The 211547-nt window shown below is 36.9% G+C and overlaps 10 protein-coding genes and 3 long non-coding RNA genes across 33 annotated transcripts; 9 read left to right on the top strand and 4 right to left on the bottom strand.

Moving 5' to 3' along the window:
* The first annotated feature begins 1263 nt into the window (after positions 1–1263).
* Positions 1264–4561, top strand: gins3 (GINS complex subunit 3). Its single transcript, XM_055192397.2, has 3 exons — positions 1264–1543; positions 2966–3199; positions 4154–4561. The coding sequence occupies exons 1-3, from the start codon at positions 1373–1375 to the stop codon at positions 4382–4384; spliced, it is 636 nt and encodes a 211-aa protein (XP_055048372.1). The 5' UTR covers positions 1264–1372; the 3' UTR covers positions 4385–4561.
* Positions 4562–18640: 14079 nt separating this feature from the next.
* ndrg4 (NDRG family member 4) lies at positions 18641–65165 on the top strand. 7 transcript variants are annotated; one of them, XM_073868576.1, is made up of 18 exons: positions 18641–18901; positions 20222–20295; positions 36172–36262; positions 37402–37536; positions 40866–40907; positions 48091–48201; positions 51727–51842; positions 51998–52060; positions 52197–52257; positions 52337–52480; positions 53463–53566; positions 53886–53942; positions 54021–54072; positions 57682–57729; positions 57819–57854; positions 57981–58032; positions 58542–58580; positions 60513–65165. In XM_073868576.1, exons 1-18 carry the CDS (start codon positions 18656–18658, stop codon positions 60665–60667), a joined length of 1626 nt encoding a protein of 541 aa, XP_073724677.1. In that variant the 5' UTR covers positions 18641–18655; the 3' UTR covers positions 60668–65165. The 7 variants fall into 7 exon arrangements, with proteins under 7 accessions (XP_073724677.1, XP_073724679.1, XP_073724678.1 ...); XM_073868578.1 differs by lacking the exon at positions 37402–37536; XM_073868577.1 differs by lacking the exon at positions 58542–58580.
* A 2492-nt stretch (positions 65166–67657) lies between these two features.
* Positions 67658–72285, bottom strand: LOC129414581 (uncharacterized). Of its 4 annotated transcripts, none has more exons than XR_012370033.1 (6): positions 72144–72285; positions 70141–70341; positions 69156–69394; positions 68751–68919; positions 68539–68640; positions 67658–67881 (listed from the first exon to the last, which is right to left on the bottom strand). It is a non-coding gene; the product is annotated as an uncharacterized lncRNA (long non-coding RNA). The 4 variants fall into 4 exon arrangements; XR_012370035.1 differs by having other exon boundaries at positions 68543–68640; XR_012370034.1 differs by having other exon boundaries at positions 67658–68919; positions 70141–70185; positions 70282–70341.
* LOC129414582 (uncharacterized) lies at positions 68016–72293 on the top strand. The gene is made up of 7 exons (XR_012370036.1): positions 68016–68154; positions 68790–68892; positions 69147–69229; positions 69334–69412; positions 70294–70359; positions 71233–71321; positions 72157–72293. It is a non-coding gene; the product is annotated as an uncharacterized lncRNA (long non-coding RNA).
* A 945-nt stretch (positions 72294–73238) lies between these two features.
* Positions 73239–82363, top strand: LOC129419430 (uncharacterized). The gene is made up of 3 exons (XR_012370031.1): positions 73239–73406; positions 79616–79733; positions 81356–82363. It is a non-coding gene; the product is annotated as an uncharacterized lncRNA (long non-coding RNA).
* Positions 82364–83948: 1585 nt separating this feature from the next.
* Positions 83949–92311, bottom strand: LOC129434239 (olfactomedin-4). The gene is made up of 5 exons (XM_055193163.2): positions 90287–92311; positions 89022–89144; positions 88661–88879; positions 85241–85397; positions 83949–85149 (listed from the first exon to the last, which is right to left on the bottom strand). The coding sequence occupies exons 1-5, from the start codon at positions 90341–90343 to the stop codon at positions 84320–84322; spliced, it is 1386 nt and encodes a 461-aa protein (XP_055049138.2). The 5' UTR covers positions 90344–92311; the 3' UTR covers positions 83949–84319.
* Positions 92312–92562: 251 nt separating this feature from the next.
* On the top strand, positions 92563–98486 carry LOC129434240 (olfactomedin). The gene is made up of 5 exons (XM_055193165.2): positions 92563–92726; positions 92929–93087; positions 94915–95127; positions 95613–95745; positions 97341–98486. The coding sequence occupies exons 1-5, from the start codon at positions 92694–92696 to the stop codon at positions 98147–98149; spliced, it is 1347 nt and encodes a 448-aa protein (XP_055049140.2). The 5' UTR covers positions 92563–92693; the 3' UTR covers positions 98150–98486.
* Positions 98487–103618: 5132 nt separating this feature from the next.
* Positions 103619–106517, bottom strand: LOC129434306 (olfactomedin-4). The gene is made up of 5 exons (XM_055193242.2): positions 106320–106517; positions 106029–106151; positions 105474–105692; positions 104824–104977; positions 103619–104744 (listed from the first exon to the last, which is right to left on the bottom strand). The coding sequence occupies exons 1-5, from the start codon at positions 106461–106463 to the stop codon at positions 103915–103917; spliced, it is 1470 nt and encodes a 489-aa protein (XP_055049217.2). The 5' UTR covers positions 106464–106517; the 3' UTR covers positions 103619–103914.
* A 4955-nt stretch (positions 106518–111472) lies between these two features.
* LOC129433246 (olfactomedin) lies at positions 111473–113536 on the top strand. Its single transcript, XM_055191799.2, has 5 exons — positions 111473–111628; positions 111722–111880; positions 112093–112302; positions 112405–112537; positions 112678–113536. The coding sequence occupies exons 1-5, from the start codon at positions 111599–111601 to the stop codon at positions 113487–113489; spliced, it is 1344 nt and encodes a 447-aa protein (XP_055047774.1). The 5' UTR covers positions 111473–111598; the 3' UTR covers positions 113490–113536.
* A 1494-nt stretch (positions 113537–115030) lies between these two features.
* On the bottom strand, positions 115031–186489 carry LOC129433245 (uncharacterized). Of its 9 annotated transcripts, none has more exons than XM_055191790.2 (14): positions 186375–186393; positions 126284–126412; positions 124661–124796; positions 124335–124536; positions 122996–123055; positions 121840–121998; positions 118322–118409; positions 117736–117860; positions 117415–117476; positions 117273–117339; positions 116099–116183; positions 115893–115968; positions 115734–115802; positions 115031–115216 (listed from the first exon to the last, which is right to left on the bottom strand). In XM_055191790.2, exons 2-14 carry the CDS (start codon positions 126404–126406, stop codon positions 115077–115079), a joined length of 1392 nt encoding a protein of 463 aa, XP_055047765.2. In that variant the 5' UTR covers positions 126407–126412; positions 186375–186393; the 3' UTR covers positions 115031–115076. The 9 variants fall into 9 exon arrangements, with proteins under 9 accessions (XP_055047765.2, XP_055047764.2, XP_055047767.2 ...); XM_055191789.2 differs by lacking the exon at positions 186375–186393 and adding an exon at positions 126649–126755; XM_055191792.2 differs by lacking the exon at positions 186375–186393 and adding an exon at positions 126649–126755 and having other exon boundaries at positions 115031–115189.
* smpd3 (sphingomyelin phosphodiesterase 3) lies at positions 126422–189298 on the top strand. Of its 4 annotated transcripts, none has more exons than XM_055191788.2 (8): positions 126422–126554; positions 153540–155244; positions 167361–167436; positions 175016–175177; positions 176083–176172; positions 184127–184190; positions 184285–184447; positions 185926–189298. In XM_055191788.2, exons 2-8 carry the CDS (start codon positions 153841–153843, stop codon positions 186025–186027), a joined length of 2061 nt encoding a protein of 686 aa, XP_055047763.2. In that variant the 5' UTR covers positions 126422–126554; positions 153540–153840; the 3' UTR covers positions 186028–189298. The 4 variants fall into 4 exon arrangements, with proteins under 4 accessions (XP_055047763.2, XP_055047758.2, XP_055047761.2 ...); XM_055191783.2 differs by lacking the exon at positions 126422–126554 and adding an exon at positions 127547–127706; XM_055191786.2 differs by lacking the exon at positions 126422–126554 and adding an exon at positions 128038–128181.
* Positions 189299–197859: 8561 nt separating this feature from the next.
* Positions 197860–199140, top strand: ccl35.1 (chemokine (C-C motif) ligand 35, duplicate 1). The gene is made up of 3 exons (XM_055191800.2): positions 197860–198172; positions 198367–198481; positions 198666–199140. The coding sequence occupies exons 1-3, from the start codon at positions 198103–198105 to the stop codon at positions 198775–198777; spliced, it is 297 nt and encodes a 98-aa protein (XP_055047775.1). The 5' UTR covers positions 197860–198102; the 3' UTR covers positions 198778–199140.
* An 8189-nt stretch (positions 199141–207329) lies between these two features.
* Positions 207330–208591, top strand: LOC129434202 (C-C motif chemokine 3-like). The gene is made up of 3 exons (XM_073868297.1): positions 207330–207658; positions 207823–207940; positions 208302–208591. The coding sequence occupies exons 1-3, from the start codon at positions 207586–207588 to the stop codon at positions 208441–208443; spliced, it is 333 nt and encodes a 110-aa protein (XP_073724398.1). The 5' UTR covers positions 207330–207585; the 3' UTR covers positions 208444–208591.
* Positions 208592–211547: the final 2956 nt, after the last annotated feature.

Raw genomic sequence — 211547 nt, 5'->3', positions numbered from 1 at the left:
TTCAGAGGGATTTGACTGTCACAAGACACATTCACACCTTTAGTTTGAATCTGCCTTTTTTACAACATAAGTTAGTAGTTTATTATTTTTTTGGCTGACCCAATACCCAATTTGTGCAACACCCTTGCTTGTAACCATGCACCAGTGCCTCTATTTTTTTCATTTGGATTATTATAGTGCAACTATAGTGCACATGCATGCATGCTCAGTACAACAAATGTTTAGTCATGGTAGCCTAATGTATGCATTATGTATTGTCATACGCTGCAGGACTATTTTGAGAACAGAAAGCAACTTGTGGTTAATCTGAGGCTCTGTGCTGTGTAAATTCATCCATATTTGAATGTAAGGAAGCAGTATTTTGTCGTGCATGTGACTGCAGCCATCAAAACTGTTGCAATAGTGGCATGCATATGAAGATATACATCACCCAAAGATGTGTAGCAGAGCAGTCCAGAAAGACATAACAAATGTACTGAGAATTATTAAACATACCTTCTTTGTTGTGCAGTTCCACTTTTGTCTAAGATCAGCTCATAAATTGTGGGCCATTTTATGATTCCACTGTGAGTAAAAGTCCAAGAAAACATCAAAGGTTTCACACATAATAATAAATAATTATAATAAAAACATCTACTAACATCTTCAGCTTTACAGTCCATCTCTATCTGTAAGCTCTTTTAAATGATTTATTTATGTACCAGTATTAGAAAACAACACACTAATCACCACATATTAAATATAAATATTACACTGTTCAGTGACAAGTAAAGCATTGTTCTTATGTTTACAGGAGACAATTAATATTGGTAATAAAAACCTAATCTAACAGACACAGTACATGTATAGACAAACTCGGGAAAATAAAGATGTAGCGACATCTGTTGGCCTACATAATAAATGCATGTGGCGATTTTACTAAAAAACAATTCACAAATACATCAGAAACAAACATTAATAGAACATAAAGGAGCTAAAAAGGGATCAAACTAAAGTTTTAAATAATTATTACCTTACTTCTTTGATTTTCTGTTTCCTTCGAGACCATCTTAGTTTATCAAAATAAGCTTAGTAAATGTTAAAAGTAAATAAACACGCGCATCAAAAACTGTCTGTTTAGTTTCAAAGAAGACAGACATTTTGCATTTTTCCTTTTATACGTTTTTTTCTTTTGCAGTAAATCCGACAGGATTTCATTATCGATGTTATCGATTGCTCACGCCTGCTAGCAGCCTAGTGCTGCTCGATTATCGATTACTTTTCTCTTTTGAAGTTACGCGCCAAAGCCCGCTGTTTTGACAGTCAGCTTGTTTTGAGAAGTTGATTTCTCCTCTTTATCTTACTTTGCCTATTCATCGTTAATACATCGTTTATGGATTCACAGTCGTATATGCCCGTACCTCCGGGTATCGGGATGGAGGAGAACTATTTCTCCCTGGATGATATTTTGTTGTCTCAGGAGAGGCTGCCGAGCAGGACAGAGTGCGCGTTCCCACGGCTCGGGTTCCTTGAGAAGTCCAGCGAGAATCGAGATATACCTGAGGTATTTTTCAATACATTGACAGCATTAAATGCCTATTTGTGTGGGGATAGTTTATCACCTCCTTCTATTTAAGTTTTTTCATTAAATTATAATGCAAAATAAAATACGTTTTAGAACGTAAACATTAGATTGAAACTACTGACGTCATTACACGTCTGGGCTAGATTTACAAATTATGTTAGGCTATATATTTTTTATTTTACATATTTCACAAGCTAAATGACACCTACATTAATTTAAGACCACACTTTGTATTATGACTTTTTTGGAAGCGACCTTAGAGAGTATACTGTAGTAAAATATCTACTAGGTAGTAGTCTTTGTGAAAAGTAAATATTAAAGTATACTACAGTGTTTACTATAGTTTATTAATTCACTATAGTTAATACTACATAATATTATAGTATACATTAACACAGAGTAATTATTACTGTAATATACTACACTGACTATACTACTATGTATTACAATTTTCTATTGTAAATCCCAAAGTAAATTACAGTATTTATTCATATGGCTGCCAATTTTGCAGTTTTTCATTTTTTAAAATTAGCTTCTTATTGCAGACAGATGAAGTTTACACTTTACTATATTACAATTAAAAATACAATTTTATATCTAATACTTTATATCAATAAAATAAGTGTAAGCAGACATGCAAAGGCACTGCAACAATCCTTATGAAAATAAACCATGTTTGTAGTGTACTACAGTAACCATAGTTCAGCTATGGTTTTGCAGTAAAACCATGGTATCCACAAATTTTCACATTAACCATAGTTAACCATGATATTTGTAGTAAAACTATGGTAATGCAAATGGTAATTAATCTGCCCCATAACATGGTTACTGCACTTTTACTATAAAAAATGCATGGTCAATACTTTACTAGCATGAAGTTCGAACACCTTCCAGTTTAAATTAGGGCTGTCAAAAGACTAATCGCGATTAATCGCATTCAAAATAAAGGTTTGTTTTTGCATAGTATATGTGTGTTCACTGTGTGTAATTATTTTGTATATATAAACACACACACACACACACACACACACACACACACACACACACACACACACACGCACGCACGCATGCACGCACGCATGTATGTATTTAAGAAACATTTACATGTATATTTATTTCGATTTTGTTTTTTAATATTATATATAAATAAATACAATTATAAAAAATAAATGTTTTCTTAAATGTATACATGTATGTGTGTATTTATATATACATAATTATTACACACACACAAATATATTATGCAAACACAAACTTTTATTTTGTATGCGATTAATCGCGATTAATCTTTAGACGATCGCGATTAATCTTTAGACAGCCCTAATTTAAATATACCTTTTTAGTTCCAAATGAAGCTGTCTACTTTGATTCATCAATGCTTGTTGTTTGTTTGCATTTCAGGGTAATAAGATGGAGATGCCACTGTGGCTGGCCAAGGGTCTGTATGAGAAGAAGAGGCGAGTGCTGTCCGTGGAGCTGCCCAAGGTCTATCGTGAGGGTTGGAGGACTGTGTTTGGAGCAGATCCCACTGTCGTGGACCTTCACAAAATGGGGCCCTATTACTATGGCTTAGGTTCCCAGATGCTGCATTTCGACAGTCCTGAAAACCCAGAGATTGCTCAGACTGTACTCCAGGTGAGTGCATACAAATAAATTCCCAATACACAAATTAAAATACTGAAGAGGGTATAAATCTGTTGTTGTTACTAACAAGGTGAATACTAAATGATCAATAAATATCTGTACATTTATTATTAACTATATGAGATATGGTGAAGAGTTTTATTTCATGTGCCTTAACTGGCTCGTTCGACTTGTAAGGCCATGGGAAATTAAGTCATGTAAGTTTAATAAAAAGCAAATGCAATCAGGAGTCATAGTGCTGCTGTTTCTTACTTCCACCAGTAGAGGGAGCAGCATGTTTACGGTCATTATTACAGTACAGCAATGATGAGTTACTGGGCAGACTGGAATCTCATGATAAGTTGCAATTAAGCATCTGTAGTTTTGTAAAATTAATGTATTGTATTGCTATTGTCTACATTTTGCTATTCCATAATACAGAGCCTTAAAGGGCCACTGCATAATTAAGAGAAACCGGATAGTTGTAGAACAACACCAGCTTTAAACAATACACAATCAGCTTTAAACAATAAAAATTACCAACAATTATTATTATTCTATCTCTAATTCATTACAAAAACAAAACGGTCATACTTCCTGCGTCCCTGTAACGGCGTCTTTGGCAATATTTCAGATAGCGATATACTTCCTGGCTCCCGCGTCACCCTGTCTTTGTCGTTAAGCCTCACCATTGGTTGAATTTAATATACACATTCAGAAGCACTTACCCCTGGAGGCATCCCCAAAGTGTCACTGCAGTGACACAGCGTGAGTTCCTTCAAAAGGGAACTGTAACAATGTATCTTAAAAGGTAACACAATGTGTCCACACATTTAGTCCTTAAATTTGAGGTTATTGGACCTGAAACGTCCTTGAGAGGTCCTTAAATTTGAAGTTAACTAAGGTGTGGGAACCCGGTTTATATTTGTATCGGTGTTCAACTAACTCCATAATCTTTCTCATCAGACCTTTATCGGCCGTTTCCGCCGGACCATGGACTCGTCCCAGAACGCCTACAATGAGGACACATCAGCGCTGGTGGAGCGTTTGGACTATTTAGAGAGAAGCTTGTTTAAGGCTGGACAAAGTGGACTTAATAGTTTCCAGCAGTGGGAAAAAGGTCGGTCCTCTCACCTCACTGCTTCTAGTCTAGTTGTCAACTACAGAAAGAGAAAAATCACCGACCTCCAGACCTAAGAGGCGGTCTTAGACAACAGCCTGATAAGACGGACTGGAGTAAGAGCGGTGTAGAGGTTATTTAGAGTTTCTTGTGAGTATATGAGACCTTTTGTGCGTTATTTCTAAATGTATAAACTTTTTTATATTTTACTGTAATGTATGTCGCTTTGTGTTTAAAGTCAATAAATCCAGTTATCCAATTATTTTCTTTCTTGTTTTTCGTTTTAGTCTCATTCACCAAGCATGCGTACGCACAAATTTGTTCAACAAAAACTTTTATACTGAAATTTCTTCTAAATGTTTGCAAAATCGTACTAAACTTCCACGACCACACGTTGTGTGCAATAATCAAGGAAATGAACAAGGAAAAAGAACCCTATAATATATATCTGTGTTATATATTTTATATATTTTTTCCCTTGTTCATGACTATTGCGTACGTGCGGTCTAAGTTGTTCTTGCGTTTTTGCAATACATTTAAAATAAATTTTAGTATGAAAGTTTTTGTTGAATCATGATTTTTTAAGTTAAAACATTTTACGAACAAATTTGTGTGTACACATGCTTGGAGAGTGAGACCCAATTGTTTTGATGTTATTGTTTCATTAAAAAGTGACACACTTTAGAGGCACAATATGCCTAGGACACACCAAACAGATGCCAATCAGTAGCATAAGACTGTGATATCATCTGGGTCCAAAGTTGCCCCCCTGACACACCAAATGGACGGCAGGCAAATATGTGTTCTGCGCCTGTGTGAGATGAGATAACTTTCTGTACAAGCAGGTGGCAGTAAGAGCCACCGGGTGAGATTCCTGTTAATAGGGTTGCTTTTCAATGTTTTACTGCCACAGAAACCATAGGTGTGTTTGATTTCACATGAAACTGCGCAGACAGATTGGCCTACGGCGGCAAAAAATCGTGAGAGTGATTCGAAAGCATTACTTTCATATTATACACTGATGAATCTGTGTCGTGCAGCAAGTATTAAAGGGGACATTTCACAAGACTTTTTAAAATAAATCTTTGGTGTCCCCAGAGAATATATGTTAAGTTTTAGCTCAAAATAGCAAATAGATAATTTATTATAGCATGTTAAAATTGCCACTTTGTAGGTGTGAGCAAAAATGTGCGATTTTTGGGTGTGTCCTTTATAATGCAAATGAGCTGATCTCTGCATTAAATGGCAGTGCCGTGGTTGGATAGTGTAGATTAGAGGGTCACAGTGGTATTATCCCCTTCTGACATCACAAGGGGAACCAAATTTTTCACGTGCTTGCAGAGAATGGTTTTCCAAAACTAAGATACTGGGTTGATCTTTTTCACGTTTTCTAGGTTGATAGAAACACTGGGGACCCAATTATTGCACTTAAACATGGAAAAAGTCAGATTTTCATGATATATCCCCTTTAAATTGAATTTGGAAGTAGAAGTTCGTATTACGGAAGTAGAAGTTCGCACGTGGGCGTGGGCGTGCGAAGTTTGCACGCGGCATAGTAACAGGATTTGTCAGATCGATTGTTATCGACATTGAAGCTGATGCCGTTGTTGTTGACCTCTAGCACTAAAAAATACATGTTGTGCATTTATGCAACATGTTCACAAACCCAAAACAGTAGCACAAGATTCATTAAAGCAAAAACGTGTCAGCTGATCAAACTGATGTTAACTTAAAGGTGCATTGTGTAACTTTTAGAAGGATTTCTTGACAGAAATGCAAAATAATCTACATAACTATATTATCAGTGGTGTATAAAGACCTTATATAATGGACCGTATTGTTTTTATTACCTTAGAATGAGACATTTTTATCTAGTACATACACCGTGGGTCCCCTTAAATGGAAGTCGCCATCATGTTTCTACAGTAGCCCTAAACGGACAAACTGTTCAATAGAGGGTGTTTCGTCCCTATTTGTTTGGGCTTGCAGAATTAAATAACCCTGCATATTTTTAATACCAAAGAAAACATTTCAACGATTATTATTTTCAGTGTTTCGACCGAAACATGCTTAATTGACAATAATGTGTTTAACTGCTGACAGTTGATTTCTGATAATCTGAGCCTTTATACACTTTAGAGGTGACATTCAATGTGTGTGAGCTTTATTTACATCAGTCAACACAAGGACAAATCGTGTCTCCACACCTCACTGCCTCTCTGCTTACCTCCCACCTCATAAAACAAAAGCTGTAAGTCGTTCTGTCCTTCAAACTCTGCATATATCCAACTACCAAAGTGAATCTCTTTGTGTCAAAGTTTCAGATTTCGGATGCCTTTGCCTTCGGTTTAACGAGGCTGTTTATGATTGCAGAGTCCCAGTTGCTTGTTCACGTGTAAAATGTGGGTCAGCTGATGTGAACGACATCATCCGTGATTTCAAAATGGAAGTTATTGATACATCCCTCTGGGGGTGGTCATATTGACCCTCTTATCTCTGTGCAACCTCGGTTGACTTGCTTTGGGTGAGAGATATCGATTTCTTTTATAAAACTCTGATTAAACTAAAATCACTTACTGGCCTACAGTTCTCCTAATGTTTTATTATTATGCGGCTTTAATATACAAAAATGGCCAGGACTTTACGAAAAAAAAAACACGCATGCTAAGACAGTGGTTCTTATTTCTTATCTTGTTTCAAATTCTTCTTTTAGTGTTTAATGCCACAATAAATTACATAAAAAATTGTCCTGTAAGTAGTTTTGAATAAAATCAATTACCATTGCATGCACCACATAGATATTAATCTCTGACAAATAATTGCAATCTTGTGGCTTTTTCGTAGAGATGTTATTACATTTCTGATCAGATTCATCTAAGGATCGAACGTGGTGACTTCAAAACAAGCAAGCCCTTAGAAGACCCCCAATGCAAAGCACTTACAACCACAACCTTGCCATTGGATTGTAAGTTTTGCACATGCAAGCACCACTTACTTGCAAAATGTAGCAATCACCTTTCTCTCATTTTCAGGTGATTGGACATGATGGAAAGTTAGGGCAAGTGTCCAGAAGGTTGCTGGTTCAATGCCTGCAAGGTCATGAGTCATGTGCTGTCCCATCTGAGGCCCTACAGCAAGATCTTTGGATATAAGCATCTGGTCAGTGTCTACTGTATGTTTGCAATATTTACTTTTTTTACTTGCAAGTTATTTTCGTAAACTGAAATAAAATAATATAAAAATAAAACCTGAAAAACTAAACTAAAAGCCGTGATTGAAAAACTAATTGAAATAATCAACAAGCTTTAATAAACACCCATAGACAGCGCTTCATGCAAGTAAGATTGGCTGAATTAGGTCACGTCATGTCTTCAATGTAGGAAAAGCCTATAGATTTTACATAAACATACATAAAACTGTTAAAGGTAGGTTTCAAAGAGTTTTGTGTAAAATATAGTATTTACACAGACATGAACATATGATTTTTTTAGTCAGGTTAGCTACATTAGCTTAGCCACTTTTGTTACTATCTACACAGAAAAAAATGATTCATTCAATTTACTAAATTTTTTTAAGGTAAGTGGTTGCGATCAATTTATTTAAGCTACATTTAAACAAAAAAGTTTTTTTGTTTTGTTTTGCCATTCTAATTTTTTTTTGTTTAAATGTAGCTTAAATAAATTGATTGCAACCACTTACCTTAAAATGAATGTCTCATTTTCAATAAAAATATTTAAAAATTCTTAAACTAAGATGCTTTTGACCCAAATGACCCAAGAAAATAAGAAAAAGCATCTTAATTTAAGAATTTTTAGATATTTTACTAAAAAAACAAGACAAAAATGTTTTCTTGTAAATCTTTCTTACTTGTCTTGTCTTGTTTTCAGTACAAATATCTAAAATTTCTAAAATAAGTTTAATTTTTAGACAAAAAAAATAAGTCAAAAAATATCACATTTAAGTGAATTAGTGCTTAAAACAAGGGAAAAAATCTGCCAATGGGGTAAGAAAAAAAATATTAAAATAAGTTTACTTTTTCTTAAACACTTAATTCAATAAATATATTCTTACCCCATTGGCAGATTTGTTTTGTTTGTTTAAGCACAAATTCCCTTAAATTTTATATTTTTGTCAAAAAATTTGATTTATTTTCTTAGGTCATTTTGCTCATCAAGAAAATACATCTTGATTTTAGTATTTTAAGATATTTGTACTGAAAACAAGACAAAGACAAAAATACTAAGAACGTTTTTTTTGCAGTGTAGACTGTATTGCCCAACGAGCATTATACTGCTAAATAAAAATGACTAAAACTAAAAGTAAAACTAAACTATATTAAAAATGTTTTTACAAAATAAAAACTAAACTAAAACGAACAAAATCTAAATGACACAAACTAAAACTTATTTGAATGGCACATTTGAAAATAATAGTAATAAATCAAATATATAAATAAAATAATAATAATATGAAATAATAAAATAAAACAAAATCTAAAAAGCAAAACTAAATTAATCTTTCAGAGATGGATTATACTGCATGGGATTGTTTCCCAGACAATTAAGGATTAGACTAGTCTTATGCTGCGTTTACACCAGACGCGGTAGAGGCTGCATTTGCGCGTCAAGAGCGAAGTAGACGCGCGGAAAAAGCAAGCATTTGACACACGTCAGAGGTAAAATATGCTTCTTGTGGGAGGGGCAAGTGCTAAGCGGTTGTCTGTTTGCAGGATGGCTGATGTTGATTGTGCATTTATCGAGAGAGTTACCCGTTTGTATTTATTCACCTTACTATAGGGGGAAAATAAACGACACGGGTCGATAAACGTCACGTGACTCAAAAGTGAAGTGTGTATTACAACTTACCAGGTTGCCCAAAGTCCTTACTGACACTCTTCCAAGCGAGGTCCTTTTTATTCCTGTCTCCTAATAGAAATAACAACTTGTGTCATATAGCTCCGAGTGACTGCTTGAGTGAGTGACTCCGGGCGGGGCTGCCACCACAGCAGCAGGCAGGCTCCTGATTGGTTAACGCGGCGCGAAATTCCGCCAAAGTTAAAATTTTTCAACTCGGGCGTCAGCCGCAAATTCGCGTGAAACGCAAAATGCACAATAGCACCATTCGCGCGTACCGCGCACAACGCTCAATTCGCGCCTTTCGCGCGAGCTTCACGCGTGAATGAGGCGGAAACGCGTCTTCCGCTCCGTGCCGAACGCCTCTTCCGCGCCACGGGACCTCCTGACGCGCGTCAACGCGTCTGCACATTGACTTAATATTGAAATCACTCGCGCTTCACGCCTCTACCGCGGTTGGTGTAAACGCACCATTAGACTAAAATAAATGTAAGAGCTTTCCAAACTGAAAACAACTTGCACTGACATATCTTAAAATACATCAGTGCTCTTTGTTTAACCTCAAAATGCACACACATAATGCTTTTAGTAAGGCATGTTTGTTAAAACTAGTTATATTTCCTAATTAAACTGGCTTAAGCTAATCCATGTCAGGGAAACCACCCCTATACTGTTTGTTTCACAGTTTCATAACCTCCTTGCAAATGTAGTCAAGTTTATCTCTATGCCCCTCTCCCGCTGGCTGTAATAGTCTTCTAGATCATTTTTGTTGTTGTTGCTCAATGAAGTGCTTCTGACCTTCACGGTGTGACTTACAGCCTTTTCTGGCATGGGCTAATGATATACAGTACTGCTGTACGTGAGAGTCGTAAATACGACTCGACTTCTGCCACGTAAACCTGTTAGTAGTCTCTGTTTAATGTTATCCTGAATAATCTGTGACAGTGGGGTTAATGGCACACACGAAAGATTTAAATATAGTGCAGACATTTAAATATTTACAATGAAGAGGTAGCGCCCTGTCCTGGAAAATCACATTGCAATTAAACTACTTATCAAAAGGGCATATTAAAGGAAAACACCACTGTTTTTCAATATTTTTCTATGTTCTTACCTCAACTTAGATGAATTAATACATACCTATCTTTTTTCAATGCGTGCACTTTTAATCTTTGTACAGCACCTGAATGTGTTAGCATTAAGCATAGCCCCATTCATTCCTATGGCTCCAAACAAAAGTTTTATTTTGTGTCACCATACTTACTCGTGTAACTACTCATGTAACGGTCTTTAAATAGGGAAAACATGGAAGTGTTTGGTGGCTTCTAAATTCATCCCTGTTTGGATCCCAAGGAATGAATGGGGCCAGGCCAAATGCTAACACATTCATGAGACGCTGTACAAAGATTAAGTGCACACATTATGTATTAATTTGTCTAAGTTGAGGTAAGAACATTGTAAAATAGGCTTTTTACAGAATCCCATCTGATTCCATCTTCATCAAGGTTGAAAGAAAGTATCAATTGAAGGTTCCCATGTTTGCCTCCGCATTTATATCTAGTCTAAGACTTTCCAGTAAGCAGACCTTCTCTAAAGAACAGACATGTCTTGAAGGCACAGAGGAAAGATAGTGAGAGATGGAGAGTGAGACAGAGGTGTCAGGATTAGCCATATCTGAGCAAACGCCTCCGCGCTGCTCTTCAAATGTGGCTTAATCTCTCCCTGACTGTGCTCGGTTTCATCCTGGAGCACCAGATATAACAAGAGCAGGTGGGAGGTTGAGAACAGTGTTGCATTTCAGTTTTGTTTGACAGGGTACAAACTCGACTGATGTTGGATGTGTGAGTGTTTTGGAAACCTGACCCCATCTGAACCGCGTGTAACACATCATCTTTCTGTTGTGTTAGCTGTGTTGTTTTAGAGATCCTCCCTTTTGTTTCACTGCAGATTGACCTGCCTTTCATAAATAAGCAGTGAGATCGTTCGGTGCACGATATGATGTGATTCTGTATCTCTCGCCTTGTTTTTCTTTTCTCTATCAATGTCACTCGAAGCCATTTTGATGGACGTGTGCACCCAAAAATATCGGACTTCAGCGAGGTGCTCTGCTTCGTTCCTGTTATGATGGAGTGATGATGAGTCACCACTTGGCTGTCTAGCTCTCGCTGTATTTATCTCTTTTCTATCATTCGTGTAGCACATCAGCGTTTTTGTGTTACAGGCATTTGATTTGGTTATACGTAAGAGACCAGTTCACCCAAAAATAAAGATACTCTTGTTTTTATGTTTTTTAATGCCCAGTGGACTCTTTTTATTCTTTTATTAAAAACACGAATATTTTGTAGTAAAATATCTATACTGCCTGCCATGCAGTGTAAATAAATGATAAGGGTGGCTGTGTACCAAGAACCTTTAGGCAACATTTTTAGTAAATAATAACTCTAATTTGACTCATACAAAGATATTCTATTAAAATGTATTTTTTGTAGACGGTTTCGTGGTCATCACGTAACTTCCGGTAAACTCTACGAAGAATAAATAACGACAAAGTCCTTTTAAAGTAGTTTATTTATATAACAAGCAAATAAACAACACGTAGATTACATAGGAACCCAAAACATTTGTTAATTTCGATGAGGTATTTGTTTAAGAGTTCAGTTTCAGCAAGTCCAATAAACAAACAGAAACCGCACGTGCGCCCGATGAAACGGTCTATAGCACTTTTCACATATTTGCATTGTAATAAAGCGGCTTTATGTAAAAAGTGTCAGGGCTCAATGCTAGGGATGTTTTTTACTCCCCATTGGTTCAGATTTTTACTTGCCCTGCCAAAATTTTCACCAGCCCCTCTAGAAAAAAGTGCTAAAATAGCATTTAAGTTACTGATTACTGTTTTTGACCCATGTGACCTTAACAAATAATGTTATGACACCAAAACCTACAGTATTAGCCTAACTCGTATAAATATGAATTACTGTTAAAAACAAGTAAACAGTCAGTAAAAAAATAAAAACAAAGAAACTATGCGAAAAAGCACAAATAAATAGAAAACAGACCAAGCATACAAATGAAATAAACTGTGCGAATTCAAGGATTTAAGTAGATTACATACAAAGTCAATGCAAACACACGAACAGACGCGAACTTGCGCGGGGCGATGCGAATGACGCAAATCGGGTGGCATGATTGCCACGAAAACACACGCTATTTGCCTCAAACGCGTCTTTCCACAAGTTGAAAAGAATCAACTCAAGGAAAAAACTTCACATGACACGAAGTTAAATCAAAGTGACACTGCAAAAATTACTTTCTTAGTGTTTTTGTCTTGTTTTCAATAAAAAATATCGAAATATTCGTAAATTAAGATGTATTTTCTTGATGAGCAAAATGACCTATGAAAATAAGCCTAGTTTTTAGACCAAAAATATGAAATTTAATCGAATTTGTGCTTAAAACAAGCAAAAAATTCTTGAATTAACAAGTAAACTTATTTCAAGAAAAATTTTCTATTCCATTAGCAGATTTTTTTGCTTGTTTTAAGCACTAATTTACTTAAATTGTATATTTTATGTCTAAAAATAAGACTTATTTTCCTAGGTCATTTTGCTCATCAAGAAAATACATCTCAATTTAAGAATTTTTTGATATTTTTACCGAAAACAAGACAAAAATACTAAGTAAGAAAGTCATTTTTAGCAGTGTAAGGTTGTGTCCAGACCATTACATAAAGAGATATTTGCAAATAGTACATGGTACTGTATGGCTTTAGAAGTCATATAAAAATTGGCTTAATAACACTTTAATGGTGCTCTTTAGTTTAAAATTTCATGAGGATAAATAAATAATGACCAAAATGTTTATATTGTTATCTATATAGAATACAGCCACGTATTCATATTGATACTCTCTGATTGGCAAATGTCCAATCCGGGAGCCTCTGGGAAAGCTCATGTCTTTGCTATTTCATTCTAACCAAAGAGCGTTATGATATTGTCACATTGGCACAGGTGCAGACAAGCACACCTCGGAAAAACGAAAGACCTCTAAACGTGCCTAGCCTATCAACCCCCGGCCCACTACGTTGCCAGGTTTCTCCCAATTCCCCACTTCAAGTCTGGCTGAAGTCCATCTACTGTTCTAGACCTTTCCAAAAAAGGCCAATGACCTATTTATCCTTATCGCAGAGCTAAACTGGAGACAAATAAGTGTCAATTGCCCTTCGAGACCTCGTGCCAAGAATTTGCGCCTGTCTTTATTTTTTAGACAAACGGTGAAGGAATTTGTAAACTGTGGTGCAGTGTTGGTTTGTCTGTTGATAATGGGCCTGTGATTGTCAATGGTGAAACTAGACAGGATTTTGCCGGCTGAAGAAAGAAGCCTTTGGCAAAGAAAAATCCAGCATGAAATGGTCCAGCTAGCACCAACAATATCACCTACCATGCATTAAAACCGGACTGGTTGGTGTTGCGACTGCAAAGTCGATTTGCAACATGATGCTAGCAACGCTAGATCATAAGCTTGATTTCCATGCAAACGCTGTCACTTTAAATAAAGCATCTGTCAAATGCATAAATGTCTAGATCTTAAACCTGTCTGAACATATTATTGAATAAATGGTTGGTGGTCAGTTTGTATCAGTATAAATAAGATCAGCTAAGCAGCCGTTTGGCATGTGCATTTATTTTCCTTTTCAGGTTTGCCAACAAGATAATAAGAGCCATGAAAAACCATTTATTTATTTACATTCCTAATGCTGGCTGGCTGCAGTTATGTGAGCTGTCCACAATGCAAAGGATCCTCAAAATAAGTGAAGCATTTCCAGGAAAAAGGTTTATAGGTTTGAAAAATGCTGACAATTTCCACCCAGAAGCTGTTTGTATGAGCGCCAGGCAGTGGAGTTTTTTTTTGGTAAAGCATGAAGCAGTAATAAATACCGAGAATGTGATGGGGAGGCGAGACGTTTTTTTTTGTCTGTGGATGTACAAGGAAATTGATTTGGTGTGATTCATTAGTCTCTGCGTCTTGTAAATGTCAGGTTGTCACCTTTTAATATCATCTGCATTGTCATGCCGCAAACATTTTCCTCAGATGGACCACTAGCTTGTCTTTCTATCCCGTACTTAAAGGGACAGTAAGTAGGATTTTAAGTGTTTTATTAATCAAAATCAATGTCTTTATTCATAAATATGTCATTGTTGGTGTCAGATGACCTCTGCCAGTGATCTGACTTTTCTTTGTAATCTTAGAATTTCTTCACTTTACTTACATTGAATAAGTCCAAGGAGGCTTTCATGTCGTTTCGCCATATTGATAAACTATAATAGCAGAGAGGGACAAAAAGCACTTGCCTACCAATGCGTTTCCACAACGCGTTTTCATTCAGAATACGTGAAGTAGCTGAAACAAGGAGACAAGGAGATCAGTGATTTCATAACGGGTACCGAAGTTGCAACACTCATTTGAAAAAGCGAGGCGCTAGAGAGCACTATTCGTTTGAATGCAAAATACAATTTCACCACTAGATGGGGGTAAATCCTACTTATTGTCCCTTTAATATACGGTTTGCAATAATGTCAAATCATCAAAACCTAAAGTGCATTGGAGATGTAAGGATTATGGTTGCAGACCAATTCAGGGTTCATGCTAGCCTGGGTGCCAGCCGATCTTAGCCCCGCCCACCACATTTTGAGGACGGGAAGAGCGGTCTGGGGTTTCTCCGTTGAGTAGCTACTATTCTCTAACTCAGACTTAGTCACAATGTTAGTGTCATTGTTGCGAAATAACTAGCAGTTCGGTCAGGCTGCAAAAGACGTAATTTTAACATACGTCACACACTCCGTTGCTCTGATTGGTCGTAGGTCTATCCAATTGAGTGCAGAGGCATTTTTCGGTTGAGACAAGCCTCATAATCATAGCCCAATGGAGCGGTATCAGACTCAAATTCAGACTAGAATTGAGTATGACAACGTCAGGCTAGGTTCATGCAGGAAACTTTCTAAAAATTGACTACTTGTAAAAACGTGTCCGCTCTGTAACCATCTGCTCTCTAAATCTTGTTCATTTTTACTTGAATTTACACAGGTGCGGTTCTTCACAAGAAACGTGGACAGGCTGCACTAGGTTTGGCAACCGTCTAATGCAATGAATTTCATGCATTTTTCGTAAGGTGCTCTCGTTGCAGCCATTTTGCTAACTTTCACTCGACTCTCTGAATTGGAGCATCCCATTCCCATTAACCACATGGTCTCTCATCTCTCTCTTTCTCTCCAAAGTCATCAACCAACTTGTGCGCTCAAGTTTATTTTAATAAAAAAATTTAAGGCAGCAGCGCATCCTGCGTTTTCCATGTATTTTAGATGTTAATGGGCGCTAATGCAATAATTATTCCAATAAGTGGGCATAAAGCTGTGGGGACATCTCCTGCTGTGACTGCAGACAGTCTCGGGACAGCAACGTTCAACACGGTGGCATGACAACTCCGGCCCTCGCGGACAAAAAACAGACAGGCCCACACGGGAATACTCCCGGTGCTCCTGATTAGCCAATCCGGGCCTACTTTTATACTTTTGGTCTGTATGTGCAGTGTCTGATAAAAACTGACCATGTAGTACAAACCTCATGCTTTTTTATATTTTCTCCTTCAAGTGTTTGTACAGAGCTCACATTCTTTCACGGTGTAATTGGACTGCCTTTTATCCCAAGCCTCCAGGCTTTGCTCAGTCTCTTGCTGTTTTATTCTCCTCTCCTTCTCTTGAAGCACAACTCGGCATCGCATTTCTAGTGGCCCTCCTTATGTTGTCGTCACCACTGTGATTCGGTTGTACCCAGTACAGCATGACGCACGTAGTCTCACCAAGCAGAAAATGAGAGGCTGAGAAATTGCAAATTATTGTGTTGCAGATACGGGATTTAAATGTAAACATGTTTATTTATTTTCGAGTGATTTTGTTCGAATGTACTTTGAGTGTAACTTGTTTCTAATTGCAATGCAACCTCACAACTTAATGCATTAAAGGTCCTGTTCTTTTTGTGTTTTTGAAGCTTTGATTGTGTTTACAGTGCGCAATATAACATGTGTTCATGTTTCACGGTAAAAAAAACGCGGTATATATTTTTACACAATTTAGATTTACTTATCTGTATACTGCTTTTTTCACTGTCCTCAAAACGGGCTGATGTCTTCCTAGTTCTATGAAGTCCCTCCTTCAGAAATACATATCGAGTTCTGATTGTGTAGTTCGTTTAGTGTGTTGTGATTCGATAGCAGCTTAGCTTGCCGTTAGCTTAGCTGGCGAATGATGTATTCCTGTAGGCGGAGTTTAGTCAGTTTAGTTTAGACTGAGCTTTGGTTTGGCTTGCACTTTAGATTTCTTCCAGCTATTTGGGGTTAATATAATAATAAATAAATAAATATAATAACCAAATATTTTTCTTTGAACATTTTGTAATTGTCCATGTTTGTGTACAACAGGTTCCAGTTACACAGAATTAAGTATTATGGTGCAAACAGCAAAAAAATGTGATGTCCACGTATGCAAATGTTGTCAACTAATATTTTTAAGTTGAATTAATTAAAAATTTGGAGGCAATCAGGAAACTAACTTTTTTTGAAGTTGAACCAACTTTTTTTTACAATGAACTGATTTATCCAAATAAGATTTATGTAAAAAAAAATATTCACCCAAAAATCAAAATTCTCTCATGATTTACTCGCCCTCTTGTCTTCCAAGATATATGTGACTTATTTAAACTTGTGTCAACATGACAGAGCTCCAAAGAGCACAAACGTCCATCATTAAAGTAATACAAAATGTTAATTTATGTCTTCTGAAGTGAAACAATACGTTTGTGAGAGAAAACAATGAATATTGGTATGTCACATATTTGTAAAACATACAGATCAGCATTGTAAGTTCAAATATGGCGATAACCATAAATCCTATTGCTTCTTGCATGTTTCATGACAAGACACGCATATAACTGTGAGGACAAGAACCTCAACATTATCAACGTGCCGCCATAGTACTTGCCATGCTGATCTGTTAAAAATTATAAAAAAATGTATTTGTGTTCAATTGAAGAAAAAAGTAATATAAATCTGGGATGAAATTAGTTTTTGGGAGAACAACTTTTTGAATAGAGCGTTGTATCCACCTGTTTCTTGACGTAAATGTGGGCGCCGCCATCTTTGAGCTTTCCGGTTTATGACTTCCGGTGAGCCACTTAAGCTAATAGTCTATTGCAAAGGACACAAGTGTGCCGTTTTGACTGGCTGTTTAATGTTTATTACAAAATCCAGGAAGACCGACATAATTTGTGCAGTTAGGGGTTGCCATAATAGCTAATACAAACGCAGTAAATCCCAACAAAACATTTGTTTTTACCCCATGCACAAGAGCTGAACGTGTATGTGGCGCACATGCACTCATGATCTGTATTTACAAATCCATCCATTAAAACCTTTCATAGAAACTACCAGTAAACAAACACTCGACTGACTTTCCCATTGTAAAGATACTTGTATGTCTCTGTGGTTTTATATTTGCGCATTGAAGACCCGTCACCTCCGATCAACAACACGTAATGATTGAATATATCTTCATATATCAAGCCACTTCTTAATTTCATCCTCACCCTGGTTCATACATGGCAGGTGTAGTAAATATTAACTGTTTAAATCATGTTTTATGCGTGCTCCTACTACACTGTTTCTACCGGCTGTCTATTGAACCAGAAGTCTCGGAACGGAAACAAAAAACGTTACATCACTTCCGCGTTCGAGAAACAGGTAGATAAGCTAATAAATAAATAAGATAATACTACTGTTTGGTTTTTAAAGTCACAATAAAATGAAAGTAGCAACTGTCTTATTTTCCTTGTCATGACTTATATCCGATTGAAATGGCTTCTGAAATAAGAAAAAAATGGTAGGGCGGGACTTGAATTTGTCCATCGAGAATTGGAGGTTGGTCATGTTGCTGTTTGCTAATCGCTGCGATCTTTTCCCGGGCACTGCCCACCTGCCATACCCCGTGACGGGAAGTAAATAGAGATTGTTTCGAGGAGGCGTTTATGAGGGCACATTAAATGCGGGGTGCATGATGTTTGAAAAACACTTTGGAGAAGGGAGTCGGGCCGACTACCAAAACACACTTGTAGCCAATCAGCAGTAAGGGGCTTGTCTACTAACTGACATCATTGCCTGGGTTGCGTATGTGTGTGGGGTGGGTCTATCAAAAGAAGGTCCAGATTCTATTAGGGTAGGGGCGTGTTCATTTAGGTGATTTCAAATTTCAACATTGGCTTTCAGAGATCATGCACCCCACCTTTTTTATTGTCTGTTTTTCTCATTTCTTATAAGTGCTGCCCTTGGGGGTTTAAGCACTTTGTGGCCCCTGAGCTTTTCAAAGTCTACCGTGTAGATTTCATCTCTCCCTCTCTCTCTGTACCTCTCTCTCTCTATCTCTCTTACTGCTCTCGCTCTCATCTGTCGGTATGGCTCAGGCTGCATCATCGAAAGGACACGTGTTCTCTGTTTATGACCGAACAGGGGAGGGGGCGAGAGAGAGAGAGAGAGAGAGAGAAAGAGAGAAAGAGAGAGGGCGGATCGGACGTGGAGAGAGAATCACACAGCAAAGCCTTCACAGGCTAGACAGCATCTTTCCGAATCACAGTCACGAGCAAACAGGAAGAGGTCAAAGCGCACCAAAATCCTTGAGCAGACATAATCCTTTAGCAGAGGTAAGAAAGATCTTATTAGTAAATTGCATTTGCTTATGTAGATATGTGCAAAAGATGGAGACGAATCAGGAGAATTCCAAGACATGTATCTGTTAGGTCGAAGGGGCAACTAAGGGTTTTTTTTTTGGCGCAAGGTGGATGAAGGTTTATTGTGGATATTGGCAAGGACAACTGAAGGTGCGGGCCTTGAGGTGCAACATCTGAGTCACTACCCTGCATAATGCCCGTTATGTTCGCTATACTTGATATCAAGCTGGGCTTTTCCACTTCAAGCCTCTGCATTGTCGTGAGTAGGAGGTCGACTTGAATTTATTAACCCCGCAAAATAACTGCGGCAGACAGGCAGGGTTTGCCAAAAACAGCAAGCCAGTTCCAGTCCGACAAGACTACCCTTTAATCTGAGGGTAAGTCAACTAACAGGTGTCTTTCCTTTCGTTGGGTTAATGCCATCTGCCGTATTGTTGAGATGCATTCAGGCCTGGGTGATAATAGATAGGCACGGCGTTTGTTTCTCTCCCTCTTCCTAATCTCAATAACACCTCATAAAATATCTGACGCCAGTGTAACTGGTCGCGTGCCAGCTTGCGTTGGAACGCTGGAACTTTCCAGGGTGGTTCAATCGGAGCTTGACACTTTCAATTTGTTGATCGATGGAGATTTTTTGTAAAGTTGTTATGTCACAGACTTATGCTTTAATCCTGTCCATGGCATTCGGTTTAAATACATCGCCTATGTTGTGTCTACGTGACTCACGGGTGGGTGGGGACTTAAGCATGCGGTTTAATTACTAATGCAAGGGATGACTGAATATAAATATGTGCTGTGGTTGAAAAACGAAAAAAATATTTTAATCTCTAGTGTACTTTAAAATTAAGGATGCATGAAGGAAGACACTGATGTAACTTGATGCAAGGCTGTGATTTTTTTTGTGCTACGTCTCTTCCTGCAAGTCAACAATGAGATGGCCCCATTTCTGGATTACATAACCATGCAACAGACGCCTTGGAAACTTTTGTGTCTTGCAAAACTCCTGGAAGCTTTCCCTGTTAAAACTGTTGTGCTGCTCGACCACTGAGCGTGGAGACACATTCTTCTATAAATTCATTTTCTGTGCTTGTTAGCTTTACTTCAGTGCTTTATAAAGAATGTCATTTATAGAGGATTTAAAAAAAATACTTGAGATTTTTTCATAACACATCCCTTTGTGAGAAGCCTTCCCTGAATGTCTTGCCCAGGACAACATACATCCTTTGAGATTTTTCTGTGTAGCGAATATTGTGTGTCGCTGAATTACAAATGGATCTTGTTTTGTACTGCTAGATGGGGCCCGGATTGTTCTGGAACTTCCCATCCAAGACTAGCTGCACGGTTCCACAGAGCCTGCTGCAGACAATGTACGTAGTTCCGCCTGTGACCGAGGCTGTAGCTTTATTTTCCGTTTTTTGGCATTCATCTCATTTTTTTGTCCGTCTTTTTGCTTGTTAAATCCATGGCCAGTTGCTGTGTCTGACCACACCTTGATTTGTCGACCAATCACTGAGCAGTGTGTCAAACGAGGTTGCGTGTCAGTAACCAATCATAACTCATGAATCATTGGCCAATAGCTGTAGATTGTTCCAGCCTTGAGCCATCGACCAATTCATGCATAAATATTCATGTGAATGAAATTATTTCACATAAAAAAACCTTGTATCATTTAACGCTCAGGTCCACCATATTGGATTTTAAAATTAAAATAGTGAGAATTGAACACTTTTGTCGCTGTGTGTCACCCAAAGTCCTTTATAAGGAAGTTGCGTCACTCTGCCACCATATTTGCAATGACTCCAGGTCTCGTTATGAACAAGACAAACAAGACCTGTTGATTCGTGGCATCCCAGAGGATTCCGATTGACAATTGGCTCTTTTTACTGGGAGGCGGGACTAAAGAGACCATTCTGACCCCCATTCATATCAATAACTGTAACGCCAGCATTTTTTATGTTTTTCACAGAAGTTTAATGCCTTCCAGAAAATGTTTTTCTTTAAATATATATAAATATACAATATATCAAATGAAAAAAACAGACCCTCTGCTCTCAAAAAAAAACCTTTCATCCTACTGTACCTTTATTTGTTTTTTTAATCACCTCTCAAATATGGGTAGGTTACTTTAAAAATACCCAATTTTGAGCAAAAAAATTGAGGCAGTTGCGTTTTTGCGAAGAGCTTTTGATAGAGATACACGAAAATTAATTCGTCAATAAACCGTTAACTCGTCAATGGTGGGGAAAGAGTTAATATTAAATATCTTTGATGTCACCCATCTCTTTCAATGAGGTTGTTAGGAGGCGTTCCTAATTCTGATTGTCCTAGTAATAAATGAATCACATACATACAATAAAGTGTTTGCATAATATATTTGTGTGTGTATTGTGTGTAATTATTATATATATAAAAACACACGTACGAAAAATTTTATTTATGTACATTTTTATTTATTTTTAGAATATATATACATATATACATATAAAAGTTTCGTAAATGCATACAAACAAATTACACACAGTGCATACACATATATTATCCCAAAACAAACTTTTATTTTGTATGCGATTAATCGTTATTAATCTTTTGACAGCCCTATAATAAATATAAACAATTGAGTAACCATCCTTTCAGTAAGTGACAAATGATGCAAAATCAACTGCTTCACTCCTGTTGGTAGTCGCTCCCGAAAATTGCTCATCACCATTTGCATGAAGTTCAACTTTTTTCAACTTTGTCGCGTACATGTATCTGGACGCACCCACTTCTTGACGGCAATCACCATAAGTCACCAAGCTTCAATAAAATTTGCTTGTCGCTGGTGGTGGGCACGCAGCTTTACAAACAGTTAAAGAGAAATTGTCATTTTTTTATCCGCATAACAAGTATTACACCACTACAGCCATTTAGTAACTTTTACGGTTGTCAAAAATACATTTCAAGACAATTACCTCAGATTTGACAATAATGTTCCCATTATCATAGCATAACTGTAAGCATAATTCAACCATGATACTTATGTGCAATTAAGTAAGGAATAATTGACGACGGGCCATTGAATTATAAGAAAATAATGCACACCAAGGTGGTAATGCGGCACGACGCGAAGCGGAGTGCCGTTACACCGCAGGTGTGCATTATTTTCAAATAATTCAAAGGACCGGAGTCAATTATTCCGCTTATACCACGGTTACCACAAACTTTGCTCTGGTGCCTATTTTTAAGACATTTAAAAAATTAGGTGTGCGGTTTACAGAAAAATAATCAACACCCATAGAACATTTCTCAGCCAATCAGAATGCAGCATTCAACAGACCCGTGGTATAAAGTTTTTTAATATATTAGAGTATTTCCGTGCTATTTTTAAATGAGGAGTTCAGATGCAGAGCCACTAAACGCCACCTCCGTGAAAAATTAGATAATGAAATAAACCGAATGATCTTGGCACATATCATGTTTATCAAATAGTTTTGCTTTAAATTCGCTATATCACAGTGTAAAGCCATTCAGAAATATTGAGTTTTGGCAGAATCCGTTAAATGGCATGATTATTTAGTAGCAAAGTCCTCTAAGTGCACGAAAGATAAATTGGCAGCGTGCGCACGTCAAGGTGCAAGAGCTTTTTACCTGCTAAAGGGAGGTTTCCGAATATATTAGGATTTGGACCGATTTTTTGAGCCTTTTACCTTTTTCAGAAAGGACAGTAAAGTAAGAGTGAAGATATGTTTAGTAGTGCATATTTTTGCAAATACTTAAAGCATTTTGCAGCTAAAGACAGTCAGTGCCTGTAGTGATGATATTTGTGAAAATAAGGCATTTTAATCACTGACTATTAACCTTTTCATTGCCTTCAAGTGAAATTACTGTACCTAAACATAAGAGGCTCGTAAAAATGCTAATTTAAAAGAAAACATGTCAGACACACTTACAAGGTTTTGCATCTAAACTTCTCAAATGTTGATTTATGTACACATGCAGTACAAACGGACAGAAGTATTTATTTAATTGTTGGATGATGTCCTGTTTTGTTTTATGTATAGGATTGTCGAGTTAAATGATAATGAAAATGGCCCATATGAAAGGGTATGGTGGACCTCTAATTTTTCAGGCCTTTTAAAGACCCACTTGTTGAAATTATGAAATACATTTATGTAGATTTGCACAGCAAAATGCTTTGAATGTTTTCCTATTCAGAAGACCAAAACCTCAATTTGCATTCTTGCCAGCCTTGACCTCCAAATCTCCCAATGCAGCTTATAATCAACTGAGCCCCATGACACCCATTTCATTTTAATGAACTAAAATAAATTAAAAATCTCCATGGATAATTGAAGTGCCCATGACTGCTGAAAGCCGATGTGGGAGTCTGTTCTATTCCGAGCTGAATAGATGGACAGCTGTGATAAAATCCCATGCCGGGGTGAAGGATAGCTTTTAGATGCAGGTTATTTATCAAAATGGATGACCGGCCATTATGGAGTCATTCTACTTAATTTGTTTCTTTTGAAGCCGAGGAAATCACTGCTAATGTCCCTGGATTGATTTCCAGCTTATCTGTTTTAACCTGTCGTGATAAAATCTTCAGCCAGCGCACTATACTTTTGGCTAATGTAAAATAGTCCTATTGAGGACCACATACCATTTCACCTTCTGTCGGCCTGGTTGACAACACAAGACAGATCCTGATGAGAGGCAGTGTGAGGGACTTGAAATCAGGGTGGATTCCTGCTGTTGGTACAATGCTATCAGGGCGTCTCTGACACCAGATAACCATGATTGGCACCTCTGATGTTAACCAGAATTTCACTGGAGGTGTGAAGTGAGCTTTCCGAGAGCTTCAGAGTATCCGTTCATGAATGTTTACACGACAAAAGGGTACTGAAAATGTTTTTCTTGCATACAGGCCAGTAGTTGGCAGTGTTACTTTGTAAAGAAACACTATACGCATGCGCACAAATTCTTGTAATACAAATAAACAATTGATGCAAAAGCATGAGAAGTTTTGTTTAAATGGACAATGAGGTTGGTTTATTGTGATCCTGAATTATAAAGCGGCAAACATTTTGTTGCGGAAGCGAAAATACTCAATATATTGAGCAGCACAAACATAAGACTGTAAGCCACCATTGTGTGTTATGATTGTTAAATATGTATGCACATGACGTTGCTGTTTTCACCATTTGCGTTTTTGTAGTTAACATGGAAACGGTAATGGTGTTGTTTCCAAACTCTTGCACTTTAAAACCAGTTTTCAAAAGTTTGCGTTTTTAGGGCCCCAAAACGCCAATGTTGTGTAAACAGACAGCCAAAGTTAAAAAGCAGTGGTGACCCGTGACTTCCTTTCCGAGGATGCGAAACTCGTCAAAACATCGTCATGTGTGTGGATCGTCATGTCAAAATATGTGTTCCGTGCATAGACTGTAAAAAAAGAAAAGGTGAAAAGTAAAGCCGCCAATGTGCTGATACGGCGCGGACTTCTTGGGTCTTGAGTCTGCGCAGTAGCAATTTCGAGACCAATCCTGCACAGTAGTGAGTAGGAAGTAAAGCCGTGAAATCAAGGCCCCGCCCTCACTCTCGGAGAATGCATGTATCACAGCTGTCAATCATGATGTCACACCACTGTTTTATACACACCAAACGCGGGGCATCGCGTTACTCGCTCTAGATTACTCACTGGATTTAACTTCGTGTCATGGGAATTTTTCGCTTGAGTTAAAGGAATAGTCTACTCATTTTTAATATTAAAATATGTTATTACCTTAACTAAGAATTGTTGATACATCCCTCTATCATCTGTGTGCGTGCACAGAAAAAGCAACTGGAGCGCGCTGCGACGCTTCGATAGCATTTAGCTTAGCCCCATTCATTCAATGCTACCATTTAGAGATAAAGTTAGAAGTGACCAAACACATCAACGTTTTTCCTATTTAAGAAGAGTAGTTATACAAGCAAGTTTGGTGGTACAAAACAAAACGCAGCGCTTTTCCAAGCGGATTTAAAAGAGGAACTATATTTTATGGCGTAATAGCACTTTTGGGAGTACTTTGACTCGCCTGAAAAGTCCGCTCCCCTTCTCCCTCTCATAATGGGAGAGGGAGGGTGTTACTGCGCCGAGTCGAAGTACTCCCAAAAGTGCTATTACGCCATAAAATATAGTTCCTCTTTTAAATCCGCTTAGAAAAGCGCTACGTTTTATTTTGTACCACCAAACTTGCTCGTAAAACCACTCGTCTTAAATAGAAAAAACGTTGATGTGTTTGGTCACTTCTAACTTTATCTCTAAATGGTAGCATTGAATGAATGGGGCTAAGCTAAATGCTATCGAAGCGTCGCAGCGTGCACCAGCGCTTACGTGCACGCACACAGATGATAGAGGGATGTATCAACAATTCTTAATTAAGGTAATAACGTATTTTAATATTAAAAATGAGTAGACTATTCCTTTAATTATTTTCAACTTGGGCCAAGATGCGTTTGAGGCGAATAGCGCATGTTTTCACGTTTAAGGCGACACCCATATCGCGTCATTCACATCGCTCCATGCGAGGACGCATATAATTGTATCTTTGTGTTGACATTGTATTTAATCTACTCGCGCAAATCGTTGAACTCGCGTCTGGTGTAAACCCAGAGTTATAGCATTAAATAACTAACTAAAAACAAACAATTGATGCAAAAGCATTACGAATTTTGTTTGAATGGACAATAAGGTTGGTTTATTGTGATCCTGGATTATAAAGTGGCAAAACATTGTACATTTTGTTGCAGAAGCGAAAATACTCAATATATTGAGCAGCACAAACATAAGACTGTAAGCCACCATTGTGTGTTATGATTGTTAAATACGTATGCGCATGATTTTCACCGTTTGCCTTTTTGTAATTTACGGTAATGGAAACGGTTATGGTGTCATTTCCAAACTCTTGCACTTTGAAACCAGTTTTCAAAAGTTTGCGTTTTTAGGACCCCAAAATGCCAATGTTGTGTAAACAGACAGCCAAAGTTAAAAAGCAGTGGTAACTCGTGACTTCTTTTCCTAGGAGGCATGAATGCAAAACTCGTCAAAACATCGTCATGTGTGTTCCGTGCATAGACTGTAATAAAAGATGGACGATGCCGGTTCGCTCTCTTCTATTGGTGAAAAGTTAAGCCCCCAGTGTCCCGATACGGCGCTGACATCTTGAGTCTGCGCGGTAGCGATTTCTGGACCAGTCCTGCGCAGCAGTGAGTAGGAAGTAAAGCCGCGAAATCAAGGCCCCGCCCTTGCTTTCACACCATCGTTTTTATGCTACATACACACCAAACGCGGGGCATCGCGTTACTCGCTCTAGATTACTCGCGATATTTAACTTTGTGTCATGCGAATTTTTCGAGATGGTCCTCACTGCGGAACACAACATCCAGGGGGCGGGGTTGGATCTAGATCCAACTCCTCCCACTTTATATACTTTGTCCTGCCAAATGAACCAGTATATTTGCGTTGTTGCAGCCCGCAATTAGTTGCAACCTGTGGTCGCCAACGTTTGCTCTTATCAATTTAAGTGTATGTTTGATTAATAATATAGTTGAGAAAGATTCATAATTTAGAAAGTATCACAGTTAGGTGTAAGGAGAGATACGGACAAGTTCCCGACAGTTTGATATCACTGAAGAGATTTATTTGTACATTATCCCACTTATAACAGCTATTCCTATACGAGTAAATATAAAAACAAATTTATTTGATATCTTTTATTAGCAAATAAAAAAAGTAAACCATCTACGAGGGAAACCTGTTTCCTAATGGCTGTAAGCAAAGACGCGTTAAAACAAGTTCAAATTCATACAAGATAAACATTCAACTTATTAATTTCTAAATAACATGCCATAGCCTATATATTTTAATAATTATGCATATTTATACTGTATCCATTAATAGGTCTTAAACTGCATGTGGTAAGATTACTCATAGTAGGCTTACCCGAAATGTTTTACTCCAAAACATTATAGCAAAAAACTTACATTTCACCCTAAAGGCACTACTTTTATTGTAGTCATAAGTAAAGTTAGTTTTTATGTCAAAATAATAACTTAATTTAGTTACGACTTAATGCGGAAATCGTAACGCAGCAAAACGTGTATGACGTGTCATGTGGTAAACTGCCGACCAATGGGATCTCTGGATCGGGATCCAGCTCCGCCCCTGGATCTAAATCCAACCCCGCCCCCTGGATGTTGGGTTCTGCAGTGAGGCGCTACTGAATTTTTCGCTCAAGTTAATTATTTTCAACTTGGGCAAAGACGCGTTTGACGTGAATAGCGCGTGTTTTCGCGGCAAACGCGACGCCTATATCAAGTCATTCGCATCGCTCCATGATTGCGTTTTTGCATGGACTTTGTATGTAATCTACTCGCGCAAAAACACATTCGGCCAATGCTGCATAAAAGGTTACCACTTTTTGGTTGTAAACTTTGTTGTGTAAATGTGGCCTGAAAGGTGCTTAAGTTTATTTATTGATGTGCTATAGACAAACATTGTGCTTTAAAGCAACACTACGTAGTTTTTTACCTTTAAATAATGTCTCTAAAATTATTTCATTGATAGAACAACTTTTAACTGGACAAATTGTACTGTTGCTGCAACCTGAGCAGCCTCCTAGCTGCTACAAGAAAGTGGCGGTGGAGGGTAGAGCACACAGCCCCGCCCCTCCCCCTCCCTGCAGAAGAGTGTCTGATACCAGGCACTGTTGCGCTTTTCAACCACATGGGGGAGCTGTAAGTCATTTTTACATGGAAACTACATAGTGTTGCTTTAAATGTACCAATGCACAGTATTCTCAACAGTCAGATGATCTGAGTTTCTGAGATTCTTCAATTTCCTGAAACAGTCTACAGCATGCACTGTAGTATTGAGCTGATTCATTATGGAGTCAAATCTTTTGAATCGAAATCAAAACTAGATTGAACTGGGAACCTTTTTTCGGATCTATATATATCTACACCTATCTATATGTCGTATATAGCTTTATTGGGACATTTTAAAGCATTATGCGCAGAACCATGTGGAATTTTTTTTTATGTATGACAGACTGTAACTTGTTTTAATTATTGAACCAGATTATCTGACTAAGGTAAATAAGTCATAAACTTGTGTGTGCATTGTATGAGTCGTTTTGTCGGTTCATACCTGTTTTTTGCCTGTTAATGGTCTGTTGATGTGCTTATAAGTTATGGGTGATGCTTTAGTAGTCTGTTTCGTTTGCTTGTTTCTTCATCTTGGCCCTCTGCGACTAAAAGTAATACATGCACAGGAAAACAAGAACATCATTCATTCTATAAAAGTCAGCAACCACAAAGAAGCTAACAAACGTCCAAGCCAGCTTCCAGTGGGTGTAAGGGAGATATTTGTTATGACTTTTTCCCAGGAGCAACAAGTGTTCTTAAAAGACTACTGTTGCTCAGTTCCTGCGCTGACAGGCTTTTTATCAAAAAACCTTTAATAACTTTTTTTCTTGGAATGTAGTGTATGCCAGTGGTTCTCAAACTTTTTCAGTGTGTGTACGGTGCTTCCTTTCGTGCCCCCCCAAAGAAAATGTATGACATAAAACATTGTAGAAGTTAACATTTGAATTCAACAAAACTATATATTAAACTATATATTTAGTTAACTACATATTAAGTTATACAATGTAGTGATGTTGGTTTTATTACACAGAATTCATGATAAATTAATGTATTTTTTATATGCCCCCCTGGCACCATCTCGTGTCCCCCCCAGTTTGAGAACCAATGGTTTTTGCCATGCATGTGGGAGTACCTACACTATAAAAAAAATTCTGTAGAAATTACAGTATTACTGGCAACTAGTAACTGGCAAGCCAGTAAGTTACTGTAGATTTTACATTTATGTTATTTACTGGCAACAGTTTGTTCAAAGTTAAGTGAACATGAAACATTTTCAGTCTTTATCTTTTACAGTGAGTTACTGGCAACCAGCTGCATAATTACAGCACATTTTTTACAGTGTAGCAGAGTCTACACCTCTATTTTATTAGATATTCCTCTTTTAAAACTAATTTATGTTACATTCATGCATGCACTTTGTCTCAATTTTACTTTTTCTATTTCCTACGCAGTTGTTAGGATACAGTAAGATTAAGGTTATGTTCTGTACATTATGTAGAATTAATTTATAAAGAAACATTTAATCACGAAAAAAATACTATAGGGTCACATATATGCTTTCTAGCTGGTCCAAGCTGGTCATTGGCTAGTCAACATGTCCTAAAACAAATCTGGTATAGCTGATTTGTTGATGGTCCATACTGAACCAACTATGTACCAGCTATCATGTATTAAATCATAGCTTACCTTGAATTTTCCACAGGTTGTTTACCTCTGTAATGCATCTAAATGGCTAAATACATCTGATCCACCTCTTGTACTGTACCACGTAATAATGACGCCACGTTAATGTGTAACGGTGTTGTTTAATCCAAGATACATGTTTAATAAATGCTTTTAGAAATCCACCTGACATGGTGATAGCTACTGTATTTGGGTTTTATGTGCACACCCAACTGTCCTAACCCAGTTTCCAGGTATTGATTGTAAATCCGTATTTCAGGTCAGATGTTACCCGGTCTATTGATTCGGTGTCTGATGAAATACTCTTTATACTCTCTTAAGGGTCACGCAGACACATAAACTGTCCCTTATAGACACTTTTTGTCTTCGTGCTATGTGATTTGCAAGCTCTGGCTGACACTGTATGTCTTCACAGCCTTGATGTTCACTCGATGCTTAAGCAACGTATATAGATGAATGGCTTTTTAACAATCAATCTCCAATAGTAATCTATTTAGGAACGATTTGTCTTTCTTGTTACACCATGCTGATGTACTGTACTGACACTGATGTTGTCGAATAAAGGACGTAGTAAGATGAAGGTTATCAGCTCCCTGAAGATTGCAGGGGCGCCTGTAGGCATTCCTAGCGGTTACCATAGCAACAGTGACGGGGTGCAGAACCCACAAAATATATTTCCTTGCAAACATGGAGTGTCAGAGCTTCATTGTCTGTTTGATATTATCATCGCTCTTGAGCATGTTCAGAAGAGAATAATAGAAAGGTTTCATCGTGCAAGAGCTTTAGCGCGTCAGTATTAATTAAATAGAGTGATATATTTAACCTAGAGGCTGGGTGACTTTGGGATTTATTGGATCCAGATGGGAAAAGGGCAAGTTTTGCATACCAAAACAAATGGAATTCGTCTGCTATTTAAACCTTCATGAACCAATGAGTTTTAATAAGTTAGTGGTGGTTGTTAAAGCAAGCGTACCTAATGCTACACTGTAAAAAGAGATTTGTTGGTTCATCTTAAAAATGTAAGTTACCTGGTTGCTTTATAATTTTTAATTAATTCAACTTAAAAAATATTTGTTAAAGTTGTGTAAAAATGTTGTGTCAGCTAATATTTTTTAAGTTGAATTAACTCAAAATATATTTTTACAGTGTAGACTAAAAACTTTAAAAATGCTGACTTATTTTTAATCCAGCATTGGGTCACAAAGGGACAAACCCAGTCGGTGGGTTAAAGTAACCAAGAAAATTTATATTTGAAAATTATTAATATTTTCTTATGGAATAAGAAACATTTTCTTGAATTAATTGTTAAGGAAAAATAATTCATAAGAATTCTTTTTCTTATTCCATTGGTAGATTTTTGCTTGTTTTAAGCACTAATTTACTTAGTTTATATTTTTTGTCTAAAAACTAGACTTATTTTCCTAGGTCTTTTTGCTCATCAAGAAAATACATCTTAATTTAAGATTTTTTTTAGATATTTTTACTGAAAACGAGACAAAAATACTAAGCAAGAAAGTAATTTAAATCAATTAAATCAAGATGCAATTTCTTAACCAAAGAAAATAAGTGCAGTTTTATACAAAAATATACAATTTAAGGGATTTTTTTCTTAAAACAAGCCAACAATCTGCCAATGGGGTATGAAAATTTAACATAATTTTTTCTTGAATTAAGTGTTTAAAAAAAAGTAAACTTATTTTTTAAGATTTTTTCCTAGACTGCAAAAATGATTTTCAAGAAAAAAATTCTTAGTATTTTTGTCTTGTTTTCAGTAAAATATTTAAAAATTCTTAAAGAAAAATTCTTAAGAAAATAAGTCTAATTTTTTGACCAAAAATATCAAATGTAAGTGATTTTGTGCATAAAACAAGCAAACAAATCTGCCAATGGGGTAAGCAAAAAATCTTGAACATTTTCCTTAAACATTAAATTCAAGAAAAATTTGCTTACCCCATTGGCAGATTTTTTTTTTGCTTGGTTTATGCACAAAATCACTTAAATTTGATATTTTTGGTCTAAAAACAAGACTTATTTTCTTGGGTCATTTTGCTCATCATAATTTAAGAATTTTTGATATTTTTTACTGAGAACAAGACAAAATAATATTTTTTTTTTTGCAGGGTAACCTATTGTTTTTTTGTTTTTTTGCTTATTTTAGGCACAAATTCACTTAAATTTTATTTTTTTTTTGTCTAGAAACTAGACTTATTTTCTTAGGTAATTTGCTCATTAAGAAAATACATCTCGGTTTAAGAATTTGTAGATATTGAAAACAAGACAAAAATACTAATGTTCCCATCCATTCCCTTGCATAGAAGTGAAAACGGGGGTGGGGGCGTTTGGGAAATTTTCCTTATTTTGAAATCCAAATGTTGACAGGTATGCATGAAGTCCATGACACATGCATTAGAAGTCCAGGTGGGCGCTAGAAAGAATCCATTACTCTCTTGCGCAAAATGAAGCACACAAAACCTTGCATGCAAGAAAAAAACACATGGTGCGCATGTTAATGTGAAACTATGATGATAATAATAATAACTATCGCCAAGTATCATCATAAAAGCCCACCATCAGCCATATGTCTGACTATCGTCAATACACGAAAGTATCATCTATTGGCACATTTATTGGCACATCCATTTTTTGACCCAATGATGGGTTGAAAATAACTAAGCATTTTTTACAGTGAAATCATTGTTGGGTATTATATGCACAAACTTAAAAAATGTCCATATTTTACTCAATCACGGGTTGTACCAAGAAGTGTCGGCCAACCATCTTAGCAACCTGAACATCACAGGTTTGAATTTTGCAAGCACCTCTTTCAATCTTCAGAAAATATACAAATCAAGTTTTATTTACAGTGTAGGGCAAACAAGTAAATGCATGTTGTCGAAACGCTACGTCCGGTTCCCTTCGTCAAACTGGTTTCATAATGATGTGAGAAAGATCAGTACATCTGAGACAGGAGGATGGGGTGAGTGAGATAGATAAACAGAGAGATCGTGACAGATAGAGAAAGAGAGGGCAATCGAAAGCATTTTGGTGGAGTCTAGACCTTCTTCATAATCACCTCATGGCTGGTGTTACGTAACCAAAATAATCATTCCCCGCAGGGCACTGAATCTTTCTGTCCTCTCGCATCCGAGGGTTTGATTTACACTGCCCATGATTCCAGACTCACGCAGCTCTTGTGAGAAAATAAGAGTTGAATGACTTTCTGTTGACTTGTTCTGGTATTTACAGTAAATTGTGAGACTCATTCTGTGTGAATTATGTATTAAGTGTTACATGTATGTTTAGGGAAAAGGTGGACACCACCTACACATTTATTCATTTCATATTCATTTGTTCATGTTTTTTAAGTATGCCAAAAATGTAGAGCATTCATCTTTAGTTGCAGTGTTTGTTGTTTAAGGTGAAGTGTGTATTTTTTTTAACAGCGCTTTATACAATCCATATTGTTTTAAAGAAGCTGTACTATAGCCAAAAATAGCAATGTTGGCATGAGTTTGAGGCGGGGCTATTATTTTTTGTCCAGTCGATGTAAGCGAGTGGTGTACATACTACACACTTCACCTTTAATGTAACAAACGTAACTTTGCTTTTGCTTTAACTTGCTTAGCTTTTCTTCATGAACCATAAGTGTCTTCACAATTTAATAATAACATTGCAGTTTAGCAATACTACAGAGGCAAAAGGTTATGCTGTGCACTGTTGCTTTTGTTAACTTAGTGTTATGTTTTCGAAATATCATGTGACGCTGTTGGAGCTCTGATGAGCCAACAGAGTTCAGCGTTTTGTTTCATCCTTATCTTCACCATTTCTGAACAACATTTAAGACACTGCCACCTTTTAAAGTCCACAAAAACTCATAATCGAATGTAGGCGTATAGTGGGTTAATGAAAAATGAAGTGATTACCAGCTTCAGATGGTACCTGGTACGTTTGGTGTGTCTCAATCTGCTCTTTAATTCAGTAGTAAGGACTGTCTGTAAATGCTGTCGTATGATCAAAATCATTACAACATTTGTTCCCTAGAAATCCAATGAGCATTGAATTCTTGATGTACAGAAGTGGCCAAAAGTGATGTCCAGCTTTGAACGATTGATATCTTTGCTTTTTATGTAAAAATTTTATTAAAGGTGCATTCAAATTTTGTATGCATGTTGCATTGGTTTGTTTGGAGTAAACTGAAGCTCAGCTTTGTATTTGCAAAAAATTACAAAGTTTACAACCAAATATCACAGAAGACAATCAAGAAATATTAATAACAAATAAAGTTGTAGTCATATGCTGTATGCTTTATTATACATTTTTTGTGTATTCAAATAAATCCCAGATTCCCTAATGTGCTATGGCTTGCCTTTGTGCCAAAATATTTTGTCTAATAAATATCTTCAAAGTTTAGCTTTTTGTCCATTTTGTACCATACACCTCCTATTTTGATGGTTTAATCTAGCCTGAGGAGGTATTAAAAGTAAATATAGTACACTGTAAAAAATACTTTGCTGCCTTAAATTTTTTTGTTAAATTAACTCAGATTTACAAGTCATGTCAACAGAAATGAGTTGTCACAACTTATAAAATATAGTTGAGAAAAGTCAACTTAATTTTATAAGTTACAACAACTCACCTGTAGTTATAACAACTCATCTCTAGTCAAGATAAATAATAGTAAGTTAAAATGACTTGTAAATCCGAGTTGATTTAACAAAAAATTTTAAGGCAGCAAAGTATTTTTTACAGTGTAGAAATCTCCCTCACAAACATTACCTTTGGCTCCTACTGTATTTTTTTGCCGAAAATTCTGCACCAAACAAAACATGTGGTCTAAGGTGGTTGATTTATAGATAGATTTATATATAGGCGATTAAGTGGTCTATTATAAAGCCTGCTCAGATTTTCCGCCACGGGATGAGAGCTTATTAATTACGAAATCGAATACTTATTTTTGATCATTATTATTTTATTTCAGTTAGTTTTTCAATAACTGTTGCTCGTTTCGTTTAGTTTTAGTTTTTCATTTATTATGAATTTTTTATTTTATTTCAGTTAACGAAAATGTTTTTAGCTGATAGTTTTAGTCTTAGTTTCAGTTTTCGTTTACGAAAATAACCTTGTTTGCAAACCCTCCGGACAGTTATTTCCATAGACATTATATGACGTATCAGCACGGCCGCCATCTTGGATGGGTTTCCAATGTGCCCCCCCTGCATTTATTTCTACTGAGGAAGGTGTATCCCCAACTACAATAATCATAATTCCCTGATTTTTACAGGATTTTCACATGATTTGGTTACATATACAGTACTGTGCAAAAGTCTTAGGCCATCATGCCAGAATTAGATTTGTTGTTTTTGCGATGTTATAGTGATCATATATAATTGTTTCTCAGTCTCTTTAATAGAATACATCCAGGAATGAAATGTGTATATAGTATTTAAAACTGTATAAAAATGTACTGAAAAATGTACTATAAAAACTGATGTGTCAAGTTTTTAGGGTAAACTCCGCTTCCACTTGAGCAGTAACAGGAAACTGCAGGATCTCCTAAACCTAAATAAAATTAAATCCTAATTTTAAGGAAATGAGTCTTTTTACTTCATTCTGCTCAAAAACGCTCAAGATGTATTTAGTGCCAAGAGAGGTCACACTAAACACTGACGATGCCTAAAGAAGACATTTTGTCCTAAAAAAAATTAATTATTTATTTTTTGTACATATTTCCTGTATTTTCTGTTTGTATCTTAATAAAATAGATTGAAAAATAAATATGGATAGACATTAAAACAACAAGTCTAATGCTGCGCTTACATCAGCCCCGGTAGAGGCGTCATGCGCGAGTGATTTCAATGTTAATTCAATGTGAAGACACGTTGGCGCGTGTCTGGAGGTCACTACTAGAGCAAGCTCCTGATTGGTTAACGCAGCGTGACTGAGATGTTTAGCGTGGTGCGGTCGACGCGATTCCGCTTCATTCGCGCATCTAGTTTGCGCGAATTGAGCGTTGCCGCAGCAAATGCGCGAGTTGAAAAATTTGAACAATTTTGCACAGTACTGTAAGTAACGTTAGTTACGATGACATAATACTATAAATAGTAAAAAAACAAAATTATGATTTTTTTAAAAATTACTTTTAAAAGGGAATCCCATGTGATCTGGTATCAATACTCCCCGGTTACTGCAAATGTAAGCTGCATAAAATACGGGCATAGTTGCTCGCTCTCCGTTGAATCCGACTCTGGGGATAGCATAGGGTTAGGGGACCCAACCAGTATGGCGGCGACGCTGAATTATGTTCCAGCACGTCACGAGGCGTCTACGTATGTAATGTCTATGGTTATTTCAGTCATGCAAGACAAAAGTCCTATATACTTGAATGGGAAAAGACAGATATCTTAAAATTCACAGCTTATTCTAAGGTTATAAAAACAATACAGTTCATTATGTAAGGTCTTTATACACCACTGATATATGGTTATGTATATTATATTGCATTTCTATCAAGATATCCTTTAAAAAGTTACACATTGCACCTTTTAGCTCAAATTGCGCTAAAAACTTTATTTCGGGGTTGTATCAGCTACTGCGCACGCACACACTTTTTAACAGGTAGGCGGGACTTCCGCTGCCAAAGCCGCTATATTGAGAGTGGCATCATATACAGGTTGGCACTTGTTTAAATTGTGGTCCCAAACGCACCTGAAGTGGTGAACCACCTCAAGCTGGTATAAAGTAATTCTTCCAGCATCGCCTTAATAAAATGTTTCAACAATAGCGGTACATAATAGCATTAATATTATTAGAGCAGCAAGATGGATGTTATTGGACACTGGTTTACTGTCGCATGACCATGTTAATCTCAGGTGTGTGTGTTGCCATGGTGATTGCAGGTTGCTCTCCAGGATGGCTGGCATAAAGGATCAGCAGTTTACTGAAGAGAAACCTCTTCTGCCAGAAATCAGGGGACAGGAACCAGAGACGGTGAGTGTGGATGTGTGTGTCCTTGACTAAATATAGTATACCGGTTAAAACTGTGACTTTTTTGCAAGAGGACAAAATATTAATGTGTGTGTGTGTGTGTGTGCATGAGTATTTTTCTATCTTCACCAAATACTGCATTTTATTTAAATCAAAATGTAAAATGAAAAGCATGACAAATCTGAAATAAAGATGAATAAATACTGTAAAAAGATTAATAAATGCTGTAAAAATATATTGCACATTGTTAGTTCCTGTTAGCTAAAGCATTAAAGGGACACTCCACTTTAAAAAAAATTAATTTCTCATTTTCCAGCTCCCCTAGAGTTAAACATTTGCTTTTTACCGTTTTGGAATTCATTCAGCTGATCTTCAGGTCTGGCGCTAGCACTTTTAGCATAGCTTAGCATAATCCATTGAATCTGATTAGACCATTAGCATCTCTCTAAAAAATAACCAAAAAGTTTCGATATTTTTCCTATTTAAAACTTGACTCTTCTGTAGTTACATTGTGTACTAAGACAGACGGAAAGATAAAAGTTGCGATTTTCTAGGCAGATATGTCTAGGAACTATACTCTCATTTTGGCGTAATAATCAATGACTGTTCTGCTGTAACATGGCTGCAGCAGGCGCAATAATATTACGCAGTGCCTGAAAATAGTCCCCTGCTATTAAAAGTAACCAAGGGGACTATTTTCGGGCAGTGCGTAATATCAAAAAAAGTGGAGTGTCCCTTTAACTAATGTTAATGAATGAGACCTTAAAGTGTTTTAAGCATAGTATATATTAATAATCAGCATGCATTTTTCTGCATATATATTATTCATATATTTCATGTGCCAGAAATCACTGTCATCTCTATAAAATGCTTTATGAAAACCTGATCACAAGCGACTGAAAAAGTCGTTCATCAAAAAGTGTTGAAACCGAACCCTGCTCTGTCTGCTATTTATTTACCCACATATCACAATACTGTTTATATGCCACATATGATGTATTGAGAAAATACATATCAAACTTTCTCCGAATACAGCTTCTCACCCACCACTCCTACCAAAGCATTGTCCTCCAGTCCTGTAGAGGGTGCTGTCTGATGTAGTGTGCTGTAACTAGTGTTTGTGTCTGTGTGTAACGGTGCAGGCTAAAGAACAGTGTGTGCAAGCACCGCCTAGTGATACGCCCTCCCCTCACACGGCTCGCCCCCCTAAACGCTGGCATTCGATGGCCCGGCACTGGCTTGGCATCACACGCCGTCGGACCAGCGGGTACATCCCGGTAGGCTGAGTACCGCACCGAGCACGTCCACCCTTCTTACTAAAAGATACTAATTACTTTTCATGAAATACATCTTTTAGGCAAGTCAAGATCAAGGTTTTCAAGTCTCTAGTCCAACATACATTCACTTTTACTTGTTGACTGATTTGGGGGAAGACACAGATGTGTACAGTAGAAAAGAAATTGCCTGTGTCTGAAATTGCATGCTTACTATACTGTATAGTATGCAAGAAACTTGATGTGAAGTGAGAATATTTGAAACCTCAGTATGCAAAAAAACAGTACACTTATGCAAGTATGTACTTCTTCCACTATGAATTCTTAGTGTGAATCAGATGGACACTTTTCTATCCCATGAGGCCACTGGAGCCAAATTAAAATTTTAAAGCTAAAAGTACATGAAAACAAATATGGGCACCTCTTTATCAAGTGTTAGTGATGTACCAAGAAGTGTATTCAGTGTAGTTATGTCAAACAAATTATGTTTGAAAACATGGTGGATGTAGTATGCATACTATTTACAATTATACTGTATTACTATATGCACAGAATACTATATACTGATTTTACAGTTGATAATTACCCTGCAAAAAATGATTTTCAAGAAAAAAAATTATTAGTGGTTTTGTCTTGTTTTCAGTAAAAATATCTAAAAATTCTTAAATTAAGATGCTTTTTCTTGATGAGCAAAATGACCCAGGAAGGTGGGCCTGGTTTTTGGACCGAGGATATTACATTTGGGTGGTTTTGTGCATAAAATAAGCAAAAAAAATCTGCCAATGGGGTAAGCAATTTTTTCTTTAATTTTGTGTTTAATAAAAATGTTGAAAACAAGAAAAAAAAAAAAAAATTTTTTTTTTTTTTGAAAATCATTTTTTGCAGTGTAGGTACACTGTCAGAAAAAAATTGTGAGAAAGCCCCTATACTGCAAAAAAAACTTTCTTACGTAGTATTTTTGTCTTGTTTTTAGTACAATTATCTAAAAATTCTTAAATCAATATGTATTTTCTTGATGAGCTAAATGACCCAAGAAAATAAGTCTAGTTTTTAGAAAAAATATTAAATTTAGGTGAATTTGTGCATAAAACAAGCAAAAATATCTGCCAATGGGGTAAAAATAAGTTTACGTTTTTCTTAAAAGCTTAATTCAAGAAAAAAATTCTCACCCCATTGGCAGATATTTTTGCTTGTTTTGGGCACAAATTCACTTAAATTTGATATGTTTTGTCTAAAAACTAAACTTATTTTCTTAGGTCATTTTGCTCATCAAGAAAATACATCTCAGTTTAAGAATTTGTAGATATTGAAAACAAGACAAAAAATACTAAGTTGGATGCATTTCAAAAACTAATTTTTAAGAAAAAAAAATTCGTAGTATTTTTGTCTTGTTTTCAGTAAAATTACTAAAAATTCTTAAATTAAGATGCTTTTTCTTGATGAGCAAAACAACCCAAGAAAATAAATCTAGTTTTTAGACAAAAAAAAATGTAAGTGATTTTGTGCATAAAACAAGCAAAAAATAATAATCTGACAATGGGGTAAACAAAAAACACTAAATTCAAGAAAAAATCAAGAAAAATTAGCTTTTTTTGCTTGTTTTATGAACAAAATCACTTAAATTTGATATTTTTGGTCTATAAACTAGACTTATTTTCTTGGGTCGTTTTGCTCATCAAGAAAAAGCATCTTAATCTACATTTTTTTTTTAATATTTTTACTCAAAACAGGACAAAAATACTAAGAATTTTTTTCTTGAAAATATTTTTTTTGCGGTGTGTACAGTAACTGTAACTGGGGCCGTACCCTTTTAAAAAGTTAGTACATAAAGGAATTCTTAGTATTTTTGTCTTGTTTTCAGTAAAAATATCTAATCTTCTTGATGAGCAAAACAACCCAAGAAAATAAGTCTAGTTTTTAGACCAAAAATATCAAATTTAAGTGATTTTGTGCATAAAACAAGCAGAAAAAATCTGACAATGGGGTAAGCAAATATTTCTTGAATTTAGTATTTAAGAAAAATTTTCAAGATTTTTTTTACTTACCCCATTGGCAGATATTTTTGCTTGTTATATACACAAAATCACTTAAATTTGATATTTTTGGTCTAAAAGCTGGACTTGTTTTCTTGGGTTGTTTTGCTCATAAAGAAGATTAGATATTTTTACTGAAAACAGGACAAAAATACTAAGAATTTTTTCTTGAAAATCTTTTTTTGCAGTGTATTAGGACATTTTAAAGGGTACTGTCCCAGTGAAAGATTGGGGACGTTCATCTATTTCAATATGTACTGTCATAGTATGCAATTTTGGACACAGGGAATGTCTATATATTTATAAACACATTTTCAAAGTTAGGCAAGTACCTTTCATGTGTTTTACACTAACTAAATGCATTAACATGTCATGTTGCAACATCCCATTTTACGGTTTCACCAATTCACATTTTTTAGAAAAGCATATTAACACAGATTTCCAAATATAACATACTCAAGAAAGCAATACTGTTGCACATTGGTGTTTACATAAAAGTATGCCCCCTTATGGAATTCTGGGGTACTGCATTGGAGTTTTGAATCTTAAAAAGGAGTGACACCTGCTGGTCCGACATTAAAACTGCTTTTGTCATTCGTCAGCCATCTCTCAACAGCTTAATCTGCATGCACTAACCTCTTTCTTTAGGTTGTACCTTTGTTCCAGCTTTTAAGGTATCATTCATAGACTTGCTTTGCTTTTCTGCCAATGTGGGTGCCTTGTTTTGGTCTTTGTGTTTGTGTGAATTGTGTCGATTTTTCATTAACAAAAAATGCCACATTAGTTGCTGTATCTATCTATCTGTCTGTCTTTCTTTCTGTGGATTGTGTTAACTCATTCAACATGATTACGTTTTACTCCCGCTGTGATTTTGGAGGTGCAAGGAGATTCTGGCGAGGGGAACAAAATAAACTCTTTGCACCCACTAAACCTTTTCTCCCAGCACTAAACTATAAAAGTAACCCTAACCTATTGCTAATTCTGAAGTGGGACGAACTAAAAACGCTGCGCATTATACAGTACTTCAGTGTATAATGGTGTTAAATCTGCAGCAAAACTAATCTCAGCTGCCGATCTGAAGCCAGCTGAGTCACCCACATACTAACCTTGTCTAATAGAACAAAAACCTCACATACAGGTCTGAAATCAGCAGAACTGTTTCCATCACAGAAACTCTTCAGCTTTCCTCTGTCGGCCGAACCTTGCAGCGTGTTGCTCCAATCACTTCAGTTGTTGTGATTTAAGTTAATGAAATTGTGCTAAAGGCTTTGATGAATCTGACCGTTTGTGTTCCTGCAGGAAAACTCTGAGACGTTGGATGTGTATTCCGGAGATTGGAAGGTACAGTAATTCTTCCCTCTGACTATTTATGCATTGCCTCATTTATGCATATGAACTTTTTGGCTTAATATGAATAGATTTTTAGTTAAGTGCTTTTGATGTGATTATTCAGATGATGTATTGTTTATCTTGGTCACATATATGCATAGACAATTATAGTTGTAGGTATAGTATAGCAGTGAAAAAGAGACTTTAGCTTATACCCGTATCCACCAGAGTTAGATAAGTCCATACATACCCTTTTCAACCCGGTGCGTCCCGTAACTCTGTCTGATGCACCCACACATGGGCGGAGTGATTTGCTCGCAGCACCTGAGAAGCCCCGTGGTGAGCATAGATATATAGACTAGATGTCGCCTTGACTACGACAATTCATTGGAACAAATGCGTCAAATGAGCCTCCATCTTGAAACAGGGGAGCCCAGCATCAGGGTAATTGTAGGCAAAGGTGTAACGGAAATAAAATCACCAGAAATTGTCATGAATGTGATTTTCTAGTTTTTTATGTATTATGAGAGAAAATGTAAAGTTTTGATATTAAGAAAATCGACTTTTTCTAACTATAATGCTTAATGCTATTAGGCCTATATCCATATCCAGCACAAAAGCCCGGCATCATCCATGAATTCGAAGTACAGGTGGAGATAGTAGCATTACCTAGCTACTTCCTATGACAAGACCCTGTTCCAAGATTTACTATTTTATTTATAAACATACATAAAAGAAGCCAAGCTAATTTAAAAAATATGTAATAAATTAATATAAAAGAATGTGCTAAGGCGGGCATCTAACAGACTCCGTGTGGGCAACCTGGTGCCCGCAGGCATCATGTTGGTGGTATAGACGATTTTTCCAAATTCTTAATTGTAGCAGGTCACCCCCTAATACAGTGGCTCTCAAACTTTTCAGCATGTACCCCCCTTGCGCCACCCCCCCAAAGAAAATTCATGACTAAAAATCTTAAACGTATCATTTGAATTAGACAAAACATGATTTAGTGCGGTTTAGTAGCCTTATTTATTAAAGTTTATTTGCACAAAAATATGATGAATTATTTTATTTTTTAAAAATTGTCATAAAACTGCTCCCCCTTCCTAACGCCCACCATAGAGGGCCTGCACGCCTTACTTACAGAACCACTGCCTTAACCCCTTCAGACCTTATTTTTCAGGTGTTTAATCAGTGTGCCTTATTTTGAGTTGATCAGCATTTTTATTGGTTTGAAGCACAAAACATGTGATGTACATTCCAGTGGACGAAGGGTCTGAAGGGGCTAATGCACGCTGCCATGTTGACATCACATGACCAGCCTGCTAAATAAAATGAATTCACTTTATAAAGTAAACATTTTGTTTTTGCCTTCAGCTAGTGCTAAATGCACTTTAAAAGCATTAACATACAAGTACATCTAATCAAAATAAGAAACCACAACAATATAACAAAAAACACAATGTACTTTCGATCACAGCGTAACAACAACAACAGAGTTCAATTCACGCATATGCGATCCATCAGTCCAAATGGTATTAGTGAAGAAATAAAATGTCCAGACACACTGTTCCTGCAGGATGAAACTCCAGCTCCCACACACAGATAGAAATAAACAGCGAACATATACCCACAAGGCACAGCTACAGGCAGATAGTCACAAACCAACAACACACAAAAAAACTGCCAAGATTGAATTTGCCAAGAAGAAAGTATATTATGATTGTGTATCATGTTTATAACATGGATGAAACAAAACATAACATAACATAAACAGATTTTAGATTTTTTAGTTATTATTGTTTTCGTTTCATGTTAAACGCAGTGGTTCTTAAACTTTTCGGCGTGCATCCCTTCGCACCCCTCCAAAGAAAATAAATGACAACAATCTTTTAGAGTTATAGATTGTTTAGATTAGATAACAAAACATTAGATGATACAATGTAGTGCTGTGGGTTAGTAACCTTATTTTTCTAAAGTTTAATTGCACAGAATTTAGGATGAATTGATGTGTTTTATAAAATGTCATAAAACTGTGGACCCCATGTGACCATCTCACACGCCCCAGTTTGAAAACCACTGACTTTAAGTTTGTATTTATACGTGCTTGTATTTATCCCGAATCCTTATCTTGCATCATTTGCAACTGTAGCTTTTGAACTAATAAGACAAAAGTTTAAGCCTCCGAACTTTTTCACCTCGTTTTTGTCTCTGTCTCACGGTTTGCATCATCTTTTCACACCTCAAACAGAATAAGGACGAAATTGCAGCGAGAAGCATTTGATTTAAACAGTGAGAAAACAAAACGGGGAGGGGGCTGAAGATGAAGGGAACTGTAAGGTTCACGCTCAGCAAGCGAGAGGTTTTAATTGTGACAGAGAACAGATTTATTTAAAAGGTGTTGGCTCACAATACAGCTACCTTAATGCAAAAAACAAATTATGTAAGCATACAGTATCGATACAAAAGTTATTGTTGTTTTGGATGCTACATTAAGCATTATAGTATCAGCTATTAAACTGTCAGGAAAAATGGTCAAAAAATGGTCCATAGCTGTCACAGGGTCATATTAGTACATCATAAGTACAAAATGGTACTAAAGAGTGCACAATTATACTTCAAAGGTACATATTGGTACCAAATGTATAGACTCGACTAAAGGATTATTAGGAACACCATACTAATACTGTGTTTGACCCCCTTTCGACTTCAGAACTGCCTTAATTCTACATGGCATTGATTCAACAAGGTGCTGAAAGCATTCTTTAGAAATGTTGGCCCATATTGATAGGATAGCATCTTGCAGTTGATGAAAATTTGTCGGATGCACATCCAGGGAAGCTCTCGTTCCACCACATCCCAAAGGTGCTCTATTGGGTTGAGATCTGGTGACTGTGGGGGCCATTTTAGTACAGGGAACTCATTGTCATGTTCAAGAAACCAATTTGAAATGATTCGAGCTTTGTGACATGGTGCATTATCCTGCTGGAAGTAGCGATCAGAGGATGTATACATGGTGGTCATAAAGGGATGGACATGGTCAGAAACAATGCTCAGGTAGGCCGTGGCATTTAAACGATGCCCAACTGGCACTAAGCGGCCTAAAGTGTGCCAAGAAAACATCCCCCACACCATTACACCACCACCACCAGCCTGCACAGTGGTAACAAGGCATGATGGATTCATGTTCTCATTCTGTTTACGCCAAATTCTGACTCTACCATCTGAATGTCTCAACAGAAATCAAAACTCATCAGACCAGGCAGCATTTTTTCCAGTCTTCAACTGTCTAATTTTGGTGAGCTTGTGCAAATTGTAGCCTCTTTTTCCTATTTGTATTGGAGATGAGTGGTACCCGGTGGGGTCCTCTGCTGTTGTAGCCCATCCGCCTCAACATTGTGCGTGTTGTGGCTTCACAAATGCTTTGCTGCATACCTCGGTTGTAACTAGTGGTTATTTCAGTCAAAGTTTCTCTTCTATCAGCTTGAATCAGTCTGTCCATTATCCTCTAAACTCTATCATCAAAAATGCATTTTCACCCACAGGACTGCCGCATACTGGATGTTTTCACACCATTCTTTGTAAACCCTAGAAATGGTTATGCGTGAAAATCCAAGTAACTGAGCACATTGTGAAATACTCAGACCGGCCCGTCTGGCACCAAAAACCATGCCACGCTCAAAATTGCTTAAATCAGCTTTCTTTAACAATCTGACATTCAGTTTGGAGTTCAGGAGATTGTCTTGACCAGGACAACACCCCTAAATGCATTGAAGCAACTGCCATGTGATTGGTTGATTAGATAATTGCATTAATGAGAAATTGAACAGATGTTCCTAATAATCCTTTAGGTGAGTGTACATATGTGTAACTTAATGGTACATATTAGGACCGTTTTACTGACTCAGTGAAACGTACAGTATACGTGCATATAACAGATAATAGTTGTTTATTTGTGAGAGACAGCGATTGTCAAGTTAGCTGCAAACAGATTAAACTTAGAAAGACGAGTCAACATGTTACACCTGTCAGATGCAAAAAAACAAGGATTGAACACAAAAGACGAGCCATGTAGATGAAAGTGGATGGCACGTATGTGCATCCGCCTCCTTAAGGCTCGAGAAAAGTGGGCCGTGTGCCTCGTGTGTTCATGTCTCAGCCCTCCCTTACGTGTTAATGTGAGAGCACGTACTGTACACATACCCAAAGCACACGCTGTACACAAGCATCTGACCTGGCACATTTCTGTGTTTGATGGTTAATTAAAATGTGGAAACAATTAATTAAAAAAAAAGAAACATTACAATGCTGCGCTAAATCGTATAAAAATTTACCACATCACCTACATCCATTTTAAACAGCTTGAAAGAAAGAAATTGCAAATGTGGGACAAATACAGACAACAACACATATAGATTGACGCTAAGAGCAGCCAATCACAGTCACACGTCTGCTCTGCCAACCAATAAGAAGCTCGGGTGGGGTTTAAAATAGGCTGGGGGAGGGGAGAGCAGCACTGCATAATTCAGGCACTGATCGAGACGAGGAGAAGAGACAAAGAGACGCCGTAGCAACCACAGCATCCTTCTGGTCGCCTGCATCCGACAGATCAAGACTCTGTGTTGTCGTTTTACTGCTATCAAGCGTACACTATCTCTAAGAAGCCATGCCGGAATGCTGGGATGGGGTGAGTGGGATATCGTAATGTAAATAGGGAGAGCTCTAGTTTTTCTAAAAATATTAATTATTTTAAGGTGTGCATTTCATTGTAATTTGTATGCTGTATTATGATTAACCTGATAAAAAAAATAGCTGGTTACAATAATTTGCAGTATGGTCAGAATAAATCAGTTTTAACTACAGTATAAGAAATTCATTGCAAATGTATGTATTCCTTGCAAACATGTTTGTCCTTAATAAATAATGATTTGCATTAAAATTTTATGCATCCAGCCAAGCAAAACTAATATAGTTACTGTTAACAAGAATTGACAGGATACAATTTTTTCAGCATCGTCTAAATGTGCACAGTTTAGTTATTTGTTGTTGTGCTGAAATGTACAGTCATGTGTGAGGTGGCCATTTGCACTGACACACTAACACACTGACACGTGTGAAACGTGTGCACACTCATGCACCTATGCAATAACCTGAAGCGTGTCTGATGCATGCTTGTGTCTGTCTGTTTTTCTATCCGACGGTTGTGTCTGTATGTTTTTATTGCTTTATATTGTTTTTATTGTATCTGACCTTGTAAACATCATCTGGCGAGGACAAATCTACGACCTTGAGACACAAAATGTACAGAGGATATGATACACGTTGTGTTTTAGAGCTAGTTTGTGCCATATTTACGCAGTATTGCTGTATCTAGGTCAAATTTCATACTTAATCCCTTCAGTGATTCGTTGCATATTATCTCCCTAGAAAACATGTGCAGGATTTTGCGACAAAAGTGACAGATGTCACAAGATTTCACTTTTATCCGAAACCCTCACACAATGCTCATCCAGTCTGAACAGACGTGCATTTTACAACATCAAAAACAACAAATGATGGCTTAAATCCCACGGGAGATTTTTTCGTCTGTACTTCGATTAGTTTGATGTTGGATGCCCGGATTGTTGCATAAAGCCTGTAAGGACGAAGATGCTGAAATAATCCTAAGAAAATAATAAAATAGGCACACATCCCCACGTTGAGAATTAAGTGTAAATATGGGTCAGCGCAGATTAAAATGCCTAAAAGTGTGCTGCAACTAAATCTGGGTTCCAAAAATATTAGATATAAGTTTAGTTTATGTCCGACCTTAATGGTGTATGTGATTTCACCAAGTAGGATGACAATGGTGTTGATTCAGGATCAACATTTTTATTAACCAATCAGTTTGCAGGATTAGGGTGTATGTTAGATTTAGGTTTGGGTTAGGTGCGTTTCAAAAAAAATGTTCTAACTATTATTTCACACAAATTTTAGGGGTAAAAATGGTTAGGGGTTGAGTTAAAGGAAAACACTAAAGTTTTTCAATATTTTACTATGTTCTTACATCAACTTGGATGAATTAATACATATCTATCTTTTTCAATGCGTGCACTTAATCTTTGTACAGCGCGTTGTGAATGTGTTAGCATTTAGCCTAGCCCCATTCATTCCTTGGGATCCAAACAGGGATGAATTTAGAAGCTACCAAACACTTCCATGTTTTCCCTATTTAAAGACTGTTACATGAGTAAGTATGGTGGCACAAAAATAATTTTTTTAATATTATTAAAAGTGAGAGCTATGTTGTGTGGTGGAGGGGCGCTTGGTTTGCAGCACTTCGACCATGCGCGCAGTAAAATCATCACTCCTGACTTCTCCCCCTCTCGCTCAAACTTTCATAAATATTGCTGCCGCCGGGGTCGAGGTGCTGCAAACTAGGTGCTGCTCCGCCATGCAGTGTAGTTCTCATTTTTTATTCGCTTAAAAAATCACCACGTGATTGGATCCTGGGGAATGAGTGGGCCTAGGCTAAATGCTAACACATTCACGATGCGCTGTACAAAGATTAAGTGCATGCATTAAAAAAAGACTGGCATGTATTAATTTGTCTACGTTGAGGTAAGAACATAGTAAAATATTGAAAAACGGTGTTGTTTTCCTTTAAGGGTAAATTTCGGTCTCTTTTATTTAAAAAATTTGATCCAGGACCAAAAAAATGTTGATTCAGGATCACATCTTACTTTGTGAAATCACGGCAACCATCTTTCAAGTTTATTTTATTTATTTAGCACTTTTATGCTTTTTTATTTCATTGTTGCATTAATTAAAACAGCTTTACAAGAAAAGAAAGCACAGAAAATTATAGAAGTATTAATGTATAGTACGTAGAATATAATTGAGTAAATATGTATGGAATTTTAGCACATTTTATTGTCTTTATATATTAACTATAATTTAATAAAATGGTATATTATCATGTTTAGTTATATTATTCCTTATAGCAGTGAATTATTCCAAGTTAAATGGAGTGGTGTTGGTGCGCATTTACAGTACTGCGCAAAAGTCTTTGTTTAATCCATGCTTATTTTTCAGTCTCTTTATTAGGATACAAACTGAAAATATAGGAAATATGTACACAAAAGTGCGACATGTCTTGGCATTAAGCCCATTGAACTCTTTTTTTCTAAAATAGTTGTTTTTGTATCACATGCAGGAACACGATATTGAAACGCCTTATGGGATGTTGCATGTGGTCATCCGGGGAGCTCCCAAAGGCAATAAGCCAGCTATCCTGACCTACCATGATGTTGGGCTCAACCATAAGTAAACAACTTGTTTGTGTATGTGTGTTATCAAAGTCATAGTTAGCCATAAGTCTCCAGAAGCATCACGTATTGCACAAATGCATCGTCTGTCTCCAAACACTGAACTTTAATTTCTTTATCTCCATTACTAAAAGCAGACTGCTGTTTGTGTTTGTACCTCTTCAAGATCTCTAAAAGTGATGAAGTGATGTGGGTGTCATCAGAGGTGTAATTTGGATGCCAGCAGATGGCAGTTTTTCGGGTATTTTAACACATCTCATACAGTGTGAGACGTGACTGATCGCAGGTGGCAGGTGATCTCAGCATCGCATTTGCTGCAGGCACAGCTTTGTAAAAAAAGAAAAATGTCTTATCTTCAAGATTAGAAGTACAAACTAGCTTGCCTTGAACTATTAAACCGTTTTTCATTTCATTAAAAACCTCAAACAGCATAGTTACTCTAATATGCATCATGGGAATTTTATTTTGGGGCTGATTTATGGGTCAACAAAACAAGTCGTCCGGCACACTATTGACCTTGATGTTGAATTTCACATTCCGTCAGTCTAACACCATTAATTCCTCCTGCATCCTTGGCTTTGATCATTTATTACGCTACGCATGACTTTCCTGTCCTCTTCTTCCCATATTTACTTCCTTTTTTCTCTTAATCCCTTTGTCTCTTCCCCCCCACCTCTATTTATTTCTTATGCATCTCTCAAGTGTGTTGTTAGGACCGGATGCGGCTGTCTGTTTTTATGTTCATGCTGTGAGAGAGACAGACAGGGAGGGAGAGATATGTAGGTCACAAAAACATACCCATCATGCAGTGTTGGGGGGTCGGCACTGCGGCACGGTGCGATTTGTTTCTTTCCTCTCTGCTGCGGATACATGGATTAGTATGCGTGGCCGTTCTTCATCCCAAAGCATGACTCAGTGACAGAAACAGTAAGAGAGAGAGAGACAGACCACCGAAAGCAGAAAGTGGCCTAAATACAAAGTGAGCAGTACAGCTAAAAACTGGGTCAACATCTGGGAATATGATTCATAGCATGATGCGGCACTATGGTGAAGTGCACAGGCTCACTCAGCTCTGATTGGCTGAGAGCTCTTTGTTTTTAAACCATCATCGAGGTCAATTTCAGAAAATTGATACCAGAGTCTATAGGAATCTGGCTTATGTGATCTCTTCTCTGAGAGTCCAAACCATGTCCTTGTATTGCTCTACCAGTTGCCACAACACTAACAGGAACGAGGTCTGCTCATTAAATCTAGTTAAAAGCAACCAAATCGTTTACGCCATTAGCTGTGATGGGATGAAATGGCTCAGTATCAAGTGTTCATTAGTGCAGCTTGAGCAGTTAGAATGCATGACTTGCTTGTTGTTTCACTTTATAGTAACTGATTTTCAGAACTGGCACAAATATAAAGTATACATAATTAATACTTGATGACTAAATTTGCATCATGCGGACTGTACGCGGACCCTTACGTATGCGTAAAACAGGACTGTACTTCTAGCATAACAGATCTAGACAAGTGGAGCTGGGGATGGAGGCGGGTTACTGTTAGAGCTCAGATAGTATGCTGCTCCATACGGCTAAAAGCACACCAACACTTTAAATGCATTTTCATTGGCTATGAATTACAGGAAAAGCCAAGCGTTTTTTTTATAAAGATCATATAGCAAGAATAGTACCATCTGATTGCCATTACTTTACCATTGTACTGACTCAGTCCTTCCAGAAAAACGCAGTTTTTTTTGTGATTGTTGCGGGCAAAAATCCTTGATCTTGCGGCACGTTTTCTAAAAAAATGTAATGGAATATGCGGGATATATATGCAATTTTACTCGATGAAATTGCGGCAACTTGCAAAAATTGTGGCAACTTGCAAAAACTGCGGGAACTTGCAAAAACTGCGGCAACTTGCAAAAACTGCGGCAACTTGCAAAAATTGCGGGAACTTGCAAAAATTGCGACAACTTGCAAAAATCTGATGTGGAGGCTGAACGATTGAACAAGGTCATATAGCAAAGAATAGTACCATCTGATTGCCATGACTTTATCGTTGTACAGGCAGTCCTTCCAGAAAAACACAAGAGTTTTTTTGTGATTGTTGCGAGCAAAAATCCTTGATTTTGCCGCACATTTTCTAAAAAAATGCAATGGAATATGCGGGATATGTATGCAATTTTACTCAATGAAATTGCGGCAACTTGCAAAAATTGTGGCAACTTGCAGAAACTGCGGGAACTTGCAAAAACTGCGGCAACTTGCAAAAATTGCGGCAACTTGCAAAAATTGCGGCAACTTGCAAAAATTGCGGCAACTTGCAAAAATCTGATGTGGAGGCTGAACGATTGAACAAGGTCATATAGCAAAGAATAGTACCATCTGATTACCATGACTTTATCGTTGTACAGGCAGTCCTTCCAGAAAAACACAGAGTTTTTTTGTGATTGTTGCGAGCAAAAATCCTTGATTTTGCCGCACATTTTCTAAAAAAAATGCAATGGAATATGCGGGATATGTATGCAATTTTACTTGATGAAATTGCGGCAACTTGCAAAAATTGTGGCAACTTGCAGAAACTGCGGCAACTTGCAGAAATTTGCGGCAACTTGCAAAAATTGCAGGAACTTGCAAAAATTTGCGGCAACTTGCAGAAACTGCGGCAACTTGCAAAAATTTGTGGCAACTTGCAAAAATTGCAGGAACTTGCAAAAATTTGCGGCAACTTGCAAAAATTGCGGCAACTTGCAAAAATTGTGGCAACTTGCAAAATTGCGGGAACTTGCAAAAATTGCAGGAACTTGCAAAAATTTGCGGCAACTTGCAAAAATTGCGGGAACTTGCAAAAATTGTAGCAACTTTCAAAAATTGCGGGAACTTGCAAAAATTGCAGGAACTTGCAAAAATTTGCGGCAACTTGCAAAAATTGCAGGAACTTGCAAAAATTTGCGGCAACTTGCAAAAATTGCGGCAACTTGCAAAAATTGCAGGAACTTGCAAAAATTTGCGGCAACTTGCAAAAATTGCGGGAACTTGCAAAAATTGTAGCAACTTTCAAAAATTGCGGGAACTTGCAAAAATTGTAGTAACTTTCAAAAATTGCAGGAACTTGCAAAAATTTGCGGCAACTTGCAAAAATTGTGGCAACTTGCAAAAACTGTTTTCAGCTTTTCATTGATGTTCACGTCATATAGTCACGTCACTTCATAACGTTCCCATTGGCAACATGGGACATGGCCGTGCTTGTGTGAAGTAAATGCAACACTTTTCAACTTTCTGCTAAGATATATGTGTCTTTTGCTATGAAAATGCAGGAATTATGAAATCATGCAAGCCCGCATATTTTGCACACGGAAATCCGCAATTTATGCTGCGAAAGTGCGGCATATTTGAAAAAATGTGGCCACCGCATAAATATGCGGACTTTGGTTGATTATGCGTTGAATCATGCGATCGCATAATCACGTTTTTGTGGAGAGACTGTATAGGACTGCACTGTTAACTCTCTTTATCTTTCTCCGAGCAGATAAGCTGTGCTTCAACTCATTCTTCCACAATGAAGACATGCAAGAGATCACCAAGCATTTCGTTGTGTGCCACGTGGATGCACCTGGCCAGCATATTGGAGCTCCTCAGCTGCCACAGGGGTAAGGCCGACATGTACACACATTTACATTTATGCATTTGCCAGACGCTTTTGCAGTGACCTTGACTTTTGTGTTGCTAATGCAATGCTTAACCAATTGAGCATAAACACATCATTATTAGCAACTTTATCTCTTTCGTAACAAATATTTTTCAGGTACCAGTACCCCACCATGGATCAGCTAGCTGGAATGCTTCCTAGTGTCGTGCAACACTTTGGGTGAGTGTGATCAGTATGATTGATGTACTGTGAACGGTTTGGTTTGTCCAAAATGATTCCTCTTTTCAAAGATTTGATTTTATCCACACTGCAGTTTAAGTGATGTTTTGTTCAAATAAAATGTCTTTTCTTCCAGCTTTAAGAGCATTGTTGGTATCGGAGTCGGGGCTGGTGCCTACATCCTTGCCAAATTCGCGGTTAGTAAATCACCATTGGTTCACTTTGTTTGTTTGTGCGCATTCGATCTAACAATTCAAGCCTGCTTTCTTCCTGTAGCTCATCTTCCCTGATCTCGTGGAGGGTTTGGTTCTACTAAACATCGACCCCAATGGGAAAGGCTGGATCGACTGGGCCGCCACAAAACTGTCTGGACTCACCAGTTCTCTCCCGGACACGGTTCTAGCGCACCTCTTTAGCCAGGTACAACATTAACAGATATGAAAAAATAGCTTATGGTATGACAACTAGGGGATCAAGTTCTTAAGTTCTTCTTCTTAAGTTCTTCATATACTACCATTGGGTCACCTTTGTTTTAAAACAGCAAATTATGTATTTAATGTACATTTACATTTCTTATTTTGTATGATTTAAAGGTGCAATAGAATGTAAAACTGTATTTATCTAGGCATAGATGAATAATAAGAGTTCTGTACATAGTGACATATCGTGAGACTTAAACGCGATTTTTTTCTCCTTCATATGTAAACCTCATGCAAGCAAAAGACAGGCCAATCTCAATGTAACACCCACTGTGACATTACAGTCGAGATGTACGCCCCCAACATTAAATTACACATTAAATTAAGTACAATGTTGTTATAAAACAAAGTTGTGACTGCTGAGTTAGCGGTATATGCTAGTTAATGCTATATGCTAGCGTTTAGGCTGAAGTTCTACTATTGACGTTACAGTTACGTTTTGCAGGTCCATACTGAAAAAACACACAAACTTACCACTCAGAAACTTCCATTAACAATCTCCAAACTATTATTTATTCCTCAAAATCTGTATCTTCGTCCAATACATGCTCAAACATAAGATGCATTTACACACACAGAGCTACTGAAGGAGCTGCTCTGTAAAACAGCCAATCAGAGCAAAGCTCAACATTATTATTCATGACCCTTTCAAATAAGGTAATAATAGACAATTTTATTCGAAGGGCAAATCCTAGGGTTGTAAATGGATATATAAAATTGTCTCTAAATAATTTTGGCACTTCATAAAGTCACATACCTTCTATGTAGATATCAGAAAACAATTTAACAGATTATTTCAATGCATTCTGTGGCACCTTTAATAATATACGGTAAAAATAACTAACTTTGTAAACATTAGAGATAAAGTGAAACAGATTATATAGTTATTAATATATTAATATATAGTTGTATTTGATCTATAGGAGGAGCTCATGAGCAACACAGAGGTGGTGCAGACGTACCGCCAACAGATTAATAACACTATCAACCAGTTCAACCTACAGCTCTTCTGGAATATGTACAACAGGTAACGCCCACTGCTTCATTAATATGTAATAAGATATGAATAATGCACGAGTAAAATGCTTATTTGTACCCTGTCCACATATCAATCCACAATAATATCATTTTATTATCAGATGAGGAGCATCAAAGTTTTATTTTTTAGTCAATGATTTTAATTTTTGACCTGAATTTACTCAATAGTCAATATTAAAGATATTAAGGTTATATTTTCACATGATGTTCTTTACATGACTAAATGACTTTAGTTGGGTTTTCACAGGCACGGGCACATTTGTTAAAGGAACTGGCTTGAAATACATAAAAATCTCTCTCTTTCTCAGCCGCAGGGATCTGGAAATGAACCGCAGTGGCTCTGTGTTGAATGCCAAGACCCTGAGGTGAAGACAATCTTTATTAGATGTGCTTTAATGTGCTTCTATGATCAGTATGTTTAACAGCTCTTGTTTTTTTAACAGGTGCCCGGTCATGCTTGTCGTTGGAGACAATGCCCCGGCTGAGGAGGGCGTGGTGAGTCTCACCTACATAATAATAATAATAATAATAATATATCCATACCACCTACTGTCTTCGGATGTCATGATACTGCAGCAAATTTTATTTTAGGGATTTAAGCACACACATAGTAGTCACATATTATTTAATTAACTACTTTTATGGTGCTAGTGTTTCTGTAGCTCAAATGGTAAAAAAAAAGCATTAGCAGCCCAAAATGTTGTGGGTTTGATTCCCAGAGAGCACATATACTGATAAAACATATAAACCTTGAATGCACTGTTAGTTGCTTTGAATGAAATTGTCATAAAAATGTAATGTAGAATATAATATAGTTGCCAAAACAATGTAATAAATAAATAAATAAATATATATATATATATATATATATATATATATACTTTTTTATATATATAAACAGATATGCCATGGAAATAGCAAGATTTAAAATATTCTCCTAAATTTTACTGATAAAGGTAAAAATTAGTTTTTTTAAGACATCTTTCCCTGTTCTGCTTCATTACATGTATGTATTCATGCGTCTATGTGGCATATTTAGCAAGCTGGAAACAGGAAGTGTTTTGTCATCTAGTGACAGGTCAATTCATTCCCCATCTGTCTCCCTTCCTCTGTTTACCTCCTCCTGACGACCTCCCTGCCTCCATTTTCCTCGTGGGAACAGATGGCATTGGCCCAGGGCTTGATCTTCTAGGCTTTGCCAGCTTGTGTGCTCCACACCGTGGCCTTTTAATCTAACATATAAGAGCCGGGTCAGTGCCCCATCATATCAAATCAGACACGCAGGAGGAGAGTGTGACGAGGGAGGGATGAGGCGAAGAAAGAAAGGGATTTGAGTCATTAAGGCCAAGAGGAGGAAGATGAAAAAAGTGGGCGCTTTAAAAATAGACCAGGATGAGTAAGAGATTAAGAAGAAAACAAATAAAATACAGCTAAAGTGAGACATGGGGAAAACAAATACACTGTTTAAACATAAATTGACCTATAAAAGTCAAGTGTGTCCAATCTTTTGGAAAGGATGTGTACAGAAAGAGATAATAGGCACCTGACAAATTTTCCTGCATGTAGCATCACACCGACAAGTGCAAACACAACATGATGGAACCAACATGGAGTTTGCATTAAAGAGGTTATCTGTCTTTTCCAAAAGCACCTAGTACACTCAAAAAAAAAAAAAAAAAAATGGTGCTAAATAGCACTAAAAGTGGTTTTACATAGCTCCTATATAGCACTTATAGTGGTTCCCTTATGATTATAAGGGAAGCCATTATGAGCCATTGAAACACTTTTAGTGCTATTTAGCACTATTTTCTGCCATCTAGTGTAGTATGAAATGCGCCTGCAGGTATCTGCGTCTGTGCAGCTGTCTTCCCGTAGTGCTGGGATATGACTCATCTTTGCAGTACCACAGTAACTGGGTCAGGCCCTCTGAACACAAACATACATACAGTATTTATATCTGCATTTGGACTACTGTTCAAAGGTTTTTAATACACTTAGACTTACATCCTCCCACGGCGTTCGCACATTTGGCAGTAGGTGCTAGAGCTGGGCCAAAAATCGCCTGTGATTCTCATGCATGTCTTATCAGTAAAGCCTTCTTGATGATTGGTAGTAAATCGCCATAACCTGCTTTCATATGGAGCGGCATTTACTACACAGAGCCGCATTTCACAGAGAAGCTATAGGCAAAATCGCATACATTAATTTACACGATTATGAACGTGATTTTGCCTAGCTTCACGGAGAAATATAGCTCTGTGTTGTAGGTAGCGCGGTGCTGTTGTAGAAATATCCATATTTAAAACTTTATAAACCAAAATAACTAGCTTCCGGTAGCGCCGCCATCCCAGACTCCTCCGCATTCAGGAGAGAGTACCAGCGTAGCGTACGCACTTTTCTTAGTGACACATGACAATTCGTACGCTGCGTAAAAGCTCTGATCCTGAATGCGGACGCGACCAAGATGGCGGCACCACCGGACGCAAGTTATTTTGGTTTATAAAGTTTTAGATATGGATATTTCTACAACGAGATTACCCTCAGAAGGACTTTGTTTATCATCGTGGAGCCTTTTGAATTTATTTTGTGAAGGATGGATGCACACTTTTTGGACTTGAAGGTCGTGGACCCCGTAACTTCACATTTGATTAACTGAAACATTTAAAACATTTTCTAAAATAACTGAATATGTGTTTGTCTGAAAAACGATGGAAATATGCATCTTGGACAGCTCGGGGTGAGTAAATCATGGGTTTAATATCATTTTTGGCCGAACTATCCCTTTAATACTAATCACCGAGCCGACTTTACTGCTGAGATGCGCATGAGAATTTGCACAGAGATGCGATTTTTTTTTGCCCAGCTCTAGTAGGTGCTCTTCGTCATACACAATCAATTGCTGTGAACAGGTTGATGAGGTCCATGTGATCTTTGGTCATCCTGGTTTTCGCTTCCTTTTATGTGGAATCCAATCTATGGCTGACTTTAGGATTTGGGTTAGTGGTTGGTGTAAGATATGACCTGCGAATCGGAAACTAATCGGACTTATTTTTATTCACTTTTCCCATATTTTAGAATAATAATGAACTTTAACTCTTTCTCCACCATTGACAAGTTATCTCGTCAATTTAAGAGAAAACATTGCATAAAAACAAGTTTTTATGGTTATCTGTAATACCACTTACCCATATTTATAAACAAAACTGAAGCAAAAAATTATTTATAAATTTTACACTCCGTGTATGTTTTGATAATCATTCTAAAAACAAAATTCCTTAACAAAAATGCAATTATTTCAGCTTTTTGCTAACATTTTTTTTTTAAAGAAAAATACCCATATTTAAGACTTTATGAAACATTTTTTACCTGTTTTGTTTGTTTGTTTATTGTTTGTTTGAAAGCAGAGGGTTTGATATTTTATTTGATATATTTTTATGTTTATATATTTTTAAAAGAAAATGTTCCTGTAAGGCATTTTGTGAAACTTTTGTGAAAATCACAAAAAATGCTGGCGGGCAACTTAAAAAAAATGGCTGGGGGGAATGAGTTTAAATAAATAAAGTAATAAAAAAAAATAATAGTAAAATCAAACAGTAAACTATAGAACAACACAACTGTAAAATTACACTGTGAAAATGTATTGTTGCACATAAATGTTTAGGTTTAAACAACTTGAATTAATAAGTCATTTTAACAGTTCAACATGACTAGTAAGAAGTTCCTATAATAAATTATAAAAAATAAAGTTGTAATAACTTAAGCTCATTTAACTAGATTATTATTTTCTGGATCTTAAAATGCAAATGTATTATTATTATTCATTATTTTTTTGTATTATTTATTTATTTTTCTGTGTAATATATGTATATTAATTAATTAAGGTAATTTAGTAAGGTCTGTTATATGTCTCTAAAAAAGTGCAACAAGGAATTTTTTTAAAGTGAATTATTTAGAGATTTTAAAGTTCATAAGAGAAGTGTTTTCAAACATTTGAATAGTATATCAAATGCACACATGACTTTTTATAGCACTATGACGCACAAAAGGAGATCTGGCAGAAGATTTTTTTCATACATGATGTATGGTGTCTGTTCTCTGTTTTAGGTCGAGTGCAACTCCAAACTGGATCCAACTAACACCACATTCCTGAAGGTACGAAAACAGAAATACTGCAAACATTCAGACCGTTTCAAACTATAAAATTGTGACATTTCTGTAAAAACATATTTGTTTTGTTGCAGATGGCTGACTCTGGTGGATTGCCTCAGATTACACAGGTCAGACTATTTTAAAATGTCTGATCTCAGATCAGTCTTTGATATTATGTGCTGACTGTAAGACTAATGTGCTTCATATAAAAAATATATTTTTAATTTAAACTATCAATGTTTTGATTCCCACAGCCTGGAAAGCTCACAGAGGCTTTCAAGTATTTCCTACAAGGGATGGGATACAGTAAGTCTGAATTATTTTGAATATCAGTGTATTAATTTAACAAATTATTCATGTTCGTAAACCAGTCTACCAAAGTAAATCCGATCCAGTACTTTTAGAGTGTCTTATTTCCTTGTGTGTCTACATCCTTGGAGTGTATGTGTGCGGATAAGGGTCCAAAATTACCAATTGCTAATTTGTAGGAATAAAATATGAATAATACTTGCAACAACAACATACATTTTTATTGTAAATTATATAATAATAATAATAATAATAAATATTATTATTATTAATAATGATAATAATAAATATTATTATTAATAATTATTAATAATAATAATCGAAGGAGGTGGCGTTTAGCGGCATTTGAGCTCTTCAATTATTATTATTATTATTATTAAACAAGGCAAACTATAGTTTATAGTGAATAAAGTGATATTAGTTAATTTTGGACCATGTGTGTATGCTGTATTTGTTATAATCTGTACCCTATGTATATTTTCCTGCCCTTTCCTGCCCCTTTCTAGTTGCGTCTATAAAGGATCGGAGAATGAGTGGAGGGCCAGGTACTTTCTGTTTTGTGTTTACGCCTGCCCTCTTCCTCATCCCCAGCCCTCATTCAGATGACACATGTACTGTACCTTCAGTCTCCCGATTGTGTTGATCTACCCGATTGATTTCTGAATGATCTGCCCCAGACCGATATTTCCATTCATTCATTATTTTCTTTATGGATCAGTGATTTTTCCACTTGAGGAAAAATGTGTCTTGCGCTTCTGCACACTGCGGGCATTGAATGGCCTCTCGTGCTCTTTGCATGGCGATTATTTCCAAATGTCAGGTTTCGAAAGCGTGTCAATATTTTGGACTTGTAAAATATTTTTTGTGTTTATTATAGTTTTATATTTTAAAGTCCCTCTGTGGTGAAAATCAAGTTTTAATGTTGTTTATGTCTGTGTGGTGTTTTCGAATATATTTTAAGATAAACCATGTGCAAACTCATCAGTTGACACCATTGCTGAGTATTTTCATCTTTAAACAGCAGTTTACAAAAAAAAAACATGTTTTTTTTGTCACAAACATGTTGTATTGTGTTGACCGAGTGGCTCAGGTAGTCATTAAAAGGACACTCCACTTTTTTTGAAAATATGCTCCCCATGGAGTTGGGCATTTGATTCTTACCGTTTTGGAGTCCATTCGGCTGATCTCCGGGTCTGGCGCTGGCAGTTTTGGCATGGCTTGGCATGATCCATTGAGTCTGATTGGACTATTGGCATTGCGCTAAAAAATAACCAAAGAGTTTTGGTATTTTTCCGGTTTGGAACTTGACTCTTCTGTAATTGCATCGTGTACTAAGACCGACGGAGGGTTGAAAGTTGTGATTTTCTGGGCAGATATGGCTGGGAAACTAGCATAATAATCAAGGACTTTGCGGCTGTAGCGTGGCTGCGGCAGGCGTAGTGATATTATGCACTGCCCGAAAATAGTCCCCTTGGTTACTTTTAATAGCAGGGGACTTTTTTCAGGCGCTGTGTAATATCATTGCACCTCCTGCGGCCGTGTTGCAGCGGCAAGGTCCTTGATTGTTGAGTATAGTCCTGGCCATATCAGCCTGGAGAGTCACGGCTTGAAATTTTCCGTCGGTTTTGGTGCAGGATGTAACTGCAGAGGAGTCAAGTTTTAGATGGGAAAAATATCTACACTTTGGTTGTTTTTTGGTGCGATGCTGATGGTCTAATCAAATTCAATGGATTATGCTAAGCTATGCTAAAAGTGCTAGCGCCAGACCCGGAGATCAGCTGAATGGACTCCAAAGCTGTAAGAATCAAATGTTTAACTCTAAGGGAGCTGGAAAATGAATACATTTTTTTCAAAAAAGTGGAGTGTCCCTTTAAGTGGTGGTGGGGGCTAATTAGCATATTAATGAATCTACTTATACTAAAAGAAGCAAGGTTATAGAGTTAAATTCAAGCTATTTCAAAGCATAAAGTCAAAAATATTGATAATAATAATCAAAAATATGTAAAAAATAAAATAAAAATATTGACTACAGCGGGACTTTAAGAAATAAATAGTATATTTATTGAACGGGTTTGGCGCAATGTAAATGCATATGAGATAGGCCTACAACTATGTTTATCTTAGTGGCCACTCTATTATCAGATATTAATTTATATGATAGCAAAATAAAAAAATAAAGAATGACAAATACATTTGCATATACTATAGCATAATAGATAACAATTTAAAAAAAAAAATTTATCGAAACAAAAAACTGCAAATAGGTCGAGCTGATCTAAATTATTTTTTTGGTTATGTGATTTTATTATTTTGGGAATGTGATCAGCTTGAGGCTAAAAAGATTTTGACCAGAAGCTCAAGCATGTCATACTGCCTTCACAACACATCATGCACCCTGGATGTAATTATATCTGAATATACAAATATTCATCTCTTACTCTCTCTCTTTCTCTCTTTTGTCTCTCTCCCTCTCCCAGTGCCCTCGGCCAGTATGACCCGTCTCGCTCGTTCGCGAACAGCCTCTCTGACCAGCGCCGGCTCGGTGGACGGGACTCGCAACCGCGCATGCACGCATTCAGACAGCACCGAGGGTGTCGGGCAGGTCAGCCAAACCATGGAGGTTTCCTGCTGAGCCCTCGTTCATATTCGCACATGCATACATTTAGAGAGACATGTTGCATGGAAGAAGGGCCTGAGAAGAATGGAGAACTCGTATTACTTTCATTCTTTAGTTCTCAGCCATTCACTTTCCATGTACTTTTCTCTTGATTATTTTTTCAGTGTTAGCCCTCTTAAAGGAACAGTTCACCCAAAAATGAAAAAATCGGTCGTCGTTTGCTTCTCTTAATGTACTTGATGTTTCAAGTGAGATAAGGCTGTGTTTAAGTCTAGATGCAGTGAATAATGACTGACCAAAAAATAATAAATTTAGAGGAACTCTGCTTAACTAAGTGTTAAAATGACATTGGGGGAGTAATTGATGACCAAATTTTCATTATTGGGCGAACTTAAATAACCTGTAAAATAAAGACATGATGTCTTCCCCTTAACAGTGTTTGATTCTCCCCGACTGTATAACACGACTTATTTATCGCTAAGTGTCAGTATTTCTGCACCCTTCGCTTGCTGCCTCTGGCCTTCACCTTCTCCTAATAAAAAACGACAAGTCCCATCAGCTCTCACTCGTTCCTGTCCTACGACAGTCTTTGTGGAGTAACTGATTGGTGGGTCACAATAGAGGGGGCGGGTCCTGAGGAAGAAATACGAAATAAAGCTAAAGAAGATTGATCCAGAGAGAGATATAAAAGTGACATTATGGTTATGCTCTCCCTCTTTGCTACGAGTAAATGCGAAGCAGTTGCGTTGTTAAAGTGTGCAAATGAACCAATGAATAGCAGCTTTTGACTAATCATCTCAGGTCACTGAGATTCGTAACTATTTTACGAAGTGGCAAATTCGTATGAAATGTGCGATGTGAATTGTACAAAACGTACGATTATCATAAAAACCATTAATGAAGCCCCACCCCCAAATTCATTGGGGTGAAAGTAGATCATATAAAAATGTATGAATGAGATCGTACGAGTTTCACGTTTGTGCTTGGGGGCACCTACTGGCAAACAAGGGTACTGCAATGCTCTTAAAGGTGACAGGGAATGAAAAAAACCTTGTCTTAGTTTAATAACGGTAGTCTACCCGCATTTACAGACATACGAAAAATGCTAGACATTCTGAACATCTCCGTTTCATAGAAATCTTTTAGAAATGTCCGCCAGAAAATGGCCCAATCTGAATAATGGATACATGTTACTTAAAATGCATCTCACTTCCCCCCGCACTCTCATTCAATTCCCTCCCCTTTAAAATAATTTGCATACATCCGGCCTCTCGCTTCGAACGGGAAGTAAATTGCAGCAGTATTTGCGAAGTTCAAGGCAAAATGGCGAGTCACATTTCGAGGTGTGCTCTTCTATCTGTAACATTTTGGTCTGTCCGCGTTCTGAAGACGGCGAGTTTACATTCTTTTGAGTAGCAGCAAAGGCGGCCAATCAGTGTCAAGAGCTTGCATTTCATAATGAGGTTGCCAGTTAGGCCCGACGGGGGCGCCATATAGGTGCAAAACCACGCATTTAAAAGCCCCCACCCTAATATAGCTTTCTGAGAGAGGTTTTTAGGAAGCTTTTAAGGAATCACAGACCCAACCAAAATTTTGTTGTCTACATGTCACATCACAGAACAAGGATAAATACCCCGTTCAGTCATTCTAGGTCACCTTTATGGTTTAAATGAATTAAAACAGTTTTAAGTTACTCAAACTTGAATTTTACAAATAAAATGTGAATTCGTATATTTCTATAAGTGGCTCTGGTCTTGGGGGGGGCAATGCCCCCTCTGTCTCCCAAACTCAGCCTATGATTAGCCACTTTGTAAAATCGTTACGAATCGACAGGAGACTGTGTTGTTCATTTAGTATGTAGTATAAACACAATACATTTCACGAGGTGTGCACGAGATGTGACAAGTTTTTATCGTTAATTAATTTTCAAGTTCCGACATTGTGTATGGCGACTGTACTTACGCACATTTAATTTATTAGAGATTATCGCTTGTGTTACGCAATCACTTTTTTTAGCTATTGGAAGCGCATGAACATTAACTGACTAGCATGCTACAAACTCATATTAACATATTTAATTGACATAGTCGAACTGCACCTGTATTTTCCCGTTCCTGTCAGATTAACTCTTTCGCCGCCATTGAGATAACTCGTCAATTAAGAAAAAAAGCTTCCCTGCCAATGACGAGAATTTCCGGCTTTCCGCAATACCGCTATTATCCACCAGGTGGGTAATATGCAACCCGGAAGTAACGCCTCATGTAAAAGAGAAAGAACTCCGTGTATGTTTTAAAGATCGTTCTGCATCTGATCTCTATCAAAAGCCCTTCACAAAAATTGACTTATCTCAGCTTTTTGCTCAAAATTTTGTGTTTTTGAAGAAACCTACCCTTATTTGAGAGGTTATAAATAGAGAAGTAATGAAGGTAGGATGAAACTTATTTTTTTGAAAGCAGAGGGTCTGTTCTTTCATTTGATATATTGTATGTTTATATATTTAAAGATGAACATTTTCAGGAAGGCATTAAACTTTTGTGAAAAATGTTGAAAAATGCTGGCGCTGGCAACTTTTTTTTAAAAAACGCTGGCGGGGAAAGAGTTAAGCACTAGCTAGTCGACACTTACAAAAAGCGACATGAATTTCACATCATCTCGTCTGTGAAAGGCGCACGTGACATTCATGTGGCTTTTCGTTAAGGTACATTCAACATACCTGGCACCCATATGATCGTCGTAGTGTGCACTCCCTGTCCAATGAAGGTGGCTTTGCCTGAGATCGGTTCTGTACGGTTTCCCTTTTGTAGACAATCATCTTCTGACCCAAACCAAACCGGAACCGTCAACTGAGGCAGAGCCCGTGCGACGGGGTTTGCTGCTTTTATTTAACGTAATAGGCATACGTGGGACATGAACCAAGCGACGAGTTTCTCTTACAGCATCCAGCCCTAAATAAAGAATATACCAAAGTTACTGAAAGAGATACACACAACGCATGCATATTCACAGATGAGGGCTGGACTCTGCAAGAGAACTGAGCTTTTGTAGGAACACGCGTAGTGTTTATAGACTTGCATGTCAGTTATGCATGTTTGCAAATACGATAAATATGATTACAGCCACTAAAATTCATGCTTTGTATGAATGCTACACTTTGCTATACATTTGTTATTGTTGTAATTATTCATTAATTCATAACGGGCGTATTAATTTATTGTTGCTTTATGTAGACCATGAATGGCATGAAATGAGTTGATTGACACTGCCTGATTTACTAAATTGAAAAGGGGCGGAGCAATTTCCGTTCCACATCCGCACTTTTTTTGTCTTACTGAATGTTTTCTACCATAAGGAAAACATTACACTTTCTTAGGGGTGATTCCTGCATGCGTGTCTGTAAGGGGCGGGGCTTTCAGGAGCGACATTGCTCCAAGCTCAGAATGTAGGGTCAAATCCCAACCCCTAAAAATCACAAGGTGCCCCGGCCCTCACAAACACATCCAGGCGCCTCAAAGGGCTGTCGACCCGGGCAACGCATCGAGATTACCTCACTCCATGCCATGCTGGGCGTTACTGTAGATACTGTACAAAAAGAGAGATGAATGCAGAATAAGACTTGTGAAAGAAAGAGGGAGAGTCTGTATGAAAGAAGCGACGATGATGCTCAAAGTGGTTCAGGAGGGTGAAAGCCAAACGCAAATATAGCGAAAGAACAAATTGTGGTCGCGTTTCCTCCTCAAGACTGAATGGACATGCATTCTTCCCCAGTATTGATTTGCATGAGTTTTGAAAATGTCAACCTTGCGTGTGTGTCCTTTATCTCCCGTTTGAAGTATGCAGTCGTGAGCTCTTAATAAGAGACGAGGAGCATGCCACAAGTTCACCTTTTAAAGGTGCGCTTTTATCCCCAAACCCCACCGTTTGCCTGGGGGCCCTGAATGTATCGAGTCCTTGGAAGTGATGTACAGTATTGTCAATGTGGCCCCATATCACCTTTACTAAAATCAGGGCTCACACCAGTGTAACCTGCCATACCTGCCTTCCCTCGCACCCTTTCCCTTATCGATCAATGTTCTACGCTGTAGATATTTGCTGTTTTTAGGGCACTAAAAATAGGTCTCTACCACTAGCCTTGTCATGTGGAAATCAAATACAATTTCCTTTTTATATATATATATAATGGTAGTTCTTATTTAACCGTGTGCTGCATCTGTTATTGTGAAGATTTAATGATTTAATTTTTAATATGATTATGGTTGTTACGACTAGCCATTGTTTTTATTAAGCAATAAGTTCCTTTGTTTTTCTGTTTTTTTTTTCTTTTTTTGGAAGGGAAGCTGGTTGTTACAAATACATCTACAGAAATAGAATTCACTTAACCTGCTTTGCCATAATAAGGAAAATAAAACGAAACAATGTGTTTATGTAATATGTACATCTATATACAAGCTGTCACTGTCTGTGTACTAAAAAAACTGAACGTGCATCAAATAAAACAGATACTGTATGTAAAAGACTGACTTTTTTTGTGTGCCTCTTTGTGGGTTTTGGTTTTCATAGTGTACATTGTAAAAAATGATATCAAATCAATATACACTCACCTAAAGGATTATTAGGAACACCTGTTCAATTTCTCATTATTGCAATGGTGCGGGGGATGTTTTTTTTAGGCACATTTTAGGCCCCTTAGTGCCAATTGGGCATTGTTTAAATGCCACGGCCTACCTGAGCATTGTTTCTGACCATGTCCATCCCTTTATGACAACCATGTCCCCATCCTCTGATGGCTACTTCCAGCAGGATAATGCATCATGTCACAAAACCCGAATCGTTTCAGATTGGTTTCTTGAACATGACAATGAGTTCACTGTACTAAAATGGCCCCCACAGTTACCAGATCTCAACCCAATAGAGCATATTTGGGATGTGGTGGAACGGGAGCTTCATGCCCTGGATGTGCATCCCACAAATCTCCATCCATAGCAAGATGCTATCCTATCAATATGGGTCAACATTTTTAGAGAATGCTTTCAGCACCTTGTTGAATCAATGCCACATAGAATTAAGGCAGTTCTGAAGGAATAATCCCTTAGGTGAGTATATATATATACATACATACATACATACATACATACATACATACATACATACATACATATATATTGCACCCGAGAGTTCATATAAGTATGTCAGAGGTACATTATATTGGTACAAAATGTATACGTATCTGTACCTAATGGTACATTTTTTTTCATAAAACTGTCTGCTAAATGTGAATCAACATGTAGGGTTAGAAAATTCTGGGAATTTTCAAGGCTGAAAACTTTCCATGGGAATTAACAGGAATAAACTGGAAATTTGAAAACATTGCAGAGCTGCCTTTAACAGGGAACTTAAATATAACTTTAAAAAAATCTTGCAGCATAATTTTGTTTAAAACAACAAGATTAAAGCAATTTTAGTTGAATTTCTACCCTGCACATTCTTCATGCACACAACACACTGCTTACTAAATGGCCATTGAGGCCACACCCCCTGCATGTACTGTACTGGCATTCTTCTATAACATGCACAGATCATTTTTTTTTAAATTCTGCACACAAAATAATGTCAAAATGGCCATCTTTGCATGTATTCAAAAAAATTACATACATTTGTTTAAAACTTCCTTGTGCTGTGTGTAAACTAGTGTGCAACAACATTATACCTTTAAAGACAAATACACTGACTGAGCAAGGTGACCAGTTTTTTTTTTATGAAAAGCAGGGGCATTTCCTATTCCAGTGGTCAAAATATAATTGAAATCTTATTTGTTATTATCTATGAATTAAAAAATGGGGACAAAACCTTTTTGAATGTTAACGTGTATATATTGTTGTGAGTTTGTGAAGGAAAGAACACCAAAAACTGGTGACATATGGTCACCTTATGACTGAGAAAACATTTAGCTGAGATCATTTAAAAATGTAGTGTCTAAAAATGACTCTCCCCCAATCACACATACTCCCCCTTAAATTAAAAAAATCCTTCATAAATCACTTGAAGGAAAACACCACCATTTTTCAATTATGTTACTATGTTCTTACCTAAACTTAGATGAATTAATGCATGCCTATCTTTTTTCAATGCGTGCACTTTTAATCCTTATACAGCACTTCTTGAATGTGTTAGCATTTAGCCTAGCCCCATTCATTCCTATGGCTCCAAACTGTTTTATTTTCTGCCACCGTACTTACTCGTGTAACTACTCATGTAACAGTCTTTAAATAGGGAAAACATGGAAGTGTTTGGTGGCTTCTAAATTCATCCCTGTTTGGATCCTAAGGAATGAATGGGGCTAGGCTAAATGCTAACACATTCATGAAGTGCTGTACAAAGATTAAAAGTGCACCCATTGGAAAAAAGATACGTATGTATGTATAAATTCATCTAAATTGACGTAAGAACATAGTAAAATATTGAAAAACGGTGGTGTTTTCCTTGGGGGGGGGGGTTGCCCTCTATTTTCCAGACCTTGACTACCACAGAAGCCACACTTGCTGCGTTTTAACAGTTTAGCTAGCAAATACAGAAATGTGCTTTTACAGTAGCTACCCAGATAGCACACGTACGTCTCAGATACGTATCTGCGAGGTAATCACTCAGATTTCCATTCCGTCTGGAAAACGTATTATAAAGGTCGTTTGCCCATATGAATTACGTATCTGAGACGTATGAGCCCAGCCGTTTTGAAGACGCTTTTAAGATCTTTTCAAGACGCTTGATATTTAGAATGATGTTAGCAGATGTATCTAAGATATTTCCAAGATGTTTCTTAGATCTTTAAAAGATCTTTATAAGAGCTTTATTCGAGCTCTTTCTAAGATGTTTCTGAGAGCTTTAAAAGACGATTAAAAGATCATTAAAAATAAATTGCTCTAAACTACATCTTCTACACAGTTATACACACATATTATTACAATATATCATTAACAACAATTAAAACAGTATTTTCAATAAAACAGGCAGTTGATTGCGTAAAATTTATTTAAATTAGACAAAAGAAAAACATTCATAACATGCATATTTACACGAGTGTATGCAAAAAAAGCAACGTTTTTCTATAACATACAAAGAAACACAATATCTTTAAATTAATCAAATGCTTCCTCGGGCAAAGAACATCTTGGAAGGAATTTCCGCGTCTCCTTCAGTGGTAGACGGACGGATTCTTCTTCTGCAGCAGCTGCATTCTAAAAGAAACCATTACAAAAAATAAGGAAAAATTAATTTTACAAACTATGTCATATGTTTTCTTTGTTTCCTCAATATAACTCTGATTAGAATGTCAAACAAAGATAAAATCATCCGTATTAATCGTCAGTATCGTGTATATTATTAATATGAGCGTCTTTGCGTTACATTCGTGCTTCACCATGCACTTATATCGACGTCGCAATGCAAAAGAAGAAGGGCAAGAAAGAAACCTGTCCTGGTCTGGCGATTTAAGGGAACATCTGTTTAAGGTATGTAGTAATAATACATTTTAATAATGCTGAGTGTGGGATCAGTTAACTAGAAATTTCGTTGATAATAAGCAATGTATGTACAGTAACTAGCTAGTTCACGTTAGATATTTTATTCACGTGTCTGTGGTTATTTTAGGTTTTTGATAGTTAATTTCACTGATAGTTTGAGCCCGTGTAAATTTCTTAAAAAGCTGTAATTATTATTTTATTTAACATTATTATGTTTGCTGTCAAGACTGATATTTATTTATATATATTTATTGACGTTGATATGTAAACTTAACCTACTCAGTTGTACTTGACTAATGCAATAATGAAAGGTCCACCTGTTTAAGTAAATTGTGAAACATTTGAACATAACAACATTTGGACATAACATACACACATTGTTTCCGCCTGCATCAATTTAGTTGTATAGCTGCATTGCTGGTTAACACCTCTGGGCAGATTCTCCATGTTCTTCTTTTATGTGTAGCTGCTCACCTTAAACAGATACAGTACATTGAAGTAATGTTTAAAACAAATTAAGCCCTATAATATTGTTTATGTTTACAATAATTGGTAAAAAGTTTGATGGATAAAATGGTTCTTACCATTCTCTATATAAGCCCCTCTGTTAACTTTTGTTCAAGCCTGTCTAGATCTTTTATCAGTCTAGAAAGATGTTGGAGAAAATACATCATCCTCTTCTATAATCTCCATCTGTAATTGGACTAACTGGACCAGTGAATGCAGGTGACTCCAAGATTGTCTCGTTTACAGCTGCAATATCAAAAAATAATTGAATTGAGGCTTTTTATATACATTTAGTATTTTTTATTAAAATTCATAATGAGCATATGTATACATTGATTTAAAACAGTACTCAAGACTGTAGATTTACTGTGAGGTTTTGAATGTTGGACAGATTATCAGACCTGCATCTGCCTCAGACATGTTGATGTTTAGCTAATGACGATTTTAAATACATTTTTTTTTTTTTTTTTTAGGCAACTTACTCTCCATTCGACCTTGCAGGTCACACCATGGTCTCAAGAGGGAAAATGAGTGCTCTATGGATTGAACAGAAAAGGTAGTATTAAACAGTGTTATATATTTAAATGCCATGAACAATGCGTTTATGTTTTCTTCCTAATTATGTCAACAAGTGCTCTTTTAGCTTGCATGGTACTTTAGGAGAATCAAAACTCCAACCATCTGTATGAGGGTCTGGATGGATAAAGGATGCCCACTGGAGCTGGAAATGATGGATCAGGTCATTTTCATTTGTCACATTTACAAAGAAGCACACTCTAAGGCTTGCGTTACCCTGTCTGTGGCAAATACACTAGACAAAAGTATTGGGAGGCCTCATTCTAATAAACATGTTTATTTATTCCAGTGTTTCCAATCAAAACAAATATAAATGCTATACCATATAATACCACTACAAAGAGTTTTGTTTTTTCATTTTTGTTGCAACAGTTTTGTAAGTGCCTTTTTCTGTTCCGAAATGACTACGGCTTCTTGTACAAGTCATTGATAGGTTTAGGTGATGAGTTTTGGGCTAAAAACCTTAAAGTTAAGTTAAGGTCTGGGCTTTATTCAGACCAGTCAAAGTTCTTCCACACCAGACTGAATCACTCATTTTCTGTTTGAACCTTTGTTTGTAGGGTCATTCTTAAGTTGGTATTGAAAAGGGCCCTGCCAAAACACTTTGCTATAAATTTAGCATCAAACGGTTTTTCTAGAATATCATATGCTGTAGCATTAAGATTTGTGCTCATGGAAATAAGTAAAGTATTTAAACCTGTTTATTAGAAGGAGGCGTCGCAATAGTAATGTCTATATAGTTTATGTTTAACAAGCCAAAATAACCAGGGCTGCTTCTTTTTAAGAACTTTTGGGTATTTTTAAATCAGACAGAGGAATAACAGTCCTTAAATGTGTAATGTACTGCCATAATTTTGATCAAAACGTGAGGTCAGATTCTTGTTAACCTACTGTGTTCTTTCTTGATGGTTAGCTGAGTGTCCCAGGACAGAAAACCTGTTTCGTATGGATCAGAGTCAGACATTAACATCTAATATGTAATATCTAGTGATATGTTTTCTTAGATAATGCTGTGAACAAATGCTCTTTTACCTTGAATATTAGGTGGATCCACACTTGAACCATCTGTATGATGATCTGCACCCACTGGATCTGTAAATGGTGGTGCAGGTAAGTTTCACAAGTAAACAAACTCAAATCCTATTCAGACCATTCATGATTCCAGCAATAACCAAGTTTTCTTCTCACAATAAGACTGCATTTACATTGCAAATCTTAATGCACAGATCAGATTTTTTTTACTATATTCATTTTTTTTCCTGCTCTTTTTATATTTACATAAGACACGATTCATATCTGATAACTGTTACAATAATTGCCAAAACTACAGTTTATATTAGTGTCATGATTTGCACTTGAGTTTTGTATCGACAGGGCCACTGCCAATTTAGGCATGTTTTAATTATGACACTTAAACAATTGTATATGTACATCGATAAAAGTTTTTGCAATCATGGAAACATAAGTGAATTGCAGACAGCATTCTTGTTTTACGAATGTAAAATGGCTGGAGTAGTGATGTCACTAGCTAGATTAATTTTCATTTGACCTCCCCCACAGAAAGACACAGCACATCATTATATCGTTGGCTCCGCCCACTGGTGTTCAGTCTAAAGTAGTAGTTGTTGACAATCATAAAGTTGTAATAACAGTAAGATTGTGATGTCAGACAAACATTGTGCTGTTGCTGGCTGTGGGAAATTAGTGTCTTTGTAAGGGTCGCAAATAATTTGAAAATATTTATGTTTCAAAATATTGCCACCCTACCATGAACTAAACTGGACTGTCGCAGAGACCAAGTGTAGTAGGGTACGGAGCGCTCACACTAGTCACACCAAACTTTGGAGGTAAAACATACTTTGGTATGATACAGTATGCATAGTGTGAGTACCCCATAATTCTACTGTAAACCATGCCGCTCCTTAGAGCTTACTTCTATGTATATTTAAAACATTCTTCATTCTCTTGTGATTATTTTTGCAGGTTTCTGAATTGATGTCAGATGCAAAGCAGAAGTTTATTTTCTTCCAGTTTGGCTTCATTGTGGAAAAATGCTGGAAACTAAAATGCAGGTGACATTCTTTTGTTTATTGAAGCTATGACAAATAATTTGTCTGTTTAGTTAATGTTTTATACAGTGTAACTGTTCCTAAACATTGTTCCTCGAGGTCCTCTGCTATTCACATTTTGTATGTCTTCCTTATTTAACACACCTTATTCAAATCATCAGCTCATTAGTAGAGATCTTCATGAACTGAACTGAGGCTGTGTCCAAATGTTCACACTTGTTGTCTTTGCACTAGACTACTATGACCTTTTTTTGTATTTGGCCTAAGTATTTTAGTGGGCGTGAAGATCCCAAGCGTGCATGTAGAATTAACATCCGATGGGACACACTTAGCATGCGTAAAAATTTAAATCCAGATAGTGCCAGCAATTTGCACCAAAACGTATTTGTGTTTTATTAACTACTTTAAATTTATATTTACCATTTTTAAGTTTTTCTGTAAATAAAATGAACACTCTGAAATGAACATTTGCTTATATCAAACTTTTAGATGCAGAATTCTTTGCTCCTGTAAAAAAGCTCTTGGTTTTGAGTATGTAGCTTTATTAAAGTGTATTATTTATTCAGTAGTCCCTAAATAAACGACACAATGTTGCAGTTGCAGATGTTTCACAAAATACATAACAATAATGCAGAAATGTAGAAATGTTAACATACAATTAAAAGTCTCATGCTTTACATCCAGAACATGATGCACGATTGGATGCACAAAGTGATATTTGGACGCAGCCTCAGTCTGTCAGATCAAAGAGACATACAGAATTCATAGAGCAGTGGGACTCCATGAACAGAGTTGAGAACCACTGGTGTAACTCATTATGCTTACCTGACTCATGCAGAATTCTGGCCTGGTGTTTGGTCCACCCTTTCTCTGGCTTGTGTCTCCGTCTCCATCATCATTATACTCTTGTCAGTGTTATAGTATTGTCGTCTGCGTACCAGGACTTTGTTTCTCAGCTGTCCCTTCTCCTTCAAGCTACATTTTTGTCAAGCTGCAACAAGTTGGAATACATAATTATTAACGTTTAAGGATTTTGATGTATGAAATATGTAACAAAAGCAAAAAATGTACAGACATTCTATTAAGAAATTACCTTTTTGTTGTTTGTTTACTGACCTTTCAACCATATTGCATTTAAAATTGATCATCATACCTTTGGTCTACTGTTAACAGACTACTGAAGAAAACTTTGAATAAAGTAAAAAAAAAGAGAAAAAATTATAAATGCTGAATGTGTCTCATCTTAAATACATTGTTGTTGTTTTTTTCATTGAATTTGGATGTTTTGATGATTTAAGGAAAATTTACGTAGCATATATATTGATGTTTTAATTCAGAGTTTGTTAATGACACTTAATCATTAACAAACATTTAAAAAGGTTTATTACAATACTAATTGAGTATATTTTAATTAATGTAATAATCTTGTTTTGTTACACCCTAAATCACTGAGCGCACAAACGCTACCCCAGTTACAAGCATGGGTGGTTGACTTCATGCAGACATGCGCAGACATCGAAGTACCGCGAGAGTGATTCAAAAGCCCACGAAACAGTGTAATCACGCGGTACTGTGACGTCATACTGGTTAACGCTAAGCCACGTGAAGCGCCCGGACACAAGGGCTGTTTCTCAATATGCGTTCTTCAGCGATCTTGCGTCCTCGTGTCCTCGCTCTACGTCATCATTAACGGTCGAAGTTCATTCCAATTCTCAAGAACGCAAGGACAGAGGACGCATGAAAATACCCGGATGTGTTCTTGATATCGAGGATGCATCGAGTGCAGACTTGCTAAAATCGCTTTACGCCCCAGAAGTCATTGCGGCAAAACTTCCGAGTTCGTTCTTCCAAGGTCGCCTGGCAAGACCGATCTCCACGAGGACGCAAGTCCGTTCTTTGCGTTCTTGGAATTGAGAAACAGCCAAGGGCTGCACTAATCTTTGGGCTGGAGTAGCCTGTGGCTTACGTGTCTCGTCGCAGAACGATTTATTTCTCTTTTTCACCTCGATCTTTGGCCTCTTGTGATTTAACAAAACCAACATGTGAAGTTACAACGCTGACGAAGGAGTTTAATCAGTAACGTTAGAGGTAAGTAACCAACTTTATGTTATGCATGTAACGTTAGTGGATCTACAGATTGATTGTCGTATATGATCATTATTTTTTTGGTTTGTTTGTTTGTTTGTAACGTTTATCAATGCAAGCCAAAATCGAGCTGCAAATCCTAAAGGCAAGGCACGTTGAACATGTAACATTAACCGCTTTTCTCAGCGGTTGTGGGGTAAACATTAGCTAAGTTAGCCTAGACCAGCCCCTGTTTAACTTAAAGTTACTTGAGTTATAAAATGTATCAATCTTTCCGCCCGACTTGCTTGGAGTAAGTTAACGTTATGTAAACGACCTGTAATCACAAGAAGCCATAAAGTTTTATAGCGAAGTGGTTTGATAATTGAGTTAATATTTTATTAGTTGTATTAGCTATAAAGTTATTTATATCTGTGAATTAATTCGTATTTTTATCAGTTTCTAACAACACATACATGACAAAAGGCTGACGTAACGTTAATAACGTTAAGTTACTTACCAACACGAACAAACTGACAGACAAATTAACTTAAAGCCAACAAAAAAAAAAAAACATATTATAAATGAAAATAAACGTTATGTTTACGAATTATATTATTTACATGCTAATAATGATGTTAAATGCGAAGAAAATGTTGAAGTCTGCCTGAGGAAATAACGGTAAAATGATGAAAATGGCGCTCACATGACGTAGGAATTATGGCGCTCGTTTTGTGCCAATTGGAGACGAGACTGACAAGCACGACAGATAACACACGTGTATACGTGCGTGTACGTCTCCATTTGTTTTATATGGAGACGTACACGCAAATATCACGTCGCGTAAACACGTCAATAACGTGTAGCTGTTGATCTATACAGACGTCATGTTGGCGTCACGTTAGAAATCACCGTGTGGATTACGTCTGTATGTAGAAACGTCTAAAGGACATGCGTCTTACAGACGTCATGTTGGCGTCACGTTAGAAATCACCGTGTGGATTACGTCTGTATGTAGAAACGTCTAAAGGACATGCGTCTGCCATACGTCTGAAGAACGTGCGTCTGTCTGGCGCGTGAACCGGTCTATTTTTCATTATTGTCTTATACATTTACTGAGCACTTGCTATTAAATCAATGATGAATATCAGACAGGGGCACTTCAGGGGCCAATCAGATTTCATTGGCCAATTGTCATTAGAGATAATCATGTTTATTTTGGCAAAGTTTACATAGGACTACATTTGATTATATCGAATGCTGAATTTCTGTACCATACATCATGTATCCCAATGCTAGACGTAACTTTGTTATTTAAGTGTAGCTACTGTCATGTATTGTCATACGATCTGCTGAGGGGAAAATAAAACAGCAGTATGCTAAAAAATTAAGATAAAGTGTTTTATTATTGTATTAAACTGTTGTATTAAAAGTGTTCTATTTTTATTGCTTCAACTAAGGCTACTACTGAGGATGTAATGTCATTACATTTGGAACTGTTTAAGATAAATGTACTATTTGGTAGAGCTATAAACATCAAAGTGTTTGTGGGTCTGGCAGTTTGTTGAATCTTGGCCTGGCTACAATTTTTTGCAACTACAATGTTGAGAGCAGAGCATACAAAAATCTCACCCAAAGTCAGACAAAACAATTTACAGCTCGGATAAATACACAGAGGAGCAGTAATAGAGAAGCAACTGATGCATTTTGTTTATGGAAAAACAAACACTTGAAACTAAATTAAAACAAGAAATTACCACTAATTCATCTAACCAGTAGATGGCTGCAGAGGACCACTTGCATTATCACTTCCACTCCCTAAATCGACTAGAGTAGAGAAAATACTGACCCATAGAACAATTATGATTCATGCTTTCCTTTATCCCCCACAAAATTATTTTCTTTAAAACACCTTTGATAATCAATAAAAATTGATTTTGTTTGTTTAAATGTACGGTTGTTGATTGCAAACTGTACAGAAACTGTCGTCCACATTACATGGAACAGTTTCACATGACTGTATTTTTGTTTTGAGCAAAAAAGGGGGGAACAATGTTTCACATGTTGTAACAATTTAGCAGATCTACATCAGATCTAAATTTCTCTACTTCTTAGTCTTGTTTAAATAGTCAGAATAAACTGACAATGTTATGTTGAAAGACGTAGTTATAACGCTCACCTTAAAAAATGTTTGCACTACTAGATGTTGTGTATTCAAAGGAAAATATTTCAGTCAATTTCATTGGCGGAGTTTTACGTTTATGACTGAGGGGCACCTACAGGCAAACAAAGGTACTGTAATACTTTGAGATTTGCAAGAGTGCGGTTTCATGATTTTCACGTAATTTAATTCATTTCAACCATATTCTTAAGTGACTTAATCTACCTATTAAAATTAGACAAATAAAATATGAATTCTTATATTTCTATTTCATTAGCTCATACAAAATCCCCTTTGGCTCTGGTCTCCATTCATGTGTTTGTTTGTCCCAGTTTTGGCAAATAAGTCTTGATGTACTGATGAAGCCAGTCATTTTAAATCCAAAATATGCAAATTCAAGCACCTTTAAAAATACTGCACTGCACCTTTTTCACAGCATGTCAAAGCTCTAAATGTTATCCTAAATGTTATTTTAAGTACATCCAACTTAATATAGTTTGTTGGCCGAAATTTATTTCAGAAGTAGTTTTCTTAACTCAAAATAATTGATGCAAACTGTTGCATGTTAGTTCTTTTGTTGAGTCCAAGCAATATTTGTTAGAGTGTAGCGGTGTTGGTCTGTCTAATATTTACTAAAAACAACCCAGGACTTTATTTACTATCCTTTTGCACATACTGTTTGGCCTTAATGTAGGTTATAGACTTTGATACATTTCTTGAATCATCCTCAAAATTTGCTAACCAGTAAATGCATTTCTCAAAGCAATTTATACTCACAGCATCACAAAATGAATTTTCTGCAAAAGCATGCAACTTGCTCAAATTCTTTGTTCATTTCTCAAAAGAATGTAAATTAACATATCGGTGCCATCAGAATGAGAAGTTCTTGTGTCATTATTCACAAACAAGTCAAAATACTTAGTCATGTTGTCAACATAAAAGTGTAATTGAGCAGTATTTTCACCTTGGCCAGAATGTTATGATGAACAGACAGTTATTTAGTTATTTAGTTAGTTAGTTAGTTACAGTTATGATATACAGTATGCACAGGACTATATGGACCAGAATGTTTATCCATTTGGCTAAATCGTTGAGACCATCAAGGCTTAATTTTCAAATAGTCTGCTATAGTGTATGTGAACAATGCTACTCTGAGCTTGGGTAGCAATGAGAGTGATAAAGTGTGCACAGACTATCTGACCCCCTCCCCCACCTAAGGTTTTTAACTTGAATATAGAGCACACCAAATGAAAATGATAAACACATTTATTGAATGGTTATGCTATTATTAATTTGCCATTGAATGTAAATACCAAAATTTGTAATCTATGATAGGCTACAGTTTTCTTTGTGTTCACTGTATACTTTACTTTGTCGTCCCCCAGGGGAAATTTGTCTTGGGCCTCACAATCACTGCATTACAAACGTACACAGCTCATACATGGCAATTAGAAAACAACAGTTACACATACAACCCCCCCCCCCACACACACACACACACAGTACACACATTACAACAAGGAACAATCCAGTCCAAAGCTCCATACTGGGTAACGTACAAACAACCGGCTATTTATCATTAATCATCTTTATGGCAGTTGGAATAAAAGAGTTTTTATATGCATTTAATTTGCATTTTGGTACTCTGAAACGTCTACCTGAAGGTATAGGAGGACAAACTCCTTATACAAGATGTGTGTGGGGTTATCTAAAATTTTCCGTGCCTCCCTGAGAACTGACTTTTTATAGAGTGCCTGCATGTAGCCCTGGTCTGAATGACCTACAATCTTTAGTGCAGTTTTAACCAGACGCCCCAACCTGGACTTTAACTGAACTTTCAAATTGCCATACTAGGTCTGCATGCCATAATGTATAACATTCTCTAAGATTATATGGAAAAATAAGAACAAGAGCCCGCTAACGACACCATACAGTCTCAATCTTCTAAAAAAATACATCCTCTGCCGGAGCTTAGAACAAAGACTTTCTATATGAACATGCCATGTAAGTGAGCAGTCCATAAAAACACAAAGATATTTATAAGAAGAGACCTGACGTATATGAAGAGACCTGACGTATGGGAGTGCTATGGATACTCACTAAACTTGATTCAGAAACTGCTCTAGGGTCAAAGATCATTTCCTCAGTCTTTTTCACATTCACAACTAGATGGTGAGCGTCACACCAATCTACAAACTGCTTAATTTTGGAGTGATAGGATGCTGTGTCTTGATCCCTATATAATAAGCCCAAGATGGCAGTGTCATCTGAAAATTTAACAATATAATTGTGTGGGTGTTTACTCACACAGTCATTTGTGTAGATGGTAAAGAGGACTGGGGAACTCACACACCCCCGAGGGGCCCCTGTGCTTATAGGCTTTAGTTGTGAAACTTCTTTATTGACTCTAACATACTACATCCTATTTGTTAAGAAAGAATAGTACCATCTAATAATACAGGGGCTAACACACATATTCTTCAGACTTTCTAACAGTAAATAGGGCTGTATTGTATTGAACGCTGAACTAAAGTCAATAAAGAAAAGACGTGCATAGGCCTTAGTGTCCTCAAGGACCAGGTGGGTGATGCTACTTATGGCATCGCCTGTGCTTCTCTGGCATTTGTAGGCAAACTGCCAGGAATCAAGTTTGTGGCCTACCTGAGTTTTTAAAAGACAAACCATGTATTTCTCAAGACATTTCATGACTATTGAAGTCAAAGCTATTGGTGTAAAATCATAATTTTCTACAGGACATTGACATTAACAGGATAACATTGTGTTATAGATCATTTACAGCCAAGATTATGTCATTAAAACATTAAAATATAACATGCCATATGAACCAACAACAGCGCATATAATTACCTAGATTGCAATTTATAATGCAGCAACTTTAAATTCACATGTTTCAATTCTGTGTGATTGAATTTGGAAAATAATTTTTAAATATAATGAAAATCTGCAAACTGAGAAATTTTTTTTGAGGATTTAAAAAAATATTTACAATTATGTTCCTGTAGTAAGTAGTTTTCATCTTTAAAATTGTATTAGAAAATCATATGTCCTTTTGAAAGAAGTGGAACATTTGCCAAAATATAACAATGCCTTGCCGCCACCTACTGGCGGTCTTATTTTTTATTTAGTTTTATATATGTTTGGGTTCCTTTAATTTTGGCATTTACAAGTCTATATGAGCTTGCTAGGATTTCATTTTTATAACAGATACACAGAGCATAATGATGCCCGGCCTAGTTTAGTTTATTTTATTATTCATTTTAGTATATTTCCTGTCCCAATGCATGCATTTGTTGTGAGATTACCTTTTTGATCAAAGTATATTGCCTTGATTTTTCTCAAGGATGTTATATTTACTTTAAAAGTCTATTTTAAATAGCTATTTATGTGATATTTCTATCTGCTGTTGAAATTACTTATCTAATTTGAAAATATCTTAAATGATCGGATTTTACAGCCATCACTGTTTGAATGGTGTCCTAAATAACACAAGCCCTTCATACAAGTAACTGTATAACAGTTTATGTGCACTATTTTGAAATTAGACACGATAAGTATGACGTTAAGACGAACGCACGTTCTCCACGCGCATATAAATTAGACACGGTAGTATGACGTTAAGACGAACGCACGTTCTCCACGCGTATAACAGACGCACGTTCTTTACGCGCATGTCACGCGCACGTTAACACGTCTTTAAGCTTGGTTTGGAAAGAAATGACACAAAGCGAGCGCCATAGGAATGGCCTCGCGACCACTGTCTATGCTCGCGACCAGCTCGCGCTTGCGCGACAGAAGGGTTAACTTCCTGCTCCAACCTGCAATTTGAATGCAGGGATAATAACAAATAACCAAAGTTTAATAATATTGCTGGGTTTTTTATAATGCTTAATAAATGATGCGTGTAAATTTACACACATTTATTACGTCACTGACATTGTTTTTTATTGCGTTTATTTCTTTTATATTGATTGAAAATTAAAACCTTATTTAATTTACCTAAAATTTGTTTGTGTTTAACACTGATTTATGTTTTTTTTCTGTTTAATATTAGTGTGTCCTGGTAAACGTGTGCTTGGAAACATGCAGATTACAGTATTTACAGAGCCGACCTTGAGGCTATTTTTTTTGCATGACATCCACTGATGGATAATCTGTTTACCTAAAAACAGGTAATGTATAAACATTGCAAATATGAATTCACAATTATATAACTTCACAAATATTAAATATTATTTACAATTATTATTAATGATGTACATATTAAATGACATGTTCAGTTGTTATGTTAAGTTATTTGAAGGATATGCATGGTAGATCAATTAGATTATCTTTCTCACTAGCTATAAGCAGCATGCTATATAAATGTTCCACTTAAAGGTTTAGCGGAGGATTTTCTCGAATTTTAGAAAAGAAACGCCGTCTCCGTTTTTTTTTGCGCAACACTCCAGATTGACAACAAGGAGGACCAATAGTCTTGATGATCCACCCGGAAAACCTAAATTCTCTGCAATACCTTTAATGTTTAATGCTCTTTTACCTTGATTGTTAGGGTGGTGTTCATACAAAGCAACTTATTGTTCATCTGCTTGAGAGAAAGTTACTGCTGGGGCTCTCCTGCTAAGGTTGTCTTAATTCTAAAAAGAAATTAAGTCATTTAGGCTTAGGTCATAGCAAGTTTTGAATGAATGACTTTACAATCTGTTTTAATAATGTTTATTTACAATGTATTTTATTCCACTTACCTGAATCGTGCAGAGGCTTGATGTTTAGTCCACCGGTTGTCTTCTCCAACCTCTGAGTGAAGCCACCACGAGTGGTCGTGTTAACCAATTTTTTTTATCTTAGTGCACATTGTGTCTACATAGTCTAAACGCTTAATAAACTGATAACGTGTAAGGTCATTTAAATGCATAAAACGGTTTTCTTTTATAGGGTAAAGCCCATAAATGGCAAAAACTGATTGGCGCAGGTAGTTTTTTGCTCTTAACCCAGATTTTAGCGTCTTTTTTGCCGTTTCGTATGTGCGTATGTCTCCACATGTGATAGATAAACTTCACAAATAAAAGTAAATTAAAACGCTTGAAACATGTTAATGTCATAAGCTGATTTTTATAATATCAGCTGTGAAAGTGCAGGCCAAAAATCTTCCTTCACATGTAGATAAGGTAATGAATTATTTGGTCACTGTTTCTGTCACTGGTGCAAAATAACTGCCCTAGAGAACATGAAGAATAGCCAAAACTGTGGTATTGCGCTAGCCCTAAAAATTTGAGAATCTTGATGTTTCTAACACTTGGTACAACCGCTTAGTAGGCATGGGCCGGTATAAGATTCTGGCGGTATGATTACCTTTAGCAAAAATACCACGGTTTTACAGTTTTGCTGTATTGCCATTGCTACACTAAAATTTGTTATTTTTAAATGCCAGGTAAAAATAAAGCCTTTAAATTATATTATATATAATATTTTCAAAATGTATATAACATGTAAACATCAAATCAATCACATGACTTAATGATTTAATGAATTTTGTATAAATACAGTTCATACCTTGGAGACGGTATCACAGACCATTTTAGTGGTTTTGTAACCTTGACTGTTTAAAACCTCGGTATACCTTAAAACCGGTAACCTACCGCATAGTATCTATTATTTAGGTGGTTGACAGGTCTGTTTGCATGTTATTGTATTGGTAATAATTTATTGTTTATAGTCCAATATTGATTGTGAGAATTATTTCAATTTCCTTAAAAATGTTCTAACATCTTTTTCCTTTCTTTTCTTAATGCAGCACTTCAGGAGAAACCTGCCTGTGATCTGCTAAGATGCACAGATTCAACTCTGGCCCATTGTCATCCCAACACCTTATCTGCCATCAGTTTCGTTTAGTGTCGATCTATTGCAAAAGTTCTTATAAACTTTAAATGAGACTTTGTGTTAAGCAGGGGTTTCCAAACTTTTAATTTCACAACATATTAAGCCCAGGATACACAGCAGGATTTTTGCAATCCAATAGACCTTATCACACTGTGTGACAAGAATTGTTTAAACTTTAGCAGTAGACTGTCGATGAAGACACCTATTGCATCTGAGGCTGCGACATCCGTCATCAGCATGCGCTAGTGGTAAACAAATACAGGTATGCAGGTCGTAGAAGCAAACACGTTGTTGATGTGCGTTGATCATGCTGAACTTCTTACACTGTCATAAAACTATCGTAGGTGTCTTTGGTCCCAGGACTGGGAAAAGAGGTCTTTAAACCTCTCACACTGTATGAGATAGGACCACCAATTAAGAGCCACGATCACAGAAATCTCCACGATTGTTTCACGATTGGTAATCTTTCATCTGGGACAGCCAAAAATCGTGCCGTGTATTATGGGCTTTAGACATGTGTAATCTTATAGTATATCAAAACCATTGCTAATAATTAATTGGACAAACCATCACTACAATGCAACACTCGCTATCTTACGGTGCGACCCACAAGTGGGTCTTCACCCACAGCTTAAAAACCCTGAGTATGAGTAAGAGTATGTTGTATTGTAATTAAAGTCACATCTAAGTGTTATGGAGCAGTTTGTCATTATATTCACAGTATTACATGGTTCTTTCAGCAGTTTCTACGTTACAATGCTCTTAAAGTGTCCTGATCAGCTTTGGGTCTTGTGAAGTAATGTAATGAGAATGTGATCAATAGCTTTGCAGTATTTTTGGTTAAACATTTTATTCAAATTTGGTAAACAATCTAGTCAATATAATTCATGCTGTGATGCTGGATTAAACCTGGTCAAATGAATGTGTATTGTGTTTTCAATTTTTTATGAGGTTTCTTCATCTATATATAAACATTAAAGTTAAAAGTTTCAACCTTAGATATATAACTGTTGACAAACACACTTAATATGAGTCACACCCAGTAATTATACTAAGCAGGAATTGCAGAAAGCATTAAAGCAGGGTCACCTTAAGATAATCAGCTTGTTGGCAATTGTTTTATTTATTTAAATGTATAACTTTTTTCATTTCAGACTGATACAACAGTCAGAGGGGCAGTGGCTGTTGGCAATGATGTTCCTGTGTGTTTTGTATTTGTTAATATTTTGTAGTCAGAAAGAGTATGAGATCACCTTTTCTTGTGCATGGTGCTTTATCTAAGTGCCTTTTTAACGTTTTGGACTAAACGCAAAATGTCTATATTGCTTTTTTATTATACGTGATATGGGCTTTTATATTTAATTATATTTTTGCTTCAAAATTAATGCCAACCCTTAAAAACCCGTTAACTATATTTTTAAAACAATTAAACAAGACATTTATTTAAAAAATGAAATGAGTTGGAGGTCTTTGCTGATTCGTCTGCGTTTGATCGGATTCAAGACCAAACGGAGATGCACTGCAGGCAGGTAGGATTTAGAATTTTTTTAAGATCTTAAATACGTCTTGTAGAGATATGGAAGACGCATTATTTAAAGACGATCGTCAGCAGATGTAAAGATCTTTACAAGACGTATCTGAGACGTACGTGTGCTATCTGGGTAGCTAGCTCAGTAAATCAGATCAAATCTAAATGTAAGCTATAACTATAATAATGTTTATTATGCTTTTGTGTCACTCAATGAAAGAATCAATTAAAGTTGACTACTTTGAGTGGATGCCCCTTGGGCGACCATAAAAAAAGCACCACCATAGCCTGAATTAATTGCCCCAAGGGGATAAATAAAGCTCTAACTAAACAAAACTAAAAAAGTTCTACTTACACTTAAATCAGTCAAGAGATAATTTTTAAAATGTGTATTACCTTGCATAAATGTCTGCTTATGACCAAACTAAATATTTATTTATATTTGTACATGATATAGTTTATATAAATTTCCTAATAATTCCCACAAATTTCCGTATATTCCATAAATTCCCCTTAAGTTTCCAATTTGGAATATTTCCAAAATTCCCCAGAATAAGTTTTTTCCCATGGAAAATTTCCACCCCTTTGCAACACTATCTGCATGTAATGTATTTGCCAGAAGTAATAATCAAACACTAGACATTATGTGATTTATTTCAATGCACTAAATTTCCATTACATTTGTAGATTCCTTAAGCTTACAAAACAAAGCTAAGCATTAAAAACACAAAAGTAAAAACATAAAAAATATAAGGCTGCATACACATATTTTTACTCAAAGCCAAATGTAAATTCTTCACTGTGGATGGTATATACTTTTGGATATGTAGTAAGAATGTATACTATAAGTATTGGGATACAATTTCATACTCTGTAAGCGTTAAGCTGAATTATTTATCCTAAAATATTATTTTACTTTTTGGGTAAAAACCTGCCTTAAGTGCATAGTTCATCCAAAAAAATTACCTTATTAAATTTACTCACCTTTAAGTTATTCCAAACCAAGATATTTAAAAAAAAATGTCTGTAACCAAGCAGATCTGGGGCACTATTGACTTCCACAGTAAGAAAAAAAATAATACTATGGAAGTCAGTGGTGCCCCAAAATGAAAATGGTCTCTTAATTTATTTATCCTCATGCCATCCCTGACAGGAAGTTAAATCCATTTGGGGTGGCATGAGAAATTATGACAATTTTCATTTTTGGGAAAATAATTCCTTTAAATTTTCCAGAGTATTAGTAGCTTAAAAGCACAAAGATAACATTTGCTCTTTCCACAACATATAAGGTTGTGGCCTTTAGTCCTAAACGATTGGCTAAAGTGGGATACAGCCACAATCCAGTTTAAATTACTCAAACAAGACCTCATATGTTAGAATGTAGGCATCACTGTACACGTACAGCAAATGATCTCTGGGGTCGTAGTTGAGATACTCAATATTGGTTTGCATCTTTTTGATAAAAATTTTCAAATCGTAGCGCTCTGTGTTGGTTTTGGTGTCAAATGAGTAAAAGATCTCCTCTTTGTCACTGTCTATATACCTGGTGGCGTACAGCACACCGCACACCATGAAAGTATTGCTGACAGTTTTTTTGAACAGTGAAGTTGACCAAGTTTGGCCCAAAACGGGCGGAGTGCTGGTCTCAACTTTACTGATGACTATATTCCCGAAATTGCTTGTTGTTGCATATATAACATACACGCCAAATTCATCTGTGACAAAATCTAAATCTGTATAGCCGTATTCTGCTCCGAGATGTCCGAATGGAAACTTGCTCTCGTAACCTGTATCTTTTGGCAGTGCCACAGTACTAACAGTGACTGCTGTCATATTAAACCGACAGACGGAATATGAGTAATAACAGTTATAATAGAGCGCATTTCCATACATAACCATGTTTGGCCCCTGAACTGTGTTAGTTGTGGGGTTAGAGCCTGCAATATATACATCGGTATGTCCAATGCCTAATAACATAGTACTCAAGCTATTGTACTGGCGGATAAAGTTGCCATACACATTACTAGTATACAGCACCATCAGCCAGTATTTATTCTCATCTCCTGGAGCAGGGTTCGCATCCTTGCCCCAAGCTCCATAGGTGTAGGAGGTTGAATATACCGTGAGGGAATACGTTTTAGGTCCCTTCACACTGACAATCTGACCCAGACCACATCGACCTATCAAGAAATTTTAAACAAAGAACTTTACACATTTGGCTAATAATACAAAATCCAAAAAGCATGAAGGAACGGACTATTTGTGTTTTACCCTTAACCGGGGGAAGTGTTGGGTGTGGTGCTGGAGCTTTGTTTTCTTTGCACTTCTCAAGTTCCTTCTTAATACTGCGGTTCTGACGTTCTTTCTTCATCACCTGCATGCTGTCAAACCTCTCCAGCTCTTCCATTGTGTCCTTCATGTCCTGAAGCTATTAGAAAAAAAAGGGATAAATAAGACTGATGCACACCAAACGTGAAGCTCGCATTCCTTGCTCTAGATTACTTGCGGGATTTAACTCTCTGTCATGCTAATTTTTACCTTGAGTTAAATATTTTCAATTTGCGCAAAGACAGGTTTGGCCAATTTGTGTCTTTCGCATTGTTCTGTGTGAGTTTGCTTCTTTTCGCGTCTTTGCATTGACTTTGTATGTAATCTACTCGCGTCAAACGTTGAATTCGCGTTTGGTGTGTACCCCTCATTAGACTTATCTTAATGTAATGCTGTGTACACACCAAGCGCGAAGGATTGCGTTCCTCGCTCTAGATTACTCGCGAGATTTAAGTTTGTGTCATTCAAATTTGTAGCTTGAGTTGAATATTTTCAATTTGCGCAAAGACGCGTTTGAGGTGAAAAGCGTGTGTTTTCCCGGCAGTCGCGCTGCCCAATACATGTAATTCAAGTCGGCCAGTGTAAGTTAGCATCTTTCGCGTCTTTGTGTTGACTTTGTATGTAATCTACACACGCAAATTGTTGAAACTGCGTTTGGTGTGTTCGCATCATTAGACTTATCTTAAAGGATAATTCCGGTATTTAACACTTTGAGTCTCATTTCTGGTTTGTTTTGGATGAACTACAGTGATGGACACAGAAATTTTGACAATAGGTCGTGTCTTGACTTTTCGACTCATTTAGAAGCATCTCTTGACTGCTTCAGAATGGAAGTCAATGACCATGCACAAACATGTCATTAAAACAACACTTAACGTTCATTTTCAAAACTGTGCTGCTCACCGAGTGGTTTGTGGTGTTCGTTGATGATTAAAAACAAGTTGTGTAGCGAAATACAGTTTCTGTTGTGTTTTATTTGACATTTTGTAAAATTCCATTGACTTTTCTTGGAAGACTGTTTGCTCGCTGATATATCACTCCGCCGCCGGGAAACAGAAAAGGGTCTGTTTGTTTACATGTGGTTGTAGTTTTTTCGCTCGGTTTCTCTCAGAAGAAATTTTTCCCATATTTGTAGGGCTGGACCAGAATATTCGTTCCGTGGGTTGACATTCGATTTTCAGTTTTGAGATTTGAATATATATATATATATAAAAATTTTACAGCATTAATGCAGAGCTTTTGCCAAGCAGGAAGTGCGCTTTACGCTCCCGCTCTATAGGTGGCGCAGACAGACCAACATCCATAGCCAACAGCCACCAAACAGCACCAGTGTGGAAGAGATCGCCTTGAACGTAAAGCGCGCTTCCTGCTTTGGCATTACGCTATATAATGTTGTAAATAACGTTCAGTTTCTTGCAAAAACTGATTGATTTGCTTCACAAGACGTCAATATGTCACACGGAGTTATGGGGGATTACTGTTGTATTGTATATATATGCTTTAGCTCTTAAAGTGTGCGGATCTGTTGACTTGCATGACGGAGCACCGGGGTTTCTGCAAAATATCTTCTTTATTGTTCTGCCGATGAAAAAAACATATTGGATGGTGTAAGTGTTATAAATAAACTTGATTTTGAAAGTATGCTACCGTTTTATTACAGTTTGTTGGACTACGTTCATTCATGCTTCAGACTCAAATATAGAGCGGAAGTATATACGCGGTTGTGAGGTATCTGAAAAAATAGTTCCACTATAGCAAATAACACGGATTGAAATCATACATTGCGCCAATATATTTGTTTTTAATCATCAACGAACACCACGAACCACTCGGTGAGCAGCACAGTCCCGAAAATGAACGTCAAGTGCTGTCCCAATGACATGCCCGTGCATGGCCATTGACCTCCCCCCCGAAGCAGTCAAGAGACGCCTCCAAACGAGCCGAAAAGTCAAGACTCGACCCACCGTCAAAACCTCTGTGTCCATCACTGTAGTTCATCCAAAACAAACCAGAAATTAGACTCAAAGTGTTAAATACCGGAATTATCCTTTAATGTAATGCTGTGTACACACCAAACGCGAAGGATTGCATTCCTCGCTCTAGATAACTTGTGAGATTTAAGTTCATGTCATGCAAATTTGTAGATTGAGTTGAATATTTTTAATTTGCGCAAAGACGTGCTTGATGTGAAGAGTGCATGTTTTTGCAGCCGTCGCGCTGCCCGATACATGTAATTCACAATACATGTAATAAGTTAGCATCTTTTTGCATCTTTGCATTGACTTTGTATGTTATCTACTTGCGCAAATCGTTGAATTTGCGTGTGGTGTGTCTTAATGTAATGCTGCGTACACACCAAATGCAAAGCACTACGTTCCTCACACTAGATTGCTCACGGGATTTAACTTTGTGTCATGCAAATTTTTCGCTTGAGTTAAATATTTTCAATATTTTCAATGTTTGAGGTGAAGAGTGCGTGTTTTCGCACCAATCGCGCTGCACAATTTGTGTCTTTCGCATCGGCCAGTGTAAGTTAGCATCTTTTTGCGTCTTTGCATTGACTCTACTTGCATTGATGTAATCTACTTGCGCAATTCGTTGAATTCACATTTGTGTGTAACCTCATTAGACTTATCTTAATGTAATGCTGCGTACACACCAAATGCAAAGCATCATGTTCCTTTCTTTGTGTCATACAAATTTTTAGCTTGAGTTTAATATTTTTTTAACTTGCGAGAATACACTTTGAGGTGAATATGGCATTTTCGCAGCAATCGCTCCACCCAATTCGCACCCCGGATTAAAAAAAAAACAGGAAAAACTTGTGTATACATTGATCATTGTTCTAAATCTGATCCATCCCAAGGGTCCCTTACAAAAATGCAATTATCTCAACTTTTTGCTTATAATTTGGTCTTTTTGAAGAAACTTACCCATATTTAAGAGGTAATAAAAAGAGAACAAGATTAGATGAAAGGTATTTTTTGAACTCTGGGTCTTCCATTTGATATTTTGTATGATTATATATATTTAAAGAAGAAAATTTGCTTAAAATTTAAATATGAATACTGACATTATTTTGATTAAAATAAACAATTTATGTTCTGTTAGATGTCTTTTTGACTATTTATTGTATGTTGTATAATAATATGTCTGGGTAACGAAGATATTAGGAAAAAATCTTTTATTAGGGCCTCACTGATAAATTTTGCCTGGGGCCCCCACTTAATGTAGCTTCGCCTCTGTGCATGGTGTCACTTGTTACATTGTTGATAAAGTTTGGAACTTGCAAAACCTGATGCTGAGAGACTCGAGTTAGCATGAAAAATATTAAACCCTTATTACTGTTTAAAATCTCCTTACCTCTGCTACAGTCTGTACATTGAGATGCTGAGAGTTGACGGTGGTTTTGTTAAGTTTGTCCAGGAGATTTCGAATCTCGGCAAACTCCAGCTCAATGATCCGGAGAGACACGGCCCCGTACAAATTTTTGTCGTCCTCTTTTTCCAGTATGCCCACGTAGTCCTCTAGCTGCTTGATACGTTGTTGTAGACCCAGAAGTCGTCTGTCATTTTCTAACATCTGCAGACATTTACAAAAAATTTCGTGCTTTTATTCAATGCCACTTAGAAAGTGAACACTACGACAAAAATTCAACTTTAAGGGACAGTGACAGATTATCAATAAAAATATTGAATTCAGAAGATTTACAAGTAAAGTATACCTTTTCTGAAGTGATGGTCGCAGTGCATTGTAAGGCGATGGTCTCTACTCTCTTAAATTTGCTTTTAGGGAAAGCAGGATCAGTGTTTTTTAGATCGCACACACAGTTCTTTCCTCTCACCGACTGTGTTGACCACATCACAGGACAATAAGTAATCAAACAAACAAATGAAAAACTGGTACTGGTATATTGGAGAAATATGTGTTATTAAATTGATGACACAAACAGTTCATGCTATTACACTGCAAAAAATGATTTTCTAGAAAACATTTTCATAATATTTTTGTCTTCTTTTCAGTAAAAATATCAAAAAATTCCTAAATGGAGATGTTTTTTCTTGATGAGCAAAATGATTCAAGAAAATAAGTCTAGTTTTTAGACAAAAAAATATCAAATGTAAGTGATTTTGTGCATAAAACAAGCAAAAAAAAAAAAAAACTGCCAATGGGGTAAGCAATTTTTCTTGAATGTACTGTTTAAGAAAAATTTTCTGGATTTTTTTGCTTACCCCATAGGCAGATTTTTTTGCTCGTTTTATGCACAAAATTACTTATATTTGATATGTTTGGTCTACAAACTAGACTTATTTTCTTGAATCGTTTTGCTCATCAAGAAAAACCATCTTAATTTAAGATATTTTTACTGAAAACAAGACAACAATAAGAGTTTTTTTCTTGAAAATCATTTTTTTGCAGTGCACATTTAGTTTATGCACTGCAAAAAATTACTTTCTTACTTAGTATTTTTGTCTTGTTTTCAGTAAAAATATCTAAAAAATTCTTAAATTAAGATGTTTTTTCTTGATGAGCAAAACGACCCAAGAAAATAAGTCTAGTTTATACACAAAATATATACAATGTAAGTGAATTTGTGCTTCAAACAAGCAAATGGGGTGCCAATGGGGTAAGAAAATAAATCTTTAAACAAGTTTTCTTTTTTCTTAAAAACTTAATTCAAGCTAAATTTTCTTACCCCATTAGCAGATATTTTCCTTGTTTTAAGCAAAAAGTTACTTAAATTGTAGATTTTTTGTCTAAAGTCTAGACTTATTTTCTTAGGTCATTTTCCTCATCAAGAAAAAATATCTTGATTCAACAATTTTTAAATATTTTTACTGAAAACAAGCCAAAAATACTAAGTAAGAATGTTTTTTTTTTGCAGTGTGTGTCTATGTCTTGAGGGAATTCAGAAAAAAAAACATTAAAAAATAATAATGGATAAAACATTATACGAATCTAACAAAATGGTCTTTGTATCTTTCTTACCTGAACAAGAATTTGAGGAATGACGATCATCAAAATGAACACATTAGACAGACTCATGGTTGGGACTCTGTAACCTCAAGAGCTAATACAACTTTTATCTGACAGGACTTAAAAAAGCTGTTTAAATGGTGTACTTAGAAAAAAAAGTATTTGTCGGTGAGCCAACAGTTTCTTTCTAACTTGAGAAATAATGGTGAAATAACTGATAAAATAAAGAAGTGACTTTTTATCTTTGTGTACATCAGGTAAGAAGATCTGATATCTGTTTTTGTAACAGGGTTTGCTTAATGTTTAACTTCCATATTGTTTTTAAATCTCACTTTTTGTCAAACTGAATGCTGAACTGAATTGGCAGTATATTTTTTATAATGCTTTTCAATAACCTAACCAAGGTAAAAAAAAACTTGAACAGAAACCGGAACAAAGGGTTAATATCTTATTTTGTTTATAATGAATAAGATTTGTTTGTCGTCTGGACTTATGTTGAGTCTTTGTCCAAACTTGTCAAAAGTTTGACCAATTTGCTAAACTGTGTAATCTAAGCAAACAATAAAAAAACTGGACTTGCAAGAACTTAACAGTTCCCAGCATGCACTGCAGTATTTTCAATTCAATGGTTTATATTTTTAAAAAGGATGGTTTTGATGTTGCTCTGTTAGCTATCTGCCGTATTTAGTTGTTTTGTACACTTTAAAAAGTAAAAGTTGGATCAACTTAAAAATTACTTTAATTGCTAATAGTAACGCCTAAAATGTGTTCTTTTTTCTCACTTGATGTAAAAAATTTAAGTTAAATTTTTTTAAATGTTTTTAGGTGTTACCAATTCAATTAAGTTTTTTTTTAAGTAGAGCAGCTTTCACTTTTTACAGTGTACTGTATGATGGTTTTTATTTAATTGTCACCCTGATTAAGATTTGTGTGTTTAGTGTTGAGCTCTGAATGCAAGGCCCATGATTGCTACACTTTTTTAAAACTTGTAAAGGGTGATTTTGTAAGAATAAAATCGTTTTGTCTTTCATCTCAAGATATTTCACTTGGTTCCACTGATCAGTACTGTAACTAGCAGTTACATGTTAATCTGCAATGAGCAATGTGGTCTGAGAACGGTTCAATCACACGAGGTCAACAACATGAAAAACTATATTGATTTACAAAAGTGTAAGGGTTTGGGGCGCACAGTGCTGCGCCCCAAGGCGGATCTGAAACCAGCCAATTAGACCTCAGCCTCAAGTCACATGCTTTTAACAAATTTACTGACCTACATACACACTCGTTTGGGTGGCGTCCCAGACAAACACATATGGCACACACAACAAACTCACAGTAGAACTAAATTATTTTACATTGTATTGATTTGCACTATATATTTAACTTTTTGTTAAAATAGCTTTCCTATCTGGCCAACTTTAAGGGGGCGGCGCCCCACCCCCCCATTGACCAGCCACCACTGCATCCGAGATCTTTTTGTCTTTCTTTGATCATTAAGTTTTTTGAGGAAAACATTCCAGGATTTTTCTCATTTTAACAGACTTTATTGGACCCTTAACAGTTTAGAGTTTCAATGCAGTTAAAAATTGTAGTTTCAGTGCAGCTTCAAAAGGCTCTTAATGATCCCAACCGAGGCATAAGGGTCTTATCTAGGAAAATCATTGTCATTTTTGCTAAGAAAAATGTTAAATATGCACTTTTAAACCACAACTTCATATCTTTTATAAGCTGTGTGACATGCCGGTGCGACCTTACGTATTGCGTAATCACGTTGAAAGGTCACGCCTTACATATGTGAAACACACACTTGCGGACCATTTTAAACAATAAACTGACACAAAGACATAAATTAGTATCATTCCACATACAACAACGTCGGAACGGTCCTCTTTTTCCAAACTTGTAAACACTGGAATAAAGCGGTAGTTTCACATACATCATGCAAGTACATTTTCTTGCAATATAAATATGTATTTTACCTCAGCTGTAAACTTGTTCAATATTTTTTATGACTGTAAAATGATAAATATTATTTATATTTTGTTATAGTTTTTATCATTTGGTTCTTTTTTGATTGAACTTTTAGTGTGGTCAGCTAGCAGAGAGTTAGCCACCCATGCTGAACTTGAAAAAAATCAACAAATGAAGAAATACCGTGTGTTTTCTTATCTCTGTGGACAGTTTCTTCAGATCTGTGAAAAATGGACATGTTTAGTGGTGATAAGAGTTTGCTTAATCATCATTTCAATATAAAAACAAAATGCTGAAATCACACAGGTTTTGAAATGTTATGTTTTAGATTATTTCGTTATGTTGCTTTGTAATACCAGATACAGTATTTTCATAAGTACGGTTGCAACATTTGTTTGTGTGCGGGTTTAAAGCAGGACTGTATTGTCTTTGCCACCATTTGACCATCATGCTCTCGTACCTGTTGCTCCTCGCAGTCATAGTAAGTTTATTTCCAATGTCAACTTTACATTGCATACTGCACAGTAATATTTCTTTATTTGTAGACATTGCAGTGGTTGTTTAATTCATTTATTCTAGATCAGATACACAACTTAATCTCTAATTAAAATATTTCATAAACAGCAGCATTGTAAGAAACGGTAGTGTGTTATGTCTGTGTAAATGTGTTTGTGTGTATTCAGTCGACTGTTCAGGCTGAGAAGATTCAAGGTGTAGAGGAGAACAATGCCTGTGTATGTAAATTAAGCAGCTCTATCTGGGCTTTTCCTGCCAAACGGTTTGAGGAAGTCGAAACACAAGTCCAGATCTGTGATGACAACTTGAAGAATTTGCAGAAAAAGGTGAAAACATACTTATATACATGTACATACCGTATAAACCCAGAGAAAAATAAAGTATAATTGAATGTACTAAAATACACTTAAATATCAGCAACTACATTTTTTTTACTATGCAAAAAGTGAAAGTTGGATTTACAATTGGTAACACCTAAAAATATTTATTTCCAACGTTAATTTTCTCACGTTAAGTAAAACATTTAAGGTAAACAACTTTTTAAAAATGACTTAAATTGGTGCACTGACAAAAATGATTCATTGAATTTAATCAATTTTTAAGGTAAGTGGTTGCAATCTATTTAAGCTACATTTAAACAAAAGTTTTATATTTTATTTTACGTTACTAATCTTTTTTGTTTAAATGTAGCTTAAATAAATTGATTGCAACCACTAACCTTAAAAAATTTATTAAATTCAATGAATAATTTTTTTTCAGTGTGGCACCTAAAATATTTTTTCCAACTTACATTTTTTTTCACCTTAAGTAAAAAATTTAAGGTAAACAACTTTTTAAAAATTACTTAAATTGGTAGCACCTAAAATTTTTAAGCATGTTCAACTTTTTCACTTAAAGTGGGAAATTTTTTAGGTACAGCCCCCCAAAAAATATATATTTTTTAGGTGTTTAGGTACAGTTTAAATGCAGTGTAGTACATTGTTATTTTTGTGCTAAATAATAGTGTACATTTATAAAGTATATAAATACTAAATACCAGTAATACTTTGATACTGATTTTTAGTATATTGAAATAAATGTTTTCTCAAAATGGCACAGCTGAGATATTGTAAGAAGTACTAAAGACTATTTTTATATTAAATGTTAGGGGTACAAGTTGGGGTATATTTACACAGTAGGGGTGTAAATCGGCCCGTTCTTTACGTTACAATATCGATTTTCTCCGCCAGCATTGCGGTATTTGCAGATACATCGAATGCTTCTTAAAAAATAAAGCTGTTAAACTTAAGCATTTGATCTGTCACACATCTTAACAGTCAAACAAGTGCTACATTGGTTATGTCAAGGAATGAGGACGTGGAAAGTGTCAAAATTGCATCGTATCGCTAGAAATAAAATCGATCCATATCAATGTACCATTACACCCCTGCACAATAGATCCTTAAAGTACAGTAATGTACCCAAAAAGGTTTAACGTTGTATTATGTTTAGTATACCTGTAAAGATACAGAACAGAACCTCAGAGTACCATCCCAGCGACAGAAAAGGTACAAGGTTTACATTCTAAAGTGGGATTTGTGAAAATATGCAATTCAATTACAGACTAATAACCTTATTATTGCCAATAAAGTATAATTACTGAACCTAAACATAAGATAAAAAATGCCATTACAGGGTTATGCACTCTTTAAATATTCCCAGGTAAAAATTGCACTAAAAAAACTTTAAATACACTTAGGGTGTGCTATTTTCATGCAGTAATTTTGTACTAAACTGGTACACAAGTACACAATAGGTCCTTAGGGTATAATATTGTACCCCAAATAATCAATAATTTGATCAATATCCTAATCTTTTCACTTTCTTGGAATAGAAAACACGTTTTTACCCAAATTAGTCAAAATGGCTTTATTGCGTTTTGGAACCAAACTCTTCATACCGAGAGTAGTCAGTTATTATCATTATCTAATTTTTGTTGGAAGTGGTATGAGCGGCTTTGCATCTGAGCTCTTCATTTATACTTCATTTGACTGAATGGTTCTTTGGGGAACCAAAAATGGTTCCTCAAGCAACACTTCACTTTCATTACAGCAAAGAATCATACTTTTAATCCATAAGCAGTGTCTGTGAATTTTTTCTTCTGTAACTTACAGATAAAGACCAATAATGTAGCGCTGCAAAAGATGGAATCTGCGCTTAAGAAAATCACAGATCGGTTGGAACCCTTTGATTATCTCAACAACAATGGCTTGTACAACGCCCTTCAACTGAGAAAGCTAAGCCAGGAACTTGAAGCGATCCTTCAGACCGCCACTGAAGCACATCAGACAAATCCCAACAAAGACACACGTAAACTTCTCAAAGAGGTAAACCTCTCTCAACGTGCTCTTTTGCTTTTAAATGACACCTTGTAATCACTGGTGACTTTGCATACATATTGGAATATCATGCATCTCGCAAAATAGTTGTAACCAAATTCAGGTTAATTTCGGCTAGAAGTGGATTACTCATAGCCGGACTATAATGGATTTATAGATAACCTAAGCGGTGAAATGATGGCTATTGCTTGCTGGGAATTTACAAAAAGCAAAAGACAAAAACTGACTCATTAAGGATCTGTAAAATACAGTGAATTTAAGTAAATGCATTATATATTTTGGAAGATGAATTATTAGTGTAAAGATGCAATGATGTACACTAACTGTGAAATTGTTACATACTGTACTGTAGAAATATACTTTTCACATCACTGTACATTATAGTATTAAACCAAACACAAAGAAAGCTTTAAAATAATGGAAAAATGATTATTGAAATGATGAGATGTTCATTTTTATTCCTCTTACTGTAGTTGGATAAAACAAAGAGTGACATTGAGAGCATGTACAACGACAATTTATTCAATCTCCAGACCATGAAAATGAGATTACGTGACCTCAACAACAGAGCACAAACGTGCAAAACCATACCAGACGATTTCAGAAGTAAGTACTTATCTGACTCACTGAGTGAATGTTATTATGAAATGTTATACGAAATATGATAGACATAAACATTATGTGACAGGGTTTATCCTAGTTCCAGACTAAAATGCATGTTTAAGCTGCTTTACTGTGGGTTTACACCAGACGCAAGTTCAACGATTTGCGCAAGTAGATTACATACAACGATGCGAATGACGCGATATGGGCGGCGCATTTGCCGCAAAAACATGTGCTATTCTCTTCAAACGCGTTCTCGCCCCTGTTGAAAATATTTAACTCGAGCAACAAATTCGCATGACACAAAGTTAAATCCCACAAGTAATCCAGAGCGAGTAACTGTGGGTTCACACCAAATGCGAGTTCAACGATTAGCGCGAGTAGATTACATACAAAGTCAATGCAAAGACGCGATCAGACGCGTCCTTGCGTGGGGCGATGTGAATTACGCTATATGGGCAGCACGTTTGCCGCGAAAACATGCACTATTTGCCTCAAACATGTTCTCGCCCAAGTTAAAATTATTCAACTCGAGGGAAAAATTCGCATGACACGAAGTTAAATCCCGCTAGTAATCTAAACCGACTAACGCGATGCCACGTGTTTGGTGTGTACGTATCATTAAAGGTACATACCATGAAAATCTGACTTTTTCCATATTTAAGTGCTATAAATGGGTCCCCACTGCTTTTATCAACCTAGAAAATGTGAATAAGAACAACTCAGCAACTTAAGGGGGTCGCACAACGGACATGCAGCGCTGCGTCGAGTCGCGTCTAGGACAACTCGGAGGTACCGTACACCGGAAGTGCACATTAAATAGCGCGAGCTTAGTCAGATAGCATCTACTTCAAAATGCAAAATATACGTTAGCAGCCAATATTAATCGTTATTGATTTGGGACAAATATGATGTTACTTAATGTAAAACTACGTGAGTGGCATGAAAGAGATTTGAGCAACTTCCTGAGTCAAAGCTGGGCGCCGTGGACAGGTGCAACCTGTCAGCGCTGGTGTGCGTATACTCATAGAAAACAATGTGTTCGATCTTTTTAGAATGGCGCTGCGCATCCAGTGTGCGACCCCCTTTAGTTTTGGTAAACCATTCTCTGCAAACATGTAAAAAAATAGCTAATTGAAATTTGGCTCCCCTTGTGATGTCAGAAGGGGATAATACCGCCTCTTAATCTGCACTATCCAACCACGCCACTGCCATTTAGTGCAGAGATCAGCTCATTTGCATATTAAAGGACAAACCCAAACAGCACATTTTTGCTCACACCTACAAAGTGGCAATTTTAACATGCTTTAATAAATGATCTATATGCTATTTTGAGCTAAAACTTCACATATGTACTCTGGAGACACCAAAGATTTATTTGACATCTTAAAATAGTCTTGTGAAATGTCACCTTCAATTTAAAAACATCTTGCTCTGACATATCTTAACATACAGTATATCAGTGCCATTGTTTTGTCTCAAGATGCACAAAAGTCATGTTTTTGTAAGCTATGTTTATAAAAACTGCTTAAATGTCCTAATATAACTAAGGTTTAGTCCTGTATTAATTTAAATCCATAAATCTACTCCACTTGCAGGTTCTTGTCATCAGCGTATCATGACCAGCATAAGTTCTCCAAGTGTCACAAAGCTCAACTCATTAGATAAGTCGTACATCTCTGGTGCTTGGGGGCGAGATGCCAAACTGAACGAGCAAATCTACTGGGAGCACTGCCTGGTCAGTGGAAACAAACATGGCAACACAATCAGAATTTACACATCTTATGAAGATTTCATGGCAAGCAAGAACTACAAAGATGAATACATTGCAGATTCTTACTCTAACGCTAATGCCGTCCAGGGTTCAGGCACTATATTGTACGATAACACTGTGTTTTACCAATGCTACACCAAAGCTGAGATTTGCAGTTTCAATATTATAACAAAAGTAACAAAGCGAAAGGCTATCGTTGGTGCTGGTTTCGAAAACACATTTCCATACTGCTACTACAGCTGTCGTGATTGGACCGACTTTGATCTGGAAGCGGATCAAGGCGCTGTATGGTTGATATACGCCACGGAGGAGAACCACGGCAATATCGTTGTGAGCCGATTGGACCCGGTTGAGCTCAATATCACGCATACCTGGAAAACACATTTGTTTAAGAGATCTGTCACTAACACGTTTATGGTGTGCGGTGTCTTGTATGCGACACGTTATGTTAATGCTTATCGAGAGGAGGTATTTTATGCCTTTGATACGGTCACTGGTCAGGCGATAAACACTCTTTCTATATCTTTTGAGAAAGTTGCAGAGGGTATAGCCAATCTGCATTTTAACCCTGTTGACCGGAAACTTTACATATATAATGATGCTTATCTTTTAGCATATGAAACCGTCTTTTAAGGTGAGATAAGCAGATACATAAGATAAATACATTGCCCCACTGTTTTTTCTTTTAATTGAAAGTCAAATTACGCTTAATGCAATTGTTTTTTATATTCCCAGACAGCAGACGACTCTGGGCCGTATCTGCGCCAAAATCAGCAGCTCCGGTGTGGATCTGGCCCAGAGTCATTTGCTCTTTGGGTTAGGACTGAAATATGATCTGTTGTCCTTCATATAGTCTGCAATAATAAGTATGTTTTTTTTGTTGTTATGTGAACATTGCACTTACAATGTATGTTAATAAGATGACCAAATCTTTCAAATAAATGTGCTTATGCAGTGTTGGTGTTTTTTCTTTTCTTTTAGTGGAATCTGAACTAAACATAAAAATTCATGGGGTGCATCCCAATCAGTTCTCTACTGTACAAATATTTTGCTTCCTTAAATTTTTAAGTATAATCGAATTTTAGCTGTTTCAATTCTGAACAGTGTTGAATTGCTTATAAAAATGAGTTGAAATTGTAATAAAATAGTTCATTGAAATGACATGTAAAGCTAATTTGATTGTACAACAAAAATCTAATGCAGCAAAACAGTCATACACAACAGTCATATAAACAGTCAGGAGTCAAGGCCTGTTTTAAAATGTTAAGGGAACCATAATTTAGCCCCCACAGAAATCCCACAATGCACTGAAAAAACTGAATAAAAACTGAAAACAGAAAACTGAAGCAACAGGACATCAATGTTCTCTTACTGAAAATGACATCACATTTACTGGGACTCTCGGCTTGAAATCGCACCAGGCAACTCTATAAACATAAAGACATGAGATTTAGCAAAGACAAACATTTATTTAAAGGAGTGGTTTAATGGTATTTCATGCATTCTGACTTATTAACAGTTATAGAGTTGTTTCCTCATGCTAAACGTACACTGAAAAAAACAACTTGTAAAATTTACTTAAAAAAAATCCTTGTAACATTTTGCACAAACTTTTTTTTTAAGTAAAAACTACTGCTTTTTATAAGTAAAACTTACCTACTAAAATCAAATAAAATTTACTTAAAATTGCATGATAAAACATATGTTAAATAATTAATTAAATGTTACTTAATTATTTTATTTAGAAGTTAGATTTATTTTAATCGTTTAGGTAAAGTCTATTAGGTTTTTTTGAAAATTGAAGCATTGCTGTCCTAATAATATTAAATAAATCGTATTTTCTGTTTGTTATTTTCTTTAACATATTCCTGTGGACCTAGTTATTTTTAGTGTTATAAATGGCATTATAACACAAAATTCATGACTGACAACAAGTCAGTCATTGAATAAACTTGATTCGGAACAGAAACGCACACAAACTGTGTTTCTGACATGCATTATCAGCACTGTGGAGAGAATTACAATACAATGTTCTGAACAGGGTTCATGTAAAGAAACACTGATCACCTGAACGGTGACTTCACAAAATTATTATTTACAACAAAACAACATCAATAATATAAGAGCTTAAACCTTTATGACATTTTGCTAACAAATATTTAAGTAGTTAAAGTTCTTATCAGTTCTTATTCTGTGATAAAGCTTAAAAAATAAAAATATTCAGGTGCAAAGAATTGTGGGTATTCCTTACAACATGTGCAAATAAATGTAAGTAAATTTTACTTAGATTTTTTAGTTTAATGGATTTAATATTTTTAAGTAAAATGAACTAAGATTTTTTACTTGAATCTGCTAATCTGAAGTTTTTGATTAAAATTTACTTAATTATTTTAGGACTATGTGCAGTGACTATAAAACAGTTAAATAATACAAGAAAATATCTAATAATACTTACTATTCCCACACAGTTCATTTTTTACATGAATTAATTGTGTATTTATCATCATTTTACTTAGGAAAATCTAGTTCTCAATAAATGTTAATATTATTATGTAGAAATTATGAGAGTTAATCTAATAAATATTACTACACCAAAAAGTTCGTTTTTTCAGTGTAGGCAAATTGTCAAAAAAGCAGTTGGGTGTGTTACAGAGTATTTCTGTGCCGAATGCACTTCGCCAGGGTTTGTACAAGTTTCAGAACATTTTTTTTTTAATTACAGGTCCAGCTGACGTTTCAGGGGTTTCTATACGTATCATTTATTTATATGGGCACTTCCCCCGGAAAACCACGGCCATGTAATACATGAAAGTGTTTTTATTGTATATGGTATTGTTGTCCCATTTTAGCATTTGTGTTGTAAGTTTTACTAAAAAACCCAACACAGACATTTAACAATTGCACATAAACGTCCAAGTGTAACATTTCTAAAATCATGATAGGAAAGAGGTTGTGGTTAATTGTATGAAACTACTTCCAAAGTGTAATGCCGGACGTACAAATAGTGAGTCAAAAAAGTCTAGCTCTCACAATTGACATCTTTGTCTTTTATCAAATATGTATTAAACATTGTGCATACATGTTGGTGCTCTTACCCAACTTTAAATTAAAAACGGAAGCCTCAGCTGATTCAAAAAATTGAAAATCCTAAGAATGTTTTGACCATAAATCTGAATCTGATCTCTAAGCAAAGTCCTTTCAAAAATGTTGGTATTTTTGAAGAAACCTACCCATATTGGAGAGGTGATAAAAAGAGAACAAATGAAGGTAGGAATCCTTAGGATTAAACTTTTTCCATTTTTTGGGGTTTGTTTGTTTGAAAGCAGATGTTTTGTTCTTTCATTTCATATATTGTATGGTTATTTATTTATAGAAGAAAAATTTCTTGAAGGAAACTTTTGTGAAAATCACAAAAAATGCTAGCGGCCAAAAAAAAAACCGAAGGGGGGGGGGATAGTTCACCCAAAAATGAAAATTCTGTCATCATTTACTCACTCTTATGTTGTTACAAACCCATATACATTTCTTTGTTCTGATAAACACAAATAAAGATATTTAGAGAAATGTTTGTAACAGAGCCGGCGCCAGACCATAACTAACAGGGGGGCACTCGGCTTCCAACGGGGGGCATGCAATAGCAACAATAACTTGCAAAAACAAGACATTAAAACAACAAATACAGCAAGCACACACTCATACAACTAGTACAGACTGTCAGCTCATTTCCGTATAAAGTGCAAAAGACCACAAACTATGCGCAAAACTATTGAACTTCGACCGCGGTGTGAGCGCAAGCTGAGCTCCGCTGCGCTCGCGCTTGGCTCGACGCAACAACAAACCGCCCTTGCGCGGCGCAAGCCATTGAAATGAATGTGTTTCATAGCGCAGCGCACACCGCGTCCTAGCTTTAAAAAAGCCGCTTTACCATAATCACGTCGTAATGCTGTTAACGGTCTATTGCCACACTTCACATTTAAGCTTACGTAATTTAAAACAACGCTAACTTACCTTTAAAATAGCTGAAGACGGCGTGTAAGAACATTAAACTTCCTTAAAACAGTGTCCTGTAGATTTGTAAATTCCACCTCGACCTCTAATCTCTGAGTTTGCAGGCATAGCCAGTCTGTGTTTGCATGAAGATGAAGCAGGCGGTGCTGGTTCGTTCTAAATGTTCTAATATCCATATTTTACACGATCCATAAAATGCAGCGAAAAACACGTTGCTAGTATCAAGTCACAAATATGCTAAAGACGTAAGACGGGTGAGAGGCGGCATCCAATCAGGGAAACTGGTCTATTTTAATTAAAGAAAACATATATCAACTATATTTTCCTCATTTGATTACATTACAAGTCATGAAACGTTCAATGTTTAATTTATTTTAATTATTCTTGATATATATTAAAGTAATAAAAAACTTTGTAGGGGGGCACAACAACCTGTTCGGGGGGGCATTGCCCGCGAATGCCCCCCCTTGACGCCGGCCCTGGTTTGTAACCAAACCGTTTGTGGACCCCATTTACTTCCATAGTACACTAAAAAAAATGGTTAATTGAATTTAATACATTTTTTTAAGGTAAGTGGTTGCAATCAAATTATTTAAACTACATTTAAACAAAAGTTTTATATTTTATTTTATGTTACTAATCTTTTTTGTTTAAATGTAGCTTTAATGACTTGATTGTAACCACTTACCTTAAAAAATTGATTAAATTCAATGAATTTTTTTTTCAGTGTATTCTTTTTCCCTACTATGGAAGTATATGGGGTCCACCAAAGGTTTGGTTACAAACATCCCTTAAAATATCTTCCTTCATGTTCATCACAACAAAGACATTTATACGGGTATGTAACAACATAAGAGTGAGTAAATGATGACAGAATTTTCATTTTTGGGTGAACTATCCTTTTAAGGAGGCTTGGAAAAAAATGACACACCCATGTTGGGTAAATATTGGACAGAACACACCAGTGGGTTAAAATCAACATGATCTCACAAATTTCCGTGGGATAGTCACGGAATTTTGTGCTTATTTTTCCGTGGCATTCTCACGGATCTCCGCATTTTTCCGTGGCCCTACTACGGACTGTCTTTTTCCGTGGCATTCTCACGGATTGGTTACTCAACTGCTTTTTCCTATTTTCAAACCATTTTCGCTTCGGTTTAGGGTTAGATTTGGTGTTTGCGTTAGTATGTTAATTTAACTATTGGTTTATACTATTTTTTCTGATTTATTCTTTTATATTTTCTAAACTTTAAACAATTGTCGCCTGGCGTTGGGGTTAGAGTTAGGTTTGGGTAGGGATGTCATTTCATGTAAATCTAACCCTAAACCGAAGCGAAAATGGTAAGAAAATAGGACAAAACAGTTGAGTAACCAATCCGTGAGAATGCCACGGAAAAAGACAATCCGTAGCAGGGCCACGGAAAAATGCGGAGATCTGTGAGAATGCCACGGAAAAATGAGCACAAAATTCCGTGACTATGCCACGGAAATTCATGAGATCAGGTTGGTTAAAATTGACCACACATTTTGTCCATTTTTTAGAGTGCACAACACATGTGCAAAGCTTAAAGGCGGGGGGGATGACACAGCTCTTTGTGATTGGTCGCCTCACTGATGACAACGATCACGTGCGTTTCAAGTTTAATCCAACCTTCAGTTTCACTAATAAACTTTATAAATTCATGTTTTTATAACAGGAAAAAACACGTTAATATGCATAAATATGTTATATTGTATCGTGTAATAACATAAAAATACCAAACTCTATTGGTATTTTAATAATGTAGGCTTGTTTTCCGTTATTTTTGGACATACAGTATAAGCAGTAATTAAAATATTCGATATAAAATGTTTCTGCTTGCAACTTTTTATTAAAAGGTTTGTTTTTATCAAATTCACCATCTAATTCACTCCATTTACGATTTCAAAAAATCACAGCACACACATCACTACGGCAAGCAGCAGGTTTTCAGCTCCCCCCGCGACTGCCTTTTTTCTGAGAGTGCAGGACAATGACAACAAAATATTAATAACAGATAAAATTGTAGTCAGTTTGAGCTTTATTACATGTATAACATTAATGTATTACAATAATATTACATATAATTTTTTGTATATTCATATAAAACACTTTTTGCCAAATGATTTTGTCCAATAAATACCTTTAAAGTTTTGTGTTTTGTCCATTTTGTCAATACAGCTCATATTTTAACGGTTTAATCTAACCTGTAGGGGGCATTCAAATCAAATATTGTACAAATCCTTCTCCCTTCAGACATTCATTTTGGCTCCTACTATAAGTGTAATGGCAGTACTGCATAAAAACAACAGAGAGCAGTGTAAATACACATACATGCCTAAAATCTTGTTTAGTAAATAACTTCAAATTCCTACTCAAATATAATTTCATGTGTTAAAACGTAGGCATCACTGTACACGTACAGCAAATGATCTCTGGGGTCGTAGTTGAGATACTTAATATTGGCTTGCATCTTCCTAATATGAATTCTCCAATCGTAGCGCTCTGTGTTGGTTTTGGTGTCAAATGAATAAAAGATCTCCTCTATGTCTTTGTCTATATACCTGGTGGCGTACAGCACTCCGCATACCATGAAAGTATTTGTGACAGTTTTTTTGTGCAGTGAAGTTGACCAAGTTTGGCCTAAAACGGGCGGAGTGCTGGTCTCAACTTTACTGATGATTAAATTCCCGAAATTGCTTGTCGTTGTGTATATAACGTACACGCCAAATTCATCTGTGGCAAAATCCATATCTGTATAGCCGTATGTTGCTCCGAGATGTCCGAATGGAAACTTGTTATTATAACCTGCATCACTCGGCAGTGCCACGTTACTAACCGTGCGAGTCGTCAAATTAAACCGACAGACAGAATATATATTATAACAGTTATAATAGAGCGCATTTCCATACATAACCATGTTTGGCCCCTGAATTGTGTTAGTTGTGGGGTTAGAGCTTGATATGAACGCATCTGTAGGACCTATGCCTAATAAAATAGTACTCAAACTATTGTATTGGCGGACAAAGTGCCCGAATACATTACTTGCGGACAAGACCACCAGCCAGTATTTATTCTCATCTCCTGGAGCAGGGTTTGCATCCTTGCCCCAAGCACCAAAACTGTAAGACGTCCCGTATACCGTGAGGGAATAGGTTTTAGGTCCTGACACATTTACCATCTGACCCAGACCACAGTTGCCTAAAGAGAAAAATAAGTTTAACCCTTGAACTTGTTAGCTGTGGATAAGTAGCCTAATGAAAAACTAATGTACAGGTACCTGGGGAAAGTGTAGGAGGTGGTGATGTAGCACTGAGCTCATCCGTGCACAGTTTCAGGTCTCTTTTAATACGCTGGTTTTCACGCTGTTTCTCCATCACCAGTGTGTGGTCAAAGTTTTCCAGCTCCATCATTGTGTCATTCATATCCTGAAGCTTTAAAAATGTGAGAAAATACAACTATTACATTATAATGCTGTTTTATTTTCATTGGTTGGTCAAATATGAACATACAATTAGCAAATGAAGGCTAGGTTGAAAATAACCCTCTCCTAGATTACCACACATGACTGAAATAAAAAGACTTTCATGGCCTTATTTTTATCTTAAAAGATATAAGCATTTAAAGCAAACAGTTTAGCACGTGTGTTTAAAAAGTCTAGAATTTTTATGATATTATTCTACACTATACAGGGAATAATATGGATTTTTTTCCAGAAAACTTCTCGCATAAAATAGATTCAAGCACTTTCAATGACCTGTATCTATCTATGTATTTTTTCAAAAACTTCCCAGGGCCTTGAATTTTTCCCCCAAATTCACAAACTTTCAAGAATTTCAACCCTAATTATGTAAGGTCTTTATACTTTCACCACTGATATTATAGTTATGTATAATAAGCATACAGTAGCATGTTATGCTGAACAGTTACCTGAACTGCAGTCGCTGCACTGAGTCGCTGGTTATTGCTGGTGGATCTGCTGAGTTTGTCCAGAAGATCTTGAATCTCAGCTAATTCTAACTGAATGATGCGCAGGGACACAGCCGCATACAGATTTCCATCGTCTTCTTTTTCCAGCATGGACACATTCTCGTTTAGATGTTGTATACGATGTTGTAGACCCAGCACAAGTCTGTCACCCTCTGTCCTCTACACACATAATCAGAAATAGTTATACACAACTGCAATTATATAGGTATAAATGGTCAAAATATATACCCCAGCTGCCACTGGGATGTACCCTTAGGGCCGCACCTAAAGTTCATGTTAGTACCTCAGAGGTGCATATTGAAAATTTAGAGAGCTTATTTGTACCTCAAATACATATTAGTATATCAAGGGTGCATAATGGTACCAAATGTATACATTTCTGTACCTTATGATACATGTTACGACAATTTGACAATTTTTTTTTTAACAGTGTAGATTAGTTATCATAGAAACTTGATTTGTATACATCTTAGATACTTATTTACATTTTATTACCTTTTCTGAACTGATGTTTCTTATACACTCCATGGCAGTGATCTTTACGTTGCTGAGCTTGTTTTCAGGGAATGCAGACTCTGAATTGTGTAGCTCGCACACACAGCCCTTTCCTCTTACCGGCTGTGATAAGCAAACAATAAGATATCAAACAAACAAAATAGTCAAACAAATAAGAAAAATGACAAATGCAATTTTATTTTAAAGCAATTGATAAACACCACTCTATAATTTAAAAATGCACATATAGTTAAATGTAATATTGTTATATAAGGTACAGTTATATTTTACCTGTGGTGAAATAAGAGCAACGATGAGCATCAGAAAGAATAAATAAAACCGACTCATGTCTGTGACTGGAACAGTTCCAATCCTGTAGCCTTGAGAACAAAGATGAACATTGTGCGACAGCAGAGATTTAAACCACTCACCCATTTCTGCTGACACAATGAAATGATCTCAGATTGAAGAAGTTCAGCTTCTGATCCTAATATTTAGGAGGCGGTTCTCTTTTTGAACAGGGGTTTCCTCATCTGTGAATTTTTACTTTTGACAAATTGATCACTGAACTTGTATATTTGTGACCCATCATACACTCTAAAACAATATTGGGTTGTTTTTAACCCAGGGCTGGGTAAATATAGGACAGAAAACACATTTCTGGGTTAAAATGACCCAAATAATGGGTTGTTTTAACATGGTTGATTAACAATAACCCAGGAGCATCAGGAGCATCACAGTTTGAATTCACTCATTGATTTTAATCTTTGATATAGCTTTACTTCAGTCAATATTAAAGATATATTTAAGATATATTTTCACAAAATGTTCGTGAGCAGTGTGTAAATTTTAGCAGCATCTAGTGGTGAGGTTATGAATTGCAACCAACGGCTCAGTCCACTGCCCACCCCTCGCTTTTGAAACGCATAGAGAAGGTACTGTAGCCACCACCGGACGAACATGTCATCCTCGGAGACAACTTAGTAAAAAAGTTTGTCCGTTAAGGGCTTCTGTAGAAACATGGCGACCCAAAATGGCGACTTCCATGTAAGGGGACCCTCAGTGTATGTAGATAAAAGCATCTCTTTCTAAGGTAATAAACACATAACTGTTCATTATGAAAGGTCTTTATACACCCCGGGTAATATAGTTTTATATATTATTTTGCATTTCTGTCAAAAGATCATTCTAAAAATTACACACTGCACCTTTAAGTTAAAGTACTTTAGTAAAGTGCATCAAGTTACTGTATGTTCTTTTGCAATAGATACAACGGGTAAAATAAGTATAGAACACTAAATATATTTCTAAAGGTGCTACTGACATGAATTTTTAGCATTTTCACCAGACGTTGGTAACAATCCATGCAATCCATACATGCAAAGAAATCAAACCATATATGTCCATAAGTTATGTGTAATCATTTAAAATGACACTGGCAAAAAAATTGGACCCCTGAAGAAATTAAGGTGCAAAAATGCATGGAAAGCCAAGACAGTCATATACAAGTGTGTGATATATATTACACTTCATAAATCCCACACTTATACTAGTTTTTCAAAGTTTATTTTAGGGAACATAGACACAGTATATGCAAACAAGACATTGGTATATTACATTTATGCATTTTAAGACCTACAATGGATTCATTGTACACATTAAATCATATATTAATGTTAAGTTTAGGTTTTTGAATTGTATAAATTAATGGTATACAACACTATTCAATGCATTTTTTGGAACAGGGTTGCTACACTTTTTAGGTGAACTAAATGTATTTTTGGTGACAGTGTACGCTAGATTTTTTTGCTATTATCATTATAGTAATAGTAATTCTTTAAGTGATTCCTTAATTAATTAAAAAGCATATCGTCGCTGTCCGATGAAACTCACGTATGTTCATTTTGCCGATTTTGAGATTTTTCGACAGATTGAATGTCCAGGTTCATTTCCATATACAGTATGCGTCACATACCTAAATAGCCAATGAAAACTTGAGAAATCATGTCATCTGATTTTCACGTACCCGTTTGGTGTCAAAGCTGTCAATCACGCCGCATATCTTCCGCCTGTGAAGCATCTCGCCGGTCTCGTAAAGTTTCATCGAACCTCAGCACTGGATATAGCCGAATAAACATTACAATGACTTTCCTTCGAGGTAAACGTTTCCCCCGGACGCCAGACTAAAATCTATGAGTTACTTAATTACGGTAGGACTGTGCAAACAAAGTATCTGTCTAGCATTGGTGATATTTACGCTGGGGATTTCCCCACCACTTTTTGAAAGCATTTGGTTAAAATGTTCTGAAAAATCAAGCGATGCTTAAGACTGGTTTTGTGGTCTAGTGTCACATATGTTGCGTTGTATGCTTATGGTGTGTTTTCTTGTACATATGTAATGAAATTCATTGTAATCATTTATTAAACGCGCTGCTGTTTTCTACGGTATGGTACTTTGGCATTGTTCGGTTGAGCTGGTGTTGCAGGGACTGTTACATGTGTGATGTGTGCATTCGACATTGTTGAGGGTTTATAAATTTATGCTGAGTATTTTCTTGTTGTTGACTGGCCTACGCTATGCCCATTTTTGATGCGCGTTATTCAATATTTTTCCCGTCCTGCAGTAATGTTTTTATCTGATCTTTTGTCCCCACTTCAACACAAACTGACGCCCCTGCTGTGTAGCATTACCATGTCAGTGTATTGATTCATTGTCCCTTAATGGTTTGCAAGAGACATTTAATACACTTATAATTAATATTAAATAAAGTAAGCGTATTTAACCAAGACGTAGGCTATTTAATAAACTGAGCGTATTCATCTGTCAATACGAAACGCGACTTTGGCCATTCTAATTAATGATCGGAAGAACGCGTATCGATCAAAGTTACTGTAAAATATGCACGCATGTCCATTTACACTCAATTTTGGTCAAATGTGGATTATATCATGACACTGGCAAGAATATGGTTACATGTAAATATGCCGTACCAAGTATGACAACGCTACATTCAACTGCTTTTGATATACGATGTTTTTTTCACTTTCTGAAAAGTTACCGTTTTGGACATACGTGAGTTTCATCAGGCAGCGACGATATTAAGACATATCTTTTTATACAGTTTTTTTAATGAAATGTTTTATTGAGACTTAAATGTATTTTACATGCATATGCTGCTTCTCTGTTGTATGTTCTGTCCTATCCAGTGAATTGTATTTTGTTTGTAAGGTGACCTTGGGTGTTCTGAAAGGCGCAATGAAATTAAATGCATTATTATTATTATTATTATTAATTGGGTCATTCTTTTCAATATATTCATTCTTATCCATATGTGTTCATCATGAGAGAATTGTCAAAGCCATACAATTCTGCTGACATTAAAAGAAAAAGCAGAAATAAATGTAAAATTAAGAAGTTAGTAATTTTTATGTTTCCTCTATAATTCCACATGGTGAATTTCTTGGGCAGATTTATGACCATATGCTGCAATACCGAAATGAATGTGTGTATCTTAAACTTCCCCTTATTTGTAAAAATACTCTTTCCTTAAAACACTGTTTATATTCTCATATTGATTTTAGTAACACTTTACTTAAAGGTCATTAAGTGTCATTTGTTCAATTATGTAATTTTTTTAAGCAAAGATGACATTGTTTGAGATGTCTTTGTTACGACAACTTGACATGAACCAATACATCATAACTTGTCATGACAACTTGACATTGCCAAGACAACATAACTGACCACTTTTTACCAGTGATACAAATTGAATTTGCCATTAAAATGTCATTAATATAGTTTTATAACAGCGTCATTAATATTTTTCTTGACCTCATCTACAGTAGTACAAATATAATTTGTCAAGTGTTAATACTTTGTCAAATAGTTTTATAACAACATCATGAATATTCTTCAGTTCATAATGTTTTTTTTAAAGTTTCCTCCATGTGTTAAACAAATAAAACCAATCACTTAATAATAATAATAACAATAATTAAAATTGATAAAACAATATTTTATTGCATTTGGAGACCAATTCACCTCAAATTAAATGAAAACGTTACAATAATAGGTTAAGCCATGCAGTCTTGGGTCCATATCACTGCAAAAACAGTGAATTATGTTTAATTAATTAATTAAATACATTAAATGTTTTGTTAGCAAGTTCTGTTAGCTTGTCAGTTTTTTATGCATTGTGCACATAAATAAAGTGAAGTATAATTTTTTGACATGTCTGTTGCATTTTGTTAAGGTATTTACAAATATTTTCACATAGTATTAACACTTAATGACATTTAAATGACAGTTTAATGTAATGTTAACCCATAAAGCCAGGTAGTTTCTTAAGTTTGATCATTATTCTGCTATGTCATGTTTGTGACAAGTTAGGATGTATCGGTTTATGTCCAGTTGTCATAACAAAGACATTTCAAAAAATGTCATCTTTGTGTTAAAAATTACATAATCTAACATGTTGTTGTCATAAATGTGCATAAAATCTTCTTCATGTTCATAACATGTGTCATGTCATGATTATGAAGGTGTCATGTCAGTCTTATGAACACCCCTTTATGTAAAGTGTTACCAATTTTTTTTATCAGTTTTATTATTAAAGGTGACACTCTATAATAAAAGTACATTTTCTAATAGAAGGGATATGAGTAGTCTGGGATTCAAGAAAAAAAACGTATTTCAGTCATTGCCTTTTTGCAGATTAAAGGAATAATTTTAGCATTTTTGTTGCAATAATGAAGTCAATGGCATAACCATAACTTAAAATTTGCAGTTCTGTCCATATGTGACCCTAAACCACAAAACCAGTCATAAGTCACACGGGTATATTTATAGTAATAGCCAACAATATTGAAAAACAAAACGTGTTGCCAAGGACTTCATTTGGACAACTTTAAAGGCAAAATTTTTTGCACCACTTAAAATCCAGATCTTCGAATAGATGTATTTCGGCCAAATATTGTCCAATCCCAACAAACCATACATCAAAAATACAAATATTTATTCAACTTTCCAGAATATTTATTCTGGTTTTGTGATTCATATGAGGGAAAAATGTTATTGTAAGCCAAACAGGTTTCTAAATCAATAATTTCATGGAATATATATATATATTACAATCAGTTCACCTTGAGCAATGAACAAATTTAGCTTTCTATGTAGCTCAACTGATAAAGCATTGTGTTAGCAATGCAAAACTCATGAGTTAAATCCCACAAAAATACATACTGATCAATGTATATGCATTTTGCGATGTTGCTTTGAGATAAAAGTGTTAAATATGTTAATAAACTCATAAACTGGGGTTGTAAACTTTTTCTGGGGGGGGGATTGGGGTTGCATGAGTATCGATGACTGTTGTTGAACATTCCTACATTTATCAACATAATATCTTCCTTAATTTTTTAAAATAACGCATTTGTGCATGTTTAACCTACTCCATAACATGCCAAAACGCAGCGAAATTTGCATACAGTACATCTATGATTGCAACATCTTTGCGGTTTATATGCACGCTTAAAGCACGTCCTTTAGTTTTTCATTTCATTTTGTCACCATGCTCCTGCTACTCCTCCTCGCTGTAATCGTAAGTACTTTTCTGTTCTGGAATTTGCTCTTTCATTTCAGATGTATAGCATTTACTCAATCTGAATATGAATGTGATTTTGCTTACATTAAGGTGACTAGTCAGGCTCAGAGAGTCCCAGGTCAACTGAAGAATGATTCCTGTGTGTGTAAAGTAAACAGCTCCATCTGGAGCTTCCCTGCGGCACGGTTCCTGGACGTCACAACACAGATCCAGATCTGTGAGAACAACCTGGAAGAGTTTCGGAACCAGGTAAAGTCATTTTAAAAGTGTCAAATTTTACATAATAATCTCTAAATGTGTGTCTTTAGCTTAATTGTTAGAGCATTATGCTTGCAACTCAATTTCAAAGAACACAAATACTGAAAAATGAAATGTAAGTCACTTTAGATAAAAGCGTCTGCCAAATGCATAAATGTAATGTAAATGTACATCTGTTCATTCTTTTTTGGAATGATTTCCAGGTCTCATATCAAAATGATGAACTGCCGAAGATGAAAGCCACCATTAAAAACATTACAGACCGTCTGAAGCGCTTTGATTATCTTCAAACAAGCGGACTGTACAACGCTCTTCACCTGCGGCAGCTGAACCAAGAACTCCAGAATATCCATCGTGCCATTGAAGAAACACACGTGCACAATCCTGAAGAGGCACAAAAATTGCTTGATGAGGTAGATGTTTATTACAGGTTACAAAACTATTTAAGTGATGTAAAATAAGGGTATACCTGACAATGTGTTGCACATGAGAAAAACTTATGATTTTGTTTCCAGCTGAGTAAAGCAAAGAGCGACGTCCAAAAGATGTACAAAGATGACACATTCAATCTCGACACGATGAAGAAGAGGTTACGTGACCTCAGCAACCGCGTACAGACTTGTCGAACCTTACCATATGATTTTAGGAGTAAGTACAGTACATATTTCTACTGCGGGATGGGTTATTTAAATGTAAATATGTAAAAACATGCATTTTTGGAGAGATTAACAACTACAAATTGTTGCAAATAAACATTACTGATAGGACATATATTGTGCTACTTGCAGGTACTTGTCATCAGCGTATCATGACCAACATAAGCTCTCCACAAGTCACCAAACTGAATTCCTTCAGTAAGTCGTACATCTCTGGTGCTTGGGGCCGAGATGCCCAACTGAACAGCAAGAAAATTTACTGGGAGCACTGCCTGGTCAGTGGAAACAAACATGGCAACACAATCCGAATTTACAACTCTTATGAAGATTTCATGGCGAACAAGAACTACAAGGATGAACCGATAGCACCATCTTATACTGACAAGAATGCCGTACAGGGTTCTGGCACTATATTGTACGATAACACCGTGTTTTACCAATGCTACACCAAAGCTGAGATTTGCAGTTACAATATTACAACAAAGACGACCAAGCGTATGAATATAGATGGTGCTGGTTTCGAAAACAAATTTCCGTTTTGCTACTACAGCTGTCGTGATTGGACCGACTTTGATCTGGAAGCAGATCAAGGCGCTGTATGGGTGATATACGCCACGGAGGAGAACCACGGCAATATCGTTGTGAGCAGATTGGACCCGGTTGAGCTCAATATCACGCATACCTGGAAAACACATTTGTTTAAGAGATCTGTCACTAACACGTTTATGGTGTGCGGTGTCTTGTATGCGACACGTTTTGTTAATACTTATCAAGAAGAGGTATTTTATGCCTTTGATACTGCCACCGGTCAGGAGATAAACACTCTTTCTTTACCATTTGAGAAAGTTGCAGCGGGTATAGCCAATTTGAATTTTAACCCAGTTGACAGGAAACTTTACATGTATAATGATGCTTATCTTTTAGCATATGACACTTTCTTTTGAGTTTTGAATGTACAGGTGCACAATAAAAGTTTTTATGTTTTAATGTATGTTGTGTTTTTAATTAAAAACATTGTTAGCAACTGGTATATTTCCAAAAGTTTTTATTTTGACTAAGAAAGTGGCTCTCGACATTACAAAAACAAAAAGGCCAAGAGGGCCAAAAAGGCCATAACATGTGAAAGTAGAGAACAAATGACAAACAGGTGTCATATGTATAAATAAAAACTCTTTCGGAGCTACTAAAGCTAAACAATACTAAATAATTTAGATTATTAAAACATTTAACTTGTAAAAGTACATAAATAAATGCACATACAATATTACATGTTACATCGCAACCCAATCTCACGGCAAGTCGTGTTATAGTCACAAAATATTTGATTAATTTATTTGTGTTATTTACACGATTTTCCGCTGTTTTTTTTTCGTGTCACCCAACACGAATTTCTATAAATAGTTTTTCGTGTCTGTGGCACGACTTTCTTTATCGTGTCATTTTATATTTTGTTTTCTCATTGTTTTTTCTTATTTTTTACCATTGTCGATTGGGGTTAGAATGACTTTCTCATTCAATTTTTTTTGTGATGTAAAATAAGGGTATACCTGACAATGTGTTGAACATGAGAAAAACGTATGATTTTGTTTCCAGCTGAGTAAAGCTTTCGCATGTTATGGCCTTTTTGGCCCTCTTGGCCTTTTTGTTTTTGTGGTGTCGAGAGCCACTTTCTTAGTCAAAATAGAATTGTTTTAAAAGCGGAAGAAAACATGTAGAAACCAATACATAAAATTATATCCTAACCCCAAATCTAACCCCAACCCAAAGCGACAATGATTGAAAAACAATGAGAAAACAAAATATAAAATGACACGATTAAGAAAATACGGAGCACCTAAGGGGAGATGGAGCAAAAATTAAATAAAGTCTAGTTTCGTGTGCGCACGTGAAACGGTCGAATTTAGTTTTGCGCGTGCACGTGAAACTTTCGCGTGCTCACGCGAAACTTTCGCGTGCTCACGCGAAACCTTCACGTGCGCACGCGAAACTTTCACGCGAGCACGCGAACGCCCCACGCGAGCACACAAACTATACTCTAGATTTTTTTACTCCAATGTCACCCCAGGGGCTCAATAAGAAAGTCATGCCACAGACACGAAAAACCACCCATAGAACTTCGTGGTGGGTGACACGAAGAAGACATTTGTGCTCAATGGCACAAAAAACGGCGAAAAATCGTTTCAAGAACACGAATTAATCAAATATTTCGTGACTACAACACGACCTACCGTGAGACAGGATAGCACATCACTGGAGCACAATTTTATCATTCAGCGCCCTATGGTGTTTTCATAAATTGACGTAATACATAAATAACAACCTTACCAAAAAATGGCCAAACAACAATAAAGCCCTTAAATCTGAAAAAAATGAGAACAAATAACAAACAGGCGTAATTTTTATATTATTATTATATAATTTAAATTATTAAAACACATTTAACTTTTAATAAATCTAAGTAAATAAATAAATGCACATACAGTACTATGTTTTACATCCCGAGAGCACAGTTTTTATTTTCTGAGTCCGATTTAGCGGTATGAGCAATTAGCGCCCTCTGGTGTTTGGATAGATGGTTCATCTGACTGCTCTACCTCTTGTTCTTCTGTACTTAAATGCTCATGGTTATCATCTTCCTGAACATCTGGAAAGCACAGAGACAGTACGGCATCTGTAACACACCAGGTGTTTATGTGTGTTCAACTTTTGCAGCAATTTTATGCACAAGTAGGCAACATCACTGTGTTGATTTTAATAAAACATCCATGTATTGTATCATGTAACTCACTTTAAGTAAAAATCGTCACAAATGACCACACTTTGTTTACTTATTTCATAAACGTCAGTTAAGTTTGACTGATACGACTGGCTCGGTGAACCTCATTAAACAAAATATTTATTGCACCTCTTCTGGCCCCTGTTTTTATAGACAGTATAGATCTTAGGAGCTTCTTCTGTCTCTCTCTCGAGGCGGAACAAGCACATATGACTCATATGACTCATTATAATAACTCAGCAGGCTGGCTCCATTAGTCCAGGCTTGAAGACATAAAGCTTTTATAACTGGACTAGCGAACAAAGGTCAAGTTTGTTATCGGTCAGGTGCTTTAAATGGATATCATGGTCACTGAGTCTGTCTGACAAGTAATGAATTTTAAAGGCATTCGGGCACACACACACACTCTCACCTGAGTCTGACTCAGTATTGCCTAACAGTTGTTTTGCGTTCTTTAGCTTGTACATCAAGAATCTGTGCTCTGTAGAAATGTACAGAATTTAAGAATTAAAATAAGTTATTACATACATTTATTAATCTTGACATCAAATAAAACTGAAACTAAACAAACCTATTTTCCTACGTGTTTGTCTCTCGTGCTCTAGACGGGAATGAAGGCGTTCCACTACTTCGCGCTGTGTATCAAGCTAAAAAGGCAGTCGAAGTTTCCACATACACAAATAAATGTAATATTGACGTTCTGAATATACAGTAAGAATATGTTTATGGTTTAAAACACCATCACTTACTGTATCATGCAAACATAAAAAATATTACCTGTGTGCGTAATGTCTTGACTTCTCTTATTAGCCTAGTCACACATATCATCTGTTGCTGATAGGCAGAGAGAGCTTGCGACCCTCTAACACAACAAAGTCACCAAAAGACAACACTTAAAGGAATATTCCATTTTCTTAAAAGAAAAATCCAGATAATTTACTCACCACCATGTCATCCAAAATGTTGATGTCTTTCTTTGTTCAGTCCAGAAGATATATTTAGTTTTTTGAGGAAACATTGCAGGATTTTTCTCATTTTAATGGACTTTAATAGACACCAACAATTAACACTTAACTCAACACTTAACAGTTTTTTTCAACAGAGTTTCAAAGGACTATAAACGATCCCAAACGAGGCATAAGGGGCTTATCTAGCGAAACGATTGTCATTTTTGACAAGAAAAATAAAAAATATGTACTTTTAAACCACAACTTTTCATCTAGGTCCGGTCCAGCGCGACCTAACGTAAATGTGTAGTGACGTAGAGAGGTCACGTGTTACACATATAAAACGCACATTTGCGGACCATTTTAAACAATAAATTGCCACAAAGACATTAATTAGTATCAGTTGACATACAACAATGTCGGAACGGTCTCTTTCAAGACACTTGTAAACACTGGGGCGGAGTTTCGCGTTCGTCCTCTGTGACCTCTTGACGTCATGACGTATTGCATGGGGTCAGCTGGCGCATCACGACCGGATCTACATGACGAGACGTTATGCTTTAAAAGTGTATATTTGTTATTTTTATTGTCAAAAATGACAATCGTTTCGCTAGATAAGACCCTTATGCCTCGTTTGGGATTCTTTATAGTCCTTTGAAACTCTGTTGAAAAAAACTGTTAAGTGTTGAGTTAAGTATTAAATGTTGGGCTCTATTAAAGTCCATTAAAATTAGAAAAATCCTGCAATGTTTTCCTCAAAAAACATAATTTCTTCTCGACTGAACAAAAAAAGACATCAACATTTTGGATGACATGGTGGTGAGTATATTAGCTGGATTTTTTTTTAAGAAAATGGACTAATCCTTTAACTACGTATATTTTACATACATGTATAGTGACGCTAGCTACGGCTATTGCTTGTATGAGCCAGCGAGTTCTGCATGGACATCAATGTGAAAGCTACAAAAGCTTTATGACATTCCAGTATGTAAAGGTTAACTCACGCTATTTGTAGATCCATCTCCAACTCTGTGAAATTTAGGGAGAAACCAGGATTTCTCATCTGTAAATCTGTAAAGGGATGAGAATAATGAAAACATTAAGCTGTAAATCTGTTTGTATTTACTGTATGACTGTGTGTCTCACCTGTGGTAAAGGGTGGCAGGTAGCTCATCAGAATACTGTTGGTCCAATCATCTTTTAGCTCTCTGTATAATAAATAAAAATGATATTACATTTCTAGAAATTACAACATTAAAACCTCTTTTACTGTAAAAGCATATACATGCATGTGTTCATGTGACTTATTGCAAGGGTATTTGAATCATTTCTTTTTTTTATGATTATTTTAATGAATGCATTTATTTTGTTAATAAAAACGAAAGTGATGTTTCACAAAGCCTTCGTTTTCATTGCAAACTCATTGTACACACAACATTGCATAGTGAGGCAGTATTATATTGGTACTTGTATTTGTCATTGAGCATGAGGTCGTCTGTGAGCTCGTGGCCTTTAAAGAAACCCACTGCATCGCTGTCAGCGTGGACAACAAGTACATCATATTGTCCGACCATAGACTGAGTCTTCAAGAGCTGAAAAAGTCGATGATACAAACACACACCCACACATATCCTCAAACATTAATCAAATCTATTTTTTTAATCTAAATAGCAGTACTGCATACAATCAACAGAGGGCAGTGTCAATACATGTGTACCCTACATGATACATGAGGGTTCCTATAGCTTGGCACTGCAGTAAAGCACTGTGTGCACATACATAAACGTATAGCTTGTAATGTGCTTTGGATTAAAGCATCTGCTGAATGCATAAATGTGAACAATGACAGAATTGTGTTTATTGTTGGCTCACTCCATCATTTACATTATACCATAAGTACAATAAAACAATAGCTTCACTTCCTTAACACAATATTAAAAGCAGATTATGGCATGTTCAGTGTTCACTGACCAAATACAAGTGTCTCGCTCATAGGGACAGAAAAAAAGCCTAAAAATGTGCATACAGAGGTAACGTTTGTGCGTAAGTGTACCTTCATGATGTAACCGCCAATGCCTAGATGCCAGAAACGTTTCCTAACAGCCAAAAGGGAAAGTTGAAGCGCCATGTCTCCCGTAGACCTACAATCTCACAGAGAGAAACAGTAAAGCCTCCCATCACATCACTATTTTAATTGTGTCAATTTCTGCTATACCGTTTTTCTCATTACATAAACACTTACAGCACATTAGCGGTGTTCATAAATGAATTCTGTATGTGGGCACTTTAATGTTTAATGTTTAGTCCATTACTCTGTGACTGTACATTACAGCTCTCATGCTTTTACGGTATAGAAGTGTGTTTCTGTAGCTCAAATATACAGTAAGAACATGGTGCTAGCAAAACCCAGGCCATGGGTTTGATTCCCAGGAATTGCATGGACTTACTGTATATAAAGTTGCTGTGGTTAACACTGTGTACCAAGTGCGTTAAAAATAAAAAATATAAATAAAATATCTAACCTAGTAAGATGGTCTGTTATTATAAGAAATGCATTTTCTTTAAGATTGTTTTATGCAAATTAAAAGCAGCTAAATGCCACCTCCATTAAAAATTTGATAATGATATTAACCTAATGCTCTTGGCACATATTATATGCTCATTAAACTTGTGTCCCCTGTAAGTACTTGGACCTGAATACAACCCGAAAGTAGTAGTGACACGGATCACAGCACCTCCTAATGTGTTGTGCACTTTCTTAATTTTTACATTCTGGCTTTCATTATTTGCAATGTTTCTAGTTGCATGCATCCTTAGTGACTTGGTAACTGTTTACTATGTCTTGTCTAAAGAAGTGGATGTTTTTGCAAAGACATTAAATACCAATAAATAAATAAAAAATAAGGCATTTTGATTGCTGACTAATAACCTTTTCATTGCCATTACAGTGAAATTACTTAACCTAAACATAGTTTGATTAAAAAATGCTAATTTACACGAAAACATGTCAGACGCACAAAATATATAAATAAAGGGTTTTACATCTAACACCTTCCAAGATCCACTGACCTCCCGAGGCCCTGTTAGCAGAAAATGTTGTTTTACATAAAAAAAAAATGGTGAAACACGTCATTAACTGTCACTATACAGTATATACCATGTTTTACTAAGGGTGTGTGTGGCTGGTTAAACTAAACCACCGACCATGTGGAAACCTTTGCCACAAATATGGGAGGGAGGAGGGAGAGAGCGAGAGTAAGACCGAGAGCGAGAGAGAGAGCGAGAGCGAGAGCGAGAGAGAGAGAGAGAGAGAGAGAGAGAGAAAGAGAGAGAGAGAGAGAGAGAGAGAGAGAGAGAGAGAGAGAGAGAGAGAGAGAGAGAGAGAGAGAGAGAGAGAAAGCTTTAGTCTCTCATTGACTGGTAATAACACACATGCAGTAAGGCAGGGCCGGTTTCTTCACTGTATTGGAAATAGACTCAGGGTGGAGCAACAATCTTCAGTGGGATTTTATAATGACAAGGCTTGTTTTAGTTTGATGATATAAATAAAGTCTCTTTTAAAAATCCACTGAAGTGGTGAAATGCTGACTGAGGCTACAGGAGGAACAGTAAAGAGTTTGCTTTGGGCTTTTTCCATGTGGAAAACTTTGCACCGACACAGAAAGTCCTTGTATATATTAATTTTAAATGCTAAAAGGCAGAATTTATAAACTGGATGAAAAATGCAAGGAATTGCAATGCAGTCCCAATAAATTTCTAATATCGGACCCCACAGATACGAGTATAAATTGTATATAACTGTTACCCTATCTGAAAAAAACAAAAAAAATTAAATAAAATAAATAAAACTTAAATAATTTTTTGTGATTTAATGTTTTCTACCTAAATTTTCCGCCTGGATTTGGCCTACCCAGATTCAAAAGCTTCCCATACGCACATGCGGAGGTGTACATACAAAAGTTTGGTATCATTTTACAGGAAATCCTTTGAAATTACATAAAACACTGTTGAAAGTGCTAAACATGGTTGTATATGTTATCAGTCCTATAATAAACACAAAAATAAAAAGGCGCTTTTTGATTTTTTTCCCTAAAGTCTGTATTTGAAAGTGTATAACTCTGGCCCTGAGTGCTCCCGAAACCTGCATCCATTTTAGTTTGATTCCAGCAAATGTCAGCTTACAGAGGAAAAAGGAATTGTTTCTCTATCATAATGTATGCAGAAATAATACAATTTTTGCATTCAATTTCTGCCTAAAAAGTGTTCCCGTAACCATATACAGTGGAATAAATGCAATATCTTTATATCATTTTACAGAAAAACCTTTGAAGTTACAGAAAAACTGCTGTTTGTGACAAATATTATGATGTTGTTTTTTATATGATGAACCACCAAATTTTCTTCTTCTTTTTTTGTGTTGTAAACACTGTCTTTGAAAGTGGATAACTCTGGATCTGTGTGCTCTAGCAGACTGCAGACAGTTCTGGCTGTTACCAGTAGCAGGCAGTAAACACCCCAAAAAAGAATGATCTCTTTAGCATGTCGAATTCAAAAATTAGGGGTGAAAATACATTTTAAAAGTATAAAAGTACTTTGATTTGTTTTGCACATATATTAAATAGCAAGGGATTATTCATGCACACAACCAAAGAAAATGCTGCTAATGGACTCATTTTTTAGAGTATAACTAAAAAAAAAAATGGTGTAGCATTTGTGGCTATCTGTGCTATCTGAGGCAGCTCACGCTCAAGTTTCAGGCAAATTTACAAAAGACAATTTTTACCTCATTATTCATTCGACGATTGTTGGATATGTGATGATAATAGAACAAAAATAATGTAACATCATTCCTGTGAATGAGAGCTTTCATTTGATATAAGACTTGTCCATGTTTGTCATATTGAAAAATATGAAATATGTGAATATTAAATGATATAAAACAATATTGGGGGGGAAGTGATAGTGTAAATTAAGTGTAAATATTAACTTACTTACAGTAAAAGATATGTCAAAGTGATGTATATCTGCAAAAAGTAGAGATTCTAAGCTTTCAAACAGTATCTCATATGTGGTACTGGGTCCATGACAGACCATTACAAATTACAGGAATAATTTATATTAAGTAATAATAAGTAATTTTGGACCCGGTACAGGGTCCGCAGAGTTTAGGAGGTTTTAACTGATTTTGATAATGTAAAAAAGATCAAAATGGAAGTGAAATCAGTGATTGGACGTCAAATTGTGATGCTCCTAATCTCATAATTAGATTTTATGAGACTTTAACTTGTATTTCACAGACAGGGTCACAGAAATATCAATAAATTGAACACAAAGTCTAGTAAAGTGAACACTTTGGTTAAATTTTGTGTAACATTCAAGTTTCATCAACGAAACTTCCTCTCAGTATAAAATGAAATCGACAGATTAACATGCATGATGCTATTTGATACTCAAAGACAAAAAGCTATTAGTGTTGTGTTTCACGAAACAATATTAAATGTCTCTTTCCCAGTTGTTTGATTGAATCAGGCTCAATGCATACTCAGTGTGTGTACTTTATAGTTTGCTCACAGTGACTTGAACTCGTAGCAAGCAGCAGCCATGATCAGAGATTCAGCTCCTATTGCAGATGCTGGGATCTCTTCTATTTCTCGTTTCCTTATCTCTCTCCTATTCCTCGCTCCTTCAACAAACTCCTGTAGGCCATCACGGAATCGATCCCAAGACCACCTACACAGAGCAGAGAACAGACTTGTGCATACTGCACACTTTACTTTATATTAGAGAGTAAACAGGAAATTATAGGAAACATGACACAGACAAGTTTCTAACCCACATTTCACATAATATGAGCTAAAAAAAAAATGTGCACTAACTATTAGGCAGCATTATAAAATGATTTCACAAAATATGTAACCCAGCCTCGCCTGTGAAAACCCAACTGAAGTTTTTTGGTGATTTACTGATTTCTTCTTAAAATCATCTTACAAAATGTAAAGAACATTCTGTGAAAATATAACCGTGAAATCTTTAATATTGACTGAGTAAGGTCATGGTAAAGATTGAAAAGATTGCATTCTGTCACACCATGCACTAACATTGTCACAGTAACTGTCCATAATAAGATGCAGTATAGCTGTACATGTGTTGTCACCGAATCTGACCATAATACGACAGTATTCGTCATTGTAATTGACCATAATAAGGTCACAATGATGTCTGTATAATGTATTCAATCCAAACTGTATACATCCTGCGTTAAAGGGGCTTGTGAAGGGGTAAAGATCATCAGAAACACCAAGCAATACAGCCTAGTTTCTGATGAAAAGACTATTATTTTCTTTATTAAAGTCAACAATGGATTTGTACCGACTCATGTCTAAATTACTCGCTTTAATAATCAAAACCCTTTTGCCTAATTCTACTAAAAGACATCCAAATGCAAAACATGTTTAAATGGACTCTTATTATATCATGAAAATGAAAGAAATGTCTATTCATATCACCACCAGTGATAATAGCTTTATTATTCAGCTTTTGCCTTTATTTGTCTATTTCAATAACATGTTCATTGTAGCAACATCACAGATGTACTTGCCGACCTCCTGGTTTGTTGTGATCCAAGTAGATTATCTCAAACTGACTCAATCACATCCATAATAAGGATTTACGTACATATCAGAACCATCAGTGTCATACGCCACAAGCTTTCCTCTCTTTCACCTACCTCTCTATCGCTTTAGTCCTTGCTCTCCACTCGCTCACCCCTGCCTCTATATCCATATCTCTGTAAATGAGTTATTTTTTTTAAGTGTGTTGAAGTCAAATGGAGTCAAACACACATAACAGGAGAAATCCGACCCAACATTTTTTTATAACCTTACTGTGGCAGATCAAGGTAAGGTAAGGCTGTTTTAAAAAAAAATAAAGGTTGTTTTTTAAATATACTTAATTAAATTATTTTTGTTTGATTTTAACCAGAAAAAGTTACAGATCGCTGCTTTCATCTGAATTAAATGTTAAAGGGACACTCCACTTAAATATGCTAATTTTCCAGCTCCCATAGAGTTAAACATTTTACTTTTACCGTTTTGGAATCCATTCAGCGGTCTGGCGGTACCACTTTTAGCATAGCTTAGCACAATCCATTGAATCTGATTAGACCATTAGCATCGCGCTCAAAAATAACCAAACAGTTTCAATATTTTTTCTATTTAAAACTTGGGTCTTCTGTAGTTACATCGTGCACTAAGACCGACGTAAATTTAAAAGTAGGCTGATGTGGCTAGGAACTATACACTCATTCTGGTGTAAAAATCAAGGACTTTGCTGCCGTATCATGGCTGCAGCAGGCGTAGTGATATTACGCACTTCCCAAAAATAGTCCCGTGCCATTGAAATTTACTAAGGGGACTATTTTCGGCTGTTGCGTAATATTATTGCGCCTCCTGCAGCCATGGTACAGCAGCAAAGGCCTTGATTATTACGCTGGAATGAGAGTATAGTTCCTAGCCATATCTGCTTAGAAAATCACAACTTTTAATTTTCTGTTGGTCTTAGTACACAGTAACTACAGAAGAGTCAATTTTAAAATAATTTTATAGTGCGATGCTAATGGTCTAATCAGATTCTATCAGCTATGCTAAAGTGGTAGCGCCAGACCCGGAGATCGGCTGAATGGATTCCAAAAACGTAAAAAAAATTTTTTAACTCTATGGGAGCTGGAAAATGAGCATATTTTCAAAAAAAGTGGAGTGTCCCTTCAAAGGGTTTTTCCCAGACATGGGTTAGATTAAGCCGGGAGTAGGCCTTAGTTATATTAGAACATTTAAGTAGTTTTTACAAACATACCTTACAAAAAACATTACTGGTGTGCATCTTGAGACAAAACAATTGCACGGATATATTTTCAAATATGTCAGTGCAAGCTGTTTTCAGACAGCTTAAACCTGCATTTTAGTTTGGGATAGGCTTTAGAGCTGTCTGAGCTTTTTTTACATATTCGCATGCATAGTGTATACATTTTTACTACTAACTAAAATGAAAGTAAATTTTATGATAATAACCTGTTATTAGTGTCCTCTTCTGAAGTCTCCTCTGAGCTTTCCTCTGAGATTTCACCTTGGCTTTCTTCCGAATCACTGTATAGCTTGGAGAGCAGGTTGTGTGTGGAATCTCTCTCGGCTCTCTCTGCTGTAGTACAGGGTACTGGAACCAAACATCTTCCCTTGATCCTGGGTCTTTTTCCTCTATACTCCTCCAAAACATCTGAGAGACACATTGAATGGTAGAAGAAAGAAGATACATCATAACAAAACCGCAGGTCATAACTCAGTAATACAGAATAATGTTGGATGTTTCTTCTATGCCTTAAAAAGGGTGCTTGACGTACCTGCATGGTCCCTTGCCAAAATAAGGGTCTGTACCCCAGGGCAATGTACTGTTTCGTGAACGTCTTTGGGGCCAACATCAGGCAAGTGTGTGTCCAGCAGAGCCACCACTGCCCTCAGAACATCCTCATTTTTTATCTTCAAGACCAAGAAAAACGTATCTTAAGCACACACATTTAAACATGCTTAAATGTATAAACAACATACACTTTTACTTACACATAGACTCTCACAAATTACTACAAACACATACACTCCCCACACTCTTTCATGAATATAAAGCTCTGGCTGTACAGTAGTAAAAAATCCATTCAGTTAAGACAAGGAGCTGGGTGAGAAGTTGAAGCATGAGGTACATTTACGATCACGCAGGCCCTATAATTTTATATTTTCTGGAATAAGAGGGGGAGGGCAATAAAAGGCAAGAAAATATTTTAAAAGCATGGAGTTAATATGTTAAAAGGAAGTGCAAAACGACTTTCAATAATCAATAAACATCAATGAGGGGAAAGAAAGCAAGATAATAAAATTGAGTGAGAGGGAGGAGATTAAAATGAATTAGTGTTGGTGGGTGTAAGTGCACAGGTTTGTACAAGGCAATTTGCCCAATTTGCGTGATACACTTTAGTTTGATCACTTTAGCTCTTCAGTCATAGCACCGTTTAATGTTTTTAAAGATTAACCAAGGCAAAAAGATACTTGTCTTATGCAAAATAGCACTGTCTGAAACCCCCACCAACCCAAAGAAATGAGAGTAAGGCAACAGACGGCAAATGCCTGGTGATGTTTACATTATCCGGAGGGATGTTTGTTTTCATTAGTATATTTCCCATCTCAAGCCACATTATGTTTGTGCTAGTCCCCAGAAGAGTAATTATTTACGGTTGGGTACTTCCCATAGAATACCAAGTGCAAAAAAGATACCTATTCTTAAAGGGGACATTTCACAAGACTTTTTTAAGATGTAAAATAAATCTTTGGTGTCCCCAGAGTACATGTGAAGTTTTAGCTCAAAATACCATATAGATAATTTATTATAGCATGTTAAAATTGCCACTTTGTGGGTGTGAGCAAAAATGTGCCCTTTTAAATGCAAATGAGCTGATCTCTGCACTAAATGGCAGTGCTGTGGTTAGATGTGCAGATTAAGGGGCGGTATTATTCCCTTCTGACATCACAAAGAGAGCCTAATTTCAATGACCTGTTTTTTTCACATGCTTGCAAAGAATGGTTTACCAAAACTAAGTTACTGGGTTGTTCTTTTTCACATTTTCTAGGTTGATAGAAGCACTGGGGACCCAATTATAGCACTTACACGTGGAAAAAGGTCAGACGTCCCCTTTAAAAAATGTAGACTACTATAAATACTAATGGTCTTAGTATTTATACATTTTCACAGTTTTTCTATATTTTACAATAACACAGTAGCATGTGGGATAAGCTTGACACAAACGCAACACAAATTAGGGATCATGTTGTAAAAAATCTAAATTAATCAAATTACGTTTTATATACATTTTAGTTCCCAGTCAAATCTTGTGAGTTAAAATAAATCACATGTTGTCTAGTCATAAACAATAACATCAATGTGTAAAAAAGTTTGTAAAAAAGAAGGGTCAATTAACCGAAGGCAGGATTTCAGGAGCATCTGTGGTTCGGAAGAGCTGCCGGAAGTTGATTTTGATGGGCTGAGCGCTTAAATCTCCCCCAAAGAGCACGCTATGAAGACGGACCACACACCCTTGCATCGCTCACTAATAGAAAGATAAAAAACATGTTTAATATGAATAATCCCTTTGTGAAGATTACTTTTTATTAAAACCACAACTTTGCCGTATGGAACACCGGCCGAAAATCCCTCAGACGAATCCATAGCAGATTAAACAAAACACAAAGGTAAATACGTCTCAATTTATCTTTCTTTTTGTATGTATGTTTTTTTTTTTTGTTATAGGTCTAATACTTTGAACCTTAATATTCGGCTAAATACCTCAAAAGGGTGCTTGAAAACCGTTGACAGACACCTTCGTTAACTTGCCAGTGTTTGTAAAACTGACGTGTACACGGCGAGTGTAACCATGGTAACGATAGAACCGCAGTGCCTTGTGGGATTTGAAGTCCCCATAGCGAACATGCGATGATTGCGTATATGGTTAAATATTATTTTATCAACCTGCGATTACCCATAATAGCCACTTTATTTTTATACCTTTTTATCATGGAGGATGATAATAGTGTGTTATAGTGTAGACTTTTTGAGAGAAATACAACTGAGAGGAGCCCTATTTTTATTATTTCTGTTATATTCCAATGTCCTGTCAGCATCGTTTACCACGGAATAAGCCACGTCAACATTTTCATAAAAAGAAGGGTAACAGGTACGACACTATTGTGTGCTTTTTGTTACTGCTTTGAAATTATGTCTATTTTGAAAAGTGTTATACAAATTAATGCGCATTTAGGGAAAACCAATGGGGGTCGCTAATAGTACTCCAGTGGTCTGCAGAGCAGGCTTGTACTAAACTTACATTTAAATCCATAACATTTCTAACCATAACTCTAATGACCTATTGGCATACGATACACAACAATATAAATTCCAATGGTTTTCATTACAAATACCAAAAATGTAGTTCTTAATAAATAATTGTATGTGTTCGTTTTTATGGTTGTCTATAAAGTCTATAAAGGTTGAATTATGCCTATGTGTGCGTTAACGAACCATGTAAAAAAATATTGTAAAGCAACTAGTTTTTAGCATCAACTAGTTAGGGTAGGCTGCCACACACACTATTGACGCCTCTAGCATTCATAAGCTTTAAATGTTGTAGCGTAGCTGGTTGGGTGGGGTCTGGTTATCTGAAAGGCGTGGCGTTGCTCGTGTTCGCGGGAGTGACGTCAGTGGAGCTGTTCAAAGCGCGCTGGTGCTGGAAAGAAACTCGGCGTCGTCAGCAGCGAGCGGCGAGGCGGACCACGAACTCGGGCATCTCTCAAGGAAATAGCGAGAAACGAGTCATTCACCTGTTAGAACAGCCGGTCTTCTGAATTGTGAGTATTAAAAATATCCAATACGATCGGTTAAAACGGAAAAGTTGGGCTGAATGGAAAGCTTGGGGAGGAAGGGTCCGCCCGAGTGTATCCACGTTTCTTTGTGAGACTTGCATGATATCACATTGGCTGTAATGGGGTTTTGCTGTATGTAACTGCTTATTTAACCTAATGTTTCGCAGAAATGCAACGCCTCTACCGATGCACTCGTGGCACAATGGAAAGATTTGAATTATATTTGCATGCGTTAGATCAGATTTTCAAGCCAGGTGTGCTTCTGTTCATTTGAGCGCGTTTGTGTGTGTGTATGTGCGCGCGCGTGAGGGAGCGAGAAAAAGGAGATTGCTCGCTCTCCCTTACAACAACACTTGCGTGGTTGATCACTTTTACAAGAGAACCCGGCTTTCCTTTTATATCCTCTGCAGTTTCCACCACAATCATCGATTGGAGGCAATTGTATGCATTAATAAGCCAGGTATGCTGTGCGGCATCTATTTTGACGTAAATATCTATGTTTTCCATTTATTAGTGAAATGCATGCATGGTCCTGATTTAAAATTTCATGAATTCGGGTGTAGTGTAATAATTTGATTTAGCATGTAGTTTAAGCCATTTTGAGTTTATTCCTCAGTACCTTTCTGTACCCTAACGCTCACAATATAACCAAGTTATAGTAACTAGTCCCAAAAGCAACACTAGTTGTGGTTAACTTAGTCTGTCCCTGTGATATGTCTACCGCTGCTAAACGTACAGTAATAACATAAAACCACATGCTAACGTTACAATTAAAAGTATAATTTTTGCTTTTTAATAATAAATAGTCTACGTGACTGAAAGGGGCGGTGTCAAACGCGTCAGCGACGGAAACGTGATACCAAAAACGCGGTGTCCCACTTTCCAAACTGTGTTTACAAATTGAATTAGATGTTAACCACATCCGCCAAATGGTGTTGCTGTGTTACCTAAGAAGCAACCTGGCCCAATTTCTTCTTCAAAGTTTCATTATTATGTATATATGGCTCTGGCATAGCCAATAAACCTTCCATGTTGCTTTTAGATTTATAGAGAACCAAATTTCCTTAAGCTTTCAGAGAGCCGCTTGAGATACAGTACAGTAGGCAGTAGTCCAAGTCACGACAGTGGGCGAGTAAAGTGTGGTCATGGTATTGAAATTAGTGCAGTGATAATCCAACACAGCGGGTCGTTTTCTCACAGAATTTGCTGAAGTTATTAAGGCGAATTATTTAAATGTAAGACAATGGCAAAGAAGTCTCCAGTCAGCATGCAATGAGAAATGTTCAGCAACCCCTAAGTAATTATACTGAAGCCATTAGAGGAACAGCTTCTAATATGCCTCTTAAGAGCTGAAAAGCATGATGCATTTAATCCGTCTTCGATAGAGGCCACACCATAAATCTCTATTCTTTTTAAAAGAATGAGACTGCAGTATGTGAATCTTTACAGGGTCCATTAAATCAGAATGGGGTCTTGGTCTTCTGTCTAGAGAAGAAACTTTTAGGCCATCTATATATCTACTTGCTTGATGACCAATATCTTCCTTAATTTGTGTTCAGCAGAACAAATACATTTATACAGGTTTGTAACAACTTGAGGTTGTGTAAATGATGACATATTTTTAATGTTGGGGTGAACTATCCTTTTTAATTGAGTGTCATGTAAAATAACAGAAAAAATTATTTTTGTATTACGGAAAATTTATGTAATTTATTGTGCTCATTATTTTATGTTTTTTTTCCTGGCACCCTAGCTGCCAGAATTGTACTTTTTTACAGTGTTAAAATTGCAAGAAAAAACTGTATTTTTGGATTACGGAAAATTTGTGCAATTTATTGTGTCTGTTATTTTACGTTATTTTACGGTAAAAGTGGAATATGGTGTAGCAGTCCTTTATGCACTGAATATAGCATGTTTCATATAACCCTACCTCAAGGCATTTCGTGGTATAGTCACGAAATATTTGATTTATTTATTTGTGTTCATTGACATGATTTTCCGTTTTTTTTTTTTCCCGTGCCGTCATTGAGCATGAATGTCTTTTTCATGTCACTCAGCACACATTTTTATAAATAGTTTTTCGTGTCCCTAGTACGACTTTCTTTTTTGTTTTTTTTGTTTTAAATAATTGTTGCTTAGGGTTGGAGTTAGATTTGGGGTTTGGGTTAGAATGTAATTTTATGGATTGGTTTCTACATGTTTTTCTTCTGATTGTTAAATGGTTTTCGCTTGGGGTTTGGGTTATTATGTCTGAAATGTAAGAGAAAGTCTAACCCTAAGTGATAAAAATTTTTTTTTTTTAAATGACATGAAAAATCATGCTGTGGACATGAAAAAATATTTATAGAAATCTGTACTGAGTGACACAAACAAGACATTCGTGCTCAGTGACATGAACACGAATAAATAGATCAAAATATTTCGTGACTATACCACAACTTGCCTTGAGATTGGGTTGGTTTCATCATATTATCTTCTTCAATCTTAGGAAATACTTTAAAATCAGTCAACAGCAACCCCATGCAGCAGCAGAGTAGGTTACGATAGTGACGTGGCAGTCTATTTTTAGATCTCTGGTTTTGGTACAGGTCAACAGACGTTGCACTATAGGTGTTTAAGGCCAGATATAGGGCAAGTACAGCACAAGGTATCTGATTGTGTGTGAGTGTGCTTGTTTATCTATGAAAGCATGTGTTTTGGGCACAGCGTGTTCACGTTCATTCAAACGCTGTGCTGAATTTCAAGGATGCTGTGGAGTATTGAATGACACGCCGGGCACAGTGAATCTATTCTGCTCTGTGTTTTATCCCACTGCAAGGGGCTGAAGCAATGTTTGCGCATGGAAATGTAGTGGATGGATATATTTACAAATAAATAAAGGTAGATTGAGGCGCATGATTTTAAAGTTGTCTAAGGGTTTGCATAACAGCAATGCACCAAAGTGGAAAAGTTTATCCTGAAAAGTTTTTCGCCTACCGACATCGTTCTCAAAACAATCCTCATGGAAAATGCTGTAATGTGCATTCCAGTAGAGTAGTTGGCGATGTCACATTTATAATATGCATACACATAATGTCACCAAATTTGCATTTTGACTATAACGGCATCACTTTTGAAAACTGCATTTTCATGTCCCCAAAATACCATTGCCATGTAAATGAATGGCCACAACTAATAAAAGGTTTTCAGTTTTTAGTTTAAACTGTGTTGTGTAAACGGCCCCTAAATAACCTTTACATTACCTCATTTGAGTGAAACTTCTGGTTCTGTTGCATTATAGAAAACCAAATATCCCACAATGCTAGTATTGTTCCCACACATGGGCACACACAAAAGTAAAACCTGATATCTTACACTGCACTGAACATGAACTGAATGGGGCCCTACAAGGAAAACAACTTAAATTTAATACGACTATTTTCTAGTTATTTGAGAATTTCTGGGTTTTTTTTTACCCATGGATTAATAAAATATGCACAAACCCAATTGTTTGGTTAAAGGGACACTCCACCTTTTTTATTTTTTAAAAAATTGTCATTTTCCAGCTCCTCTAGAGTTAAACATTTGATTTTTACCATTTTGGAATCCATTCAGCCGATCTTCGGATCTGGCGGGACCATTTTTAGCATAGCTTAGCATAATTCATTGAATCTGATTAGACCAGGGGTCACCAAGTTTTAAATGGGAAAATTTAAAAATCTTTTTAGCGCAATGCTAATGGCCTAATCAGATTCAATGGATTATGCTAAGCTATGCTAAAAGTGGTACCGCCAGACCCGGAGATCAGCTGAATGGATTCCAAAACTGTAAAAATCAAATGTTTAACTCTTGGGGAGCTGGAAAATTAGACTATTTTCAAAAAAAGTGGAATGTCCCTTTAAATGAATGTATATAAATGTTCATATTTCAAACCCAACACAGGCTAATTTAAACAGCATTTGGGTTTGCCTATACTTTCTCCACCATGGGTTTACACTACCCAGCATTTTTGAAGTGTAAATAAAGGGACCTTAAAATTAGAGATCGACCGATATATCTGTTTTCCGATATTTTCCCCGATATTTGAGCATTTTCCGATGATCGGATATCGGGTTTTTAATATCGGATTGACCGATAAACAAGAGAATTGAGAATTGCGCGCTGGACGCATCTGAGGAGAAGAGCTCACAGCAGCAGCAGCGTGCACAGCAAATATGACGGCGGAGTGACGCGACTTCATTAAAAGGACTTTACGTATACTTACTTTGCATCTGAGGCATTTATAACACATCTTATTTGTGCATTAATGTATGTTATGTTAAATAAGTTGATATATTAAAAGCAATGTATGCAGTTTGTCCAAGAATAGAGACGAACTCACAAAATCACGTGCTGTTCACTTACCGGGGTTGAAGGCTGAAGCTTTTAACAAGATTTACCCTAAGTTATATTAAAATTTACCAGATAAACATTATTTTGCTAAAATATCTATATAAATGTCTGTGGATATTAATTAATTATTTATTACCTCCGCAAGGGGTCACAGTTTGATACAGTTAATGCGTGAGTAAATGCATAGATAACAGCGCTGTCAACAGCCATTTCATAAGCTATAACAACAAAATATTCATTATTCTGACATCAAATAACATTACCAGTTAAGAAATTCAGTGATATATAAGCCGTTTTGTATGTTACTTTCCTGAATGTAGTATTTCAGTCAGTGATATTATTTGTAAAACCTCTTTGCCAACTACTTGTTGGACTGCTGAAGGCTACATGTTGCTGGTCAAAACAACCATATTATTCCAAAAAAGGCACTTAATCCACCTGTTTTACTCTATAAACTATGTATAACAAGCAGCCAACTCCGCTATACTTTTCTCTCTCTCCCGCTGCCAACCGCAGCGCGAATTTTGGATCAGTCCATTTCTGACGAAATGATAGGGGTGTTTGGAATGGTCCATGTATTGGGAATATAGTTTCTACATTATTCATTAAATTAATATTATTCTTCACTCTTTCAGACCCCTCTATTTATTACTTTGTATGCAAAGAGGGAGTGATTGTGATAATGATTATTATTATTATAAGGGTTTGTTCAGTTCAGTAGTGTTGTAGTAATTATTATGTCAAAAAAAGAAGTATAACAGTAAATAAAAATCGGTTTAGCATATCGGTTATCGGGCACATAAGCATCCAAATATTTGTTATTGGCATCGGTTTAAAAAATGAGTATCGGTCGATCTCTACTTAAAATAAGCCAAACATATCTAAATAAAAATACAAAATCTTTCTAGGTTAAGGTTTTTAAGCATAAGAGTCAGAAAATATCATTAGGTCAGTATAAAAGCCAATGAAAAGTCACCACCATGTCATAAACACGATGTGTGTGATTGTGTGTTTGTCTGTCCTGGCTGATGTTGGCACTGCGCTTTGAACAGACTGTGTGAACATGTAGAGATTAGATGTCCTCTGCTGGTACACAGAGAAATATGAATACAACGAGAGAGAAGGATTTGCTTTTTGTTCAGTTAATCTGCCAGAGCAGTGCGATATGCTTGTGTGTAGTATGTGTGTCATTGTAGGTCATTTATAAAACACTGGGTCTTTGCTCAGATTTGGTTTTAACACTACCTAGCCAAGCATCCATTAATGGATTAAATGTGCATTTTGAGAAGTGATAAGTTATTTCAATATAAAGTCAGTTTATTTGTATGGTAACGATGAGGATCATAACAAATTGTACGAACCATTCACATAATATAGCTTACTGTGTTTGAGGTGCAGTCGTTCCAACTAAACTAAAATTGCTGTGCAACATCTCAGCAAAATGTTCTAGATGGTTACTAGAGCGGGGGTCTTCTGGGTGGTTGCTTACTGGCCCAAGTCAAATAATTGATTTAACCATCCAGACTTCATGTGTCCAACAATATCTCCTGCATACACAGAGTAGTTTAAGACCCATGGTTTGTGTTCTCGAACTGTACCTCCAACGCTATTTAAGGACTGTGGTTCTGGGAGAACCTCCAGTTTAGCAGAAAGATGCGGTTGTGGGCGTGCGCTCAAGGCCATAGTCGTTGTTAGATTACAGAGGGCGCTTTGCTTCTGAACCACCCTAATGCACCCTGCTCTTTCAGTCAGGGGCCACACGGACGGGGTCTGTCATTACCTGCAGGACACGAACTGACCTCAAACAGATTAAAAAATCTTTTCTGCTGTAGAGATGTGCACGAGTGCAGGTTTGGTATGGAACGTGCGTTGTGCATGTGGGTGTCTGGAAATGTGAAGTGGCCCGGACTTGAAAATGTATTATTTCAGATAAGACGACATTAAATCTTTTCTCAAAACTCACTTTACTTAGCAGTGCGTCAGACTGTGACTACGACTACAAAAATGTGTTTTTATGTACATTAATTAAAGGAACTATCCTACTGTTATTAATAATTAAAGTAGCAGTTGTACCCATCAGAGACATATGGATGTTAATGTGGGTCTCTGTGGTGCCGGACAGCAGGTGATGGTGTTGTAAGTGCTGGTGTGCTGTCAATGATTTTGTTCTGATCAGCGGGCGAACGTGGACCGTCTCGTTCAGCTGGGATGCCCTCTCTCGCTTTCTGCCACACGATCACATGGCCTACCGTTCAACCCTGTTTACTTTGCGTGACTGGTGCAGTTCGAGTTTTGGGTGGTTTCCATGGCAACTCTTGTCTTGTATGACCTTGTATCCCCCCATTCTGTACAGAGCCAAATTGCAATGTCTTTCTGTTTATCTGTGATGTGATGAGAGCTGTATCTCAGACCACATCAGTACTGACTGTCTCAAACTCTCTTTACTTTGTAACTTTAGTTTAGCACGTTTAAAGGTCAGTGGCAAAAACGTTTGGCAAGATGAGAAATTCATTGTTTTAAAACTTGTTTTAAAAGCATGCATCAGGTTTATTTCAATGCACAGTGCATTTGTGTTAATTTTATGCAGTAAAAATTTACATTTGCATCATTTTTATGAAAGTTAAAGGAGCAGTATGTAAGAAACTGATATCAATTAATCATAAAATGTCCCTGATATGTCACTAGACATTAAGAAATAATTTTCATTTCAAATACTTATATCACTGACAACAGTGGTTTGGCCAGGATATTTCATTTAAAAAAATGGAGTTGCAGCCCTCAACTGATGTTTATGTTGTCATTTTGTGTATTGGCCACCATTTGTATGATTGCAGTACCAGTTTTAGCCACTAGTTTTGTTATTGCAATACCAGTTTTGGCCACAATCCTACATACTGTTCCTTTAAGGCTGAATGGACCTGAAAATGTCAAATGGTGTAACCGCTTGCAAAGTTGCGGCAAAGAATGAGAGATATTAAATATTTATCCACCTTGAAGGCATGTAAGCGTAATCATCAAAAAATTTAATTAATTAAACTGAAAAGTAACTCACATTACTAGTAATATTAATGTGTACATTTATAAAGTAATGCATGACTTTACTCGTTACTTCAGAAAAGTAATATTATTACGTAATGCGCGTTACTTGTAATGCGTTACCCCCAATACTGCTAGTTACACCAAATGACACAGACCGGTTACACCACATTGACATTTTTGCAATTATAAAAATAAAACTTAAAGTTTAAGAGTTCAAAAACAGAATGTATGCAAGAAATCTGCAAATTTATTTTACGGACACAAAATAATTAACGTCACATCATTGACCCTTAAATTGCTGTCTGTCAGGGATGGTGGAAGATGAACCCAAGTGCAGACAGCTCTCAACTCAAAAGACTTTTATTAATGAACAGAAACTCCCTTGAGGGGGTAAACAAGGCAAGAATGAAATAATAACAGGCATGACAAAACTAGACAGACTCCTGACAACATACAAACACAATGATCCGGCAAAGACAAGAGACACAATGGCATATAAATAGGGAAACTAATTAGGGGACAATGACAAACAGGTGAGGAAACTAATCATACATAATTAGGAAACAGGAGGGTAAGGTTAAGACTAAAGACAGGAGAGCACGTGCCACACATAACACATAGGTCACGTGACTCTCCACACAAACACATATACGGGGTGTCAGGATCCTGGCACCAAACAAGACTAAATACACTTAATAACATTTGGGATCCTGACACTGTCGGTTTTTATATAATATTATAAAATGTACCACCATCTGGATTTATCATATGATTTAAAAGACAAAAGATTTAAAAAACTACTTTGTAGAGATGAATAATCAGTATCGGACGACAAAAGCTATTTTTCACACTATTGGCCGATAGTACAATATTAGCCTGGTGCAACCAGACGCTCGTACATTCATTTCATTTGTACAGAGAGTCTGGCCACGCTCCATTGCAAAGCGTTACTTCCGTTAAGGAGGGTCCTCTGTTGAAGTTTAAAACTATTGGATCTGCTCAGAGTCACTCTGAATCTGCCATAACCAATCGCTAACGTTTGGTGACGTATGTCACTCAGTCTGGCGCACGACCTCAACGTCTGCGTTCTTAGCCACTCCCCGCTGTTCGCTGATTGGACCTGCAGATTTTTGCCGGAGAAAACGAAACTCTACACAGCAGTCCCAGACGTTATTCTGAAGCGAAATGAAAATTAAGCGGAAGAACGTAGGAGGGCGGAGCCAGGCTAGGCTGATATATCCAGACAACAAGAAAATGCAATGAATTTGCTCTCTGTATAGAAGCTCTCTGAATACAAATTGAGAATAAACATCACTCGTTTAATGTTCAATATTAAAGGTCATTATATATATATAACATTCAGAATTTAGTTAATGCAAGGTAATATACCCACCAAACTATCGGCATTGGCAGATATCGGTCTGAATAATCGTCTATCGGTATTGGTGGAAAAATTTTATATTAGTGTATCTACTACTTTATATAGATTATTTATATTAGTCACCAAAATTACTATGGGCTGTATTACAATGGCAATGTTTGCGATGTTGTGGCACAAGTAGGCTACTGAAGCAATAAAGACTGGTAAGCAAATGAATCATTTGCATGACAGCACAAAAACATTTGGATCAAATGTTTCACTGTGGCTTTTTTGTGGTTTGCCTTTCCTTCCTGTGAATGTTTCGCTGATACTGTGTTTACTGAACACTTACGTAATGTCTTCGACCCAACAGATCTACTATCAAAGCATTTGTATCGCAATAATAAAGTATCAGTAGTTGTTGCAGTCAAGTCAATGCAAAACATAAATCTGGATTTGTGATGTGTTTGTGTATGTTGCATGTGTGTCGCATGTACAGTATTGTTCTTGTGTTCATTCCCTATTGTGTGAGTCAGAAGGCAGGATTTATTGATTTTCGAGTCTTTCAGTCTAAAAGCAATTTGTATTTGTGCGGGTCACTTAAAGTCACACATTCAGAAAGAGCGCTAGAGAGAAAGAGAGAGATGAAACAGGTGAAGGAAGACAACTAGATTAAAAGCAACTGAGAAAATGGTGAGTGTGTGGCACCGTATTGATCTGTCACGATCTAGATTTGAGTGTATATAGAGCAAACACCCTGTAGACATGGGGGGGCCCATATGGGCCAATGACCCAGAGCATGATGGGTAATACTCAATCGTCATCATAATCCTCTGCTGTCATTCCACAAGCCAAATGATCTGTGCATAGCAGCCTTTATTCATTCATAAACAAACATGCTTAATCACAGTTATTTCCATTTATGATTTGAGATGACATTGTGGGAACACACATACTGATACAAAGTACTGTATAGAGACTAAGTCGCTTTGGATAAAAGTGTCTGCCAAATGCATAAATGTAAGATGTAATGTTAACAATTTTTGCAGTTTTGTATATGCACGATGAGTATTGGGATTAAGCTAGTGAGGTTTCAGTTTTGTTTTAAGTGTGGACCCCCTCTTGTTTGCATGCATTGAAATAAAATCTATGGTTAGGTGCATTAAGCAACATTTCCACAGCAACACCCTTTGGCACCAGACACTGACCTTGTTTCCTGTTGACATTTACAGAGCCATGGTTAAAATGGTTAAATGCATGTGAGTCATGTGACAGAGCTTTATAAAATCATGCAAATAAAGTGCCTTTAGTAAAAAAAGAGCTATATAGGCTAGGGGCGGGTTGATAACACTTTTTCCATACCGATCTAATTTCGATTTTTACCTGAATTCTGAGTATCAGCCGATACCAATCCCGATCCTAGTCTTTTTAAATAAATACATATATATATACAGTGGCAAGAAAAAGTATATGAACCCCTAGGAATGAACTGGTTTTTTACAGTGATTTGCCATAAAATGTTATCTGATCCTCATCTAGGTCACAACAATAAACAAACACGATGTGCATAAGCTCACAAGACATAAATAATTCCAGTTTTTTGTGTCTTTTTTGGAAACACCCATTAAACATTAACAGTGGTGGAGGAAAATGTAAGTGAGCCCATGGACTAATTACTTTATTGAAAGCTTTTTTTGTCAGAAGCTGGCAAACTGGAGTCCAATTAATAAAATGAGTTTAAATGTGTTGTTTAGTGCAACTTTGATTGATATTAAGACACTCACACATTTTAAGATTGCTGTCCTTAAGAAGCATCAGCTCTTCTGAACCATGCTCTTATAAAGATATCTGATCAAGGGATGTTGCACTCCATAAGGCTGAAAAGGGATACAAAACAATCTCAAAATGTTTAGACCTCCATCAGTCTACACTTAGTCTACACAAATTGTCTATAAATGGAGACAGTTAAATACTGTAGCTACCCTTCCTAGAAGTGGGCGCACAGTCAAGATGACTCCTAAGACACTATGCAGAATACTCAATGAAGTAAAGAAGTAACAGCTAAAGGCTTGAAGACATCATTGGAACGGGCACACAGCTCTGTTCCTGAGTCTACCATACGCAAGTCTTTGGACAGGAACGGTGTCTATGACAGTACACCACGGAGGAAGCCGCTGCTCTCCCGAAAAACATTGCTGTGAGCCTGAAGTTTGCCAAAGAGCACCTTGACAAACCCCAGTGATACTGGGAAAATATTTTATGGATTGATGAAACTTTTTGGGAAAATGGGCACAGCTTACCAACATCAAAACATCATCCCAACAGTGAAGTATGGTGGAGGGAACATCATGATTTGGGCTTGCTTTGCTGCCTCTTGGCCTGGACCACTTGCCATCATCGAGGGTAAAATTAATTATTAAGTTAAGGATAATGTCAGGGTGGCTGTCCACCAGTTGAAGCTCAGTAGAAGTTAGTTGATGCAACAGGACAATGACCTTAAGCATTGTAGTAAATCCACTACAGACTGGCTTAAGAAAAACAAAATGCGCCATTTGGAGTGGCCTAGTCAAAGCCCAGACCTTAACCTGTGAAATGACATATATATATATATATATATATATATATATATATACACACGCACACATATACGACTTCAGTGCTGAGTGTTACTATAGCGCTTATGCGCATCCTGAGCACAGGATAAGGGGCCGTTCACATAACACATATTTTGCGTGCTCAAGTTCGTTATTTCATATGTAGGCAAGCGGTATGAACGCTTATAATGGAAGCGACACAGTCGCGACATGGTAGTTTTTTTTAGGGGCGTCCGCATCGCATCGAGTTAAAGAGACACTCCATTTTTTTGAAAATAGGCTCATTTTCCAGCTCCCATAGAGTTAAACATTTGATTTTTAGCATTTTGGAATCCATTCAGCTGATCTCCGGGTCTGGCGGTACCACTTTTAGCATAGCTTAGCATAATCCATTGAATCTGATTAGACCATTAGCATCACACAAAAAAATGACCAAAGAGTTTCAATATTTTTCCTATTTAAAACTTGACTCTTCTGTAGTTACAGTCTTGTTCAAAATAATAGCAGTACAATGTGACTAACCAGAATAATCAAGGTTTTTAGTATATTTTTTATTGCTACGTGGCAAACAAGTTACCAGTAGGTTCAGTAGATTCTCAGAAAACAAACAAGACCCAGCATTCATGATATGCACGCTCTTAAGGCTGTGCAATTGGGCAATTAGTTGAAAGGGGTGTGTTCAAAAAAATAGCAGTGTCTACTGTACAAACTCAAAACTATTTTGTACAAACATTTTTTTTTCTGGGATTTAGCAATCCTGTGAATCACTAAACTAATATTTAGTTTTATGACCACAGTTTTTTTAAACTGCTTGACATCTGTGTGGCATGGAGTCAACCAACTTGTGGCACCTCTCAGCTGTTATTCCACTCTATGATTCTTTAACAACATTCCACAATTCATTCACATTTCTTGGTTTTGCTTCAGAAACAGCATTTTTGATATCACCCCACAAGTTCTCAATTGGATTAAGGTCTGGAGATTGGGCTGGCCACTCCATAACATTAATTTGGTTGGTTTGGAACCAAGACTTTGCCCGTTTACTAGTGTGTTTTGGGTCATTGTCTTGTTGAAACAACCATTTCAAGGGCATGTCCTCTTCAGCATAGGGCAACATGACCTCTTCAAGTATTTTAACATATGCAAACTGATCCATGATCCCTGGTATGCGATAAATAGGCCCAACACCATAGTAGGAGAAACATGCCCATATCATGATGCTTGCACCTCCATGCTTCACTGTCTTCACTGTGTACTGTGGCTTGAATTCAGAGTTTAGGGGTTGTCTCACAAACTGCCTGTGGCCCTTGGACCCAAAAAGAACAATTTTACTCTCATCAGTCCACAAAATGTTCCTCCATTTCTCTTTAGGCCAGTTGATGTGTTCTTTGGCAAATTGTAACCTCTTCTGCACATGCCTTTTTTTAACAGAGGGACTTTGCGGGGGATTCTTGAAAATAAATTAGCTTCACACAGACCTCTTCTAACTGTCACAGTACTTACAGGTAACTCCAGACTGTCTTTGATCATCCTGGAGGTGATCATTGGCTGAGCCTTTGCCATTCTGGTTATTCTTCTATCCATTTTGATGGTTGTCTTCCGTTTTCTTCCACGTCTCTCTGGTTTTGCTCTCCATTTTAAGGCATTGGAGATCATTTTAGCTGAACAGCCTATCATTTTTTGCACCTCTTTATAGGTTTTCCCCTCTCCAATCAACTTTTTAATCAAAGTACGCTGTTCTTCTGAACAATGTCTTGAACAACCCATTTTCCTCAGCTTTCAAATCCATGTTCAACAAGTGTTGGGTTCATCCTTAAATAGGGCCACCTGATTCACACCTGTTTCTTCACAAAATTGATGACCTCAGTGATTGAATGCCACACTGCTATTTTTTTGAACACACCCCTTTTAACTAATTCAACTAATTGCCCAATTGCACAGCCTTAAGAGCGTGCATATCATGAATGCTGGGTCTCATTTGTTTTCTGAGAATCTACTGAACCTACTGGTAACTTGTTTGCCACGTAGCAATAAAAAAATATACTAAAAACCTTGATTATTCTGGTTAGTCACATTGTACTGCTATTATTTTGAACAATACTGTACATTGTGTACTTTTAGGCGCGACATGTGAATGGCCCCTAATGTGCTTAAAGCATCTTCCCACAGATTTTGTATATGCTAGGCACGTAGTGTATTGCTTTCATCCGGCGGCTTTTTAGAGACTTTTTAATCAGATGTTTAAAATTTGGTTATTGCTTGTGTGTGTATTAGGGTTGTGACAATTAATCGGGCCAATGCGCGTTTTCTCAATGAATGAATTTGAATGAATTACGGTAAAATGCCGCCACATCCAAAAGCCAGAGGGCGCTCTCGTGCAGAAACTCCATTTGTGCCACAGAAGAAATATCATTACAAAACGCTATTCCAGGAATTATTTAGAGGCATATTTATATTGCTGTTCTTCTTATTGTTTCAGGTATTTTAATTATAATAAAGAATATTTTGAATGATTGTGTTTGACGAGTGTTGCTTTTTTAAATGCACATTATAAACGACTCAAACTAATAGTGATTTTAGATCAATAAGGACTTCCTACTGATCACGGAGCTTTAGTACATGCACAAGCTGTGCATGAAACACAGAATCGGAGCCTTGCGATTCAGAATCGATTTCAGACAGGTATTTTTAATGGGAACGCGATGCATCGATGCACATCCCTAGTGTGTATGATGCCTTTAATTCACCCCTACTTCAGTGCATTGACTCCGCAAGCACCACACCATTCAGTTTTTGTGACCTGAAATATCTTTTAGTCTGACTTTTCTATAGCATGACAGTAACAACCATGAGTAATGCACAGTATCAGATTTAGTCCGATACCCCATCCAGCAAAAAAGGTCTGGATCGGCCCACCCCTAATATAGGCTACAAAGTATAGTATATACAGTAAACAGCTGTATAGTGTATTCATTTTTGCATTTGGAAGACACTTTTATCCAAAGCTGGTTACAGTGCATTACAAGATACACATTTCATCAGTATATGTGTTTCTTGGGATGGAACCCACAAGCTTTTTGCGTGCTGATGCAATGCTGTACCAACTTGAGCTATAGAAACACTAGAAACAGGATTTTTCTCTACCTTAAGTAGCAAGAAATGCACAGTGAAAACATCTAGCATGGCCACTTTTAATAACACATTGCCTCTCATCGGCCATCCCACACACTTCAGCACACAAACAATCTTCTGTATGTCTTGCCCCTGAATGCCACTCAATCTTGCAAACGCCCGCACAGTGAAAGCACTCGTCACCTTGTGTAACCAGGTGTCAGGGAGTCTGGCTAAGTAATAGTCGCTCTACGGTGAATGTGAATGAAAGCGGTGCTGTTCTTTGTAATGGTGATAATTGTGATGATTAGTGTGGGAATAACATGAAATCATTTTAAAGTCTTCATAAAACAGAAGCTAAATCCGATTTTACTTCAGTATTGCTATGTATTTCTAACTCAAACTGATAAACTTGAATGAAACGGAACTTGCAGCAGATGAAAGGTTTGACATCATCAGAGAAAGAAGGGGGGAAGTATATCCCCATTATTAGAGGGGAAAGTATAATTTCAGATTTTGGTGGCTTCTCAATATGCTTTCTCGTTTCCTCGCTCCTGGAAACCGATTGTGCTCCACAATCTTGCAGGACATCGAAATTCTTTAATTGCACCGTGGTGAGGCGAGAAACGATGTGTGAGAAGGCTTCTTGAGGAGTCATGAGCATGTTTTATCAACCAAACTTGATGCATGTATAAATCTCCTCCCCCTTCACATTGTCACATCTTTAAATATATACAAATGCATGTTAGTATTAAAGGGGGCATGTCGCAATCATTTTTTAAGATGTCAAATAAATCTCTGGTGTCCCCAGAGCAATAAGTGAAGTTTTAGCTCAAAAACCATATAGATAATTTATTATAGCATGTTAAAATTGCCACTTTGTAGGTGTGTGCAGTGCCGTTTTGGGTGTGTATTTTTCTTGTTTAATATTTGTATTTAATGTAACTTTATATAAAGAGTGAGGATATTATTTCACTTAAAGGTGCAATGTGGGATTTTTAGAAGGACAGAAATGCAATATAATATACATAACTATATTATCAGTGGTGTGTAAAGACCTTACATAATAAACTGTATTGTTTTGTAGAAATTTTTGTCAGTACGTTGTCTGATGATGACGTTAGTCCTGTTGCAGCTACCGTAGATTCTCTTTGCATTTTGAAATTGAGGTTGGATGCAATTCGCATTCTCACCAGTGTTGGCGGTAACACATTACAAGTAACGTGCATTACGTAATAATATTACTTTTCTGAAGTAATGAGTAAAGTAACGCATTAGTTTTTAAATGTACACATTAATATTTGAGTTACTTTTTTGAGTAACTCTTTCGCCGCCATTGACGAGATATCTCGTCAATCAAGATATAACGTTACCTTGCCAATGACGAGTATTTACGGCTTTCCGCAATACCACTATTATCCGCTTCTGCAACTTTTTAAACCCGGACGTATTGCCCTATGGCAAGCGGCTGCATGTCCGTGTCTGTTTTAAAGATCGCTCTGAATAGGATCTCTATAAAAAGTCAGTCACAAAAATGGAATTATCTCAGCTTTTTGCTCAAAATGTGGTGTTTTTGCAGAAACCTACCCATATTCAAAAGCTGATTACAAAAGAACTGCTGAAGGTAGGATGAAAGCAGAGGGTCTGTTCTTTCATTTGATATATTGTATGTTTATATATTTAAAGAAGAACAGTTTCTGGAAGGCATTAAACTTTTGTGAAAATCATGAAAAACGCTGCCGCTGGCTGGCAACTTTAAAAAAAAACTTTGTCGGCGAAAGAGTTAAAAAGTAATGCAAGTTACTTTTTTAGTTTAATTAATTCGATTAAAAAATAATGTTTTAAACTAAACGTAGTCACATTATGCACTCTATGCTTACACGCCTGTGCGGGAACAGTTTGAGTCAGAAACTGAGATGGCAGGCCAGAGCGACATTTTTGTGATGAAATATGCGATTTCTGACTGCAGAACTTTTCAGTCATAAAAAACACCTGCAAGGCCTGAAAGAGATCAAGCCTTAGCCAAGAAAAAGTAACGCAAAAGTAACTAAAAAAAAATAACGTAAGGATTACTTTCCATGAAAAGTAACTAAGTAACGCAATTAGTTACTTTTTTGGATGTAACTCAATATTGTAATGCATTACTCTTAAAGGGACAATAAGTAGGATTTACCCCCATCTAGTGGTGAAATTGTATTTTGCATTCAAACGAGTAGTGCTCTCTAGCACCTCGCCTTTCCAAATGCGTGTTGCAACTACGGTACCCGTTATGTAAACACTGATCTCCTTGTCCGTTTCAGCTAGTTCATGTGTTTTGAATGAAAACGAGTTGTGGAAACATGTTGGTAGGCTAGTGCTTTTTGTCCCTCTCTGCTATTATAGTTTATCAATACGGCGGAACGACATGGAAGCGTCCTTGGACTTACCCGTTCAATGTAAGTAAAGAGAAGAAATTCTAAACTTACAAAGAAAAGTCCGATCACTGGCAGAGGTCACCAACAAGGACATATTTATGAATAAAGACATTGATTTTGATTAATAAAACACTTAAAACCCTACCTACTGTCCCTTTAAAAGTAACTTTCCCCAACACTGATCTCACTAATACTGTAGATGCCACTAAAAAACCCACACTGGTCCTTTAATTCGACACCTCCATCCTCGCATCCTTTCCTCGCATCTAAGCTAAGACGTGAGGATGCGAGGAAAGAAAACGAAGACGCACAAATAAGTATTAAGAAGCACAACCCTTTGGTTTAAAAATTACAAAGACAATTGTTTGTGAATTAACTTGCACTAATTGATTGCATGATTTGTTTGATGACAAACTAGTAATGTGTGCTAACAAAGTAAACATGGGCAGTTTCGATTTCATGTGGACTTTAAACTCAGATAAAGTGCTAGTGAGACAAGTTATTCTGCAGTTGTCCTGAATACATTTGCTGTGTTTGCTATTTGAATATTATCTGTAACATTATCTGGTTTATACATCTTACTGGGCTGACTTCTGCAGATTAATATTTATAAACAAACCCAAGCTATAGGGCCCAGAATATCAAAATGTAGTGAGTTTATTTGATTTAGGGCAGAATGCAACCACGAAAAGAAAGAACCAAGAAAAGGAAGAAAAAAAAGAAGTTAATGCACCTTAGCAGCCGCATTGCAATACTTTGTCAACCCCGTGCAACATGAGCAAACGTAAAGGTGGGGTGCATGATTTTTGAAAAACACACGGGAGTCGGGCCGAGTACCAGAACATACTTGTAGCCAATCAGCAGTAGGGGGCGTGTCTACTAACCAACATTGTTTTATGGGCTGCGTATGTGTGGGGCGGGTCTATCACAAGAAGGTCCAGATTCTATTGGGGTAGGTGCGTGTTTGTTTAGGTGATTTCAAATGTCAACATTGGCTTTTCCAGATCATGCACCCCACCTTTAATCCCATAGCTAATCAGATATGTCATTAAAACAGCCCTTAGTAAAGTTGGAGAATTGGTATTGATAAATAAGGGATTATGGAGGATCTGGCAGTTATAATCCCAAAACATCAATTAGCACCTGAAACATAATTTATGTACTATATGGTGCAGAGAATATGATGGTTAATATCATGAGCATTTAGTCTATATTTACTATTTGCTCACACTGGATCCCAGCCTCCCACACTGGAGGCTTGCAGGAATTTAGTCATCTTATTTTAATTTGTGTCTAGGGCTAAATGAGCAGTCTAGAGAGCTGTACACGGTTTCATTATCACCTTGTATGAAAAAGCGTTGTCATCATGGGCTTTGAAGACACTTGCCTTGTTATTGCCCCTTTTTAATTCAATGCATTTTATTCAAGTACACTATAAAGGCTAGAACACTTTCATTTTAGAAACTTCTGTAATAGCACTGCCGATACGTTTATTTTATGTAATATAAGCATTACATTAGTATTACAGTATATTTGTGTGTTTAGATGGTACCCTTAAAGTAGTCTGGCATGCTGAACTGATGTTCTTTAACGTGAATCACAGCAACAAATGTTTGCTTATGAGATAAACAAAACCTACTAAATAATGCATAGTTTTACCCGTACGTAAATCTTAAAAATAAAAGTAATGAAAAGGGTTTCTTTTAAATAAACATAAACAACACAGTTTGACATGTGACAGAGTATTTCTGTGCCAAAGTTTTTTTCGAATACCGGTCCAGCTGATGTATCAGGGGTAAGCCATGCGTATCATGAGTCATGAGTTGCATGCGATAGTAGCGTTTCTTTTCATGACAGTCGAGGTGCAAAATATTGTCTTTCGAAGCCATTTCCTGTATCCGTAAGAATCATAGACAGTAAAAGATAAGAAATCTGTAAATCGTAGCAAGCTTGCCAATGCTTGTCGGTAGCCTACTGGTACTTGGTAGGTACTCAAGATGGCGGCAGTAAGGTGAAAAAAGGGCGGATGACGTAAAAGGTCACATGACTGATAATCATCTATAGGTACTCCAGATTAACATCAGATATGCAGCGTGTGTTATGGTAGCTTTAACGATGATCATTTTTATTTTAACAGAATGAGATAATGTATATTTGGTGAGCAAAATGGCATTTCTTATCTTTGTGTGTGCATGTATGTGTATTGTAAGGGGGCATTGACCAGACTGACAGAGAACAGCTATACTGCTCATGAGTGAGCACAGTGAAGTCACCATGGCAACAAACTCCCTTGAGTGTGCTTAGTGCAATGTCACTCTCTCACTTTACCACACACACACACACACACACACACACACACACACACACACACACACACACACACACACACAGACATGTTAGTCAGGAATATGCATTACCCAACTTCTACAGGAAATTAAAAGACATGATTGGAAAGAAAAAAAAGGTGCGAGAGATTAAACAGATAACAATGTTGTACTATGTTAGGTCTATTTTGTCACAGTATGTATTTACGATTAAGGAACCATGTTACTGGCCTTTTTTAAGCCTTTTCTTTGTATCAGATGTCATATCAAAGGTTTGTTAACCAAAGGAGGATAACTGTAATGTAGGGTTCACACCAGACGCGGTAGAGGCGGCAAGTGCGAGTGATTTACATGTTAAGTCAATGCAAAGATGGGATTAAGCATCCTGCGGCACGGTAGGCACGGAATGCGCGGCACCGACGGAAACGTGCAAGTTAAAAAAACCTGAACTTCGGCGGATTCAATCAGGACCATAGATTGTAAAAAAAAGATGGATGACGCGACGTCGCCTCCTTCCATTGTATTGAATTGAAGCTAAAAATGTCCAACCATGGTCGCCGCCATGTTACGTAAAAACGTCAGTTTGGAACCAAGGCATGGGCAGAAGGAATCATCCGTGGAACAGGAGGCGGAGCCGCAGTATCAAACTTCCGCCCAAACGCCCGCGCGCCCAATTTAACCACGCCAATCATGACGACACGCCCCGTTTCTATGGCATTAAATTACTATCTAAAATGAAACTTATTACAAAAATGAACACTTGAACATATATGAGCGTGATATCAACTACCTTAAAGGACCAAAACCATCTTTCAGAAATTTTTATTGGAAGTGTAAATAATTTTTTTATTTAGAGCAGAGTCTCATTCGTTTGAATGGAGAGGGCGGGGTTTATGACTTGTACTGCAGCCAGCCACCAGGGGGCGATCAAAGAGCCAGAGGCTTCACTTTTCAAGACATATGAGGTGCACCCGAACAGGACTTCGCTGTAGTAGTGACGTGATTACAGGAAGTGAGCGGAGTCGCAGAAGCCCCTCCCATGACGCGAATTTCTGCGTGAATGTCTCGAATGACTAGAATTTCACATGCGAATGAAGCGATTAAACTCAAATGTTCAAGCACCCAACTACGCGCGAATAGTGCGTTTTTGCCGCCTCTACCACGGCTGGTGTGAATGCACCTTTAAATTTACTATAGAGATAACTACTGTACGTGCACGCAACACCCGCAGATGATAATGCTATGTAACTTGTAATTTATCTGTTTGGGTCATTTATTTTTTTATTTTTCCAAAATTCATGTGCCCTCATAAATTCATGTGCCCTCATTTCAGATTTTATTCAAAATCCTTGGGCAATCCTTCTCTGATGACGTCATCTTGACAGCTTGGGTGGAGCATCCGGTAACCCATTTTTAAATAAAACGCCTATTTTTCTACATCCAATTATTTTGCAGTGGAAAACAAAAACCACACCCGCTATTTTCCTTCAGTGATATTAAGTCTCACTCGGAAATACGTCACAATACGGAAGTCGATTCATGGGGACTTTAACTGTAGTTGTAAACTATAAAATATACCTAGCATGAATACTGTAGCCTGTCAGATTTGTAACCGTTACCCATTTTGGCTTTTACATTTTGGAATTCATCAATTTTGTGTATATGTATTGAATAAAATAAATTTTTGATAACTATTAAAGGAATATTCCATTTTCTTAAAAGAAAAATCCAGATAATTTACTCACCTCCATGTCATTCAAAATGTTGATGTCTTTCTTTGTTCAGTCGAGAAGAAATTATGTTTTTTGAGGAAACCATTGCAGGATTTTTCTCATTTTAATGGATTTTAATGGACACCAACACTTAACACTTAACCCAACACATAACAGTTTTTTTCAACGGAGTTTCAAATGACTATAAACGATCCCAAACTAGGCATTAGGGTCTTATCTAGCGAAACGACTGTCATTTTTGACAAGAAAAATAAAAAATGTGCTCTTTTAAACCACAACTTTTCATCTAGGTCCGGTCTAGCGCGACCTAACGTAAATGCGTAGTGACGTAGGGAGGTCACGTGTTACATATATAAAACGCACATTTGCGGACCATTGTAAACAACAAACTGACACAAAGACATTAATTAGTATCAGTTGACATACAACAACAACGTCGGAACGGTCCTCTTTCTCAACACTTGTAAACACTGGGGCGGAGTTTCGCGTTCGTCCTCTGTGACCTCTTGACGTCATGACGTATTGCGTGGGGTCACGCTGGCGCATCACGACCGGATCTAGACGAGAAGTTGTGCTTTAAAAGTGTATATCTGCCACCTTTACCGTCAAAAATGACAATCGTTTTGCTGGATAAGACCCTTATGCCTCGTTTGGGATCGTTTATAGTCCTTTGAAACTCAGTTGAAAAAAACTGTTAAGTGTTGAGTTAAGTATTAATTGTTGGTGTCTATTAAAGTCCATTAAAATGAGAAAAATCCTGCAATGTTTTCCTTAAAAAACATAATTTCTTCTCGACTGAACAAAGAAAGACCAATCAATGTTTTGGATGACATGGTGGTGAGTAAAATATCTGGATTTTTCTTTTAAGAAAATGGACTATTCCTTTAATATTAATAGAATATAAAACACCTTCTGGTTAATAATCTACATTTTCTAAAGGTGCTTTGTTAAAAAATGGTCTTTTCTAAATTAAAAAATTTGAGGTTCAGACCCATTTTTGTTCCCTTATCAGTGAAAGGGCCCTTAAAACAATTCCTCTTCCTCCCTTTTATGCTATCTGTCTCTGTTACCAAAGGCCAATGCATTCACCAATAAGAAAGATGCACAGTTTGGCTGATGGTCCTCATCGATCTTGAAAGTTAACGGATACACAAACAGCCCCTTATGTACACTTATCTGATTTATAGCACTTAAACTACACAAACAAACAGATAAACAGAGACCCGTTTAAAATATGTACAAATATGAATCCAGAATAAAGTCTCATAAACTTATCATGAGATTAAGAGCATCAAAATCTTTGATGGGGTTTTAAGCTAAGCCTTTTTATAAACCCAAAGACTACACAATTTGAACACAATTTATGTGCATGGTAGCTAATAAACAGTTAAAGAGGTTAATGTGAACTCTCTCTCTCTTTCTTTCTCTCTCTCTCTCTCTCTCTCTCTCTCTCTCTCTCTCTCTCTCTCTCTCTCTCTCTCTCTCTCTCTCTCTCTCTCTCCTCATGGGAGAGCTTGTGATCAGTATTGATTGGAAAGTGAATGATTTGAGTTTAAACAGATCTATAGTTGAGGTTTACCAAACAAAGGGTTAGCTCAGTGGTTTTCAAACTGGGGGCCGGGGCCCCCAGGGGGGCCGCGAGATGGTGCCAGGGGGGCCCCAGTCTTATGGCATTTTATGAAATACATTAATTTATCATGATTTCGGTTTAATTAAACCTAAAAAAATAAGGCTACTAACCAAAATAACTACTTTTTTGTTTAATTTTATTTTTTTTTATTAAAATGTTGAGTTTAAGAACAGTTTTTGTCACAAATTTTCTTTGGGGGGCCGCGAAGGAATGCACCGTACACAAGGGGGGCCACACGCTGAAAAAGTTTGGGAACCACTTAGCTAACAGACATTCATTGAGTTTCATTGCCTTGGTTAAAGTCTCCTGGTTAGTCCTGGAGCAATACTGGTCCTCAAAGGGACACAACATTAACCTACCGTAATTGCACAAAAACAAAACAAAGAAGATATTAGTAGTAAGTAGTTACTAACATAACGTTTCAAGTGGCAGACATATTTACTTTATTGTACAACTAAGAGTTGTATGTTTGTTTGTGGGTGACCTGAAAGTTGCCCCGCGGAAGATATGCTTAACCTGCACGTGTGTGTGTGCGTGTGTGTGTGTGTGTGTGTGTGTGTGTGTGTGTGTGTGTGTGTGTGTGTGTGTGTGTGTGGTAATGTGAGTTTATACAGCATGCACAGCTGCAAAATATAGTTTGCTGCTTTTCCTTTTCCTGTTCTTGAACGCTGACTGAATGTCACTATTTTGAGTCAAACTCTCCACAGCGTTGTCGTACTCGCAAGCGGGCTGTGAAAATCAGCCCTCTCAGACAATCTCTTTGCGCCGGTCCGGCACAGATTAGGCAGTCGTGATGGATAAAACCCTGTAAATTATTACTCTACAGATTGGGTGTGTGCGCAGACGAGGTGAACGTGGATGGGATTATGTGTTTACGTGACGCTCCGTGTTTGCTGGTAATGCTGCTTATCTGGGGAAACAACTGTACTGTTATGAGATGTATGAGTACACAGGTTGTTTTATTTGCAATGTGCCTTGTGTCTGTTTGAGTATTTTTAGAGCAGTCGGTTTAAAAAATCTAGTCATTTGATGTGAGCATGTGTGTTGATATGTTAGCAAACCATTTTAGGTTTAGGTAATGCAGTGTAAAATGGGACATTTTGTGAGAAACGTTTAAATGATGGATTATGAAAACCCTAATACGACAGGTGGTTGGAGAAGAGGGCTTGGTGACATCAGCTATAAAGGAAATCTATTTTGATTTCATGTTCATTTTTAAACCGTACGTGCGATGTTGCGCATATACATGACAACTCATTTACATCCCTAAAGCATGGTTATTTCTCTTGAGGGGGTTAAAACAATTGTTTTTCTTACATCTTTGTCGTTCACTGCCTCATCCCACCATCTGCTTACTTACCCACCCTCCCCCTTGGTCAATAGGTCAAAAACAGGAGAAGGTTTTATCCTCGCTTTTCATTCATATGGCAGCCTTTTCTCTTTTTGTTTCCATCATTTTGTCTCTTGATATCAGGGCAAACTGTCGACCGAGTTGTAAACACAGTAAAAAATAGATGTTGTGATCGTGTCAAAGATCGACCTCTTTGATCTGTGGTAAATCTTTTGATGATTTAGTTCAACTAAGAGCATCTGCACACAGAGTGGTGCAAAAAGGCAACCGATATCACAACATAAAAGCATGGATGACTTTAAAACAAAGGTTGCTTTTTGACATATTACAGAAAATAACATTATCGTACTCTATATCGTAGTCCAGTTATGCTTTATTCATGACTATTACACTGCATTCTAAAATGCTTGAATCTGATTGGCCAGTCGCGACATTTGCAGGTTTGTTATTCAAAGATAACAACCGCTCAAAACTAATAACGCATGGTTATCCAGATGCTGCAAATCATTTTGAAAATTAAAAAATATTTTAAAAATAGAATATAAATATGTCTTTTAATAACTTACAGTATATGACATTATATTACAATTAATTAAACCAAATAGTGTGTTTTTGACATTTAACGTCTTGTCTTAAAACTGAAAGTAAACGAGAAGCGGAAGGTCTGCATCGTCCAAAATGAGCAAATAAAATATTTCAAATCAATATTTAATGTTCCTTACCTTACTTATGAGGTAAAAAGCCATGTACATGTCCTGATTACACTGTCGGGGTTTATTTCTGCGATAACAACCGGCTGCCTGTATATTATCCCTTACTTATCCACCTTTTTTTCGAACGCGGAAGTAAGTGATGTGACGTATTTCCCTTCCTGCGCGATACTTCCGGTTCAATATCCAGCCGGTAGAAAACAGTGTAGTGGGAGCACGCATAAAACATCATTTAAACAGTTAATATTTACTGCACCTGCCATGTACGTATGACCCAATGTGAGGATGAAATTAAGAAGTGGCTTGATATATGAAGATCTATTCAATCATTTCGTGTTTGTCGACCGTATTACAGTTCCATATCCCTACGCCAAAGTCTGTTTTGCATTGTGGAGTATTACCACCTTACGTGTGCATTATTTTTGAATAATTAAACGACCTGTCATCAATTATTCCTTACTTAAAATTCATTTTCTAATTAAATAATGATAATAATTAGATTTAATATTATAAATGATCTACAAAACAAAAGGATTTATACACATCACTGAGTTTTTCAACACTCGTTGTTTAAAAACACAGCCAATTTAATTGGTATTTCCGCATCATACTGACAGTGAATCTTCTTATCTTCTTTTCCTACAAATAATGTCTTTGATTGTCTTTGTGTGCGATTGCAGTCTAATCTTCTTCATCTATCTAATTGTTTGCGCTTGCATGTTTTAAACCTCACAACCAGAAATCCATTCCACGATGAGACTTAGTTATCATATTTTACAGTGACACCTGCGCAGAGGTGTTTTTTTAAATGGTAATTATCCTAATTTCGTCTTTTGTTGCAATCAGAAGGTCACTGGGGATAATAAGCCACATCTGGTAGACCTCTGTTCTGAATATTATAATTGTAATTGCACACATTTGAATAGTTTATAAGGTCAATCGCATTTGATTTAAATTGTAGTTTATTTATAAAAAATAAATATTATATTATACATAAATACTGTAAATTTATGGTGGCCTGACATGGTGCATTCTGTTAAAAGATATTATTATTTAGTATTCATTATGATTTCAGAAACGTTTAAAATTTTACTGAGATCCAATTTGTTGATTGCACATTATCCTTCACTTTCAGCTGATTGCCTGTGTATTTTGTTCCCCCTCCCTCTGGTTGTCTGCAGGCTCTGCGCTGACGTGGACCTCCAGCTTTCTACAACATCTTGCCTGGAATATTCTGGATCTCAGGAGGTTAAAACAACCATTACCATGATTCGATTTTTCACAAGACTGTAGTACTGAACACGCCCCAGCCAGGAGGGCAAAGTTTGGGCAAGGAGCCCATCATATCTTGTATTCAAAGTTGGACAGAGTAAAAGAACCATGTAGTGTTTATGTTTCCACCACAGGGGGGCGGGTTAACTTTGTAGCTCTTTTTGTATGATTTTTTTATTTAAGGGAGTTGGTCTATAAGGTGAGCCGGAAATGGTCTTGCACACCTCTCCCTACTCCAGTGCCTTCCTCAGTTTCCTGAGCGGCCTGTCGTGGGCCTTCGTTTTCCCCTGCTACTGGCTGTTGGACAGGTTGTTGGCCTCCTGTGTACCAACGTCACTGGAGAAACGTAGGCGCTCGCAGGATCCCTGTTCCTTCCTGGTACTGGGGGTTCTGATCTCAACACCGCTCTACCTGGTGCTACTTGTGGCATCCTTTCCTTTGGCCTTTCTTGGCTTTCTTTTGTGGGCACCACTGCAGAGCATCAGGAGCCCTTACATATACACACACCAGAAGCCCGACAAGCACGGGATTGAGCAGGGTGCTGCAGCCGGCACTGGGGCAGCGCTTGCTGAATGGCGTCCACAGGGTCGCAGTTTTTGCTTTGGGAGTGCCAACGTCTGCCTGTTACCGGACTCGCTGGCACGTTTCAATAACCTTGCTGACACTCAACGGCGGGCGAGGGATGTGGGCAAGCGGATCCGCAACGGTGCCAGCAGGCCGCAGATCAAGATATACATCGACTCACCTACTAATACATCAATTAGTGCTGCCTCCTTCTGCAGCGTGGCCACACAGGGCTTCCGTCGTACCTCTTCTCTGGACCATCGTCCCGAACCTGCAGTCATCACTGAGAGCGAGACCGAGCCCTTAACAGAGTGTCCCGTTCACCCCTCAGGAGGTACAAGCTCGGATTGCCCCATCCACAGCACTGAAGCCCAAAACGAGTGTCCCGTTCATCCCAATGGAGAAGACCATGCTCCAGATTGCGCACTCCAACAGTTTGCAGACCCGAACTCCTCCGGCGAGTGTCCAGTGCACAGCAGCATCACCCAGAACTCGGAAGACTGTCCTCTCCATCCATCCGGAGTACAAATCAGCATCACCTCCCCTGATTCAGAGCCAGCTGGAGCTGAAAAAGGAAACCATCAAACTGGGGACGGGGATACAGGGAGCCTTGAAAGCCGCACAGCTTCCCGGGAATCTCTGGTTCGTTTTCACACGACTGATGGAGGGATATCACCCAATAACACGCTTTCACAACACCGCACCTCCGTCTTCAAGCGACCCATCGGGCGCAAACGCCGTCACGGCGATGACGGCTTCGACCACGAGATTTCCGCCTTCTTTCCTGCCAACCTGGACTTCCTGTGTCTGCAGGAAGTTTTCGACATACGGGCTACTGACAGACTCAGGAGGCAGCTGCACCGCTACTTCCCCTATGTGCTGAGTGACGTGGGACGCTACGGCTGGAAAGGCTGTTGCTCTCGGTTCAAGTTCTTGAACAGCGGGTTACTGCTGGCCAGTCGCTACCCTATATTAGATGCCCATTATGAGTGTTTCCCCAATGGGCGTAGTGAGGATGCTCTGGCTGCTAAGGGAGTTCTTTTTGCCAAGGTGAGTTTGTTATACTGTACCTTTCAGATAGTGTTTACCCAGCAAGCAATTCGTTTAAAGTTGTCTAATAGCTGTCCACACACAGCCCAGACGTCTAGGCTAAAACAAGCCAAAATTTGGGCTGTCAGTGAAAATTTTATATCTAAGCATAGCCCAAAATTTTCTAAATAAAAACTGAAACCAAACACCTTGTAATCACTGTTGACTTTGCAAACATGATGGAATATCGAACATCTCACAAGTTATTTTGGCGAAAATGACATTTAAGGACATTTTGGCTCAAAGTGGGTTACTCATAGCCGGACTATATCAGGTCTATAGATGGCTGTGATGGTCTAAATCAGGGTTCCCCAAATCTTACCCTGGGGAGCCGGATCAGAGTTTAGCTCCAACCCTGAGTAAACACACCTGAGCAAACTAATCAAGGTCTTCATGATCACTAGAAAATCACAGGTGGGTAACTTTCAATAGGGTTGGACCTAAACTCTGTAGTGCTCCGGCCCTCCAGGGTAAGATTTGGGGAACCCTGGTCTAAATGGTGAAACGATGGCTATTGCATGCTGGATACTGTGTAGCTTTTTTAGACTTTGCATATCAAAATTTTACATATTACTCTATTTAAAGCCTCGTCTACATCAATCCAGATAAATTGACAAAGGTCATTGGTGGCACTACAGGAGCGGATTTGAGTAGCTCTAAAATATAACATTTCGGAGTTAGTCCATTCCATTTATAGACCTGCCATGGGAAAAGAAAAGTGTTTAATGTACCCTAAACAATTTTGATTAATTATCATTTAGCCTTGTTTATTCATTTTTAAAATAATAAATTTCACTAATACCAAAATCAAAAGTTGGAGCATGTTTTTAAAGGTTTTATCACACATGTTCCCTGTAGTCTAAGTTGGACTGATGGTTAGAATGAACACAAACAGTCTGAATAATTTACAACTAGTCCTTTGTAGCCCAAAGGGCTTGTTTGAAACACTCATCTATCATGCCTTCAGAAACACACACACCCTCCACTCACTGTTGAAGCTTGGTCGATAAACAGTGACAAAGTATGTTAGATTATATATGGTCCTAATGGGGCTGTGCACTTTTGCTGAAGACGTATTGCAAGTTTACTCTGAAATAATATTTCTTACAGTCTGGCATTTTCAGTATCAGCCAAAGATTATGATACATTGTGACATAAAGCAGTCCAGGTATGCCTTACTTGATAGATTTTGAATCAAGGTTGTATTAAAGTACAATGATAAAAGTCCAGGCAAGCGTTTACTTAGATTACTGTGGCACATAAAGTACAGCACTTACTTTGTACTTTTTCTATAAAAAAAATGCTGGGTTATTTTCAATCCACCTTTGGGTCATAAAGGGACGATGGGTTATAATTTAACCTATGCTGTGTTGTTTAAACCTAAAATGCAGGGTTGTTTAACCTATTGTTGGGTCAAATATAAAAATTTTCTGGGTTTGTCGCTTTTTGACCCAGTGCTGAGTTGAAAATAACCCAGCAACTTTTAGTGTATGTGCAAACCTTGAGAAAGAAAACTATCTGGCAGTAGGTTGAGAAAAACATTATTTTCTATTACCGTATTTTCCGGACTATAAGCCGCACCGGAGTATAAACCGCATCATTCAAAAATGCGTCATTAAGACGAAATAACATATATAATTCAGATAGATAGATAGCAGGGTTTCCCGCAGCATATTTCAATTAAGGCGGCCCGCCTAAACATGGAAACCCTACCGCCTTAAAGGAATAGTCTACTCATTTTCAATATTAAAATATGTTATTGCCTTGGCTGGGAATTGTTGGTGCATCCCTCTGTCGTCTGTGTGCGTGCACGTGGGCGCTGGGGCGCGCTGCGACGCTTCGGTGGCGTTTGGCTTGGCCCCATTCATTCAATGGTACCATTTAGAGATAAAGTTAGAAGTGACCAAACACATCAACGTTTTTCCTATTTAAGACGAGTAGTTATACGAGCAAGTTTGGTGGTACAAAATAAAACGTATCACTTTTCTGAGCGGATTTAAAAGAGGAACTATATTTTATGGTGTAATAGCACTTTTGGGAGTACTTCGACTCGCCTGAAAAGTCCGCTCCCCTTCTCCCTCTCATAATGGGAGAGGGAGGGTGTTACTGCGCCGAGTCGAAGTACTCCCAAAAGTGCTATTGCGCCATAGGGTGTAGCTCCTCTTTTAAATCCGCTTAGAAAAGTGCTACGTTTTATTTTATACCACCAAACTTGCTCGTATAACTACTCGTCTTAAATAGGAAAAACGTTGATGTGTTTGGTCACTTTTAACTTTATCTCTGATTGGTACCATTGAATGAATGGGGCTAAGCTAAATGCTATCGAAGCGTCGCAGCGCCCTCCAGCGCTTGCGTGCGCGCACACAGATGGTGGAGGGATGTGTCGACGGTTCTTGGTTGAGGTGGTAACATATTTTAATATTGAAAATGAGTAGACTATTCCTTTAACTAGGTCGTCCAAAAAAAAATTACTACACAAAAGGCCCTCAAGTGCATCTCGGAGAATAGCGCGTACGCGCATCACACCGCGAGCGGCAAAATGGAAAAGATGTGGTCCGGACCGTCACTGTCTGAAGAATAACTAGCCAGTTGATAAAACATCTCAGAAAATAGCCCAGATGCGCTTCACACCGCGAGGTACACGCGGACCACACGGCCGAAATGAGATAAAAGTTAGACATGGTCCGTCATGTCTGGAGGATAGCCAGTTGATAAACTGTAAGTGGATTTATGTTTTGGGGTTATTTAAGCCAGCCTGTCTATAGTTCTTGCAATTTTAAACCTAAGTTAGCTGGTGATTTTGTTGTTTGAGCAACCTGCTAGCTAGGTTTCACGTGCCTGTTGATTAGATATAATTGTTGAGCACTCTTGCTCACTTTATTTATGTGAATTATTTACATGCTACAGTAGTTACACTCCTTTAAGATAATGTAATTAATAGTGGGAAATAACAGTTTTTAGAATTTTTGCGCTATCTATCATCGTTCGCCAGACGTTTTACAACATCTGCTTTAGTTTGTGTTTATTTACCCTTTAGTTTCACTTCATCACGCAGCTATTCCTGTTAGAGGTAAAAACATTTAATTCATTAATTGTCTAGTATGTGTTCATTTTTTTTGTCATCGTTTCTTCAAAATGTAGTTTTATTTGAGTGTTTTAAAAATAAATATTTTATTTATTTATTTTATTAAAATATTTTAATTTTCATAATGACGCATACGCCCCGCAGCTTTGATAGCTACGCCCTCGGCCCTGGATGGGTAGGTAGGTAGGTAGGTAGGTGCCCCCCCAGACCCGGCCCTGGTACGGTAGGTAGGTAGGTAGGTAGGTAGGTAGGTGCCCCCCCAGACCCGGCCCTGGTACGGTAGGCTAATCTGGCTACGTTCCAGACCTGATCCCCTTTCCCTTTAAAAGGGTAAGAGGCCAGTCATCATTGTATGTCAGACAAAGCTACTAAATACTAACTCTGTGGGTGCATGAGAGGCTTGTTAAATATTAAACGATTTACACAAAGAGACAAGTTAATGCCTTTGGCTGGCACAAGTGCTTACTAAAGATATTCTTACTTGAATCGACAGTCAATCCATTCAGGCTGCTTTAACATAAGTTATTGACTCCCATTGGATACTTCTCAAAGCTTCTGTGCTCTTATTGGTTCAGTTGTAGTCTTTGAATTGTACAGTAAGTCTGTGACGCAGGCCTGATCCAAGTTGCAAAAGCAAGAATGAAGCAGAACTTTCTGGAGGAGGTAATTTGAACTGCACAGTTACGGTTTGTTACAGGAAAGTACTGCTCTGAAAGCCCCACGAGGGTCTGGCAATTGAAGCAAAACTGACAATGATTAGCTAGAAAGCTTGCACTTCAAGTCTTGGAATTTAATTAACACTGTCAGATAGGAATGTGGGAGTCTGTGTTTCTCTCTCTATTTCCGTGTGGTTCAATGAATGAACAATACTTATTATTGAAAATTTAGTTATTTACACTACAATCTACTAAAACAAGCTGCTAACTACATTCAGGATTTTAAGTATCAGATGATTGTTGTTTTTTGAAAATGGGCTTATTTTCCAGCTGCCCTAGACAATTGAGTTTTACAGTTTTGGAATCCATTCAGCCGATCTCCGGGTCTGGCGGTACCACTTTTAGCATAGCTTAGCATAACCCATTGAATTTGATTAGACCATTAGCATCGCGCAAAAAAATAACCAAAGAGTTTTGATATTTTCCCTAAAACTTGACTCTTCTGTAGGTACATCGTGTACTAAGACCGACAGAAAATTAAAAGTAGCGATTTTCTTGGCCGATATGGCTAGGAACTATACTCTCATTCTGGGGTAATAATCAAGGACTTTGCTGTCGTACCATAGGTGCAGTAGGCACAATGATATTACGCAGTGCCCGAAAATAGTCCCCAGCTATTGAAAGTAACCAAGGGGACTATTTTCTGGTGCTGCATAATATCACTCGTGTGACTTCCTTTACCAAAACAAACTCACGTTCTTTGCGTCACACGTCATTACACCAATTCTACGTCATTGCACGTGTGCATATGCTTCACACTCCAGTCCAGTAGAAAATAAATCCAGTCCGGTGGCGGAAATGCACCTTTAAGTGAACCGCTATTCAATAAGAAAAGAAGAATAATATTGCACATGCGCAGAACGTCCCAGTTATCAATTCGATCAAGTGTTTACATGTCCTGTTAAGCGGATTACAAAAAGTATAAACCACCCCTCTCAAGCCAATTAGATTTTTAATTGGCTTGGTTCTTTATATTTTGATTGAGGTGTTTACATGGAGCATTTTTATTCAGATTGAACATGTAAACCGTTTACAAACCGTCCATGTAAACGCAGCTACTGATCCTTAAGATACACAAATATCAAAATCAACTCCTCCTGGCATTTAAGAATTTCTTTATTCGTTATTTGTCATGTAATGTTTACTATGTGGTTTAATTTATTAATTCATTGACACTTTTTTTTTAATTTCTTACTTTTTTGTAGCACAACTAAACTCCACCCTCTCGCGGTGAGCTGTGGGTAATATCGGCATTTTGATGAATGTGAACTTTGAATTTAACCTAAAACTGAAGACCATCCGGAAACCTTATGTATACTTATTTCAACCTACTACAATTTGGGACATACTATTTCTAGTTTAAATACTATTTAGGATAGATAGTATGTAAATTGGGACACAGGGTAAATGCTGGAGGTGGAAATAAAAATGTTCCACCCTAACTTCCTGTTTCAGTGATGTCAAGGCAAAAAACTAAGCTGAGCATTTCTGACACTTCAATAGGTCTTTAAAGTCAGAGCAATATTTTTCTAGAAAAAAACTTGTGAACATTAAAGGGGACATATCATGAGAATCAGATTTTTTTTCATGTTTAAGTGCTATAAATGGGTCCCCAGTGCTTGTATCAACCTAGAAAATGTGAAAAAGATCAAATTTAGTTTTGGTAAACCATTCTCTGCAAGCATGTGAAAAAATAGGTTATTGACATTTGGCTCCCCTTGTGATGTCAGAAGGGGATAATACCGCCCCTTAATCTGCACTATCCAACCACAGCACTGCCATTTAGTGTAGAGATCAGCTCATTTGCATTTAAAAGGACACCCAAAACACATTTGTCAAGGATAACACAATAAAGTAACAAAAAATAACCATAACTTTTCCATTGTGGTCCTTGAAGTAATCAAGGATCAAGGAATTCAGATTAATCTGAACATTTTCCAAGCCACATATAAGAGAGATAGAGAGTTTGTTACTAGAAAACATACACTGATTAAAAAAAGCTTACAGTAGTACACTTTTACTTATACTCCTTTTACTGCCACCGTTGTTGTCACCAGCAGTGCATTATAGGTAATAAATCCTCAGCAGCTTCCGAAAAATAAAGACAGATAAACCTGTGTAAAGTAATTTAGGAGGGAGTGCTTGAAAATGAATAAAGGGAGGCAGGAATGAGGGTGGAATGTGTATGGAGATTAATTAAAAATGCTTCCCATAGGATTGAGTGGCCATCTAATTAAAGCCAGCTTATTATTCAAGAGCCCTCCACTCTTAACATCTAGGGTGAAACATAAGATGGTTGGCATATTGCTGGCACTTGCTGGATTTATAGGAACGTTTGTCTGTGTGTCTGCTTGCACGAACTGTCATAGTACAGCCATGTTTTTTACTTGCATGTTCTTACTAGGTGTGATGCAACAAAGATAAGATATCGCTAAGATATTTTCTGCTAAGAGTCCAAATCTGTCTATTTTGGTTTCTATATGTATCTTACTGGCCCAATATGATCCTATAAGAAAGAAAAATCAAAAGATCTCTATAATATCTCAATAATTCCTCCTAGACATCAATAAGATCCAAGAAAAAATTAGAAAAGAGAGTTTTGGAAGAGATCTCAACAATGTCACAAAGCTCAGATTTGCCAAATCTCCAATCAAAAGTCAATATTACTGAAGATTTGTCACAAACTAAGCTCAGGTTTGCAAAAGTCAACATTACTGAAGATTTCAATACAAACTCAAATTGATCCAAATCCAGGCTAAAGATGCAACTAAAAACATAACAAATAATGAAAGTCTGAATCTTAAATAAAGAAAATAAACCACACATTAGGGGGTGCTGTGATCTATGTGACTGACACATTTGGGTTGTATCCAGGTCCAATTACTCACGAGGAACCCAAGTGAATGTGATCCACAGCCGTTTTGCACGCCGTTCTTCGTCTAATTCATATTTTGTGCAGTCAGGGGACTTTGCTGAACAAAATTGACGTGGCGTTTAGCAGGTTTTCCCAACAAAGCCATATTTCTGAATGGCCTAATGCTGGGATTAAGCAGATTTGAAGCAAAAGTATTTGATGAACATTTCACGAGTTCGCATTAACATGTAATCGATAGAGAATGAGATAAAGCATATTTGGCATGCTGTCTAAGGGGAGGGCTCCGAGCTAGTCATTTTAACCCCCCATCTTTCCCAGTACCCCCCCCCCTAACTTATTCACCACCAGCCATTTTTGGAAAAGTTGTCCGCCAGCATTTTTTTTTTTTTTTGATTTTCACAAAAGTTTTACAAAATGCCTTCTAAAAATATATAAAAACTGTTTTCTCTGCTTATAAACTCTTAAATATAGATATTTTTCTTTAAAAATACTTTTTTTTTGCAAAAAGCTGAAATAAAGAAAGAGTTAACTAGGATAGATAAAAAGCTGAGAATGAGGTGATGGGACAGAGGTGACGGACAGCTACATATAGGCACCTCTTCGCGTTGATTGGTTGGATTACATGACCATTCTCCTCCCGAACTTAGTTAAATAAACTTCATGTAATACGTGCCGAGAGCATTCTGTTATTATCATTAGCCTCTTTCACATAGTAATTCTGGTAAATTACCATGAATTTACCAGAATGAATTTACCAGTAAATACAAAAATGTGCGGTTCACATACGCAGTGGCGTTCCGTTATTTTACCAGTAAGACATCATTCACACATCAGTATCAAAATACCGGTAAATTCGTTGAGAAAGCGGAAGTACCTGTAGCACGCGGCGAGCTCAGTGTTGTATTTGTAAACAATCCACGTCGTTCATATCCACGGTCCGTATTTTGCTGTTTTCACGTCTGTGGTAAACTGTCGCGAAGTTGCTTATGACCAAACAACATTGAATGAGACGACGTCAAACCGAAAATGCGTTTTTAACAACACTACTGTTTGCACGTTAGGCTTCGCAGAGGGCGTGCTAAGGACGTCGGCAATTCGGCGGTAAGCTGGTGAAGAAATGTGGACGTAAACTTCAGGTGTGCTCAACTTTCAAGCAGCATGTGTGTGGAAACGTCCGTAAACAGTGCGGGGGTAAACGCGTCATCTGTATTAAAACGCTATGATTGGTCCGAAGCTGTCAGCACGGTCTGACGTCGTCCGTTCTAAATGCCGGTAATCCTATAATTTTGGTTCACACATAGCGCTTACCGGTAAATTACTGGTAATCTTACAACCTGTCTTACTGGTAAATTGGGAGCACTGATTTACCGGAAAGGTTCTGTTCACACATGATCTGTTAACTGCAATTTACCAGTAAATTACCAGTAAAGACTGTATGTGTGAAAGGGACTATTATCTCATTTTTGACGGACGATGGCATTTACCAGCTTTTGCATATGAGTTCCTCATATATATATATATTAAACATCAAATGGGTCATTTACATCTAGAAGATACGATAGCAAAAAAGCAAGTGAAGAAGAAATCTTCTTGACAGTACATCAATCATTGTCGTCTTTCAGCGGTAAGAAGGCCATGAACCGTTGCAACTGCTGTGCTCAGCTCTCTTTAAAAGCTTTGTTAGTATAAAGCACCAGAAGTCCAGCTTTAGTCATGTCTTTAATTTCTGTGATATCAGCTCAGCATCAAGCTGGAAGTGGATTAGACAAATGAGAGGAAGTTTATTAGACAGCCAACCTCTCTCTCTCTCTCTCTCTCTCTCTCTCTCTCTCTCTCTCTCTCTCTCTCTCTCTCTCTCTCTCTCTCTCTCTCTCTCTCTCTCTCTTTCTCTCTCTCTCTCTGTGGGTGTGTGTTTGCTAAACGTATAGTGAGCAAAGCCAAGGATGCAAATAATCTTTTAACCTTTTGGAGATCCTTTAAGTGGCATTCAAATTGTAATTAACAAACCGTTCTTTATCACTTACTGTACTGTATTTGCATGTATGCACATACATCCATAAACGCACACATGCACATGCACGTGCACTTTCACCTCAGGTTCCCGGAAACATACATGCACATATGCAGAAGACACGCAAAACAATTTCGCCCCCATGAGCTCTCCGTCTCAACCGGTCCGTCAACACAAAACACACTTACAGTAGTGAAGCATGGATAAACGCTTGAAATATTCATACACAAGCGAGGGCAGAAAGAGATGGAGACGAGGTGAGGAAAACAAGCAAGAGAAAGCAAAAACACAGTTTTAGCCCTCTTTTTCCAAGACTATGAGCTCACCGCAATGACCAAGGGCAGACTCTCATTAACGTGATTAAATCAACAAATCACTTGTGGAAAAACAATGACATTTATTACTGCACGTCACTGAAATGTAGATCTTGCAGTTTGTGGAGACGAACTTTTGAGGCTGCCGTTTTTGAAAGGAAGTATAGAAATTTGTTTGGTATACTGTAGCTCTCAGCATTTTCAATAGGAGTCCTTGTTTGGAATGAGCCGGCGTAAGTCATTGAATGATTTACAACGAATGAACTGTCTGGATGAAAAATAATACACCAAGTCTGCAGAAGAGGGAGCGAGGATGTTACTGGGTGCAGCATCTTACAAAAGAAAGTTACAGATGTATTGTAAAAATGCATTATTAGCAGTTAGTATTATTTGAAATATTCTGATATACAAAAGTGTCCAATAAAAGAAAGGTTTTCGAGAGAAAGTGTAATGAATTTGGATAGTCATTTGATGTCAACATGAGGTGACATACATAATATAACAGTGAGTGTGGAGGATTTTGTATTTATTCAATCGTAAAAACAAATTATGACCGGTCTGTGAAAACCCAGCTCAAGTCAATTTTGCAATTTACTATAAAATCACCCAACATAATGTAAAAATCACCAGGGTGAAAATTTAACTTTGATATCTTTAATATTGACTGAGTAAGGCCATGAAAAAGATGGAAATCAATCAAATGATTTAAATCAAACTTTGATGTTCAGAATCTCAAAATTAGATTGTAACTGTGGGTTCACACCAGATGCGAGTTCAACGATTTGAGCAAAGTCAATGCAAAGACGCGATCAGATGCGTCCTCGCATGGGGCGATGCGAATGACGCGATATGGGCGCCACGTTTGCCGTGAAAACACGCGCTATTCGCCTCAAACACATCTTCGCCCAAGTTGAAAATATTCAACTCGAGTGAAAAATTTGCATGACAAGAAGTTAAATCCCGCGAGTAATCTAGAGCGAGTAACGCGATTCCCGTGTTTGGTGTGTACATAGCATAAGACTTTAACTTGTCAGATTAAATTTTTTGCCTAATATTGCTGAGATCGTACATTTCTTAAAAATTATAAGGGTTGCAAAATCAAAAATGGTGTAATTAAAGGGACCCTCCACTTTTTTTGAAAATATGCAAATTTTTCAGCTCCCCTAGAGTTAAACATTTGATTCTTAACGTTTTGGAATCAATGTAACTGATCTCTGGGTCTGGCGCTAGCACTTTTAGCATAGCTTAGCACAATCTATTGAATCTGATTAGTCCATTAGCATTGCGCTAAAAAAGAGTTTCGATATTTTTCCTATTTAAAACTTGACTCTTACATTGTGTACTAAGTAGGGTTGCCGCGGTGACAGAATTTTCCCACCGGTTAATCAGCGCGTCACAAACCCAGTGATCCCGGTATCACCGGGTGGGAGGGGCTTATAAATGCGCATGCGGACGTGCACATTTTACTTTCACTTTTGAATTACGCAACTGTTTAAATGCAGTGCTTGTGTACGCTGCGTTAAATCGCGTATGAATTTGTGTGCAATGCGAGTGCAACTGCTGGTATTTAAGTGCTTGAGTCAATGTGCGCAGGTAATTCTCACAGAACCCGCCAGTCCCAAGCAGGGCAGCCGGCTACTTCTCCATAAAGCGCTGCTTGAATGATGGTTTTTTTATTTTTCTTGATGAAAAACACAACAACAAAACAATCTCGCTTATATTAAACATCATATATGTATATTATAACAAAAACGAGTAATCACGCGACTTCTGCCAACGTCTGGTCAGTCAGCTAGCCTCGCACACTCAGAAATGAATAAATGAAATCTTAAACCTGCTGCTCAGTGATGTGACGCACGTTCAGCACCGCTAAATTCAGGCAGCAGACACAATCAGTTGTTAGTGTGTTTGCTCTGTCTAATGAAACTAAATGATTTAATTACACGAAAATATTAAAACAATGGTGAAAGACGGTGTCACGGTGGGCAAGTTATCTAACCGGTGAGAGGCTGAAGCACCGGTAATCACTGTTTCACCGACTATCGCGACAAGCCTAGTACTAAGACCGACATAAAATTAAAAGTTGCGGATTTCTAGGCAGATATGGCTAGGAACTATACTCTCATTCTGGCGTAATAATCAAGTACCATGGCTGCAGGAGGCGCAATGATATTATGCAGTGCCCAAAAATGTATTTATTTAGTATGTTTATTTGTCAAGGACAATGTACAAAGAACATTAATCTTTCGAACAGATGTTTTGTACCAGAGTTAGCAAAAGCTATTTTCCATCTGCAGTCCCCATGCAGGTATACACAATATTAAAACATTAACTTTCAATAGTCCCCTATTATTGAAAGTTAACAAGGGGACTACTTTTAGGCGTTGCGTAATATCATGATTATTACGCCATAATGAGAGTATAGTTCCTAGCCATATCAGCCTAGAAAATCACAACTTTTAATTTTCCGTCGGTCTTAGTACACGATGTAACTAAAAAAGAGTTAAGTTTTAAATATTGAAACTCTTTGGTTATTTTTGAGCATGATGCTAATGGTCTAATCAGATTCAATGGATTATGCTAAGCTATGCTAAAAGTGTTAGTGCCAGAACCGGAGATCAGCTGAATGGATTCCAAAACAGTAAAAATCAAATGTTTAACTCTAGGGGAGCTGGAAAATTAGCATATTTTCGAAAAAGGGGAGTGTCCCTTTAAAGACCAACGTTTGAATGGTTATTTCAGGCTAAATACATTTCAGACACAACAAAAAAGCAAGATTATTTTTAATAATAATATGAGCCATATGAGCAGGTGTTTTGAACCGCTCAGAGGTGTTCATGTTGCGACCGTAACCTTTTAACACGGTCCCTAGATAACCCACAGACAGATAAAAGAAATTCAATATGTTATGACAGAAGACAGACAAGCTGACTGTGTGAGAGAGAGAAACTGCATTTAGGAGTGTCGACAGCACTTCATAAATAATTCTGCATCGCAGTTAAACTTTTGATACTGTACGTTTCAATTTATGTTTTGTCCTCATACTCTGCTCTCTCTTTCTCTCTCTCTCTTTCAGGTGCAGGTAGGACGCTCTGCTCAGGAACAACGGGTTGTCGGATATATCGCATGTACTCATCTGCATGCTATTGAAGGTGGGTGTCCATAACAAATGCGCGTGGAAATACAACACGTGTTCAACGCGCACAGATGTTTATTTATGTTTGACATTCAGTGGCGCTTGCTTTTCTAAATGATTATCTACCTTACTCTTTAGATCAGGCAGGTAATAAATTAAAACCCCTATAGATTTACATAAAAGAGAAACCTGAGCCATATTTAGAGACCTGCATATCAGACTTGTGGTTTGGACCAGTCAGCAACTATACTAAACATCTAAGAAACAGCAAAACAACACCCTGGCATGTTGCAAACAAGCAAAGCGCTACCCTAGCAACCAGTGGCGGCTGGTGACTTCTTTTTTTGAAGCGCACGATGCGAAGTTCGTTGCAACATGTACCGTAATTCCTCAAATAAAGACCGGGGCCTTTATTTACCTAAACTGGCGAAGTTAACAGGCTTTTATTCGAAGCAGGCTTTTATTAGAGACAGGTCTTTATTTCAAATTCCATCTGTTTGATAAATAATTGTTTTAAATTAGCCGTTAAATTAAAAGCGATAGCGTTCTAGTGGATAAAGATCATTCATTTCTTAACAGTATATTTTTTCAAGGTTGAAAACTCCATCACTAGCACTAAATGAGACCCATCCAATGTAGCTACTGCCATCTATTGGCAGCTGTGCATTGTGATGAACTTGAATGCATTTAGGAGATAACACCGCGCTCACATTATCCAAATCATGCCCCAGCGCGATCGTCCCCCCTCCCTACTCCATGCACGCACTCACACTGGACTTATCAATCTGAGCCCGGGTGAGCTTTCATCATTAGAATGCATTTAGGAGGTAAAGCACTCTCTTACTGGAACCCATTGTAATGTTAAGTCTGTGTTTTTTATTTAGTTGTATGAAGCCCTCTCACATGCCTATGATATCGCTTAGTTGATCTGTTGCGTGTGCACCGTAGATATTCACTAGCCCTGCTGCGCGCATTAAAAGGTTTTAACGAAGGCAGATGAAGGGGAGTGCTTGCGCAGTTGACGTCTCTCCTTTTGAAACGCGCTCTGGCACGAATACGCTCACACTACGCGTAAGCTAAGCTTTGTTTATACTCGCGCTTTGGTCCGCAACGCAAGCCTCCGCGGATTGCACCCACGCGTCTCACCAAACGGACGAGGCGTTCTCACTCATTTCCCCCCGGCACTCATCTTTCCCCCACCTTAATTTGAGACCGGCCTTTATTTGTAGGCGATGACCACGTCCCCGGCCACTATCAGAGACCCGGCGTTTTTTTTTTATAATTTTATTTTATTTGAGGAATTACGGTATGTAGCTTGTCATGTGTGTGGTTCGTAATTTCAAAATATGTGTTCTGCTCTTTGAGAGATCGTGTGTGCATCATGTGTCGTGCCGAGGTGGGTGCCTGCTGCAGACGCGTCTAGAGGGTTTATGATAAAAGAGACGCTCGCGTTTGCCAGATACTCGCATAATCTCATGCGTAATCAGAGTTTACTGTTAAGGAAGTGTCTAGCGTGTACTTTGGGAATGTGAGCGTCTCTTTTATCATAAACGGTTTTGACGTGTGTGCAGCAGGCACTTATTTTGGAAAAGGGAACCACACACGTGACAATACGAACACTTATTTTGAATTAGCTCATCCTCGGATGAGCAGTCACGAGCCGCCACTGCTAGCAACCTACCAGAAAACTCCAGCATCATACTGGCGAGTTTTCGATGAGCATCACATTTTCCACCGAAATTATAAAAATTTAGATTTAAATTGTTTGGATTTTATTTTAAAGCTGCAATCTGTAACTTTTTGGGTTAAAAATAAACCACAAAAAAAGGTTTTTGAGCAAGTACATATAATGTATATGTTTAAAACTTTCTTCTTAGCTCAAATGACAACGGTAAGCTTATAATAATGATTACAATTTTGCGTTGTTGTTATTTGTGTTTAATTTCAACACACATTTATAAAATTTTACTTGCAATTTTATGTGTCAAACAGAGATGGCGATAGAGAGCTGCAAGTTTTAAATCGCAGCGTAAGGTGATTGTTTTAAAATGAAGCTAATTCATATTGCTATAAACTCATAGTACGTTTCGAACGCACAGCCTTGCAAAGTTTATTTGACTTGTATGTGTATGCAGACATCCAACGTATGTGCATTGCAACAAAATGCAACCCATCTCCTGGGCTTCATACTACATTCTCCTGTACGCATATGCGCGAACTACGCATACAGTGTATGCGGGGATTCAAAAATCTCACTTTTCAAAAAGCTCACTTTTCTGATGACGAAAATTGCGTCACACGTACACATAAAAAATTGACCATACTTCGGCCTTTAGAGTTCATGTAGCTCAGTTGGTAAAATATTGTGTTAGTATCACAAAAGTCATGTTTTTTTAGGTTAAAAAAAGTCATGAAACCTTTTTGGTTAAAATAAATCCACAAAAAAGTTTTTTGAGCAAATACATCTAATATATATGTTTAAAACTTTCTTCTTAGCTCAAATGACAACGGTAAGCTTATAATAATCAAAAATTTGGCGTTGTAACGTCAGATTTTGTTGGAAATGTCAATTTGATTGATGTTTAATTTCAACAAACATTTATAACATTTACTTGCAATTGTATGCGTCAAACAAAGATGGCGATAGAGAGCTAAAAGTTTTATTTCGCAGCGTAAGGTGATTGTTTTAAAATGAAGCTAATTTATATTGCTACAAATTCATAGATGTAAATTTATACATGCTTTAGTACTCTTAATCCTGGAAAATAGTCTTTTTTTACGTGTACGTTTCGAACGCACAGCCTTGCAAAGTTTATTTGACTTGTATTGTGTACGCAGACATCCAACGCATGCGCATTGCCACAAAATGCAACCCATCTCCTGGGCTACATACTACATTGTCCTGTACGCATATGCGCGACATACGCAAAAGCTCACTTTTCTGTTGACGAAAATAGCGTCACACCTACACATACAAATTTAGCATACTTCGGCCTTTAGAGTTCATGTAGCTCAGTTGGTAAAATATTGTGTTATTAGCACCAAAGTCGTGGGTTTGATTTCCAGAGAACACACACATACTGCTAATAGTGCATACTTTGAATTTGCTTTGGATAAAAACGTAAGTGTTATAAACCTATTGTTTTGGGTGGACTGTGAGGTGCAGATCTTTGCAGTGTTGTTTTTTGAGGTCTTACTATGGTTGTGGAAACAATATGGCTCACAAAGACAGCAAAAACAAAACACAAACGCAAACCTCCAAACTGTGACGCTGCACTCTGGCTTCTGATGCTGAGTGATACTGACAAGCACGTCCGGATCTACTCCTCGTGTAGCACACATCCGAGTGGATTTCCATAAGCAATAAAAAGAGAGATATCTCACAATGCACTTGAACATTAAACAATGCTTATACTCTTAAAAATCAAGGTCCTAAAAAGGTTTTGCAGTGATGCCATAGAAGAACCATTTTGGTTCCCCAAAGAACCTTTTAGTTAAAGGTTTTTTAATTTCTATTGAAATTAAAATGTGAAAAGCTTCATACTCTATCACACATTCAATCAAATCGACACTTCACATACAGAGCCCTGTGACATCACCGCATGTTGACCCCTCTTCTGTTCTCCGCTCCTCTTCCCTGCTCAGATTAATCAACGTGTCCCACTCGCCCACTGGGTCTCCGTTCCCATGGCGACTGGCGCTCGCCGCTCCTGGCGTCAGCCCTATTTAAAGCTCCCGGTCTCCAGCGCTCATTTTTTAAGAAGACACTTTTGCTATTCTAGGATCCACCTACGCCTCTGTGTGTCTGCTACCCGGTCTAATTATAGAGAGAGGACTATTTCAGGAGCATAAATGAAACATAGGGGAACGGTGCAGAAGGATAGGAAGACCTGATTATGTTGTAGATGATGCTGGACAGACACAGACATGTGGTTCAGTTACCAGAAGAAGGCCGTGCTGTCTCTGGATATTCTCAAGCACTTGTTTTTTTCTGTCACATCTTGTGTGTTCAAGTGTGGAGGTGGATTTTAGTTATTCCACGGACACACACATGTATATATTTATACAATGTGTTATTTCATAGCCCAGGAGACTCAAGTGTAACATTTAAACATGGCTGAAAGCGCCAGGTGGACGCTGACTGTTGGCGCTTGCCAGCGTTTCTTCTTTTGTTGCTATGATACTTCTGTTCATTGTATGATGCACCATTGGTTGTTGTGGTATTTCTCCCGCCCCTCTTCCACTGTGTTCGGATGGCTGATTGAAAATTATGTGCGTTTCCATCAAGTTGTTTGAGGGAATGATGGTGGTATTGGTAACCAACAGTAAATAAAACAGGGCACGCTTAGAAAATGGAGACAGGACTGTATTTAGTTATGATTGGGCAAGTTATAAATTTACTAGCAGTGCAGCTTGTAATTGTCAAACTAAATGCTGTGCACAGAAGAAGGAATGGAGAATTTTTGATGCAGGCACTAGCAGCAAGGGCATTGCGACGATGTCGAGCCCCATATATGGTAAAGACAATGTCAGCTGATACAGCTAGACAGTCAGTAACTGTGGGTTCACACCACCGAGAGCATCAAAAAATGCTCTGGCTGCCCTACCAATGAAGCTATAAAGTGTAGTGGACACTCTGACACTCGAATGCATTATTTGGAATTCTCTTAAGTGGAGGTGTCCGCCTTCCAATCGGTTGCAGGCAAATGTTTTTACCTTCAGTTTGGTTGTGCTGAACCGCGTCACTTCCATAAAGTTGAGCCGATTTCAACTCTCCTCGACGCTCACACTGTACTTGACGCACCGCTGTTAGACGGAGCTCGCCGCCGGCTCTCATTGAAAATGAATGTCTTCCTGACACTTTGACGCTCTCACTGGTGGCGGTGTGAACAGTCAGTAACATGGGTTTAATTTTCACTCTGTTAGAATTTTTTCGGCAAATGCGATTCCATCTCCCATTTTTTGCATTTACTCTTTATCGCAAAATTCAAAAAACCACCTCACTTGCAAAACCTTTTTTTTTGTTATTTGGCATGTCCATCACTCATTTCTTATGCGATACCTGTGCATAAAATTGTGGGGATGGGAACCCAGCTATTGACAAGCTGGTTGTTTTACCCAAAGTTGAAAAATGTTCAACTCTTGCACCTTGCTGGGCGTAAAAATATGCTGAGGCAGAGGCTGGCGTTTTTAAAAATGGGCGGCACTTCGTTTGGAAAGAAATAAAATAAAAACATACGCTGGCCACAGAGGTTAACGTCTTGGTGTACACGCCCCCTTAAAGTGTACCCCGACTAGGCATGGGCCGGTTATCGGTTTCAAGGTATACCGAGGTTTTAAACAGTCGAGGTTTCAAAACCACTTACATTTTCTGTAATACCGTTTGAAAGGTATGAGCTGGGTTTACACAAAATTAAATAAATCATTAAGTCATGTATTTTACATTTAATATAAATTACAAAAATATTTTTTTTGAAAGAAAATTATAATTTAAAGGCTTTATTTTCACACAGCATACATGTTGTATGTTGCTTAAAAATAAAATATAGTGTTGTTGTTCGTATACGTCTGAAAAAAACACATTTTAGTGCAATGGCAAAACCGCAATATAGCGAAACCGTGGTATTTTTGCTTAAGGTTATCATACTGCCAAAATCTCATAATGGCCCATGCCTAACCCCGACTATGAACAAATGTATGATGTAAATAGATTAACACTGCGTTGGCTATATGAATGTGAAATTATAAACAGTACAGTGTTATAGTTTAAAATCTTTTCACCTGGAGGCTGCCATTTTGTTTACATTAATATGCATGAGATCAAAAGGTTGCAATCAATACCCGTTCTGTTAACGCTGCAGCGAGGTAACAGGGTAAAGAAGTCTTTAATCAGTTATTTGTAAAATGATGTAAAACAGAAGATGAGAGTTATAAATGCACACTGACAGTAGGTGGCAGTATGTGATCTCTTGACACCTGCATGCCTTTAAAAATTCAAGAACTTCGTCTTCTGTTCAGCCCTTTCGATATAAACCAGAACAATAAAGAAAACATATAAATGAAAGAGTATTAAAACAAAGACCATCTGAGAGGTAAGAAGGTGGGAGTGGGGAGTAAAACATTCATACATGAAAACTTTAGTAAATACCATAGCATTTACTATTGTTAACTGTAGTAATATTTTGAAACAACCATCACATTCCAACATCATCACTGACAGAATGCACAAGAATTTTTTCTTGTCAAGACTGACAATCGTTTTGCTAGATAAGACCCTTATGCCTCGTTTGGGATTCTTTATAGTCCTTTGAAACTCCATTGAAAAAAACTGTTACGTGTTGAGTTAAGTGTTAATTGTTGGTGTCTATTAAAGTCCATTAAAATGAGAAAAATCCTACAATGTTTTCCTCAACAAACATAATTTCTTCTCGACTGAATAAAGAAAGACATCAACATTTTGGATGACATGGTGGTGAGTAAATTATCTGGATTTTACTTTTAAGAAAATGGAATATTCCTTTAAGAGCTGATTAGATCATTTGAAGTTGGTTCATGTTGCTACTTGCAGAAGCCCTTTCACTAAAATATACGTCACGACGGAGAAAATAAGACAATCGCTACTTCCCTTTCATGCCAACGTTTATGTTTTTCTATCAATGGATTTTAGTAGTAGAAGGCAAATATGAAGTCTTTAGACAGTTTCATCGGACGCACGTGCGCTGACACGTTACACGTCTGAATCCGAACTTTACTTCCGGTTTCGTTTTTTTAATGGTCTGATTAGTTGCTAAACTGATCTCTTGAATAAATGCCTCGTCGAAAATAACAAATGTTTTGGTTTCCTATGTAATCTATGTGTTGTTTTTTGCTTGTTATATAAATAAACTACGTTTAAAGAACTGTGTTGTTATTTATTCTTAGCGGAGTTTACCGGAAGTTCCGTGCGGACCACAACAGCCGCTTATTTATGTTGTTACTGCTGAAACCGTCTATAGTTGAGATTTTTTTATACTTGTGAGTTAAACAAGAAAATTGTTGACTTGAAATAAGAAAATATTATAAATAAGATGCAAAATAAACCTTAAAAGGGCGATCAAGTGTTGTACAGTTTAGTGAGAAATGTTACAGGTCGTATTAAAATCTCTGCATATTGAAAACCTGCACAGTATTGCATTAGCATCATAAACATTATGGGTTCGATTCCAGGGAACACGCATAAAATGGTAAGTCACTTTGGATAACAGTCCACCCAAAGGCATAAATGTAATACTTTTTTCTCTGTTTCATTACAACGCTGTCTTGAAGAAACAAATTAGATATTAAATGTGATTAAAAGCGACATTAAATATGACTCAGGCAGAAAGGAAAATGTCACAGATCGTCATTAATTCTCCACATCTACCTCCGAATGAGTCTTGAGAATATGATAAACTGTAGACGCCTCGCCCAGACGCCGTTTCATTAACGGATATTAAACTACCTGATGTGTGCTACACTATACCATCAGTGTGCTCTTTATCAAATAAAATGAAATTCGGACATTTTATTCGACTTCGGTTCTCTGTAAGTACTATTTGTGTAAATGTCTCCCTCAGGTGATTCGTCTGTGCGATGTGAGCAGTTAGATATGTTGCTGGAGTGGGGCTCGGAGTTCAGAAGAGCCACCTCAGGGTCTGCAGATGAGGAGAAGGGTCTGGAAGATCAGGTGGCCTTTGACGTCATACTCGGAGACCTGAACTTTGACAACTGCTCCTCAGGTAACAGCATCTGCTCTTGACAAACATCAGTGCTTTGTAATACTTTACCACCAACGAGATAAACAGATTACATCAGACTGATGTTATCTAACGACAACAGACGAAATGTGACATCACTGTTTATTAAATAACTACTTTTATTACTGTTGTTGTTGTTGTTAATAGATTTCATCATATCATCATTTTGATTATGATATTATGTTGACACTTTTTAGCTAACTGTAATTTTTTATTCTTTTATTTTATAAACAAATGGTTGATTTATTAATATAGCATTGATTTTGTGGCTCATCCAATCAGATTTTAGAGCTTTAAAGGGGACATTTGACAGGACTTTTTTAAGATGTAAAATAAATATTTGGTGTCCCCAGAGTACGCATGTAAAGTTTTAGCTCAAAATATCATCTTAATATCAATTTATTATAGCATGTTAAAATTGTCACTTTGTAGGTGTGAGCAAAAATGTGCGTTTTGGGTGTGTCCTTTTAAATGCAAATGAGCTGATCTCTGCACTAAATGGCAGTGCTGTGGTTGGATAATGCAGATTAAGGGGCGGTATTATCCCTTTCTGACATCACAAGATGACCCAAATTTCAGGGAGCTATTTTTTCACATGCTTGCATAGAAAGTTTTGGTAAACCAAAGTTACTGGGTTGCTCTTTCTCACATTTTCTAGGTTGATAGAAGCACTGGAGACCCAATTATAGCAATTAAACATGAAAAAAGTCTAATTTTTATGTTGTCACGTAAAATAGTCTTGCTTGTAAATGTAAAGTTAGATCAGCTGAAAGGGAAAACAATAAATTAGCTTTGTGTCTGACCAGAAGGAGGCAATGTAATCCTTTCCTTTAAACAGTCTGTATCTTTCTTTCAGTACTGTTTCTCTTTTTCTTTCTCTTTATCAGAAGATAAGCTGGAACAACAGCATTCACTCTTCACTCAGTATAAAGACCCATGTCGCCTCGGCCCCGGAGAGGACAAACCATGGGCCCTAGGTGAGTTCAACACCAAACAGAAAGTATACAAGTTGATAAAGATGTATATTTTATCATTGCATGTCCATTATTTTAAATCCTATTTTTGTTTCAGTTCAAATAGTTTTGATTAGTTTCAAACGGTCCTGTGGTGTAACAAAATGTAAAAGTACAAATGCTTCATGTAGTTTCTTAATTTTACAATCGCTTTGTGCATAACATATTTAGAATATAAATAGCTAAATAATTTTAAACAGTTAAAAATTGACTTTAAAGCAACACTATGTAGTTTCCATGTAAAAATGACTTACAGCTCCCCCATGTGGTTGAAAAGCGCAACAGTGCCTGGAATCAGACACTCTTCTGCAGGCAGGGGGAGGGGTGCGGCTGTGTGCTCTACCCTCCACCGCCACTTTCAGAGTGTGCTTGTAGCAGCTAGGAGGCTGCTCAGGTTGCAGCAACAGTACAATTTGTCCAGTTAAAAGTTGTTCTATCACTGAAATAATTTTAGAGACATTATTTAAAGGTAAAAAACTACATAGTGTTGCTTTAAGCCATACCACTTAAAGGTCCACTGTGTAGATTTTTAGCGCATCTAGTGGTGAAAATGTGAATTGCAATCCACGGCTCAGCCCACAGCTCACCCCTCCCTTTTGAAATGCATAGAGAAGCTATGGTAGCCGTTGCAGGACAAACACGTCGTCGTCTAACCATGGGTTCACACCAGCTGCATTTAAGGTGTCAAATTCGCGTCTAACGCATCTAGTTTGCTGCTTAAACATTTTGAGTTTACTCGCTTCATTCGCGCGTGAAAGGTGCACGTGAAATTCTAGTTATCAAGACATTTACGCGGAAATTCGTGTCATGGGAGGGGCTTCTGTGACTCCGCTTCCTGTAATTACATCACTACTAAAGCAAGCTCCTGATTGGTTAACACGGCACGTTTTTCCGCCAAAGTTCACATTTTTTAACTCGCGGGTTTACCGCAGCAACCCTCAATTCGCGCCATTCGCGCGAAGTAGATGCGCGAATGAGGCGGAATCGCGTGAAGCGCACCGCGATAAACGTCTCATTTGTGCTGCGAGACCTCCAGACGCGTGTAAACGCCTTTACCGCGGCTGGTCTGAACCCAGCATAAGACAACATATTGACAAAACACACTCTGTAGCGCAGTTTGTCCATTTAGGGCTACTTTAGAAACACGACGGCGACCTCCATGTATGGAGACACACGGTGTATGTAGATAAATGCGGTTCATTCCAAGGTAATAAAAACAATACAGTTTATTATATAACATGATCTCTGAAAGCCAAAGTTGACATTTGAAATCACCTAAACAAACACGCCCCTACCCCAATAGAATCCGGACCTTCTCTTGAAAGACCCGCCCCACACATACACAACCCAGGCAACGATGTGGGTTAGTAGACACGCCCCTTACTGCTGATTGGCTACAAGTGTGTTTTGGTACTCGTCCCAACTCCCAAAGTGTTTTTCAAAAATCATGCACCCCGCCTTTAAGGTCTTTATACACCACTGATAATATAGTTATGTATATTATATCGCATTTCTGTCAAGAGATCCTTCTACGCAATGCACCTTTAATGTATACAGTGCTGGTGTATAGTTCAGTGGTAGAGCATTGCATTAGCAGCGCAAAAGGTCATGAGTTCAAACCCTGAAAACACACACATACTGATAAAAACAATGTATACTTTATAATGCACACGTTGGATAAAATCATCTGCCAGATGTGTAAATGTAAAAAAAAAATACAGAAATATCAGTCAGATTATAAGCCTATGCACTGCTTTACTTTATTTATAACAAAAAAGTTTCAGGTTATATGGGTTTTAAATTTAAAACAGAGACCTTCAAATTCAGTGCATTAATGTTTTGCCCTCTTAAAGCTAAGTACCCAGATCCCATTACTTTTCCAGACATCTCAAAAGTAAAAAAAATTCAGGAATGTCTCTTATAGCATCGCATCAAGTTGTCTCAATTTCTGTGAAAGTTTGAAGAGGCCTTCATCTCACAGATAAATTAGATGGCACATGGCCGTGGTCGCACACAGATGGTGCACTAGTTGAGCTGGCGGGGGACCACCGGAGAAAAGCTCGTCCCCACCCCACATCTAAAATAGATCTAAGAGTGTGAAGGTTTTTAATGATACTTTAGATTTTAGTGGGGTGTGTTCCACTTCTCTTTTATAGCATACCCTTTTTTTACGCTGTCCTCTGAGGTTCCCAACAAGTCCTGTGAGAGTGAAACTCGCTGCCTGTAAAGATCAAGGAGACAACTTTTGTAACTAACCTCTAGAAAAATGAAATGCTTCTTTTCCAAGAACAAGATTTTCAAGCCGTCAAGTTACAGTTGAGGAACTTGGATGCAAAAGCCTCTCAAAATGAGATATTAACAAAATACTCTTGGCCTGAGTCCATTCAGAAATACCATTTTGTTGGCAAAATCCATTAAGAGCCTGATAAAAAAGTGCACATTTACAAGAAAACATGTCAGATGCACTTCAAGGCTTTTGCATCTGAGATCTTGAGTTATTAATATGTTTTAGATTTCACGTACTAATACGAACAAGATTGAAACATCAGTAGCATTAGAATTCATTTTAAGAATTAAATGTAGATATAAAATGATTAAAGCTGAGGATCATGCAGGATGATGCTACATCAGTGTTTATTTAAGCAATGGTTATTTTACCCAGGAAAAACCTTGGTAAAATCCATAATGGTGCACCAGGCAATGACAAATTTAGCTTTAGTTACAGTATTTAAGAGGAAGATTACGGAATGTTTCTGCAATTACTCATATTACTATACAGCAGTGCTTCTCAAATAGTGGGGCGGGACCCCCAAGGGGGGCTCGAAGCGACACCAGGGGGGGGGGGTGCGAGACCCCAGGGAAAATACTTTTTCAGGAAGTGATTTTTAAAGACATTACACCCCAATCACGCTAATAAGCCACTTGTGTTTTTTATTATTATTTATTGATTATATTTAATTTTTCAGTATCAAATGGTCAAAAAATATTATACATTAAATAAGGATTGATTTTTTTATTTCAGGCAAATTGATGCATTTTAAGTCTTTTCTGTTACAGACTAAAAAACAATGTTAATAAAGTTATTCTTTGTTGTAAGTTGATCGATATTTCTTTTTTTGTGTTTTCTTTTTGTGTTTTCTCGATGTTAATAAGGATACAATGTTTTGCAGATGTGTAATTTTATAGACAAATTATACTATTTACAGTCGCGGCGGAGAGTTGGGGGGGGCGCGAAATGTTTACCTCTTCCTAGGGGGGGGGGGGGGGGGCTGGGGGCGTGACAGAAAATAATTGAGAAGCACTGCTATACAGGCAGGATTGTTAATACAAACATGTTGAATCCCAAACTGAAATGAGAAATTATGTGAAAGTCCATACTTTATTTTATAGGTTAAAGGTGCACTGTGTAACTTTTAGAAAGATATTTTGACAGAAATGCAATATAATATACATAACTATATTATCAGTATCGTAAAAAGACTTTACTTAATGAACTGTATTGTTTTTATTACCTTAAAATAAGCCGTTTTTACCTACATGCACCGCGGGTCCCCTTACATGGAGGTCACCATTCAGCGTCGCCATATGTCTACAGTAGCCCTAAACGGACAAACTGCTCTATAGATCGCGTTTTATCACTACGTTGTCGAGTTGATTGAGTTTTTTGTAATTGTTGCGTGCAAAAATCCTTGATCTTATGGCACCTTTTCTTAAAAAATGCGATGGAATATGCGAGATATTTATGCAATTTTATGCGATGAAATTGTGGTAACTTGCAAAAATTACGGGATTTGCTTTTCAATGATGTTCACTTTGTCTAATTACGTCACTTCATAACAGTCCCATGGCAACAGGGGACATGGCTACACTTGTGTGAAGATTTATATGACTTTGCAACGAAAATGCGGGGATTATGAAATCATGCGAGCCCCGCATATTTTGCGCAAAGAACTCTGCAATTTAGTTTTAAAATACGGCCCCGCATAAATATTCGTACTTTGGCTGATTATGCATTGAATCATGCATAATCGCGTTTTTCTGGAAGGACTGTCTTGAATAATGATAAGTTTGTCCTGTGGCGGCTACCGTAGCTTCACTATGGTATTAAAAAGGGGGCGGGGGTGAGCTGTGGACTGAGACTTGGACACTGGACCTTTAAAGCTGCCATCCATGAAACATGAATAAACTATTATTATAAGCTCACTGCTTTGAATCGTGCTCATAGTATTTCTCAAAAACTGATTTAACCAAAGAAATTTACGGATTGCAATGGTAGGTCATTGCATTACAAGCCCAAAAGGTCATGAGTTCGATCCCAGGAACACACATACTAATAAAATGTATATCTTGTAATAAACTGTAAGTTGCTTTGGATAAAAGTGTCTGCCAAATGCATACATGTAAAAAGAGGTTAAACAAGGATGGACTGATGACTGATTTTGGCATGAATTATGTTGTCATGAACCATGTTTTAATATTAATAGTGCCCGAAGATGGCACAAATGTGATATTCCCGTAATTAAATTTTTGGAAAATCACATAATTCAACAGTGATTAATAAAAGTAAATCAGTTAGAAAGATCACCTTCATCAGTATATCGCCCTCTGGAAAGTACTGGAAGAACTGATCTGCATTCTGGAATCAGCCAAGCATTAATAACACAGAAAAGAGCCGGGGGAGAACCTTAGAAACTTATTACGGTTATATATATAGCTACTGTATAGCAGAACTCCAGGTTGACTCATAGACATTTCCCTTGAGCTCTTTTAATGGTGTGTGATACTCTGGGTGTCCCCGCTCGGTTTAGTCTCCAGAGACGACTATTAAGAGACTTTGATTGGTGAAAGATATCTTGTACATGACTGATTTAACAGCCTATTAAATAATGAATACTGACAGACGCTTCTTTTTTAAGTATGGTTGTTCAAAGGGCAAAACTGTGATCTGAAATTTTATGAGAGATGGTTGACATCTTGGTGCCTCTAACTAACGCGAACAAATACAATTGTAAAGTGTTGCAAACATGGTAAAACATTAACCTCATAAAACAATCTAACACAAAAAATGCCTCTAGTTTATATATTTTGTTATTTAATGGAATGAAACATGCATATTTGCGATCCTGGACCACAAAACCAATCATAAGTAGCGTGGGTATATTTGTAGCAATAACCAACAATATACATTGTATGAATCAAAATTATTGATTTTATGCCAAAAATCATTAGGATATTAAGTGATGGTCATGTTCCATTAAGATATTTTGTCAATTTCCTACCGTAAATATATAAAAAAATGTCTTTATCATCAGTAATATGTGTTGCTAAGGACTTAACTTGGCTTAATATTTAGATTAACAAACCATACATCCACAAAAAGCTATATATAAATATAAATCCCAAAAAATTCAAGCAATTGACCCTTATGACTGGTTTTGTGGTCCGGGGTCACATTTATGCCTGACTTGAGTAGTCAAATATATTTAAAGGCCACGGTATAACCAGTGGCGAGGCCAGATATGTTACATTAAAGGAATATTCCATTTTCTTAAAAGAAAAATCCAGATAGTTTGCTCACCACCATGTCATCCGGGGTGTTGATGTCTTTCTTTGTTCAGTCGAAGAGAAGTTGTGTTTTTTGAGGAAAACATTGCAGGATTTTTCTCATTTTAATGGACATTAATGGAGCCCAGCATTTAATACTTAACTCAACACTTAACAGTTTTTTCAATGGAGTTTCAAAGGACTATAAATGATCTCAAACGAGGCATAAGTGTCTTATCTAGCAAAACGATTGTCATTTTTGACAAAAAAAATATATCCTCTTTTAAACCACAACTTTTCGTCTAGGTCCGGTCCAGCGTGACCTAACGTAAATGCGTAGTGACGTAGGGAGGTCATGTGTTACATATAAAACGCACATTTGCGGACCATCTTTCAACACACTTGTAAACACTGGGGCGGAGTTTCGCGTTCGTCCTCTGTGACCTCTTGACGTCATGACGTATTGCGTGGGGTCACGCTGGCGCATCACAACTGGATCTAGACGAGAAGTTGTGGTTTAAAAGAGCATATTTTTTATTTTTCTTGTCAAAAATGACAATCGTTTCGCTAGATAAGACCCTTGTGCCTCGTTTGGGATTGTTTGTGGTCCTTTGAAGGTCCGTTGAAAAAAGCTGTTGAGTGTTGAGTTTGGTGTTAATTGTTGGTGTCTATTGGAGTCCATTAGAGTGGGAGAAATCCTGCAATGTTTTCCTCAAAAAATAATTTCTTCTCGTATGAAAAAAGAAAGACATCAACATTTTGGGTGACATGGTGGTGAGTAAATTATCTGGATTTTTCTTTTAAGAAAATGGACTATTCCTTTAATAATAACACTGTCTTCTTCATTCTATAAATTAATCATAATTAATATTTTCAAAGCTACAGAAGTGATTTTCCTTTTGCTTTCTGTAGTTTGATTAACATGAATTAACACAAACATAAGCAGATTTGAGCGTACTGCCACTTTAAGACCGAACGAGCACGGATCCATACTGACACACCCATCTGATTTCTTTCTGAATTGTTTGCGTTCATTTTAAGACATAACTGATTGTTTTTTTATAAGAATAGATGCCAAGACTGTGGTATCTCGAGATCATTTTGGGTGTATGTGTCCTGTCAAGCGGATCAAGATTCGGTGTTTGTGTGCTTTTTAAACGAGCTTGCGCTTATGATGTCCATTTGAGCATGTGTGTGCGTCTGTACAGCTTTAACATGTTCTTGCACTCAAATTGTTTAAAATGGCTTGAATGTTAACATTCGCATGGTTTAAAAACTATTTCTACATAAATAGTTATTTTTTTCTGAATGATGCATATTTGAGCGATTATTATTAAATGGATACAGTAGTTCACCCAAAAATGAAAATAATGTCATTAATGACTCACCCTCATGTCGTTCCAAACTCGTAAGACCTCCGTTCATCTTGAGAACACAGTTTAAGATGTTTTAGATTTAGTCCGAGAGCTTGTTGGCCCTTCATTCAAAATCTACATACAGTATACTGTACATGTCCAGAAAGGTAATCATCAAACATCATCAAAGTAGTCCATGTGGCATCGGTGGGTCGGATAGAATGTGTTGAAGCATCAAAAATACATTTTTGTCCAAAAATAACAAAAATTACGACTTTATTCAGCATTGTCTTCTCTTCCGTGTCTGTTGTGAAGCGCATACGCGAGACTAAAGTCACGTGACTTCAGTGACACAGATGACGTACGATGCAGCTGACGTGTTATCTGGTGCGCCCCAGCTGTTTTTTTGTGCGCCGGGGCTTTGTTTACAGTCTGAGGGAAATGCGCTGTAAGTTTGAAAAGAAAAAACTTTGCAAACATGTCTAAGGATGGCACGTCATCCGCGTCACTGCAGTTGCGTGACTTTGGTCTCGTGCATGCGCTTCACAATAGACGCGGAAGAGAAGACAATGCTGAATAAAGTCTTAATTTTTGTTATTTTTGGACAAAAATGTATTTTCTATGCTTTAACACATTCTAACTGACCCACTGATGTCACATGGACTACTTTGATGATGATGTTTTTATTACCTTTCTGGACATGGACAGTATATCCCACGCAGACCTTCAATGAAGGGTCAACAAGCTCTCAGACTAAATATAAAACATCTTAAACTGTGCTCCGAAGATAAACAGAGGTCTTACAAGTTTGGAACGACATGAGGTTGAGTCATTAATGACATTATTTTCATTTTTGGGTGAACTATCCCTTTAAGGAAATTATTATAATTTATGCATGATTTCTTCTGCTTTTCCATAAATATAGTTTGCCTCTCTTCAGCCGTCAAACTATGTGAGCCAGTGCCACTTATGTACCCTTGACACTGTGTATAACCCATACATTGTCTGTGTTTGTACAGGTACACTGCTGGACACAAGCGGGTTATATGACGAAGAAGTCAGCTCGCCAGAGAGTCTTCAGAAGTAAGTTACATGAATATAAACACGCATATACAGGTTATACGCATATACACAGGTTATGCTAAACACACTCGGTTATAATACATTTATCCGACAGGGTAATGGAGAACGAAGAAGGGAGAAAAGAGTACTTGGTTTTCCCGGCGAGCAAGAATCACTGTCCCAGCCAGAAGGGTCGTAAAATCCCCCTGAAGGGCAACGGCAGGAGAATCGACTACATTCTCTATAAAGAGGAAGGCCTGCAGCAGGACTGGAAAGTGGTGAGTTGTGATAACAGATAACAGCTTCCCATATCAAGTTCCTAATGAAGATACGACTAAACACTTGAGTTGTGTTTCAACAAAAACATCGTAAATAAGTTATGAGATTGAACTAAATGGCTTACTACCCTACTATTCTAGTATTCAATTTCCTTTAGTAGTACTGTAGTATATACACTGTAAAAATGTAGTTGGTTAAACTTAAAAAAAGCAGGTTGCCTGTTTGTCTTAAGATTTTGAGTTGATTCAACTTAAAAAAATATATATTAGTAAACTCCAAAAAGTTTATATATATGATATTTTTGAGTTGAATAAACTCAAAATCTTAAAGGAATATTACACTTTCTTAAAAGAAAAATCCAGATAATTTACTCACCACCATGTCATCCAAAATGTTGATGTCTTTCTTTGTTCAGTCGAGAAGAAATTATGTTTTTTTGAGGAAAACATTGCAGGACTTTTCCCATTCCAATGGACTTCAATAGAGCCCAACATTCAATACCCAACTCAACACTCAACAGTTTCAAAGGACTCTAAACGATCCCAAACGAGGCATAAGGGTCTTATCTAGCGAAACGATTGTCATTTTTGACAAGAAAAATAAAAAATATCCACTTTTAAACCACAACTTCTCATCTAGATCCGGTCGTGATGCGCAAGCATGACCCCACACAATACGTCATGACGTCAAGAGGTCACAGAGGACTCCGCCCCAGTGTTTACAAGTTTTGATAAAGAGGACTGTTCCTACGTTGTTGTATGTCAACTGATACTAATTAATGTCTTTGTGTCAGTTTATTGTTTAAAATGGTCCGCAAATGTGCGTTTTATATATGTAACACGTGACCTCCCTACGTCACTACGCATTTACGTTAGGTCGCGCTGGACCGGACCCAGACAAAAAGTCGTGGTCTAAAAGAGCATATTCTCCATCTTTCCCGTCAAAAATGACAATCGTTTGCTAGATAAGACCATTATGCCTCGTTTGGGATCGTTTATAGACCTTTGAAACTGTTAAGTGTTGAGTTAAGTATTGAGTTAAGTGTTGGGCTCTATTAAAGTCCATTAAAATGAGAAAAATCCTGCAATGTTTTCCTCAAAAAACATAATTTCTGCTCAACTGAACAAAGAAAGACATCAACATTTTGGATGACATGGTGGTGAGTAAATTATCTGGATTTAAGTCAACCAGGTAGCTTGCTTTTTTAAGTTGAACCAACATTTTTTTGTGCACAGAATGTGAATTATCGGTATGTACACAATACCTAGATACCTCAATATTTAGGTATAATACTTTATATATTTAGCTATGCAGTGCCATCACATGGATCAGTGTTAGAATAGCATGTTAATTAAACCAGTAACAGCATTTCACCCACTCGCACAATCATTCATGGAGAAATAAACTACCGTCACCGGAAGATGTATAAATTCTTTCTGTTCTGTTACTAATAGTTTTGATCTATAACCTTCAACAGGACATAGAGGAGTTCAGCTTCATTACTCAGCTTGCTGGATTGACCGACCACCTCTCAGTGGCTGCGAGACTGGTAGTGTCGACCGGAGAAGAGGAGAGCTAGAATCCAGCCATAATTTTCACAAAAATCAATGCCACGGAGAGATAGAGAGCAAGAGAGAGAGAGAGTGGAGCATAAAAGCAGAAGGCATTTGTCTCCAGATGTCAGATGAGGGCCGAGTGATAGAGATGGTGGTGTAAAACCATTGATGAGATGGATTGAGGACAGGCCGGGATGACGAAAAGGAAAGAAATCACCAATCGGCTGAGAGCACCGAATTTCTGACTGTGGTTCTCAAGTAACACGGACACACGTTCTGTTGTCGCCATGGATACGGGCACAGTCTCACCCTCCATCCACCCCTAAACCGTCCGTGTGTTTACATCTGATGAACAAATCGAAAGACTCACCTTTGCACATCCGATGCTTTCCTCTGGGCCTGCGAAGGGCGGAAGAGATTTTCTGGTGCCATGACCCGGTTGTTGCATGGGGCTGGTCGTCCTGTCACACAGTATGAAAAAAAGGCATTGACTTTTATGTTCTTTAGAGTTTAGAGGACAGCATTCTTCAAAAGACCTCAGCAAAAGTGTCTTTCTTTTCTAACGTCTTTCTAAGGTTTCTATGACCTCGTGTCATCTTTTTAGGGAGTTTATATACTGATGTAAAATGAGGTTTTGTTGTGCAACCTCAGCCAATACTAAGTTGATCTTAAACGATTGTGAATGACGACCAAGCCTGGAAATCTCACGGATGGTGTTATCGTTGCATATGACTGGAATGCTGAGCAGTTGATGGGAATTTAACCCTATGGATGTTTGGATGCATGTTTTCTCGATGCACTGCCATGTTTGTCATGGCCTGCATGTTTGACATGAAATCCCCAAAAGTTAACACACCCCTCACACACACATACAGAGACACAACACTTCCCTTTTCCAGTATTGCTTTGGCTCCATTACAGTATATGGTGCCGGACAGAGTCGCAGTGTTGACTGTTTACATATTTTAGTCAAAATGGTCGTCCCCTGAAAATGTTTACACGCTTATCGATTTCAGGCAACAGTACCAAAAATGGCTGATCTAAACTACCCCGGTTAAACCCATAGAGGATCTCTCCTTATTGCTTTTATACTGTCTATATTTCTCTTGATATAAGTTGATATTATTATTATTATTATCATTATTACTATTGTTCGTAGATTTGAAATTATGTGCTTTTTACAAATGACTACATTTCCCATAACGCATTTATCTGCTTTTGCTGTGTTAGAGGTTTACAGCAGCCTAGCGTAGAGCTCCGCCCTGTTTCACCTGCAGACTGACTGGCCAATCAGCATGCTAATAAACATCCTTACTGTAGGTTTACACCAGACGCGAGTTCAACGGTTTGCGTGAGTAGATTACATACAAAGTCAATGCAAAGACGCGATCAGATGCGTCCTCGCGTGGGGCGATGCGAATGACACGATATGGATGGCGCGTTTGCCACGAAAACACGCACTATTCGCCTCAAACGCGTCTTCGCCCAAGTTGAAAATATACAATTCGAGCGAAAATTTTGCATGACACGAAGTTCAATCCCGTGAGTAATCTAGAGCGAGTAACGCGATTCCCCCGCGTTTGGTGTGTACGTAGCATTACTGTCGATTCACACCAGCCGCATTATAGGCGTCAAAATCGCGTCCTGAACATTTTAAGTTTGCTCGCTTCATTCGCGCGTGAAATTCTAGTCATCGAGACATTCACACGGAAATTCGCTTCATGGGAGGGGCTTCTGCGACTCCGCTCGCTTCCTGTAATCACGTCACTACTTGAGCAAGCTCCTGATTGGTTAACGCGGCAATTTTTTAAGCCAAAGTTCACATTTTTCAACTTGCGTGTTTGCCATTCGCGCGAACAAGGCAGAATCGTGTCTACCGTGCTGCGCTAAACGCCTTATTTGTCCCACGAGACCTCCAGACGTGCGTCAACGCCTCTTCACATTGACTTAACATTAAAGCAACACTAAAGAGTTTTTGCTCTTTGCTAGGGATGCACGATATATCGGCCAACATATCGTTATCGGCCGATAACTGCTTATTTTTAATATTATCGTTTATCCGTCTGATAGCAAAATTAGGCCGATAAATGAAAGCCGATAAATGATGGATTATTTTGGTTTGTTGAACCACTTCACTTGCTCATTGCTGGCCATGTGGAGTTTTGATTGGTGCTTTCTGTGACATAGCACGAAGATGACACATGTTGCGGGCTTAAGAAGAGTATGCTAGTCTAGCGCAAAGACAAGATGTCCGCGGTCGGGGAGTTTTTCATTGTGAAATTAATATGAATATTTATCGGCATATATATCGGTGCAGGAGTGGGGATGCACCGATGTGGAGATTTTGGGCGATACCGATAACTCTTTGTATTTGGGGGCCGATAACCGATATATATATATATGTGTGTCGGTTGTCGCCCCCAAATATAAAGAGTTATCGGTTATCGGTGTCGCCCAGGGTTTCCGTGTCGGTGCATCCTTACTCTTTGCTCCCCCTATGGTTAAAAGCGGAATTGTCCATTACCGCGGTCGTAAATACTGCAGCATATCTGGCTCTGATTGGATTGTAGGTCTGCCGTAAAGCAAGTTTTTGTAGTTTTCACTCGAACTACAGGACCGCGACCCGACAGTTGGAAACTTCTTTAGTGCGGTTTTGGCCGATAGAGGGCTGCAAAACTTTATTTTAAGGTAAAAAAACTCTTTAGTGTTGCTTTAAAATCACTCGTGCTTGACGCCTCTACCGCGGCTGGTGTGAACGTAGCATTAGCCTTATTTCAACCAGTCACTCGTGTGGTCATATGGTTGGAGTCCGAAATCAGTCCCACATCCGGACACCCACCTGGGCTATGCCATAACAATTACAACTTGTAAAAACCTTTATAGGGATGTTAGGGGGCAATTTTAGGTCAACTAGGAGTAGTGGTAATATTTTGTATCTAAGCTTAAACAATGTTGCTATTGTAAGGGTTTATTATTCAAAAGTAAATAGTTGTGAACTGCCATCCTTAAAAAAACAAATAAATAAATAACATCAGGGGTCAAAGGTCAGGAATTAAACAGGGAGAGCTGTAGTTAAAATGCATGCAGTTGAAAACCAGACGCTTCACCAGTTCTCACTCTCATTGCTGATCTTACTGTTACCTATATATTGTTTTCAATACTATATACTTGTTTTTGTTTTCCTTGAATTCTTGAGGAATGCTGCTTGCTGCAAGCCATGTACTCAAGGGAAGAGCTTTCTGTATGTCAGCTCTTTATAGCGCATTTGGTTTTTATTAAAAAATCCCTCTTTGATTCAAAGTGTGTGTTGGATTATTCATATTTATATGCTAGCCAGATGCTAGCCAAACCAAATCTGAAGTATTTTTTGTGATTTACTGTTTTATAACGTAAAGAACATTCTGTGAAAATATAACCTTGATATATTTAATATTGACTAAGACCATTGAAATCAAATGTGAAATCAAACTGATGCTTCAAATCTTATAATTACATATTGGGACTTTAGACAGGGTCACATTTTCGGGAACCCAGAAAAGCCTGATAACCTGATATAAGCTCCAGTATGCTAATAAACACATCTAAGAAAGCTACATTTCAATAACAATTGTTTTCCACGAAAGACTTTTAATCATAATGATGTGTAATACAAAACTTTCACTGTGCACTTTCTGTTTATCTGTAAAAATTCCACAGGAAAGAGAAACAAGGAAGAACGAACTTTGCTGCTTTTAGGTACAGATATGTATACATTTGCTATCAATATGTAGCTTTGAGGTACTAATAAACTCACTGAATACAAAGGTGTACTTTTTCAAAGGGTTCGCCCCAATGACAGCGTTTGTATATTTATTTCTGATTTTCAAGTTGTGTTACCTTCATGTTACAGTATAAAAGAAAAATGTACAAACATATACTGTTTATGAAAACACATTTCTCAGGTTTAAAACTAGAGAAGGCTCTACTAACATAAGCATATGAACAATTAAATTACATAAGTGACGTAAGCAAGCAGACATGTGTATTGCTATTTTACCGGTCTCGTGATAAAAAATGCAGTGGTTGAATGTGAGAGAATTAAACTCGGTCTGCACATGCCTCTTAGTATGAGTGATGTCATAGTCACAACCGAAATGGTACCGAAAGCAGAAGTGATACGCTGACATTTTGGTTTCTTTAAACTTTCTTTAAATGGCCACAGTCGAAATTGCCCTATGCGTAACCTATTTGTCCTTAACAAGATCTTCAAAAAAGTTCACCCTAAAGGGTGGGCGGAATGACCAAAGGTCATTTTATTTCATGGTAACAGTTTATTTCACATTATATATGTTTTTCAGTTTGTATTGTTTTTGGAATATAAACATTTGTAGAAATTTGCCACTCCCTATAGCTTTTAAGTAAATGCTCACCACAATTTTAAAATATGGGCAAGTTAGAGTAAAAAAATTCCCAGAAATCAACAACAGATTAATCTTAATAGACAGAATTTTGTTTTTAATTTCGTTATTAATTTTATCGACTATTGAAGATATAGTATGCATTGCATTTATGTTAAGTACACACAAAAATAGGCAATATGTAAAATGAGAATAAATGCACAAACATACAGACAGGATAAATACCTGTATGAGAGACAGATCTCTAGATATAGATATTATAAATATGACAGGTGCTATGAGCAGTGTTGGGGAAAGATACTTTTAAACGTAATGCATTACAATATTAAGTTACTCCCCAAAAAGTAACTAATTGCGTTACTTAGTTACTTTTGCGTTACTTTTTCTTACTTTGCTGAGGCTTGATCTCTTTCAGGCCTTGCAGGTGTTTTTTATGATCGCAAAAATGTCAAGCTCTGGCCTGCTATCTTCATTTCTGACTCAAACTGTTCCCGCTCAGGCGCACAGAGTGCGTAATCCAACTTTAATATGTTCAGTTTAATTCAGTACATTATTTTATTTTTAAATTAAATTAATTAAATTGAAAAGTAACTTGCATTACTTTTTAAAAAAAGTAACCCAAATATTAATGTGTACATTTATAAAGTAATGCGTTACTTTACTGGTTACTTCAGAAAAGTAATATTATTACGTAATGCAAGTTACTTGTAATGCGTTACCACCAACACTGGCTATGAGGTGATAACCATGGAGTCTGTTTTAAGTTTTTTTGCTCTTCACTTTCTATGATACCTTAACCGTTGCGTCTCTTTCTTTCTAATCAAAGATGTTTGTACTATAAGTAAATGGTGCACTACATTGCTCCAGCAGCACATGTGTCACTTATATAAATGCAAGTTTTGTCTTGCTTAAAGTTCAGAAAACGTTACAACTATTAGCATTATGTGCGAGAAGTGCTTTCTATAATGCAGCTCCTTGTGCGCGCCTCCTCTTACGAAAATTAACCATGGTTATAATACAGTTACACCATGGTTACTTTTTTAAAACCATGGTCTTGCTAATAGTAATCAATACACCAAAAATCCATGGTTACTACACTTTTACCAGTGGCGGCTAATGACTGCTCTTTCGTGAGGCGCAAATTCAAAATAAGTGTTCGGAGTGTCATGTGTGTTGCTCATGTTTTCAAAATATGTGTTTGTGCGTCATGTAAACCATGTGCATCACATCACATTTAGAAGCCTGCTGCACATGCGTCAAAAACATTTATGATAAAAGAGACGCTCACGTTCACAAAATACACTCACGACACTCCCTTAACAGTAAACTTTGATTACGCATGAGATTATGCGAGTATCTGGCAAACGCGAGCGTCTCTTTTATCATAAACCCTTTAGACGCATCCGCAGACGGCACTTATTTTGACAAGACACGTGACGCACACAGGATCTCTCGACGCACAGAACACATTTTTTAAAAAACGGAACCACACACATGACGGGCTACATACACGTTGTGACGAACTTTGCATCGTGTGGCCTCAAAAAAAGTGTCACCGGCCACAACTGACTTTTACCACAAAAAAACATGGTTAATTTTCGTAAGGGTTGAGAGACCTCTGCTGCATGAGCATAGAGAGCGAGCGAGTGAGAGAGGGACCCCAGGTGGATTCCCTGGCAGTGGATTATTCTACATGTTTCACACTCAGTCTAACATGCGGGAGTGCTGAGTTGGCCACGCCCATTTACATTTCGCAGAATTAACAGAATAGAAAAATCTGTTAGGCCTACATCTGAAATTGTATTTCACGATAACGGAATATACCAGCATACTACCCAGCCCTAGTCACATATTAGCAAAATATAAGCATTATACTATATTAGTGAGGAATTCACAGGAATGCAGGAATCCACATAGTTAACCCAGGATGATAATCGTGGCCTAATGGTTGACTATCTTAAGCAGGCACCTGTCCCCCATTGCTCCCCGGATGCTGTAGGGGTACACACCCACTGCTCTGGCTGTGCGCGTGTTCACGACTTCCAGTGCATGTGTTCACCACTCACTGTATGGGTTAAATGCAATGTACAGTTAAATGCCATACACTGGCAAATGTGTCACTTTACAATTCACATGACTGATAGCTAGAACCAGCTTTGCTAAATTTACCAACCTATATGTAGTTAAAGTGTGACAAACAATATAGCAGTGCTAATCTTAACACCATCACCATCAGTTTGTGCGCACATAAGTGTGTGTGTTCCACTCTCAAATATCACTCATGTGGGCAGGTGTCACTGTTTTCATGTCTTCCTGTTACAGTGTATAAAAAAATAAATATAGCTACTGAGAATAAAAAAGTAGGACTAAAGCAAATGTCTTTATTTGACATTCGGTGAAATTTAAAGAACATAAGAACTCAATGCTAATGGATACCATAGCTGCGCTATTATGGTAGTAAACTATGTTTCTCCATTAATGGCCATATTTAAATGGGCTCCTCAATACATCTGCTGACTTTGACTTCATCCATCCAAGTAGGCCTACTATACATGAAGAAAGCTAATAACTAGCATTCGGATATAGTGCTTGATGGCCCATGACCATTGAAATTACACAATCTGAAATCTGCCATTTTATAGATGCTCAGTATTGCAGCCAGAAAATTCGTAACACTTGAAATGACATCATGACTGCTGATTGGCTGATGGCATTAAACACACAACCCCAAGCCCTGGCAGAAAACAGGGGCAGCGGAGGTTAATGGCGTCATTTTAACCAAACAGATCTTGACCTCTTGTATGGACGGGCTTGGAAATGTGCACACTCTTGCGATGTGTTCAACATGTCAACGTTAAACACAGTTCCTTTAGCGAAAACCCCTGTATCATTCCCCATACACTTACAAAATTACTCATGAGTAATCTAAAGGCTTCCTTGGAAAACTTAGAATGAAGGGATATCATTGTTTCATGCATATGCAGATCATCTGATATAATTCCTTTGGTTGGTGAGTAATCAATGTTCAAAAGTAATTTTTTTCCCCACTGAAAGATATCCTACTAGTAAACATTCAGTCAGAAAGTTTTGTAGATTAAGATGCAATATTTGTGAATTGTTTGGAATGCACCTGACATCTAACAAACTATTAATCAGAAAGTGTTCACTAAATCTGTGTGAAATATTTACCACACTCCCTCTCAATGTGTTTTAATATATTTAAGTTAAGAGTATATATTGTGCTCTTTTAAATCAAAGTCCTTGTGATAGAAATACACATGGTTACTAAAGCATGACTTCTGACTGGACTGTTGTTTCATTATGACACATTCAATAATGCATGGGGAGTACATTTAAATTCAGCAGCATCTCATTTGAGAGAAAAGTTTCATTTCAATCACTTGTCAGCACTTTTAAACAATTGTGTTTATGCAATGTCTTTTTTTAATCGAATATTGGACATTTAAGTCTGAGATGAAACTGCCTATGTGTCTAAATAGGACGTCAACAGTTCACACCACACACCATAAATGCGGCTGATGTCATTTGTCATGCGTTAACATGGTTTTTCAAAAGAGGATGTGATACCTTCCGGGGCATTTGCTTTATCTAAAGTGGCGCCAGTGTAGCTTTAAATATGATTATACAAACGGAACAATAAAATTTAACAACTTGTCTGCTTTCAGCTATTTTATTTGTTATTAGAATAGTTTACTAATGTTTCAATGACTTAATGATTTAATTAATTGTTTTCTAAAATCACAAAAACTTGAGTCTACATTTTGAAATAATAAAAAATTAAGGATATTTCATTAACATTCAAATAATAAGAAGATTTTTTTTTGCTTTATTTTCTTTTATGTCTTTCCAAAGCACATTTTTTCTTTTTGTGAAACACAAATTCTACAATATTTAAATAGAAAATAAAGTTCACACAGCTCTTTAAATTTCACTACACTGTCATAAAAATGGTCAACATATGTACACCTGCAGTCACTGGGGTGGTACCCTTTCAAAAAGTACAGTTTTGCACCTAAAGAGTTCATATAGTACCTCAGAGGTACATTTTGCACTGTAAAAACCAAAAGTTGGATTCACCTAAAAACTTACTTCAATTGGTAACACTTAAAGGAAAATGTTTTTCAATATTTTACTATGTTCTTACATCAACTACATCCCTTAATTAATTAAGCATTTAGCCTATCCCCATTCATTTCTTAGGATCCAAACAAAAGTTTTATTTTGTGCCACCATACTTACTCCTGTAACTACTCGTGTAACAATCTTTAAATAGAGAAAACATGGAAGTGTTTGGTGGCTTCTAAATTCATCCCTGGTTGGATCCATAGGAATGAATGGGGCTAGGCTAAATGCTAACACATTCACGAGTCGCTTTACAAAAATTAAAAGTGCACGCACTGAAAAAAGATAGGTACACTCTTAAAACGAATGTGTTAAAATGACACATCTTGTGTCTAACACATCTAATGTGTTGTCCTTAACACATCTCTGTGTTATTTTTGGAACAATGCACTTTGTGTTGTTTTAACACATCTTGTGTTGTCCCTTTAATTTCTTTGAACACAAAATAAACACGAAATGACACATAGGGGTGGTTTCCCGGACAGGGATTAGCATAAACCAGGACTAGGCCTAAGTTTAACAAGGAAATATAACTAGTTTTAACAAACATGCCTTACTTAAAACATTATGTGTGCATTTTGAGGCAAAACAAGGGGCCCTTATGTATTTTAAGATATGTCTGTGCAAGTCGTTTTCTGTTCTCTTACATTTATTTTAGTCTAGGACTAATTTGGGGTATTACCAATTGAAGTAATTTTTTAGGGAATCCAGCTTTAGCTCTTGTACAATGTGGTACCAAAGAGAGCTTATTAGCGATACATATTGGAACAAAATCTGTACTTGAAAGGGTACTGCTCCAGTGACAACTGGGGTACATCTGAGCATTTTTTTAACAGTGTAAAGTTATTAAGACCACATCTATCAAGCTTTCCACTTTGAATTACTGTTGCTTTTACAATGAACTATCATTTAATATAAAAACGATAAAGTTTGCATGAAGTTACATTTGTACACATCAAGAAAAGACATTTATGATAAGTAAATATTACAAAAAAATGTCTTTGTCAGACGTTAAGTAATTATTATAGTAATAAGTAAAGAATAATTGACGACGGGCCATTGAATTATAAGAAAATAATGCACACCCAAGGTGGTAATGCAACGCGATGCAAAGTGCCAATACATTTAGGGGTGTGGTCCTGGTCAAGACAATCTCCTGAACTCCAAACTGCATGTCAGAATGGGAAAGAAAGGTGATTTAAGCAATTTTGAGCGTGGCATGGTTGTTGGTGCCAGACGGGCCGGTCTGCGTATTTCAAAATCTGCTCAGTTACTGGGATTTTCACGCACAACCATTTCTAGGGTTTACAAAGAATGGTGTGAAAAGGGAAAAACATCCAGAAAGCGGCAGTCCTGTGGGCAAAAATGCCTTGTTGATGCTAGAGGTCAGAGGAGAATGAGCCGACTGATTCAAGCTGATAGAAGAGTAACATTGGTTGAAATAACCACTCGTTACAATCGAGGTATGCAGCAAAGCATTTGTGAAGCCACAACACGCACAACCTTGAGGCAAATGGGCTACAACAGCAGAAGACCCCACCGAGTACCACTCATCTCCACTACAAATAGGAAAAAGAGGCTACAATTTGCACCTCACCAAAATTGGACAGTTGAAAACTGGAAAAATGTTGCCTGGTCTGATGAGTCTGGATTTCTGTTGAGACTTTCAGATGGTAGAGTCAGAATTTGGCATAAACAGAATGAAAACATGGATCCATCATGCCTTATTACCATTGTGCAGGCTGGTGGAGGTGGTGTAATGGTGTGGGGGATGTTTTCTTGGCACACTTTAAGCCCCTTAGTGCCAATTGGCCATCATTTAAATGCCGTGGCCTACCTGAGCATTGTTTCTGACCATGTCCATCCCTTTATGACCACCATGTACCAATCCTCTGATGGCTACTTCTAGCAGGATAATGCACCATGTCACAAAGCTTGAATCATTTCAAATTGATTTCATGAACATGACAGTGAGTTCACTGTACTAAAATGGCCCCCACAGTCACCAGATCTCAACCCAATAGAGCATCTTAGGGATGTGGTGGAACGGGAGCTTCGTGCCCTGGATGTGCATCCCACAAATCTTCATCAACTGCAAGATGCTATCCTATCAATATGGGCCAACATTTCTAAAGAATGCTTTCAGCACCTTGTTGAATCAATGCCACATAGAATTAAGGCAGTTCTGAATGCAAAAGGGGGTCAAACACAGTATAAGTATAGTGTTCCTAATAATCCTTTAGGTGAGTGTACATGATCTAAGTACTAAAAAATAAATATAAGGAATTTTATTTCTCCATCTGTTTCCCCTGTATACTTCAACCTACTTTTTTTATAGAAATATAGGGGAAAAGACAAACACATTTGTTCCCTATCAGTAGTTTTTGAATAATATTAAAATACCTTATGGCAGGGCTGCACGATTATAGCAAAAATCATAATTGTTTAGGATATTGTATTCGCATTACATTGGAAACTATATATTTGAAAAATACAATGAATTGCAAGGCTGATGTGAACAGTTCACTATTGCAGACTTACACAATACTGAGGATGATATATGTGAATGATGTTATTTTAAAATAGTCAGTCGTGAACTAAACTGGGCATAAAACTCCAGGGCTGAAAATGGGTCCCACTCCGGCCCTGGTAAGTACATGTTTTTAATTACTATTACTCATTAATTAAATACACTATAAAACTATTCTCGTTTCAATTTACTTTTTCGGGCTGTTCCCCGGACAGGGCTTATCCTAGTCCCAGACTAAAATGCATGTTTGAGCTGCCTTAATTTAAACACATCTTGCCCTGACACATCTTAACATCAGTGCCATTGTTTCGTCCACCAGTATTGTTTTTTGTGAGGTATGTTTGTAAAAACGACTATTTTCCTAACATATAAGGCCTAGTCCTGGATTAATCTAACACTTTCTGGGAAACTGGACCTTTAAGTTTAATCAACAATAATTCATTTTAACTTTCTTGATATAAAACTTTCTTTTACAAAAATAAAGGTAAAATTACTTTTAAAAAATATACAAATATTTTTAGAATTTTATGGCAACTTTTCGCTAGTCACTAGTAAGTTCAAATTGATTCAACTTAAAAAGTTAAGTGCAACGAGCTCTTTTTTTTACAGTGAAGGACACCGTAAAATAAAGTGTAACTGAATTTATAAATGAACTGGTTCTTTAAGCTGTCTAGTATGACATGTCATGTAAATACAGTGTTTTTTTTTTTTTAATTCATGACGCTGCAGCGACAGAGGAACTGAAAGCGCTACTGTTCAGGCAGTCCCGTGAAAACAACAGAATTATTTTCCTAAACAAGACTAGAAGGTCAAAAGCCAATGTGGGTGACAGCAGATACTGGACTTTCTTGTTGTGTGGGAGAATTTGAATCAAAATCCCCCTACAACCTAAGGGTTCTCCCCTATAGACATCTCTATAAAACGGACAGCCAGAACATCAGTGAATCACACAACAGCAAGTTCAACTTGAGAGCTTCACATCATCAACTAACTGTCTGTTTATCCAGTCCAACAAACAAACGACCAATATGACCGCCTCTCGCCTTGTCGTTTTCTCCGCAATTCTGATGATTCTGGGTGCCATCACCATCAGTGAAGGTAAGATGGAGACGAATTTATATATTTTAAAACAAACGAAAGTTAAATATCAGAGTTATCAAAACCTACACAATGGGACAAAAATATATCTCATGCAAAGGATTGTATTGTTTTATATATCATTATGTTCTTTGACAAATAGAAATCACATTATACAAAGAGATAAATGATTGTCTATGTACTTTGTATTCCAGGTATGCGTATTGGACCAAAGAGATGCTGTTTCTCTTTTCAATCGCGTCAAGTGCCAATCAAACAAATTATCGGCTACAGCATGACAAGCCAGCAGTGCCCAATGCAAGCTGTGTTGTAAGTATACAATAAATACATCATCTCTGTGTCTATTGGTTAAGGAAGTTTACATGTGAAGCTGAGAAAACACCTAATTTCACATAGATGGATAATAACGTGTGACTTCAACATGACAGACAACTTTAAAGTTGAAGTGGGTTACATTTGAGCGTGTGTGATTAAACCGATGTTCTTTTGACAGGTTTAAGACAAAACGAGGAAGCCAGATATGTGCCAATCCCACCGACTCTTGGGTACAGAAGCACATGGAGACTTTTAACAGCAAGCCCGCAGGAGCCCAGGGGACCCTGTAACCATGGTGACCTGCATCCTCCACCTCTTTCAAAATTTTGGAAGAACAGTGCAATAGGCACTCACCGACAAATGCATTGTCACTAATAATTCAGCATATTGAAGCTATGGGTTTAACAGTCCAAAAAATGTACCTTTTCTTTGAATAATTTTCTTTTGGATTTATCTTGCATTTGTCCTACTAATATATGCTAGCTGCTGAAAGATACAGTATTTTAGTTATATATAGCTACATATTTATATATAACACAAAAAAATTGATAATAAAGAAAATGTTTTTTTTTCATGTTGTGTAATTTAAGGAAAAGCAATATGAGGTTTGTTTATGTAACTCTAAAATGTATTGCTACAAATGTATTCACAATAAAGATTGGTGTTTTTCAAAATATGTTTATTAATTTATTTGGGTCTCTATTTATCTTGTACTAGCTGGAGTGTTTGGAAACACTTTTTTTATCCTTATTGGTCTTACGTACAGTGACGTTTTTCAGCACATTTATGGTTTTTGTGGTCACGTGTATTCCATTGCTGAAATGGAGAAGGAAAAATAAACCAACAGTTCTCTTTTCGGTCCGCAAACAAAGGTCAACTGGTCGTACCCACACTGTCAGTTTTACATTTGGGTATTTATATTTAAGGCCTTAAATGTGTCAGACAAACTGTGAGTTAAAAATGAATGATTCAAAATGTTAGAACTGGAAATATTACAGACTGTAAATAATCAAAACCCTTACACAAAGGAGGAAATTTAAACTTATTGAGAAACGAATGCAAGATAAGAACATATTTAATAATATGAGATTAAATGGTTTTGGAACTGAGAGGAATTAAAGGTCAAAACACTGTTCCTTTCAATATAGACAGCAAAGCCTTCATATCCCCTTGAGATGAGAAGCAATTTCGGCAAAAGTGGAACACATACGGCTTTCTAAAGCTGTTTTGTTCTTTTGAGCTGATCTGTAGGGATAAATGTTTCCTATTTTTAAAATAACACTAATATATGGTCAAAACATATATGGTCAAAAGTATAGATGGACAGAGATTTAGTTCCTGTTGAGAAATGTTTCACAGGTATGCATTATTTTTCGATAAACGCAATGTCTGTGGCAACTGTGGTATAAGCGAATAATTGAATGCCGTGCCGCATTACCACTTGGGTGTGCATTATTTTCAAATAATTCAACGACCCGTCGTCAATAATTCCTTACGTATCATAGTTGGCTTTATCTGGACTTAAAGGAATAGTCTACTCATTTTCAATATTAAAATATGTTATTACCTTAACTAAGAACTGTTGATACATCCCTCTATCATCTGTGTGCGTGCACGTAAGCGCTGGATAGCATTTAGCTTAGCCCCATTCATTCAATTGTACCATTTAGAGATAAAGTTAGAAGTGACCAAACACATCAACGTTTTTCCTATTTAAGACGAGTAGTTATACGAGCAAGTTTGGTGGTACAAAATAAAACGTAGCGCTTTTCTAAGCGGATTTAAAAGAGGAACTATATTTTATGGCGTAAAAGCACTTTTGGGAGTACTTCGACTCGGCGCAGTAACACCCTCCCTCTCCCATTATGAGAGTGAGAAGGGGAGCGGACTTTTCAGGCGAGTCGAAGTACTCCCAAAAGTGCTATTACGCCATAAAATATAGTTCCTCTTTTAAATCCGCTTAGAAAAGCGCTACGTTTTATTTTGTACCACCAAACTTGCTCGTATAACGACTCGTCTTAAATAGGAAAAACGTTGATGTGTTTGGTCAATTCTAACTTTATCTCTAAATGGTACAATTGAATGAATTGGGCTCAGCTAAATGCTATCGAAGCGTCGCAGTGCGCGCCAGCGCTTACGTGCAAGCCCACAGATGATAGAGGGATGTATCAACAGTTCTTAGTTAAGGTAATAACATATTTTAATATTGAAAATGAGTAGACTATTCCTTTAATCTTAATGCAACAGCAATGGCATACAATGACATTCTGGAAAATTGTGCGTAAAAATTGCGTAAAAATACACCTGGAAAAGCTAAAATTGACATCAGTGGCGGCCGGTGACTTCTTTTTTTAAGGGCGCTTGATGTGAAGTTCATCACAACAGGTATGTAGCAGCTCATGTGTGTGGTTCGTAATTTCAAAATATGTGTTTGTCGCGTCGAGTGAACCTATGTGCATCACGTGTCTTGTCAAAATAACTGCCTGCTGCAGACGCATTGAAAGGGTTTATGATAAAAGAGACGCTCCCGTTTGCCAGCTACTCGCATAATCTCATGTGTAATCAGAGTTTACTGTTAAGGGAGTGTCTAGCGTGTGTTTTGTGAACGTGAGCGTCTCTTTTATCATAAACGGTGATTTTTATCACTGCCCCGTGTCACTGTTTAAAATGGCAATTTTCTCATGATTTACAATTAGTTGAAAACATTAGAGATATTGTAAGTAATACTGGACAAAATATATAAAACTGGCCTAGTGGTTTTTGGATATTGCGATACTGCAACTATCTTACAAATTGTACTTTTAATATTTAAAGTTTGGTGCGCCACATCCAAAATAGGTGTAGGCTACATAGATGCACAAGTGTTTCGAATATTTTTCTGAATATCTATAAAGCGTAACTAAACCTCTGGTCAGAGCCTGACTCCGCCCACAGGCAATATTTGAAAAATGCAAGAAAAATGGGCAGATCCCAACGTAGATAGAGGGGACGAACTAATCTCGTACGAAGTGTTAGGTTAGATCGTAACAAGGGCGTGGTGAGCTTGAACCTGCTTACGTCACGAGTCACTTTTTGGACCCAACATCCAATAGGAAGATTCAACTGCAGTAGCCACCGTTCAACCTGAAGAGGGCAGCACTCAGACGTTTTTACACCATATATTGTAGTATTGAAACACTTTACATCCAAATGTCAAAAAAGTTACTAAAATCAATGAACAGCACTAATAAAGCATCATTCTAACAGATCATTAACTAAAAAAAAGTTGGTTTAGCGTTTAGTTACTCTTTAATTTTCTGAACTGTGCTTTATTTGAATAACTGGATCCAATTAAAATCCTAAAGAAATGATCCTATAAAGGTGACCAGATGACAGTCGTTTTGGTGTTCGGGTCTCCATAAACCCATAACAATAAAAAGATGAAAAGATTCAAAAGAGTTTTGTCCCCGATTGTAAATTCATAGACGATAACAAATCCGTTTTTAAGGATATTTTAACCATTGAACTAGGACCAGGGGCGTGTCTAGAGGGGGGGCATGGGGTGGCACCGGCCCCCCTTGGAATATGATTGGCCCCCCCTGGTGCCCCCCCTCCAATCTCATTGGACCAGCTAGATTTACTGTCAACCTGAAAATTCCCACCGCACCATTGGACCAGAGAGCTGTCAATCACTGTTTGATTTGAGACTCGCGCGAACGCGAAGACGAAGCGAGCACAGTAGTTGCGCATTTTTAAAACAGGAGGAAAGAGATACCATGACACCCACCACACCATTGGACCAGTTGTCAGACACCCACCACACCATTGGACCAGTTGTCAATCACTGTTTGATTTGAGACTCGCGCGAACGCGAAGACGAAGCGAGCACAGTAGTTGCGCGTTTTTAAAACAGGAGGAAAGAGACACCACGACACACACCGCACAATTGGACCAGTTGTCAATCACTGTTTGATTTGAGACTCATGCAAACGAGAAGAAGGAGGGCGCCCCGCCACAGACTCAACACTGGCACAAATCAAATAGATTTTCCATGATTACCATTTACATTTTATTTTACTATTTAAAACGGCTTCATGTGCTTTTGCAAGCGCTCAGCAGCGCCTCTCTCTCTCTCTCGCGTGCACGCTTTCTCATTGCTGCGTGCGGAACCTCGACAGTGCCTCTCTGACACTGAGTGAAGGAGTTAAAAGTTGGCGGTGTTTTTCACCTGGGTTCCTCCGTTGTCTTTCCACGTTAAAGTTAACAGTCAACAGATGTTACTGACGGTTGATCGAGTATTATGACTTAACGAAAGGTTAGTGTTTTCCCACACACACACCAGTTCTCTGTGCACGAGCTCTCTCTCTCCCTCCCTATGGTGCGGTATGCGCGCGCACGCTTAACAGTATTCTCTGATATTTTTGAATTTGCACTGAATTGTCTGCGCTATACGCGATCTACAATAAAACTATCACTCGCATTTAAAATTAAAAGCGCTCATAAACATCAGATGAGAAGAGCAACAGGCTCTGCCCTGCATGAGACACACAGGTAATCCGAAATCACCTCGTATCAGCTCTTCAATGTAAATTGTATCAGACAATGTCGCATTTAAATTAGGATTTTAGCAGTATAAAGTAACAGCTGGTTGGATTAAACACGAGGTGTTATTGGGTCGTGTTTAGTCACTAGCTTAAACTCTTTTTTGTTGTCTGACAACATATCAGATAATATGTAAAAAATAGCATTCAGTTTTGTTAAAATACAATATGGGCTAATAAACAATGAAAGTCAGATCAGACAGAGTAGTAAAACTAATTTTTAAGTAGGCTAATATTTTCCCAAAATCCTGATATGTCAGAATGTTAACTAATACCAGCTACACGCAATGTAGATAGCCTACTTAAAGGAACAGTTCACTTAATTTAAATGGTCATATACCTAAACTTGTTTTAAACCTGTATGAGTTTCTTTCTTCTGCTGAACACAAAAAAGAAAAGAGTTAAGAATGCCGGTAACCAAAATCAGTTGATGGATCCCATTGACTTCATATGTAGGAACAAAATAACATGCAGTCAATGGGGTTCATCAACTTTCTGGCTACTAAGATTCTTCAAAATATTTTATTTTGTTTTCAGCCGAAGAAAAACTCATACAGGTTTGAAATAAAGTAAAAATACTCGAAAAATAATTCTAAGACAAGACATAATAAGAGCAAATAGGATTTAACCAAATTAAAATGAAAAGAAAAATGACTGCTTTGCCAAGGAAAACAGATATGTTTTTAAATGGGACTTATAAATAGCCAGATCTTACCTCTATGGGCAGATCAATCCACGGCTGTGGCCCATTTACAGAAAAGGCTCGATCCCATCTACACTTAAGTCTTGAAAAAGGGACAAGGAGGTCTTTAATTTTAAAATTACAAGTCTTTCATGGTCGGTTTTATTTGACCCCAATCAGCCAGCTGGGTCATTCTACAGAAAAGGTAGAATTCGGGTGATGGAAATCTGCTTAAATGAACTTCTTTCAACATACCCCAAACTTGTCAAATCTATGAATCCGCAAAGCGGGGAGCTTAATCTATTTTTTTTATACATTTTAATAAAGAATCCATGAGTGATTTATTTGTCATTGGTGTTACCTGTGATTTAAACAACATTACTAAATATTTTTTCTCATTACAGCTTGTTTATTTAGTTAAAGGTTGAGTAGAGAAATGATAACAGCAAGAAAAATAATTGATTATTAATATTTGTTTAATTAAATTCTTCATCTTTACCCAGCATTGTATGAAATTATTTGATTCTCAGTTTGACTTTGTTTTTTTTGAAATATTCCACCAAAAAGGCTTTGATGCAAAAACTGAAATATCAACAATGTCTTATCCCATATCAACAACAAAATATTACTAGAAAGTACAAGAAAATACATTCATAACAGCAAAACTTGGTTTAACACCAATGGCACAATGTAACACCAATGACACATGACACCAATGACAAAAATAGAATATAATAATAGATAATGAATATGATAAAACTTATAAACTTTCATAAATTTTTCCTTCTTGTTTTGTTTTTATGCTTTTATGTCGGTCAGTTAAAGGAACAGTGCTTAGGAAGTACTCATTAGAGAAGTAACACTAATGACGGTAACACCAATGATGGTACCAATGACAATTTAAAGAAAAAATTTATATTTTAACAAAATGGCTGCCATTAGCCATGTGCTATTTCATGATGTTGGCCCAACAGCATTTTTCAAATTATGTTTCCTATGCAAATTAAAGCTAGACTCAAGTCTTCATTTTATTTGCATGCTCGAGTTCTGAGAATGCAACTGAATTATTTTGCCTTCTTTACGAGAGGAAGTAGTTCAACATCAGGGCACTTCTAGTTAGACTTTTAAACCAGAAAAGATGAGGGGATTTTTGGGGGGTATACGCATTTTTACTCTGTAAGGTCCACATTTCTGATGTTAGTTTTAATCTTTAGCAAACCTTTTGAATCTAAACCAGACAATCAAGACAATAAGGTAGCAAAGGGTCAAGGTCTGGTTGGGTGGCATTGTCCAGTTAGCCCTTGTTGTAAGTCGATCTCACCATCTGGGCCCAAAAGCATCTTTCTCCATTGACAGATGTTCAAAAGTAGCCATGTATTTTGAAATCAGTGATATTATGTCAAAATGATATTTCCTTACAGCTACAAAGTCAGAAAATTTGTCAAAAAATGGTCCCCAGCTGTTATTGGGGTGGTACCCTTTGAAGAAGTACACCTTTGCACCTGAAAGGTACGTATTGGTAAGAGTGCATATTAGTACTTGATATGTATATCTTGTATAAGTACCAAATGTAGGACCTTTCTACATGTTCAAATAAACTTTCAAATAAACTTTATTTCTGCTGAGCTTGTCAGACCTGACAAAAGAGAAAGCAACATTTCCTGAAGCACGTTTTCAGTGAATAAAAAAGTATCTTGTTCAATTATACTCACAGGAGGGGAAGTGGCAATAGTCAGAAAATAGAAGAGGAAAAGGACATGCGTTACATCCTACAATATGTTAATACTCAGAAATAGATTTACATGAATAAGGGGAAATTTAAAGACAAACGTTTGCTGCCTTAAAATTTGAAGTATAATCCAAATCATTTTATTTACATTAACACAATTGTCTTTTATCCAAAGTGACTTACATTCCATTGCAGGGTATAGACGGTTTCAGCAGTAACAACATAAACAAGCGGCTGTCGCGATCCGCACGTAACTTTCGGTAAACTACGCTAAGAATAAATAACAACAAAGTTCTTTAAACGTAGTTTATTTATATAACAAGCACAAAAACAACACATAGATTACCTAGGAAACAAAAACATTTGTTATTTTCGAGGAGGCATTTGTTAAAGAGATCAGTTTAGCCACTAGTCAGACCATTAAAAAAAGGAAACCGGAAGTAAGGTTCGGATCCAGACGTGTATCACGTGCGTCCGATTAAACCGTCTATACCATTTTTGGTAGCACTTTTTTACAGTACGTGTACTTATGTTGTACATACAGTATATGGTAAATATGTTGTACTTACAGACAAATGCATGGTACTTACTTTTGAGTATCTACATGGTAATTCAATGGTATCGTTACTGTACTTACCAGTGGTATAGTTATTATGTGACTCTAGGTAAGTACTGGGTAATAACAGATACATACTTATGTATACTGTAACTAACAAAAAAACACTACTGTACTTACAAATGAATGTACAATAGAAGTATTTAGTACAGGCAAAAATAGGTTAATGACCAGCACATATAGTGTACATATACTGTAAATAACGAGAAACACAACTGTACTTAAATTGTAGGTACATGGTACATTAAATGTGTAGTACATGCAAGCAAGCGTAAGCTGATGAAAGGCACTTATAGTGTACGTATAAGTACAGTAATGATACCATTTAATTACCATGTGGAGACTCGAAATTAAGTACCACACATTTGTCTGTAAGTACAACATATTTATATGTACAAACTCAAAGTAAGTACATGTACTGTAAAATAAAGTGCTACCCAATTTTTTTCTTAGTATGCGTGTTTGTTTAACCACAACCTTTTGCGTTGCTATTGCAATGCTCTACCTCTAAGATATACTGCGATATATTTCAACATAATACTTTAAATCTTTACTGGTGATAAATTCCTGTAATTATAAAAAAGTTAAAATGTCTTAACTTATTTTGATGAGTTAATGTAAAAGCATATGTTGCCATTTCTCAATGATAATATAATTTTTTACAGTGTACACCTGATACATGTACTGGGGACACTTTTATGTATTTTTATGTTTCCCAGTGTTTCATTTAATGACCTGATGATGACTTAAAGCAGTGTGTGTTGTTGTTGTTCAAAGCCTAATGTAGATGTGTTACTAATCTTAATTGTGACACCAATCTTTGTTGTTGTTTACTGTTCAGTACAACACAGAAATGTGTCACAATGCATTTGCTGTATTTTTGTACGTCTGCTTTATTTTTTCCTATGTGGAGTCACTTCTCTAATCTACATCAGCACTTTATTTATCTTTTTAGGTTGTCTGAAAGTGCATTAGATTAGAGTACATAATCTAAGTCAGACAGGCTCAAACGAGAATAAAAATGTAGTATTTTTATACAACATTGAAGAGATGTGATTTATAAAGGCCAATTCCAGCTTCCTCCCTTCCTGTAATATGCTGATAACCAGTAAATAACTTTCATGAATATCTGGTGGACAAATGTCTCTCACTGTAAAAATATGAATTAATAAAATATTTAATTTACACTTTGTGCTTAATAAAACTAACTTGAAAACTTGCAGACAGCACGTTTTTCCTCTAATAAACTGGTCCAGTTCTTCTTAGTATAACAAAAATAAAAAATAGGAAGAGAAAGAATCTCATTAACAGTGTGTGTTAATACTTAGAAATGGATTTAGATGAATATCTGTTAGAGGAAGATCTCTACTGTTGTGTATATAAGAAGATGTTCAGATGATATTCTTCACACATCAATCTCTCATCGATCTCTGAGATCTTGAAGCTCAACACAACTTCTCCAGGATTCATTTCTTCACATCATCTAAAACAATGAGACATCTGATGGCTTTGATGTTTCTGGTGATCTTCTGCTCTCTGCAGCTGACTTCAAGTGGTGAGATCACTTTTCATTGATTAGGACAAAACATTTTCTAAAAGCATTTCTTTTGGATTATTTTAGTAGTGCTGAAGTACTGATGTGTTATTGTATCTGTTATAGTAATACACTATTGGCTGATCCTTGTACAGATTAATGACATTTTACAAATCTTGATATTTCATCTCCAGAAGTCCCTAATAAGGCCAAAACAATATGCTGCTTTAAGTTCAGAAATGCACAGATTCCTCTGAAACTGGTGAAGTCGTACTATTGGACTGACAGCAGCTGCTCCAAACCAGCTATTGTGTGAGTATTCAAATATTATTTCTGTAACACTTTACAATGATGGTGTATTAGTACATGAATTTGTTGTATTAGTACATATTAGTAAATTAATAAACTAACATGAACAAACAACGAGGAATATAGTTTTTTAGCATGTATTAATTACAACACTTGGTTTTATAAATATATTAGTAAATGCCAAAATTAACATAAACGCTGATTAATTTTTCATTGAAGTACTTTTAGCTCATGTTAGCTAATGCATTAACTAATTGTTAACAAGTCAAGTACAACCTTATTGTAAAGTGTTAACATTATTTCATTTAAATCTGTATTTTTTAAACCATTAGTTAAAATCTCTTGTCTCTTTTTCCCTCTTTAGGTTTGAGACAGACAAAAGGAAGATCTGTGTAGATCCAGAAACCAGCTGGGTGAGCAAGCACATCGCTAAAGTGGATATGAAAACTACAACTAGCACAACAACTACAATTACTACAGAAAAACCTAAACCGACACAGTCTTAATAATCTAAAACTAAACATCTTCTACATATACTTTGGTTCTTATTTGGAAATAATATATGATGACAATATTTTTTACTAAATATTTCTAACTTGTCTAAATAAAATTTTATATTTTTACATTTTATACTCTTTTTAATAAAATTTTGACAATAAATAAATCCTTGTGTAGTGAAATTTTTTCCTTCATATTCATTCATAAAAGTGAATCCAGTAAGGTCAAGTCGCAGTGTTCAACTTATGTAATATTGCTCATGAACAGATTCACTCCTTTATAAAACAAAAAGTTGAATATGCTGAGGTGGTCGTCTAAACACTTAAATATACATACAGAGAAACGTTACACAAGCTTTTCTCCTTTACATTGCATTAAAACTCCACTGACATCATTACAGACATTCATAAACCTTATTTTTTAAAACCTTATATGCTTTATGTGTTTAAAAATGTTAAGTAAGTTACAATAAACTAAAACAATGTAAAATCTCACTTAAATGATACAAAAATAATAAAACAACTGACCCATTCACACAAATGTTTACTTTTTTAACAAGATTGAATAATTTTCTCTTCTTATTAAATGAGTAACTGCCCTCATGAGCAGCAAATCTCTTTGGTTACTGATTCTCTCATAGTTTCAAGTTTCTTTGAGTAAAAAAATATTTCAGGAAACTTGATCGTACAATTGCTTCCAGTTTGTGTACCAGAATAATATAGAACAATGACATTATTACAAAATCACTAAATCAGATTAAAATTTCATATTTTTGTGGTGGAGAGATATTTACTCTTTCCCCGCCAGCGTTTTTAAAAAAAGGTTGCCAGCCAGTGCCAGCAATTTTTATGACTTTCACAAACATTTAATGACTTCCAGGAAATGTTCTTCTTTAAATATATAAACATACAATATATCAAATAAAAGAACAGACCCTCTGCTTTCAAACAAACAAATAATAAAAAATTGGACAAAAAGCTGAAGTAATTGCATTTTTGTGAAGGAGTATTGACAGAGATCAGATTCAGAACGATGATCAAAACATACACAAACTGTTTAACCTGAGGGGTTGCTTTTGCATTTTATAAGTTGCGTAAGAGCGCCATCTGGTGGATAATAGCAGAAATATGGATTGCTGGAAAAACTCGTCATTGGCAGGGAAGCGTTTTCTCTTAATTGACGAGTTAACTCATCATTGGCGGGGAAAGAGTTAAGGGGCACTCTCAGATGATCTTTCACCTTGTGTGCAGTGGCGGATGCAGAACGTGACATATGGGTGGGCATGGATTAAGTCGAGGTGGGCCTGAATCTATGGGTGAACACTCATTTAAAGGGATAGTTCGGCCAAAAATGATATCAAACCCACGATCCACTCACCCCGAAGCCGTCCGAGATGCATATGATGTCCATCGTTTTTCAGACAAACACATTTTTTGTTATTTTAGAAAATGTTTTAGATCTTTCAGTTAATTAAATGTGAAGTTACGGGGTCCACGACCCCCAAGTCAAAAAAATGTTCATCCATCCCTCACAAAACAAATCCAAACGGCTCCAGGATGATAAATAAAGGTCTTCTGAGGGCAATCCGCATGGTGCTGTTGTAGAAATATCCATTTTTAAAACTTTATAAACCAAAATAACTAGCTTCCGTTTCCGGTAGCGCAGCCATCTTAGACTCCTCTGTATTCAGGAGAAAGTATCAGCTTAGTGTACGCACTTTTCTTAGTGACGTATGACGAATTCGGAGGGCGCACAGAGCACCAGCAGAGAAACCTCTGTAAACTGCGTAAACTCTCATCTTGAATTCGGACGCGACTATGATGGCGGCATTACCGGAAGCGAGTTATTTTCGTTTACAAAGTTTTAAATGTGGATACTTCTACAACAAAGCTGCGCGGATTACCCTCAGAAGGCCTTTGTTTATCATCTTGGAGCCAAGGATAGTAATGACTGACAAGACGACGCCGAATTACATACAATATAATTACCTAACTAAATCTGAGAGAATGCAAACACATTACAATATTTTTTCCTCCTGATAGCCCGACGGGCAGGGCGCAAATACATTTTGGTAGCTCGACAGGAATTCGCAATAGCCCCGGGACGTCGGGCTAGCGATTTTGTGAGCCCTGCATAGGTTTGTTTTGTAGAAAGACTTTCGTTTTGTATAAATTGTATCTTATTTTTAATCAATGTTTAATCAAACAATTGCCTCGATTTAATAAATAAGAAGCAAACCAAGAACGTCGGGTGTGGTATGGATTGAAGTGAACCAACTATATATTTCCGCGGCCTATGTCGTTCTGCTTTTAATGCATTTCTTGAATTAATGTCTCAATTACACAGTAGGCTTATAGTTATGATAGGCTATTTGTTGCTTAAAAGGCTATATTGTATAAAGTGTAGCAGTAGCAATAAACGTGGCATGACTTATAGTGCTGAATTACAGAGCTGGTATATAAAACAACATCACTGTGATCAGATGCTTTCTTTCTATTTTTTTACCCCGCTGTCATATTTGTTGTGTGTTTATGTTATTGAGAGGAAAGCGCGCAGCACATATTTATAACGTGTTGTTATTCAAAATACGTTTTCCACTTGCTTGCAAGAAAAGTTTTCAAAGTGATCATGGCTGAAAGCTGCTCGGGAATATTTTTATCATTAGAACCATACTGTAACACAGCATTTAGCTGCTTTATAATAGTTTTTAAATAGTTATCAGGCTTACTTATAATTTTACTGTTTTTAACATAACATGCTTATACACCACATAAAGTAGTATCCATGTTTAACTACACAGAGTAGTATTTCTTTATTTCTGATTGGGCGGGCCAGCTGTCAATATGGGCGGGCACGCCCAGCCCGTCCAGGCCCGCCCATAGCTCCGCGCCTGCTTGTGTGATAGTGTACATTTACATAATATAAGTCAGATCTGAAAATCAGCTGAATGCATTTTAATGAATAAAAAAATGGACTACAGATTGAAGAGATGTGGTCCAAACCCCCCCCAAACCTCTCTGGCAAAAATAATATATACTTAAATGTACTAAAAACATAGTTAAATTACAGAAAGTAGCCTATATTTGTAGCACATTGTTGTGCTAAAGAAAAG

The sequence above is a fragment of the Misgurnus anguillicaudatus genome, chromosome 6, assembly GCF_027580225.2.
Source record: "Misgurnus anguillicaudatus chromosome 6, ASM2758022v2, whole genome shotgun sequence".
In the NCBI taxonomy this organism is placed as follows: Eukaryota; Metazoa; Chordata; class Actinopteri; order Cypriniformes; family Cobitidae; genus Misgurnus; species Misgurnus anguillicaudatus.
This window is presented reverse-complemented; position numbering and strand designations above follow the sequence as displayed.

Excerpts from the sequence above, each read along its gene's own strand:
- gins3 (XM_055192397.2), top strand. The coding sequence starts at position 1,373 with ATGGATTCACAGTCGTATATGCCCGTACCTCCGGGTATCGGGATGGAG. Across the intron at positions 1,544-2,965 it reads AGAATCGAGATATACCTGAG|GGTAATAAGATGGAGATGCC; the intron begins GTATTTTTCAAT and ends TTTGCATTTCAG. Across the intron at positions 3,200-4,153 it reads TTGCTCAGACTGTACTCCAG|ACCTTTATCGGCCGTTTCCG; the intron begins GTGAGTGCATAC and ends CTTTCTCATCAG.
- ndrg4 (XM_073868576.1), top strand. The coding sequence starts at position 18,656 with ATGGCTCAGGCTGCATCATCGAAAGGACACGTGTTCTCTGTTTATGAC. Across the intron at positions 48,202-51,726 it reads ATGTTGGGCTCAACCATAAG|CTGTGCTTCAACTCATTCTT; the intron begins TAAACAACTTGT and ends CGAGCAGATAAG. Across the intron at positions 58,581-60,512 it reads GAGAATGAGTGGAGGGCCAG|TGCCCTCGGCCAGTATGACC; the intron begins GTACTTTCTGTT and ends TCCCTCTCCCAG.
- LOC129434239 (XM_055193163.2), bottom strand. The coding sequence starts at position 90,343 with ATGAGTCTGTCTAATGTGTTCATTTTGATGATCGTCATTCCTCAAATT. Across the intron at positions 89,145-90,286 it reads TTCCTCAAATTCTTGTTCAG|TCGGTGAGAGGAAAGAACTG; the intron begins GTAAGAAAGATA and ends TGGTCAACACAG. Across the intron at positions 85,150-85,240 it reads AACACTTCCCCCGGTTAAGG|GTCGATGTGGTCTGGGTCAG; the intron begins GTAAAACACAAA and ends ATTTCTTGATAG.
- LOC129434240 (XM_055193165.2), top strand. The coding sequence starts at position 92,694 with ATGCTCTCGTACCTGTTGCTCCTCGCAGTCATA. Across the intron at positions 92,727-92,928 it reads TGTTGCTCCTCGCAGTCATA|TCGACTGTTCAGGCTGAGAA; the intron begins GTAAGTTTATTT and ends GTGTGTATTCAG. Across the intron at positions 95,746-97,340 it reads CATACCAGACGATTTCAGAA|GTTCTTGTCATCAGCGTATC; the intron begins GTAAGTACTTAT and ends CTCCACTTGCAG.
- LOC129434306 (XM_055193242.2), bottom strand. The coding sequence starts at position 106,463 with ATGGGTGAGTGGTTTAAATCTCTGCTGTCGCACAATGTTCATCTTTGT. Across the intron at positions 104,978-105,473 it reads GTGCAGCGACTGCAGTTCAG|CTTCAGGATATGAATGACAC; the intron begins GTAACTGTTCAG and ends ACATTTTTAAAG. Across the intron at positions 104,745-104,823 it reads ACCTCCTACACTTTCCCCAG|GCAACTGTGGTCTGGGTCAG; the intron begins GTACCTGTACAT and ends TTTTCTCTTTAG.
- LOC129433246 (XM_055191799.2), top strand. The coding sequence starts at position 111,599 with ATGCTCCTGCTACTCCTCCTCGCTGTAATC. Across the intron at positions 111,881-112,092 it reads TGGAAGAGTTTCGGAACCAG|GTCTCATATCAAAATGATGA; the intron begins GTAAAGTCATTT and ends AATGATTTCCAG. Across the intron at positions 112,303-112,404 it reads CACAAAAATTGCTTGATGAG|CTGAGTAAAGCAAAGAGCGA; the intron begins GTAGATGTTTAT and ends TTTTGTTTCCAG.
- LOC129433245 (XM_055191790.2), bottom strand. The coding sequence starts at position 126,406 with ATGCAAGGGTGTGTGGTCCGTCTTCATAGCGTGCTCTTTGGGGGAGAT. Across the intron at positions 121,999-122,995 it reads AGGACTAAAGCGATAGAGAG|GTGGTCTTGGGATCGATTCC; the intron begins GTAGGTGAAAGA and ends TGCTCTGTGTAG. Across the intron at positions 118,410-121,839 it reads TGCTACGAGTTCAAGTCACT|GTCTACGGGAGACATGGCGC; the intron begins GTGAGCAAACTA and ends GTGAGATTGTAG.
- smpd3 (XM_055191788.2), top strand. The coding sequence starts at position 153,841 with ATGGTCTTGCACACCTCTCCCTACTCCAGTGCCTTCCTCAGTTTCCTG. Across the intron at positions 155,245-167,360 it reads AGGGAGTTCTTTTTGCCAAG|GTGCAGGTAGGACGCTCTGC; the intron begins GTGAGTTTGTTA and ends TCTCTCTTTCAG. Across the intron at positions 175,178-176,082 it reads CTTTGACAACTGCTCCTCAG|AAGATAAGCTGGAACAACAG; the intron begins GTAACAGCATCT and ends TCTCTTTATCAG.
- ccl35.1 (XM_055191800.2), top strand. The coding sequence starts at position 198,103 with ATGACCGCCTCTCGCCTTGTCGTTTTCTCCGCAATTCTGATGATTCTG. Across the intron at positions 198,173-198,366 it reads TGCCATCACCATCAGTGAAG|GTATGCGTATTGGACCAAAG; the intron begins GTAAGATGGAGA and ends TTTGTATTCCAG. Across the intron at positions 198,482-198,665 it reads TGCCCAATGCAAGCTGTGTT|GTTTAAGACAAAACGAGGAA; the intron begins GTAAGTATACAA and ends TTCTTTTGACAG.
- LOC129434202 (XM_073868297.1), top strand. The coding sequence starts at position 207,586 with ATGAGACATCTGATGGCTTTGATGTTTCTGGTGATCTTCTGCTCTCTG. Across the intron at positions 207,659-207,822 it reads GACTTCAAGTGGTGAGATCA|AAGTCCCTAATAAGGCCAAA; the intron begins CTTTTCATTGAT and ends TTTCATCTCCAG. Across the intron at positions 207,941-208,301 it reads TGCTCCAAACCAGCTATTGT|GTTTGAGACAGACAAAAGGA; the intron begins GTGAGTATTCAA and ends TTCCCTCTTTAG.